The sequence below is a fragment of the Passer domesticus genome, chromosome 2 (assembly GCF_036417665.1).
Source record: "Passer domesticus isolate bPasDom1 chromosome 2, bPasDom1.hap1, whole genome shotgun sequence".
NCBI lineage: Eukaryota > Metazoa > Chordata > Aves > Passeriformes > Passeridae > Passer > Passer domesticus.
Genome location: NC_087475.1, coordinates 7,969,264 through 8,257,621, shown reverse-complemented (window position 1 = coordinate 8,257,621; position 288,358 = coordinate 7,969,264). Strand labels below are relative to the sequence as shown.

Below are 288,358 nucleotides of genomic sequence, written 5' to 3'. Positions count from 1 at the left end.
CACAGCTAGCTAGGCTCTCTCTTTGTTGTTTTTTTTTTATTTTTATCCCCCCTCCAAATGAAAATGAAATAAGTTGTTGGCTTGTTTTTTGGGAGGGCTGGAAATGACTGTTTGCAAAAGCGATCATCTGCTCTGTCCAGCCTGGTGCTGTGCCAGGTCCTGGGGCTCTGCAGGAACCACAGAGCTCAGGAGCATCAGGAGATCAGTGACACCCCTGGCTGCCCTCTTGCCCCACCAGAGGCTGGCAGTCAGCCCACCCAGGGCAAGCTGAGGGCAGTGGAGCACAGTGTGCCCTGCCAGCACCAGCCTGGGCTGCAGAGGAGTGACCCTCTTACAGCCCAAAAGGAGGGAGCATCCCTGACATGTCACAGCACACACACCTGCCAGGGGAGAAAGAAACTTCTGAGAACTGGAAAAATTGCCCTGAAGTAGGGTATGACAACACCTCAGTCTAACTGCAAGGAGAATAATTTATTCTCCATTTGCTCAGGCAGTGGATGTGTACCAGCATTACAGAACTGCAAGGACCAAGGACAGCCTGTCCTGATGCAAAAAAAAGTCCTACCTTTAAAGTGAGGCTTCAGAATGGTGTGTGAGAGTTTGATTTGCATCCAGAGTGGAAACATGCTTGCCAGCCATCAGGCTGATGTGATTTGAAGCAGCTGAGATATTAAATGCACTAAACCAGAATGTATAATAGCCATGCTGGCAGACCTTTAATTATTGTCATGCTTGTGGGCACTGATATCATTCAAATTAAAAGCTTTCCCCACTACTTGCATTTTTTTAATATGTTGATGTACTCTGCACTGATGGATTGTCCTCTCTTGTCCTTCTCTCACAAAATGCTTGGAAGAATTTGCTTCAGTGCAGAAAGAAAAATTATTGGCACTCACTTGCCATATTTTTGGAGCTGGTTTTATTTTGTTTTAAAGCATGGACCCACTAGCTATGAAAACATTTTGGTGATGTCCATCTTTGGATGGGTAGTGTTGATTCCTCAGTCACCAATTCTTTGTCTCAGAAAAAGCAGAAGTGCTCAATATTAATAGCAAGGCTGAAGCACTGGTACAACCTTCCCTGGAGCAGTGCCTTTGACAGTGCTGGCTGACAACACAGCAAAGTTTCCTTGCTGCACAGATGTTCTAATTTTCCTCTCTCAGCTGGTCCAGAGACAGATATTTTTGGCCAACCCTGTGCTCAGATACAGCAGCAGAAAGCTTGAGCAGTTCTGAACTTCAATCAACTTCTCTGTTCAAAATATTGTCACTGATTCCAGAACTTGTCCAGGGCTGTGATAAGGCTGCTCCCTCACCCAGTGGAATTCTGGAACAAGTGGAACTGTTTAAAACAGAATGAGCACAAAATACTTATCAGGAAAGTTGCTCACAGCCTTTCCTGAGATGGAATACCCATAAAAGACAGGCAGATGAATATTCTTGTTTATTCCCCCTGATGACAGGCACAGCAAGTCACATCTCCATCACATGGAGGCTCATTTGCAGGAGATGCAGGAGATGTCTTCCACACTGATCCAAATTACACAGATTTGCCACAGCTGGCCCAAAACTCCTTTGAAATCTTGCAACATTCTGCAGGTCCATTTGCTGTACATGTTATGCATCTTGTTTTATCTTTGGGACAGTGGTGGGGCACAGTTAGGATGGGATGGGGCTCAAGCCAGGACAGTGCTTGCCCTTCCCTCACCTCTCACTAGCTGTGAGCCTCAGCCTCTGCAGACCCCAGAGCAACACCACTGCAGCAAGGGGAAGGCTGTGCCTTGTAGCCCATTTATCCATTGGAGACTTGCTCTAATTGCCTGCTTGCAGGACCAGGAGCCAGAAAGCCCCTGTGTTTATAAAACTGACTGCAGCACTAAATCTTTCACCAGCCTTGAGCAATTCACTTCACCTTTCTGCCTTAGTTTCCCTGTGTGTAAAAGTGAGATAATGTTTGCTTTCCTTCCAGGGATACTGCAAGGATTAATTAGTTAACTGGGTTTCTTAGAAAGGTGAAAAGCACTTTACACATGGTAAGTATTGTTTCTTTGGGACAAAAAAATAACCCCTTCTACTTTGCACAAGTGATTTTAGAAGCTCAAACCCAAAGATGAAACCAAAGCTGAGGACATTGCCTAACTCAAAACCTGCTGGATGTGTGAGTGCTGAGGAAGGGAGATCACCATCAGAGGGAAAGGTTTGCAAACACAAAACCTTTCAGCCTTTGGCAGCCAGATGAGGTGAAAGGAGCAGCATGTGGTGGCCAGATCCCTTCCTTGGTCACTGGCTCAAGCCCAGCTGTCCTGACTGGTGGTCACTGAATCCAGCCAAGCTGGCAACAGGTATAACATGGACCTTACTGGTCCCAGTGGAAAGCACAGTATCCCAGCTGCACTTACAGAAGAATGAACGAGTTCTATGCTGCCTCAGGTGGTTTTGAGAGAGACCAACAAAAGGTAAGGAAATTTGCTCTTTCCCTGCTCAGGCTAGGTCCAGTCTTTTGCACTAAAGGCAGGTTCACATGGCTATTACCCCTGCTTTTCACCAGCATTGTTCTAAATTAAATTAATTCAAAAGCAAATGTCCAGTGCACAAAAGGAGCTCCTGTCATAGAGAAGATGAGAATCTGCTCAGGAGATCAGGATGAGCAGCAACACTAACTCCTGTCAGAAAAAAATAAAAAAAAAAAAAGAAAAAAAGGAGAGGAGGAAGTAAAATTAGAAACAGCTGCTCTCCTAAAGTGTCATTTAAAGAGCTAAACTTAGCAGGACAAAGCCAATTACACCAGTTAGCCCTGGACGTGCTGTTCTGCATCTTCTCAAGATGCTGTAGCTGATTTGGCATAAAGGCAGCATTAACAGAGCATCTAGAGCAACAACCAGCCAGGCTCTTCTGTGTGTGGTAAAGTCTGGGAGGCATCACCCACCTCCCACTGCAGCGAGGTCCTTCCAGCTGTGCTGAAGGAGCAGCTCTGGTGTGCACCTTCCAACCCACAGCAGGAAAGATCAGGCACAACTAGGCTGGGTTTCATTGCCCAAAGTAAAACAGGGGAAGTTTACAAAAGCTGTTTCCTTCCAAACCTGTCAAGAAGGGGTTTAAAGTCTACCAGCAAGGTGCTAAAGAGTGCTTGCTCAGTGCCACTGCTGGGTCCAAAAGATGGTGTGTGCTTAGAGCTGAGTGATGTGAGAGCAGCAAAGGTGAGGCTGAATCATCCACAGCTGGAAAAAGAGGAGCTGCTTCTACAGTCTCCAAGTGGCTGAGCCCCTGGCACAGCTCCCAGTCAGTTTGCTCACGTCTGCCCCACTCCCCTTCTCTCCTCTCCCGTGTTTGTACCCCTGAGATGTACCTGCACCTAGACTGGCACACACATTTGGGCTCTAAATGCCACTTAGTTGCTCTGTATCTTCTTGTTCTCATATCAGTATGAATCAGGAGTAATCCTAAAGGAGATTCACAAGGGCAAAACCAAAAAAAAAAAGAAGAGTGGAAAAATGAGTGGAATCTAAAACAAGTCCAGTTTATAGAGGCTGAAAGCTGATTTTCTTTTGAATGAAGGCTGATCCAATCACAAGTAAGAAGTTTTCAGATTTCAGGACTTGTAAGAATTTTTTTTTTTTTTTTAGATATAAAGAACTGATCATTCCTGGCTGTCACAGAGTGATGATGAAAGCAATGGGTGTATTGGCTGGCACCAGCTGAGGATCTGGCCAAGTGGAACTAACATTGTTCTAAAGAGCCCTGCATTGAGTTTACAGGCCCAGAAAAGTCCACATGACAGGACTTGGTGTGATGTGACCTTCCAGGGCAGGTGTGGGCCTGAGGTATGGTCCATATTCTGCCCCTTGGAAGGGCAGACTGGAACTGGCTGTGAAGCATCTGCAAGATGTTCTCTCCATTCCAGAGCAGCCTAACAGCCAGAATTCTTTGTGGTCTCCTGTCTCACTGATATTAGTAAACAGTTCTTATTATTGCTTGGCATGACAGGAGAGGTAGAAGTTATGAAAAAAAAAAATATATATATATAGCATTAAGACACTGCTGCAGCCTGAAGTCAATATTTGCTGTTTACAGAGTTGCTGCTTCTGTTTGAAGGACCCTGCACTTCTCCTTCTTTATCACATTTGCAATTAGTTTTCCATACATATCTGCTCCTGACCTTAAAATAATTTCCTTTTCACACCAAAAAGAAAATTATTTTAAAAAGAAATTGCTTCCAGAACCACAGTTCTTTCCTCATCCTTCTGTGTCTTTCCCAGCAGCCTCATACATCCCAGCTTACTCCAGAAAGAACCCATGCCTTGCAGAACATCACATCTTGTGGCCAGGATTTTGGAGACAGCAAATGTGACCAAAACTTTAAGCACCAAACCCTTATTTAGGCACTTAAGTGCTCTTTGCTCTGCACTCTCAGCATAGTAAGTTGTAGCTCCAGCTGACTTCCTTCCATCCTGCTTCTATTTTCACACCAAACCCCAGTGTAACACCAAATCCCACTGGTGTTTTGATACAATGACAAGTTTTTATGATGACTCTGCACTGCCTGCACTGGTAGACTCAGATCTGTATTTTCTGGTTGTGCTTCTCTGGAAAGGCTGAAGGGCAGAAAAGGGAATATCCCCAGATCTCATGGCCATTTAACACAAACAGAAAGCCAGAGCCTATTCCAAATATTTCCCTATTTAGGGGCAATATTGAATAATTTGCTTTGCTCCCTCCAGAGGCATTTTCTCCAGCCTGTGTGCTAATTACATTCCACTGAAATTCTCAAAAATGGGCTGTAAAGAGACTCCTGTTGTGCACAGGGCTCTTGCTGGTGCAGAGAATCATTTTGCCAAGGAACAGCCGTGTCCTGCTTGGTCCCAGTGTGGGTAGTTGAGTTTTCAATTGTGTTCACTGGATTTTTTTTTCACCCTGATATTTGTTCAGCACCTGTCCTGGTGTCTGGGTGCCCCCAGAGGCTGCAGGAAAACCCCTCCATCCCTGCCAGTGTCTGAGGACACCAGAGCTGCTGGAGGCAGTGAGGAGGATGCAGCCAGGAGGGAGCCCCTCAGTACAGGCATGGAAAGAGAGGACTCAGAAAAAAATAGGTGGGAAGACGGAAATCAGGGATTTCAGTGATCTAAAGGAAAGAGAAACTACAAAACACTGGCAGCAGAAATTCATCCCTGATGTAACTTTCATCCCAGTCAGTCACCCAAGAGCTGAATTTGGCTCTCCTGGCAGAAATTGTTTGGTTTAGCTAGTAACATTAATTGGAAAAAGTGAGCAGTATTGCTTTAATTGCACAAAAGAGAGGGAGGACAGATCCCATTTCAAATTCCAGAGTAAGGTTTTTTTTTAATTTTTAAGGAAGAGGGGGGGATAAATATTAATACCAAGGCTGTGTTGATGAGCTTTAGGGGGGTTGCTAAGCAACACAGCCCTTTGTCTATAGCCCAGATGATGCTCGGGAGGGGACTGGGTAGGAATAAAATTCCTATGGCTTCTATAGAACCATCTTTTTGTAGCTTTTAAAAAATAAACAGAAACCAAAATATCTCTCTTTGACCTTTTTTCCCCCCCCTTTCACATGAAAGAGTTTCTGCTGAAAATCTGAGGATCTGGGAGCACGTGTTTGGAGGGTGCTGTGAGCCTGCCAGCAAAGTTGGGGCAATGAGCACACATCTTTAACCCAACAGCAATATCCCCTCAATGTGTCCCCAAACAGCGTGGGGGCTTTAAAACTCTCAAATTCTGTGTACTAATTTGCTGTTTATGACACATAACCATAACATTTTAGTCCATTGCATTTTCTTTTTTTTCAGTTCACCTTAAGGAATTTCATAAATGTGTCCCAGTCTAGCACAGGAATAAAATAGCTAATAGCAGACCATTACATAACTGATAAAAGAAAACCACACATTGCCAGATATTACAATCATGCATACATTAATCTAAGCCTTGTAGTAAAATTCAGCCCCACAATTCTTCAAATTCAATATGTTCACTTTTATTTTAAATGTAGAGCTCAGGAATACAGAGGGAAGGAACAGCTTTTGATTTGCGACTTGCAGAGGAAAAATTATATTTTATTAAGGTATTCAAAATGCTGACTGCAGAGAAATTTTAAATAATTTATTTTTTAAAAATGAAAGTACTCTTATGTTCTGATATGAAAGAAAATCTAAAGCTTTGTTTTTACACAAGGGAGCAGAGGTGAAAAGTGGTGAACTCTGAGCACTGCTAACAGTCAGGGCCTTTCTTCTGTGATTTGTCCTGGAACTGCCTCCTCAAAACACATACATCACACATTTTTAACTACTGAAGCCATATTATTGCAGGAAAACTACAGAGGTGGACTGGAAGAGCCTGCAGAAATGCTGTGGATTTCACAGTTATTCCATAGAGGAAATGCCAGCACAGGACCCTCATGGACATTGGGTCTGGAGCAGGAAGATGCTCCCACCCAGAGCAACAGCCCTGGAGAAACAACACAGCTCTACTTTCACCTGCACCCCAAGAAGAAATGGTGGCCTTGAAAGAAAGGGAGAATGCACCAGTGCTTCCACGGCCTGTCCAGGGAGCCAGGGAGGGAACCTTGCCAAATGCCCACTGGAATCCAGATTCTGATCCCAGCCGGAAATCCCAGCTTCTTCCTTTGCATCCTGGATCCCCCAGATCACAGGCATCTGTGCTGTCTTGCAAGAGACAGGGATAAAAACCCCTGTGTTTGTTGGCCATTGAGTGCTCCAGCTCCTCCCCTGCTTACAGGTGGAGCCCTGGCCAGTATCACAGCTCCACACTTGCCCCCAGGGATGCTCCTGTGGCAAATGCAGAGCAAGCAGCTTGCGTGGCTTTACTAGGGCAGCACACACAGAATGTCCTTCCTTTCCAAAACAACAGAGGTTTGTAAGACCCTGGTGCATTTACACGTGAGAGATGACAGCAACAGAGGGAGAGGTTCAAACCTCAAAAGCAAAGGGTAAAGAGAAGTTGTTATTTCTTAGGCAGTCACTAAAAAGCATAGTGAAATACAGAAGAAACCATTTCTCTCTTGATGTGGGTTTTGCTATTTAATCTACATGAGATCCAAAGGCAAACATAAAGTCCTTCAGATGATCGTTGTTCATGTTGCCAGCACAACAGCAAGTTTCACAAAACACAAGGTGAAGCTAACGTTGAGCATGTGGAAACTGCTGAGGATATTGGTGTTGGCTTTGTTTTTAAACTGAAAACTTTTCCGTCACAACAACATAATTTCCTCTGTGTCTAGGCTGACTGAGAAAGTGTGGTATCAAAAACAGAAAAAAGGTACTTCTGCACTCTCAACAGGGTGATGGATAACATATCCCTGTGCTTGCAGAAAATTTTAACCACGGACCAGTAGTACATTTCCAGTTTCCTCAGACTCTGCTTTGTATGAACACTCTGTGTAAAATCATGGTAACAGAAATGTGCCATGCATGGCCTCTTCAACAATAGTGTGTCTACCTCAGCTCAGGGGATCATGGAGCTTCTATCAAAGCTGCTGCTATCTGAGAAAAATTCTCTGAAGGTGTATGTCCAATGTCTCTTTCACGAGAATTCAACTTCCTTCCCACATATGTAACTTCTCTGGCTTTACTTTTCCCTTCCCCAGCTCCCTGATCTGCTGTGGAAGTGTCAGAGAAGTCATATGAGGCTTTTGAAACCCACAGGAGTGCTTAGGGCTGCCAGAGGAGGGAGATTGAATCATGGTGCTGGTAATAATGTGCAGGCAGCTCCTGGGAAGCAGCATTCCCACATTCCCTGCAGCCCCTCTGCAGGAGCAGCACTGGACAGGGAACACTTTGGTTTAGGATCTGTCTGCAAGACACAGCGCCCAACAGTGAGCCAGACCCAGCTTGTCAGAGCCTGGCTTGGAACAGAAAGACAGAGAGCCATGCTGTTCTCCTAGAGCAGCCCACAAACTGAATTAAAATAAATCAACAAAATAAAACAAAACAAAAAAAAACCAAAAAAACAAAAAACAACAAAAAAAAAAAAAAAAAAAAAACAAAAACAAAAAAACCCCAACAAAACAAAACAAAAACAAACAAACAAACAAACAAACCAATCCCCCAAAAAACCAAACCAAAACAAAAAAACAAACCAAAAAACCAAAAAAAGAAAGTTGGTCTGAGGCTTGTCTGTTCAGACAGGAGAGCAAGTGGCCAAGAGAGAACACCACCAGGCAAGCATTCCCAGCGTGCTGGAAACAAGAAAGAACAAATATTTCAACTCCTTTTCCAAAGGAGGCAGACATGGTGATGGTGTCTGCCTTTTGCTCTTAGCAGGTCTTTGTGCCACTCAGTCTTCTACCCCAGCATGGGACTTTGGAGGTGGTTCAGAGCACTTTTCTGTGCATTTCCCTGAGCATTTCTGTGCACCCATCTGTGCATTTCCAGCCTCCCCGAGCTCTTTGACATGAATTCAGACCAAACCAGTCAGTCTGGGCTCTGGCAGTGAGTCAGCTCTGCTGCTCTGCCCCTTGGAGGTGAGGGGGATGCCTGCACACACCATGCCCAAGACAAACTCACAGAGCTTCCTGGGGCTCATCCATACAGGCATGGGTACAGCTCCATCTAGAAGCTGTCTCCCTATAAAATATGAGGGAAAAAAAATGATTTTTGCAGTGTGCATGGCCAGAACAAATCAGAGCTCTCCCATAGCAACGTTATGGAATTTCATACCATGATAAGCTATATGTGGAATCTGTGCATGCCAAAATTAGAATACTCACATATAAAATTTTGAATTCAGCTTACCTCAGGCAAGAGGGACTGTGTTTTACAGTGGAGCTCTGGGTGTGTTGTGTCTAACACCTGCAATGTACAGCTCAAAATTGTGTTAAATAAATGACAGATGAAGAGCCAAAATACCCCAGCATTACCCCAAACCAAGAGATATTTTGTCCTTTTACCCAAATGTGAGTTGCTCTACAAATAACTTGATTACGTATTCAGATTATTTATCTTCCTGCAGCAAAGACACTTGTTCAGAGGGGCTCCTCACTCCTCATCTTCCTTTTGTGTCAGAGCAGTTTTCTGCTCTCACTTTAAAACTTCTGTGCCTGTCCAGCAGCAAAGCAGATGCTGTGAGTGGGACTCTTGCTCAGCCACCCCTCATAACACTCAGCTACCTGCTAAATGACTTTCTTTTAGTTAAGGTGAAGCACTGGCCATATTCCAAAATCCACCCAGGTGTAAAACAACCTGCAAATGGGCTGCTGGGGGTGGAAAAATTAAAGTGAAAAGACCTTGGAGTGAAGGGATGAGACATTTTGTCTGTATCCTCTGGCATCACTTTATGGATGAGGAATTCTTTCCCAGCACATTTTATCAGTGCTAAGAGGGAGATCAAAAGGTTTCTGGATGAAAAGATGGCAGATTTTCATAATTAAGTAAAATTTACTCCCTTCCATTCTTGTCTTCACCACACAGAGCAGAGGTAGAGTATTGCTGATTCACGCTCCCCACAACGAGAGCTGAGTCACAGGGCATTCCTGGGGATTAACCAGGAGCTGGGAAGAGCTGATGGCCCAAAGCAAACTGGGAGACCACTAAGCCTGCCATTAATTCCCTGGGAAATCCCTGTGCCTCAGCTGTTATTTGCTGCTGTGACCTCCACCCCCTTCCTTCTACTTTACACAGAGTGAAAAACTAAATCTTGAGCAGGGATGATGCCAGATGCTGCTCCTGCCAGCCTTGGATATTTCTCAGCCTGGGAATTCCTGGCCAGGCCAGGAGCTCAAAATACCCTCTCCTATCTGGAGAATGAGGTTTCTGGGTCATTTTCATGCAGTTTTCTGGTTTTCAGAGCACACAATTTGTGCCAATTCACGACCTGCACAAGCTGAATTAGTGGGGCTGTGCAGAACACAAGCCACTGCCTTTTCTATGTGCCCTGGTAGCTGACAAAGTGGACAAAATAAACCACAGTCATTTAAAAACGAAACAACTTTACATGAAATAAAAACTTAAATCTTACTTAAATGAAATGTGAAATTAAACAATTCATAGCAAGGTCTTAAATGATATAATTTCTTAAAATAACAGATTGTTACTGCTGAAGTTCTAGTCAGGTGTACTAGGTGGGTTTTAGCCAGGTGAATTAGGTGGGTTCCCTAGGACAAAAATTTGCCAAGGCAGAAAATTTGGAAGCAGATTTGGAAGCAGTAACCTCCTTACACATACTAAATATTTACTAATTTAATTTTATTCCATCAGTTCTATTTAACAAGTTAATTTCTTGTTGTTAATCCATAGAGAATATTTTTAAAAAAAGACTTTTTTCCCCTTCTCCAATCTATGAATAAAAATGAGTACAATAAGCTCTGTAATTTCTTTGCTCTGACTTACTTCAGTGACTGATAACTTAATTATTCATAGTAACAAACCAGTTAGTTGCTTTTAAGCTAAAAAAGAATGCAGGGTTTTATTTTCTTATATCACTTAATATATTTTATTTAGGTAACAAAGGGAATATTAAGCTATTTGGGGATTTTTTATTGAATTCTAGTTTTCATTCAATTATACATTCATAAAAACAAGGAAAAAATCTAGAAAAAAATGAACCATGCTTCATTTTCCAATTAAAAATATGACAAAATTAAGAATATGATAAAGTGATCATTAATTTATCAACATAATAAATATTCATAGAAAAATACTTAACAAGAAAAAAGACCTCACTGTGTGCTATCTTTTATTCCTAATCACAGAATCTCAGGATGGTTTGGGTTGGAAGGCACAGATCATCCAGTTCCAACATCCCCACCATGGACAGGGACACCTTGCACTAGACCAGGTCACTGCTTTGATCCAGCCTGGCCTTGAACACTTCCAGGGATGGGGCATCCTCAGCTTCACCCTGTTCCAGAGCCTCTCCACCTTCACAGTGAAAGAACTTCTCATTCTTCCTATTATCTGATCTAAATCTACCCTCTTTCAGTTTAAAGCCATTTCTCCTTGTCCTATCCCCACTTTACCCTTGTAAAAAGCCACCCTCCAGCTTTCTTGTAGGCCCCCCTTTAGGTGTTCTAATGGTTACCAGCCCATGAAAGCGAACTTTTATTTCAAAAAATTATCTAGCATAACTTACTACTGCAAAAAGAGATCAAATGTATTATTAAAACCAAGATTTCCTACTTGGTGATTTAAATCTTGATTTAAATTAGCTCTCTGTGGGTGTTGAAGTTGGCTTACAGCCTTCAAATAATTGTAGGGAAGAAAGGAAACTCTGCTGAGACAGATGCTATAAATAAGTGCTGGTATTTGAGACTGCAGTGACGTCTTTACATTCAGAACCTCTGGGTTATCAGCAGCAGAAGACTGGGTGTACCTCTGAACTGCACTAAAATAACTGAGGCTAAGGAAAGCCACAGCCATTGGCACTTGACGATTTTAACATTGGCCTAAAATGGTGTGTATAGCTTTTGGGCACTGTTTAACAATCAATCTGTGGGTCAGTTACCTTCCAAATTCATCTTTCAGTATAGTACAGATCCTGTGATCCCAAAATCTCTCGGGCAGCAGATGTAACTCCAAATCAAGGGACAGCACATATTAGAGTTGCTGCAGGACAGCAAGAAAACAAAAGAAGGGAAGCAGAACAATACACCATAAAAGAAAAGTATGGCCATGGGCACAGGCAAATCTGCAAAATGACAGTGCAGAAAGCATTTCTACAAAGACTGAACACTGTCACTGGTGAAGCAAGGCAGTGTAATCTGTGTCTTTCCATTTTCTCCTGTTCCTAGTGAGCTGACACCAAAGAACAGCATTTTGTTCTCTCCTGGCTTTGTTGGCAGCCCCCAAATCCAGCAGACTGACAGCAACACGCCTGCAGCTGGGGTAGTGCTCAGAAATAACTTCTCATTCACCCAGGTGCTTGGAGTGCAAAGCCTGAATGCTCTGTGGGGCTGGGGCTACATCCCACTCCTGCATCTGTCTGCATTGTAAAGCACTTTGTCTTATGGTGGTTCCCAAGCAAATCTTCATCAGTGGTCTAAGAAAGCTCAATATTGCTCAATATTGGCTTTTCTATCCACTGCAGTCACTCTCAAAACCAATTCAAGAAGCCAGCAATCATTTAGATTGAAAAATGTATTGCTACAAATTAAAAAAATAAAATGTTAAGGGTTCATCTGCACCTACTTTCAACTGGTATGAGACCAGCTGTAATTTCTCAGTGGCATGGATTTAAAAGAGACACAACACCAATACTACCCAGTATAGTGCTTAATCTCAGTCTGGTGATGGTGAAAGTCTTCACCACCACACAAATATTTTCCTTGCTTTCTAATTCCTCCTGTTAATGTAAGAGACCTGCTTCTACACTGAAGCTTTGAGAACTATGGTAGAGAAATGATAAGGGTTTTCTCATTTCCCCTTTTTTCAGTGTATAAAAAACTGGAATAATAGACAAACACCCTAATAAAAATGAGCAATCTTTCTTTTTAAAGATTTTGCAGACATTTTATCAGTCTTGCAAAACCATTCCTGAGGTAACTAAACATAACCCAATTTACAAATGGGCATGCTGTAATTGAGGAGGAGACTCAGTCCCACAGCTGCTGGTGATAGCTGACCTATAAAACATTTCAGTTTTGACACACAGGGACTGCTGTAACTATTAGACAAGGCTACTGTCTCAGGAATGCAGAGCTACATTCACAGAGGGTTTTGAAATTACAGCACTCATCTGACATCACAACTGAAGTCAAAAGGGATTTCTTTAAGGTCAATAAACCCCAGAGCAACCTGCAGCCCACATTTATTGCTCTGGAGCTCCTCAGAAAGGCAGGTGGACTGTGCACAAGGAATGGATCTTCTCACGATTCAGGTTTGCAGGAGGGCCTGGTGGAATGGCCAAACATTTGATGGGATCCATTCGGCTGGAAAAGATTTCATTTTCCCAAAGGTTTCTCTCAATAGCAACCTGCCTTGGCAGTGAGGGTCTGGGGGAGTTCCCTAGGGAGCCTTATCTGTGCTGCTTCTTCAGTGCTGCACAGTGATGTAGAATTTCCAAACCTCAGAGAAACCTGCTGGGGGAAAGTCCTTTACAGACCCTGGGAGCCCAGCTGGCTGTGCTAACCCTCTGGGCCAGCTCCACAGCTTATCCCTTATTAAATTCCAATCCTCCATCACTCGTGATAAAATAGAAGCCAGGGGGTGGATGCACAATGAGTGTTTTCGAGAGCCCTGCTTGTGTGATAGTTTACTTTGTGGTGGCTTAAATACAAACCAGAATGAATGCTTAAAACCAAAGCACAAACTCCTTTGGCCTCAGGGTAAGAAAAACGTTTTCACATTTTAAACATCACTGGCCTCAAGGTACAAAAGCAAATATTTACTAAACTTCCAGACTTCAGACTTGGCTTTTCTAAGGCAATTCCTTGTTGCTGCTTCTCTGGGAGGCTTTTCTCTTTCTGTGCTTGCCACTCTTTGGGAAGAACACAGGCAAGGACGAGGAGCACAGCCTCCTTCTCCAGATCCCTCTGCTCCAAGGGTCATCTCATCTTCACAGCTGTTGGCCAACACTGAGCAGCCAAAGGAAAGCAAGATGAGAGGAATGGTTTGTGCTGTTCTCATGCACTCTGCAGATGGTTTGTGCTGTTCTCATGCACTTTGCTCACTACACGGACTTCAAGGGAGCCCTGATCTCAGCACACCCACCGTGGGACTGAGAAGCCCACTGATACTGTGTGTGTGCCACCCTCCAACTTGGTGACAGGGAATGTGTCCTGCAGGGTGTCAAGAATGTAAAAATGATCAAAGACCACCACCACATAATCTCTTAGCTCCAAAGTCCATTCAAGATGTGGGATGGGAGTAGACACGAGACAGTAGTTGTCATTTATTTCTTTATTGTCAGCTTTCAGCACTCCAGCCTTTGTTCAAATTCAAGTTAACCTCCCTTCATGCCCCTACCTATTCTACAAACAAGCTGCTGGAAGAAAAGGGAGCCATTGCCAGAGTCTGGTGAGCATTCCCTCCATCCTGGTGCCAGTGCAGGCAGCTCCCTCACTTTGCTGCTCCCTCTCCCACCCCAGGCTGTGCCTCGACTGTGCCAGAACAGCCACTCATGGGATCATGTGAGGCAGACTGAAGAGCTGGTTTGGGTTAAAAATAACCAGTGCAACAAAACAAAAATAGCCATTTTTAACCAAGAATGTTTCCCTGACCCAGCCAGGCCACCACAGACCACACAGTCACAGCTGGCCAGGCTACACCTTCCCCAAGGCAATGGGAGATGTGATGTTGGTTTTTCACTGCATCAGAATCCAAGGCACTGCAAGGAGGACCAGGCTGTCCTGCCCAGAGCCAAGGGGTGAACAGAGACCTTCAGCTTCTCAGCACATGTCCCATGGGGTCCCACAGCTTGCCAGGCAGACTGAGATTAATGTCACTGAGAGCTAAGTGGCATCAGGTCCTCTTTCTTCAACAGGGGCAAACCAAGCATTTCAGACCAGGAATATCCAAACTTTTTAAGAGGATTTTTTGAAATTAGAGACTTCAAGTTGTAGTTCTTTAGGGCATTATGTCCCACTGAAAAACTAATTTCAGTTCAGTTTTCATCCTCAGTCCAAGTGGAAATAGATTTTAAGTATCTGAATAAAAGTGACCAAAAATTCTGATTTTCAGTGGAGTAAGGATTATATTTATACCAAGCATAAATGATGACAGGAACAAGATTCAAGGATCAAATAGGTATTATCGCTGTTACACAACTGTTCTGTGAATGTAATAAAATAACACAAAATAGCAAAATATAGTGCATTTAATAACTGCTAAGCAACGCATCATTATGCTACACTGTCATACAATACCATGTTAGGCTGTACACATAACTATTTCAAAATTGCATATATGCATATGAAACAGTCACTGCTTGCTTCTTCAATATTTCAGTATCATTCTAATATTATTTTAATCATAAGTACTCTTAAGTAGCTTTAGGTGAAGACTTCAGAGTACAAGAAATGTTGAAGCAATAAATTTCAAGGAAAATGTATGTAAAGAGTTCTGTCAGTAGAAGTTAAAAAAGGATCTTGCTAATTTGGTCTTTTAAAAATGCTTTTTTTAACAGACAAGTAGATTAGAATTTTATTGCCAGTGATGGAAAGACTCAAATATTTTATAAAAAAACCTAGAAATATCTCCACCAAATGACAGATTTTCTTCTTTCTGTAACATATCTTGCTATTTTCTTGATCAATCAAAGATCTGCTACTCACAGATATAAAAGCTTTGTATTGCAAGCGTTAGTCTCATGCAAGGATTTATAATAATAAATCCATATGACTATACAGATACAGTCAATGCCACAAAAGATATACTGAACAGGCCACAAAATATTGGGGGAAAGTGCAAAAAAAGAATTCACCGCAGGTGAGAAGAAGTTGAAAAGGATTTCTGGATGAATTATGGATTTATAGAAAACAGGGCTGAAGAGAAGACCATAAGAGATCTACACTTGGACCAGGACTCAAAATTTCTGTCTTCTTTTCTTAATTATTGTTCTATTTTTTAAAGACCTACCTCCCTAAGTAATTTACCCTAATTCTTTTTGTCCTGACCTCTTAGCATGAGGCTGGGAGGAAGTTTCTGCTGCTAGTTTTAAACCCTTACATCCTGCCCACCACAGCCCAGATTTGGTGAACAAAGTATTCCTTTTCCTCCCTGCAACAGACTTTTCCACAGGATTCAGGGAGCAATTTAAAGCATAAAAGAGAGAAGTTATAATGGAGAAAGAAAAGGTTGAATGGAACAGGGCTCTGTGAACAGAATAGCTGGATGTTATTTATCCAAAATAAACAACAGGGATTGGATTAAAAACACTGGGAGTTACTGAGGGAATGAGTGGTGAGGGTAATAGTGAAGAATCAGAAAGAAATAAGATCCAGGATTTCATGAAACAACTTAGAAATGGGTTATGTGAGGGCAGGTGAAGCAAGTACTTCTGGGCAGGAGCAGAGACATGATGGCATGCTGAAGCCTTTGCTGGAAGTAGTCTGTCCTTTTGAACAGAAATGATTTGTTTCTCTTTGGTGTACCTGGGATAAAAAGGCCTCAGATACATGCACAGCATCTGCTTCCCTCCATTGTGCTCACATGCCAAAGGAGAGTAAACATTAACCAAACTCAATGCAAACAAGAGGCAAATACCTACTTTAAAAAAAAAACAAAACCAAAAACTCTGGAAAGCTGGGTTTGGAAATCACAGCACTTACTGAATATGTGGGAGTGACTCATTTCTATCAGAACTACCCAGTGATGTTCACTGGACAATTCTTACCTAAAACATATGTGCTCAGAAAAATTGTTTTTAATCACAAAACCTGCTTTAGCAGAGCCTGTAATAGGTAGGACAGCAACAGACAAGAGTGTACAGTCCCCCTAATAAATAAGGGCTTATGAAGAAGATGTTCCACATTTTATCTCTCAAGCTCTCTGAATTATGAGTTTCTTCATAATGTTCAGCAAATTCCTAGAAACCCATCCTTGCATGGGAAGCACAATGTGAATAACCTACACAGCACAGCTTTTTCTCTCAGAGGCTTTTGCACTGGGAGGGCAATCTTTGAAAATTGTGAAGCTCAGAGCCTGTAATCAATGGCTTGCCAATGTTATTGGCATCTTTTGTGATCTGCTCTGGAAAACAGTGGTTCCTGCAGCACAACTCCCCTGGTGCCCAAGTTGACCTCCAGGTAGGATTGTGGAGTCCAAAGCAGAGCCTGAGCCCTGTCCAGGGCACAGAACTGATATTTTGGGTTGCCCCTCTATTCACAGCAGTGTTTCATTCTCACAAAAGCTACAGAAACTCAACTTGAGGAAACTACACCTCCACATTTGCCTGGATTTCCTCCTCTCTTCCTCCCCGTGGGTGTTACAAAAAGCCTAAAATAGCCTGAGATTTGCAGCACTTTTCCTGTGCTATTTGTTGCAGATAATTGAAAAGGGTAGGAGGAGAAAGATTAGTATCTGAGGCAGTATTTGTAAGTCTAAAGAAATCATTATAATGGTGCTAACCTAGCTCAGAACCAGCTGGACCTCTTGGACCCAGAGGTGGGAGTTTTAATTCCACAGTTTCCTGATTTTGCTGTTTCAGAAATGTGCATCATGTTAAGAAATTAGGAAGCTGTGTCTCCTTTTGTCTCAAGGGATTTGACTTTGCTCACCACTCTGCCAGTCCTCTGAGTCTACTGGGGAAAAAACCACAATCCTCTCCTAGTTGCCACTATTTTATGATGCGTTTTTAACTCTGTCTACCTTGAACAGATCCCTCAAAACAATCTCCAGTGCACACAATGACATATGAAAATGAATTGAATGCTCTGAACATTGTGCCCCTGCTTCACAGACCAATTCTGCCAATCTACCACAATTTGTGATTCATCAAAGCAGACCTTGTCCTTAGACAGAGAACTTTAATTCCCTTCTTTCCTCTGTCAACCTAACAAAACACTAATTCTTAAGGAACATAATATTGTGTATTTGCTGATGTAAAAGGCTCCTGGTATGAAAAAAGCAGCTTTTCCCCTACCACCCTGTGGTGAGAGGCAGACTTTGCACAGCAAGGTGATGTATTATCAGAACAGCAAAATCCACAGAATTCCTTCACGAGATTGAAACAAATTCTGTTTCATTTGTGACTGTGTTTGTTATTTTTGTTAAACTGCCCCCTCTCATGTCCTATCCCAAGAAGAAATCCTGTCAAGAAAGATTATTTTTGGCCAATTCTCCTTCAAAGAGTCACAATCAATAATCTCTCTTACAGAAGTAAACCTTTGGGAACATAGTAAAGAATGTTAATCATAGTTCCTATGGACATCTCACTTTCTCTAAAGGCAACAAATGAAATATTAAAAAGTAAGTAGCATTTAAACAAGTCACTCACCATGAAGTCTGTCTCAAAGCTCACACACTAATCAAAACCAGAGCAACACAAGGGACCCTGTCTTTAGAAAAATAATCTTTTCTCCTATATCATCAATTTCATAAAAAGCCTTCGAAATCCACAAGAGCAAGACTGTTTCTCACTTAGAGAGCAAAGGAAAAAAAAAGTGTGTGAGCATTTCAGGTTTTATAAAGGAAGTAATGTAGCAAATTGTAGGCTTCTGTGAATCCATTTGAGTAAGCCAAGTTAAATACATATGGCCTACAAGGTTGTGGGGTGGGAATTTGGTAGGATCTAGAAATTCAGAAACATTATAATCTCCTTACTATCACTTGTAAGTGGGAGATCACTCCATATTTTTTCAGCATTAAGTGGCTTATCAATATAGACTCCCAAAGAAGAGCTTCAGATTTTGTTGCCTACCCTGAAAACCTTCACTTGGAAACAACATGTGCTGTTTATCAGTCTGCAGCAGAACTACACATACAAATAAATGTTTTCTGTCATGACAGCATAAATTGAAACATCCCATAGTACTTTTCCTGCCAATACCTTCCTATAAAATGATTATGGACCCTGTGCATGCTTGGGTAGGTCTGTGATCTGTCAGGTATTAGAAGTGATCATTAGGGCTGCTTGCTGCTGCAGCTGTGAGCACTTACAGGAGATGCTGGTGATGCTGATACTCAAGAGCTAGGCTCTACCAGCCACTGCAACTGCTTTCTGCTCATTCCCTCCTCATCCCAGAGAGAAATTACTGAAATTCACAGGATCAGGAGCAGGTTTCTTCATTGCAAAAGCAGAGGAAAGTTCCTTCCTGTTACAGTTGGTGAGGCATTGGCAGTCACACAACCACCAGCCAGAGCCAAACCTCATCTCTCGCAAGGCAGCGAGGTACCACAGATCCTCCTCTCTTTTCCCTCCAACAGATGGTGGTGACTTTTCCTTCTCTCCTTTTCCTTTTGCTCCTGTCTGCCCTGGGTGGGTTACTCTGCACATGACCTCTGTATTGTCCATACTGTGCCAAACTCACTAAAACTGCAGCAGAAAAGCAAAGAGCTGCCCAAACAACCAAAAGGATGGCAGGATCCAGAGAGAGCCCCTCCTGTACAGGAGATGCACATCAAGTTCATCAAGGGCTGGGGAGCCAGCATTGCACTGCATTTGTCAGCCAGAACAGGACTTTAAATACCCCAGACAGCTCAACCAATACAATTTCTGATACAAAGCCAGCTACAATTTCACTAGGATGAGTGTTATATATATACATGCTGTGAAAATCGTTCCTATGCAACTGTGCTCTGGCATCTCCATTTAGCTGTTAATTGTGCTTCTATCCTTTTCACTGCAAGGACAACCTAAAACCTGTAACACTGCCTGGAAACTGCAAGAGCATCACTGCCAGGACCTGAAGGAACCCCCAGGCTGAGTGTTCCAGGCTCCTCCCTGGGAGGAGTCACCCTCGAGGGTGCCCTCAAGCTCAGCCAGGAGCATGACATGCTTTCCCATCTTTCCCAGCTTTGTTCAAAGCCTAATCAATTTCTCAGTTTTTAATTTAAATGAATTCGGAATAATTTAGTTGAATGTCCTAAGTCAGTGAGCCTGAGGCCCTGATTCATGGGAATCCCTCTGTTGCAACATTTTCAATAGAAATACTTTGTATTTGACTTGAATGGAAGCAGACATCATCCTTTCCATCCAACACAGCAAACAGGCCAAGAACACATCAATCACATCAAGAACATGGTCAAAAGGTTGGCTGTTTCTTTCTAAAATTACTTGAACACATCACTAGTAAGGATGTGGAAATGAAATGTTCTGTTACCACAAACATCAGAGCATCAGAAGGCAATGCAAAATTAGCATGCAGCAAATACTTCAGTATAGCTCTCCAGGCCCATTTACAGTGAGATTGGAGATGATACCAAACAGGTGTGAGCCCAAGCTTTGTACATGTGTTCAAGAAGTTAAGAAACAAGTAATCTGACTATATATTCTTTCCTGATTCCAGACAAGCCCTCTAGGCTTGCGTTGACCTTGCTGCATACCTAACATTATGCACACTCTTAACTTCTACTATTGCAATAATTCCTATAATATGAGGTATTTCTGTGAGTATTTGCAGGACTGGATCCTAACTCTGATCTGGTATTCACAGAGATATTCAGGGAAATTAATCCAAATTAACTAAGGGCTTAATTTAAAGCAGATTAGTTAAAGTGCATTTAACCCTGTAAAGACTTTTCAAAATTAAAGTAGTCTTAATTCAGCTTTGTACAGAGCTTAATCCATTTTTCAATTTCTAATTTAAGTGAATTTGTACTAATTAAGTTGAATGTCCTATGTAAATGAGCCTGAGGCCCTAATTCAGTACTGTGTCCATGGACAGGTATAAAACCATTCTTTGAAATCATATCCAGCTGTTTTCAGTAAAGTGCACACAGGTACTTAATATATTCCTGAATCATACTCTTAACTGCTTTATATTCTTAAATCATTTGAGAATTATAGTTTGATGGTAAGGAAAAATCATAGCCCAAAGGGCCAAAAGGCAGATAAATATTTTTCATTTACTGTCCTCCAGATGATACCAATTTCTTCAGTGTGTACAAGCAATCTTCAATCATTGTTTTCTGTAGGAAATCTCTGATTGACACAGAATTAATGACTGGTTCTTCAGGCTGGAATTATTTTTCTTTCCTTAAAAGGGGAAAAGAAGATTAATCCTTTATTTTCTGGAAAGATTTCATAAAGGGTGTTGTTTTCTCAACCCAGACTGGTAAAGCACCATATCCATTCCCAATGGAAAAGATGAATTTCAGTAATTGTATTTATCTAGGATTTTACATCTCAAATTTTGCACCCCATTTTTCAAAGCTCTCTTTACTTGGAAGTGTTTGAATCTGAATTATTTTCTTGATGGATATACAGTAAGAAAATGAAAAAAAAAAACCAACGCAAAAATCTTAATAACAAGGTCTGAATAGGCACCAAAGTTAAGCTTAGCTATTCAATGTCAGATACATTTGTGCTTAACTGCTTCACAGAGGAGAGGTAAAATTTTGTGATTGTATTCCTGCTAGCAGCGCAGCAGCAAAATCATGCAAGTTGCCTCTTAAATAAAATTTGCCGGCTAAATTAGGCACTGAGCCAGGAAGGCTATTCAGAGAGTCATGGAGCCTAGGCAGACATCCCACGTCTGCTTACTCAGAGTGGATTCAAGAAGTCAACTCACACATGATACAGCTCTTGATCCTTCCAACTTCCAAACACAAATTCCTGCAGCTCCTCCAGGCACTTGAAGAGTCCTGTTAAACAGAGCACTGGACATCAAACTCCAGGATGCTAAAGACCTGAGGGGTTGTGATGTGTAGATAAGAGAGAGAACCCACATGGTTGTATTTTCATGCAGCTGAGCTCATGCAAGCACTCTTCATCTCTCAGCCAGGCAGGACCATTTCTGGACACAAGCTGCCAGAGATGCTTACTCAGCTCACTCAGACGTGGCCTTCCCTCACCTGAATGGATATTATGGGTGGCAGCAGACTCAGTATGTGACTCACAGCTCACTGAATGCCATGAGGTTGTTATGAGTGATGCCCACAACAAAACGGAGATTTGAGAGCTCTGTGCATCAGCTTCACCAAGTGCCTATTTTGGTTCGTCTTCCCCAAGGACAATGAGCTCTTCCCCAGAAAGAGGAAGAGCTGCATTTAACTCGTGCAGTGTAAGAGGGAGAATTTCACCCTCTGTAGGTCCTTCAAGCATGTTTATCAACACCTTAGGTGAGCCCTGTAAAGAAAGAGGAAGAGCAGGCATTGAAAAGAGATTCAAGGGCAATTACTGCCATCCTGCTCAATGAGTACCTAGTTCCTGCTGCCAGGAACAGCAACTTGTTTGTCCTTCCTTTCTGTTACTGCCTTTCACAACATTATTTTTCTACTGTGTGGTGAAGTTACTACTATCACCTGTCCCACTTTAATAAAAAAGTGAAAAGATATTCACAAGAATATAGACACGGTTGCCTTCCTCGGTGCTTTGCAGAATGGCCGAGTGGTGAGCGGGCCATGAGCAGCATAATGTGCTGATGGGACACTGCTTGTAAATGGGGCTTCTTTTTAATTCCACTATCATCGTTCCCAGAATTTCCACGGCTCACTTTTAGTTGAAGAGACGTTTCTTCCACACTGAGACAAAAGAGCTTTTCAGATGTGTTTGAAGGCTGTTAGCCACCACCACATGCCAGCCATCCTCTCCTTGTGCTCCCCAGCTGCTCCACATCAAGCACCCAGTGCTCTCTGCACTTCCCGTTGCCTCCTCTTGAACCAAAAGCTTTTGCTGTTCTTCAGTTTGCAGATGAGGAGCAGTGCCTGGCCGAGGTGTGCTCAGTGCCGGAACGGCTCCAGACACAGAACAGCAGCACACACCGAGCACACATTAAGCTGGCAGCATTTAACTGGCATCCAGATAACAAGGACACCACTTCCCTGCAAAACATGCTCAGAACTCGCAGCCATGAGATGGACTTGATAGCCTTTAAATTCTGTTTCACTGTGCTGGCTTCCAGAGATGGCTTGGAGCCGACGTGGCAGCTCATTAACACTCAGTTAACACTTCTCCACATAGCACAGCGCTGACTTTTACATTCTCCTGTTTTCTGGAGAGCAGTGCGTGGGCAATTAGAGGAGGGGTAATAGCTAAAGAGATACAAAATATTATGAACAAATCAGATTTTAAACCACTGAAAACAAAAATCCGCAATGCACTGAAAACACCATTTGTGATGATGGAATCCAGGAGAAGCATTACTTTTACCTCTCCAAGTTTCCAATGCCTGTGATTTCTGGGAGTCCCAGCTTCAGGTATCAGAGACAGACATCTACACAGGAGCAGTTCATTGTCTGAGGAAGCAACCCTCTAAATCAGCTTCTGTTTTCAACCTTACAGCAGCATCTGTTTTATTTTAAAAGCCTATAGCTTGCTTTTAACTTTTAGGCTGAAAACCAGGGAGAGTGCAACTCACACTTTCTCTGATGCTGTATCCTTCAGCTCTTGCAAATAAATCAGCAAAAGAGGAAGTGAAAATGTCAGACTGCATTTGATTGCCAGAAAACCAACTCTTTTCCACAATAAAAGAGAGTAAACTCCACGTGAAATGGGGATCTTGTCTACAAGTTGCCTCAGACCTCAGACAACACAGTGAGAGCATGCAGGAGATTAACAGGCAGATTATCACCCAGCCCACCCCACTGCAATGTCTGATGTGCTAATGAGTGGCCTTGTGCTGAAATCCCACTTAGGCTGCTCTCCATCCCTGTGAAACCCAGCTCAGCAACCTTCCCGATTCCAGTGAGGGATTGGCAAACACCTCCCTGCCAGCCAAGGAGGAGGAGGAGGAGGGCGTGCTGAAGGTGGCCAGTGGATGCACTGACGGCCTGCACAGCTCTTCATGACACCCAACTCTCCCTGCCTCAATGGCTCCTATCCTTTGGGCTCTCCTGGAATGCCCAGCAGGAACAAAAAGTGCCTCTCTCTGCACAGGAATTCGGTGGGCAGCACTTTCCTTTTTTCCTTGTCAGAACCCAGGACATTCCTCTAACTGCTCTGGATGGCTCAAGACCCTGGCATGGGACTCAGAGACCTTGGCATGGAGTCAAAGACACCTGTGCCTTCAATTTTAACCCATGGAAAAAATTACCAGCTTTGTGTGAAGATTTACAAGCCACGAGAGTTTAAGCAGAATGATAGTTAATTTGTCACAGGGTGAAAAAGTATAATTTTGGGGTTTTAGAATGGGGGTTCAGGAGGCAAGAGGGAGGGATTTGGACATGTCCTGTCCTTCTTCTCCTTTTTCTTGGCCTCCATCTTCTGTGTGGTGGTGGCACTTTTGGATTGGTTTAGAGACAGACTGTCTAACATAAGTGATAAGTATTGGAAATTTATTGTAAATAAAGTACATGTAGTTCTTAGTATAAAATGTTAACACCACCCCAAGAGCTGTCTGTGTGCCATGAACTGACCTGCTGGACAGACCTCAGTAGGTCAGAAAAATAATGTATTAGATAACAGAAAATAAACAACTTTGGAAAATAGAGCCGAGAAATCTCAACTTCTTCTTCAGTCGTGGGGATGGGAAAAAGAGACTTTCTAACACCTCGGGGTCATCTCGACCACAGAGACCCCAACATTCCCCCATGCATCAAGCCTGCCAGGAGAGAAGCACACTTTTTGACAGGAACAGGTACCTCTTGCACTCTCCAGCTCTGCAGGAGCTCATGAGTCTCTTAAAGCTCCTTCTCCTACTAATCCAGGCACCAGTGTCCTGTGGGAGAAGGGGCAGCAGAGCTGCACCCCTGCAGAGCTCCACCTGGTCCAGCCAGCCCCACTGGAAACCACTGTGGGTGTCTCTGTGTGGCCCTGTGCTGTGCCAAGCAAACAAACTCACACAGCACATTTGCAAAGAGGGTTTTCCAGCTCTGCCAGAGATGTCCAGGCACAGACTGAGCCATTAGGCAGATTCCAGCTGGATGGCAGTGCATGGATTCTGGCGAGTTGCACATGGAGGATGTTGGGCAGCAGCTGAAGAAGCAGCTCCTGGCCTCTGCAGGAGCCTCTCTCATGGTGAAGAACCAGTCCCACCTGTGGCAGATAAAAACACTGAGCTTTATTTTGGAAATGTGATTGCCAACAGATAGAAAGCAGTAGAAGAAGCAGTGAAACAGCATATATTCAGAAATAAATCTCTTTTTGGCTACAGTGCCCGAGAGGAGAGCCACAAAATCCTCTTTAGTGTGGGCACAGATGGGACAAAGGCAAGCCTGATGAAACCTGGGGTTTTATTCGCGTTTGAAAAGGAAGCAACGAAAGTGTAAAGACTTTTAATGACCTCTGCTCTTCCCTTTTCTGTTCTCTCCAGTTAGCCCTTAAAATACTCAGCTGCAGTCATCTTTCTAGTTGATCAGTCAGTGCTGGATCTCCTGGACATTTCCTTCCCAGGTATTTGATAAACTGTAATTCATCACAATACCATCTTTGGGGTTATTTTTTCAGATCTACCACTAATTTGGTGGGGTATATACTGAAACATTGATTTAAAGTATTGATCTTTATATAAGTTAAAAATTTGACATCTCAATATTCTAAATTCTTCTGTCTTTCTTACCTATTTTATTTTCTGGACACTGGAGGCCCAAGTTTCCAGGAAGAAGAAAGAGCATTTTATTTACCCCAGCCATATAAAAAGCAAAGCGATCTCACTGAGTACTTTTCATGAAAAATTCAACTTTGCACATCCTTTTACAATCCAGAACACCTCAGATCTGAAATAAGAAATATTTACATAGCCTTAAGTTGGCCAAATGTGACTCTTTGTTACAGCAAAATAAAAAAGTCCAGCTTGCCACAGGAAGCACCATCTCAATTTAATACCATGTTCCTGCTGAAGTTTTTATTTGACATATTAAAAACCAAATTTTGTTGTCTTATATGACATCATCATCCCTGTCTCCCTCTCACCAAAAAAAAAAAAAAAAGAAAAAGAAAAAAAATTTATAATCAACTTAGGTTGTGTGGAATGGAAAATGACAACTCCAACAATTAAAGTTTGGTAAAAGGTCTAAAAAAAAAAAGTTATAATGGGAAGCGTCAGGTGAGTTTAAGTGAAAAAATTGTTACCTGCTTCACCTGTAGTGTCTTCATTATTAGGACCTTGGATATTATGTTGCTAGTTGCTCAGATTAATATTCCTACATTAATCTCTTCTGGGATATTGGAAAAATGCCTGTGAACTAATAAGAACTCAGCACATGGGAGGATCAGATTTGATATAAATGAAGTGGTTTTTTCTGGGTCTTTGGCACATAGCTACATGCATAAGAAGCAGAAAATAGGACAGAACCATCAAAGTAATATGAAAACACGTGATGGTGGTTTATTAAAAGACTTACAGCTGAAGAAAATGAATGCCCCCTTTTTTGCCTCTATATGTGATGTACCATCCTATCTCCCATAGCTCTTGAAAGGCAGAGGATCCAGAAGTAACAGCTGAATTCTCAAACCAAAAAGCCAATGAACTGGAATATTCCCCTCAAAAGAGATGATGTGGTTTTATTGAAACCACTCTCCAAGTGGCTGGCTCCCAGAGTGTGGTGGGGGAGCCAGCCTTCTCTTGGAACAGATTTGGCATAAATGAGGAATAATCCAAGGCAGCATCCATGCCAAGGCTCTTGTCATTACTCGATGGCACTGCTGGGATGTTTGGTCTCTGGACCCTGACTCCAGCAGCACAGGCTTTCCCTGGCCAGCAGCTTCACTCCAGCTCACTGAAAATAAGGAATCAAGAGTAGCACAACTGGGATTTTCAAGAAGGGACCTGGTGGGGCTGAATGAAAGGGAGCCTGACCTTCAGGGAGGAGATTACAAGGCAGCATTGCCAACTAATGCTGCTGGAAACAATGCTTGTGATAGCATCTCCTCTGCTGGGAGTGAGCACAAATGCCAGCCAAGCTTGCATTCGAGTAGACTGAAGGGTTATTTGAGCAAAAAAGACATCAGATACCCTGAATGGAAGATCTCACTCTTGCCAGCCTGCCTGATGTAGGTGAGCTGCTATATTTACAGATGCATTGGTTTACAGAAACACAAATAACTACAAGTAACTGCAAAAGCACCAACACATTTACCCAGTGTAAATAAACACATTGTGCTCACAAACTGTTGGGTTTCTTTAGCATGCAGTACTGGGGCTCAAGACCTTACAGAACAAAAGAAAACAGAGCACATAAAGAACTGTGATGTTTGTTTCACTACACAGTATATACATAACATAAACGTTGCATCCAAATTTATGAATAAGTCTTTATTACTTTCCATCTGCAAATTGCCAAGTTGAACATCAACAATTGGTTTAGTTTCAGAGAAAGTCACACAGAAGAGACAGAATTATTTGCAAAATAAAATGAATTGTTGATGATCCTGTCCTCGTCATTTGATAAAAGGATATTTCACTGAGCTTCAGCATGCAGAGTAACAGCATGGTCCCTCCTGTGATCTCATTCAGGGAAAGGTCAGCTAGCCAGAGAAATCATATTTACTTTTGGAGCATTCAGCTACATAAGCTGCCAGCTGGGAAAAAAGTGTCCAGTGACTCAGAGGGAAATGCTTCTACACCCCCAACATGAATGGAAGCTATGAAGGGTTAACAATGAGAAATGGTGGAAGATGGTTCAATCAACAGATCTGTGCCCACTGTTCCAAAAAGAAAGGCCTGACGTTCCCAAAGTAGGGAGGATTCTCCAAAGCATTTAAAGCCATTCTCTGTTTCACAGATGAAAAGGTGAGTACACATCCATGTTACCATGGAGAAAATGACATCTTTCCTCTCCCCTACTTGTGGATTTCAGGCTTTGAACTTTAGATTAATACAGGTCATTTTTTGCCTTTAGCTACCCTTCACCACAACACAGATGGTCCTGAAACTGTAAAGTTAAGCCATTTACTAATGGACCCATAGGGTTAGATTCAAACCCCAAACATTACACAAAAACTTTCAAACCTTTGGTACATTTAAACCTGGCATTGCATTTTGCACAGAACCTATTTTTCTAATATGTTGGATCAAATTCTGAAGCCTGACCACTTGGGTCAGACTCTGATAGCTTTCACAAGAAGCAGCATTTTTTTTTCCTCTAAGAGCCACAAATTAATAGATTTTGTATGAAGACAGGAATGGGACACTCTCTAGCATTTAAAATCTGGATTCAAATCCATATTTTACAGGTTGGGTCTAGCCCACAATCCAACTCATTTGGCAAGGCTTTCTCTTCTAATTGAGATATCTAGTTCAACACAAATGAAATACTTCCACAGTTAAAGATGACACTAAAAAGCTTTTTTCCAACATTTAACTGAAATTAATTTTAAAGCAGTAAAAATCTGATTATAGAATGAATGATGTCACTTGCATGGACCAACTTCATTCTAACATTAGGCTAAGTCAAATGAACAAAGCTAATGAAGGTGAGAAGAGTAGCAGAGTTTTTAGCTGAAATTAGTACTTTCAGCACTTACGTTAAAACAGGTAATAATCTTCTAATCTTTATTTTGATATGTGGTTTATTTCTACATACAAATTAGTAGAAGGACATCAATTAATTAGCAAAATGAAAAAGGGGGATCTAAAAATTCTAAAAAAGAGGGATTTGAAAATTCAAACATTATTGGTCCTTATACTGTTCTGTTTGATATTAAGTTTTGCTTTTGGATACTGAACACAACTTCACCAATGCATACATTGCTCATGCCCTCAGTGTTAATCTGACTGGTGCTCTCTATGGGTTTCAAAAAACTGAGAACTCTTCAAGTGTAGAAGTAGTACAGAACAGAGACTGTGCAAAAATGGTATTTTCTTATTCCTCATGCAGCAAACTATTGTATTTGCAGGGACCCTCATGGCAGGAAGGAATGATGAATCTGACTCCATGTTCTCAGAAGGCTAATTTATTATTTTATGATACTATATTATATTAAAGAATACTATACTATACTAAAGAATACAGAAAGGATACTTACAGAATGCTAAAAAGACAATAATGAAAACTCCTGACTCTCTCCAGAGTCCCAACACAGCTTGGCACTGGTTGGCCATTAAGTCAAAATAATTCACAGCAGAAACCAATGAAACAATTACCTTGGGCAAACAAGCTCCAAACACATTCCAAAGGAGCAAAACACAGGAGTAGCAAATGAGATAATTATTGTTTTCCTTTTTCTCTGAGGCTTCTCAGCTTCTCAGGAGAAAAATCCTGGGCAAAGGGATTTTTCAGAAAATGTGAATGTGACAGCAAACCATCACACTGTGATTCCACAGCTGCTCCCAAGGGACCTCTTGGAGACCCCCATGAATGAGTCCCTGCCCCACTGCTCATGGAAGCCAGGACTCAGGCAGGGCTCAGGGAGGGAGGGGAGCTTCCATACCTGCCCCCACACTTAGTCAAGGCAGTGCAAGGAAACTCAGAGCCAGAATTCAGGACTTGACCTTGTCTCCCACGGTTTAGATGTATCTGTCTTCTTTACAAACAAGAGCAGCTGCTCACCACCCCACCTCAAAACACCTGAAAAACTCTGAGAAAAGGAGTTAACTCCTATCCCAAGTGCTGCTTTATCAACATTGTCTGTTAACATCATTGGAGTAGAAAAGATCTCATGGGTCATTGAATTTGAGGTTCTTTATCACAGAAACTCCATCACAAAATCTCTTCTATAAAATTTCTTAGCATAGTCTAATATTAAACAAAATGGTTTGCCACCACCACCACTCTTCTGGGACACTTTTCCAGAACCTCCCAACTGGGATAACTGGAAACTTACTTCTATTTTCTAACTTTAATTAATATGCCCCTGGGGATTTTTACTATGAGCAATGATAAGCAAGCCAAAAAGAGCTTAGTGTAATTCTTGAAACATGAGCAAGGAAAGTCATTAGGAGAAGGTACCTCTTGGGAAGCAAGTTAGAAATTGAAGGTATAAGAGGAAATAAGCATCCATTGTTCTTATATTCACCCCTGACAGGTGTTAATTGAATTTCCTGGACCTACATAAACTTTTATCTGGTTTGTTTTTATTATGAGAAACATGGTGCTATTATTTAGAACCAGGAGAAGTTGTAGCTTAACTCTCTTCTCGCTGCCTAGACAAGAACATGCACTTCAGATTTATGGATATCAAAGAAATGAATGATGTTTGTGGAGACCATAACAGAAAATTGTAGGTATATTCCAGTCCATAAAATGTGCTAATCTAATTTATTTATAATAGAAAATGGTATATGTTTTCATTGGTGAAAACTGCCATTTTCTAGCCAATTTTAGTTGCAATATGGAAAGGATACAAAAACTTGAATTTAAGTTTAATTTCTGAGTTTACAAGTGACTCAGCCTGCATTCACACACCAGTCCCTTATCCTCTTACTGTCTCCATTTCCTCATCTTTAAAATATGGGTAATAATACTTCTGTATCCCTGGAGTGTTTCTTAGGCTTAATTAATTCAATGCCTTACAAAGTGCTTTCTGATACAGAGATGGGAATGCTGTGCATATCCAGAGGATTCTATTTGAGACTATTTGTAAATAAATAAGTCTGTGCTTTCTAGGCCCTTATTTTTAATTCAGAATAAGACTGACCTGGCTGCAAGTGATGTTGTCTCATAGAAGAGACATGTATGAAAGCCAGGTCTGTGGCCAGCGTTTTCTCCCAGGCCAGTAGCCCTGCCTTGCCTGGGGAATGTGAGAATGTGGCTGCAGGCCAGATCCCTGGTGCACAGAGGGAGGGAATTGGAGCACCAGGGCCCTGGCCAGCACTTGCCAACCAGAGCTGCACTTTTCTCACAGAAAGCTAAGAGGAAAGTGCAGGCACAGGGCTCCTGCTCCATGGAGTGCTCTGCAGCTGTCCTGCTAGGAAAGGAGTGGGACAGAGGGGCAGAGAGCTCTGCAAGGGCTCAGGGCCCCCTTGGACCTCGAAGGAAGGGGAAGCAGAGGTCAGAAGTTCTGGCTGGTCCTGTGCTTCATTAGGTCTCTAGCTCCCCAAGTCAGATTGCCTAAGGCAGAACACCATTTTTGGAGCTGACACTCCACTGCAAGGCTGAAGACGGGAGGCCCAAGATGGGATCAAGGATTTTCATCTGGAGTTAAAATGTTTCTATGGATTTATCTGCAAATGTATGTGGAGTGGGGAGGAATGGTTTCCCTATTACTTCTTAGCCAGGAAGGGTCTGTTACTCTCTACACTGGAATTTACCAGGGCAACTAGGATGCTTTTCCTGCAATGCATCTGTTAAAGCTGTTTTTGTTTTTACAGTGAAAATAACTCAGAAGGTGTCTGCTAGCTGGCCATAATGTATGTTTAAAGGAGAGAATGGCTTGTCACAAAAAAGTGTGGTCAAGCAATTAAGCATCAAGTTCAGACTCAGGAAGGCCAGGATCCATTCCTTATCCTACCACTGGCACGAGAGCAGTACTTGTGTTATCTGCAGAACTCCTCCTTGGGAATGCTAAGTGCCTCACTATTTTAAGTCACCCCATCTTTGTGTCTCAATCCCCCATGTGCAAAATGGGAGACAATAGCAAAGAAGTCTCACAGGGACTGTGAGATGATGAGATGCTAAAGAAAGAGAGGCCATATGTGTTCCTAAAATAAGCAACAGCATGCATAGGGCTATTTTGGGACAATAGAGCTGTGCTAGCTTTGCATGCAACTGCCTCCACCACAGCAGATATGAAATCACAGACTCATAGAATGGTTTGGGTTGGAAAGTACATTTAAAGGTAATCTAACCCATCTTCAATGAGCAGGGACATAAGAGTTTAAATCTATAGGAGTTTAAAACCCCCAGGTATTCATATATGTATATTATATTATCTTTCTAAGGTAAATGATTTGAGGATTTAGACTGCTCGGGTGATAATATTCAGGAATTCTGGCAGGTACTGAACTCCACTTTTCAGTGGCACAGATAATGCTGTGAATTAGTGTCAGGTAACTCAAGAGTTATGGCATTATCAAGGTGGTTCTTCTAAGGGTGATGTCCAGGGAAGGGAACAATGTTTGGTGACTGCCTGGGGTGCTGTCCCCTGGCTGCCCACACAGACAGCGAGGTGAACACCAGTGCCATGTGCAGGACTGGGGCAGTGAAGAGCAGCAATGGTGCTAACACTGTCTCATTTCAGCAAGTTTCTGGCTGAGGCTCTAAATACCAGACTTAATCACTTAAAGTGCCTTGTGGTGGCTTATGCCCTTCTGCAGGTCTAACTTTTTATACCCACCTTGGAACAATAAAAGAGAAAAGCTTTGAAATATACAGCTATAAAATAAAGAGCGTGTGGGGCACACACATAGCTTATGACTTTTTGCCTTCATTAAGGTCTCCCAAACTTGTTTTTCCTTGTCATGTAGAGCCATGCCTCAGACTGCAAACATAAAGTGGCTGGGAGAAAAGAGGACACCAAAAAGGACCACTGGAACTTACAAACAGATTTTCAGCAACTGGAGATGAGAGCAGGTCACAAGGTTTGCTAAATACATGTCTGGCATCAAGGTACCTCATCACCCAGAAATATTTTAGGTATTTGTTTATGTATGGAGCTAACAATTTGGCTTGTGTTCAGCACAGAGATTCAAGTCTGATTTGATCAAATAACCCAGAGTTCCACTTTATAAACTGGTCTTTCATATGTGTGTAATAACACATACACTCATATGATACATTTCTTATTGTTGTTTAAATTAGAAATGTCAGTGATGCTCATTGCCTTTGAAATTCCTGAACAGATGCAGAAGTCAGAGGATTGCGAAAAATTAATGTTGAAAATTAGCCATACTTCCCCAAATCTCAAAAATACTCACATTTGTGTTAAACTGCTTTACATATTCTAATTTATTTGCTCTTATTTATGGATATTTCCCAGGTTTCTTTGCCAGAAAATAAAGTATGTTAAGTATGTGTACATGCAAAATAAATTATTAGAATTGCTACAATCGTAATTTTCACTCACTGCTCAACTCTGAAAGGTGCTGAGCACCATGGCCAGATGCACTTGAAGACAAGAGAATTAATGTGCTCACAGAGACCTGTGTAATACACAGTAAATACAGACATAATTGGAATAATTCACTACATTGGGTATAACTGCAAGGTTTTGGCAGGAAGGGGCTGACCTGTGTGTGGGATGAGGGGTTGCCCTGTGCTGGTCATGGACATTTCCAGCTGGATTTGCAACAGCCAGCATGGACCCATTGATGCCCCAAGAGCAAACCAGCGAGAGGAGCATATGGTGCCTCTGCAAAAACATATTTAAGAAAGGTGGCAGCCACTAAACAAGAAGAGGTGCCAGAGAAAGAGAGAGATGCCAGGGCTGGCATGGAACAAGCAGGGGCAAGAGAGACACCAGAGCAGGGGAGACGCTGGAGAAAATGGAGAAAAAGAGGAGATCAACCCACAGCAAAGCAGGGGCAGAGGAAAAGGAGAGGCTGGAGCAGGGGTGAGGAGTCTCAGGAGCTCTGTGGAGACTGTGGCCCACTGAGGAACCAGATCAGAGTATTTGAGTACGGAACAAGGAGCAGTGAAGGAAAAGGAAAAACCACACAGTGACCACCTTCTCCTGTGATGTCTATTGTCCCATCAAGGAGCTGAAGTGTGGTGTGCAGTGAGGGAGATGGGACAGGAGAGTTTTTATACAGGGAAGTGGTAAATCTTGTTCAGATAAGATTTTAAATCTTGTTTAAATCTTGTTCTTATTTCTCCATACTGGAATAAAGACTTAAAAGTTTACTTCAATTGCAATAAAATAAATTCTGTGAAATTGCCTAAAACAACTCTCTTAACACAACCCCTTTTTCTTCCCACAACACTCGGATAACAAAAGAATCAACTGAAATCCTTATTCCAAACCTGAAACAACCACCTACGGCTCAGGAAAAATGAGAACCTTTCCCCTCAGCTGTCTTTCTTAACATTTTCACCATATTTACCCCAGATCCAAATATGTCTACATTTTATGAATTGGACAATGCCCAATAACTATGAGAATTAAAAGATAATAATGTGCTAAAACACTGACTGCCAGATCTAGACAGACACAAGGGACAAGAAGAAATGTTTTTTCCTGACTATCCAGCTGCTTTGAATTCAGCTGAAACACAGAAACCCAGAGAAAATGGCTCACAGTGTGCAAAGCTGACCCGCCTGCTCACTTGGGAGGGACTCAGCCAGCCCAGGCGATGCAAGAAGTGACATGAGCTTTCTGAGGAGGGGGCCAGGCTTCTCCCTGTTCCAAGATATGTTAGGCCCAGGAGAAGGGATGGGATGGGATGCTGGTAAGCTCTGCTGATTCTCAGATGATTCTGGCCCCTGCCCAGCTTCTCATCACAAAGTGCTTGACCTTGTGAGAACTGGACAGGGGCTGGAGTCAGTTAAGTGCCAAGAGAGTGGAGTTTCTCCATCTCCAACTTAATTTCCCTTGGCGTGTTGGGAACTCCCCACTGCCAGACTGACCAGCCCAAAAGCGATGAGGAGCTTGAGAATGAGCCCTGACTTGCTCAGCACTCGCAAGAGCCAGACAGACCTTGGAGTTTGCCCATTTTTCCATCCTAAATGCAGGAATTCTGCAAATGCTGAAGTTCAAGCAAATTCATTTTAGGTGCAGTTCCAGCAGCTCTTCCCCATTTTTACCAAACAGGCTCAAACTTCAATATTTTGTGGACAGAAGCTGGAATGGGCTGGGAACTTTGCAGAAAGCTTGTATGGATGATTTATGGGCAAATCACTGCTAATTCACCAAGGGTGTTTAATTTTAAAGTATGATTGCCTTTTCAGTCACTCCACAGAGCTTCAGCTAGAACAAGGGCTTGGATTAGAACTTTAGGGGATGTATAATCAACAATCCACAAGGCTGAGGCATGCAGACACTATTTATCTCAATGAAACTCTTTCCACATTATGATGACCTGAATTTAATTACATCAGCTTCATCCATCAGCTGACAGGCAGTTGCAGTCTCTCCAGTCTTAGATTGTCTCTCAGATCATTGAACTCCCAGCACAACCAAGAAGACATCCACCCTTAAATCATCTTCCCGAAAGCATGGAAATACACAAGTTCTTTTAGAAAAGAAAATATTTTTTTTCCTTTAGCAGAGCTTCTCTGTTAGGCATGCTGAGTCTGGTATAACCATGTCCTGTAAAACTTCACTGGCTTATTTGTTTTGTGCAAAGTAGCACAACACAGCTGCTCTTTATGGACTGAAACTTTTACCTGGCACTGAAACGATCCTTGGCTTCATTTTATAAAGCTATGGAAAACCTCAACCTGTGATTATTTTGTTAGCTTTAAAAATGACTTTTGTTTTCACTTGCCTTTAGTATTCTCTAATTGTGTTAGGGAGTTAGCTGCATAATTTCCCTGTGTTGATTTGGAAACTATTCTTTCTGCCATAAGATCCATGTGTGTGTTTGTAGCACAGAAAGTTTCAGTTTGTGATTCAAAAGCTGCCATTCAATTAGACATGGACATTTCAACTTCAGCTTGGCAAAAACACTGCAGTGATTTCCCAACATCGCAGATGCTTTATCTGCACACAAACCCTCCAGATGCTCATGCTGTCACATACATGCTGTTGAAGGCTGTCCAACAATGCTCCAAGATCCTAAAAGCATTTACAAAATCAAGCTCAACTGCACTCAACAAATCACCAAAATATGAAGAGAGTGCAGACACTGCAATGAAAGCATTGACCACAATGGGCGGGCACCAGCAGGAGCTGAGCACCCCTGCAAGATTAACTCAGGATGCAAAGGGCTCTCCAGAAGTCCCTCTTGTTTTGTTCTTCGTCTTGACAACTGATCCATCATTTTTTAAAAGACAAGCAAGAGCAGGTTCAAACCTTTAGGGCCTGACTCAAAGCTTCCCTGTAATCAGAAAAAAAAAAAAAAAGCCATAGCTGTAGGGGTTGATGGTCTCTGATGTGTCTTTGAGAAAACATCAATTGAAACACTAAAACACAATAAATGGCCAATTTCATGTGTGACACTCTTTTCTAAAGCTTTATTTTTCATATGAGTTCTAATTTTGCTTTTAGCCCTCTCTATGAATTTGAAACTTTGCTGCTTGCATCCGTAACCTTAGAGAATCATCACTACACTCTGCTGCAAGGAGCATCTAGCACAGACAAGCCCCAGCCTTGCCCAAATCCATCTCTGCCCTTCTTAGGCCCCTCAGAGAAAGACTGCAGCCTCACCTTGTAAGTGAAGAGGGAAAAGGTGCTTGGCATCATGATGACAGTTCAGAGAAAGGTACTAGGAAAAAAAACATTTATGGTCTGAACCCATGGATAAGAAACAGGCAATTGCTACTGGGACTTCTCTGAAAAGAAAGTCACCTCCACCACAGGGATTTCCACTGCAGCAAGAAAAATAACTCCAAAGCCTCCCCTTTGGTACTGGATTTATGATAAAGTCATCTCCCAGTAGAGAACTGGAGCAGCCCTCTGCCCAGTCCATAGCAGCTAGAGGGAGAGCAGAATTTTCACTCATTGCTTTCCAAGTCCTGTTTCTGTCAGGGGAAAGGACTCTGGAGCATTGTCTGGCCATCAGTAAAGGAGGGTGGGGTTTGCTGTGAAAAGGAAGTGATGAACAATCAAAATCTGTTAAATCATGTAAGAACAGGGGTTGCAGAGTTTTGGGAATTATGGGGGGTTTATCCCAAAATTCCTTTCAATGTAATGTGTTGTGAGAGAAATATCTGATGGGAGCACCAGTTCAGCAAAACATTAAATGGGTACTTGATGTAAAGTTAAATACAAAATAAAAATTAACCCCAGGCAAGTATAATCCACAAAATTCCCATGAGTCCTTTCAGGTACTTCTTTGCATTAAGTTATTTCTAACTTGATCCAAGAAATCACCATACCAAATCTATTTTCATTTTCTCTTCTAGGAGTGGGCCAAAATAATTATTTTTCCCCTCAGCAAATTACATTGGTAAAAAAAAAAAAAAAAGAAATATTCCCCACCCTCCTGCTTCTGAAGAAGATGTTGTGGTTACACCACGGACTTTAACAGATGCTCAGAATTATACAAGGGTTTTCCTTGATCAGAGTTTGGAAGAGAGAACGGTATATAGCAGTCAAATCCTAAATATAACCTGCTGAAGTCACTGGAGAGGGCCTGGCACTGCCATGGCTGAGTGTGGTTGAGCTTCACATATGTGAAGGGTTTGTTTTAAAAGCACAAGAATGTCAAAAGGACAGAATTAGTACAGTGAGATATATTCTCAGTGTCTGAGAACACCGTGTGCAGGTTCTGCAGTAATGAGTGATAAAATCTCTCAGGTTCATCTGTGCCATCCTGTACTCTTTAGCAGCACAGGGAAAATTATCTTCCAGACCAAGAGTAATAAATTTTGGATGTGAAAAATATTTAGTTCCCAGGACTGCAGCTATGCATGCAGATAAGAAGCAGAAATGAGAAGAATGTTAATCTGACCAGCCTCCTGCCAGCCCAGGCATGGGCTTTTCCTTGCTGAGGCTCAAAGACACCTTCTAGCCCCATTACTATTTTTGTTACCTAAAAATCAAAATAATCCCACAGCACAAAATTCAGTCAGAGGTCACAACCAGCCAACAGCAAGTATCTCCTATCCTTGCTCCAGACAAAAGTGCAAAACCTAAAATTTCCATAGTGGAACACTACAGGTTCCAAAATGCCCCCCACTTTAATAAGACTGTTCATAGCTTTCTTTATGAAATGCAGAGTGTAAAGGCTTTCTGCAGACACAGAAAATAAAGGAAAAACAGCACTTAAAGATTTAACCACCATATGGATTTCAGAAAGAGGCAATTTTTTTCCAGTCTTCCTGATGTAATTTCTTTATTTGCCTGATTTACAAAATAAATCTCTGCTCCCTCTTCCTTTCTGCTTCACTAGGATGTTATGAAGACCATTCAGAGTACACTGAATATGCAAAATAGAATTTAACTGATCTCACATTCAACAATCAGAAAAACATGTTCCTTTAAATTCCATCTAGTTTTATTGGAAAATTATTTGCTTCAGAAAATTTGTTTCTGGCACTTTAAAACACTGTATTGTGTGATAACTTGGGTTTATTCTCATCATTTATTGACTTGTTAAGCCATTTCATTTAGTGTTAATGATGCAAACCATCTTGTTTAATGCTTTGATGCTGCCCAACATATTATTGCTTTGGTCTGCAGAACAGGCCACTTTTAATACCTCTCCTTTAGAAAACATTATCATTATTTAATTTTTATTACATAAGTTTTACAAAAATGCCATCTCAGAACAAGTAATTTGCAGATTAACTAACACCACAACAGCTTTTAAAAATCACTGCAGTGTTCCAGAGCATTAACCTAAGACATCATAGCAGGAATTTTATGAGCTCTTGGGTTTGGGACAAGTACTACAATTTATTCCCACTACAATGCCCCTTTCTAAGAGCCAGACTCAGTAGAATGCCATGCAATGTCACTGCAGCATCACTGTGCTGGAATGTTGTGTTTATTGACACAAGAATGTTCTTGGCAGAAGCTTTCCAGAGAAAGAGACAGTGTAATTTTGGAGGCAACCTTTAACTGAACAAAGTTTCTTGTTCAATGTCAAGAGAAAGTGTTTTTTCTGATTTTTACTCAAGGCTGACTGGCTGGGGCAAGCAGGAGTGAGAAGCTGAGCTGCTTCAGGGAAATACTGCAAGGGTCTTTCATGACTTAGCATTGCTGATGACATTCCTACCCCATTTCTACTGGATGGAGCATTGGGTTTCATTTATACTTCAAATGGTTTATAAAGAGGTGAATATTTTTAATGTGCTCCAAGAAAGGATGGTATAGAGATTCAAGAAAAAACAAAAAAGACACTGAATTCTGCAAATGTACAACTGAGTTTCAGTTCCGGGATAAGTATATATAAAAATAGGAGTAGGGTCCCCAAAAAAGTAACTCTGTCAGCAAGGTTCTTGTTTTCCTAGGTCTTACTGTAGTTTTTGATTTTGTTTGGGTTTGTTTGGGTTTTTTTAAGAAGTAGAAAAAGCAAAATTTAATCAGAGAGGTCAATCTAAAGCATCTTTTACTCACACACCAAGTATGGTTTTTCTGGTTGTTTTCTTTTCTAATTCCTTCCCTCAGTATTCCAGGTTACAACATTTTCTTTTCCCTTCCAATAGTTTCAGAAACCAAATTGTTTACTTCAATGCTCTATTCCTTCCTGCATGATTCTCAACTTCTGTCGTGCCATTATATGAAAGACATTTTTGTTTGACATTTCATAGAGCTTATGAGAACAATACATTTCATGCATCACCTTTGTATTTCATTTCAAGCCACTGAAAGGTAAACTCCATTCAACCCCACTGAGGTTATCTGTCTTATCCCAAGTCCACGCTGGCTTGGAGAGCCCTTTTACACAATTGTTCAGACAAAGCCCTGCATTTTCCATTGCTCAGGCTCTTTCCTCACCCACAGCTCAGAGCCCCTTTGAGCAGTTTCTTTCTTTCACTCCATGAACAGATTTTTTTTTTTTAAACACAAGGGATCTTTACAATGGTTGTTTTAAATCTGACAACAGCTCTCCAATAATCCAATGACAGACAGAAAACCTTGAGATGGAAATCAGCTGAGCAAGTCTATAATCAGTTTGATAGACCACTAGGGAAAGTACCCAAAGCAAGCACCAAAAACATACTTAGAGAAATTGTTACATGAGACAAAGAAAAAGCCTTTCTGTAGCTTACAGTTGAAATGCTGCATCCTTCTTTATCCTTCCGAAGGTGTGTGCAGCTTCAGTGTGCCTTCAAATTCCACAAGGGAAGATGCAATGGGAAAAGGGCCATTTTCATGTGGTATATTACCAAAAACATCCTCCTATCCCCCTGAAGTTCCCTCACTGGCCTTTACAGATGGTAACTATTATAATGCCATCCCTTCAGCTCTCAAGCATGTGATGTCCTCCCACAGCAAGTATCAGTAACAAATGAGACCCAGGAGACAGCACAAGTGTGTTTGAGTGGAACTGGCACTGCCACTACAGAAAGTGTGATTAACAGGAGAATGGTCAGTATGTTTGTATTTAGCTGTCTCATTTGGAAGTCTAATTTGAAGGGCACGGAGAATAAAATCTGGCTTAAAGCCATGAATACATCACCACTTAATTCAGGTATGAATCTGCACCAGTGCTGAGGCAGTTCCAGTTCCAGCCAGCAGCTCCTGCCTCGCTACATCAAAGTTCCTACAGGCACACCACGACCTGGCTGACAGAGCTGTCATCACTGAGCAGTGACTCTCAGCCTCAGCTTTTTTTCAGTAAGCTGACAGGAGACCCACAGCCCATGCAATACAGAGGTTTGGGGGATAACCAAAGTTGTGGGAGAATAGACACACCACCACCTCTCTCAAAAGCAAGAAGTTATCAGCTTAGCTCAGCAATCTTCACGCTAATGCTTGCAATGATTACCTTCAGAATACAGAACATATCTAAAGCACCTGGACCCTTCAACAGGAGCTTCTATTGAGCTCAGGATGAAGATAACATAAAAGCTTAATGGCAACAAATTATATTTTAAGTCTTAACTACTCCATTGTTAAACGTTTTAGTAGAAACAGCAAGCTAAGGTGTTTATCTGCTGGCAGTGACTTCTCCCCTGGGTGAACTTCAATTAAATCTCTTCAACCATAGGGGGAAGAATGTAAAATTTAACTCTCTCTCTTTCTCACCACATCCTAAATCTTCTCAAACTGGAAGAAGAAGTGCATTTCCAGAAAGGCTGAGTAGTCACAACAGGATATTAGGTTTGTGGGGCTGCAAAACACAAAAGGTCACAGCAGAGAGGGCTCATTAACCAAAAGTGTAAAAGACCACCTTTGTCCTTCTCAGTTGGAGAAGTGATGAAGGCAAATTTCAGAAGCCAACTCTTAAACCTAATAGCTATGGAGAAAGAGTAAATTAGCTCTACCCTTCACTGAAATGAAGCCAAAGCCCTGCCCTGCTGTCACAGCTGTGTTTGAGTACAGACACAGGTAGTTATTGCTGAGTTTCTGACCTGCTGGAGAGTCACTCCCCCACTTACTGTGTGACAAGTGGCTGACAGGCCTACACCTACAGGCTCAAGCTGGGTTTTGATGTTAATATTGAGCAGTTGTGCCAGAGAAGGGATAATGTTCTTGGTATTGCTCTTGCATCCAGATGATGCTCCTGCTCTTCTTTTAACTTTTGGATGACTAAGGTACCAGCTTCAGTCTTTAACAAGAATTAGGAACAGAGATACCTCAAGTGTTGTCAGATAAAGCGTGCTAATCTCCTCACAGTGCAGTTTATGAGGTTTTACAGATTGTCTGTAAAATGTGGCCTGGCGCTACTGAAGGCAAGTTCCCTCATAATAAGCTAGTAAGCTGTAGTGAATTGCCTTCTTACCTCTTATGAAACCATGTAAGCTCAAACAAGTGGGAGAGAATAACTTAAATTCTATGTTGACATGGAAGAAAACAGCAAATTCCACTTTTATCCCAGTTCCCACCAAAAATTAGTGTTTCTTTGTTAGGATGTTCCTCTCTTAATGGGAAGGGAGCACCCAAGATTTGTAGATGCTTGTGATTGAATGGAATGATGTAAGTCAGAGGGTACCTGCAAAAGCTTACAAAGTCTTTTTAGCAAACTACACACTTGGCATGGAAATCGGTGTGTTAGTCACAGACCTCCTAGTATAAGTAGTGGGTTTTGGATTAAGGGATAAGGTGAAAGGGAAGAGGGAAAGAGAGATGAACTGGAAGAGAGCAAAAGAAAAGAGAGGACAAGAGACCACCAGTCCTTGCTCCAGTGTTGATTTAGCTGTGGTGTTCAGGGTCCTGGGGTGGAGGTGCAGAGCAAGAGCACAGGACTTTGTGGGGATTCCCATTCATATGTAAGTTTTCTCTGCCCTAGACACAAGTTTCTAGATTTCCATGCAAATTAATTATTGCTGCTCATTCCTATAGACCTTTCTGGGAATGAGTCAGAGGCTTTGGGGTCTTCAGTGGTCTCAATCCCCCCTACATCCACACCTGCCTCTCAACCTCATTGCTGTGCTTGCACTGTGTTGGGCTTATCTCCAGGAGCCAGAACAAGGACATTTGCCCAGAAAAGTGCTGCCCTACCTCTGCAGGGCCACTTCTCCAGCCACATCCTGTTCTTTCCCACTGAGTTCTTGTCTGCTGTTACCAACAACCCCTGGCTCCACAGCCATCTGGCTATCAGTGTTTGAGACACACACATTAGCCCTTTATCTTCTGGCTCAATTTCTATCACCCACTCTGTGCATGCTCTTAGCCACTGTTTCCCAGAAAGGGTGGTGTGGAAACCCAGGGCACCAGGAATATTTCTCTGTCTGCTCTGGGGTGCCCTGGCCCTCAGGGAAGCCCTGACTTTGACTCTCATTCATAGAGAAAATTTCCTAGACTTCAAGAAAGACTAGAATCCACAACAGTGTGAAAAGATTATAGAGAGTAGTGTAGGTGTATCACTTGGTGAGAAATTTAGGTTTTGGGATTTTTAGTATGTTGTGGATGGAAGCAAGATGGAGGGCACAGGGTGTTGTCCTGGGTTTCTTCTTCATGGTTCTTCTTCCTTCTTCTTCATGGGTTTGGGTGGCATTTTGTAATTGGGCAGAACAGTCTGCATTGCAGCTCTTTGGGATCAGTTATTGGGTTAAAAGGGAAAATAATCTAGGTGTCAGTTCTTAGTTGGATAGTTTAGTCTTAAAGACATTATAACAAGAGATAGTTAGCTTTTTTGTGCCTTCTAATGAAAAGCTGTCAAACTCATGGTTGTGAGAATTTTACTGATAAGAAATAAGAAACACCTGAGTCCGAACATGAACTACAGTCCCAAGTGCCTTCAACCCAAACCCAGAGAAACCGACAGGGTGGGTAGTGGGATATGACGGGCATCTGTAGAGGGGACAGCAGATGAAATGCTCCCAAAAGTTAGAGCTTCCTTTAAGTTTCGGTCCTCGGAGGCGACACGAGCGCAGCGAGGCTGCAGCCGCAGCTTGGACCACGCGATGGTGCCAAAGCGCCCAGGTTCGGGATGCGCGCTCCCCCGGGCCAGCCCGCACTGCCAAAATCACCGGGAAAAGGTGAAGTTTGGAAAAGGAAATGCACCAATCAATTACCATTCGTACACATTCAGCATGTGGATTTCTCTCCGCAGTTTTAGTTCTTTCTCACACATTTCTCACACATTTCGTTCCTCATCAGCGCTACAATGTCAACATAGAGAAGCTGCGTACCTTTAATTAAATAAAATACCCCTAAAATCATACTCATCCCCTGCCTTTAATGACATTGAAATAATTACAATGCATTTTGATTGAGCAGACTTAACTAAAAAATAGTATTTAACATGACTTTGAAACCACTAAAATTAAGTGAATTACAGATGACCATCTTCCTCAGAACTGTTACATCAACATTACGGTCCCAGCAGACTGCAGTGTTGTGTTCTAGAACAATATGTTAAATATATTTCTAAAATATATTTCTAAAAATAAGCTGTGATCACTGAAGGCAGAGAGTGGCTGAGAGGGCAGTACAGGCTGAAGTACAGGTCACAGAGGAAAGGTTTTCCTTGTCTTCCCACCTACCTGCTGTAGGACCTCAGGTGAATCAGTCCCACCATCAATGCTGGTCCAGCCACTGCAAACTCTGCAGGACTGGGGCTGCCTATGGCAAAACACCTGTAAGGGGCACTCCCACCTCCTGTGAGCCCACAGGTGCAGCCAAAGTCACAAAAAGGCCATGGGGAGGACTGTTAGAAAATGCCAAAAGTCCACTGGAGCTGCATCAGATCACAATTTTGACATTGTGACACTTGTACTGATACACAAAGAGAATATAGTTTTCTTTATATGGTGTGCAGAACCTAGCAAAAAGAACCCTAAAATGGGCTTTTTGTGCATATTTGGAGGCTTTAACTGTAGCTCAGATCTACAGAGAGTAAATGGCAATCCTCTTTAAGACAGCTATTGACTGACAGAAGTAAAAGAGAAAGGCACTTCTTTCAAAAAGAAAAAAAAATATAGAAGACAAATCTGCCTTTTTGAAAGGGCAGAAGTCACATTTTGCATATTATTTGAGTCCTCAGGAAAGGCAGTCTGACACAGCCTAAGATTTGGTCAGTAAGAACAGGTTTGGTGTGGGTTTTTAATGGTTTTTGAGGGTTGTTTTTGAGTCCTTTAGAAGTTATTTGAGCTCTCTTTGATTTAGCCTTGGTATCCACATTTACAAAAACAACTGTTTCTGCTCACATAGATGGAGTGTGCTAATGGGGGTAAGAATGAGGAGATCACAAAGCAATTCAGCAGCAAGGACCAACAACTTTTCACACGAGACCTGTATAAACTGGACCCAGTATAAATCACCAAGTTGGGCTCAACTGTCTCATCTCTCACCTCCCAGGATGTCAGCAGCCCCAAACTAACTGCCCAACACAATCCCCCTGTCCATTCCCCCAGCACACCAGGACAGGGGTTGCCCAACTAACTGTACTGTTTATTCACATTCAACCAATGTGCCAAGGTCAGAAAACATAACAGAAAAAAGAGTTTTGTCTGCTCAATTTTATTTTAGAATCTTTTGCTTAACCTCTGTGTATAAATTTCTTTTGATACTGTAAATCCTAGTACCAAAAGGGGCATTGCTCACCCTGAGTGCTTCTGGAGCTGGTAACTCCAAGTGGCACCTGGCACTGGGATTTCATTCTTTCCAGCAGGATACAACTGGCTCGGCCATCACAGCAGCCAGAAAAATATTTTCCAGTTAAAGCATCATTCTGGAAATGATGGTTGGGACAATTACTTTGCTAGCAACCAGCCTAGATTTAGTAGCAACACAGTGAAATCCAGTGATCACACAGCAGTCCAGCTGTGGCTCTTTGACTCAGCCTTTTCCTCATCTTCCCTCTTCTACCATCATTTCACCCATGTCACTGTTGGTACAGACAGGGCTGGAGGCAAAGGCAGCATCCAAGTGCCTTGTGAGCCATTCCTGCTGCAGACATTTCTGCACAGCACACTCCCAAAAGAGCCAGGGAACGCTGGTATTTTGCCTACAGCTGGCACATTGATTTTGTGACTGCTGCTAGCACTACATGGCTTTATAAAAATTATTTCTGACCTAATGTGCATGTCATCTCAATCTTTCACTTGCCCTGAGCAGGAGCTCAAAATGAAATCAGTTTAATAGAATAATTTTACTGCATGTAGATTTTGTCACAAGTATTGCTTACAGGATTACAAAACTCACTCTCTTCAAAGCACAGCTGGGATCTAAATTAAGCCTAGAGAAAATAGCTAGAACTCTGCCAGCCTACAAAGTGATGGTATTATTCTCTTATATTGAGCTTCACTGGCATACAGATATACCCAGTGGGCACTAGAAACCAGTACAGAGTTTGTGAGACTTGACTGTTTCATAATAAAATTTATTGCTTCTATTTATTATTTTCCCAAAGAAGAAACCAAGATGAGAAGAGGAAAACATAAGACAGAGAATTCTGCAGAAACCATGTTTGCATTGTGATTTTAAGTTCAGCAATTTGAGAAGCAGAGAAGGAGTATATGACTTTTCAAATACAGAACTCTGATTTCTCTTCTATTTCTAGAATTACATTATGGTATTCCTAGCACCACAAGTTCAGAAAAAGAAAATGAGAATGCGAATACTAAAGTCTCAAAAATGTAATTCCTTCTGCAAATGGAAAAAAAAATAACATGATACTCTTCTGCTGTGGTATGATTTTCAGAGTGAATGCTTTATGGAAAACAGTGTCAAGAGATTAATTAAAAAAACTGAAATGGTTGCTAACATGCACAGATATGAAACATAGAGAGAGTAACAGTTATAAGAGAAATAACTTTTTCAAAACAGTCTTATTCACTCTGGCACCTTCTTTTCCACATCACATCTGTAAGAAATCCTTAATTTAGATGAAGAAACTTCTTTCCTCATATGATCCTTTCCCTGTTCTGTGTTTCCCATTGCCTTCCCATCTAAGATACAATCACACCCACCCAATGCCCTCTAGTAGTTTCAGTTTACTGCTTTGAGTTGCCCTTCTTGCCTTATTTCAATGCACATTTTGGGTGTAGACACAATCTGAAGGGAAGGGAGGGTAAGGGGCAGGACAAAACATACCTGCAGTTCATCTGTACTTCAGACTGCAAGGTGGAGGAACACCTTGTTTTCCTAGACAAGCAAAACTTTGTGAAATTATGCTAAAATATACACAGTAAATGGCACACTACACTTGCAAAGTCAAGTGCCAAAGGGACAGCAAATGCCAAAAATAAGGTAACCCACATAACCTTAATCCAGGACCCATGAGCTTACATGTTGTGGTAGCATTATGAGTTTACAATACAGAATACTGTATTTTCAAAACCATCATGCCTTGCTCACCACACAAACCAGCTGGGCTCACTGAAAGCAATCATTCAATATCTTTGTTGTTCACTGATCCAGGCCTTCTCTCCCATGTGTTTTTCTAATCCTGTTCTGAAAGCAGAAAAGCCCATCAGGAAACAACTTATTTTGATCATATCTTTGCCACAGTATTCAGGTAATCCCACAAACCTTTTTTTGCATTTATTTCACAAAAGCTATTATGTAGTGTGGGTTTTGTGACACGCAATACAGAGTAAGAAATGAGCGGGTATTAATTTGAAGTGCTTACAACTTTCTTGGCTGCTGAGTTTTAGAGTACCCTATGCATGTGGCATGATTTTCATATTCAAAGTGTAGTTTCCACCTGGCAGCAGGAGGAGCAGGAGCTCCTCCTAATTTATGCAAAACAACTCTCAGACAAGGGAGAGGTTGTTATTGCCACCAGGTTTTTATTGCCACCTATGAAAAGCTGAGTTTAAGTGATTTGCCCCTTGTCACATACTATCATGTGGCAGTGGCAAGGATATAACTTTACTCTCTTAAATACTGTTTGCTGTAAACACACTTTCATTTTACTACCTGCCTTCCTGTGCCCACTCACTCATTCTTCTAGACAACCTTTTTTTTCCCAGTACAGAAATGTTGCTCAGGCACATTTTCAAAGTTGGCTGGAATTTCTAAATACACAGCACAATAGCTCTGGCCAAAATAGTCTGCACATAAATACAGTCTTACCACGTGGATGTGACACAGGTGCTGTCTCCCAGCACAGCAGATAAAACACTCCCGAGCAGTGCTGGATTTCCTGTGAGCTCAGACACATTGCTTCCCGAGGAATCCAGGACAAAAAAACCCACCAGAAAACAACTGTTTTGAATCAGATAATCTTAATAATTTATTTGCATTTATTTTACAAAAGCTGTTATGTGGTGCTGGTTTTGTGATGCACAATAGAGAGAAAGGAATGAATGAGTATTAATTTGAAGTGATCATAACACAGTTTTACTTCCAATGCACTGGGAGGCCTTAACCTCCCTTGCTACATGGGAATTCACCCTCAAAGCCTGGCTTTATCTGCTTTTACTTGCAGAGAGATTCATCAAGGTCCTGGAGCCTAAAAATGGACAAAGACCCTGAGAAATACTCGCAACTTCACAGAATGACAGGATGGGTCAGGCTGGAAGGGACCACCATGGGTCATCTGGTCCCACTTCCCTGTTCAAGCAGGGTCATCCCACAGCACAGGGCACAGGATTGTGTCCAGATGGTTCTGGAATAGATCCAGTGAGGGAGACTCCAACCCTTCTCTGGACAATCAGTTCCAGTGCTTGGTCACTGCACAGTGAAGGAATTCTTCATGTTCCAGTGGAACTTGTGTGCATCAATCTGTCTGTTCCTCCTGTCCCACTGCCCACGGAGCAGAGCCGGGTCCATCCCTGCCCCTCCCTGCAGGCACTGACACACAGGGATGGGGGCCCCTCTCTGCCCTCTCTTCTCGAGGCTGGACAGGCCCAGCTCCCTCAGCCTGTGCTCAGTGAGATGCTCCAGTCCCTCCATCACCTTTGTCACCCTCCCCTGGATCAGCTCCAGGAGCTCCATGTCTGTCCTGTCCTGAGGAGCCACCTGGACACAGCACTCCAGGTGATCCTCACAGGGCTGAGGAGCAGGATCCCCTCCCCTGATGGTGATGATCACGGCATATTAAATATGGAATATTAAACACACACTGACCAAAGTGCACCACCTGCCCGTTCCTCTCACTGGCACTGGCAGCTGAAGTGAGATGGGCATGGCTGGGCCAGTCACTGAATGTGTTACTGTGGATGTTCTTAACTAAATTTAAGGAAGAAACCACGGAAGGAGAGGGCATAGACACGAAGAAGGACGAGGTCCACAGGGACCTCACAGGAAGCCCTCACAGCCCCACACCCAACGACGCCCTCGCCACACGGCGGCCGAGAGGGTGGAGTCGGGCCTTGCTCTCTGAATGGTGCATTTGTCTGTCAATCACAGCTTTGCCCCGCCCGTCGATGTCAGCCTGACGGGCGTGGGCGGAGCAAACCGTTACTCCTTGCGCTCCGATTGGCTGAATCGGCTGCCACTTGGCTCCGCCTCCCCCCCGGGTTCACAGTGCGGGGAGGAAAATGGTGCAGTACCTCTAGCGATCTGATTGGCCAAGCTGGAACGCCACTCAAACAAAGACTCCGCCCCCAGCTGCACAGCTGACTGCTCAGCCCCGTGACAGCAACTGCGCTGCGCCGGCCATTGGTCAGCTCTGCGAAGTCCCGCCCACCCATCCGGAATACCGCTCGCCGATTGGCTGCGGCGGCTGTCCGTCAGGCGGCGGGCGGGGCGGGCGGGTGTGTGTCGGCGGCGCGGCCCGGCGGCGGCTGATGGCGGACATGGCGCGGGCCCTGGCGCTGGCAGCGCTGCTGGCGGCGGCCTGTGTGACCGGTGGGTGAGCGGGGACGGAGCGCCGAGGGGAGCGGGGAGGGGAGCGGGGAGTCTGGCCGCTGCAGGGGGAGGTTGCGGGAAAGGGGCCGGGCCGCGGTGCTGGGGAGGGGAAGGTGAGGGGGGAAGGTGAGGGGGCTCTCTGTGTCTGTGGGTGGCAGGGGCAGGACAGACCCTGCGCTGTCACTGTGCTGCAGCTCCCTGCCCCATCCACCTCCAGAGACCCTGCTCGAACCCTTTCATCCTGACCCTTTCACTCCTAGGGCTGCTTTATATTAAATTACAAGTTCCTATAATTTTATATAAATTCATTATATAAAATTATTTTTATAATTATGTCACCAAATTATTACATAGATTTAGATAATACATTGTATATTTTTATAATGGGCATGTATAATTATATGTAACATGTTACTTTATTAAATTAATTTATACTGTTATACTGTGTATACATTGTATTAAAATCCAGTTCTGTAAGCTGAGACAGAGGGATTCTGATCTAGAAACATTTTTTTCCCTGCCAGGGTGAGCCATTGGAACAGGTGCCCGGGGGGTGATGGGGTCAGCACCCCTGGGGGTGTTTAGGAGGCACCTGGAGCTGGGTTCGTGGTTTGGGGGATGCACTGGCACTGCTGGGTTAATGGTTGGACTTGGGAGTCTTAGAGGTCTCTTCCAGCTCTGATGGTTCTGTGATAGACACGCATAATTTTGTTATTTTTTATGGATTTTCACGTTTTGCTGGGCTGTTTCTGTGGTCGCTGCAGCCTCTGTTACCCCTGTGAGTCAGGCTCGTGATGGCACCTCCAGGCCCTGTCAGTATTTCCCACTCAGTGTTCAACCCTTACACTTCACAAAGGCTTTTGAGAACCTGAGGTACAGCTTTGGCAGGGTGGGAATTAGGATTACTGTTCCATGGGCAATTAGAGGGAATCTGCTGATGTTCCCAACTTCAAATTTGGTTTTAATCGTTGTGATCTTGAGCAAGTCTAGTGAGGGAGATTCAGTTGTGGAGGGCTGATGCTCTGATTCCATCCACCTGAGCAATCCTGCCCTAGGTGAGCCAGTTTTCCCTGGATAATGTGGCTGTGTAACAGCCCTGTGGAGAGCAGCATGTGAGATCCTATGGATTTGTAGGCATTTTGTAAATTCTGACTTATAGAAGTTGGTCTGGAAACATTTCTGCCCTTCAAAATGTGGGTTGATCCACCATTAAAATTGGTAGCTGAGCGCCCAAGGAAGCCATCAATTTAAATAAATTCTTGAATCTACTCCATGAATATCACTTGGTTTGGCCTCTTTCCTTCCCTTTTCCCCCCTCCCCAGCCTGCATCTCAGAACTTTGTCCTTTGCTGTGTTTATCATAACATAGCTGAGATTTACTGTCAACATTTGTGTGCATGGTCATGAGCCAGGCTTTGGAACAGCATCTTCAAGGTCACATCAGTTAAATTAATATTAGGGAAGTTTTTAGCTGCACAACACATCAGTTTACTGTTGCACTGTTTTTGTAAATAGCCTTTAGATTTGTAGATGTCCTGGAAAACTATTTTATATCACTGCTTGGATTGGTAACCACTTTTCAGTGATCATTTGAATAAATACTTCTATTTTCTTTAGAGAGTTATCCTTATTCATGTAATTTTGAGGTGTGCAGTCAGATTCATTGTATAATTAGAACTTGAACATACAAATAGTTATTACTCTATTTCTTGATTCTCTTGTATCAAATCAGTTTTCTGGTGGCAGCCTACCCAAATTGCTCATTGGGCAGCATATGTCTGAAATTTTGCATTGTGCATGCTCCTGCTTATATACACCAAACAGGTTTCAAAATTTATTTAGATAAATTTTGGTGTACGCAGTATTGCAGCTGTGCCTAAGTGACTTTAAGATGGGAAGCCAGGTAGAAACAAGCCCTTCTCTTATTTCTGTGGAGTCCTTTCTGACTTCGTTATGCAGCAAATTACTGTAATCATAAAACAGTTCAGAAATATGCTTTTAGACAACTTTGCTATTCAAGGGAATGGGGAAGAGAGTGAAGGGGGATCCCAGAGGAGTGAAACCCAGTGTGGCAGGTTGTGGCTCCACACAATCAGCTCAGGTGCAGTGCTGCATCCAAGGAAGACAAACGTCTGTCGTGAGAGGAGGAGGCAGAGCAGGGACAGCAGCAGCCAGGTTGTCCTGGCACTGCCTGGCTTAAACCAGCCCTGACAAATTCCACTTCTGGCTCTGGGCTCAGTGGCTCTGGCTGTTGCCTGCATGAACAGAGGTGTGCCAGGCAGTCCTGGAAGCAAACAGAGCTGTGTTGGTGCTTTGTGAGTGTAACAGGATTTTGGAATCTGCCTGGCTCCATTGAGAGTTCACTTTACCAGGTCTGAACTGTGAGACTGCTTCTAGCTTGTAACACAGAACTGTGCTGTGCTGTTGTTTGAATAATTGTCCTTCTTTTGTTAATATGGATCTGTTCATTCTTGGTCATTGCTGTATAGAAACCTTAATTTGTGTTCCAGAGCATTAAAATGATCAGTTCTCATTCCTGGCTTTCCATAAACCGATAGGCATGGGAGGGAGGAAGAAGGAATGGAAGCTCAAGTGTGTTATTTTCCCTGTTATGTAAAGGAGAAGTTGCAGGAGCTCTGACAGCCTTTTCTCTCTGTTTCCAGGGGTGTGTGCTGGGGAGTTCAGCGTGCTGCGAGCCCCTCAGTCGGTCGCTTTCCGAAATGGAAGTTGGCCCATCCCGGGCGAGCGGATCCCCGACGTGGCTGCTCTCACCATGGGCTTTTCTGTTGAAGAAGTATGTTCAGGTCTTGATTGTGAAACGCCCCTAAAGCTACAGACCTGCTCACTCAAGATGCAAATCTTCCTGTCATGTGCTGGAGTACATAAAATACTGCCCTGTGTGTCCTGAGGAAGGCGTGACTTGACAGAGGTGGTTTCCAGGGCAGAGCTGTGTGGGTCATATGAGCAGCCAGAAGCTGTGCTAGCTGGCTGATTTGAGTCACCAGCTGCAAAAGGAAGCCTGCAGAGGCTTTGCAGTGCTGCTCCTCAGTTCCTCTGAGACCTAGCTGTGTGCTGTGTCCCCCCATCCATGGTCACAAACTGAGAATCTGCAGGATCACTGTCACTTCTTGCACACAAGCTCTCTGTAGGACTCTGCTCCTGAATAATCTGGAGACTGAGAAAAGGCTTGGCAAGGCAAGCCTGTCTGCTGAGCAGAGTTAGAACAAGTATGTTGGTTACTTAGGAAATAATCCAAAGCCTTGGAAATGTGATTTGTGGTAGTGTTTCTCCACATTAAGTATTCAAATGTAACTTTAGCAGTGTTTAAAGTGGGGCACATGAACTGGAGCACTTGGATTGATTCCATCTTGCCTACTGAATTTTTTTGCAGGGATGGGTGGCTGTTGAAGCAGTAGATGAAAGTGTAATAGCCAGATATCTTTGGCAGTGTCTGTGTGCAGCCAGATACTGAAATCTGCAGCCTGAGGCATTCTCACAGTACTGGTGAGGGCAGCCAGTTCTCATTTCTTCCATACATCAGCTAGGGAAGAGGTCTGATAAGGCTGGTTTGAATGCTAGGCTGCTTAGCCTGTATTTTGGAATTTGAAAATACCTTGCTGTCAATTAATTCTGCTGTTTTTGTCATCAAACTAGTAACAAACTTGTATGAGTAGTATGACTAAGGAGTAAATGTTTATTATTTTGTCAGGAAAAACCAATATATTGCATGGCATTGTGTGTGTTGCATGTAAAGACACCCAGAAAAACAGTGGAGTTTGGCCTGCTCTGTCCACTTGGCATCCTGGTCATCCAGGGATATGTCATGGGTATCATGGAAGAAAGTGTTTCAGTGCTCACTCATTTGTTCATTTGTGGTGATGGGTCTGTAGCATCCTTTAAAAATTGTTCTGTTACTGTTAATTCAAATCCTAGAAGCAGGCAGGGAAGGAAGTGTTTGATTATTCAGTTCAGCCCTGGAACTGAGAGTTCCTGAAAGCTGTTCCTAGGGCAGGGGTCACTGTGTGGGCAGCTTCCAGCCCTGGGAGGAGAGAACTGCAGGGCCCAGGCACTGCTTCTGCAGCTCACATCAAAGCTGTAGTTCAGGAACATAAACTGACAGTGCAGCAAGGCCACTGTAGAGAATTTAGAATTCTTAGTGCATTACATTGGGAATTCTCAGAAAGAGTCATTCAATATTCTTCCCTTGTTAAAGGAAAACAAAAGCCAGCCCCATTTTTGTCCCTGATGATGCTTTAAAGGGTTTTTCCTTTGTTTCTGTGAGGTGATGCAAATCGTAATGTCAATGACATTTAATTCTAAAATGCAATTAACTTGGCTTTCAAAAATAAAAAAGGGCAGTTATGTAATTTACACAAATGGGGAAATCTGTTTGCCTTTATTCCAGACAGATGAATTTGCATTTTGTGCTTGAATAAACCAGTCATGGAGCCTCCATTATGCTCTTACTGATTTGTAATTGTAGTAAGCTATATGAAATATATTTCTGTGCAAATTTGTACATTTAAGTTTAGTTGCCTGTTGTGATTGACACATCCCTCTCTTCCCCTTCCTTTCCACCCTGTTTCTTTCTTGTACTGAAAATAGAAAGATGTTAGTGGGTTCTTTAAGTTCAGCCTTCACTTACTAAATACAGACTTAAGTATTTATACTTTAATTATGGGAAATAACTCCTCATGTATCCATTATATATAAATGTTTTCTTTGTAGATTTTGCTATGAAGTTATTGGCAGCTTTTAAACTAACATTTCCTTCATGGTTGACTGGAGGCATTACTCACAATGAAAGCAGTGCAGTATTAACTAACTTCCCCATAAAATCTCCAATAGGTTGTCCTGCACAGAGGCATTAACAGGATAATAAGTTGTTTTGCTTTAATAATTGGAAGAACTCTTCCCTTTGCCTGTGAAATAGAACATTTTTGTTGTTTTGTGCTAGGAGCTGCCCTGGCCTGGGCTGGGCGTGGGTGATCTGTTTCACCGGCCGCAGGCCACGGTGCTGGTGACGGTGAAGGGCGTGGACAGGCTGCCTGTGAAAGGGTTCTCTTACCCCATTGAGAACGTGAGTATCCACTTCTGGAGCTGTCATGGGATTCCTGGGACTCTGTGCTCTAATGACAAGGACATGATTCTCTGCTGCAGTCCCTGGTGCTCACTTATTTCCTGCTTCACTTGAAGCTTGCATATCCCACAACTGATGGATCAGTATCCTAGTCAGGGTTCTGTACAAGGTAGGAGGCCCTTGAGACCACCCAGGGCTTCCTGTGTCGAGTTCAGTTCAACATGCTTTGTTTGACCAGAGTACATTCTCTTGAAAGACAGCTAATTTTCTAATTTTAATGATTGTACCAATCCACTTCTTCCCACAGTAACTTTATATTTTAAAATCAGAACTATTAAGTTTTTTACTTCAGCGCAGTGTGTGATGACATTTTATATAGAGTTGATTTTTTTGGTATACTGTATTGCCCTGTAAGTGGTCTTTTGAATTTTTCTCAAGTACTTGACTGTGAAATACAGCACTTAGAAACACCATCCCATTATATTGGATCAAGAAGAAACCACCACACATTACATTTACCTGTCACTGTCTACCTTTGCTAAGGCTTCTTACAGCAACAGAAAATCCTTTAGGTTGGAAGGGAGCTCTGGAGATTGTCTCATCCAGTGCCCTGATCAAGCAGGATCAGCCAGAGCAGGCTGACCAGCACTGTGTTCAGTCAGGATATGAGCATCTCCTCAAATGGAGACTCCATGACCTCTGGGCAACCTCTGCCAGTATTTGACCCCCCCTGGAGTAAAAAACTTCATTCTTGTGTTAAAATTTCCTGGGTTTAAACCTATGTTGTTGCCTCTTCTGTCATAGGACACTTTTAGTAGTGAATGAAAATGGGCCATTCTGTGTCTTTTTTTGATAAAACCCACAAGTAAGTGTTTAAAAAAACCTAACAGTTCTATTAGCTTGCCAGTAATGGCACTATACTATGCTAGCATTTCTTCTATTTTTAGTAGGTTTTTTTATATGTGTCTTTTTCTGTTTCAGCAGTTGGTCTTCCTGCTGGTATATTTTCACCCATCAGTTTTTTGTGGTTCATAACTTTCCATTTGCAGCGAGATTGTTCCCTTTTTGCTTTGCTTCTATATTTGTTGGTCTTGTTTTAGTGATAAATAATCCTCTTAATTCACAGGCAGTGGAGTTCTTCAGAGTATATTGTGTCTGCCACTTAAATAAAATGTCTGTTCATAGATACACAGGTGATGTTTTGTTTTGCACATAGGTTCTTATTACTTATTATCACTTTGGAAATGTGCACACCCTTTACTTTTCTGTCTTAGTTAAGATCAGTAGCCCCTGTTTAACCCAAGAATCTGACTGTCTTCCAGGCTGTTCCTTTCAGTCTGGACAGTGTTGCAAATGCCATCCATACTCTGTTTTCTGAGGAGACGCCCGTGGTGTTGCAGCTGGCCCCCAGTGAGGAAGTGAGTATTGCTTTGCTCCTGGTGTCCCACATAGGGAATCCTCTTCCCGCTTGTGTGGCTGCAGCAAACCCCGCACGAAATTCTGGAGATTGCCAGCATGATTGGTTGTCAGTGTGTGGCTGGGGAAGTGGGCTGTGCTGGCAGTAAGCAGTGGCTGTCCCTGCAGAGGGTGTACATGGTGGGCAAGGCCAACGCCGTGTTCGAGGATCTCTCTGTCACGCTGCGCCAGCTGCGCACCCGCCTCTTCCAGGACAGCTCCATCCTCAGCTCCCTGCCTCTCAACTCCCTCAGCAGGAACAACGAGGTAAAACACGTCACTGGGAACTTCTGTGGGGTTTTTTTTTTCTAATATTCTTAGTTAGCTTGTGCTTTTCTCATTTCTGTGGTAGTTTCTGGGGTCCCTGTCGAAGGAAGGAAATTGATGAATCTGACTCCATGTTCTTAGAAGGCTAATTTATTATTTTATGATCTATATTATATTAAAGAATGCTATACTAAACTATACTAAAGAATAGAGAGAGGCTACAAAGAATGATAATGAAAATTCATGACTCCTTCCAGAGTCCCGACAGCCTGACCATGGTTGGTCATTAAGTCAAAACAATTCACATTAAACCAATCAAACATGCACCAAACAATGTCCAAACCACATTCCAAAGCAGCAAAACACAGGAGAAGAAAATCAGTTAATTGTTGTTTTCATTTTTCTCTGAGGCTTCTCAGCTTCCCAGGAGAAGAAATCCTGGCAAAGGGTTTTTTCCAGAAAATATGACAGTGAAAACTTTCCTGCTTTTTCTTCCCTCTTTCTTTGCCTAAGAGCCCACTCCTAATTTTTTCTAACTGAATTAACTAAGTTCAAACATTTTTTTCTAAGTAACTTTATTGAAAGAGTTATTTCCTTCTAGCATGTTCTGATGTTGTAGCAGACAACTGTTACAAAGTACTTGCAACAAAACAAGACTTCCCTAACTTGGGTTTCATCAAAGGAAATACTTGTCTCTGCCTCTTCCCTCAGGTTGACTTGCTTTTTCTGTCAGAACTTCAAGTCCTACATGATATTGCAAGCCTGGTAAGGTGTTTTGAAACATTTTCACCTGTCTTGTGTCACAAGCTTCAGAGATCTTTAGAGAAGCCATAGCCAGGATATGTGGCAACCAGTGGTTCATATTCTAGTGTGTCCTCAGCTGGTTCCATCAGTTGAAATAATGCATTCTGTTTGTATCAGCCCCATCACTGCAAATGGGAATGGGAACCTTAATCATCTGTAGTTTTCTTTTGTGTTGTGTTTGGTCAGAACCGGGGCAATTCTGAAATACTCAATGAAGAATTTGCTGGGGCTTTCTTGGGTGTCTAACTTGAGAAGTATAATGGTAGCTAAGAACATGTTCTTTGCCCTGTCCACCATTTTACTTCAAAATATCACTTTATCTGAAAAGTCTGGAGTGACTTTTTTTGCCATGAATATTGATGGTGGTAGAAATGCTCCAATGGAGGGGTGAGATTTTAATTTTGAGGATCTTTTTATTAAGAAGCTGCTGTCTTGTTGCTGTGGTTTAGAGTTTGTTTTAGTGGGTCAGTGGTGTGTGGGTCTTTTTGTTTCATTTTGGTTTGGTTTTTCTCTGTGTGTCCTTTAGTCTGCAGTCCTTAACTACTGAAGTGAGAGTTGTGGAAAAACTCAAAACTTCACGTTAGGTAAAGGGCTAGTGGAGAGAAATGGGGCTCTTGAGAACATGAGGTAGAACAAGTTGGTTTTGTTTTGCAGGCTAGAAATGCTGCAGTTTAAGTAGTTGGGAAGATGGGATTAAATTCCCTATTTCCAGAGGCTGCTGTCTTGTGCAGGCAAATATCAGTGCTGCATCTTCTGACCTGCAGAAATGCAATAATGTCACTACTCTCCTTGAGATAATTTGGATTGTATTGGTTGGATTGTCTGAATATTGGATGATATTTTTCAAATAAACGACTTTTGTACACGGACAACACAAGGTAGAAGTTCCAACCTACTGAGCTTTGCAAGGGCCAGCTTCAAACAGGGAAATTATAACATCTGAGTCTTGTAGTTATGTGGTTTTGTTTTCTCTGAGTTTTATTTTCATGGCAATTACAAAGATTCTGATGTCAATAAGTATTCAATTTCTTTTTAGTACAGCTCTCTATTACGTGGATGTAACCTCGTGTTAGGAACAGATGCTACATAATGATCATCTGCTTTCTCCTGCAGAATTAAAAAAAGAAGCAATTATGGACATCTTCTATTTAAGTTGGCAAGAATTCCATTTCCTGATTATGGAATATGGCTGTAAAAAGTGAGACAGGATTAGTCCAAGTAAACTGCCTTTGTGCAATGTGTTTTTAAAGTAACCTGTGTATGAATTAATTTCTTTTTGCCCTCAATGTTTGTGCCCAAGCTGTCTCGACACAAGCACTTAGCCAAAGATCACTCTCCAGACCTTTATTCCCTGGAACTGTCTGGTTTGGAAGAGGTTGGGAAGCGATATGGGGAAGACTCTCAGCAGTTCAAGGATGCTTCTCAAATTCTTGTAGACTCTTTGCAAAAGGTATATTGTCTATCTAATGAGCAAAACTCGTGGTAATACTGAGAAAATAATTTTTATTTTAAGTACAAAGAAGTAACTTCATTAGTGCTGGCTTGCCTAATGCTTGTTCTTGTTGTTTGTTTTTTAAAATGCTGTTGTTTGGTTATAAAATCGAATGTTACCTTTTGCCTCTCTGGAAAGTGTTGGCATGGTTCTACAATGTGTTTAGATATTTTGAATAATGGAGTAGGGATGTAGTGAAACCTTGTATCAGCATGACTTGATATGTTTGTTTTCTTAAACAAACACCTTGCATTTGAAAGAACCAGAATCTCTCATGAAAAGAGGCTCTTGGAAATCTGGAAATATCTTTATCCCAAGATAAAGTGGTTAGTTTACCCTTGCCCACAAAGCTATGTAAATGTAAATTTTGAAGACTTTAAAATAACTGCTGTTCATCCATCAGTGTTCTCAAGAAAGTAATTCTTCATTACATAATCATTAGTTAAATTTTTATTAAGATCAGTCACTTTTGAGACCTTCCAAAGCATGATGAAAACTGCAAAACCATCAATTTGTTAAGCCAAATACTTGTTTTCTCTAAGCATTGCTCTTTGGCCTTTTTGACCTTAAGCAAATATGTTTAAATATTAGACATATTAGCATTTGGACCAGATTAAAATATTCAGGTTCATAGTTTCCCAGTGGGAGTTTGAGAACCTGAATATTTTGTTGGAACTGACAGACACACAATTAGGAAATGATGTGGGGTTCCCTTTTGTAAAAGGGATAACAGAGTAAGTTTCAGCCCAGAAAGCAGAAAGCCCATAAGCCACAGTCTGCTGAACAGTGACTGGGGGTTTGAAAAAGGCCTTGTAAACCAGGGGAAGGCTGACACTTAGTGAAATTCTAAAACAGTATAAACTTTTATAGCTTTCCATAATTATTCCTGAAGCTGACACCTTTTATTTTACTACATCTTGCTAACAAAACTGCTTAATTCCTGGCTACAGTCTAGGATTTTAATTAAATCACCTTTTCTTTTCCAGTTTGCAGATGAGATGTTTAATCTGTATGGTGGGAATGCAGTAGTAGAAGTGGTGGCTGTGAAGGAGTTTAACTCTCCCCTCTCAAGGAAGACTCGCTCAATTCTCCAGGCTTCACAGGTAGTTGAGCCATGTTTTTCTACATCTCATTTATTAAAAGTGAACCAGAGTGTATCAGTTCACCTGAGTGTAACTTTTTTTTAAGGACTAAAATACTATGACTATAAAAAAAAGGTGTGGGTGCAGCTTACTTGTCTTGGTCTGCACTTTGTCATTCAGCAGCTTCACTTGAGGAGGCCTCTGGAGGTCATCCAGTCCAACCTGCTGTTCAAAGCAGGACTAATTTAGGAGCTTGAACAAGTTGCTCAGGTTCTTGTCCAGCCAAGTTCTTGGAAAGTCCATCCCTGGAAGTCCCACAGCCTCTCTTGCTCCAAAGCATTAATGACTTTGGTGGTGACAACTCTTTCCCTTATGCCTAGTTAGAATTTGCCTTTCTGTGTGTCTCCCCAGTGCAGGCAAGTCCTGCCTCCCAGCTGTGGGCAAACACCTTTTCCTTGGCTGGCCTCCAGGGTGCAGTGGCCCTGTCACTCCAGAGGCACTGCTGGCTCCTACTCCCCTTGTCCTCCAGGAGCTCCAGTCCCTCTCTGCAGCTGCCCAGCCTGTGCTGTCACCTGGGTTGTTCTGCCCCAGGTTCAGGACTTTGGATTTCATTTTCCTGTCACCTTCTTCTTTTGGATTCCACTGATGCCACTCACATAATCACTTTTTTGCATTCTGTGCCCTTGCATCAGATTTGTCTAGACAAAAGTGCATCTCTCTTATTTAACTTGCTCAGACTTCGGATGGAGTCAAGATGTTTGGTGTGCAAGCTCACTTTAAATTAATAAATATTTTCTTTATTGCAGAGTAAAAATGAAAATCCATATAACCTTGCCTACCCATACAACTACGACTACTCTGTAATCTTCAACATTGTCCTGTGGATGATGATAGGCCTTGCTTTAGCTGTGATAGTCATCTCCTACAACCTCTGGAACATGGATCCTGGCTATGACAGCATTATTTATAGGATGACAAATCAGAAGATAAGAATGGATTGAACTGCACAGCACAGGAAGGTGATGAAGAGCACGGTGTCCTTTAGCCTGTATGGAAAACAAATGTTCTGACATGGTTAATTGTGGGAGTTTTTAAAAGGGGTATTTATTTCTAAGTATTTTTTTCCCCTTTCAAGACTATTTTAGATGTTAGTAGTAGCACCAGATGGGATTTAGAAATTGAAATCTGCTTGTTTGAAAAACCAAACAACACTCCCTGGAGTAATTGTTATTAAAGTGACATCATTCCATTTTTTTTATCTTGTAACATGAGTCTTTGAAATGCCCTGTACTGCCTCTGCCTGTGCAAAGCAGATAAACTGAAATTATGATAGCAACACGTTGTTTGAAACTTTTGCACTGGAAGATCAAAAATTATAGCTAAATTGTTGTGTTGTATATTATGAACCAACTGTAAATGTTTGATGTAAATATTTATAATGGTTATATGTAACTTCAGAGAGGATAGTAAATATTCTTCAGTAAAATACTAAATATAGAAGTATTTCTGTCAGCCTAGGGCTCTAGTAGCATAGATGGCATTTTGATCTCATGTTGGTGGCTCAGAGGTGAGCTGTGCACAGAAGGATCCTTTCCCTGAACTTCAGTGGTTGGAGGTGAATGACGCTGGTGTGGCTGGTCTGTGCAGTGCAGTCTGCAAATCCTGAAGTAGCACCAGTCTGGGCATGGTCTAATGTCACAGTTGAGAGTTCCTGTTATGATGCTTCATGTTCCTTCCATTTGTGTTGATGTTATTATTATATTAAAAAAATCAGTTCTTTTTGATGATAAGCGTGGACCAACACTTGATTTAAGTATATCTGGATTATAGTCCTGCTTTGACCATTCAATAAAACAAAGAACAGTTGTTCTGGAATGCATTTATTCCTTTGTGGATGTGGATACTTCTGTTTAGGATTTGTTCAGCTGACCAGGGCAGGTGTGGCAGCATGTGATGTGTGACAGTGGCCCTAAGGCTGCAGCAGTTTAAACTAAACTGTCCTTCAACAGAAAAATAGTCTTGTGTGGATTTTCCTAAACCAGATAGTGAGTGTAGTTAAAACAACTGATTGATCTCTGGCTTGGGTCTTTTTTAGACCTACCTCTTAGAAACTCATTTGCTCTTGTGGTAAAAGGAGATCTTCCAGACTTACAGCAGCATGAATGGAAACTATGTTTTTTATCATCTTGCCCCCTAATGTGCTAAACTTTCCCTGCCATGAGCAGATAATTGGTCCACTTCCAGAAAAGGTGTTCTCACTGAATTAGTCTCATTTATTGGGAATGTCTGAACTGAGGGCATTGAAATTGTTCGTGTCTTGGCGATCCTGGACAGTGATTCAGGTTGAAACGAGCAAATTGCAGGTTTCCCTGAGTCCAAGAAATCCAGTTCAGTGTATGTTGCAGTCACTTGAAATTGCTTTTAATGGCATTTAAAGTTAATCTGGATGATTGATACCAGTAGATGGAAAGGAAGAGTTGCACTGGCAGTTTCTCTGACAGGAATGTAATTCTGTAATACACCATGACAGAGTAGTCAAGGGGAGGCTCTCAGCCAGGACATGGTGATTATGTCAATGATTATGATTAGATTTATTGCTAATACAGTATCTAAATATTCCCAGTGCAGTATCTAAATAACAATTCTGTCATCTCTAACAGCGGATTCAGAGGTTTGATCAGATTAGCAGTCCACTTCAGATACTGCTGTAGAGTTTTACAAGATCTGGTTGTTTAAGGGACTGTGTAATTAATGGTAAGTATTTAAAGTTGTATTTTAGTCACTGTGAAGTTGGTAGTGTAGAATTTGTTTAAATGCAGGTCCTGCCATTGAGATGGTCTCTGTGTATCAGCTCTCTCCCAGCTGCTGCTGTAGGCTCTAATTTTACTTTTTAAAGCTGGTCTTAGACTACTTTGAAGGGCGAATTGCAATTCCCAGTTCTCCTGTTAGTACCACATTTGTTCCTTCTCATGGCTGTAGGCCTCCAGCTGGTACTAAAGGTGCTTTTGAGCACTGTCATGTGTGCTGTGTCTTAAATACCAAATGCTTTGTGCAGCACAGGCTGCATTTTGAACCACTCCAGAGCCCCTGTACTTCAGTTTGAGTTAGGAAAGCCAGACAGACTTTATTATACAACAATATTGGTCCATAACTGCTAATCAAAAAGGCAATTACAGAAATAGTCTTTTCATACTTTGAATTAAGTTAATTAGAATGAAAGTGCCATCAACAGTGCCAGACCTGCCCTTGATTGTTGCCTTTAAATTGAAATCACCCCAAGAATTGTAAAAAGATTTATGTGATATGGCAAAAATCATAGGTTTTGTGCACAGAACTATGACAAAAGCAGTGAAACTCAGGTGAAGGAAGAGAAAACAGGGAGAAGCCAAGGCAAGAAGGGGATGCAAGGAAAATAAATAACAGCTGGTATTGGGATCCTGTGTGCCCAAAGTGAAAGGGCAGGAGGGTTGTTTTGCAATATCTGGCAGCAAGCAGCTTTCACCAGGCTGGGACAGGCTCCACAGAGTGCTGTCAGTGGGATTCAGGATGCAACTGCTGCAGGAGTAGTGATCTGATCACCAAAGAGAGTTTTCCTTTGGGAGCTTGGCTGCTGGCACAAAGGGTGGTGTGTATTTGATTGGGTCTTCTGCAGGCCTTGGTCTTAGGTTGTCCACGCTTTGGCTTGGGGTGTACCTAAGCTGTTCTCAGGAAGTGCTGAAATCCCTGAAGAAGGTGAGAATCCTGGGTCAGAATTGAAGACTGAGTGTTGTTTTTGATACTTAGGTTAAAAAGAGAAAATAAACCATAAAATAAAGGGTTCTTTGAACAGTCAGTATGCTGCTCTTTCTAAATAATGCCCTAAACCTGGCAGAGGGAGGTATAATCAGCCTTTGTGCCAGCATCAACCTTCCAGACTTCTCTGTGGCAGGAATGGCAACCTTCAGAGTTCTTGCAGCTGTAGCAACACACAGGCAAGGGAAGCCTAAAGCAGATCTGAAATGTGTAAATGTTATGTCTAAAAAAAGGAAGTGGAAATGAAGAAACTACATTGAAATGCAAATGTTGAGCAACCTGGCAAGTGACTGCTGAGATTTATAGGTCACCCTTCATGGATCTAAGAAAGATCTAAGAAAGACACTGCCAGAGTCTAGGTAAGGAGATAAGCATCCCTCAAAACAAAACAAAAACCCTCCAAAACAATGACATTCTGTATCCTATACTGACACAATTTTTGGCTATGGTGAAATGGGTGCTGTGAGCTAAAAGTCACGAATGTTCTCTAAGAATTTTTTTTTTTGTTTGCTCTAGTGAGGGTTTGGGACTCTCCTGCATTTTTATTTTCCCCTCTGCAGGCCCTGAATTATATTCCTAGAAATTTTCATCTTTGTAGAAGCAGGGAAGAACATTTCCACACAAGTATTGCAGGACAGAAATGGAGTGAGATCAAGGAAGACAGAAAGTGGAACTATGAGATTTCAAATCTCTCAGAACAAAAGAAACTTGAAAAAAAATGGGGAACACAGAAGTTTATTTCCTGTCCTGTTGTGCCACTGGTGCAGAGCATTGCTGTAGAGGAACTGAATGTTAAAGGGCTCCTACAGCTCATGGTGTGAAATCACAACCCTGGTGTCTCTGCCCAGACTTGTGCAATGTGTCCTGCCTGCCCAGGGCTGAGGGACAGGGACAGAAAGCCCAGGTGGCCACACTCCTCTCAAATAAACAGAAACTGATGGATGGCACAAAGCCAAACATCCAAATAATCTGCTCCAGTGCCCTCTCCTACCTGAACGCTGGAAAAGCAGCTGCTACAGATGCACGTGTGTGGCAGGCAGGAGATGGGGCTGTCTAAAACCAGGAATGTAAGGGATTACCAGTGCTCTGGGAGTGTGGAGATTCTCCTGGATCTCTGTAACAACTCTCATGAATTATTTTCTAGAATAGGTCAAAAATGACCTGTACTCTACAGTGGCTGAGGACAGCACCCAGACCTAATCCCATCCTTAAATAGGGACTTGGTTTGCTCATGTGCTTTCAGAGTTTAAAGAAATTCCTCTGTTGTTGAAGGATGGATTCACACTAAAGGACTCTGGCAATCAAATTTAGTATTGTTGATGTCACCCAATATCAACAAAAATACATAGCTAAGTTCTTGGCATGAATACACATCATAAAATGTTTAAAATGTTTCATAAGGGGAACAAAATTGATGGCTACACAAAATTACAAAGGCAGTCAAATTCCACTTAATTATGTTCCAGTGCATGAATTTGTGATGACAAATTTACATGTCCTTAATCTAGTGAGCATATGCTTTCCATTAGGCCAGGGACACAGAAGCAGTGGCTAAGGTAAATAAATTCACAGTATTTTAGCTGGTAGCTGATGGCCAGCACTGTAAAGTCACAGACTTGAATGACTTCAGTGCTGCCAATCTGCTCACCTGATCATCCCCTGTATTTTAAATACTTCTCTACAATGGCATGGTCCAAGTACCCAAGCAATTGATATTAAACATGTCTGCTGCAACACCTGAGTGATCAGTCAGAGCATTTGGAACACTGGAGAGCTAAACGGGAGCTCCAACCACACCCTACAGCCGGTGATAGATCAAAATCTCGACTGTGGTGCAGCATCAGCTTGGAAAGAAAAAAAACAGCTCTCAACTAATTCTGTCACCTTTAGACTCTGCTGTAGGAAAAAAAAAAGAGGGAAAAATAATAAAAAACATCTGTACCAATTATTTTACATCCCAACTTTTCTGCAGGCTGCAGTGCCAAGAGGCAGCACATTCTGCTGCCAGTGCTGCCAGCTCCAGAGCATCTCTGACTCCTTTGGGACAGATGAGTCTGAACCACTCTGCCCCACTGGTGAATGTGCAGCTCTCCCCTCGGGAAATCTCCAGGGAGCTGTGTCCTAGGCTGTGGTGGATTCCTTGGGAGCAGGGAGGCTCTGCTCCATGGCTGAATGGGGTCGTGTTCCCCAGGGAAGCCTGGTGACACCCAAATGGCAGCAGCTCTGGATAACCTGACAGGAAAACAGGCTAGAAATAGGAAGTGCAATCAGCTGTCAGTCATGCAGAGAAGCAGATGGGGCGAGGAGGCTTAACTGGAAAAAGCACAAACTAAGATAAGCTTTCTCTATATATGAAATGGTTTTGATCTCCTTCCTGCATGTTTGCATGCACACACATGGTGTTATATGGGTCCTTACAAATAAAGCCTTAGGAGAGGCGTTTTGCCCCCATTAAAAACAGTACTTTTAATACAAAGAGAAAATATTTTTAGCTGTTTCCATGTTTTAAAGGAGATTTGGGGAAAAAAGTATGCTCAATATTTTGTAAAAATATGGATTTATAAACTTAGAAGATGAACCAGGAATACATCCACCTAAAATAATATGTCCAGGAAAAAAGTCTGCAGGAAAACTGTGCCTATATCACTATCATCCCACAGGTGATGCTGACCAGAAGCTGTCTTTGTGTGTATTACTTCTGGAGAAAAACAAAATAATCCATCAAAAATAAGCACAAGTGAATTTGGAAAATAAGCAGGACACAAATAGTACTGTTGGAGTGCAACAGCCCAACCTGCAGCACAAGGGTCACTTTAATGTCACCTTTGTCCCTGAAGTACTGTGCTTTATCCAAGGGAATGGAAGAGTCAGCACTAAAGGGGAGACACAGGGACTCAGAGGGGCTGACTCCTCACACTTCCCCAGGATCCAAACAGCAGTGAGAAGCCTGAAATTTTAGAAAGTGATTTCAGGGCAGTGCTCCCTCCCAGTCTGCCTCCCTGGCCATCCCAGGGCAGAGCTGGAGTCTCCCGTGCTCCTGGTGAGGGGATGGCTGCCAGACAAACCACTCCATCCTGGGAACATCGCTCTGGAAAGCAGCCTCTGACATGTCACAACTGGAGTCATGATCTTGTCATGAGACCAGCTTCCTGTCTGGGACAGGCTGTCCAGACTGGAACAGCACAAACAGCATAAACAACCAGTCTGCAGTTTGCTTCCTCTTCTGCTCCCTTCCCTCCTCTTTTTTTTTTTTTTTTTTTTTGGTTTGGTTTTATTTTTTAAATTCTTTTTGGTTTTGTTTCCTTGTTTGATTTTTTTTTTCTGTTAACCCAGAGGTCCCCAGGAATTCATCAGCACAGGAATCACCTTTATTTCTTCTTTCCACCCTACGTTTGGCCACTTTCATGCCATAGACCTGGTTCTTTAAAAATTCCACAGCTGCTGAAATATTCAGATGGTTGGACGTGGTGAAACAAGTCCTACTTGCCATCATTTCCAGCACTGTGTAGGAGTAAATTGGTTACTGTAGCCTAAATTAACTATTTGGCAGAGGGGAAAATAATCTAAAAAGCGGAAGTCTTTAAATACTGACAAATTCCTTTATGAATTTCCCTGTAACATGCAGTTTAATCTTAGCTGGAAAATAAACACTTATGCACTCCTACCTCTGGTTTTTTGCTCCTCAAGCTCTTCCTCTCTAGTCATTGTTAAAATTTTACTTTAGTCATGTTTCTGTTTTTTGAAGCACTGTAGCCTCTGCACTCCAATCCTATAATCCTGCAGATTATAAAGGGCTCCAAAAAGCCCTTTATAATCTGCACCTCTTGCCAGTGTTGGAGTACCTCAAATGGACAAGATTATTCTGAAGGAATTAACTATGCCTGTATAGGACGTTATTCCTCAGGACATCCCTCACTCAGAGGACACATGAATGAATTCTCCAGGGCTGACCTGTTCCTGCACAGCTCAGGCAATCCTCATTTTATCAGCTTCAAGCTGCCCTCTGCCACTCCCTGAATGAGGCTGAGCCTGCATTGGCAACATGGGACATCCTGGCAAAAATGTGGGATGGAATGGGATGGAGGAGGTTACTTTTATTTATTTATTTATTTGAATGCCCGTGCAGTTCAGATGGGGAGGAAAATTTGGAAAAGCAAAGAGAATCAGAGTAAGACTTTGATCTCTTTAGCTGAAAATGAAGGTATGGAAAGCACTGAAGAACAATGATGCAGGAAGGATATTCTGGCTCCCTCTCAATTGCAGGGAGGATGTGCCAGCACCAGGGCTGGAAGAGAGGCCACGGGGAAGCAGCCAGGGGCTGTCCCTCTCTCCAGCCCTCTGCAGGACACTGGGCACCTCTGGGCCAGTCCCTGCTGCTCTTCTCCCTCTGCTCCCTCCACTCCTTAACGATAACATCAGTCTTCAAAAGAGCTGAGGCTGTGTGGATTTTGTTATTGTTCTTTGTGCCAAAAAAAGAAGCAAGATTCTTCTAAAATCACAACTTTAGAGCAGCTGCCTGACTGGCCCTAACTCTGCCCAAGGGACTGAAACAAGATGGGAAAAGGGCAGTTTTTTTCTTGGATCCTTACAAAATAACACCTCATGCTCACAGCTTTCTCTGGCTGACTTCATCTCTGTAGTGCACCACAAAGCTCAGAGCAGTGAGGATCTCCACAAGCCTCCCTCTCTGGGGATTCAGGGAGGCCTTGGGAGTTTGGGCAAAAGCCTGTAATTAAGACAGAGCCCGCCAAGCTTATAAACAGCATTTTACAGCACATTTGCCTGTAATGGATCTGGGCTTGGAGACATAGGAGGGCACTGCCAGTCCTACATTTCTTATGGAATTCAAAGCAGAACCCCTTGTTTTATTTTTCTTTTAACAGCTGTATGAGCCATGGCACCAACTGCACTGCACACAGTGAATCTCGTGTCTCCCTCCCAAACCCCTTTGGCCATGAGTAAGAAGAAACTCTCATTTCTGAGGAACCCTGCAGCTCATTGAGGTCTCCAATCCTCCAGGGAGAAGGGAAGAGCTGCAGCAGTGCCCCTGCAGGGCCATGACCGTGCTGAGCTCAGCTCTGGCACTGCTGCCCACAAACACCCTGCACAGTGTGGGGCTGTGCACTGCTGTGTGCTGTGAAAGGAAAGAGGACTCTTGGGAAATACTCTGGTCAGGGTCACCTCTGTGACTTTCTGCTGATGTCTGTAATCCTAAAAGTTCAAAGGATGGAGGAGAGCTGCTGTGCTCCACCAAACTGGCCCAAAAACTTCCACCTGGCCACAAGTCAAGTAAATTTGCACAACAAAATCCACACAGCTGATGGGTCACCTCGGGCCTCAGCAAGCTCTGTCTGCAGTCCCTACCCACGATGAATGCCACTGGAGTTTGAAATTAAATTAAACAACCTGGAATAATCCTCTTCCAGGATGGCCAGGATGTGCTATTTGCGTGCTGCAAACAACAGTGTGTTTGAATAAAAGGTTGATTCCTTCAACGTTATCCCTGAAAATCTTCAGAAATCTTTCCCTGTTTGAGCAGCTGACTCTTGGGTAAGAGCTGCACACGGATGGTACCACGCTGTGCCAAGCTGTGCAGCGAGCAAGAGGCAGGAGGTGTGTAGGCAAACTCTGGGTTTTTTTAAGGCACCCATCTGCAACAAAACAAAGCAGAAAAACAAATGCAAAAGTGTGTCAAGAAAAGCAACTTACAAACCCGATTCCACAGCTACCAGGCTGTTTTCAAATCTAAAATGAATTTAAGTTGACTATGAGTAACTATCTGGGCACCTAGAGCATAGAAAACAATTAATTTATTTCTAAAGATTGCCCTGGTCCCTGTCTGTGAGATACCATGAAAGGAAAGGCACTACCTTGCTGCCAAGGTAAATTCCAGCCCACAGAAATCATAAGGAATGTATTGTTTCCAAGCATCCAGAGCTACCCTGAATGTGCATGTTAGGCCCGTACATTCATCGTGGAGCTCTGTGAAAGGGAGGGACTGTGCCTACACTGCAAAGTGAGAGGGACAGGGCCCAGTGTGGGCCCTTGGGACAAACATCCCTGAGCGACTCACACCCACCCTGAGCCATTTCAGCTTGCAGAGATCTCACTGGAGCAGTCCCACACGGAGCCAGGGATCTTGCTGTCCTGCAGCTTCTGCACAGCAAGCCTGAGTTCCCAGGCTGGCCCACTTTATCTAGCAAAGGAAAACACACCCAAACAGAGACCACCCTTTGGAGACTCCTGCCTAGCAGAAAAGTTAATGCTGGGACACTGCAGGGGCCAAGAGTCGCCTGGCAAAAGCCAAGGTCTGAGTTTGGGTTCCCAGCTGACCCCTGCCTGGCTGCTGGAGCTCTGAGAGGGTGGAGAACACAAGGAATGTTTCTCCACAGCAGCAGCTGCTGGGCTGGTGCTGCTGGGAGAGCCACTGAGCAGCTCCTGGCGTGGTGTCCTGGCACCTTAACCGAGAGCTGAACTGGAAAACTTGAACTCTGAGTGCAGAGCAGGCAGAAAGGGTAGAGCTGGGTTCAGACACAGGTTAGATCTCAGCTTGGAGCTGGCAGCTCTCCTCTGGGCACTGAGGTGACAGCCAAGCAGGGCAGAGCTAGGCTTAACCAGCTGCTTCAGTGTGGGGGCAGGATGTCTCAGTAGTATTTGGAGTTAGACTTCAGTTCTCACACAGTGCTGTTGTCAAAATAGCTATTTTCACATAGCCAAATCCCTGGGTATCAGTCAGCTTCACAGGCTGTCCTAGGAGTTAAAGTATACATCCATTTTTCCTTTTTTTCCTTCAAGATCATTGATGGCACATGTACACAAACACCTCTTTTCTTTGCCTTGTCCTTGTCCTCCTTTTGATGGGAGGACAGAGCACAGATGTAAGTAAACAAGATGTGTGTGTCCTGCTAGCTGATGCTTACACAGATGAGCAAGTCAAAGTGTTGTTCCACAGCACCAGTGGGATAATCCCAGTCAGGCTGTTCAGTAGCTTCTGTGGGAGAACATGCACAGTGAACAGTGTGGTTTCCCAGCTGGGTGTGGAAACCATGACAAGTTCCTACAACATCTCAGCAGAGGCCTCGTAGGTACAATGGGAGAGGGGTGGCTGGAGGCAGCCCTGCAGAAAGGGACTGGGGGAGCCAGTGTTGCTCCAGCAGCCAGGAGTGCAGAGCCCATCCCGGGCTGCTCCAGCCATGGCACAGTGAGGTGCCAGCAGTGATTATCCCTCTGCACTCTGTGCTGCCCCGCCTGTTTAACAAGGATGCTGAAATCCTTGAATGTGTCCAGAGAGGGGCAACACAGCTGGTGAAAAGGCTGGAAGGAATGTCCTCTGAGGAGTGGTTGAGGACTCTGGGCGTGTCTCCTTTGGAGAAGAGGAGGCTGAGAGGAAACCTCATTGCTCCCTGCAGCTTCCTGAGGAAGAGAAATGGAGAGGGAGGTGTTGAGATCTTCTCCCAGGGATCCAGGGACAGGATGTGTGGGAATCCTTCAAACCCATGCTGACAGGAGCCATTTAGACTGGACATCAGGAAGCATTTCTTTACTGAGAGGATGGTCAAACGCTGGGACAGGCTTCCTGCAGAGGTGGCCGATGCCCCAAGCCTGCCAGTGTTTAAGAGCATTTGGATTATGCCCTTAATAACGTGATTAAATTTTGGTCAGCCCTGAATTGGTCATGCAGTTGGACTAAAAGGTCCTTGCAGATCCTCTTCAAATGAAATATCCTGTCCTATCCTATCCTATCCTATCCTATCCTATCCTATCCTATCCTATCCTATCCTATCCTATCCCTGTAACCTCTAGCAGCAAGGTGGGAGCTCACGTGCAGAGCGGCACCAGAGGCAGCACCACAGCTCCACAGCTCCCAGCCCTGTGCCAGGCTGGCTCTGTCCCTGCTTTTTGGGATTTACATCACAGAGATCGATGCTGAAAGCGCAGCAAGGCCCAGCCTGGCCTGCAGCCCCCCAGCCGCCTCCTCCCTCCTTCTGCAAAATTAGCTCCAAAGGACAGGAGTGCTTTGCTCTGTCTCTTTTAAATGCTGCTTTGCCAGCTTGCCAGCTGCTTTCAGCAGCGTACTGGTGATGGAGGAAGCCTCCAAACTGAAGATGCAGGAAGGAGGGGTGTGCTGCCCAGGCAGGGCCGCAGCACCAGGAGCGCCCCGGGCAAGGTGCTGAGGGCTGGGGTGCAGGTGAGAGATGGAACTCCCTGCCCACACACACCAGCTCATGACAGTGTGGAGATTTGAGCACTTCAGGGCCACGGGCAGGTTTCCCGAGGGTGGACAGGACTCCTCGTCTGTTTGTGATCAGCTGCCGTGACCCTGAGGGTGTTTGACATCATGAGGGAGGCACATCCCCAGGTGGGGCACAGGAGAGGGAGGGGACCCCTTCTTGCCTGAACCCCCTGAGCCCGGGGAGCTGCCTGCCCTAACACAGGGCAGGGATGTCAGCAACCCCCTTCCCACGCCGGAGCTTTCACACCCCATTTTTGTGATTTCTGACAAACTCCCCCTCAGCCGCTGCCCTCCAAGAGCGCAGGTGTGGGTGACACTCCCGGCGCTCTGACAGCCCCGGTGAAATCCTTCCAAAGGCCCGTGTGGAGGTGGGGCACCGCAGGAGGAGTAAAACCAGTGCATGGCAAGGCTGAGCACGGTGCTTTCCCCGCTGTGGGAGCCCTGTCCCGCCTAGCAGGGACACGTTTTCCCGCAGCCCTGGCTGTGAGCCTGCGGAGGCCTCTCCGAGCTCCTTTCCCAGGGCAGGGATTGAAGCTGCCCAGGCTGAAGCTCCGTGCTGCTCCGCACAGCCTGCAGCCAGCCCTTCCCCGCTCAGCATCCCTTATCTCCCCGAGCAGCGGCCTCCTGCTTCCTGCCGGAGCCTCCACGCGGGGCCATTTCCCAAAGGATCGGTTCCTGCTCCGTGTTATGAATAGAAAGTTAAAATTTTTTTAGGTTGCAGAGTTAAAAGCAAGTCGGACCAGTTGCTGTAAGTTAGTTTCACAGCCAAAGAGGAGTTCTTCAATTACCTGTTAATGGCTGGTGATTAACCATTGTCCCCCTGATGCTGGCCGCTTGCCAGGGAGGGACACGGGACAGACCCTCCAAGTACCAGGAAAACAGCAGTGACATCAGAGCCAGTATGCAGATGAGAAATGCATTGTGCCCCGAATTTTTACAGTTTTCCCAGGAAAACCCTTAAAATTACGAGCCAACAAGTGACCTAAGTGACGTCTAAGGATGGGAGCGTAGTCCCGCACCTGCTTGGATCCTTTTTGCTTCTCACCCTAACCTCAAAAGATGTTGATTAAAGAGACACCCCGGTGTGTTAGACAAAAAAGCAGGAATCTGCTCATCTCCCGTGAGGACGGAATCCCCAGCTCTGCCTGCAGACCAGCGGACAAAACTGCATCATCCTCCTCCTCTGTGCCACGCCCGGGAGCAGCGGCGGCGTGGGTGCGACCCATCAATTTCTCCCCACCTGAGCTGATTCTTCTTAATAAAGGCATTAAAAAGGAGAAAGATCTCCTGCCCATTTATTTCACTCCGGAGCTGGGAGTCCGCGGGAGAGCGGCACGCAGTGAGGGGGCAGCTCAGCCCCTGCTTCCCGGGTGGGCCGTGCTCCCGGAGCCAAAGGTCAGCCTTAGAAACATTCCCCAAAATCATGATCCACCCGCTGAGCAGCAAACCCCCGGCGGCTGCTGGAGCACCTCCGGAAAAGCGAGGCATGTTTGAAGTCAGCATGATTTAATCTAAATGTGAAAGTCTCAATTACATCGCTATTACGGGGTTGCACAGAGTCACAGCTCGGTAATTACAACCTCGATGCTGCATATGGTTAATACATTTCAATTACACGTTAATTTATTGAAATAGGTTCTTACCTTAAAAATCTCTGAAATTCTGTGGTAGATGGAAAATTTGGGCCAGGGGAACAACTATAACCACTTGAGCTGAGATGGCCAGTGTAGCACAACTTTTGAAGTGACATTTTTGACAGACTAATCAAAGATCTGATTAAAATGACCCAAATATTCTCCTAGTAGTCTATTTGTCATACAGAAGATTTTGCTTTAAAATGCCTGCGAACCACAGTAACTTCCAATTGACAGATGAAACTAAGCACATGCCTAAAGACAAACTGCAGCTTGTAAAGAAAAACAGCTTCTGGTTTTATGGAGCTTTGTTTTGTCTCAGCAGTTTATCATCAGAGCTTGTTTCCCTGCAGCCTTTCTAAACTCAGTTAAAAAAAACATCTGCGGACTCCAAGGCTACCTGTGAAACACTCAAACGTAGAAAGATAACAATTAAAACTTAGTTTCAAACCAAAACACCTCAGAACCTCACCTTGATTCCACTCCTTGTCTGAGTATTTGCAGGGCTCAAAAAATTCTCTTCCCTATTTTCTATCTTGAGGAAACCTTTAACAGGATCAGTATTTGTTATCTGGAAAGCCACAAAATCTATGGCTGCCATTGGGAATGGCTTTTGAAATGTGTTTCCATCTGACACTGGCTAACATTTCTAAGCCAGAGCCGTGGATCAGCTCAGAACAACTATTCTTCCTCTCTATAATTCAATCATTCAGTAACTCATCCTTGTCCCACAGGTGGGTTGATCAGGAACTTAAAAACCTCTAGAAATACTGAAGGATGTGGAGTCACTGCAGCACTTTCAGTGAAATAAATGGACAAAGAAATCCACCATAAGAAATCTACAAATAGTCCCAATGCAGCAGGCGGTCACATCATCTGGCTGCCAGAAAAAGGGACTGAACACATGGAAAATGAAACTTAAAACTGATGTTGTAAATACACACGGAAAACAAAACTTAAAACTTGCAATTGCAAATACAGTCATTGCTTTGAAAGGAACAAGTGTCTCTGGTGAGTGGGAAATGCTTCCTTTCACTAGTAGTGCTTACCATAAGAATTTAGTTTTTTAGGAGAAATGTTTAAAATGTGGTGTATGAGTGCTGTGTAGAACATAAAACAAAATTCAACCTTCATCACCTGGAATTTGGAGTGTCAGTCCATAACCATCTGTCAGTAGTTACATGGTTTGTTTTCTCTGCCCTGGGGGGAGGCCTCTCCCCTCCCTTTTATTTCCAAGTGCTGAAGTTCTGCCACCACCACACTCAACATCCCCTGCCCCTTCCCCCAGGGCAGCAGGTACTGCTCACATGTCACAAAGCTGATTTTAGGCATGGGAATGCTCCCACCTCAAAACCAGACCAGTGACCAGAACTGCAGCCAGTGTTTTTCAGACATCCTTGTGACACCTCTCAATTTTAAAACATCAGTTTAGCTGTAAAAAGGCAAAAGTATGGGCTCTTTCCAACTGAGCAGCAGCAGCATTTACAAACTGCAGGTTTTCACTCCAGGGGATGGGTTTTATCTTTCAGAAGCAGAAGCTGTATAACCATCTGTTAGATACACACGGGTGACACAGCAGTGACACAGGACTCACTCTCAAACCACAAGTCCAAGGCTGAAATCTGAGGTGGGCACCAACCAAAAGCTGATTTCTAGCAGCAAGAGGTGCAGAGAAAGAAGCACTGTGACAGTTGTAGGGCCAATGGGCACCCCTGAAGACAGCAAGGCAGGCTGGAATACATTCACTAAAAGATATTTAAAATTAGTTTAAAGCATCCTTCAGCTGAGCAGGGAGCTGCCAGTGCTCTGCAAAGGCAGGGAGGCAGCACAGCTGAAAGTCACTGTTGTAGGAAAGTCAGGAAACCAACTCCATAAAAATTTGAGAATACTCATCCAGGAGGACAAATGGTTAAATGACAGAGTTACTCCTAAGGATGGACATTTTATTCAATTACAAGAACCTTCAGTCATTACTGACAAAATTATCTACAAACATCCAATTCAGGAAGTTAAGTGGGAGGTTGTTTCTTTTTTGGATCAGCCTCTCCAGTTTTGTGGTAGCAGGTCCAGCTTCTACCTTACCTGCCTCTACAGCAAGACAAGAGACTGTTATTACAGATTGCATAGCAGATGACAAAAGGTTCTTTCTTCCACTAAGCTTTGCCTTTGGGACAGAAAACATGTAGTTCTTGGTATAAGAAAGTATTAGTTGTACATTTTAAGTAGTTAAGTAGCACCATTTTAAATAGTTACTAGTTATTTTTACAACCAGGAAAATGAACAAACTCTGTTCTACTCTGATTTGGAACAAATGGAACCCAGAGGATAAATAAATAAAGATTTGTTTGGGTTTTTAAGTTAGCAGCATGTGTGTGTATAACCAAGATCACATACAGAGATAGTGCAGGAAGTGTGAACATAAGAGATCTGATCAGTGGCTACAGGGGAGAGGAATAAAGTTTAAGATGATACAACATCCAGTTTAAGATTTTTTAATCCAGTTTATTAAATATTGCTTTTTGGGGACATGTTTACAACAAGCCCAAATAAATTGTTTAAGGATTCAAAGCAGTCATATTAAAATACAGCTTCAATATAAAGTTTGTCACAGTTTTACAGTATTCAAAAATGACAGACCTGCCTTAAAAAAAGACTATTACACCAAAACATAAGAAAAACAGAAAAACAAACAAGTTTGGCATTTTCATAATCTTTATAGTATAAAACAGAATATTAAATCTATTACCAGCAAGCTGATACTTCAATCTATTACCTAGTCTGAAGTGTCTCCCATTAAAACACACTATACAACAGCACTATACAAAAGTCGTGGTGATACTCATGTGATGAAAGTGCATCCCTGAAAGTTTGCCAGTTTATAGTTAGCTCTTAGAAAAAAAGGTAAAATTAAAACGTCCTCTTTTAACTGAAGGCTTTATTTTATTTTTTTTTAATTTTTTTTTGCTGTTTTGTCTCACTTTCAGCCTTCTTTTAAAAGTGTCTAGGGACGCCCCCCAGGGGGCAGCGTAAGATTAACCATCAAATCACGAACGGCTGCAAATATTGTGCATTCACCTGGAACAGGGAAAAGAGACAGGTTAGCACCGCGCCCCGGCCAGCCCTTCCTCACTCTGGAGCAGGGAAAAGAGACAGGTTAGCCCCACAGCCCACAGCCCTTCCTCACTGAGCCCCATGACCCCCAGGGCAGAGCCGAGGGTGCAGAGGCTGCCACTCCCAAACCCCAGCAACCTCCAGGGAGGCTGGGATTTGTGGGAGCTACCAGCTGAAGGAGCTCCAGCTTTCCCAGCAGGACTGCTCTTGTTGGTGATGGAATTGCAAGTAGCTCTTAACTTTTAATTGCTTTTGAATGTCAGATTGAATCTATGCTAGAATTGACTGCACATGGACTGTGGTCCAATTTTTTCTGTATGTTGTTAATTAAGAGCACCTCATCTTATAAAAAAAATAACCCAACTTTTTCAAGTTTTATTTCTATTGATTACAAGCAGAAATGAAACATTTTTAAAGACTCAAGTCTGAAACAGCTGGAAGATGTTTTCTGTCCTAAACTTAGTCTTGGAAACATTTCTAATTCCAAGACTGGGCAACAGTCAGGAATCTGTTTCTTTCAACCAAATTGCTCTGGCTCTACCACTGACATCCAAACTGCAAAATAAAATACAGAGCAGGTGGACTTCTGTTTCCAACAGCTGAGATTCAGTACTGAGAGGAAAAACCAGCCACAGCTACCCCAAGTTTTAAATAGCACTTGTTGACAAAAACACACACTTTCTGAATAGCTTAAAGAAGTAAAAACCAACAGAAGCGAAAGGGTTAAATAAGAATAACAAAAGATGAAGCAACAGGCAGCTGTGATTTTCATCAACTATTTCCTGCTAAGAGAATATAATTAGTAGCCACTGTTGTACCCTGGTCACTGTGGGCTGAATTTTTCCTGCATATTTCAAGAAATATCAATTAGAGGACACTGAATTTCGCTGCTGAAGGAGCAACAGTGTGAGCAGAGATAAGAGCAGAGCCTGTTGGGATGCATTAATCTCAACTGCCAGACTAGGGATTCCCAAGATTATTTTGGGCAAGTCATTATCATATCAAAGCTACAAATCTGGGCTAAATACCATCCACTGCAGCACTGAAAATCAGACAGTGAAAAATGTTTAGTCGTGAAGTGCTTTAAGAATCATCACAAGCCCCTTGAACTCCTCTCTAAGGTCACCTCAGGCATCCATAGGGACTTCAATTTCCCTACCAGACTGATGTCCACTACATACTGTAGGTTTTGGACTTACAGCTCAAGTTTCAACTTATTATTGCAGGGCATTGATTTCCTCTCAGTTCATACAAGTACTTCCCCAAAGTAAAGTTTTTTCTCCCATGGAGGCATAGGTAAAGCGGTCTTAGACAACGTGTACTCACAATGAGTCAACACTTTACTGTTAAACACAGCACAATGTGTTTGCCCACAGATCTGAAAAGAAAACTCTTTCAAAAGAACTTACTTTTCAGGCACTACCATTTTATTAAGAGGAAAATTAAGCTGAGTACAAAATACTTTCTCACAAAGAGAGAAAGGTAAAAAAGATACAGCCAGAACAAGGCAACACTGATTCCATGTTACAACGACAGTGCCAGTAACATCAGCTGTGGGTGATGGGAGGCCCTGCTCCTTCCTGACCCAAACAGTGAAAAATTCCCTTAACCAAGCAGATTGCAATTAGTGCAGCAGAGAGCTAACAGGTAGGAAAGTCAGGAAAATCCTGGGTACAGCACAGGAGCAGCAGAAGAGAGAGGAGCATCACACGACAAAGGACACACATCTGGGATCTCCCATGTCCTGCTGTTTTAAGAGAAGTCTCCCAGCTATCTACTTTCATCTGTTGGCTCTCCTATCACCTTTCAATTGTCAAGAAAAGAAGGTATTCTTGTTCTCTTTGATCAGCTATAATTATGTATGTTTTGACAATAAGAACAGAGTAAATTGCATTTCAAGTGTCTTCAGGGAAGATCCTGCTTTTGCTGGGTGATGGTGGAAATAAATAAAATCATACAGACTCATTCTTTCTTTTGGAAGTTAGAGGAAGGACTACTAGAAATTTCCTCTGCTCAGCCAGCTACATTTTCCTTTGCCTGGACAAGGTTCTGCTTGTGGCTCCAATGCTTTTCCTATGCTTTTTTCCCCCCATCTATACTTTGCTGCCTGTACTGGATTCCAAAACTGCTTCAAAACTTGCATGACAAACAAAAATTGTCCACTTTGATCTATCTAGTGACCATCAGAAAACATCTCACCACACACCTCCAGAGCAGCTTTGACAGTTACTTGCTCTGCCTGTGGTTTTTTGTGGAGGGTTTACTTTAAAGCACAACTCAGGGCAATAACAAACAGCAAAACAAGAACCTACCCTTCCCCACACCAGGAGAACTCTGTGGGGAAGCACCTTCCAAAAGCAACACCTGAAGTTTAGTTAATGTATTTTGAAATAAAAATGCTATACAAACAACAGCTCTTTTCCACATACAGAACTCCTACAGGGAACTCCACATGCCCTCAAGGCTATTTTCTCTCCTATTTACCTACACTATTACTAACATGTAAACAGGAAGTGCATATTAATTTAAATCCCATCACAAGTTTCAGAAATGTATGCATATCCACACTAATTTAAGGTAAACATTGCTCATGTTCTACCAATTGAAATAATCCATCAAGCATAGTTAAAAGTACTGCATAACAATGAGATGATAATAATTATAATTATACAAAAGAGAAGTAAGAGTCAACCTCTGGATTCACAACTTCAATCTATTCACTGGGTTATGGGAAAAATTTTGTTCTTCATGAAAACTGAAAGTTATTGTTCTTATGAGCCATCTGTGTACTAGGACCCCAAACCACTGCTTACAGACAACATGCTGCCCAAAGAACCTGCTACTGTTCTTCCATGTTTTAGATAATAAAAGAAAAATAAAAGGCATGACAAAACAAGAGGGAAAGCAAAGCACAATGCTGCTCACAGTGCACTACCTACAGGCCAATGAACACTCAGAACAACCTAGCTCAAACACTTCACAGCACGTCTGGTGGACAGAACTGTATGCACCTCTGCTAGTGGACACACTGACAAAGGAGTATACAACCACTGCAATTACTTTTAAATCATTCACAGCACGTGGACAAGTTCTGGTAACTATTTTAACATCCCTTTATATTCTACTGTTAACTTCATAATTAACCATGAAAACTGACACTTGGCCATAGCTTATTTCTCATGACTCATTCTAGGCCCATTTGTCAAAAAGTGTGACTCTTACTGAGCAGCAAGAGTTGGGCCAACAAGAGGTGGGTGCATTCTATCACTTGGGCAGAACAGCAAAACCCAGCCTGAATCATCAGTGCAACCTCCTGCTGTGTTGCCAGTACTTCCTATTAAGTTATGTATTGCCTGTCACATCAGGAGTTTGTAACCACTAAAGAAGCAAGATAGAAACCAAGAAGAATTGAGACTTAAGAGAGGTTTAGTTTTACACTGGAGATTTGTCACAGATGTCTGGGTGAAGAGAATATATCTACTGGACATGTACAGTACCTGGTCGTGGTGAATTCAGTTCAGCAAACCTCTTTAGAATATTGCTAACCATCATTGGAGCAGCAACAGAAGAGTTCTGCTGCCTGGGAATGTCAGCCTGTTGCGTTGTACCCGAAGCCATATCATAAATAATTGGGACAATAATACTAACAGCTTCCTGTGGGACTGTTGTTTTCTGTGTTAGCTGAAGCTGTGGGGAAACAACCCAAAAAGCATGTTAAATGGAATGACCATGTACTTCAGTGCAACTTCTGATACAGTTAAACACTCCAGGCCTACAGACAGCATGTCATGTACTCCCACCCCCCTGTTTTCAGACATCAATTCTGTAATAGAAAAATTATCAGTCAGGTGGAGACTATTGTCTTCACAAAAGCACCCCACAGTGAGCATTGCCTCGGGCACAACACTAATGTAGATTTGTTCTGAACATCTCATCCCTGCTCTCCTCTCCCAGCACTACTAATGTGCACTTCACCGATCTGGGTGGTTAGTGCCTCAAAGAACAACTAAACACCCACAAGGGGAACACTTGAAGATGCAGCCCAGAGGGAGATGAACTTTATATACTGTCAACATCTCTCCAAGAACATGAAACACGAGGAGCTGCTGTGCTTTAGCAGGAAGGAGAGCAGGAACACGAACCGAACTCATTACAAAAGAGGATTCCAAACAGCACAACACTTTTAGCTATTACAGCTGTCAGATACTGTGGGCTTGTGTTTTGCTATGAACTCGTGACGATCTCAGAGACATGCAGGGTTAGAATTTTAAAACAGAGAGCTCTACTTACAAAAAACAACATTTTGGATTTCAGCACAACAGCAGGTGTTCCTGGAGGAGCAATTGGTGGAGCGCTGGGAGGGATTGTTAAACAAAACTGCACGTTCCATTTCAGCTGACTTGCCTGGTCAGGGAACTGTTCAGGGAGCAGCACAAAGAACAGCAAGGTTCTCATGTCAGTGACATACACAGCTATGAATCAGGGAAGCACCACAAAGCAGAATGTGCCTCTTTAGCTAAACCTGCAGATGTTGCCAGGTTTAGAGAAGTCAGAGTAACTGAAAGAATTGACCACAGTAATACAATCAGAAAGATTCTGATCAGTGTATGCATGTGCCTGTTGTAACTAACATGTCTGCAGTTCCTCAGAAACATCAGTTTAAATTAGGAAATTTTGAGCATTTCCAGGAAAGCTAGTAGCAAAATTAAAACTTTTCCAATAACATTAAATAACTTATGTATAAATTTAGAGTAATTCTTGTGTTTGTAGATAAAGACACATCAGCTTTTTTTTCAAAAACACAACAACCAAAGTTGGGTAAATTAGATAAATAGAACAGTTGACTTACCAGCTCCAGTTTCATGATGTGTACACAGTCCCTGAGGATGTGTGTGGGAGCCCCTAGTAACTTTGTGAAGGCTATCAGTGTGTTTGCTTTAAAAGGTGGTCCTGCAACCTAAAGAAAGACATTGTTTAGTAGTGCCTATTTAGATAATAAATATATAATTTAATATGCAACCAGCATGCACAGCTGTCAGTTTTATATTTTGCAGCTCTTACACATGCCAGTGAAAGTCAGCAGGACTACTCAAAACAACACCAGAGATTAAAAGCAAAGCATGAAAACATCAACATGCTTGATTTCAGTACATACCCTTGTTTCAAAGAACTTCTCCAAAACCTGTAACTCCTCTGATTTCCACTGTCCTGTATTTTCAGGTGTTACTTTCAGCTGCAAGGTCTGGTTGGTTTTGGGATTGAGAGCAACCCTGCATTTCAGTGCCTCTGTCTTAAACATTATGACACCTGGTTCATTGGAGTTTATTAACTGTAGCTGCATAAAAAGGAGATTCACAGTCAATTAGTCATTCATTAAATGGCATGAACTCACACACACAGACAGACAGACACACACTCACCCTCTCCCCAAAGTGTAGTGATCAACCTCTCTTTCCAGAAAGAAACACATGGTATTTTAATACAGGTAAATTTGCCTTGAGAATTTAGCTTATGCCAGATTTGGCCTCTTTCTCTGTTGAGAATTTAGCTTATGCCAGATTTGGCCTCTTTCTCTGTCACTGAATCCATTCCATAGAAGTGAAGAGGCACATTTGTCTGTCCCAAACCCTAAAGTAACATTCCTGACCAAGTAGTTAACATTAACTACTAACTCACTTCACTGGCAATCCTACCAAGGAGTGCTATCCACAGTAACCCCATGGCTGTTCTAGTAAATTCCCAATGGACATGCTAAACCCAAAGAACCCACAGCATCTGAAAGTCTGGTCATAGACTTGCTACCTTAACAGTTACCAAATTTCACCTGACCAAATCTGTGTGGAAAAGAAGTAGAACTAAATTATTTCCCTAAATTTTGACACTTTAGATGGCAAAAATCAGAAGTACAAACAGTTACTTTATTTGAAGCATTTCAGTTTGTGCCTGATTTGAAAGACACGGAGCAGTCACATACCCACAGGTCCATTCCAACTGAAACCATACCGTTTCCTGCTGAATGATCCTCTGAAGATGCCTCCTCATAATCACTGACCCAAGGAATCGCTCAAGAGGGGAGCACAGATAGCTGCCAGCTAGTCCTGGCACAAGCCCAGGGGTAGGAGAGGGCAGGAGCAGAATATTCAAGGCACTGTGGGTGAGGATTGTAGGAATGGATGCAGCCCAAGAGCGCTGAGGTAGTTTCCGAGGTGGAGGCATGCTTGTTGGCATGACTTGGGAACCTGTGGGGACACAAGGACTTGCAGTAAGGGAGGATTTAAGCTCAAACATTAGATATATGTTCACTTCAATTATCTCTATTCATAAATAAGTCCTCTGGGCCAAAGCTCAATCCTTCTTATTTAAGAATTTGCTTGCCTAGTGATAGGCATCAGACAGACAAGGAATTAGTTTGACCCTGAACCCATGCAAAGAGCTTCAGTAACTTTAAAGTCCCCCTCCCTTTTCCTCTTTCTGCAGCATGCCAGCAGACAGCAGGTTTGCACAACAAACTCAATGGGACGTAAAGATGGCTAAATCAGTCGTGCAAGAGCAGCATTACAGATCTATGATGTGAAAAGTTAGTATTTGGGTTGGCAAATGTGCCTATCATTGCCTTCACTCTGAAGACTTTTCTCTTAGTCATGGAGTTAATAGTTTCAGACTGATTTTTGCACTGCAACAAAAGCTATCATCAATCCTGCTGACATTTATGCTGAATGCTTTAGTTCACTTTTTCAATTTGTTATTGAAGATTTGAAGCAGGACAGAATCAAGGCTTAATTTCCTTAGACATTTTACTGCACAAGGACAGTAAGGACTGTTAGACTGACACAAGAACTACCAAAAAGAACACACTAGAAGTGTTAAACATGAGTATTTCACAGATATAACACTGATGAAGAAGCCTACTTGTTCCAGCTCGTGGGGAATGAGAGGCATCAGGGACAGGTGAATGAAGGGAAGGGTTGGCTGGTGACATTCCAGGCATCCGTGCTGCTGGTGATGGACCAGAGACCTGGGGAGATCCTGGCCAATTCCCTGCACGCTGACTGGGTGACATCATGGTGTATGGTGAGCTTGGGTCTATGGTACCTACAGATGTTACAAGACCATTATTATTTCTTTAAAAAGTAAAAGGCTTTCTAATAGAGAAATCTAAAAGAGGCGTACCAAAATCTATAAATTATAGCATTAAAGTGCCTGCAAGCTTCAGACTACTTTTTACAACCATACAAAACACACGAGTGGGGGCAGAGAGTAAAAATCAAGATACAGATTTCAAGGGTTTCCAGTATTTTTTAAAAAGTAGAATGTTAAGGAAAATAGTCATGTTCAACAAGTAATAGGTTCTAAACCAAATGGAGCTCCTGCCTACAGACTTGGACTTCTACTGCTTCTTAACAAAGGAAGCCCCAGCCAGACAGTTCCTTATTTATTCAGTATCTTACAGTATTATTGCAAAGGTATCTCTGCTATACAGACTGATCAGAACCTTAAACCTACTCTGTGGTTCATCTCTCTCACTTTGTTCATCTCAACAGTCAAACCCATGTATGGAAATTACCATCTGAACTGTTCATTTGTTGTGATCTATAAACAGTTTCCAATGCACTGTGATTACACAAAGGATTGTTTTGGCAGCTTCCCAAAAAACCCAACCAAATTAATAAAGGAAACCAAAGGCATGTTGCTCAGATACAGATATGTCAAACCAGCCAGACTCTGACAACGTTTTCAAATTGAAAGTATGTGAATTTCTAACCTGTTCCAGTTACTTTTCCAGGAAATGTAAGCAGTGAAAATTCACTAACTAATCTAACAAAAGAAAATGCTCATTAAAAGCTGCAGCCACTGCTCTGCTACAAGACCACACTGAATTTCCCTACATTAGTAAGCAGAAAGGAGTGACTGAGAGTCAATTTTTAACATGTTAGGAACGCCTCAAGATGCCATGCAGCTACTTTGACTACTGTTAACACTCACATATATGAAAACAGCTACTTGAGCCAATTACAAACCATGATTTTTTCTCAATTAACTTAGGTCTGCTCTGGAAGACTTAATTTTAAGAAGCAAATCTGCCCTCCCTCTATCACTACATATACACCTGCCAGCAAAGAACTCACCATGTGGGCTGGCAAAGTTAGCTGTTTGTCCCATTGTGATTCCAAGAGAGGAAGGTGAAGGAGTTGGACCAAAGGATGCTGGTGATGGTGCTCTTAAAGCCCCACTAGGTGAGCTTGCAGCATGCAAATTTCCTGATCAAAGAAATCACATCACTTGACATACACATTTCCCATCTTTCTGTTCTAATTTTTTTCTATCAACTGCTCCCTACTTTTTAGGGAGACAGCAAGCAAGATTCAAGAGAATTTGCTTTTGCACTCAATTACTTTATTTTGTACATGCACGACTGTAATATTTTCCAGGTTGCTTTACCACACAAAGGAAACTTCCCATGATATCTGGCTTGAAGAATGCCATTTCCCCTCTGCCCAGCCCTTCCCCAAATTTAAATATTTTCAGTTGTTGTTCTACAACAGCTGGGAGCAGAAAGCAGAGCTTTGTGATAAAAAGCTTTTCTGAAAAAGCAGGTATTGAAAATTAGCAGGTTGTCTTAGCAAGTTATAAACAGTAATGATGAAATAGCCCCTAATATTACACAGATAAAGATGGCAGTTTTACTTAATGGGGTTTTTTAGCTTCAAAATGTACTTTTGAAAACATGCATGGCAGGACCCTGCTTTTTTTTCCCCACAGTGTAAGGTGCATTCTCTTGGCTAATGTGGGGCTAAACACAACTCAAATAATAGAAAAACCATACATGCACAAAGACCTATTTTTCTAGGACAGGATCAGCTCCCAGCCATCCTACCTGGTGACTGTGTGTGCATCATGGACGGGGAGGGTGTCACTGTGTTGTGGTAGGAGGTGGGTGGTGAGGTGAGAGGATATGCTCCCGAGGCTCCTGCCTGTTTTGCAAAAGGCTGAAATTGTCAACACAGGACAATTAAAACTTCTGATCATTCTGTACCAAAACAAAAGTCAAGTATATGCAGGAGAATACTAATGAGGCTTTGGTCTTACAGGTTCATCCACACAGTTGTCTGAGTTTCTATACTATCTTGTTCAGTGCTCACTGTTTTTTTCAGTTTCTTCTGAAGACATAATACCTCTGTACCTCTCTCCTTTCATCTGCCACCCTGTAACAGCAAAGCCTCCTGACTCTCCCTCCCATCTTTTATCTTAAACAGTTGTTTTCCCTCCCTCAGTCCTTTGCTTCTAGGCAGCAAGTCTCATGTGACCTTCCAAAGCTGCTGTTCATATGCTAAGGGCTGTTTACACTGGAATGAGAAATGCAAAATAAATTAATACATTTTGCCCGAAGGGGAATTCTAGAGCAGAGCGGATTTATAGTCTCCCTTTCCGTTTTGTTACTGCTAATCCCTTTAGAACATGAAGTTCTTAGAAATCTACTATTGTGGAAGAGAAGAAACACTTATTTTGCCTGAAGGGTACCTGTTGTTGTGGCTGCTGTGGTGGCTGCTGGGGTTGGAGCTGTGATATCAAAGAATCCATCATGTCTCCTCCGATAGGAGAAGGTGGGTTATCATCTTCATTTACAGATCGTCTCCGTGCATCCTGGTTGCTGTCAACAAACATGTTCAGGAATGTCTGTGGAAAAAGCAGTTTGTTAGCAGTTTGCCCATTTAAATTTTACTATACAAATGAAGGCAGTATTTGCTAAGTTTTAAAACTACCTTTATCAGCTACAGCACATAGACAGGCAAGTCTCTGCAACTAAATACTAGTGGGCACTCATGAATTACAGTGTAGTTAGTGTGCAAAATATATCCATTAATAAACAGACACCAGGCTCTATAACAAGAAATATTTCCAGTAAATTGAAATAGTCTACACGTGGAAATACCTATTCCAGAACAACTCCTGAGTATCCAGAATCTACAGGGCTGCTGTATCACACCTACAACTGCTCTGTTTGGTAAAGAACATCTAAGTCACCTGCTCCACAGCAGGAACCTGCCAACTTTCTTGAATTAATTCCTCCCATACCTTCCCATTTCCATTCTCTTCTACCACTTCACACTGGTATCTACAATCTCCTTCTTTCCATTAGCTTTTTATTTGGCATTTGTTAAAGAGGCAGATGTTCAGGATCAGTTAAATGCAATACAAGAAAATCAATATTCAGTTTCAACTGTCAGAAAAAAAAATTAGCAAATTAACCTGTTTCTCAAAGGGTGCCATTTTATACTATTTCAGTATAACTAGCACTGGTACAGGTATTCTATCAGTGTGCAGAGATTCCTTTTTAAGGAAGAGTGAAACAGCACTGCATTAGAAGGAAAGCCACAGGCTCCTGCCACACACTGATGGGTACTGTTTTAAAAGAGAAGCTTCTGTCTAGAATCATCTGGCATGGAGTATTGTCCCACCTGCAACTTATGAGCACTGTATTGCCACACAGAACACTCTGTGAGGAGCAGTTGCTGCTAATCCTGCAGCACACATCTAGCCTAGACACAAGGCTTCATCAAGTTTCAACAAAAGAATGCCTGAATACACAGATAGGAAAAAAAAGCCTAGCACCTTTTGTTATTTTTTAAAGGAAATGTTTTAATTCAAATTAATTAACAACCTACCAATAAATCAAAAACTTCCTCCTACGCTCAGAATTTTGGGAGGACCGCAGGTCTCCACAAAGAAAATCTTCACAATCTCCTCACCTCAGATTCACACTTCCAAGTGAGAAGCTCATTTATTTCCAAGCTGCCAGAACACAGAGGGGTTTAACCCAGGGGCGGGGTAAAAGCCCTCCTGTCCACCCCCCGTCCTAGTGTGATGTTATGATGCTTGTACCCAGTCGTGTGTTCTGTTAATGCTGGATATTATTTTCTGTGCCTTCAAGACTGGCTCTGAAGAGCAAGGTTTATTTTGGTTTGTTATCAGCCTGCTCCCCCATGGCTGGTGGGACACAGAGACGGGGCAGTTCATAGTGCAGCTTTTGCTTTTTGCTTTGCTCTTGCTTCTGCTGTGCTCCTGCTTTGCTCTTGCTTTTTGCTTCTGCTCGTTAGTTAGTTCAGCTAAGAAGTCCAAGTTTTTCCCTGGACTGTTTTTCCTTTCTCTTTTTGGAACCACTCAAACCTGCTCTGGACTGGGGCCTGGGAAACACTGAGAGTTTGCACCTTGTGGCTGCAGCAGCCATCCCCAGCACCGGAGGGAGCGACAACAGAGTGACCACTCCCAGGAGAGGCTTTCTGAATTTGTCATCCTCTTCAGACGGGTGAAAGTGTTGTCATCTGGTATTGTTAATTTTGTGTGCTGGGGGTGTTTTGCATGTTAAATAAACAGGTTCTTTCCACTTCTCTCCAAGGAATCCTTCCCAAACCGATAGGGGGGAGGGGCCGTCTGGGTTTGCTTTCTGGGGGGCCCCTTTTGGAGGTTTTCTCCCAAATTTGCCCTAATCCAGGACAACAACCTTCACCAAGCTCCCTACCTCAGATTCACACTTCTAAGTGAGAAGCTCATTTATTTCCAAGCTGCCAGAAAACAGGGGGGTGCTCACCTTTAACCCAGGGGCGGGGTAAAAGCCCTCCACGATCTTGCTGTTGTCGAAGAGGCTGTAGGCGCCGTCGCGAATGGCCACCACGCCGCGGCTGCGGCAGTAGATGTCGATGCAGTACATGTTCCTGAAGGCCAGCCTGATGTGCGTGGGGGACTGGGGCAGGATGGAGAAGCACTGGTAGGCAGTGTTGGTGCGTTGGGTCAGTCCCAGCATGGGCACGGTCGGGAGTTTGTTGATGGCGTTTAGTGGAGCCTGAGTGTCAAACAAAACCTGGGAGAGAGCGGAGATTGAGAGGTCAGGAAAGGAAAGGTCAGGGAAAATGGGGAGCAGCAGGGAAAATTTGATGCTTTCTGGCAATGAGATTCATAAACAATCATAACACTCTTGAAGAGATTCAGTTTAATCAGAATTCAGCACCCTAATGTCTTGCAATTTTCTTGACAGAAGTGTTTTACAACATTACCTGTAACAACTGCACCACGTTTGGCGTCTTATTAAACATCTCCTGGAGCTGGTGCAGAATTGTGTTGTGACAGTTACTGCAACCTGAGTTTGGGCCAACTGTTCCCAGTGAAATATGGAACTTCTGGAGGATGGAGTTCCACTGAATGCTGATCTGCAATGTCACAAACATAAAATGGTCTTGGAAGCTAGAACAAGTAGATTGTAATAACTTACTTACTTATTCTACTCTTATATTACAGACTGTAATAACCGGTAATATAAGAGGTTACAGTAAGAGACTATAACAAGAAAGTTGGTTGGATTTAATTTTTTCCCCCTTTTTTCATCAAACCTCAACAGATTCCTAATTTACTTCTTCAAAAGCTGCTGAGGCTGTGAAGGAAAAAAAAAGCACTCTCAGGTTTAACACCCATTTAGCTGCCTGGATTGTTGGCAACCACAGAACAGAGCACTTATATCAGCAACTCAACCAAAAAGCAAAAGAATCTTTTCTGCCAAAGTGAGAGAGAGAAAATTAAACTTGAGAGATTCATGGTGTGGAAAACTGATTAGTGAGTTGCTGGATGTGGACTGGTTTTCTTAAGTTACATTACACAAAAATGAGTACTGGATAATATGTAAGGAAATTAAATGCAAAGTCCATACTGCTGCTCTGGCTACTTACATACTTATAACATACATATGTATGTATATATATTTACACACACTTCCCATGAAAATGCACATAAAAATACTCTTTAAAAATTCAGCTTAGAAAATGAACATAAAGGACACAGGAAGCAAATTTCAAGTGTATCAAGCCACTTCACATCAGTTGTACACAAAACTATGTTTTTAATCTGAAATAAATGTGCACTTACTTCCTCCTCTACCTTGCAGTTAATGCAAAGATGTGAGCAAGTACTCAGTTACTCAAGAAATTATTAAGTTGTAAATTCAAATACTACAGAGGAAGCTAGAGTTCTGAACAAGAGAACAGCACTGCTACAAAACAATCAATGAACACATCATTGAAAGCACAGCACGACATTTAAAACTTCATTAGAGTCCTCCGTTTTAAGGCAGAATTAGGCATTCAGCTTACACATATCCATCCATATATCCCAGAGCAGCAGTGAGCAGTAACAACACTCACACTAAGTTTTTTAGAAAAAGGCTGCCATACCAGTTTTCATCAGTCAGAAGCACACAATTGTCCTTCCCACAATATCAAGCATCTAATAGAAATTCTCAAAACAACTGAACTTCCAGCAACCTAGCAAATCAGCAATGTGGCACCCTCTTCTTTTCTACATTATTAATTTATAATAATCTATATTGATTTCACTACAAAGAAAAATTATGCAGCAAAAATCTGAGAAGTCTAAGCCTACCCATTCTGTTTTCAATCATACATTTGAATGGAATCATTTAGGAGTTACTCACTGAGCTCCCCTTGGTAGTTCCATAACAAAGGATAAGTTTTCGGTAGTTGTAGATCCGAACTTCTGAGAAAACATTTAAGTGGTTGGGGATGTCTGTGAAGAGAAGAGAAACGGGAGTTAGAGTGAGAAAATCACAGTCATCTGTAAGCCCACCACTGTGACAAAAAGGAGGTGATTTCTGTACCTGGTAAGGACCGTGCAAACTCCAGGACACACTCGTACAGCCGAGCAATACTGTTCCAGTCATTGAGGAACATCTCGACCACCTTGCGACCTCCAACTGGTTCAGACAACTGGTTTTCATACGTCAGGTAAACATGACGGGTTGGTCCTGCAGTGTGAGGAGATGGGAGATACTGACCAACCCAGTGGTTCCTGTGGTTTACAGACTGTGGGTGAACTGTGGCAAGTCACCAGGAAGCACATGGAAATACCAAAAACGCATCAACTCAGCAGTCAGAATTTTGATTAAGGTACACAGCGGTTTATCAGAAATCTTAGGAGCAGACAGCTGTCCATTTAAACCAAGACATTAAAACTACTGAAATGGACAATGTAAACTATAGAGAAACAAAATTTACCAGTGTTCCTCAAAGAAACTTGCCTTGTTCCCTGGATGAAGTGCTGTTCAGAGGGCAGTTTGCAAACACCAGCTCGGCCACCCACGTGCGATTATTTCTACCTTGTAGGCGGAAAGTGCAATCAAGAAGAGATCGGTCCAGAGCCTTCTGCGTTTCCTCGTTTACACCTTTACAGGGAGGAATCCTATACATGACAAAAACAAAACCTCCATTAGACACAGTACAGTTTCACAAGGAACAACACTACCTTCTAATATTTTCTGAAGGACTCCCAAGTCTGGACATGAAAGAATGAACAAATCAACAGCAGAGGCAGCTGGACTGCCCAGTGAGATAACCTGTTCCTCTTCAAGCACTGTAATAAGTGTGTCACAAAAGCACTCTGAGCTAAGACCACTTTTGATATGGACTCAACACCTGCAAATTACAGACTGTTAAGGATCTGCTGAATTGTCCTTATCTCCTGGTGAACCAAGAGCTCACCAATATAAAGCTTTTATACAGAGAAATAAACTAAAAAAGATGAAAATAACTAAGTTCTGTGGCAATCTGAATTAATTTGCCTTGTAGAACAAGCTAGCTCTACATGCAATGAACAACCTGGCAGTTCCCTTAGTACTCACTAATTTATTCGTATCCCAATGTGTGAATTGAGCTCAGGGGACAGACTAAATAAAGCTTAAGTAAAAGCATGCCAAAGTCTTTTTCAAATTCCTTGAGAATCTAGCCAGAAATCTCATGTTCTACCCTTAACTTCAGTTCACAAGTTCTCTGCTCATATGCAAAGTTAAAGAGGTAGGGCCTGATGCATTTGGACACCACAGCCTTTATGTCACTGTGCATTTCTGCAGCAGAAAAGGAGTTACAAAGGTTTTACTCTGCAAGGCGTCTTTGGGGTTTGTGGTTTTCTGCTTTAAACTTTATTTGTTGTTGCAGGTCCAGTAAGTGGCTGGTTGTGGCTGGATTCCACAGGGTTAACACAGAGGTAGATACTATTGTCCTGCTGTTAAGAATTTCAATATAACTATTTCAGTAGCCTATATGATATAGAATAATAGTAAATTTGCAGATGATGACAAACTGAAGGGAGCACTTAACATGCTGGAGGTCAGGGCTGCCCTTCAGAGAGATCACAGATGGCTACAGGAACAAGTTAACAGGAACCTTATGAAGTTCCACGAAAACAAATGCAAAGTCCTGCACTTGGGCCTAAATAACCTATTAAATTACTGTATGATTCTCAGATACTTCCTCTACAACCTCTTTACCATGCAATTGTCTTTTCTGGGATTCCTGGCATTTTCCTCTGCAGTTTCACATAATTGTCAAATAACATATGGAGTATGTAGGCCTCTGATCTGATCTAAAATTGCATGTTCATGAATCATCACCACTTATTCCTTAGCACTGCCTGGATTTAAGGATTGAGGACTGTCAAACTGTTTTCAGAGCCCCTCAGTTTAGGCTAATGAAGTAAAAAAATTGTAGTTGACTCTTAGTCTACTCTAATTTTCCCCTTTCTCTAGCACTGTTTCACATGCAAGTACAAGACACACAGTATTAACACCCCTCCAAAAAAATAAAAGGAAAAAAAAAACCCAAATCAAAAATCCTGTCCCTATCCTGATAATCTTATTGTTACTCTCCAAACAAGCCGCCTTCTTCTCTCAAGTGTACATAATAAAATGAAACAAAGAAAATATCCTCTTACTTTAATAAACGTATTGCATGGCTAAAGCCATCTCCTTCTACTTGTACTCCCTGGTGAGGAATGTCCATATTGGATAACTAGGAGTGAAAAAGAAAAATGTTATTCCAAGGAAAACTCAAGCAAAAAACTTGTAACATTTTCAAGGACTTTTTTATTTCCCCCTGAGGGTGACAGATGTTTCACATCCTCAAGCACTGGAAAGCCAAAAAACAGTCTGTGCAAATTTGGTATAAAGTTGTTTCCCAACCCTTCTCACAAGTGCATCTTTCATCCTCATTTTCCCTCTTGTCTCAACTTTTCAAGTTTTTTGCAGTGCTTTATACTAAGAGAAGCAGCTCTAACAAGTTAGACTAGAGCAACACAGTGCAGAGGACTGAGTCACCCAGGCTCAGCTGGCAGGGGAACTCCAGAGTGAGCACATGACCACAAATTTGCCAAATAGTCACATCTAGACACCAGAATCAGGAGCAGGGCAGGGGAAGAAGGAGAAAAAAAATTAATACCTACCTCTATCCGAAGCCCTATAAAGGGCATATTTGTATCACACATGGCTACAATATGAGCTAGCACTTTATTGAAGGCACACATTTCTCCCGACCGTTTTGGTTTCTTGGGTTCTATGGAACATGGATCTCCAGATAACTAGAATTAAAATAAACACAAATGTACTTGCATATTTGGAGTAAACACTTTGAAGAGATGTCAGAGAATAACCTAATTCATCTAAGTGTTAAATGAATCACACCCTGAGCACAGACCACTGGAAGCATCCACTTCAAGACTGAAACAATTCAGTTAAAGCCTGTCCATAAAACAGTACTTGTAGATCACTAAGCCATGTCAGCCTGGCCCCAAGAAATAACTCTTATCAGCCCCTGCAAGTCCTTCAAAATGTACACATGCCCAAAGTGCATCACACAGATACCAGCACTCTGCATGTACAATATATACACACTCCTCTGCACAGAGCTCTGCCTTGGCTCCGAGAGCAGCAGAGCAGGCCTGGCATGAACTGAAGGACAACTGTTACAAAACAGTTTCCCAGCATCTCCCTAGGAAAGCAGCCCAAAGAACCACTACAAGTAAGAAGTCAGTCTTACAAACACTGGAAACATGGCTACTAAAGCTGGAACTGATGCTCAGAACCTGTGCTGAGCTTTCATACTCTGTAACCATCCCAGTGGCTTTTGGAACACGTACCTTGCGCTTGACGCCACTTTTCATTTGTTTGCCACTTTTTGTGTCCAGTACCAACTCTTCAATGTTTGGTTTGAACTGCTGTAGTAAAAGTGCAGTGGCAGGACTGTCATCTCCTTCAGCATAGCTCACAGACAGAAAATGGTACTTGTACTCTAGTTCTGTAGGGTTGCCAGGAACATCAAACATTTCTACAACCTGCATTTAAACAAAACAAATTGAGAAGATTCTCAAGCTAAGAGTAAGACTAATTCAGTTCCTATCCTTTCCTTTTCAAGGAACAGACATTAGTTTTTTTTCAATAGAAGGGAGGGAGAGGAGAGAACTAAGCATTACATCAATCACTTGGTTGCTAATGTTAAGAGTTAACAGTACAACAACTGCCTGGGATATCCATGACAGGGAGCAAAAGACAGAAGCATTTTTCAGTTACTTACAATGTAGTACTGGGGAAGGCGAGTGAGTTTGATGAACAGTTTGTGTTTGGAAAGGTTTCCCACAGGGTGGCTGGCATAATTAGCTAGTTGAAGAGTTTCACTGCTCACTGTAGGCAGATGTTTTATAGACTGCTTGCAGCGCTGCTGTCCAAGCCAGAACCTTGCATGGAAATAAAGGTATCAGTACCCTGAGACTGGTTTCATGATTCTAATACACTGCAGTGTAGAGCATTGATGTCAAATGAAGAGTCAGTCATATTCTAAGCCAACATCTATCACTGCAGCACAAGTTAAATAATGAAAAAACACATAGAAAATTTCATTACTTTATATTTTCTTATAACTATCTTTACATCTTGTCTTCAGCTTAACAGACAGCTGTTAGCTCAAGAAGAAAAGCCCTGGAATTATTTGCTGAATAAATTTTTATACACTATAATATGAAATTACAAACATTTTAAAACATAAGAAGGAAAACATAAAAAAAACATGCAGATTGCAGTCATTTGACAATCTGGAATCTTCAATTACGTTTTGGTATAGAAAGGAAAATCTTTGCTCCCATGTTAAGCAATACAGTAAAAAAAAAGTCACTGAGGCTGGATGTCACTCTGAGCTGTATTACAAACAAACTCATTCACTTGAATAAGTTTGGAGATGAAGACACCAAATTTATTCTCATGTTTGGAATTAAACTTTGTCCTACTCCAATGGATTTTGCCTATAATGGCAAGGCCAGGGAGACCAGCTAGGCTTGAAAGGGGCTCAGAAATGCATGGCTTGGGTATTCAGTCAAACTTCCACTGACAACAGCAGGGGGAAGCGTGGGTGCTCAGCACCTCTCCATCACAACACACCACATTTATTGTCACAGATACATTGTCAGATATATATTTTGTCAGATACAGCTGTCCTAATCGACATTCCGTGGACTGCTGAGCTTCCTCAGAAACTGCAGCACTACCCAAGCCATTATCTCAAGTACATTATTTATAACAAAGGGAGGTTGATTAGTTTCTCCGGGGTGCCAGTGCTTCATGCATCATCAAGCTTCTTTTAGAAGCAGAATTCCTCAAATAGAGATTTCACCCTGCAATTAACTCAGAGCACTGGGAATTTCCAAAACGACAGAGCAGGTGGAACTCAGTTCTCATGCAGATGCAAACTGTGTTTGTATTATTTGCTACAACCTCTTATGGGAGTCAAATGTATCATGTGCTTAAATCTCAGGACTTTATGGAAGGAAGATTAGAGACCTAAACCAGCAAGGGCTGAAGTGCAAGAAGATAAACAGGTATTATTTAAATCATCCTAGGCCACTTCCTGGTTTTTCCTCTGCATTGTGAGAAGTGAAATCATTCTTGTTGAGAAACAAGCAGAGTTCAGCTGTAGAAACAGAGTGGAATAAAAGACATGGGAGATGAACACGAACAGAAAAAGAGATTCTCAGGAAGCAAGTGGTCTGCTATTTAAAAGTGAAAAGACTTCAAGCAAAGTGTGCATATACCTGTAAGGGGGAAAATTAAAGCAGGACTATGGAATCAATTCCAAATAAAACCAGACTTTCCTTTGCTGCTTAGAAGAGATGACAAATACTCAAGGTTGCTTACAACAGTGAGAAAGTATAACCCCTGCTGTGATAAAACACCAAGCCATGCAAGTGTCCTCATCCAGAATGCAAATGTGGTGATTCATTCCATGCACACAAAGTGAATTGTACAAGTCACTCACTTGAGCTGCTGAAGCCAAGGAATGATTCGCTTCATATCATCATTAACAGACTTCTCTACGTCATCAAGGGTCAGCTGATCTGCAAGAACATCAGGTGGGAGAATGGTCTTAGCACCAGTCCTTCAAACAAAACTTCAAACTTTCAATGAAAGTGTCTCATCTAACTAATCTCATAATCATCTAACAGCCCAGGTTTGGGCTTCAAAGGGGACCTTCTGGTCCAACCTTCTGTGGGAAGGGGAACACAGATGAGATGATCTAACTACATCCTGAACATCTCCTGGTGATGCAGACTCCACCAAAACTCTCAGGGGGTTGTTTAATTTCTCTGTAAAGAACTGCTTTCTCATATTGACATGAAACTTCTGGTGCAACTTGTAATTGTTGTCCCTGGTACCAACCGATGATCCATAATGCTTTTAAGACCACAGCAGGATGTTATTAACCAAATAAACTGAAAAGAACTTCCTTTCTTTTCTTAAGCAATGTGAAACCTGAAGTTAAGACTCAAACAGAAGTAACTCAAGATATATATAAGGTCACATCATACAATTCTCACTCAGGTCCGTGTGAAATGACCCCATCCATTAACAGCACAACCCAGGAATCATGACTCATAAAGAATAAGAACTGCATTGATCCCCAACAATAATTACTCTGTTGTCCTCTTAAAATAATCTTAACTGAACTGTGACACTTAAGCACTAAGATCCTCTTTTCTATTCCTCAAACTCCAATATCTAGATTTTGACCCAAGTGTGGGGCTCATTTGCTCACAAACCTTTGCAGATCTGACAGAATTGTTCCCACAAAATTACCTCACAGTGCAGGATTCTTGTAAGATATGAAATACCTCCTGGTTTTGTGCCTACTTACCAACACCATACAGCATCAGCTGGAACATTCCAGAGTGGAGATCAACAAATACATGCAGGCACTCTGATCGACCACACGGTTCCAAAATTGGAATTACAAGAGTTGGGAGAGCCGTCTCAATGAATGCTAAACAAAAAACGGTGTTAACAATTTCAACCAAAATTCAAGCTTATATTAAAACTTAGCCAATTATAATCAAAAAACTGTATGTTTTTAGAGAAACAAACTTCACTTGCACATTATTATAGTGTTGACATAGTCAGGAATCTGACTATGTCTACACTAATCTGACTAATATAAGAATTTATCTGTGAAAACAGTGATAAACCAATGAGAAAAGGCAGACCAAATTTGAAGATTATTAATCCTTGAATATCTTTTAACTCACTGCTTCACAATTATCAATCTAAATCCCAGAAGTTTCAACAGCAGTTTAAGGAAAGTCTCATCCAAAACTAGTTCAAAACAGTGAAAGATTTGCTTTCAATTCTGAACACAAACTTTTACAGTAGGCAAATTTTAACCCTTCAAGCCAGACTGCAATGTTCTACCAGCTTCTTTTATTACACTGCATTTAGATGTATGGGTATTTTACAATTATCAATGCAGAATAATTCAAATCTAAGTTTTGTTAATTTTGAACATGTTTCCCTTGATTTTTTAAAATTTAAATTCATGAAAACAAGAAACATCAAGAGAAAAGGAAACCATCCCTAGACACAACTGGAAATGAACTAGAAAAACTTCATCAGAAAACACATACAATTGTCATTAACATTGTAGCTCTTAAGAATGGCTTTCAGCTCCTGGAGTTTTTGATGAGATCTTGCATGGACACTGTCTATTAGGAGTTTTTCTATTGATAGATGGTCAATCTGTAAAAAAGAAAAGTATTTGAGTAAGCCCATATCTGATGTGTCGAGTTCCTGCAGCAGCACACTGGAACAAAGCTACTTAATGAAACAATCACTTCAGAAACAATTTGCTTAGTACTGTGGTGAGCCACATTGACTATTAACTTGAGTTATTGGAGCACTATAAAATACAACAAGCTACCATGAGATTCTGTCTGTGCAGCAGGCAGTGAGAGGAGTTTTGAGCTAAGATTAGAAGAAGGTGTAAAAGACATTGCACAAATTATGCTGTTGCCACTCCCTGTGCAGATCTACTTGTTCTGGATCAAGGTTGGTCCATTTTCAGCTCAGCTTTTTTTTTCTCAGCCATTGGTAACTAGCTTAAGCTAAAGAAAAAAGACTCCAAATACAAAACACCCCGAAGCAACACTTCATGAGGATATGGTTACCTCTACACAAACACACATGCAGCTGTAACATTAAATCCAACAAGTTTAACAGGGTAACAATGCAGTGACAGACAGTGAGTATGGCCAATCCTACTGAACACAGAAGTATCTAGGGGCTTGCATTTACATTCTGTTGCACTGCCAGTGCTGAAGCTCATGCCATGACTTATATTCACTGTAACTTACTTGTACAATCTAAATTAAAGCATTTGCAATCACATTCATTCACATTCCAGTCACATTATTCACATATTTTGCATAAGCAAAGTGCCAGATTACAAAACCTTTTTTCTAGGTAACCTCACATTGCTTTGAAAGCTGTTCAAGCTGAATTAAATTCAAAATTTATTCTAGCGTAGGAGATAAATGCAGAAGAGAATTATACTATATTTGGTGCAAACTTTTGCATACCAGAATGACCTTCCCCTAAAGATAAGCTTTCCATGACAAGACCTTAAAAATCATGTCTTTATCCACTACAGCATTTCACCTCAGCAGCTGCAATGGGTTAAATCTTCCCCAAGAAGTGATTACATATTCTATAGCTTCATCCAGTTTTCAGTAGGTTAATGCAGAACCTGCTCAGATAAACATGTTTGTTTGTGCCACTGTTTTATACAGTATCTTAAACAAACAGAAACCCAGTGTGCCATCTACGTCATTACAGCTGAGATCATTATTCAAACACTACAACAGCACTGTATTTACCACAGCTGATAATTTTTCTGAGCTCAGAGCAAGTCCTAAAGGGGGAAAGCATTAACTTTGATACATCTCAAATTTACAGTGGCCTTATATCTTAATTTACAGGCTGCAGACTTGATTCAGTGAGCTTAGATTGTGTCAGCTCCAGTGGATCTTTAGCAGATGCTGAAAATAAAGAGTATGTTCTTGGATTTACACATAAATACAGCACCTTCACTAAATCAACTACATATTTAGTAGCCTAAATATACTCATTTAGGCCATTAAATAAGTAAATGTAGTATATATTTACTATACTAACAGCAGAATTCCTACTCTAGAAGGACAGTAGAAGGCTACCACGCCTCACTAGGTTTCCCACACCCCTCTGTAGCTGAAACCTTGGTAGTTCTTGACATTGACCATACAGACTTGTCTGTCAGCACTGGTAACAAGAAGCTGAAATACAAAGTATGTACAGGAGGTGGAGGACACCATCAGTAGCAAGTTCTGTGAGACAGCTGAAAGAGCTTTTCCCTGTGGAAAAACTGTACTGGAAGTGTGAAGACTACACCATGCACTCCAGTTTACTAACTCTCCAAAACCCAAACACTGAAAGAAATAATGACAAACAGACATGCTGATATATCACAGCCACATTTGCTGAGGGACTTACAGAGGATTTATTATAATACCCAGAATGCAGTTTTTCTTAACTATCTTTAACCAAGATCTAGAATTATCCCCAGTGAAGCATGATCCAAGTAGGAAGTTGACTGCAGTTACTCATTGCAACAATCCCACCTTTAAAATACAGGAATTTGAACATTGAGATAAGCCACATGATATAACCTGATTAGTGCTAATATAAAACTAAGTTTCACCTAACACTTGTAACAAACAAACCACATGAGCTCTTCAGCACAAGATTTCCAAATGATAATGTAAGATTGTCTAAAGTGCATAGCATTGCTAGGTAGCCAACTCCAGTGAGAAGGGAAAGCTGATTTTCAGAGGAGCTCCAAGACAGGAAAGGGAAGAACTGTCTCTATAAAGCATTTCAAACCAGACCCTAATAATAACTGCTATGTTGCTGTTGCTTCCCCCAGCCTCAGCATTCCATCTCACAAGTGGTATAATGCACTGTGAAGTAGGTGCAATTTTTAAGATTAAGTCAAGGCCAATAATTTGTAACAACAATCTGAGGTCCTCACACAAACATTACACAACCTACAGTAACTGCTTACTAGAAATCTTAGAAACAGCTCCTTAAGTAGAATCAAAGTGGAACAAACTGACAGTGTAAAGCACTTGAGTTTTCAACTCGCAAAATTAGAGGCCTCCTGCAAAGCAAACCTTTACCTTCATGGCTCTTTCCATCAGTTTGGAATCACAGGCTGGCAGTGGAGGCTCATGAGATATTTGTAAGGGTTTTGAGACATCAGTTTCATCAATTTTTATAGTGACCTTATGGACAGAGGCAGTTCCTGTTTTCCTGCCAAGTACCTGTTGACTTAAAATAAATAGAATAATTAAACCATGCAACTGGAAGAATAGAAAATATGTTTTTCAGTAGCTAAACCTTGATTCTGTGTGCTCTGGTTAAAAACAACATTATGTCAGCTGAACTGAAAAAGGCATTTGTTCTAGATGACATTTTAAAGCAGAACTGTTGGTAAACTGTAACTAAAAGAAGAATTTTAAGATGACTGCAAATTTAACACAGTGCACTGTGAAGTGTACTTGGATTGCTTTTTAAAATTTTATCTAGTGCAATCAAGCAATAAATACAGTAGAAGTCTGACAGAAATCTAATCAATTTTTAGATATCTGTGTAAATACAAACTCATTTATAACTGCATCCACTGCTCTTCTGTACATTAATGTACAAATCACACAACACACGTAAGTACTTAATTACAAGAGTTTAGGAGTCTCACATCAAAAAGAAAATACAATTCTGAAAATTATGGCACAAGCTTGGCAAATACAATCCCTCCTGTTATTTCATTGTTTGCTAACAGTCCTTTTGATATGAACTTACTTCCAAACAGAGAGTGAGAGACATTTCCCTGCATGGTACCGCTCCACTTGCACGAGGTCACCCCAGCGCTCTCGGATCAGCATTAGCGTTTGTGAATGCAAGACTTCCAGCTGGAGAGCCAGGCAGAAGGAGTCTAATGCATGGAGCTAAGGAAATGGAAGATGTCCAGGAAGTCTGTGTACTACACAAACCTGTTTCTGTATACTGCATCAACCTTACTGTCATCTAAGTCATATAAGATGCTGTCTGAAAATACACTAATGTACTAATCCAGAGGTAAAGATATATAAACAGCACCAAATATTTCTCAAAGGGGCTTATTTTTGTGGGTTTTTTTAAACTCTAACCTAGGGCAGGTTGACAGACAAGAGAGTCACAGCCCAGTTTTACAGATTTCTGGTTGTCATCATCTTTTGCTGAAAAGATGATTACTAACACAGAAATTCCACTCACCCTATAGTTACCACTAACCCCATCTCCCACGGTCATCCTAAAAAAACATGACTCTTTTTGCAGACAGGCTTTCACTGAAATCCATTTCATACTGTCAAGCAATCTGCCCTTTCCAAGTGGAAAATCACTGCACATGTTGTATCTCCTCTCATTATTCACACTGGTACAATAGAGTTAACACACCCTCATCAACTGCACTTCACTGCTGTTCTTGGTAACAAGAACTGCCAGCTCCCAGAACTTCCAAGCTGGCTCTGTATTTCATCTCCAAAATTACCTGCTGCTGCTGCACTGACTTACCACCCAACCTGCTGCCTTGAATACCTCACCTTCACCTTTGCTGATTTAGTGTGTAGAATTAAATTTGACACGCACCTGAGAATTACTGCTTCCAAAGCCATCATTTACTTCAAGACCACCATAACTTCAGGCCCAGACATTCCTCCCAAGCTTAGCAGGGAATCCATCTTTCCTGACTCCCAGCTACTAAGAGCAAGGCTGAGTCACACACTTAAATCAGAAGCCCCTTTCAGAAGGATACGCAAGCAGTTGTACATGTCCTGGAGGGGCTTCTCATCAGCAAACAGCCGGGACTGGACCAGCTGATGGATGAAGTTGATCTGCATGCTGTGAACCAAGGCTCGACCATCTTTAGCAAATGAAAAATAAGCCACATTAGCTATCAGGAAAGTAGGTATTTAAAAGAATTCAGTAAATTGATAAATTAAAAAAAAAAGATACAACTGTACCGAGCAATTTCCATACTAGGTATTATAATAAAACAACAAAATTCGTGATTTACTCTGGAAATGTCAGTCATTTTACTACACTGTCACTGTATAGCTTTGTTAAGGTATTAAAAGCCTATAAAGCAATGTCAAAACAGGACAAGTACATAAGACTTCATTCTCTTAAGTGGTGATATGCAGAAAACCCAGCATAAACAATATTTATATAGTGTCAGAGACTAATATGTTAAAAACAAAGTGTAAAAGTTTGATTTTTTTCTTTACCACCAGTTTCTTTGTCTTCAACCAAAATTTCCAGCTTGAGAAGGCGCCAGGGGATGTCAGGGTCATCACCCATCACTGTCAAGGTGGCCTCAAACTCACCCTCAACTCGGAACTTCACACGGCCATTGGCTAAGGAAGACAAGAATGTTTTATTTCACTCAGCCTCCTAAGATGCCTGAAAAATAACAGTGTGGCAGCCCCTGGCACTCATAATGGATTACTTCCCTATAATTTCTGCTCTGCTGCTTATGTTTCTGTGCAACTGTGAACATTTTACAGTCTGCAACAGACCCAATGTCAATAAGCAGCATAGAAAGATGTACAAACAGTCCTGAAGCTAACTTGTTAAATCTGTTAACTTGTTAACACTTCTGCTTCTGCAATACAGAGTAACACTGAGCTGACAAGCAGCCTGACAAACAAAACATCTGGCTGAAATATTCCTATTCTTTGCTATTATCAACAATGAATGCTTTCAGCAATACTCAAATGACATTCAGAACATGGATCGCAGCCCAGGCTGAAATCCAGCCCTGAGAACACATCTCACTGCAAAGCATTCATTTAATATTAGAATATTTAAAATCCATTTTCATGTGAGGAAGATAATATTTTGCAGAATTTATATATACACTACAAGCAAAGTTTATGCACATTATTTATCTAATTGACATGTACATCCTCACACCTGTGAACACTGCTATCTGTTTCACAAATACGGAGCAAGGACTTTATGCAAGCAAGGTCATGAAAAGAATGAGAGGCAGAGCAAACAAGTAAGTACAAGGCTTTACTCTGAAATGCAGGTCAACCTTCTCAATCATTTAACAAATTACATTATATACCTTTACAATTAAAGACATTTAGCAATATTCCTGCAAAAAATTTAACCATTTAACTCAGAAAATTTAATTTTCAAGACCACCATAGACATCCTCTTAAAACAAACCACACTACAGACCAGAAAATAATGGTCATTGAAATGTTTAGCTAACTGAAAACTCTGAAGAGCTCAGACATATTATTCATATATCATTCATATATACTTCTGTTAGACAAAAATACCTCTAATACTGATACTGCAAGCACTCACACAGGGACTAGGGAAAACTAGCACTAAGATTCTTCAGGAACATCTTTGACCTGGGGCTGTGGGGAATGGTTTACAAATGGCTAACCTTGTCTTGCTTAAAATCATGCACTAGGTCCATGCTCATCCTATTCTCTGCAATAACCTAGTCCAGTTTATAGCCATCCTTCCTGTATAAAAGGTTGTCTTAATGCTTGGGCTAAATGAAAACAGTTCTCAGAACAGTTTAAGAGATCTGGCACTGTGGGGAACTGAACAAAAGGCATGCATAAATATGAACAAATTGTGTGATTCCATGCCTGAACGTATCAAAACAGCTTAAAAAAGCAACATTGAATGACTTGTTTAAACTCAAGTTCAAAAAGTTTCTGCAGAAAGACCTAACAGTTCAACTAATTTTAAAATTAAGATGGAGTAGCCCAAAAACTGTTTCACAAAACATGTGCTGAAAGAGCAAGACAACGTCTAAAACTTTTTGGCATTACCTGCACAGGATTTCTTCTTGAAAATAAATAATATTTCAGCAATTTTATCAGTGCTCTCATTTTTCAAACAGGGGAAAAAACACTTATTTTGGTGTCATACAGAGACAGAATCCCAGTCTTAACTGGTGAAGCATCCTTAATGGTCTCAATTAAGCTATCATTTAGCTTTGCTTTAGTGTTAAAACAGCAGTTTTATATCAGCCTGCAATAATGTTATCTTTCAAAAAATAATTCCAGTTCTTACCTACTGTAAGATTTGCCAGCTGTGGAGGGAGATCTGTAGTCACGAGTCGATGGCGAAGGATCTGGTTTAGCTGATGAAGTGTGGTTTGCTTCTCACTCTTTGTTATTGGGTCAGGAGGGATTATTTTGTCCTGTTACAATAAACACAAGCAATTCTATGTATCTCAACAGATTGATAGCAGCAATTGTGAAAACCAACCAGACCAGAAGTCTGAAAATATAAATATTACAGGCCATTGCCCAGTGAAGTTTATATCTTACACTCAGATTTGCTTTCTAGCTGATTACATTTTACCCAAGACTGACCACTGAATAAAGTCACTAAATTTGGTGGAACTAAATAAATGGAGGAAATGCTTTACTGGGAAAGCATAACTTGTTCAAACAGGAAGTGTTCTGCATGAGAAAGTGACACTGCAGAGACTTGGCACTAGGCCTGTACTGAGCTACAGCTCCATCTGCACACAGACAATTAGTCTGATTACTGTGCATTTGATGCCGTGCAGGGGATTCCCACACCCCCAGACAGGGCAGTCACTCACCCTAATGCAGGTGGGCAGCCGAGGGTAGGATCCAGTTGTCAGGACATCAATTGCATACGGGATGGCAAAGCTGGGCAGCCGAGCGTGAACCAAAGCATCTCGAGCCAGCGATGCCAGACGGTCAGCAGTGTCCACAAACAGGATGGCTTGCTGATCTAAGAAACTTGATATCATCTGTAGAGGACAAGGAGTTAAAAAAAAAAAAAAAGCACAAATCAATGGCCCTTTATATTCAGTTTATCTGTAGCTCCCAATTCAAGTAACTGCATTTACAAAACAAAGAAAGAATGAATATTCTGGCCACTGCTTACATTCACATGCAAGGACACAAAATCCACATGCCTTTCTTGATGCTGTGGGGGATCTGTACAGCTCACAGCTCTTTATCTGCTGATTGCTACTGGAATGCAACCATACTTGTTTGTAATCAGTAGAGGCTTGTTTTTCTGCAACATTCTGGACTTTATTCTTATTTATCCAAGATCAGGATGAAAGTGATAATAAGAACTAACACTCAGATCACCATCTTCCCTGTCATGTTAACCCAAATCACTCCCAACATTATGTGCAGAATGCCTTTCATTTTACACCACTGATGAGTTTTGGGGAACATGGACTGTTAAAAAACAAGATTATACATTTTCTAAAGAGGAATATTTTTTAAAATTTCTGTAGTAAGAAGTCAGTGTGCAGCAATATCCCACATCCCTGAGAGCCTGTTTCATGCCAGTGTCTCTAACTTACCGCACACTTTTCCACCTTCCCAGCATTATTAGCCCACTTGACCAAGGCTAACAAACGAACAAACAGCTGACGAGTGCGACTTGCAAACTGCACTATCTCTATTTTTCTGGAAAAAAAAAATAAATGGCACATTAAGCCAGTGTTCAGATATATAATAAAGCTGTAATTTAACTGTGTGACAATTTTTTAAAAAAAAGAGCTGTAATAACTTTTAATTGTGTTAATGCAGTTAATATGTCGCTTGTTTGATTAAGAGCATAGGGTAAAAAAAGTCTCTGTTGTGAATACCTAACAACATACAAATCATGACTGTCTGGTGAAACAAAAAGCATATTCATAGGAATTAATCACTGACTGTAAGAGAAACAATTCCACAGTGAGCTCAACTAAATTATCTTTACACCTTTTATAGGATTTCCCCAAGGCTTAAGATTAAGTTTAAAGTAGGCAACATACCCAAGGATTACAGGACCTGACAGTAACAATATACTTTTATTCAGTATAAATAGATAAATGAATAAATAATATACTAAACAAACATAATTCTAGCATTTTTACAATGTCTTTACACAGTATGCTACAATATGGAAGTAAGGTGATGGTGGGGAAGACCACAAACCCCATCCTTTAACTTTGCTTTCCATTCCTGCCTTGCGAAGAAATTAAGGTAAGAACTTACTGACTCTCAATATTCCTCCCACCATTTTTGTACAAGACAGTCAAAATGAAAGAGTGTATGTCTGCAGAGCTATTTTTTTGTAAAAGAGAGTTCAATAGGGGCACATGCAGATTTCCATGCCTTATTACAGATCTACATTGCAGATACATCAGATGAGACACAGAGATCTACCGTGTAGATCTGCAATACCATACACTGAAATACCACTTCATCAACAGTTTATAGAGGTTTTCCTCCCCTTCTATGTGTTCAATTTACTAATTTCACCACGGTTTTCTATTTAGTTTGGAAAAAACCCCAAACCTAAGCTGCTTTCCTGATATGGTTTTCTGAAATAACAGAAGCATTTGGACAAAAAGAACATTAATTAGTGCATAAGATATTGGCCTCTACAAAACAGAAGCTGCATCTCCTTCTGATCCCAATCTGTAAAACACAAACTCATAACACAAAAAGAGCCTGATTCTGCTGAGAGGGCTGGTTGTAATGAGGTTAACTCTTTTGTGCAAGCATTATCTGCTTGTAGCAGATGAACATGTAAGGCCAGAAGCACAACTAATACCATCTGGTCCTGTTTCTTCCATTACATACTGTGAACCTCATCCAAGAACTTGGGCATTAAGCCAGTAATGCCTCTGTGTTCTAGAGCACATGTTTTGGAATGGCATTCAGCCTGATATTAAGATTTCAAGTGGTGGACAAGCTGCTATACGTACACACTGCTCTAACAGTAACCACACTATGAAAACAAGATGTTGAGAATTTTGAAAGATTCAGGAAAACTTTATGAGACCTGAAAGATGACTACAGTGAGACTTTAGAAAGCCAGCAATCTAATCTCTCAAAGGAACTCCACATAGAAGTTGCTAAAATCCAGTAGTTATGTCAAACATCTATGGTGAAAGCCGCATGATAGCAGGAAAAATTCAAATTGATGTTCTGTGACTGAAAATAAATTAAAAAAAACAGCTACCAAAAAGCTGTATGATTTAATGATGAAAATGATTGACAGATCTAGACAGAGTATTCTGGTAACTGCTCCATTAATACCACTTAAATGAAGTTAGAGGAGACTTGATTTGACAGAACCCTGCTTTCAGAACCACCTCCATCATCCCTGAATGACAACTGCATTGGGAATCTACTTCTCTAATAAAACATAAAGGCCTTCAAATTTGCTACACTGCCTTTCACTATAGGCACATGACCTCATGCTGGGCTACACAAAAAAATAAATATTCAAGGAAGATGAAACTTTAGGAAAGAAGAACAAGAAACAAAAATTAAAATTCTTTATAACAACCATGTTGGTCAGTGAATTTTTTACCCTTGGTCTTCACTGCTAAATTTGGATCTCAGGTTTAAAATCCTTCAGACTAATGTCTGAGTCTGGGGAGTAAAGCATTAGCTACAGTAGAATTAAATCAAGTTAAGGACCACTTAAGCAAGCTTGACATTAAAAAGTCCATTGGAGTAGATGGATTGCATCCAAGGATTCTGAGGGAGCTGATCCATGCCACTGTAAAGATGCTCTCTATCATTTTCAAAACCTCCAGTGATCAAAGGTCTTGATAACAGCAAAAAGGCAAACATCATGTCCTTCTTCAAGAGGCCAAAGGAGGATCTTGGGACCTATAGGTCACTTGGCTTAAGTTCAGTTAAGAAAAATTTCATAGGACAAATCTTTCTACAAACTATGTCCTGCTAAATACCAAGCATGAAATTAGCCTGGAAATAATCATCAGAAATTTGCCAAGGGCAAACCACCCCCAATCAACAAATTGCCTTCTACAGCATGAACTGCTCTGTGATCAAGGGGAGATCAGAAGATGGATTTACATTTGCAGAAAATATGTGGAGTACAAGGATGGGCTGGGGAAGCTGAATTTGCTCCTGCTTAGGAAGAAAAGGCTGTAGCAAGATTCTACCGACATCATCTTCAAGTATCTAAAGGGGTATTGCAGGGAAGATGGAACCAGGCACTTTTCAGAAGTGCAAAAGGCCAAGGTACAATAGCTACAAACTAAACCAGTGAAAAACCAGTTAGATGTGAGGAAAACAAACAAACACAGTGATGTGGTCAAAGACTGAAGTAGGTCAGCAGAAAAAGATAACAACACTGGGCAAAACTCAGTCTCCATTACCAAAAAAGAAGCCCCTGGATTTCCCCCACAACTCAGCACTAATAATTTTCCACCACAGTACTAATGTTTTTTTAATCCAACCCCTTTCATGTAAGAGTTATTTATTCCTACAACTGATAACTAATAAATGTCCCTGAAAAAAAAGCACTATATTATACCATGATGCATAATTTCTCATCAGTTTTTTTTATCCCAGCATCTTTTAATTAGGCACTGTAGTACAAAATTTATATTTTATGTGAACTTAATTAGAGGATAACACCATCACCAAAGTGTATGTGCCACGTGACCAGCTCCAAGAAACAGAGCTTGAAGCCCAACTAGAGAATCCATCAGAGTCTCAACACTAGAGAAAACATGGATAATTAAGTTACACTCCTACAGATGAGCTCCTCCAAGAGCTGGAAATCCATTTCACCAAGAGGAGTTCTAAGTCAAAGCTAACAAGGATGTGAACATTTAATTTCAAGACAATGTCAGTTGTAGGACATTTTTTGTACATGGAAGGCTGTCTTATTTTCTTTTCTCTAATCCATTAGGATTTAAGTTGTTGTCCAACAAAGTAGAATCCATCTTTACCTAGAAATGCTAAATATCTAGATGGGAAAAGCCTGCCCATGAGTACAAGGGAGCTCTGGACCCAGGTCAGAAGTAATTTCTTCAGTAAATACTGTGATAATCAAAAACCCAAACTAAACCAAATCAAAACCCACACTGTTTCTCTTAATAAAATACTATGCAGAATGAAAAGGGGTACAAGTAATCATTCCAGGTTATGATTCATGAAAATGGGATTAATTCCACATGTTATGAGAGTTTTGGAAGCTTTGAGATAACAATTAATGATCACCCCGGTACACAGAATTCTTTATTAAGATTCTTAGAAATATCATAGCTCCCACATCTCTCTAAAGAAAATTAAGTCAATTAACATGTAAAATAAAGGGAAGAATATTCTGACAAGTTTCATAACATTTATTAAGAGAAACAGAAAAGTAAATGGATTTTTTTCATCTCAGCAGGATGCTGTTCTGGTCTCTTACATTTGCTCTCTAATAATTTTCACACTTCAAAACCACATAGAAGAGGAGCAGAAAACAGTGCTCATGATAAGAAAGACCAGGTAACATGGAAAAATGCAGAAAAGAGGTTTTTACCTGTTGTCATTGTTGAATTGTTTCTTCTGAACAACCATTTCCTTATTACACTGACTAGAATCTATTTAAATTCTCCAGTTCCCTTTCACATCAGCTTTACTGTCAATTCATTGCTTCAAGATTCACAAAGAGAAAAACACCCTTAACAGTTCACCTACTATAACAGCAACAAAAAAAGCCCAAAAACCTAGAAACCCAAACACCAACAAACACCAATATTGTCAGGATGCTGAGAAAAATCTCGGAACTATGTAGGGACAGCAAGACAAAGCTTATTTTCCTTCATAAAATCTAAAATTACGTGACAATTATTTTATTTAATCAACAGTATATTAACAATAACATGCTAAACAATTCTATATTTTAACATGTATTACAGATTCTCTTATCATAACTCACCTTTCCATATCAGTCTTTCTTGGTAACCTATATGAAAGAGGGGGAAAAAAGAAGATGTATTATATATTATTCTGTTGCATTCCAGACAACTAGAAATTTTGTTAGACACCTTCAGTTACAGGAACTACTACACAACTACAAAGTATGTAAAAAATAGCACCATGGGTCACCTGCCACTAAAAAACTGGAGCTACTCAAATTAACTGAAAAGTTTGATGAAGGCTGCTGAGACAGGAAGGACTTCTTGACTGATATTTTGGAAGTTTTTTTCAAAGCAAACTAAATCTCTAAAATTTCTTGTCCTTTCCAGAGTCTGAACACTCTTTAACTCACGTCAGGCAAACTTCTGTTTGCATCCTTACCAGACGTGGTACTGTACAAGAGCTATACCTATCTTTTCCCATTTGTTCTGTATGTCACTTCTTGAAACACACATCTTCCCCACAAGAACCTCTAACGTTAAACAAAGTAAGAGGGAAACGGGTTTATTCAGAGTCCAGATGCTTTCAGGAAAGTTTTTCTTGGCCCAAAACCATCCCTTTGTTTTGCCACTTCAAACGCAACAACATCAGCACAGCAAATCATTACGTAAATGTAAATAACTTATTTCCCCAAAATAATCAAATGGTACTTTAAAAACTAAAGGTAAGTCAAGGAGTTGCAGCATCTGAAAATATCTGTTTCAGACATTCTAGTTTCACATATTTTGATATTAGTACCAGCACCCCAGTTGGGGTTTTTTGGCTGTAACTTTGGGGCAAACTTAAGCATTTAAGCAGCCAATCTGCAGCTGCTCTCAGAGTCATTTTCTCTGTTTATGACAGATCACTCAGCAGCTTTTGCTGTGCCCCTGGACACAGCCTGATGCAGAGACCAACCTGCCTGCACAGGCATCTGCCCGGGTGGGAGGATGGACAAGGGTATTTATGAGCACAGGACAACGGGGAATGGGTTCAAATGGAAAAAGAGTAAGTTTAGGTCAGATATCACAAAAAAATTCTTCCTGGTGAGGCCCTGGTGAGGCTGCCCAGAGAAGCTGTGGCTGCCCATCCCTGGCAGTGCTCAGGGCCAGGCTGGATGGGGCTCTGGGCAGCCTGGGCTGGGGAAAGGCGTCCCTGCCCACCGTAGGGGGCTGGAACTGGGTGATCTTTATGATCCCTTCCAAACCAACCCATTTCATGAATGGCAAATCGCGACCACCTCCCCCCACTCCAGCCCCGGATGAGCTCCGGGACAGATCCCGGCCAGGCCTCCGCATCCCCGGGGGATGCTGCGAGGCGGCACGGCCAGCCGGGCTCGGAGACATCCGCGGCACTCACAGGTCGGCCAGCACGGTGAGCTCGGCGTAGGTGCGGTGCAGGAGGAACTCGATGAGGGTGCTGAGGCGGTAGCCGGGGCTGGCGGCGGCTGTCACGGCGCCGGGGGCCGGCGGGGCCGGGGCTGACGCGGGGCCGGCCGGCACCAGCTGGGCGCTCTCCAGCTGCACCGGCGCCATGGCGGCGGCGGCGGCGCCTCGGCCCCGGGCAGGAGCCGCGCGGCAGCCCGGGAACGGCTCCCGGCGGCGCCGGCAGCGCGCCCGGCTCGCCCCGCACGGACGGAGCGGGGAAGGGGCGGCGGGAGCGGGGCGGCTCCGCAGCGCTCAGAGCCCGCCGGGCGCAGGGGCCGCCGCCATGATGGGGCACGGAACCGGAAGCGAACGGGGAACCTTTCCGGGAAGCGCGGGCGGGGCGGGGGCGGCGGGAGCGGGGGACAGGGGCGGGACAGACAGAGGGACACACACGGGACACAGGGACACACGGGACACAGGGACACACAGGGAGCGCGGGGATAGCGCTGCTGCTGTGCCACGGGACCGCTGGATCCCGGGATGGGTCAGGCTGCGCCATCTGGTCCCACCTCCCTGGTCAAACGGGGCCATCCCAGAGCACATGGCCCAGGATTGTGTCCAGATGGTTCTGGAATGGATCCAGCGAGGGAGACTCCACGCCTTCTCTGGGCAGTCTGTCCCAGTGCTCGGTCACTGCACAGTGAAGGAATTCTTCATGTTCCAGTGGAACTTGTGTGCATCAATCTGTCTGTTCCTCCTGTCCCACTGCCCACGGAGCAGAGCCGGGTCCATCCCTGCCCCTCCCTGCAGGCACTGACACACAGGGATGGGGGCTCCTCTCTGCCCTCTCTTCTCGAGGCTGGACAGGCCCAGCTCCCTCAGCCCGTGCTCAGTGAGATGCTCCAGTCCCTCTATCACCTTTGTCACCCTCCACTGGACCCGCTCCATGTCTGTCCTGTCCTGAGGAGCCCAGAGCTGGACACAGCACTCCAGGTGATCCTCACAGGGCTCAGCAGAGGAGCAGGGTCATGTTATGAATAGAAAGCTATCTTTTTTTAGGTTGCAGAGTTAAAAGCAAGTCGGACCAGTTGCTGTAAGTTAGTTTCACAGCCAAAGAGGAGTTCTTCAATTACCTGTTAATGGCTGGTGATTAACCATTGTCCCCCTGATGCTGGCCGCTTGCCAGGGAGGGACACGGGACAGACCCTCCAGGTACGAAGAGAATAGCAGTGACATCAGAGCCAGTATGCAGATGAGAAATGCATTGCGCCCCGAATTTCTACGGTTTTCCCAGGAAAACCCTTAAAATTACGAGCCAACAAGTGACCTAAGTGACGTCTAAGGATGGGAGCGTAGTCCCGTACCTGCTTGGATCCTTTTTGCTTCTCACCCTAATCTGAAAAGATGTTGATTAAAGAGACACCCCGGTGTGTTAGACAAAAAAGCAGGAATCTGCTACTCTCCCTCCTTCTCCGTGCCACGCCTGGGAGCAGCGGCGGCGTGGGTGCAACCCGTCGATTTCTCCCCACCTGAGCTGATTCTTCTTAATAAAGGCATTAAAAAGGAGAAAGATCTCCTGCCCATTTATTTCAGGTCACCTCTCTGCCCCAGTATCTGATGTTACTGAAACCCAGGGTGAAGGAGAGCCAGATTATAGACTTGGTGCCCCAAAAGTGCCCCAAAAGTGCCCCAAAAGTGCCTTTAATGCAGCTCTTGGGGCTGACAAGGACCAGTGGGCTCTGCTGGACACCAGGCTGGCCACCCCCTTCCTGATGACCCAGGAGGTGCAGGACATTTGTGAGGGTTATCCAGACGAGAAGCACTAGTGGAACATCGTCCTTTGAGGTCATTGTTAAAGAGAGAAAAGGGAGCCATGAGCAGCAGAGCATCCAGTGGGATTTGGTGATAAACACAAAGTGTTGGGAATTTTTTCATATTTCTGCCTTACAGACCAACTGACATCTCTGAAGGGAGGGAGAGGGAAGGTCTGTAAATAGCTGAAGATTGATGTGTTGTGTACTGGTTACCCAAGGAGACTGTGTAAGGAAACTATAAATTCTAGGTGTTTTGTGTCATGATTCAGGCAAGTGTAAAATCATAAATTCTTGCCTTATGATTACAAAGAAATCCCTGAAATAAGCATAATAAATACACAAACTCCTCTAAGTTTAATAAAAAGAAGGAGAGGTCCTATTTGTTTTGTGCGAAGTGCAGACTTTAAAAAACCTCTCCTCTTACACATATCTTTCCAGTAAAGGTAAATATTAAAAGAAACATTTTTTTTAGCCTGAGAAGTGTGTAATCAGTTTAATAATAATAACAACACAATAACCCATCCAGGCAGGAAGGGCAGTACTGCTGCAGCTGTGAGCCATGCAAGGTTTGTGGGCTGCTTCAGTCACAGTAAGATGAACCTTTGAGCTGGGGCTGGATGATGGTTGTTGGCTGGGAATTTTTTACTCCTAAAATCACTAAAAATTGTTTATGCCTAACTTTTGGGTTTTTTCTTTTTTTAGATTGGTTGAGAGGGTTTTTTTTCAATACAGATGAAAGAAATATTTGTTCTGTTTATATAAATTAATTTCTAAAGGATCTATAAAGATAGAATAATAAATACTCTCTGGACCATATTGTGATATAAGTTATTGGCTTAATGTATTTTAAGTTCTTGTCTGCCCATTTCAAAGATTTTTTTTTTCAAATGTATGATTTTTTTTCACTCTAAATGCATTAATAAATGCAGCGTACTCATTTTATGGCCAACTAGCTGCACTAATGAAGAAAAAACTGACTTACATGCACAGGAATCTGATTAGGCTCTTCATAAGAACTATAACTTAGAAATACAGGGTTTTTAACTGTTTTCCCTCCTTATTTCCATCTCTTCTCTTCCAATTTAGTTTGTAATAAAGTTCCCATTGATTTCAGTGGCACAAGCTCAGACTTGGTTGATGAAAAAGCGGGTGGGAAATTCTAATGCAGTTTAATTTTGCTGCTGTTAGAATTCTTCCTCAGAACATCTCTGGTCTTGGTGAAGTTTTCAGCGTTGTTTGTGGGGCTGGATGTCCTCAGTGTGTCTGCCTTGCTCCACTCCTCTCAGAGAGAAGTTAATCAGTGCTGTGGCACAGATGGTGCTGAGCTCTCCTCACATGGCTGCATAGGAGAGAAGCTCTTGATACTGTTTTCAAAGAAAGGAGGAGCAGCCACAGAGAAATTTCAGAGGGTCAAGGCTTACAGTTTTGCACCCACAGCAAAAATGTGCTGTTGGGAGACTTGGCAAGATCAGTTGTTTTAACTGATGGAGATGAGTTCAAAAACAATTTATAATAGTAGTGAAAAATAAATATTTAAGTTTCCTGTTTCTTGTTGCCTTTCTGAGGTTGGCAATGCTACCATTCTTTGTCACAAGTACTTTGAGGAAGGATGAGCACTGAGCCTAAACTCAAAACTTCAGCTTGATGGAACTGGAAGTAGGTTCCAGAAATTTGTTGGGGTGGAAAAAGCAAAACTGCATGAGGGAGAAAGCTGGGCCAGTGAGGTTGCTGGAAAGAGTAGCAAAACTTCTGGGGTAGAGAGGGCTCCTTGCAAAAGCTACTGTATTTTCATTTGTGTTTATTCTCTTCACTCAGCAGGTTCCAACTTCTGCCATTTAACCCTGGTGAGAAATTTTCTGCTAGCAATGGGAAGAGAACAGGCCTGGTAAGTCTCACACAAGCATTGTCTGTGACCTCAGGCTTTCCTGCAGACAGACAGCCGCTGACACAGACACTCAGAGGGGCACTGGTCCTGCTGAGTGACCTGATGTGCAGGACACACAGTCATAGAATGGCTTGGGTTGGAAGGGACATTAAAGATCATCTTGTTCCAGTCCCCCTGCCACAGACAGGAACACCTTTCACTAGAGCATGTGGTTCAGAACTCCATCCAGCCTGGTTTTGAACACTTCCCGGGATGGGGCATCCACAACGTCTGTGTGCCAGGGCCTCACGCCCTCACGGTAAAGCAGCCATCTTGATGAGCAGCTCTGCCTGGCTCCTCTTGCCATGGAGCACGGGCACGGCCTGAGAGCCACAGGGGAAGGAAGGGATTGCCTGGCAGGAGGATGTGGTAGGGACACAGGGGATGGGGGTGATGGCCCAGTGTTGCAGCCAGTCTGGATCAGCCTGGCCAGCTCCTGCTGTGTGTGCCCCACTGTGTGACATGAGGACAGTGAGGGGTCTGGAGGGGAAGCGGTGTGAGGAGCAGCTGAGGGCACTTGGTCTGTTCAGCCTGGAGGAGACTGAGGGGAGACCTCAGTGCAGTTACAGCTTCCTCGTGAGGGGAACAGGAGGGGCAGGCACTGATCTCTTTTCTCTCATGACCAGTGACAGGACTCAGGGAAATGGCCTGCAGTTTTGTCAGGGGAGGTTAAGGCTGGGTATTAGAAAAAGTTTCTTCCTCAGAGGGTGTTTGGGCACTGGAACAGGCTCCCCAAGGAGTGGTCACAGCACCAAACCTGACAGAGCTCAGGAAGTGTTTGGACAATGCTCTCAGGCACATGTGTGACTGGGGTGTCCTGTGCTGGGCCAGGAGTTGGAATTGATGATCCTGACGGGTCTCTTCCAACTCAGCTTATTCTGTGATTCAACATTTCTAGTCACTGCACCCCTCTGTATGTAAAAAGCCCTACTGGGAAGCCCAGAAGCTTCAGGTAGGGATTTGTTGGTTGATCAGATCCTGTTGCTATTAACTGTGGAGCTAACAGGGTTATAGAGCTAATGGGAAGGACAGCAGGTGACTTTCTGTTTCCAGGGAAGTTAAACATTTACTGCTCTTGGAGCCCTGGGGTGAATGTTCAGTGCGAGGGAGCCCAGACCGTATCGTGTTTGTGTGGCTCAGAGCGTGGGCAGTCCATTTCTCTGTCAGGCTTTTAAATCAGAGAAATATTTAATCACAGAGGCACCTCCCGGACTTGACATTTAAGTTTTTTTTTAAATAATAAAAAATAATGCCATGCAAGTATAGTGCAAAGATTTCTTATTAATCATTTAATTCATACAGTGTTGCAACGTTCAGCAATGTTATATCCAAATGCCCATATAAATTATGAGTAATAAGAGTTTCATATCTTTCATTCTTTTCAGAAGACATGAGAGAATCAGATAGAGTGTGGGAGAGCTCCCACATATAGTATCAGTAATTGCAGTGCTACATATTATAAACTTACAGAGCTTACAATTCAATAAAAGTTAAGATATATGTTTAAATTCTAATGAGATTTCACGTGTCACTATTAGATCAAACACATACCAATACTGAAAAAAGATTAGACTTTTCCATTATAACACTTGCATGAATGTAAGACTTTTTCTATGTTATGCTGAGAGTCCAGTAGTAAAATACATGACCTTTTAATCACAAATGGTTTTATGTCCTGTATCTTTATTAGCTATTATTTTTTAAAATTAAAAGTACTTGTAAAATTAATTAATTTGTTGACAGTCCAGTACTTCAAGCCACAAATCACTGTTTTGTGATTTGTACAGGGCTTACTGCACCAAAAATAAAGCATTCTTTGCAAAATTGTGTGTGTGTGTGTGTGTGTGTGTTAAAGGAAGAGGATTTGTGGCTGGTTACTGCACGTGCTCTGCTTTTTTTCTGTTTATTAAAAGAGTCACAAATGGAAGCAACTAAAAAAAGAAAAAGCTCAAACTTAAAAGCTTTAAAATTATAATTTTAAGTCTATTTTTTGATCTGCTTTGTTGGAATTAAGTTTGAAACTATTTTTTTGAATGATAGGAGACCTATAGTAACAGATTGAGAGTTCTCCATCAGTCACTCTGGTTAGTGAGACAGAGAATCTCTTGTGTGGAGTGTAGTAAAGTACACCCCAGTTCTAATTATGTGTTGTGAACAACTTAAGAAAAGCAACATTCTCCAAGTCATAAAATAGAATCTTTGATTTTACTTGAATTTACAAAAGTCCCTTTTCTTATTATAAGGCAAAATGGATTATTTTTTTTAATACTGAACATAGCTGTATTACTCTTAGCTTCTTTTGGGGCTTCTTTACTAACAATGTTGATATCCAGTGTAAATTTTAAATTGATTTATTTCTGTCAGACTGGAATTAAAGCCAGCTAAAGACCTTGCTATCCTCAAAAGACTATATTTTCATTATTATTGTGATTAAGTTAATTACAACTCAATTTACTATTTTAGCCATAGAAGATGCATTTTTACTCTGCATAAAAAAATGCTTTGTTCACAAGTAATTCTGAAATGGGAGCAAAACAGTGACATCCTTTCTGAGCCCCACATCTTTGAAAAGCTAACAAAGGAGAAAGAGCCCCTGATCTGGCAATCTGGCACAAGGGGGTAAAGTGATGAATCGCACTGTTCAGTCATGGACTTGAACAATTTGACAATACCTTCCAAACCTTGTGATTTCTCCCCGTCTAACCATCCCTGGGTGCTACTCAGTATTTGAAAAAGATACATGTGTGCTGAAAAAATACAAAGTGAGCCCTTATTTCAACATGAAAGCACTTTGGGGCAGAAAGAATTTATCTGTGCAAACACCTAAAAGAGATGGAGAGAATGTCAGGGAAGTAGATGTGATTAGTCATACCCAGTGGGAGAAGGCCTGCAGCTGTGAGGAATTCTGTCCTGACCTTAGAAGTAGACAGCTCGATTGTGTTGGACTGCTGCTGCCTAATGCATTCAGACAGAGCAAACTCTCACGCTCCTCTAAAGACAAAGGTGGGTACCAGAACACACTTAATTGCAAATTCTTTGTAGATCTCAGCTGTGCTCAGATGAGGTTTAGATGCTGACCCTCTCTCTCAGAAGTAAGGACATGCAGAATTGTGTCTGAGCTGCCATCCTCCGCTCAGACTTTGGATGTGAAGGAAGATTCTGGGCTAAGATGCTGTCCAAGAAACTTCCCTCTTGCACAGCTTCTAGATTGGGGCATTTTTTTCCCCAGAAGGGATAAACCAGCATTTTTTGTAGCAGTTAGAATCTTATCTAAGCACTGCCTGTGTCACAAAGCTCCAAGATGCCAGCTCTGACAATGGGGAATGCCAGGACAGGTTTGGCTCCAGACTGAAGAGCTGATTGTGTGTTTAGCTGTGACTGCAAACTTGGTTGACTTAGTGAACTCCAGCAACTATTCACTGTCCCTTAAAATTGAAGAGTACTGTAAAAAGGCAAAGCCATATCTGTTGCAGTGCAGGAATACTGGTCTTCTAGTAGATGATAAGGAATTTTGCTAATGGGCAAGAGGTGCAGGTTGCTCTCAGATGCTATAGGGGCTTCCATGCAGGCAGCAGTTTTGGCTGGTGCCAGTTTTGGAAGATCAGGAATTATAGGTTGAGGTGGAATTGCCTCTCTTCAAGGATTGTAGTTCACTTGGAAGCACCAACTTTTTACACCTAACCAAATACAGCCTGTTGTGGCAGAGGGACAGGAAATCCTTTGCGTGGGGCCAGGCAGCACCTGGCTGAGAGTTGTTTAGAGATTTTTGTGGAGCACAGACCACATCCTGAGAACTGCATGTAGCCCACAATTCATGCTGCTTCCAGTTAAGCATGGAAGATTCCCTACCCTACTGATTACAGAAGTAATTAATAGTCTGTGGCTAGTTGCAGCACTGTGCAAAATGCTAAAAATTGTTACCTTTCTGCACATCTGTAGAATGCAGAAGACACAGTACAATCTCAATAAATCCTAGCAATGTTTAATTTTCAGTTGGGGTTCAGCTAGGAGAGGTGTAGCCCCTTCTATCCTCCTATCTTTTGGCTGGTTGGTTTATAGGAGACGGTTTGATCCTGAAAGTGGGCACTTTTTGTGAAAATACACCTTCACCAGAAAGCACAGCACTGCCCAATGGCACTGTAGTGCAAACAAAATAAATTGTGTGGGGAAATGACTGCACTTCACCTCAGAACGTCACTTACTAGAACTGATTCCTTCAGGCCTGAGAGCAAGATTGGAAAGAAGAGCAGCAACAGAGCAATATCTCTCCCTCTAGTGCCTACAGACCCAGACTTCCCAGAGTATGACAGCTCAAAGGAAGACTGAGAAAAAAGAAAAAAAATCTGTCTTTCTGCAATGCATTTAGGACAAGCAAAAGCACACTCACAGCTAATTTTAAGCAGCCTTCAGAATTCAACACCTTATTAACTCTCTTGTACCTAATCCTTGCATTCTGGTATTTTTGGAAGGGCATCCTGCAATTCAGCAGTAGTTTCAGCCCATGTCTCCTTTGTAATAGATGACACCACTCTATTTCTCATTTTAATTAAGAATTAGCTTTCTGAAAATAAGCCATGCTCACATAACACATACTGGTTTAACTAAATGAATTTAGAAATTATATTAGATACACGTGGACACTCTTCTTTCCCCTCTCTAATTTGGCTTAAGAGAGCCCTAAGACTCGTCTAGGTGGAACTGGTTAAAGCCTGCCTGCCTTGTCCTCTGCAGCAGGAGAAGAGTTTGGTCTAATTTCCTACCTGAAACTGTAGGATGGCAAAGTCACCTGCATAGACTAAGGGTGCTTTTCTTGGCCAGCTTTATAGTGCAAGTCCACCAGTACTGGACTGCAGCAATTTGAGTGCATGGATTTTGAGGCTTTTGAAGACAGTGCCTCTTCCTTTGGTGGCTGATTATTTTTTGATTGTGTGGGAACTCAGGGTACAGCTGTATCAAGTGTAAACAGTGCTATTTTGTCTGTGCCTGTTTATCCTGATGCAGTATCTCCCAGGCAGGAGGTTTAGGTTAGCTCGGGGCTGCTTCTAATGAGCTGCAAATGAAAACAAAGTCCTCTAGGTGGTTTCTCTCTGTTATGTGTTATCTAATCAGGGCTCTCTGGAACAGGACTTTGGAAACCTGTTCCCTGCACAAGCACATGAACTACACTTATCAGTAGTGTGTGTTAAGGCTGCTCTGGAGCAGAGAGAAATATAGAGCGGTCTTTTTGATGATTTTTTTTTTTCATAAATGTGTAATATGTTTTCTTACAAAGAAAAATCCTCCTTCTCTTTAGCATCTTGTAGAGTCCTACCCAGAGGTACAGTACATAAAATACCAGTACATCAAGAGATTAAAAACTGAACATTTTCTGGTACAAAACAAGGAATGAAAACTAAAACCAATTCCTGTTCCTTTGACTTGCTAGAATGTAGATAAAAACCCTAACATTTCTAGGGATGGGTTTGTGTACGTGGGAAAGCTGCTGAAAATCAGTGAAATATGTATTTAAAAGCTGATTAATCTGCACCTTTCCCTGGATAAATCCTTTAATACTGTACAAACAGTGTCCTTCTGCAGTGTAGGTTAATCTGTTTCTAACAGGTAAAAAGAAACCACGTAGTTCTGTAGTGCAAAATGTCTGCTGCCAGAATAGCTGGTCAGAGTCTTTTCTCCATGCAAAGGTCTCTCTTAATTGCAGTTAATCCAGTCAGAAAAGAGCAACAAATCTCTATGCACAGGAGGTATTTATGAGTCTAAAATGTGACAGGAAAACAATGAAGACTTCCCCAGGGAATGCTGAGTCTGGGCTCTTATCTGGAGCTGTCCCTTCCTTTCACCCCAAAGTTTCCCTGGTGAAGAGGTTCCCAACTCAGGTTTGTATCATATCACCTCCTTGTTTGTAACATTACATTGCTTGAGGGAATTGTGTCCAGGCCTTCACTGTGCTGGCAGATTGTATCCCCACATCTTGGAGAGGGGTGAGAAGGGACAAGTGAAGGACAGGGCAGGTGTTTATCAGCTCTGGGTGTTTTACCTGGGAGGACTCAGACTCTTGCCGTGCTCTGAGCTGCATCCAGCCTGGCTGCCCGAAGGGACAGAGGTGACAGGAGCCCCTGTGCACACACACAGGCACTGGGGGTGTCCATCTGTGCTCACAGCAGAGCAGCAGGCAGGGATCAACCTGGCCAGGGCATTAATCTCTCCTGTGATAAGAGTCATAAATCACAATATTCAGAACATGCAGGGGAAGTGGCAGAGAGGACTGAAGATGGGGGATGTCATTCTCCCTGCCCTCCCTGAAGTAGAAAAGCCTGTCTTGTAGCCCACAACAATTTCACCCATTAGTCTGTTTAGTCCTTCCTGTCAGAGCACTGTTTCATTTTCAACCACAAAAAACTTTCAAACTATCTTGGAATAATAATCAATTTAATTCCCTAAGCAAAGCAACCTGCAAATGGTATTTCTCCCATCTGCCTCTAGTATCTCAGTATATCAGAAGGCTTTCCCTACTCTCCTAATTTTTTAAGGACTCACCTGAGCCCTTTGTCTTAATGACTGATAATCTTCTACAACCTAAAAATAACTGTTGTTAAAATGGGTCTGTCTCTGAGCAAATGTGGTTTCCTTAGTGTGGGTGATGTTGCAACAGGAAACCAACTTGCTACAGAACTAGAGTCACTATTTACACTAGTCCTGGGCCATGGGTAGAAACCAAATTTTAACTCAGAAAAACAAATATTAGTCATAGGAAAAAGAGAGAAAGTTAGAGAAATGAAGGAACTGTAGGAAGCCAGACTAGTTTTAAATTGAGGCAGGAGAAATGCAATCCATAACTTGCCATGACTGATGGGGATGAAAGCTAACTAGGATACTGGTTAGACCACTGCAGGACTCTGATTCAAGGAGTCTTACAAAAAGACTCCTTAAAAAAGACTTACAGACTATTGCCAGGGCAGGCACCCACCAGTTTAATGTCTGTAGTTCAGACTGGATTTGTCTGCATGCATTCTGAATGTAAAAAGTGATAATGAAGATAGGAAATGAAAATATTTCTCCTTAACCCATGAAGAGAAGCTGAGAGCCTTGTTGAAATAAAATATCTTCTGCAGATTTTGCAATCAGAATAGAGATTACATTTTCAGGGCCTTGAAGGTCTCCACGTGGTATTTAACCCTTGGATGCACATTCTGCTTTATGCTTCTATCACAGCCTGAGCAGGAAAGACTGGGGCAGAGCACATAATTTCTTACACCACAGGAGAAGCAGAAGTGACAAAAGCATTTCCAGAACATTGCTAGGACAATGCTGAGATGCCACATGTGCATTCAAAAATTACTTTTCTAAAGACAGAGAGGACACCTGCAATTGCTTTAATTGCTGGTTTGGTGCTCATGTCCACAGATCAAAAGAAAAGGAGTTCTCCTCCTGTTAGATAAGGATTACTAATCCAAAGTGAAGGACATAGGGAGAAGTTCTCTTTGTTTTGGAAGAACAATGGGAATTGGTTGTGCTCATTAAGTAAAAAGTCTTGCTTTGGTATATTTTTTTTCCCCTTTGTGTAATCAGTGCTTAACAGATTTATGGAATATGAATATTTTTTTTTACCTTTAATATATCACAGAACCTTCAGTTTCACTGAACTAAGTGTTGCTGAGCAGAACATGTTATGTACCTAATGCTTGGCACATTACCGTGAGGAAAGTGCCCAGTCTTGGTGTGAAGGTATCAAAAAATGGTTTCATTTCACTGTCTCAGTTTGACTTCCACAGTCTGACAACTGTGCTGCTCTTAGCTCCCCTCATGTGGTTCTCCACTAGACTCCATAACAGGGCAGGTCATAGTTGGTACCTAATGGTTTTCAGTGCTTCTTGTATTTGTGAAACATCTGAGAGACAGATTTTCTTAGCAGCGTAGAGATGCTGTGCTTGAAGGGGGTCTCTGTAACACTCTCAGGCTATGAATTGTGGTAGAACATGCCAGCTGAGCATAGAAGGGAAAGAAAATGAAATATAAATTCATTACTGCAGAGCCAGAACAGCAAGGATAAATTCTGTCTGTTTCCAGGCATCTGCTTTATATTCCAACCTAAGGATACCATTAGTGGAGACAAACTGAGCTCTTTTGATCACTTTCCACTGTGAAAAGGGTCAATCTTCCTTGCTCTTCACACTCCCTCCTACACGATCCTGACTCACCCTTGGGCTGACTTTCATATTCATTGAGCTGATGCAGCTCATTAACCCACCAGAAAACTGTCCTCTTTTTTTTTTTTTTTTTTTTTTTTACTTCTCTGGATTTATTTTCTGTCAGTTCAATGAGCTGAATCGGCTCAGCAAGGGGTCAGGTAAGTGTCAAAGGGAAGCATGGGTGGGAAACAGGTAGGATTAGGGAAGGAAGAGGAGGAAGACAGGAAAAAGCACACAAGGTGAAGGAAAAGACTGCTTCTTTCAGTGACAGAAAGCCTTAAAATTAGCTTACCATGTCTGATTATATCCTTAGGAAGGTGATTTCCCTGGAATTCCTGTGGGTTCAGTGTAGAAAAGGGAGTTTCTTTAGAGGTTGGATAAAAAGGAAATAAAGAAAAGTAATCTAATTTAGGCACGTAGGTTAGGCAATATAAATAGGCCTGTTTACTGCAAAGACCCCTGTGACCAAAGCTTTAAAACACAGTGACTAAATGCCTGGAAAACCAAAACAGTTGTCTCGAAATGGAGAAGTGCCTTCAGAGAGCTCCAAAAGGCCTCAGGTGTGATCAGAAAGACCAGGCAAGCCCAGGGAGCAGGACGTGAGCCCCAGGTGGGAGTCAGAGTCCAGCAAAGGCTGGTGAGGCTGATGTCACTTGGAATTTGCTCAGGCTCTGCCTGAGGAGGAAATCAGGAGCAGTCCTCTAGTGTAGGTCTTGTTTTCAGCAGAGCAGAGCTCCCCCCTGCCATTCCCTGCCTGCCACCAGCTATCCCTTTAACTTTGTTTCTGTCTTGCTCTTTTTTCACTTCTTGCCATTGTTTGTAAAACTACTACTGAAAATGACCTACATAAATAAATAAATTGAATGAATAAATCATGAGGGAGAGAATGAATGTGTGAGTGTGTAGGTGGATGACACAGGGAACCAGGCTGGTGGGAGCAGCAGGAGCTATCAGTTCATTTGCTGTCAGCAGCAGAGCCCCAGGGAGGGTAAGGACATTAAATATCTGATTGTGCAAGGTGCTGAGTGCCTTCATCTTCTGTCATTTTTGGAGATAATCAAAAGCATTTCCAGACCTTGCCAGTAGAGGCTTCCAGGAAGGATGAAGAAGGCGGAAGACTGAACCTGTGACTTTTATCCTTTGTTTTTTTCAGTTTTCAGATCCCTAAGATTTTTTTTCCCCCATAATGAATCTTTTGATAATTAGCTTTCATGGAGCCTTTTAAAACAATCAATGGACCCTCAAGGCCCTGTGCAACTGAGTTTCTGGGCTTCAGATAATGTAAGGCAGGAGAAAGTTCCCTTTTGCAAGAGCAAGTCTGGAAGGGTAATTTCAGAGTTTATGTTGGTTGTATCCTCTCAGGTGTGACTTTTTCTCCATGGAAGACACTTGCTGAGCCACTGGCCCCTTGCCACACCACTGAGCCCTGGGACTTTTCTGTCTGTGAGCACGAGGTGAACTCTCCAGTTCAGGAAGGATTTTGATGCTCCTTTGAGATTTGCCACATTGCACCCCAGAGATGAAATGTGCCCATTGTGCTGACAGCTTTGCTCTTCAGAATGAGGCATGTACAGCTAGAATTCAACTGATTGCAGAAAGGCATAGCTATTATCTAATGGACAAATTCTAACAAAAAAAAAAGTGGTTTAATTATCAGTGGTGTTTGCAGTAAGCACTCAGTGCTCCTGACCTTGCAGCAGTCCTCCCTTTTTGTTTCTGAGGAGTTCAAACCTTTGTGTGATATGTCCAGAGGATAAGGTTGCATTATGGTATGAGGTAGATAGAGCAGCTTTTTAAAGAATGCTTGGGAATGTGTGTCCATACCCGTGGGTTTTGTATATGTACCTTTTCCTCTCACCTTTTTAAAATATGTGGCTCTTTAGCAGTCATCACAGGAGTCTAGGTATTCCTCCTAAATGATAAGTAGCTGGTTTAGAACTAAAGAAATTGTCTTGAATTTCTCTTCAAATCAAGTATGGCTTGTTCCTGTTCTCTTCTAAAAGTTTACTCTGCCACAAACTTTACAGTTTACCACTGGAGGTGTTGTGGGACATCCAAATGACACAGTGCAGCCAGCCCTTGGGTACATTATGCACTCCCTGAAGAGCACAGGAAAGGAGCACAGGATTTTTCAGTTTCTTTTTCAGTATTCACGGTAGCAGCAGAAATGAGAATAGGATATAGAGGATGAGGTATTGTTGGTTGCAGGCTGTGCTTTTGAGAAGATGTGATGTTCTAAATCGATTTCCTCTTTAAACTTGGCAATTGTATATGCAGGAATAGGGAATTACAATAACAAAGTTTGGAATTCATAAATACACTTATAGCTCTGGTCAAGTGCAAATCCCTCAGGTGGTGGGGAAGGCACAGTGAGCCTATCAGTCACAGGCAGAACAGTCTCCATAGATTGCTGTACAGAGATTGCTCAGAATCAACCATTTATTCAGCTGTGAGATGCTGTTCACATACAAAGTAGGCCAGGATGTCACCTGACTGTGGCTGACAGCCCGTCCACTGACTGAGTCTAGAGCTTACTGCATGTGTGTAAGTCCAAGGTTACCTAAGTTAACTCAAGAAGAAGGAGAAAATTCCAAGGAAAATTTGGGCAGTGACGCCAGAAACCTCATTATTGTGAATCTGGAGCCTCCAGAATGACTTTTGAATATCTCTGCCAGGTCAAACATTATTGCCCCCCATTCCTCCAGATAATACTGCTCCCTGTAGGACCTGATGGGTCAACATCACTGGCAAACTGCATGAGCTTGCTTTGTGCCAGGGCTGGGCAGGACATGTCCAGCCCTTCCAAGTGGTTTGAGCCTGTGACAGCAGGCCATGGCCAGGAGTGATGCAGGAGCTGTGCTCCTTGTCACCCTGGGAATGCCACCACCTTTCTGGATCCTTCCTTGCCTTGGACATCTTCACTGTCCATCCTCACAGTGTAAAGTCCTGAAGGAATGGATGAGGAGGGAGTTGTGGCCATAGGCTGATGTGGGCACCCAGACAAGTGCTGCCGTGTTAGAGATTGTGTGCCTTATCTTCTATTTGATCTCTTTTTCAGGTGGCTGAAAACAATAGAAATTAAAGGGTATTGATATGATGCAGAAGCCTCCATTCCATCCTCAGAGGGAACTGAGCCATACAGGTACATAAAGCCTCAGTGACAGTCAGTGAGCTGGATCCTGTAGGATGGAAAGGGGAAGACAAAACACCACACTTGGTTGGATTTCCAGAAGAATTTTGTTACTTAAGGTTCACACTGATTTAAGAGCAGGTGCCTAACTACATAAGCACATTTGTAAACCTATTAAGTGTGCATTTGTATGCATAGATATCTAAATATTTACCTTTGTGCAGCATTTAGTAACTCTGAAATAAGTTTTCCTGTCCAGCTCCAGTGCAGGAGCCTGTACAGTCATGCAAACATGGCCCTACCTCTCAGCAGGGGATATTAAGTCTTGCACTACATGGATTTAACTCAGACATTTGGCTTTTCAACAGAACTGCACTTGAATGCTTTTTAAAATGCTTCTTTATTCAGCTAGAGCAAAAGAAGTGGTGTTAGCACACCACCCTGTCAGTGCCCTCCACTCCTTTGGGTGAGAACTGTCTCTGTGTTGAAGACAGCATCCATGGAAACTACAGAGGTGGCTGCTCTCCACCCTTTTCCAGGCATACCATTGTCAGCTTCCTTGTATGTTTCTCAGCATTTGAATCTAAAAAAGCTATTAAAAATCTTAAAAGAATCAGAGATAACATTTACTTGCTATTTACACACCTATTCCCAGTCAAATAACTCGCAGTGCCTCAGCCACCTTGCCTGATAATCAGGACAGCATGTGGAATAGTATGTGCTTCTCCCTTTCACCTCCACTCTCCCCATCACTGCTGCAATCCAGCACCCAGAGCACTGTCCTGAATACTGATTTCCTTCTTCTTGCTCTGCTTATTTCCTTTAAGGCATTTTCCTCCCTCTTGTGGATTGACAGACTTACCAACACCAGCTAAGATTCATTTAATATGCCCAGCATAAGCCAAACAGGATCCTGGCCTGTCACTCCATATTCTTTTCTCACAAAGAAATGGTTTTAGCTGCAATTATTTGCATTGTCTGCTGAAATATTTAGCAAATGCAATAGTTTGGTAGTGAGGTGTTGCTGAAACCTATCCTGAATGTTAAGTCTATAAGCCAATTCTTCAGATGCCTGCATTGATTTTTGTTTTGTTTTTCTTCCTGGCTGTGATGAGACAGGGTCACAGCAGCACCCTGGGCTGGAGGCTGCACTCCTGGTCTCTGTGTTGGAGATGTGTAGGGACCATCCATATACATCAGGCCTGCGGAATTAATCCCAGATGCCAAATGTGGAGATGAGTATCACGTGGCAAAGCTTTGAATTTTTCATTTTTCATTCATTAAAAGGCAGTCAAAAAGAAAAAAAAGCTTCATTCTCATCCTCCTGAGTGCTGTCACACTCACTCATATGCACACATACACTGATGCCTTTCCAGTTAATACCAAGGGATGTAATGCATCAGTAAACAGAGAATTGTAGCAGATTTCCACGGATTATGGAGTATATTTTTATAGATCCAGTTGCAAACTAATCATTACTATTTTTTTTTTGAGGTTTTAATATCTCGCAAAAATATTTCTCTTTTTTTTCCTCTGTCCAATTAAAAATCTCCTCTGGCATTAGGCAAAATGTTTCTCTTATTAATGCCCATCAGTATAGTCCTAGTTTGCTGCAGATCCTCTGCTGAATGTCCTGATTTCCCCCCCAAATCATCACCTGAATATGCTTATCTACCTGTAGGAATTCTCTCCTTGGCTACCACAACCTTCTGCAGGCATGGAGCAGCAGCATGCACAGGCACTCAGAGTCACCCCTTTAAACTGAGGTTACAGGCCACTGTCAAGTGCTGGTGGACAGAGTGCAGGCGAGACTGTCAGAGGTGCCAGCTGAATGCAGAGCAGTCACATGGATATCACCTCTTGGTGATAACAGCAGAAGAAAAAATGCCTTTATTCGCTGTAAAGAACATTGACAAGGCATGCCAAACTCACCCACAGCCCTGAAATGGAATAGAGGAAAGGAAAGACTTGCATCTCTCTCTCCTTGTTTATAAATCTGTGTGTAACACACTCCAGGTTCCGTGTTCCTTTTCTGATAGATGTGCAAAGCCTGCACATGGTACCTTTGTCCAGCTTCCAGGCTAACACAGGGCCATATCTGGAACATCCCGGGGGTTCTGGGCTTGATGTTGGCACATCAGAGTCTGTGACATCAGAGGATATCCTGCCTGCAGCTTCCCAAAATTACTGGAAAGGCTTTTATGGAAGATTGTACCTTTTTACAGTGTGTCACTGACAGACAGCGGTGATGCTGTCACTCTTAGGGAAGTGACAGTGTTCCTGCCTCCACAGCATGTTCACCTTGGTGCATCTGTTCTGATTTAAGAGTTTAAAAAACATCTTGAAAGAATTCTCTCAGTGTGTAACTGATATTGACACATCAAGGACACAATTATCATTCTGCTCACATGGAAGGGACATGTTGCAAAGTAACCCTACAGCGCATTTCTAGTATTTTCTATGTATCATTCACCAAATGTACACTTTTTAAATTGTAATACTTGACTAAAATTTTTTTTAAAGTGTTGAGTTTTGGGGTTTTTTTTCTCCATTAGCTCTCTCTCTGTCATCAGGCAAATGGCTTGGGGACGTCCCCACAAATCACTTGGGAGCACTTGTTGAACAGTTGGAGTTACAGAGCAGCATTCACCTTTAGCAAGAGCTGTCTCTGATCCTCAGGACAGCATGGGAGAGTGCATACAGGGCATTCTAGTCCTTGCAGGCATATATTTGTCCCTGTAAATAAAGCATCTTCATGGCATGGGAAATCTGTCCCAAGAATCTTCGAACAGGAAAGTCCTTGAGCTATGGACTTCTAGAAACAGGGAAATGAGGGAAAATACTTGCCCTCTGCTTCTAAACTCTTCTAGGCATCTGGGTTTGGCCATTACTGGATACAGAGTTGTTGAGCTAGATAGACTACAGGTGTAACTGAGTGGGATATTTGTTATTAGAAGTGATGATAATTGTTATTTTGGGATATTTTTTATTAGAAGTGATTAATGCCTGAAAAAAACAGCTAATCATGAAACCATTTTTCATGCAGTTTTTGCACCTCCATTGGCTTCAGCCTCAATGACAGGTCCCAGATCAGAATCATGCCAGTGGCTGAGAAGTGTTTTTTTCAGTACAAGCAAGAATTTCCTGTTCTGTTCAAGTTGGTTTGGTCCACTGAATAGCCTCTGTGATCTATTTCAGCCCTAAGAAGCAAGTGTAAGCCACATCTTGGGGATGACATGTTCTGTCATGGTCAAAGGGCAGCAGATGGAAATGAAAGTTGGTGAAGTAAACAGTTAGTGTCATATAACAAACAGAAGTGACTCATGCCATGTCCCCTTCCCCCTCCAGTCGTTCATGAATCACCTCACCTGTGTCCAAGGAAAGGTCAAACCAATTTCTCAGTTCTTGGAAGAGTTTTCAATTTAAAAGTACTGCAGGATCGTGACATTATTTAGTGTGAAGAGTTGTAGGAGCTCTGATTCAGTTTAACATGGGATTACAGTACAATTCTATTAGAACTGTCTCAGTTACACAATGTGATTAATGTACATCTTGACTAGCTCTCACTGCCAACACAGATTTTCCTTTTCCAAACTCCTTTAGTGCTCTCTCTTGCTCTTCCTTGTTATTTTTAATTGTTTGGCTTAGAAATAAAAAGTGAGGAGATGGAGGAAACTATATTTTTGCTAGAGGAAGAAGCATAGATTCATTTTAAGAGGGTGAGGAACTGGGATTAAAAAAGAATTACTCTTCATGGCTTCATCTGCAAACCCATCCCAGTTATGCTAAGGGGGACGTTCACTCCTTTTTGCTTCTCCCTCACATTTGGGCTCTACTGGCCTCTTCTCTGTATTATTCAGAACCTAAAGGGAGGATAAGTGCTGCTCTGTAAAATTTCAACGTGTCAGAAGTGACGCAGTGTTGGTAGCAGGAAGGGTTCTTTCATCCCTGGCTTTTCCATGACTCTCCTCCTGCTCCCAGCCCCATTTGTTTCCATATTATATGCTTGTTACCAGGAAGAATACAGGAAGAAATTAATCCTAGTATGGATTTCTTTCAAGGCACATTTCTCTCATTTCCATTTTGGCTTGATCTCCTGTTAACTGTCATAATATAAAATCAGGCAGCTTGACATTTTTATTTTGTTCTCCACACAACAGGTTGGGTTAACCTATGTGGGATTCCCATATGTAATTTACCCAGCTAATTTATGTGGAAAATACCAGCTCTCCTGCCCTAGCTTGAATTTGAGTTTGACTGAGTTTCCTCAGCATAAAAGCAAACCGCATTTCCAAATAAAGATATGCTTTTTCCCCTTCTGAAGTAGTTTGTCCTCCTGCATAGGTGTGATATAGAGGAACATATTTTCTGTCCTTCTGCCATTTCATTTTCCTCTTTTCAATTGTACACTCCAAAAGCAGGAGGTGAATGGAAAGGGGATGTCCTGGCAAATCTGGTCACTGCCGTTACCATACCTGTAAATGGATTAGGAGGCAGTGAACCTTTTAAAATAAGATGTTTAGATTCTGTACATAGGATCATGCTTGATTTTTATAACAAAATCCACCTATTTCTCTCTGCATCTCATGCAAGACTGCACCCATCCTGGAAAAATCAATTGAAGGGTTTATGTGTTATGAAACATAGGCACTTATTTTTTAATTATTGCACTCAGCTTAAGGCTGTGCTTCGCTGTGACTGGCTAACCTGGGTCTGTTATAACTCCATTACAACTCAAAATTCAACAGCACTAGCAGTTTTCATCACACTCAATTGTTATTGGAAATACTTGTGCTGAGTCTGACTCCAAATATAACTAAAGCAACTAAAATGTTTGTTCTTCCTATAGATTACTTAGCCTAAATACAAATTAATAAGGATGCAATACTCCATTTTTATGTTTTGGAATAATTTATTTGCTTGTTTGTAGGAGCCAGAAAGTAAGTTGAGGTGAATGAAGTGGAAAGAGCACTTTTGCTGAGTGAACTATAAACAAAATCATTGACAGTTTTACCAGAGAGGGTTTGCAGATGCCCATCAAAATGTCTGCACACAGACTGGCCCTGCAGCATGGGAGCAGCAGAATGCACTGCCACAAGGGAGATCTGTCTGGGTATTTATACCATGCTCATTGCCATGGAAACAGAAAGTCTTATGAAATGCAGACATTACGTACAGAGGTGTTTGTGCTTTCCTGCCTCTCTCACACTCACTCTTTCCTTCCCCCCAGCCCTGGGGCTTTTATGGATGGTTGAATAGTGAAGGAGGCCCAGTGTCAGCCAATAACTTGAACAGGCTCCTAAAACCTTGGGATCCCTGTGCCAGCCTGGGGCAGTGCCTGCTGGAGGGTGCCTTCAGCAGTGGATCCTCCAGCCCCTCAGTGATCCACCTGTCACAGGTGCTCCCGAGCCCCTGGAGAGTGCCTGGTCACTTCAGGGGTGGTGGGAAGTCCTGCAGCAATATCTGAAGCAATATCTGTGCAGAAGGACCACCAAGACTTAACTCACATCATGCCTCCTGCCTCCCCAGGGATGCAGGGAGTTACAGCCATGGCGTGGGAGTCCTGAGCTCAGGGTTTGGTGTGGGCTGTCTGCCAGGAGCTGAGGGGGGGTGTCCAGGCTCTGGACCAGCACACATCCTCTGCTTCTTTACACAAAACATTTCCTCTTTAAGCAGCCACATGCCAGAGTCATTCAAGATGGGAGCTCTTCCTCCTGTCATCACATCTGGCACTGACTGTGAATTTTAGGTAGGTATTAATCATGCTTTTGCACCTCCATATATCACTGGTGTGTTGTGCCACTTTTTTCATCAAAATTACATACTGTAATGTACCTAGGAAATTAATAAATGAAGCCAATAGCAATAAAAGTATCCTAGCTGACTTCAAAAGTAAATTAGTCTTTTTTTGCTTCTGCCTATAGAAGATATCTACCCCAAGAGCGGGGTAATTGGTAAACTCTGGCCCTCTTAGCCCACATCTATATAATTTGTAAATCTGGGTTTAACATGCTGCTTCAAGTCAATATGCTGACACAATCTAATTTTCCAAAGAAAAAGGCTGACTACAGGTCTTCAGAAATTCTTTAAAATGTTCTGCTTAGTCTTATGGCAGTATGTTGTACCAGCCAAGAAAAATGCAAGACCAGGTTTTGGGTCTTGGATTTTGGGTGTTTTGGAGCATTTAGGAGTTAGAAATGCTGTGGAAGGAACCTATTGTTTCCTGTGAACATCTTCCCCATGCTATGAAATATTGCTCACTTTCCTTGGCCAGATAAGGAATTTATAAATGGCAGAGAAATCAAGAATCCAGAAGACTCTGGAACTGGGAATTTTGATGTCTAAAGCAAATGAAACAGTACATTTAAATTACAGTATATTGTTGTTTTTATGAATTTGTTAGTCTTTTGATTTAGAAATGGTTGTATTGTTAACATAGTACTTCTTTTGCTGTAGCTACACACTTAAGTAGGCACGGTACAACACCCAAAATTGCTACCTAGAGATACAGTATTTTGTACACAGTAGGATTTCTAATTGCTTGAATAATACTACACAATGGAATAATTTCTTACGCAGTGAGGGCTGTTTCTCACTGCTTGAGATATAATAACCTCTTGGGAAGTCATGGAGCTGCAAACTGTAATGATTTATGTAGAGCATTTTTGCTCAGTCTCTACTCTTAAAATGCTCAGCATTCACTAAAAAATGAATCAGGGGAAACTGGTAAAAATAAGTTGCAGAAACAGAATGAGATGGCTCTTCAGATTTATATATAGAAGGCTTTTTAGACGCCCACATCCCCTATATTAAAAACAGTGATTCAGAAAATCAGCCAGCGGATTCCTGAACCAAAGTATTGTGTGTGAGTTTTGCAGTCCACATTTAAAGAGATGCATTGTTTACAAGAATGAAATGGGTATTACAAGGCAGTTTTGCAATACAGCTGCCTTGTAGTGCAGTCTCTTTACTTGGATGAGATGATGCTAGTTTTAATTTACCAGTTTAATTTGCTATATGCATCTGCGCATTTATAAAAAAAAATTATTCTCAGAAATATATATGAAACAATTCACCCAGAAATGTACATGGTAATATTAAATAACCAAAACAGAGTGAGCCTGAAAAGAGTAGCAAAGTCAGTATCTGATGCCTACAGCAAAGAACTGGAGTTGGGAAGATATTGAGGTTAAACTACCTGCAAGTCACATATTTGCTATGCAAATCCAGAATTCCCTTTTTGAAAGGACAGAAGGAGCTGATTACAGCCCAAACTCTCTACATCACTCTTCCAATCCTCCTTAAAGGTGATGGGCCACTGAAAATGCTTTGGTTTGTTGGTCAGACCTCAGTGGCAAATGTTAATTAAACTCCAGGTCACAATCTGTGGAATTGAGATATGGGGGAGGTTCCCAAAATGATGCCACCTACTCCCCTGGCATGGCATGTCCAAGGCCAGGGAGGTGCCTTGGGACCTCAGTGCCAAGGATCCAGCTGGCATCAGGAGCTGGTACAGGGGCAGCAGCTGCCCTGGACCCACCTCCCAGCAAGGTTTAGGATGCAGTCCAGAACAGGAGCTGCAGCTTTTCTATTTTCACTATTCAGAAAGCTGCAGCTTTTCTTATGAAGGCATCCTCACTTCCTGCCAAGCAGTGAGACAGATCAGTGCAAGTGTCCTGCTGCAGTACACAGAAAACCATCATGGACAGAGCCTCATCAGGGGAAATCCACAGACCCAGTCCAGGGGCTGGACTGCAACTGCTTTTTGCACGAGGAGCTGAGGGGATTCTGTGTCCTTTCCCTTTCCTTCTCCTCACTCACAGCAGGGTGAGAGCTGCTGGTCCAGTACAAGTAACACCGTTGGTGGCTCTGCAGATTGCGTGGCACTTCCACAGACTGGAACCTAAGGCAGTGCCAAATGCAAGATAATACATTTTGAATGGTCATGCTCCCCCAAAAAATTTTATATTGGTTTGTACTGATGAGCCCAGGTCTAGCTTTTAATAAAGTTCTTAGTGTTATTGGGCAACCTACCCGGGAGTGAGAGCCCAGACTGCAAAACTCCAAGCAGACTGACAGCTTGGCACCAAGAGTGGGGACTCTGCTTTCCCAGATGGAGAAGCTGCTGTGCAAGAGCTGCCAGCCCTGACAGCAGCTGCCCAGGGGGAGGCGAGAATGCCCCAGATGGACGGCTCCTTGCTCAAACCCTGCTCAAAAGACATGAAAGAGAGGAATCACATACTGCAGGAACCCTCCTTCCCCACCAGAGAAAACAGCCTAGGATCTTCTTGAATGCCCTTGCCTGGCTGAGTGCTTGATTTTTGTCCTGAATGATATTCTAGACTCAATGTGGAACAGCACTGATGGTGTGCATGTTATATAGGCATGTGAGTAGACTGAAATCTGATCATTTAAAAATGATCAGATTTAATTTAAAATATATAATCATTTTAAAATATATATATATATACCCTAAGGACTTTTTAGGCATTAGTACTTAGTGGGACTGAAGAAATTCAGTTATTCAGTTGAGTTATTTAGTTATTTAGAACTTTAGCCCTTCCTGGCTCCTCTGCTAGAAGAGCAGCAGAGAAACTTTATAAAATATCAGTCAGTGTTTCACCCACTGCCATCTATGATCTTTTTCTGGACAGAATTAACGTTGGAAGAGCTTTTCTGGATGGAAATTAAGAGTAGGTCTAGTACTTTAGATAAACAATAAGCCTTTGTTTCCTTTCCAGTGTTAGCAAGGAGGAGAGGTTTGCTGTGCAGGGTATAACATAACTAAAAGTAGCTGTCACAGAGGATGGAAGCTAAGAATAAGGTACATATTCACAATACCTCTGTGTGCTCTTGCAGACTAGAGATCAGTGCTGTGCCATCTTCTGAGCTGATGTGGAGATCAGGCTTTGCTGGATGCTGACACAAAGGGAGAAACTGCAGCACAAGGGCAGTCACTGGCAGAGCTCCCACGGGCGTTAGGGAAAGGCAGGACTCACACTGAAGGTATTTGAAGCAGTTGATTTCATTTCGAGTGTGGCCTCTCGTGTGCTATTTCTCCACTGCTTTTCAAAACTGAGCTGGTAATGGCAGGAAGGATTGTCCTGCATGCCTTCACTCCAGAGGAATTTATTCCAGAATAAAGTCACTCCCCCATGCATTAGCAAGACAAGGTTTCCTGCTCAGTCTCCTTCTAGCCTGTCAGGCCTGTGCTGGAGCAGCCTGCTTTTAAAGAAGTGTGAGACCCAGCTGGGATTGACCTCTGCAAGGAGCTGCCAGCAAATGGAACAGCAGCTCAGCCAGCGTGGCCCAGTGGAAACAGCTCAGGGAGGATCTGAGATGGTCATTTGTGTATGGACAGTCCAGGGAAATTCCAGGAAGCAAAGGGATAAGTCCACATGGTGACAAAGATGTTGACACACACATGGTGGGTTTTATTTTATTGCTGTCACTTGGGGAATTAAAGCCCTTGGAGGTGGCACCAGGAAGAAGTTGAGGGCCAGGCCTCAAAGAAAGCTGTGTTTGAGGCAAAGGAGATTCCCCTAATAAATCTCTCACTGTCTCTCAGGTTGTGACAGCCTGTCCAAGTCTGCAACACTTTTGTCTGAACCTCCACATAACCCAGGGCTAGAAAAACAACATTTCACAAAATGCAAGAGGTCCTGCAAGTGATGGTTGCCTGATCTGTCCTAGGGGGAATACACCAGAGGGATCCTGCTGTGTGGGATTTGTGGGAAGGGTTGCCTTTAACACTGGGCTCTGGCTGTGGGAGCTGCCCCAGTGGGGCATTGTGCAGGGTTGTATAATCCCAGTGAATGACCTGATTGTGATGGGTGCTGCTTGTGGCATAGGAAATTGTTGTGAGATTTTCAGGCTGAAGTCTCCTGTTAACTCTATCCCAGCACTATTTGTGCAGAGATTGTGCCATGCTCTCATAGAGAGCTTTTGGAAGATAATCCAAGTGAAAGATGAGTATGCTGGAAAAGAAAAAAGAAAAGGAAACAAGTGTATGGATTGCAAAAGTAGAGGTATGCTGGAAACCCCACCATCTCCTACTGTGGCCTTTCTATAGTGAAGCATTGCATCCATTGAGCATAGCATTTTTCTTTTTTCTTACCCTGCAATTTTGTATTTAATGAAGAATATTAATGCATATTTAAATTAGGATAAAATCACTGAAAGTTGATAAAGCCCAAGGTGGACAGACTGGAGCATTAGAGAAGAATCCAGGAGACTAAACATAAAAGATCAAGACGTGAATATGACTAAAAATTGTTTAAACCTATGTCTGGATTACCAAAATATCAACTGTCACGTTAGATCACTTTTCAGATATTTGGAAGCCGGACAAAGTTTCCTCTGTTAGTTAATTACTCCCTTAACTGTCCACTACAGAGTTTCTTTCATTTCCTCTCCCAAACATCTGGCAGTAGACACTGCAGAAGCCCACAGTCAGCAGGATACACAGGCAGGGGCCTAACTTTAGTTCATGAGTCATCTCCGTGGCTCCAGTGGGACAGTTCAGGTGGTTAAAGTTAAGCATGTACTTAAGCACTTTGCAGAAATGAAATGGATCTGTGCCACAGGGAGGTTGCTGCCTAGGTGGGATCTGGTCCTTTGCTTGTCCTTAGCCATTTGTAAAAGGGATTTGTGTAAAATGTAATTTAAAGACACCCCTCTGCTGTGAGAGCAATGACTCCTGATTTTTAAAAGGGGACCCCCATCAGCCTTTAGTGTCTCTCTCAGCCCCCCTGTTTTTATCAAGCCATTATTTGGAAATACTTTGATCAGGTTCAGCAGAGCAGGGAGTGATTTCTCACCCTCACCTTACCCAGCTCAGTGAGCCTGCAGGGCACAGGGAGACAATCCCTGCTCCAGGGTACCTGCTCTCTTACAAATGTTCTGCTCTCCTGGCAGCCACAGTCCAGCTGCTGACCTCGAGCTGTGTGTGCAGGAAAACTGTCAGGCTGTGGAGTCACCATCACTGCAGAGGCATGGAACCAGAGCACTTCCTCTCCTTCATCCAAATATCATGGAGCTTAGAAAATCCTTACTCTTTAAAATTCCATTTGGAGCTCTCTTATCCAGGCCACGGAGAGCACATTCTCTGGAGCATTGTTCACCACAAGGCCTGCAATTAATTCTGCCTGGGCTGTGCTCCTGTCCCACCACACCCCGAGTGTTTGCCTTCCCTGGCTCCAGTGGCACAAACCCCAGCCCAGGTAACCAGCTGGTGGGTCAGGTGAGCTGCAGGCTGCATGGTAATTCTGCTCATGCAGAACACAAGACTTGTATTGTTGTACCTGTACAGCAGCTGCATGATGTGTCCCAGTAATCCCTTTAATAAAATCAGATAGAGATTTGTAGCTGAAAGAATGGTTTCAAAACTCTTTAAGAGTACCTGTGTCACCTGTAATTCCTTTTTTTCCTGAACATAAAAAATGAAAAACAACTTTTGCCAAATAGAGAGAAATTTTTCCTAAGCCCTAATAGCTGTGAAGTATTTCTCCTTGCACATTTTTTCCAGCCTGTCAGAATTGTAAGACTGAATATTATAGAGCCAGCAGCTTTGCTAGAAAATGTCAGGCAGCCACACATTTTTCAGAAGAACAGAGTCTACTTTATGCTGGGTAGCATTGTTTGGAATTGAGTTTTCAAAGTGCACAATTTTTCATTTCCAAGTCAAGGCTAATGGAAAAATTTCACTTCCAAAGGTGAGATATGGAGTAACTGAAAAGAGAGATTTAGAAAAGAACTGCCATCTCAGCAATCATTTTGAACGTTAGGATCATTTGACATTTTAAAACTGGTGGCAGTGATTCACTTATCAGAGGGACTTAACTAGGATTTGTTTATATGTCTTTCAAATACTAAGTGTAACTCATCAGTCCTCCATGTCTCTGTTTTCTCCTCTGCAGGGTTCCCAGAGTTTCTCTCACCCATTGAATCATCATGTGAAATGGACTTTAATATTTACACCTCTTCCTTCCTTCCTTCAGCAGTTTTAGTCTGTGCCTATGGAGCATGGAGGCAGCTTCCTGGATGGAAGAACCAAGCTCATGCCACGTCTGATTAGGAGACTCTAGAACTCCAATAGGACTCTCTGTTCCTACCTACCTCAGCCTCAGAGGCCAAGATCCTTCACATGAATGGCAGATTGTTACAAATTAATAAAGAAAATGAGCATGAGGGTGAGTAACAGCATTATAGAAAACTGCAGAGGAAAGTTTTGGTTGACATGTTTAAGAGAAGCCAACTCAGGGGACTTCTTTTTCATACATTGCATGGGAAGGTTGCTTTGGCCAGATCCCAAGGAATGGATGCAGGGCATCATTGTCACACACTAATGCCCTCCTGCTGCTAAGCAAATATCATGGCCTTTATTTAAATACACATGCATAATAAATCTTTGGCAAACAACCCATGAAAGCTACCAGCAGTTTCCTTGAAATTAAGAATACTCAAGTGTTTCTTCATTGCAAGAAATTTTTGGTGCAATGCCTCTGTTCTACCTGAAATGCCTTTTCCAGTCCTGCCACACAGTTAATTCCCACCCTCCACTGAAGTTCCTGCCAGAAAAAAATGGAGTGGCAGCCTGCTGTCCTGGGCCAGGCTGCTGTCTGATTTAATTTTAAGGCAGGCAGAGGAAAAAATGTGGGAGAGGAGCAGCATTGAAAGGGCACATGGGAATGACCTACCATGGCAAAGGAGAAGAGTAGTGGAGTCAAGGAATAAGGCCATTTTCTCCATAGGATCATCATCTGCACCATTTAAATACACATATAGTCCTTTCAGACATGTTTCCTGCTTGCTTTGACTAGAGGAAATAAGGTGGCAGGGAATATAAAAGTGTCAGGCAAAAGGATTTGTGTCAAATTACAGCTTGTACAGCTGTCCCTGGAGCAAGACTAAGCTGCCCAAAGAAGACTACAGAGGAGAAAAAGTCTAGTAGAATAAATCCTTCTTTCTGTTCCTCACATCTCTTTTCCCTTCCCATACCTTTCTGTCAGACTCTTCTGTCCTGCTTTCATTCCTTATAGTAACCTAAAAAAAGTTCTGGTAGCTTGACATTAATCTTGTCACCATTTCTTGTGCAGCTGAGTAAAGAGTACAGCCTGAGCAGGAAGGCTGAGCATGGCACACCAGAGTTTGGAATTAGCCTTGGATTTTCCCTCTTGTCCCCACCTTGTCCCTATTTAGGTGCTTCATACTGAATTTATATGCTGCTGTCAATGAGCTTTTCTTTTAGCAGTCATTTATCTATGATCCAACAGGCTCATAGATTTCATAAAACTTCCTTAAAAAAGCCTTTTACTTTGCATTAATAGCAGCCAAGAGGAATTCTCTTGAAATGCGTACCTGAACTTGCACATCTATTGTATCTGCCACTTACAGAATCACAACAGTCTGCTGAATTACTGGTCCCTAAACATGGAGTTTATCACTCCAAACATTTGAAAATCCTTCTAGAGGCCAAAGGCTTTTATCCAGGCCAATTACTTACCTAATGCAAAATTTTCTGAGGATCACTTTCATTTAAAGAAGAGGTCAACAAAAGAAAGCCTGCTCAAAAAAAATCATTTTAAATTGCTTTGTGTGAAAGGAATGCAAGTGTTTGATGCAGTAGTCATATTAATGTGCTTGCTAACTCTGTCTGGAACAGGAAAGGAATATAAACAAATTATTTCATACAGTGTAGTTCTCTGTCTGAGAGGAAGTGAAACTGCAGTGACACCATTTAACCCTTGCAGGATCAGGTATTAGCAGCCTGGTTTAAATGACAGCATTGCTTTTTATGTTTTCTCATCCCAAGCAGAAGCGGAGGCAAAGGGATATTCTTTTTTCTTAAAGAGAAAGGATCTGTCAGTGTATGCTTGCCTCCTTTCAAAGATGTTACAGGAGGACATGGTCTTTACAAAACCAAGTAAATGTGGTTATTCAATGGCCAGTTGTGACCCCTTATTTAAATAAAACAGCAAATTAAGCCAAATTTTAAGGAGAGAGAAGAACTTGTTGTTAAACATCTATTTTACACTTCCATGAGTATCTCAGACATATTAAGAATAAATGTAATTTGCATATTATTTAGTAAGATAATGCAAGGGAAGTTTAGCAATCTGTGATGAAGTGTGACTTGCTGAGCAGCATTTATTCCCATTAATATGCTAAAGAGCCCATCACCAGCAGCCCCAGCATGAGTGAGTCGAAATCAGCAGCGAAAAACTTTTGCTGAAAGAAATAAAATGCTCAGACATCAAGGTCAAGCACGACAGGTACCACTTCTGCTGCTCAAAAGTCCAACCTGTGCCCTCCATTGACAAAACACCCCTGCTGCAGGTAAGGGGACCAGCCTTTGTTCCTTTGTTCCTCACTGCCACAGCAGAGATGCAGCCCCTGGAGGGAAGGGGAGCTGCCAGTCTTGCAGTGTGACTGTGTCTGCACAGGGGGTTTCTTCTGGCAGCAGAGAGGCAGCTCTGCCTCTCTGTACCCCCAGGAGATGGAGGTGTGTTGGCAGTTCCTCACAGCTGGCAAAATTCTGTACCAGCTGCCTGGGCATCCACACTGAACAGTGCAGTCCTTTTCTGAGCAATTATTGCCTTGAGGGTTCACACAGCCCTAAAGGCAGACTGATGTGCAGGAAAAAATTCTAGTAGCATCTACCTTTGGCTTTAGAGGGGGACGAATAACATTTTGTTAAACAAAAGAATACATCTGAAGATGCTAATGGCAAGAGAAACCAAAACAGACCGCATTACAGGTGTCAAGGCTTAGCTGCAAAGAGGCAGCTGTGTGGTCAGCATCACACTGCATAGAAATATCTGCCCCAGTCCAGAACAAAGCTGAATTTGTTGTAGTTTTCTTCTTCTTTTGAAAGCTTTTTTGGTTTTTGGAGAATGGAATGCAGTTCCTTCTTTCATCACTACCTTTCCCCCAGAGTCTGATGCAATTTTTAGTTATTGCTTTGCGAAGGGAATTGTTTATGATTCTGCAGACATGGAGAAATATGTTACTCACATTTCCTCATCCTTCTGGTCCTGGGAGAGAAATGGTGGGATTCTTTTGGCCAAGTGTGCACTCCTGCAAGCCACCAAAGGATCTCTGCAGTGTCATGTGGAAAAAGCAAGCCCTCATAGGGCATGACATTCTCATTTAAAAATAGTTGCCCATGGAGAACTTAGCCTTTACAAAATATCAGAGAAGTATTTATCACCTCTAGTTGTGTGTATGTACACCAGGATGGGAGGAGCTGCATCCTAAAAGGGCTTGCTCCTCTTGACTCCAAAGGGAGCCTTGGCAGCCATGCCATTGCAGCTATCTATACTGCAGAGATCTAAAGTTTGTAGAGACCTGTTTTGTCCCAAAATGTCCCTCCACACCAGCCTTTTCAATCACAGCACTGCACAGGCATTGTGCTCAGTGTGTGCTTCATATTTGTGTAATTCTCATCTGACATCCCTGGCTGTGTTTGGCAAGAGCCCAGGTGCTGTCTGTCCAACACACAGAGGTCTCAGCTCTCCAGGGCCACCCCTGCAGCTAACGGGGCTCACCTGGTAGCTGAGCACTTCCTTGAAGGCTGCAGGGAATGCCAGCCTTGGATGGGAAGGCCATTGCTCATACAGTGTGACAGTAAAGTGGAGCAGTGGCAGAAGGCCATGTCACCTGTCCCACACTCTCACAGCGCCCGGCTCCGCGCTGGTGCAACTCCAGGTGTGGTTTGACATTACAGCAAGAGCCTGTCTAACCACTCTGTGCAGCTGAAAACTCCCCCTCTGCTGTGCCCAGCACCTGTTCCCACCCTTCCTCCTCCTCCTCCTCCTCGCTGGCACAGGGAGTTCTCTGGGAGCCAGTTAAACTCACCCTTCAGAAGAAAGGATTTTCTTTCTCTCCTTTTGTCTCCCTGGTGTGGCTCACATCAGTATCTCAGGAACGCTGGTGGGGAGGGCAGGCAGACAAAGATGAGGCCACCAGGATGGGAAAGGGCAGGGACTGCCCTGGCTGAACCTTATGGAGAAATTTTCTGTCAAGGCTCAATACCGTGCAGTTGAAGCTTGCTCAGAACAAGCTACTTTACCTTGGGTGATGAGAAGTAACCTGTTCAACTCCAGTAACTTTATATTTACCTTGAACTTGTGCTTCCCAGCTGCTAAAACATGAGAGCATTTCATTTGAAATGCTGCTTGTTAATGTGTTAGATGTGCTTCCATCAAGCATGGTGTGGTGGGTTCAGTGCTGGCCAAACACCAGTGTACTCACTAGAATGTACTTACTCATTTCCTGCTGTGAGATGGGATTAGGAGGAAGTTAAAGCAGGCTCAAAATTTTGAAAGGGTATAAAGAAAAGTTTATTAACAGAACTAAAAGAAAGAGTAATAAAAAACAGAACAAAACCTTCAGAACACTTCTCCTCCCCCTGCAACCTTTTATTTCCCACTGACAATGTAAAGAGACAAAACCTAAAATTTTCAGTCAGTTTACTACCTCTATAATAGTCTTTCTTCAATTCACTTAGGGAGAGAAGTCCCTCTTGTTAATGTTAACTTATTTCTAGGCTAAACAGAAGAATGGGGATGCAAGCATCATAAAGTCACCCCAGGACACATGGGTAGCCTTCTTCTCTAAGGCAGGGATAACAGGTAGAGTTCAAAACCCTGGGACTGTTACCTGCTCTGCCCTGAGACTGCCTCTTTTTCCTCAGAGCCTGCAGAGGACAGACACCTTCAATCCTTGCCTAGGCTGTCACCTCAAAGTTCACCTGCCTCCAAAATGGCACACATAGAGCCAGCAGGTGAGCAGGGAAGTAGCAGTGATCACCAGAGCTGTCTCAACCAAAATGGATTGTAGTTTTCTTAGTGCCCTTAATAGTAATTTATGAATAATCCATAATATTTTCAAATAACTGTTTCTTTATTACCATCTTTTAATTCTTGGCATTTTTACAAGAGATTAGTTTGATTATTTTCTGTAGTTTGAAGTGGTCACTGGTCTGTGGCCTCTTTTCATCTCCTGTTTCTTGTTCCTCCAACAATGGACCAGCACAGCAGCTTGTGAGAAAACTACATTCAAGAGCCAGAGCTTAGTTAAATCAAGCCTAAATCATATCCTGGGATTCTCAAATAAAGCTTCAACAAAAAGACAAGTGTGGGAGCAAAGACCATGCTGAGTTAGAAAAGCTTCTTTTGTCACGATCACTTTCATGACCAGCACAACTTCTCTTCCCTGATCCAAAGAGTCCAACACAAGGTCAGGGCTGGGTCCTTTCTCTTGCTAAATGAGATGTCCCAATTTATCTCGCAGCTATGTATGTGATAAAGACAGCTTGAAAGAGCTTTAACCAAAGTCATTTGCCAGCGCTTGGTTGTCTGGCAGCCCCGAGGAAAAAAGGACCTCTCTCTGCTTCCCTGGGGCTGCTCTCTGCAGTGCTGGGAGGCCCTTGCAAGTCTCATCTCCCTCTGGAAGGTGAGATGATCTAGATCCTGCCCCTCATCCCAGGAGGTTCCTCTCAGGTCCCTCGTTGCCTGGCAGCAGCTTCTGATCACTCCTGAGCAACACATCCACATCCTTCTCAGGAGCAGTTGCCATCCTCAAATCCTCCAGGCTGTCCTGATTTTCCTATACCACTTATTAATGTTCATAATTGCAAAATAATTGGGCCTGCTGAGTTTGTAATGAAGGCACAATTTTAAATGCTGTAATCAAAGAACTTTCAATTGGATTAAGACTTGAGTGTCCTAGTGGTTTAATTACAGGCCCAGGTAAGCACAAATAAGCTTTGGGTTTACTCCTCTCTTTCAGACAGGCCACAGCAAAGTCTTTGTGCCCATCTGGTATCACTGAATATCTGACACTAATTGAAGGTTGATCCCCAGCAGCCAGGACTCCTGTGTGGCACCCCAGGCAGGGAGAGACAGCTCCAGGCAGGCACAGCTCCCAGGGTGAGGCACTGCTAGATTTTCTTAGTCAACGTGACAAATATAAGCAAAGAATTCCTTAGGAGGAGACATCATCCTGTGAAATAAAAGGCTGAACTGAAGGGTGTGCAGCTTGACAAATGCTCCAAATCAGCACAAATACTGAAAGGTGGTGTCCTCCTCTCCCCTTGCTCCCAGCCATCACTCTCATCCATCCTGCCACCTCCTCTCTCTGGCAAAATTGGTTCTATATCCACATGGAAAAGTAAATATGGTTAAAGGCAACTTTGTTACTTTTTTTTTTTCTTTTTCTTTTTTTTCTTTTTTTCCTGGAGGAACAGCACAAATATTTACACTAGCATGGTGAATCAGGGAACCCAGGGACAGGGACAAGATGCTGGTGGTGGGAGGTGGGAGGAACCCCTTACAAGGGATGGGAGCATCAGAACCCATATGCTGAAATGTTGGTGAAATTAAATCCTAAGGAGAAAGGTGAGCATGACTAAGTGTATAAGGACAAATAGTTATTTCTGCACTGCACCTCTGGAAAGGGCAGTGTATTTCAACAGCACTAGAAAATGTGGTCTATCAAACAGGTTTCAGACAGTCCCTGGTGACAAACCTCCTAATGTGGGGCACGGGGAGACATGGCACTGCAAAGGAGGTCTGAGCAATAGGCAAAACACTTTGGGACTTCAGCTTCACTTCTGCTTTGGCTCGTTTGCAGCCCAGCCCTTTTCTACTTGCAGCCTTTGAACCCCTCCCAAGCACACTCAGGGACTGGTTGGTAGGCAGGATTTGCTGCAACTGCCAGAGAGATTAATTGGAAGAGAAGTGTAGATCAACACCATCAGCTGCACACACACAAACGTATCAATTTAACTACTCCAATTTAGAAAAGATTGAGATAAATTGGTACAATCTTCTTTCTGGACAAGGTTAGAATGTAGATGCTTTCAGCTTGTCAGGTGCAAAGCCAGACAAGCTACAGCACCACAAGGAAAGGGAAAATATATCTGTGGGTCTATGCCAGTTATAAAAATGTTACAAATAAATATATGAAAATAGGTAGGGGCTGCTCATATTTTTGCAAAAATTGCAAAAATATCTACATGTACGTATCTGTATGTATCTACATACATCATACTAAATTTAGTTGTAGTTGGTAGCATTTTTCTAGTAGCACAGTGGTTGTTTTATTTTATTGTCAGGTGGTTTTTCTTCATCTCACTGGAATGTGTCGCTTTGATGCCCTATTGGAGCCCCTAAAAGCTGTGAATTATTTTGAGATCACCAGGAGGTCACATTAAATGATAAACCTCAATGCAAAAAGAACTTAACAAATGCAAATCTGTAGTTATTGAATTTTGACTGTTATGTAATTCCTGAGGTTTCATGGACATCCATGTCATATTTACTCAGTTTAGAGGTAAGAGGTACAAACAGAAATTTATTATTTCAAAGAGAAAAAAACAACAGCCTTTACTAGGCTGAAGCATCCATGAAAGTGTCTAAATGCAATTTATCTTCATTATAAAGACTCAGCATTGAGACATGGGTTCTCTGCTGCTGATCATACTAGAAATTATTCCAGCTCCATTTTCACATATTGACAATAATGATACTAAATTATATTTCATAATTATAACCATCATATTTTATGTGTACAGATTTTATTTAACAGGTTAAATTTATAATCTAATCTTATTAGCAAATCATCATCTTTGGTCTACCTTTGAAGGGGGCAAATGGAATAAAAGCTACAAGGAGGGAGATTCACCTGTCCAATGGTAAATGTGCTGCTTTTCAGAGAGAGGCCCTTTGGCTGCCTTTAGGCAGCACAGAGCTGGATGCCATGGGAATGACTGCTCTTTGTCTACAGCAGCCCATACAAACCTATTTTGCCACTTTTTACACTCCTAAATGTACACAGGGGCACCACCGATGTTTTATTTACTCAGTAAATTTGAGCAGACATCAGACATTAGTCTTTCCAAGAGGAGAGAAAAGCCACAGTTTTGTCAAATGTGACTGAAAATGGAAAATTATGAGGGAAACAGCTGCTCTGCCTTACATCTGTAAGTGCTGCACAGGATCCATGAACACATTTAGGGGGAAAGGGGAAAGCAGTGTTTGCTAAATCAATTTATTTGTGATAGCTATGCAATATAAGCACCCCAGCAGCTATTTCCAGATTATTTCTCTTAACAGGGTGATGAGAGCTGAACCTCCCCTGTGGTCCTGAACCATCATCTTCATCCAGGAGCCCCTGAGAGGACGTGGGGAGGTTCCAAACCCCTCTACAGTCTGTGTGTGCTTCCTCAGCACTAAATCCTCCTGCTCCTGAAATGCTTGCCAACAAAGCAAAGTGGATTTTTCTTGAAGCTAATGTCCCTTTAAGGACTCATGTAAATCCTTCATGGGTTTTGCTTTCATTTTCAGAATGACTGAATTTTATGGTAGATTCATATCAGCTCTTCCATTTTAAGTTCAGTCTTGCACCAAGGGATGGTTTCTATCATTATGTCTATAGTTAGTAAAAGCAAGGCTTTACCATCTGAGCTGCACAAAAACCACCTAAAACACTCTACAGACTCTGTTTTCCTTTTCACAGTATTTAGTTCCTCAGAAAATGAGCAAATATATCACTCTTCTAGAGAGGAGTTTCATTTCCTTCTTATGTACATTACCTCAGGAATGATTAAACTTTGGGCTTAGTTTGCAGCATCCAATTTCTGCTTCATCCAGCAGCTCTTGCAGGTGGGTTTTGGGATTGTGTGGCACAGAGTCAGTGTTGGCAGCACTGTCCATCTGTGGGGATGCCCCTGACACATCCCAGGGGGTGTGAGGAAGAAATGCCTGTCTCAGAAGGCTGTGGCAGGAAAGAGGGAGCTCAGAGCCACCGCCTTTGGAAGAGCAAACAAGACATCAGCTGCTTCCTGAGGTCTCCCTGGGAAACGCACAGCTCATAGGAGCTCTGGATCTTGTGGTTCCTCTCCATGAATGTTACCTAAAAATAGAGCAGAAATGTGACTGTTCAAGATACAGCCTTGTGGTAAACAAGGAAATCGAGCACATAGCCATGAAAGTTTTGCTTATTTTTCTATTGTGGTCTGCAAATTGTTAAAATCTATTGATTGTAGCTTTTTATTTTAGGGTCAGTTGCCAATAAGCTTAAGAAAATCTTCTGTTGTTCCACTAGTCCAGCTTGGTGCAGATCTCAGGAGCTTCTTGCCTGTTTCCAAGCTTTTTTCCAGTAGGCACTTTGATTCAGTTAGCTTACAATGTAAATGTTGTTTATAGATATACGCCAAGTAGTATAGACATTTACATGATGATTGCCTGAAACTGTCCATTATAACTTAATTTTCAGTTGCCTATCACTTGGGTAGACATTTTCCAGAATTTACATCAGATTGAAAGTAGAAGCATGTGCATGCTGGGCTCTTTCAGAGCCATAGGGAACATCACACACTGGCCTTGCCACAGTGAACTGAGCCTCTCAGGGAAGACATAGACAAAATTGATAAAACTTTTCCAGGCTTGCTTTGTGAAGGACAGCCATGATTCTGAAATTGCCAAACTCATCCTGAGGGATCCTGCAGTGCAGATGGCATAACCTGGTGTATTTCCATGCATGCCCATAGCTTTGCTTCCATATCTGAATCTTTCCCAAGACATTTTGGAGAAAGGCTGCTTGGGAGGGACTGCTGCCCAAGGCAGATTCTGGAGGCTCTGACAATAAGGAATCTAGAAAGCCTAATGATCAACTTCCCTCCTTTCCCAGCTTCCTCTGGAGGAGCACAGCTCTGGCTTTCTCAGGATGCAGGAGTGGGAGGAGGGGTGAGACAAGGATGTGTGAGACAGCTGAACTCAGCTACCAAAAAAGCTGCTGCCCTCCCTTGTTTAGAGATGTACACGAGCTGAACTTGCAAGCCTTGCTTTAATGATGACTCCATAGCCACTGTGAGCTGCCTTCCCACTTATCCATTATATGCTGTGGAATAGCATAGGCTCAAATGCAGCTGAAGCATCTTCAGCACTCTTTACAGCTGCTGTACACTCCTCCTCAGGCTCTACTTCTTGGGAGCTGGGATGTTTTATTCTATTTTATGTGGTGTCTAACCCCACAACTCAACTAAATGCAGGGAGGTCAGGAGGCCATGCAGAGATTCTCAAGAGTGCATGGAACAAAGGCTCCTGAAACCTCATTTTTCGGTCACACAACTACAGTTGTTCACCATTATTGTGCCAGAAGTGGCACCTCTGGCTACTGACAACACAGGCTGTCAGCACTGGTGGAGGAGTAAAGAAGTTGGGCAGCAATACTGCAAGGTGGAAGCTATAAACTGGGCTGCTTTCCTCCTCTAACACCAAAGCATCAAAGACAGCCCAGAAAAGAGAGAAAGAGGACAAAACCAAGAGCATGGAGACTTGAGCAATGAGGATTCAGCAGTGGCTATGTTAAAGAGTTGTAAAAGGCCATGTAAGCCTTTAGAGACCAACTTACACAAGTCTTTTAGGGGGCCTGCATCCCATGTCTTGCTGTCCTGCCTCCCCTCAGCATGCCTGACATGTTTTGCATCTTTGGTTCCCTCACCACCACTCTCCTTATGGATCTCTATCACTAGCCTAGTTCCTTTCCTAAAGAAGGAGTTAATTTCCTAAATCCTTCCATCAAGCTCTTGGCTTCCTCTGGCTTCTCCCACATTCTTGCTGTATCTCCTTCCAGCTTGGGAAGATGATGCCTGCACATTTGTCATGCAGCAGGAATGTCATCCAGTCCATGAATGCTGCCAGGAGGGCAAACTTTGTGGTTTTTTTCCCCCCTGCAACTGACTGACCCTTCCTGTCACCAATTTATCATGCTTTCATCTAGCTCTGAAAAATCCTGCTTGTGTGTTACAGTAAGGCACCACACCAGTCTGAGATGCAGCTTCTCTTCCTTTCAGAAGAGAAAGGAAATTTCAGAGATTTCATGGGTATTTTTCTTTAGTGTCTCACTTGGAAACGGATCAAGGAACATAACCTTGAAATAAAGCCCTGCTAGCTACCACCCAAAACTCAATATGGACAACCAGCTTTACTTCACATTTTATAAAAACCATGGTGCTGAGTGCTGTAATGTTTACAGATGTATTTTTATTAAATTTACACCTACAGTTTTTGTGCAGTCAATCTCATAAATGACAAACACAGGCCTACTAATAAGTCAGCTGAGAACTGCACAGAGGAGCCAGGCTGGGATGGAAAGGATTTTGTTGTTGTTGTTAAGGATGGCATGAACAAGGGGAAGCAATGAATGCATCATCTTTCATTGCCTTGGCAGGATGGGAGCTCTGAAGGAGCCAAGGCGTGCCCAGCCCATCAGAAGAAGAAAAAAAAGAACTGCAGATAACATTCTCTCCAGCATGCAACAGAGGAACTGAGACTGTAAGAAGATGTCACAGGGAAGGCAGAAGTAAACACAAAGCCAGCTGGAGAGTTCCTGGAACAGGGGAGGAGTGGGACGGCCTGTGAGGCTGGGATTGACTGAATCCTCTGTGCAGTCACTCTGGTCACAGTTTCTCCTCTCGTCTCCCTGGGGTGGACAAGCAGGAAATTGGGTTATGCTCCCTCAACTTGTGGCTGCACGTGCACATGCCCAGGGAGAGTGCAGATGGACCAGGCAGAGAACACATGGGATGACACAATGTGGGTAAATGGAAATTTTGCCCAGGTCAAACTGTCAGGACAGAAGACAAGGTAGGAGCATGCAATGGGGTTAGATGTACTCCTGACTATATAACATAGATGTTTTAAATGCCTCAGTCCTGAAAACACAGCATTCTGAAAGAAAACTGTCCCTTTCCTCTCTAACAGGCACAGCTTTCCAGCACTGCCCTGCTTTTGGCACGGGGGGGGACAGGAGAACATCAGGAACTAAAGGTCCAGGGCAGCTGGAGTGGAGAAAGGGAACCCAAAGAGAGAAAAGGCATCTCCCAGTGAAACACATGGAGTAGAGGCAGAGGGATGCAAGGAAGGGGCAAGGGGCAGAATGGGAGATAAAGTTATCATGAACACAGAGAGGTAATTGTGTCAGAGAAGGGAGAGGAGAGGAGAGGAGAGGAGAGGAGAGGAGAGGAGAGGAGAGGAGAGGAGAGGAGAGGAGAGGAGAGGAGAGGAGAGGAGAGGAGAGAAGAGAAGAGAAGAGAAGAGAAGAGAAGAGAAGAGAAGAGAAGAGAAGAGAAGAGAAGAGAAGAGAAGAGAAGAGAAGAGAAGAGAAGAGAAGAGAAGAGAAGCAAGTGCAAAGAGAAGCCAGCAGGAATGGAGGAAGAGGAGAATATGCCGGAAGAATTGGGTGATGAGATCTCCTTGGAAAGACAAGTGTGGTTTTTGTGTAGTGGCTTTCACAGCACTCTGGGAGGGACTCACAGCTCCATGAGCTGCACTCACATCCAGTGTCTGATGCTGCCTTGGAAGTACAAATCTATGTGTCCCAAGGAGTGACTCTTTCTTCTGGGCAGCAAAGAAGCTCAGAAGCTGTTGCTGCTCCCAGAGGGGATTGGCACTGGCAGGAGCTGTTGCCACCTTTGGCACTGGCAGGAGCTGTTGCCATGTGCATTTACAAATGTCCCCACCTCCAGCAGCTCCCGAGCACACCAGGAACTCACCCAGGCCGAGGCAGCCAGGTGCTCACCTGCCTACAGTGGGTGATGGTCACTGCTGACAGTTCTGCAGCTCCCTGACACAGCCCCTGCCCGTTCTGCTGTGCACTGTGCACTGAGGGGAAAGCTCCCAGCACACCCATTTAATTCACATTCGTAACGGGAGATTATAATTTTCAAATATTTGTCAAGAATTATCAAGAGCTATGCCAGAAATTATTTGTACATCAGAGTCACTTATAAAGTGCAGGAGAATGCCTGGAGAAGCTGAGGTTTAGATTGCAAATAATGTGGCATCTTGACAGCTTTTCACTGGGAGTTGCAGCACGTGCGTTTGCACTTCTATTATAAAACCTTATTCAGCTGCTGAAGGGGCTAAAGCCATTCTTAGGTTCTCTAAAAGATCTTTTTAATTTTCAGCTCTCCCTGTGGGAGGCTGGAGGCCAGCTATTCTTTCCACTTGAAGAGTAGGTACCTACAATTCTTGACAAGCAAAGTTCTTTGTAGGCAGACAAAAGTAGGCTAAAAGCAAAGATGCCTGTTAGGAGTTTTTCACCACATACAGAAACTGAGAATTGTTGGTTCTTATCCTAACTTGTCACCCCATTTCTAACATATGCTAAAGATGGTTATTCTTGAAGAAAAGACCTTTATCAAAAGGAAAAAACCCCATCTTTATATTGCTCATAACAGAGAGTATAAAATGTCACTAATAAAACTATTCAGCAAAGGCCAATAAGGTGTTTAAGTGCTCACCTATGACAATTTAAAACATTCACTCATTCATGTGTCAGTGGATGAACAGTAACCCCTCTGGAACAAGTTTATTACAATCTTCTCCTGGTTTTGTGTCAGTGGTGTTCCCAGGTATGTCCTGGACATGGCTGATAGATTTGAAAGGTGCATGGTCCTGATGCAGAACCCAAAGCTTTGTCCTCCAGACTGGACCCAGGCAGTCACATCTGACAGATCAAAGCAGTTGGACTCCTGAAGAGCCAGGGACTTAGCTCAGCCATCATTGCAGTGCTAAGCTTCCTACAAAAACCTCTGACATTTCCAGGCTCCAAACAGAATAAAAATATTAAATAAAGCATCAGACAACTACCATTCTATACCTTTAATACAAACACAGTTATACTTTAAAATAAATCTGACTTTGTTTTTGTAGGCAGAGTTTGTTCCTCAGTACCTAATTTTATCTTGGAAGACTTAGTTGCCTAAATCAATATTTACTGCAGTGATTCAGTAAAACCACCAAATGCAACATGTTATAGAATCACAGCATCTTAATATTATATTTTAAAAGACATCAATTTTAAGAACAGGGATGTATGAAATAAACCTGGAATTATCCACCCCAATTTTTGTGCACTAGGTAAAGTTTATTTCCATAAATGAAGGCCTGTAAAGCAAGACACTATTTTTATAATCCCTTTAAATCATGTCAGATTAACAGATTAGGAATCATTCAGCACGTGTCAGCTAATAATATGGGGTTTAGATTACAATGAAAAGAGGATTAATAGCACCAACATTATCCACATTATATGTTCCTTATGCCACCAGCTCTCCACCAGCCTGAGCCTGACACCAGAGACAGGAAAACCCAGTGGCAGAACTCCTGCAGAGTCAGGAGTCACTCTGGCATCCCTGTAGCACATTCCAGTTTTTGCAAATGCTCATGAGTGGAGCTGGCTCCTCACAGATAAGATATGAAAACATGACACAGTCAACTCATGGCTGAATAATCTTCCCACGGGCTTTGGGGGCTGAATGATCTTAGCAGTCAGACTCTCAGAAACCCAATTTTCTAGGTCTTAGACAATGTTCTTGATACCATATCCTCCTTGTCAACAGAGAAGAAAAAAAATGAACCCTTTCTTTCCCAATGTAACATTTTAAACTGGCCTTTAAGGATGAGAAACAACCATGTATACACATCCTTCCTAGATGCAGTTAATGAATCCAGAGAATTTATTTTAAAAATTATAACTATTATTTCATTATCTGTTTTCTGCGCATTTGTTGAAGACCATTTGAATTTTTGTTTAAACTGGAATGCACTCCTAACACAGCATAAAATATTAAACATTTATATTTTCATAATACTATTCCCCTTTCCAAGCCAGATCCCATCGGTTAAGACTTCTTAGATCTTTCAAATGTTCATCCACTTTTAAACCAAGCTTCTCAGAGTCCTGCTCCAGCATATAGAGGCATGCTATGTTTGTTTGTTTGTTCTTCAGTTCCTCCCTAATACTCAACATTTTGAGTTTTTACATTTTAAGAAAGGCCATTTTGTCACCTGCAAGTCCATCACAAAAGCATTTTTAATGCTTTTGTTAATAAAAAGCCAAAACCTGCTGCATTTCCTTTTATGATCTTGGAATGAATTTTCCAGGATGAAGAAAAATGCAACAAACCTTCTTGCTGGTTGCATTAGAAATATTTACCCTCAGCATTAGTTACTATGAGCTTTTCTCCTGCATTATCTCATTTCTTATTGAGAAGGTGAACTTTTTTCATGTTACTTCTTTCATGTTTTCATAATGTTCTCATAAGTTTTACCACTGACAAAAATACAGCAGGAGTGAAGCTGGTGGTTTTAACTTTCACTCTCAAGCAGAAATAGCTCTTTAAAGTAATAAGTTTTATTTTAAAGAGACACTCAGAGTGAGGCCTTTTGACTGTTGCATACCTTGCCTTCTAGTCTATGCAGAAAATCATAAAGTTCTAACATTCCTTAGAGGAGAAGCTTCTACTTGGTAAGGTGGACAGAGCTGTCCATCCTTGCCTTCAAACCATTCTTCAGTCCCACCCAGTGTGTGAGCAGAAGAAAAGTCACAGTCTAAAGTAAACCAGTGACATCCAGACTGCACCCAGCCAGCCAATGTGGAGCTCAGCAATTCCTGCCCATCAGCACTGCAGAGGAAATACCAACTGCAGCAGAACAATCTTGGATCCTGTCCCTGAGTGTCCAAGAATGTGACATGTTTCCTCAGTGCACGGCTGAGAGAAAGTCACGTAAATAACCATTGTGACTCAGGAGGAATTCACACAAAATGCCCATAGGGGAAGAAACACCTACTTGGCAGTCAGCGGTTGTTTCTCAAAAGGGTCATTTCATCCTAATCCTTCTGTCTGGACCCTCAGGGGAAACCTTCTGAGGATGATCCTGGTAGCTATGGATTCATTTATAACTCTGCACAATCCCAGAAATAAGAGGATTTTCAGAGATATATTTTTGACATTTTATAAACTCTCTTGTCCACTGCTAACCTCTCCATGCTGTACAGGTTATAGAGCACAAGTCTCTCTATTTTTTAACCCAGAAGGGAGCAAGCCTGAAATTTCCCATATCTCATTCATCCTCCTCTGTCCTGCAGTGAGGAGCCCCACTCTTCACAGGGACCCATCACCTGCACTATTAAGCACTATAACTAACCCAAATAATCAAATTGGTACATACCCATCTAAGCCCTGAGCCATCATCCTCCATTCATCTTTATCTTACAGACTCAAAGAATCATGGAATAGTTTGTGTTGGAAGGGATCTTTAAAGATCATCCGGTCCAACCCCCAGATCTTTGAAATCTGTTGCTTTTATTTCAGAACAATGGCTTTGTGTGTCTGAGATATTTTCTGAATTCTTCAACTCTGACAGCTGGCGTGTTAGAAAATTATTTCCTCTCCCTACAAGCCTCATAGCTGCAGCAAAATAACCCACACTGCCTTTATCTGATGTCCCACCATCAATATATCTATGCCTTGTTAAGGTGCTAGAAAAGCCATACCATACTTTACAGTAATTTCTTAGTTTTTAATTAAGCCTGCACAATATGTCCATCATTTAACAATACACTGCATACACATGTACGAAAGGGAGGCACTGATGACTGTGTGGGTTTTTTCACATTTATTCCTATGTGAACAGTTCTGTGGCTGTACCACTGCCTTAAACTCTTCTATATATTTATTTAATACTTCTAATACAATTGACACTGATAGCTCACATTTTGATTACCATAGGCTAGATCTTTTTACTGTAATTTTTCTGTGTGGAATACATAACCCATTTCTGCTGTACAAAGGAACAGAATTTACAGCTTAGTTCATCTTGCAGTGCTGGAGATCTCTGTGAAGTCGAAGTTCTCTGCATCCATGGAAGGAATAGCAAGTCAAAGCTAATTAGTGCAGTGAGAATCTGGGAGGAGAAGTTGCTTCCTGTCTTTGAAATTTTCCACATCTTGGGTGAGCTGATCAGGCAGTGAGTGCTTTGTGACAAGCTGCAAGGCTGATTATACACTTTCATTTGCTATGAGTTTTAAATTGTATTTCCACACTAATATGCAGTTGTTTCCTAAGTGAGTATGTGGTGTTTACTTAGGCAAGAAAAATACTTTTTTTTTTTGTGTACAAGGCTTTAAAATTTTGTATTCATAGAATCTGAGTAATGCACTTAATGGTAAGTAATTCTTTTCCCTTTACTCCCCAGTAGGTTTTAGTGAGAGAAGCTTCCTCAAGAGACCTGTCAGAAGAGAGGGAAATATGCTGGTCTATTACAGCTATGTGGGAAACAGTAATGTAGTAATTGTAATATTTATTAAGCTTCAGATGTTATACAAGCTACAACTTTTAGCTTGTATTTTTCTTTCATCGGGGATTTAGCAAGAATAACAGAGCTTTCTAGCACATTCAAAATTCAGCGTGTCATGTCCTGGTGTATGAAATTGGAGCTATTCCAAACAATATTCATTGAAAACTAGCAACTTTTACTTTTCTTACTTCACATTTTTGTGTCCAGCCAATATAAGTGTAAATATTATTTAATCAGAAATTTAGATGGTCTTGCATGAACACAAGAAAGGGAAATGAGGAAGGCAACAATGCCTTCCTTCTTGTTTATCTGCTTCTGCTGCTGCCTCTGTATAATATGAAGACAACATGAAGTTTGTAAAAGTGCTCCAAGTTAACTTCAGTAGTGTCACAAAAGCAATCTTCGATTTCTCATCTCTCTTTTTGGTCTTTCACTATGAGATTAAATAGTTAGGAAACAATATTCCTTCCAGAAAATAAAGAAATAGAGATTGAGAAAACTCTTTTCCAGATGGTTTTGAATTAATCAGGTACTTTTCCCAGATAGTAAGATATACTGGCATGACTTAAAATACTGGATAATAAATTTTGCCATTGAGGGCATCTGTACAACTTTGAAGGATGACCTTTGCACACTATTAAAGGTATGCAAAAACTGATCAGCCACGTGTAGAAATTGAAAAAAACCCCAGGTATGATCTTGAGGAATTTTTCACACGTATGAGACAGAGCCAATCTGGAATTTATTTGTTCTTGCAAGCACCATCAGCATCTAAATTCAGCATGCTTAGGGCAACTCCAAGATTCTACACCTGAAAAATGTGTGCAGTGTGATAAGCCCTGCACTTCCAGAGTCCCCATGAAAATTTTTAAGCAATTCTTTCAGGAATAAATTTATGTGTGGCTCTCAATAACAATATGGACACAGAATTTTCAATCTACACATGAAGCAATGGTTGTCTTGTAATTTCTACTCCCTGATAAAATGAATTAAGCCTTTCAAGGAAGGAAATGAACAATAGTGAAGTTGAGCAGTGAAGATCTTCCTGTGCAGGACAGACACTCAGAAGATCAACTAGAAGAACAGCTGACCAAAGCTGGAATCACACAAATGTGCACAAACACTGAGCAAAGGGCATGACTGTGGTTCAGTCAAACAGCTGTTTGCTATTAGAATGAGGGTTTTCAAGTACTGTGTAGGTAATACTTGGACAGTGCAGCCCATTGTTTAGGGTAAGTTAAAGAAACCATTCCTGGAAAGAATTGTTTGTGGTCAGACTCTCATTATCACATCTCTTTTCTCACCCCATCTTTCTCTCTCACTGGCTGCTGTGGCACCTCATCTATGTCTGGTGAAACAGATAAGTGGTTGCCATGAAGGCACTACGGGCAGCAGTCGTTCCATCTGCCCCCTGAGCACCTCTGATGCTGTGGGCAGCACGTTTCTGTCCTGTGGCCCAGGCACTTTGTGACCCTCAGCTGTCTGTGTGCTATGAGGGAAACTGTGGTGGGCTCACCCTGCCTGGGTGCCAGGTGCCCACCAAAGCCACGCTGTCACTCCCCTCCTCACTCTCAGGGCAGAGAAAATACACCACAAGGTTCATGTGTGAGATGAGGACAGGGAGAGGTCACTCACCAGTTACTGTCACGGGCAAAACAAGCTCAATTTCAGGAAATTAATTTATCACCAGTCAAATCAGAGTAGGGTAATGAGAAATAAACCCAGAGATTAAAAAAGCACTTTCCCCCCAGCCCTCCCTTCTTCCTGGGCTCAGCTTCACTCCTGATCCTCTCCCCCAGCAGTGCAGAGGGATGGGAAATGGGGACTGCAGTCAGTTCACTGCACATTTCTCTACCACTTCTTCCTCCTCCAAGGGAGGACTTCTCAAACTCTCCCCTGCTCCAACTTGTGTTCTTCCCACAGGCTGCAGTTCTTCATTAATTGCTCCAGTGTGAGACCCTCCCTCGGGGTGCAGTCCTTTGGGAACAGTCTGCTCCAACATGGGCCCCTCATAGGGTCACAAGTCCTGCCAGCAAACCTGCTCCAGCATGGACTCCTGTCTCTATGGGGTCACAGCTCCTGCCAGGAGCCTGCTCCAGTGCAGGGGTCTCATCCTTCTCTGGGTATCCACTTGTTCCAACATGGGATCCTCCAGGGGCTGCAGGTGGATCTCTGCATCCCCGTGTCCTCCATGGGGTCATCCATGCAGGTGGATCTCTGCATCCCCGTGTCCTCCATGGGGTCATCCATGCAGGTGGATCTCTGCATCCCCGTGTCCTCCATGGGCTGCAGGTGGATCTTTACATCCCTGTGCCCTCCATGGGGTCATCCATGCAGGTGGATCTCTGCATCCCCATGCCCTCCGTGGGCTGCAGGGGAATCTGGGCTCCAGCCCCTGGAGCAGCTCCTGCCCCTCTCTCTGCACTGGTGTCTGCAGGGCTGTTGCTCTCACATCTCCTCACTCCTCCCTTTGGCTGCTGTTGAGCTGCAGGGTTTTTTCCCTCTCTTAACTAAGTTATGCCAGAGGTGCTCCCACTGTTGCTCATGGGCTCTGTCTCAGAGCTGGTTTTGAGTCCACAGGACACAGGGGAAGCTTCCAGCAGCTCCTCACAGAAGCCACCCCTGTAGCCCTTGGCACCAAAACCTGGCCCCACAAACACAGGGCTCTTCCTGGCTACATGAGCCACTGCTCATCTTGCTTGCAGCTGCAAAACTCACTTCTGGGCAGACACCCCGCTTGCTGAGAACCCAAATTTCATTTCACCAGGCTGAAAGTTATGTAGCCATTCACTTTTTCTCTGCAGCTACTGGGGAAAGGAAAGCAGCTGTGGAGGACAAAGGTGGAATGGGGCAAGCTGTGCTCAGGGAGTGCTGCCTTTCCCCACGGCCTGCCCAGGGATGCCAGGGAGCCACCTCTGACAAGCTGCCCCATTTGTAGGTGCTACAAGGCAGCGAGATGGATCCAGCTGAAATGAGTATTATTTGCCATGTTAGGACCCTCACTCTCCTTTGAAACAGAGCCAGACTTATGATGGATTTAGCCCACTAAGTAGAGGCTGGAGCTGTGCAGTCGGCCGCAGTCTTTCAGCCATATGGTTTTGATACTCATAACATTCCTCGAATTAAGGTTCAAGGAAAACTTCAAAGTCTACTATTACTTGGTGAAATTAATACTATTAGAGGCATTAATCTGTGGACTTCAGTTGGATTCTCCACCTGAGAAGAATAAGGAATTAGGCTTTTGTATTGATGTGTAGTCATAAAATCCTTAAGAACTGTTGGCCATTTTGTCCATCTTATTCAGACGGAAAAAAAAGAGCACAAAACATGGGTGACTTTAGATTTTTTCCTGTCATTTCAGAAAGTAAAGGATTACCTTGTCTCTGGAAATTAAAATACACTGTTTTGTCAATTTTTATTTTGTTTTATATTTCTGTTAAATATGTTAAGATTTTCTGTTACAGATTTAAAAAAACAGAAGAACGTCTAACCATGTCTTACTACATGTGCATCCAAAAGTACAAACACAAGGAAAAAGCAGATAATTAAAGGGATGTTATGATATGATATTTGATTCTCATTTTAACCTAGGAAATAACCAGCAATAAATTTAAAAGCAGATGAACTCCAGAACTAGTAGTTTAGATTTCAAAAAGAAAATTAACTTGTAGATATCAGATTTGTCCATTTGGTCCCAATTTGTAACTGAGAGCAGTGCAAACTACAGAAGTAGTGACAAGTCAATTGAACTTCTAAAGGGCATTTTGCTTGATATTCAAAAAAGTCAAATCACAGAAATAATCCTCTGTTTACAGCATAAACTTTAGCTTTTGTCCTTTGATGTTATTTCCACATATTTAGATTCTGAATTACACTTACCTTCCCAAAATAATGGTATAGAAAAAAATAAATGGAAAAGAACCAGTGTGCTGAAAAAAAGCAGGTTGCCTCTGGATGATAAAACATCTACTTAAATATTGTTTCAGTAGACCAACTGATATGTCTAGTAAAAACAGACAAGCTTTGATGCATACAAGCCTGTTTTCAGATCTAATAAAAGATATTACCCTCTTTACAAGTTCTGGCTTGCTTACTGCCTTATACCATCCTGGCTACAAAGACACAGCTATTGCTCAAACATTATTGCTGCTGTGAACCTTCCAGCCAAAATATCGCTACTGCTGCAGAAGTCCTAGTAGGAGTTCCTTCACATTTATCCAACATATTTTAATGTAATCTCTCAGAAGGGCTGCAGGGCTACATAAAATACAGCATGGCATGCAGTTAATCTGCATTGTGTTCTGAGGTGACCTGTCACAGAGACGTGATGGAACAGCAGCAGCAGTTACCAAAATTCAGCCCTTGCAAATCATCCATGTAAACTGGCATTTGCTTACTGTTCCATTTCATCTAAAGAGAAATAATGATTGTTTTGGACAATGGGGGTTATTTTTGCAGGTAACTGGCAATAAAACAGATAATTGAGAAAAACTTCTGGAAAAAGTTAAAAAAGGGTAGAGTGGAGTGAAAGCACATAACTAAAGGTTCCAAAATCCTACCAGTCTGCATGCTACTGTCTGAAATCCCTCTTTAGACTGAACAAAGAAAATCTTTAGTCACATAAAAGGGAAAAAAACCTAGCTTTACAAAATTGCAAACTTTCTTCCTGTAAATATTTTTAGATTTAAACCTTTCTCAGAAGATATTTTTATAAAGCTCAGATAAAGCAATTGATACAAGATCTGAAATATATCTTTGTTTCTGTTCAAATCATGCTTGCTTGTTTGTTTCAAAATCTGTGGTTTACTCTTAAATAATTTTTTCCTATTGTTTCTGATAACACTGATCAGAATTTTCTGGTTTCTTTTTTCTTTTTTCCATTCCAAATGTGTAGTGGCAACCCTTCTCCCTTCAGACTACCCTATTTTGAAGTTTTGAAACTTCTCATGGTTTCTTAATGACACTGGTTTCACATGATCCCATTGTCTGGCTCTGCCTCTGCCTCTGCCTCTGCCTGTTGGTTCCCCTTGATTCTTTCAGCCAATTTCAGTAAACCCTGAATGAGGAAAAAGAGCTTTCAAAGAGATATTAATTCCTACAAAAATTTAGGAAGAGGAAGAAGAAATGCCAAAGGAATGCCCACTGTGGGAAAGGGAAGTACAGCTCAGTTATTATTCCTCCTGCTTACTATTAGCTAATTAAGCTCCTGCCTAGCCCAGAGTATCCAACATAAACCAGGCACTCCAGCACATGAGGGATTTAATTTGGGGTTGAAGGGAGATCAGAGCTGGAAGGCTGTAGGATGCTCATCCCTAGGAAAAGAAGCTGCACCCATAACAACGCTGGTGTTTACAAACCCTGCTGAAGAGAAATTGGCCATGATGTGTGGTGGATGGGGCTTGAGAACAACAGGCTCCCTCAAAGCCCCACCAGTGCCATGACAAACACTCTGTGTGCAGAGGCATGCAGAAAAGCTGAGGAATTGCAGTACTTCACAAATCCACAGAATTTCTTGCTGTTTTTTCAAACAATGTCCTCATCTAGCGCATTTAGGAACAACACCGACAAGTTTTGAGAACAGTTTCCCTTCTTCCCTCACTCTACTCTTAAGGCTGGAAGGAAGTCAAACTTCTTCAAGGTTCATGTGGGTGAAGAGGACCATATGGCTGTCAAATCAATTTTTTGAACTTTGTCCAAGTCCTACAAGACAGATGCTTTTCACATGGACACCACATGGTTTATCTGAGGACAGTTCAGCTAGGAATGAACTAGACAGGAAAAATATTTTGAATTGCCCCCTCTCCAAAAGATAGGCGAGATACTCTTTTAGGCCTATAAACAGACTTTTTGACAAATGGTCTCTGCAACATCTTCTGAGCATTTGGTAGGCACACTGAGAATTTCTGCTCATGCTGTTCATTTAACCCAGAAGTGCACAACTAAATGAATAACATGAAAATGCCACACCATGCTTCTCTTATCACAAGAAGTGTTCCTCATCAGGTAACATCCTTTCCTCAACGTGAGAGACCAACTGAATCTTTTTCTCATAAAAATCTACAGAACCTTTTTCTTTAAAAATTTCTATTATTTCTTCCTAAGCAACCATTCTTTTGTACCTGTAAGTATGGAGCACAAACTGGATTTAACTGCTTCGATGAGTCTTTCAAGAGTGACACGATGCCCATTCCAACATTACTGTTAATATCTCTTACAATCAGAAAACAGAAGTTGAAAGATGGAAAGTGAGTGACCACTATGAAGAGAAGTCTGACACTGATGTGAGGACTGTAATTAAAGCAGTCACCTCAGGAGAAACTAAAATGAAATGTTTATACTTGACCTTTATTTGCAACGGAAAAGAGATAGAGCATCACTCCAGGAGAGTTTTTACAACTTTGTGATACATCATTATCATGGGATTTTTTTCCCTAATTTTGAATGTTAATTTATATGTAAAGTACTGTCACACAACCTGTTGTTTTCTGAGTGTTGTGGACAGTGTGTGATGCAGCATCCAAGGGGCTGAAGCAGGAAAAAAAAGATCTTTTGTGGGTCTGTGGAAAAATTCTTCTTTCTCCCATCTGTCATTCCTCCTTTTGCTACCCCACTGCAAAACTCCACAGCTTTAGTCTGATCAGCAGCATTGTAAATTTCATTTTTCATGGAGCAGTGCAGCATCGACCAGAGTTTAAGAAGTGGGGATAAACACACCCATTAACACAGAGATTTTCTAAATTCTGAGTAATTCCCTCACCAGAATGTTTTGGTTTTCATTTTCAGCTAGTTCACAACTGGTTTCACTTTTTGTTTGATGGGCTAGCTGCAGTGCTGGAGCAGGGAAGCCTTCAGGGAAATGCTTCCCTTCCCCTCATTTTCACACTGAATTAAAGATGTCATAAAAGCATTTCTAATCATATCAACAATTTCTAATCATACCAACAGTTGTGTACAGCGGGGAATTAACCAGAATTCTGTCACAGAATTTGGAGCACTTTGTCAGATTTGTGAATTCCTACTGACTTCTTTCTTCATCTCATGGGTATTCTTTAATCAGCAATTTATCTCGCTTGTATTCTTTTGTTTCCACAGCTGCTGCACAAAGACAAACTGGTAACATTTATTTGCAGTGTTGGGGTGTGTGACCCTTTTCAGGCAGAGGAGTGTAGCACAAGCTGAGCCACAGCAATGCCCTCTTTGGGCATCGCTGAGCAATGTGCCTGAGCAAAGAGGGGCAGGCCCAGATTCTTGTCTGGGGAGGAAGAATTCCCCAGCCAGAAGTCCGTGTGCAGATTGCTGGTTCAGGAACCACACAGGGCCATTGCAGACCCAACACCTTCTTTTATTTGGTGCCATAAATAGCTGTGTGCCTCAGCCTATCCTGACCTTTGATTAGCACGGCTTCAAGCACTCCAGAACACACCTTTGGACCAGGCAGCAGGTCAGATATAAACAACAATAGTTTTGGTTTTTAACCCATGCAAAATTCCTCCAGTACTGCTGTGCTTCTGCAAATTGTACATAAAGTAGAATCTAAAACCTGAAAAGTATCACCAAAGCTCCCAGAGAGCTGAAGAGGAAATGTTTCTTCATCTCTTCCAAGCCTAAGGATTCAATTAAAATAATCAAAGCTCCCACTCTTTCTCTTGGAATGCTTCTTCACAAGAGGGAATTCTGGCCACAAGTTGTACCACCATTGTTTCCACAGCTACTGCTCATAGCTTTTGTTATTGTTGTTGTTGACTTTTATGTGAACTGACAGTCAATTTCTTGGTGGACAATTGCCCACATTATAAAAATCCACTGATGTGTCACTCTTTGGCTCTGCCAAAAAAAGCCACGGTGGTCAGAAGGAACACAGAATTTGGCCTGTCATTAAAACAAGGGTCTACTTAATACAAAGAAATGACCATCAAAAAACACAGTTTATTTTTAAATATATTTTAAAGTGTCAAAATATAGGCAACTACAATTGTCTGAGGTGTCACCATGCCTCTGTAAACAGTGAAGGGCTTGAGGGAGAAGAATACTGTGGTGGCAAGGGAAGGAACAAGCATTGTAGGTGCAGCTGTTTCCAATGCTTTCCCTGGAAAACAAAGTGGATTAATGGGAAATAGGAGGAAAAGCTGAAAGTAGCTGATAAGGGACAAAAAGGAGGCCACAATAACATGCCCAGAAGCATGAAAATCACACAGATAAAAGAGCTGTTTTGATATGATTACATGTATTTCTAACCCAAACACAAAAAAGTTACACTTGCAAACTTTCACCATGGTTATGGCTTGTTTTTATTGTTGAAGAAAATGCACATGCAGCTATTCCTTCAGTAAACAAAGTGTTGCATTTGTACAGTGATGAAGCAGCTGCATCCCTTGTTTTGTTTACTGAGTGGCTAACACAGCAATGTACTTCAGATTTCCATCCCAAACCATACCAAGTAATGGCCAGCAAAAAACCTAGTAACTCTGCTAAACCAGGAAATATCAGAACTTATCACCACTTGATTCTGAGCTCTAGCTTTTTACTGAAAAACACCCACCCAATGTTGTTCCATCTCCTGCAATGAGCAATTGGGTGTTTTTTTAAAAGTTTTTTAGTCTTTTGCCATTGCATGGCCGAAAAGAAAACATTTTGCACTAGAGTTAAGGTTGTCGGCCGGAGCCTCTCGAGCAAATTCCAACCTGGAGAGCCTAAATTCCTCCTGTGTTTTCAGCTCAATACAATCTTTCACTTCCTGCTCCGCAATTCTTGAATGATGTTGTTAAAACGAGACTTTGATCTCGGAATTGAGACTAACAAAACTTTAAGCACCACTTCAGGTATTCCTGAAGTCCGAGTTCCCCGTATCTGCCAAACTGCTGTGCTGCCACAAGGCATCCTTTCCCGTTTTAACAGGATTTAAATCCAGGTCGCTACACAAAGCACGTACAGAGACCGGGCTTCTACTGTGGCCACGTAAATGCAGAGAGAAAGGAACCAAAGAGAGGAAAAACAACCAAAGGAAAAACAACCACAGCATCACGTAATAGTCAGAGCTGGAAGGGACGCACGGAGCGCAGGGCACCCCCAGAGCCACCCGTGTGCCCCGAGCGCCTCGTCCCGCGGCACGCTGGGCTCTGCCAGGCTCGGGGCCGTGACCGCTGCCCCGGGGGGGCTGCAAGAGGGAGAAAAGCTGCGTTCGGGTTTGCAAAGGCGGCGGTGTCGCCGAGCGGGGTGCGAGCCCCGCGGGCCCTCAGGGCCGGCGCCGCCGCCGCTCCCCTCAGCCGCCCGCGCTGACGTCACCGCCGTCACCGCCCTGACGTCACCATCCGGGCCCCGGCGCGCGCCCGGCGGCGCGGCGCGGGGCCACAATGGGGAGAGCGCGCGCGCGCCCGCCCAACCGACGCGGAGCAGGCCCCGCGCGCGCCCGCGCGCCGCCGGCCGTGCGTGCGTGTGTTGTGTGTGTGTCCCCGCACAGTGCTCGTCCTTCCCTCACCGCCGCCCCCCGCCCCGCACACGGACACACGGAGGGGGGCCGGCCGGCAGCGGCGGCCCCCGGGCGGGCACACGGGCAGCGCGTCACCGCCGCGCTCGGGTGGCCGAACCGCCGCCGCGCTGGGCCGGGTGCGGAAGGCGCTGCCGGCGCCGCCATCTTGCCCACGGGGCCCCGCCAGACGCGGCTGCGCCGCCGCCGCCGCGAGCGCGAGGAGCCGCCGCCACTGCCGCCTCCCTCCGCGCTGCCTCCCCCGCACCGCCGAGCCCTCAGCGCCCAGCTCCCGCCGCCCGGCCCGGCCCCGCCACCCCCGCCCGGCCGAGCCCCGGGCGCGCGTCCGCCCACCCCCCCCGCGTGCGCCCGGTGCCCGGACGGGGCGGAGCGGAGCGCGCAGGCCCCGGCCCAGCCCCAGCCCGAGCCCAGGCAGGGCCGCCGCCGGGCAGCAGCTGGTGACGCAGGAAAAACGCCCCAGAGAGAGAGGAGCGCTCAGGGCCGGCACCCGGAGCGCGGGCAGCGGCGCCGGATTTGCCCTCCCGCTTCCCGCCGCAGCGCAGCCGAGTGGGAACCGGGGGAAGCGGAGCCGCCCCCTCAGAGCCGCGGCCTGGCATGAGACCGTGCCCCGCCGGCCGCCGGGCATGAGGCAGCGCCCAGCAGGGCTCCGGGCCGCCGCAGCAGCCGCCGCGGGACGAGGGGAAGCGGTGCGGGGGTGAGTGCGGAGCGGTGCCCGGGCGGGGCCGGGCAGCTGTTTGCGCTCCCCGGGGATGGGGCTCCGCGGGCCGGGGCGCGGCTGGGGGCGAGGACGGAGCTCCCCGGGAGCCGCGGGGTGCGGGGCGGCGGCAGCGCCTCCCTCGGAGCCCCGGCGTGTCGGCCCCGCACCGCCGTGTTTTGGAGGGCGAGGGAAAATGGCTGACGGCTCCTCATCCCCGGCTGCCGGCGGGGGGGAACGACCGGCGGCCTCGGGGGGCTCCGGCCGCCTCTGCGGGGCCCCTCTGGCCGGACCCCCCCGCTGAGGAGGGCCCGGTGCGTCCCCGCAGCGCGGCACCGGCATCGCCTCCTTTGGTTCTCGCTTCCCTTCGCCCCGAACGCCATTACTGAGGTGGAGTGATTGGGGCCGCGTAGGCCCGGGCGACGCCTGGAAATCAGGCCCTGCCGAGGCGCTTTCCCGTCGGTCTCAATGAAATCCAGCAGCAGCAGCTCGTTCACGCCCGCTGTAAACACTGTTAACACGTAGGCCACTCCTCTGGCCTCGGCTCCCAGCGCCCCGGCTTCCATGTAGGAAAAACGTTCGTGGCTTTTTTTTTCATCTCATTTCTGCAGTTCGCCGCGCCGCTTCTCCTCGGAGTTGTGTCTCGGGGCTTGTCTGTAGCGATTTATTTTAGGCAGGACAGCCCTCTTCCCTTGCCCGACGTGTACGGCAGAGGTAGTTGCGTGTAGTTTGGCCGCAGATACTCGCTGTTATTGTCCTCGATAAAACGGGATTTCACCACTTGGATGGGTTGTTGGGGTTTTTGTGTGTTGGTTACCGCTGTGTTAACGTGTGCTGTCCCACTTTGTGCAGCTTTGTTTGTATACAGTGGGAATAGCTTTTGAAAATTACTTATTTTGTTCTTGAGTGATTTTTTTTCCTTGTTGAGGTATCCAGAAATGTTGGGGTAGTTTTTAAGATGCCATATTTAATTTTCAGCTTGCTCCTTCAGAAGTCCAGTTAGGTATTTTGAAGATTTGCAGTAGCTCGCATCTGTACAGGAAAAAAAGAACCTTTCAGGAAAGAATTGTTCTAATTAAATGTTCAAAGGACTCCCAGGCTCGCTGCAGACATATTGTGTCTGTCTCAGCTGTTTTCATGTTATCTGTACAGCTCGGTTTCTACTCGCAGTTTTGCAGCTGTGTTCATATCTCTGGACGTTTGTACCAGCCCAGAGACCCTCTGGAGTCGCAGGCTCGGAGCCAGCACAAGGCCTGCTTTTGCTGACCTACTTGCAGAGCTGGGGCCTGTATTTTTTTAAAAAGTTGTTGAATTGAGATACTGTTATGCGTTCTTCGGTAGACTTGTGGCAACACTTGCTGTGACAGATCACGTAACCCGGCTTTTTCGGCAGCTTCTCAGAGGCCTGACAAATGGGTGGCAAAATTGTTACATTTAGGAGGGGGCTATTAATGGGTGTTTGGGGGATTGACCTTTATTGATTATGGAATACAAACAGTGTCCCTGGTAAGAAAGAGTTAGGGGTGACTGAAAGCTGTCACCACAGCTAACTTTATTATTCATATTGTACTTGGGAATTTTTTTTTCATATTTTACTTGAGAAATTGTCAGGCCTCCCCACCAAAAGTGTTGCTGATGAAGTTTCATATTTATTTCAGCAAAACCCAAGTCATACATGAGGGAGTTGGTTTGTTTGGGCTTTTTTTCTGTTTTGTTTTCTAAAACAATGCTTTTGATTCTTGGAGTTGAAGTAATGTTTATTCTTTGAACCAGCAAACTACAGTAGCTGATACCAAGAATTTCAGGGAGGCATATAGAATACATGGATTGATTATTCTGTTGCAGTGCACCAGACAACAGTGATGCTTAATGATAGCTGTGTACAAAACCCAAAAACATAATCATACAGCTGCAGTGGAAGAAACTCAAATTATCAGCATGTTTATGGGGAGGGAGTTAACCAGAAATAAATGTAAGATTGTATCATGGTAACTTTTCCTTCTCCAGAGGGTCTTGTACTTTCCTTTTGTGTAGTTTGTCTTCGGGGTGTTTCTTTTGGAAGCTTCTGTCTTAATCTTGCCTGGCTGATTTCTCTGCCCATGGAATTGACAGGAAGACTACATCTGGAGGTGGTAATCAATAAAGACAGTGGTAGCAAAACTGTTTTCCCTCTCTGTGGAACACTGTCACCCTTACATAAACATTTTATTCCCCACATTGTGGTGCCTTTGTACTCAGACCAGTGCAACTACTCTGTGTTCTAAAGGGACACTTTTAGGTTTATATATTTTATTAATATGCTCAAATTCATAGATGAGAGTCTCAAAATAAACTAAAATAGTGATTAATGTCTGTTTTTCAGAATTAAATAGACTTCTGAGAAAATAAAGGTACCTGCAATACCTTTGTTCCAAGACATCTTATATTTGAAATTAAAATTAGTTTAGGACCTTCCAGTATGAATGCAGCCCTGGGTAGGAATTAATTTATTTATTAGTTTGAACAATTTATTTTAAAATGGCTTTGAAGTTCTGTTTCTGTCAGGTGTGTATTGAAAATATATTAAATTCCATGGAAAGTATTTCTGCCCTTCCTGCTCTGGTTTAGACAAGTTCAGAAATTATTTCAGATATTTGAATGGAAAGTGCTTTTATGTTATGCAGTACTCTGAGTGTAGAGATATGTCTGTATATGTGTATATAAATATATATATGTGTGTATGTATTTACTTTTTAAAAAAAGAAATGCTGTTTTATCTATTCTGAAAGATCTAAAATAGGTATATTTTGAAAACACCCAGATCAAGATAGCCTCATTTGTGAAGCAAATGAATCAAAGGTGTCCTTTACTGTTTTTAACTTAAAGCAGGATTTTTTTTCTTTTTAAGGACAATCCAAACCCTGCAAAACCCTTGAACTATAGTACTTACTTTGATTCTTTCTCTTGGAATCACAAGAGCCTTGCTTATCCAGCACTTGCAGAGACCAGTGTGAAGATGTAAGAAACTTTGCTGGATTTTGTGTTAATTTGAAAAGTTGTAAATGAGAAGGCTTTTGTGTAGACAGGTTGCTGGGTGTGAGCATTAATAGTGATCTGCATGTGGATTCTCTTGTGCAGGTACCTGAAGTTTTTCTTACATGGATGTGTCTTCTCTTCAACCTCTGTGTAGCTGCACCCAGTTTTATTGTCCATATCACCCCTGTTTAAAATCAGAATTCTCAGTTTAAAGCTTTACTTCAGGGTATGTTTTGGAACACAGCTTGGTAATTTCTGTCTTTCATTGCAGTCCTTGTCTTTTGCAAAGCTGGCAGCATTGTGTGCTGTTCCTGTAGGTTTGTCTCATATCACACCTGTTATCTGTGATCTGTAAATACACAGCATTACCTTTATTTTTAACATAACTGAGCATTGCTCTGACACTCCAGAGCAGAGGCCAAGTTGGTCACTATTAGCACAGACTTGCATGCAGTGAGACTTGAATTTTTCTATCTGGGAAGTTTCAGCTACTTCAGATTCTGTGTTAGAAAAAACACAGTGACTTCTTTCCATGTATGAAATCTATTTTTTTTGTTCTCTTACTAATGTAGGAACATCTGAAAGTTCTCACACTCTTATTATGAAGGCCATAATTCATTATGAGTTTCCTTTTTAGAACAGTTATGTTGTATTGGCTGGCTCTCTTATGCTTAAGGCTACAATTGACTTGAGAATATGGCTGACAGAGGTTTTAGATATTGTGTTTAGAGCCTTCAGTAGATAGGGCAGAAAACTGTTCTGTCATTACCTTGCACCCTCAAAATGTCAGCTGCTGCCTTTCTGATACATTGCAGTGCTCACCTGAGCCCATTGGTGCATGGAGGTCTGGGTTGGTAAAGTGATTTAAAATGGGGTGTTGGTGACATTGCAGGAGGGCTGTTAATAACTGTCCTCGCTGCAGAGGATAGGAGGAAAGTAAGTAAGGTCTTAAAGTAGCCAGTTGTGACTTAGTATTAAAACTTTTTGCTTCTCTTCTGTTTTGTTTTTTTTTCCTTGAGGGAGCTTAACAGCACAACCAGTTTCTTCTGCATTTTCTGTTGTGAATTTTCTAGTATTTGCTTTGTTTTATAAGAAGCCATTAGTTACTCATTTTGAGAGTTGGATTCAGTCTGCTTGTTATTAAGGCTTTTTGGTTGTGAGTTGTTGATGTGTTCTCAAATAAAAATTATAATGCTTGAAATGCAAACCACTGGGATATAGGTATGATCCCAAGCTTGCTTTTTAAAAGAACATTGTTGATATATGATGTTCTTAAAAAATCAGTTCCTCTTGACTGTGAGAATGATTACTTGCTTTTGGTTGCCTTTGTGTCAGTACAGCTCTGAAGGAGGTCCATGGGATGTAGATTTAAGATCTAGGTGTATTTTAACGCTGGTATCAGCAACCATTTTCATGAAGTCAGATTGAAGATGCTTTGGAAGTAATGGGTAACTATCAGGAATGTTACTGTGGGAAGCTTTTATTTGTAGCATCCTTGATCTGCTTACAAAACCACTATGTAACCCTGTTTAGTGACTTCGTTTTTGTTACACATGTAACTGCTAACAGAAAAATGTGATTTTCTTGCATTTAGATCTTTGCATGGACATTTCAGTAAATCCTGCTGTTTGCTCGTTAGCATTTAGCTGTGGATTTACTCAGAAGAGGGGAATTCCACATTGCATCATTCCTTAGAGATGTGCTTTTTTTCCAAATTCCGTTTTTAAGCTGTGTATTCAAGACTGTGTGGAAGGCAAGACATCCTCGTTGCATGAGTTTCCTCATATCCTCTCTGTTACAAATTGCAAAATACTTCTTTTTTTAACAGAAGTCTTCAAGTGACTGCTTCAAAGTAATGAAAAGCATGCAGAGGGAATTTCAGGGCTGTCTTTTCATTAAGCTTTCATGTAAAATACCCAAAACTCAAATAATAGAAAATTGTCCCTAGAAGAGCCTTTAAGACAAGTAGCACTTTTTTGTAACAGTCGAATGACACATGGAATGAGAGAAAAATGCATGTTCCAAATTCCACAGGGTTCAGTCCTTAACTAATTTAATTGCTGCTTAACCTTTTCTCCAGCTGCAGCAGGACTGGGTGTGGGAAGAGGAAAAGGTTTGGTTTGTCTTAGCTGCAGCAACATGACATGGTGAAAGAAGGAAAAAAAGATTGTTTAGAAATGTGTTCAGTAAGAAAAGTCAGTGGTGATGTGTGTCAGCTATGATCTCTCTGTTGCCAGAGAGGCTTTTTTGGTTGGAGGAGGGTGTCCTCACTGCCACTGTGCTGTGGGACAGTGGGGACAGGCCTGTGTGGGCTGTGGCTGGAACTTCAGTTTTCTTGTCCAGAAATAAATTTGACAGCGGGGTGAAGAAAAGTCTCTTTTGAAATATAAGATAGGAATGAACGTTGTCAAAACATACTGGTAAATTAGCCTTGAGTTGTTTATGTGTAATGTTTTTCTGTTGTTTTAGCAGTAAACTTCAGATTGTTTTTTACTACATTTCAACAGGACAAGTTCATGAATTTGAAAGTTTAATGAGAAAGGTGTATCTGTTTAACTTGATTTATAAGTAAATATGTTGACATAATGCTGAAATTTTGATAAACCCAAATACTAAACTATACTTCAAACTGTATTTTAGACTTTATTAATTTCTGATTTAGAAATAGAATATTAATTGTTTGATAATTTCTGATGTTTTCTTTTAATGTGTTTTCCTGAATCCTTTAGCTGTGAGGATTTTCCTTTTTTTTAATCTGAAATTGTGACATAAATCCTCTGGAGGTTGAAGGTATAACTCAAGTGGCTGGTTTACAGTTTGAGGTTCAGTTTTGCACAGCTCTCCATGTGTGTTGGCCTGTCTTTCCGACACTGTTTTATTAACCACAGTGGGGCCTTAAAATCCCAGGTGCTTTTCCTTGAGCACTTAGAGTGGTGTCTGTGTGTAGACACACGTGTGCACACACTCGTGCAGTGGGACTTTTTCTAGGATGATGTACTGACTTTTTTTCTTAGGTGAGGTGTAATGTCAGATTTCTAAAGTGCTTTACAGTTCTCTTGCTGTGCCAGGATGTCTTTGTGATAGTTTTGGTAATTGGGCAGCAGCACAGCCTGGAAATTCTTACAGTGTGTCTTCTTGTAGTAGTTCAGCCAGGTTGCTGTGGTTGACAGTTTGTCACATGTCTAGTGAAGATGCAGCTGAAAACATGAATTCCCTTTGTGCCTTTTTTCCCCTTTCCTTCCATGTATAGGATTGCAAAACTGAGGTTGGTTTTTGTTGTTGTTTTTTTGAATGGATGCAGCAACCATCAGCTGAGTGATGTTCAGTGAGATGATCAGTGAGTTCAGTGGTAGTGAAGTCTTGCTATGAGCTAATGTGTAATGAAAAAACCCCAATTAGTCCCAGCCTCTGGTTAGCAGGTGTAAGGCTGGAATTTTCCACTTATCTGCACCATTCTGAGATTTTTGACTAGATGAAGGAGGGTTTGATAATTCATCCTGTCATGAATGTTCCTTTTATTTTCTTTCACTTTCCTGATAATGGTATGAATTTTTGGGACCAGTAGAGCTCGGGATATGTTGCCTGGAGGCAGCTGGAGGAGGACAGTGGTTAGTTTAGTTCCATGGTTGGCAGGTGAGAGCCAATAGAAGAGTTTAATTTGGAGGTTCCACTGCAGTGTGTTGGTTGTTCCTTAGATGGTACTTGAGAAGATGATCTTTTTCTGAAGATGAAATTGTACCAATACTGATGCACTGTTGTGTCACATTTAGCCAGGTACAAGTGTCACCCTGAGGGCTGAGGTGTTGTGCAGGTTGTGGACTCAGGCAGGCCAGCAGTGAGTAACTCCACAGCTGAGAGCAGAGGATCAAACTCTCTCCTGCTTTGTGCTCTCGTGTGCTTACACTGTGCTACACCTGAAATGCACTTGGAGGATTTGGCAGTGCTGATGGGTCACTGCAGTTCTTTGTGGGTGTGAAAATGCAATAAATAAGTAGTAGTTCATGCTTAAAATGAAGACTAACCCTGTGGTTCTACTTTCAGTTAGTCTAACAGCAAAATTTGCTTTAAATGTGAGTTTGTCACTGTATGTCACTCAAGTTCTAAATTGCAGTTGTCCACTAGAATTCATTATTCCATATATTTGCCATACTCAGTTTCTCTAGTGTGGTTCATCAATTTAAGTTCTTGTCTTAGAACTTCCTTCCAGAAATGAAGTGGTGGAGGAGAAGCCTGAACACCCATGTTGACGTTTAAACAGTTCAGTTGTGATGATTTTTCCTTTGATAGGAATTATGAAGAAGTTCCTTTGGGGATACATTTCTGTAGGTATAAAAAAACTTTGCTTCTTATATAGGCTGCCAAACTGTTTGTTTTCTCTTAAGCTATTTTCATGATTTTTGTGATTATTTTCTCTTAATAAGAAAATACTGTTAAAATCTTTGTAGTTTGCTTCTACTTGCCTGTTTGGTCAGGGGATAGTAATCTGCTTTCAAGGACAGTTGTCTTGTCTCTGCTGAATAGCTGATGTTCTGTTTCCCAGACCTGGTGATGCTGAGGGTATACTTTGGAGACACTTTCTAGCTGAGAATAAGACAGTGTCTGCATTACAGACAACAACTTGTCACAGGGTGCATATAATCAACTGAGTTTCTTTCTTTGCCTTGCTGCATTTGTAAATATGAGGCTGATGTTTGAGGTGCCTTGTTTTTGCACAGATTCTTGATAAATGGAAGTGAAAAGTTTGTTTTCTTCATATTATTTCTTCAGGACATGGGGTTTGTATCTCAGAGTGGATTTCTCAACAGAACTAAAAGCTTATTTTTTAAAATGTATCCATTATTCATTTTTTAGTCAAATTGTCAGATGGCTTAGTGAAGTTACTTTAAAATTGCGTGAGGTGAAAAACAAATGATGCAAAGAGCCTTGGGAAAAAATTATGAATCATGGTCTATATAAACATTTTATAATAATTTAAGAACCATTTAGTGGGATAGTAAATAGATCCTGTGATCCCACCTGGCTTTGAACACTTCCAAAAATCTGACATCCACAACTCTGGGCAACCTGTTGCAGTGCTTCACCACCTGCACAGTAAAGATTTTGTTCCTAGCCCCTCGTCTAAACCTACCCTCTTCCAGCTTAAAGCATTCCCCCTTGTCCTGTTGCTACATGCCCTTGTCAGAAGTCCCTTTTATGTACTGGAAAGTGCTTTAATGTCTCTCCCCAGAGCCTTGTCTTCTCCAGGCTGAGCAACCCCAGCTCTCTCAGCCTGTCTTTATGGCAGAGTTGCTCTGGCCCTCTGGTCCTTTTCCTGATCTCCTCTGGACCTGCTCCAACAGGGTCTTTCACAAGAAAGGACCCCAGGGCTGGACACAGCACGGGTGGGATGTCTCCAGAGCAGAGTAGGGAACAGAATCCCCTCCTTCACCGTGCTGCCCACAGTGTTTGAATGCAGCCCAGGACACGTTTGGCTTTCTGGGCTGTGGGTGCACATTGCCTGGGTTGTGTTGTGCTTCCTGTCCCCCAGCAGCCCCAAGTCCTTCTCAAAGCTGCTCTCATTCCCTCCTTTACCTGGCCTGTCCTTGTGTTTGGGATTGCTCTGACCCATGTGTAGGAACTTGCACTTGCTCATGAACTTCAGGTTCCCCTAAGTTTATATAAACATGGAAAATGAGGAAATAGCAGAATGAAGCTTGTCATTAAACTGGTGTTTCCCTCCCTGCCTCCCCTTAATTAGGAGCTCTTCCTCCCCTTGGATCCTTGACTCATTCAGTCAGATGGAATTGGATTGTCATTCACTACTTTATCTGTGGAGTTATTTCTTTAAATGCATGTGTGACATCAGTCTAAATTCTGAGTACAATTACTCCTCTGTTAATAAGCTTGATAGGTTCTTTAGGTTCTTTCCATTCTCATCCTGTGTGTTACTTGAATATCAATCAAAAAGTTTGTGTTGTCGTTATGTTATTGATGAAGAACAGAGACACAGAGGCTGTGAACTTCAAACCTACCTCCTGTCATATCTTTTTCAGTGGATTTTTGTTAGATATTCAGGTATTACACAGTTTTGTTGGCTTCAGTTTCTGTTGTGCCTCCTCACTCTTTCTGAGTTTTCTCTTTCTCTCAATACCAAGAAGAATGAGAGGAGGATGAAAAGGTGAATCTGAAAAAGGCTGGTGTGTTCTCCAGCAATGTTTTTGTACAAGACACAGAATTAACTTTGGGCAGTTCTGTATAGCTGCCTTATAAGCCAGAGATTTCCCTTTTATTTCTGAAGTTCTGTTTCTTTCCTTATAAAACATCATTAAACTTCTGTGACAAATAAGGTATGGACAATTTTTCCTCCTGGTGCCTCAGTTGATTACTATTTACCCAAGGGACTTAGGTCAATGGAAATGAAATTACAGTGGAAACCAGATTACTCTGAAAATTCCAATTAGGCAGGAGAAAAGTGACAAATTCAGCCTTTGACAAATACAGAGAGCATGTTGTATCTGTCTCTCATGCAATTTTGTTAAATGAAAACTTGTGAAAAAGTCCTAAGATGTTGACTGTCACAGTGGATGTAGCTGTTGTACTTGGCTACTCGTGCTCTGTCATCTCTAGTTCCATTTTTTCTTTACCAGAGTTTCCAGGTAATGTTTGAATTGTAGAGTTTGGTTGGTTTGCTGACAGTTTCATAGCTCTGGCTTTTTTTTCTTTCTTTTTTTATTTTGGTTTTTGTTGTGGTTGTTGTCGTCACCAGAAATAAAATTTTTTCCCACCTTCTGCGTTTTACAACTTCTGTGGTGTTACCTGCTGTGGCTTTGTCATTAAGTCGTCTGCTTGTAGTGAGAATATTCAAAGTATTACTGCCAAATAATTTTCCTGACTCATTGCAATCTGCTGAGTATTCCACTGGCTTTATCATAATTTCCAGGACAGTTTGTTGCGTTCACCTTCTCAGACTTTTTGCACTTGGCATTATTTGCTGTGGCTGCTTAATATTTCTTTTATGGCTGAACTTGTGCTGTTGGTGGACTGACATTCCTGGCATTTATCATCTGCTAAACAGCTTTCTCTGTGTGCATTTTCCTGTGATATCCATTATGCTTGGGAAGAATTTTGCTCTTTATGACTTTTCTTTGTTGTAAAGGCTCGTTTGTGCTATAATGTACATGAACCTTGATTATATATTAGTTAAATATGTGCTAATTCTAATTGTGTTCTGTTTCCTTCCCTTTCCCTTCTCTTCTAGGGTGTAATTTCATGAGAGATTTGCAGTACTGCTGCAGGAGTTGGTTCTATTCATGGTTATGTGTTCTTCCTGTTTCTCCTGCCATTGTTAGTGTTCACAGGGCATATGATGCAGCTGAAAACTAAAATGATTTTATTCCTATCCCCCAGTTGCCTTTCAGCCAGCTTGGCTTCTTGATCTGGCTGGTGGGGTGGTGATGCAAGGGCTAATTCCATAGTGGTGAAAAAGTGGTAAGGATGGAATCCAGCAGGATCACCCTCCTTCCTTTCTTGTCACTGTGGAGACTTCCCTGATTTCAAACGGACTGAGAGGCTCTGCCCTGGGTGAAGGCTTGTCCACATGCAGAGATACAAGGAGATCTATTTTCTGAAACTTCTCAGGATATTATTCTTGTACTGGGGGATGAGATTGCTGTTGCACACTGAGATCCCAACGGTGGAAGCAGAACAGATCCATGCACACACTGTGGTAGCAAAATCACCTTTCTGGAGTTCTGTCACTCTCACGTGGTGCTGGTTTAAGCACTGTCCCTGAGAAGGACAGGTCCAGTGTTCCTCTTGTCTCTCTGGGCCTGTTGGTAGGCTCAGCTCAGAAATGGGATCTTTGTAGGCTGTTTTGTGACTGAAGGGAGGGCTCATTAGCAAGGGGGTTTATGGGATTGGCAGTTTATGGGATTATTTCAGTGCAGGGAGAGCAGCAGCAATATGTGCTGTGTTTTTTTTTATTTTGTGTGTGGTGAGTTGTGGGTTTTTTGAATGACGTGCTGGTTTTCAGATAGCTGCAACAGAGTTCTTAACCCCATCCTCAGCCCTTAGGATGATTGTTTTCTCCCATAGTTAGTTGTTTTCTCCTGCATTTCTCAGTAAAGAAGGTTATGACATGCTTTTTAATAGGCTTTATGGATACAGGAATACTGTGTTTCTAGGACTGGTGTCACTTCTTGGTTCTGGCAGGAGTGGAATGAAATAGTGGAAATAATTCTCTTATTTCCAACCCTGCTTTGTTCTTAGTGTACTTTCTAGGGGCTTCTTGTTCCTTTCCAACCTCCTTTTCTATGTATCTTTTTGCATTTATATCAAACTGCAGCCTTTTGTGTTGGCAGAAGGAGCATGAAGACAGAAGACAAAACTGCTGTTCTGTTGCCACTTCTTACTTCCCTATAGAGAGGCCAAGATTTTTAAGGGGAGTTGTTACACAAGTTCTCTGGAGCAAGGAGATAATTTTCAGGGATTTCTGGAGCATTCAGTCTGCCCAAGAAGATGGGCTTGTATGAGTTTGGTTGAAATGGAGCACGTTTAAGGCAGACAATATTAAAAGACATGAGCTATCATCTTGTAACACCTCTAGGGAGCTTGTGCAAGCTTGATTTTTCAGGCTAAGTATCTTCTGACTGAAATGGTTGTAAGGCAGCAGAAAATGTCAAAATGTTTACTTGCAGTTATCTGGCATGGAACAGTACAAAAACTGCCAGGCTGAGTAGGCTGTTGGTACGTTGAAACTAGTTGGAAGTTTTGGCTAAGTTTGTTAAATAGTTGTGAAGAAGCTTATTGAAACACAAATTTTAATGCTGGTGTCACTTTCTTCTGTATTAGAGATATTTGAATTACACTTGACAATGATGGTGGTGGAGTTTGGGTTCTTGTGCTTAGTTGTGTTAGTTAAACATTACATGAAAAGCAGAGTTTTGAAAAAAAAGTGAAATTCTAGTATAGTAACAGGAGTGCTTAGATATTTGAATTTAAAGCATTTAAAAATATCTAGGTATTTCACAGAGTTGTTTTTGTCATGATTCAAGAACATAATGTGCTTCCAGCTTAATACCTGTGTTAGGTGCTGTATCATGCTTTAATTATTTACAGTCAACCAAGCAGTAAGTTCTGTTGGTTTTATACATTGTGTAAAAATTTCCATAATGTGTTGATAATGCCATAGAATATTAGATGTAAAAGCTGCTACTAATAAATTGATTTTCTTTAGTACAGTGTTTAACACAGTTTAGAGAAGCCATTAAGTTTTCCATAGGGAACATGATGGGAGCCAGAAGGGCTGAGCCTGATTGTTGCAGGCCAGTTTTAGACTCCACTTTTCTACCAGAATCTTTCCAGTCCAATTGCAGTGTTGGCATCGGGTGCTGCACACCATGGTGGCGCCTCAGAGCTGGGCATGAGCAGGGTTTAAGAAAGAGTGCACAAGTAACATGTAAAAATGTTGTAGTAATATCCCTAATTTACTGGCTGAATGACTTCAGCCAACATTTCAAATATTTATAGTCCTGAGTTTTGCAGGGCCTTAAGTGCAGTATATATACTATAAATAAGGTCATGTTTTAAAGCTGCAAGTGGGACAAATCTGCAAGATGCCATTGTCCTTCCCTTCAGATCCTTGAGAAAGAATGGAGGTAGCAAAAGCTGTTCAGCACTTACCAGTGGCCTCATAAAATGCATGAATTTCATCAGAAATTACAGAACCCACGATGTGTTTATGTATCTCAGGAAGAAACCAAGGCCAGGGATGGCACTGAACATGAGTGGGGATTTGGGCCTTGGTATGGATTGGCACAGTCTTCCAAGCATGGAATGTTGAGGAGTTATTTTGTTTTTTATTCTGTTCCGTAGGAAGAATTGGAATTGTGGGCAGTATTAAATGGCTCTAGTACCTCAAAGGGAGTGTTTTGATTTAAGCTTTTCTAATTAACTTTTTTAGATTTTTGTCTGCAGTTAGTGTTATCTGTAATCCTGAGGCAGTTGGACTAGATGGTCATTGGAGGTCCTGTGCAGATCAACAAAAGAATTATATTCTTAAATGTTCTTACAACAGAAGGAGGAAGTAGATACCTTATGATTTTAGCTTCATCAATCCTGCCTATGAAATTGTGCTTCAAAATATCTGATCTTTCTTTGTGAGCCCTGCAGCAAAAGAAGAAAACAACATCCAAGGAAGTGTCAGAGGTTTATCTTCTGTTTATCCTCTGCTGGAGCTAGGGTACAAAAGTTCTTAGCAGTTATAAAGGGTTTGTGCCCCACTCATAAAAGGAAGTGAGATATTCTGTGGATGTCTTTTGGAATTCACAGGACCCATGTTCTTCTCTAGTTAACAGTAGGACCTGGCTTAGAGAGACATTATAGAATCTAATGCAACCTACAATAACAGCAAAACCTTCCTGCATAAATTGCAAGCTGAAGTGCTATCAGTGGCTTCACCACTGCCCTCATATTTGATACAAACCCCAATGTTTTTAGCAAGTTAAAGGCCCAAGCATTTGATGATGAAAAGAGAAAGGAGCCTTGAGCATTGCCAGGGCTGGGCATCCACAACCTCCATGTGTGTTCCAGTGTCTCACCATCCTCAAACTGAAAAATTTCTTCCTAATGTTTAACCTAATTTTCCCCTCTTTCAGTTTGTTCTCATTACTCCTTTTCCAATCACTGCCATTCCTCATGAAGAGTTGCTCTCCAGTTTCCCTGTAGACCCCCTTCAGATATTGGAAAGTTGCTGTGGGGTCTCCACTCAACCTTCTCTTCTCCAGGCTGACCAGCCCAACCTTCTCAGCCTTGTTAGGGAGATGCTCCACTGCCCTTAGCAGCTGTGTGGCCTCCTCTGGGCTTGCTCCAACAGTCCCATGTCCTTGTACTGGGGACACCAGAACTCTACACAGCAATCCCAAGTGGGGTCTCACCAGCACAGAGTAGAGGAGGAGAATCAAAAGATGTTAGAGAATACCTGAATTTCTGTACTGCATTGTAACACTTGTCTGATTAAATTTACAGGGAAAAAAATAGAGTTTAAAAAAATGAACCTTTACTGAGTGAAACTAGAATTATTAACATGATTTTAACAAACAGGAACACATTCCTAGCCAAACCCTTCACCTAGCAATTCACAATTTCATACTGTTAATATATTACCAATTACATAGATAAAACTATAAAATTACTAATAAATTTGCACATGGCACCCAAACGAATGGGGTGACAGTGAGAACACATCGCAGAGTAATGTGAGTTATCTGGTAAGCTTGGCACAATAAAGTGTGCACTAACACAGCCAAGTGTCAGGTCATTTACCTAGAAAAAAGCACATACAGAAAACTTTGTGTATATTGGTGAACGTGACAAAAAGCACTGTTATTTTACAAAAGAACTGCCTGTGAACATCACAATTGTATGTTTGTAGCAAGAATAAATCTTAGCACTGTTTTTTTAATAGAAACATATAATTTTGGTCAGAGAACTGATAAGAAACTTGTGAATTACAGCCTTTTACATCTAGAAAAAAAGTGAAAGTTCTCCCTCCACGCCAATTTGCTACCCCAGTGAGATGAGAGTGCAGTGGGATGAATCAAATATCTGAGCCCATTACAGAACAGGAGAGACCATTCATTGCCAGAGTAGCCTTGCTGTTCTGGGGTTTGCAACTATTTATCTACTCCCTTGCAGTTAGGGAATAAAGATATCCTTTTGAGATTGCTGTTTCTATTCTCTTTGACTTTTGGGCTTATCAAAGAAGAAAAAGAACTGAGAAGTCAGCAGAGAAGAACTACACAAACTGTACTTTTACTGGCACTTTCCATTCAGAAAAATCAGAGCTGCCACTCGAGCACACAAACAAAATCAGGAAGAGCAGGAGAACCTGTCTTTTCCTCCAGCTTTTGAGAAAAGGTACAGCATTTCCTCCACATGACATGGCACCTCCTTGGTTTTGAAGCCCCACATTATAAATACAGTAGGGCATTATTTTGAGCTAAGAGCTTTTAAGCTGTGGACTGCAAGAACAGAACCAATACATCTAAAATGTGTGTTTTGCAGGTCTTTTAACTTGTGCTGAAAGAAAACATTTGACTGCTTGAATTAGCACACAGAGCTAAGAAAAGCAGCTGATACCACTACCACCTATATATAGATACACTTTCAATTAGGAATAATGTACATACAGAGAAACCATCTCTAAACATAACTCCTAAAGCACAAATGATAAAGAGTAAGTAACATACTCACTAGAAGTGTTCTGTGTGCAAGTGAAAAGGGAGGATGCCAGATGCATTTCCAGAACCCTGGGACTGTTTTTGCTCAAGTGTGGTTGAACTTTGATGATGAATTTTGCTCCATGGCTTGCAGAGGTGTAGCTGTCACATCCATTTTTGAATTGGATGAATCCAAGACCAAACTGTGGGTTTAACAATCAGAAGTAAGGGACCAAGAGCATTTAATCAGTCTTCAGTGCAAACTTTAGACATACTATTTTCTTGAAGTAGTGACAGATGTAGCGATACAATAACAATTACTCCACAGATGATAGATTACCAACTGTGAAAGTATTCCTTGTCCTTGCTTGAACTGCTCTATGGCTGCCTGAAAAGGACTGGGTTTGCAGTTGGAGCTGAAGTATCAGCTCAATCCTGATTGGCTCTATTGCCAGGGACACTTTTTTGGGTTGCAGGACAGCTTAGTGCATAAATAAACTGTAGCATAATTGGAAAAAAATATAACAGTGTGAATTGAATCTGAGTGAAACAAAGTACATTCTGAAGTTCCTTGATATTTTTGTTGTTTTACTTTTGAAGGTATTTCCTATTGTAGCTCATTCTATTGATACAAGGTAAAAGGAAATCTTACCCACTTTGCACGTTCATTGGGAATTCAAGAAAAGGGCTTTATAGTAAGTGAAAGTCATGGTTCAAACCATTTAAACATTTTAAGATAGATTTTTGCATTTGCTGGATAGAAGTCACTTAGTAAGTTTGCTTTTCTTACGTTCCAGTGTGTGCATTTTCCAGTGCTTTTTATATTTATTGAATTCTGTTCTTGAAAAGTCTGGGTTTTTTTACTGTCACAACTACAATTTTTATCTCCTATCATAAAACCCCATATTATTTAGCTACTTATCAGTGCCTTGAATGTAGTTTCTTCATTGTTGTGAAATGTTTAGACCAGTAATTTAAATAATAGAATTTGAGGGGCTGAACATTTATGTCCCTCTTCCTTCTGTCACTGAGAGACACTGAATATCCTTGAGGATGTATTTTGATACCAGTGTGACACCCAGTGAAAGCTCCTGAGGGCGAAGGGGTGGTTGTGCAGGATGAGGCCCAGTCGTGCTCAGCACTCTGTGACAGCAGCCTGGGACACACACCTATGGCAGAGCATGACAGCAGGGCCACAGCTCCCTGAGGGGAGCTCACTTAATTGTCTTAACAGTTGGTGGGGTTTTCTGTAAGGCATTGGCTGGGTACTCTATATTTGGATTTGTCTCTGTTTACTGTCACATGAGCTAAACACTTCAGAACAGGAGCTGAAACTGTTTTTTCCATCTGGTAGCCAGAATGAAGTGTGTGATCTGAAGGCCTGTCCTTTCATTACATTATTTGTGAAAAAGCATCACGTGCTGTAAGTAATCAGGGGTGCACTCTGACTGTTACATGTCCCAGGAATTATTGGCAGGTGAATGTCTTTGGAGAAAGACACTTGCTGCTGCTCTCCAGTTCCCTTTCAGGGCCTGGCCTTCAGCAGTTACTGCTCTGAAGCAAGACAGTCCTTTGATGTAAAGGGTTTCCTTTTTTTATTTAAGTCTTTTGGGAAGTTACTCCACATGGAGGCACCTCTCCTCTGAAGACACGCTGATGTGCTTGGGAGTGTTCAGCCTGGAGAAGGCTCTGGGGAGACCATGGAGAGGGGGCTTACAGGAAAGGCATGTAGGGATAGGACAGGGAGAATGGCTTCAAACGGAGTCAGTTTGGAATAGAGGTTAGGAAGAAATTATTTCCTGTAGTGAAGCACTAGTGCAGGCTGCCCAGAGGAGTTGTGGATGCCCCATCCTTGAAAGTATTCAAGGCCAGGTTGGATCAAAGGAACAGCCTGGTCCAGTGGAAGGTTCCTGTCCTTGGCAGGGGGTTGGAACTGGATGACCACTGCAGTCCCTTCCAACCCAAGCCATTCTGTGATGCTGTGAAACAAGTTAATACATTTTGAGTATATTGGCTTTGTTGCCTTGATGTGCAGAGTCCAATCCTGTCATCAGCCTTGGCTTGAATACAGTTTGTTTTGATTAGAATTTCTTGGGCTTCAAGTTCAGAAGTTCTTGTTCTATGCTCTTACTGCTTGCTTGAATTCATGTGAGTGCTGCATGTAGGACCATCTTGTGCAAGCTGAAGCTGGATACTGTTAAGTAGCTGTATCTTAGCTGACCTTAGTCCCAACACCCAAGTTTTGAAATTAAAAAGAAAAGAATCCTGAGAGAACTGAAGTATGTTTCAGGACAATTCCCCTTTGTTATGTGAATTTGAGGGCGAATAGAATTGGATGTTTACGTGGATGTTCTCAATGTTCCAGAAACTTATGCTGCCAAATGACTTAATTTCAGGTGTATTATGTGAAATCATCACGAAAAAGGTTGCTTGAACTAACCTATTTTTTACTGCGAACAGTTTTAGTTTGTAACCATCACTTAGCTCAAATTCTGCCTTGTACTGTACCATTAAGACATTTCCTGCATTGAACTAATGTTGGAATCTGAAGCAGTTGACTATGTCTCATATACACTCATTTCTTTAGGAGGAGAAGGAGCTTAAAGGGGTTTTTTGGTAATATCTGCTATTTGAGATAACATTTTCTGATTGCTGCTTATTAGGTATTTTTTAAATGTTGAAAGTTGGATACTTCTTGCTCTACTGAATAGTAGCTTAATGACAGGTTTTGCATTAATCATTGAATGCATTTCACTTTCACTGCATGTCAGTGTTAATGAGTGAAATGCTGCGACCTCCAGTTCTCTGTTCTGATTATGTAAATAATTTCTTCCTTCCTGAAAGATACAAGGCACAGGGAGGAAAGAAAATGGAAAATGTGTGGGGGTGTCTGTATGTTGTAACTACTGAATTAGGTCAGTGTTACAGATTTGGGGGAGGTGTTTCTAGTTGAAAAGTCGTTCTGGTTGAAATAAAGGAATAGGGTAGAAGTCTAGAATTTTTAAACTAGAATCACATCATAATCCTTGTGATGAGTCAGTATTTATTAAGGTTTTAAGAAGGCAGTTCCTAGAATCCTGTATGAAACAAATCAGTGATACCTTTCAACCCCAAATTTGTATTGCTGCTGTTAAGCCCTTTTGCAGTACACATCACACTTGTGATGAAGCATATCTGTGAGCTCCCGTTTCATGGGAACATCATTCTGGAATGAATGGCTGTATGGTTGTTAGAAAGCTCTGTTGTTACATGTTAAGCAGCTCTTACTCTGGCATTCATTGTTACCACATGGCAAAGTAGATTTTGTGATCTATGTCCCCACATGTGTATAACCAGAATACTTTAGTTAAAGGAAAAATAGGTCTGTCCCCGTAGATAGGGCTTAGGTAATGCTCATGAATAATAAAATGTATTTTGAGGTCTGCCTCTGTCATCTGGCACCTTGCATTTGCTTTTTTCTGAGACTGTATTTTAAGTAGCTAATTCAGGGAAAGAGGCTGTATGTATTGGGGTATTTCGGTTACTTTTGAAGAGGAGACTTTGAGAATCTCAAATGAAGGCCATTCTAGAAGTCAGCTGAATTAGAAAAATATGTTTGTTCCTTTATCATTGCATGCTAAGATGCCATCCTTTGTGTTCTGTAACACAGTATTGTGTTCATATTTGCTTCTTACCTGCCACTTACCCAGGAACCCACATCTGATTTTCTTTTTCCCTGTGGCTTTTGAAAAGTTTGATTTCTCCCAAAACAGAATTAACCTATTCTGCTGCGTAGGCATGAGATTGCAGACTGTGGAAGCTGAGGTGAGGTTCAGGTGTGCAGCTGTACTGGATGGCCGAGTCTGGAACCAGAGGCCCCTCCTGGAGGACAGTGCCATGCCTGGTGTCCTCTGTGTAGGCAACAGGGCCTGTCATGGAGCTCCTGGGTGGTGCCTTCTGAATGGGGACCACAGGGAGTCAAAAAATCTATACATGTCTTTTTCTGGGGCTGCTGAAATTCCAAGGAGTCAGGTGGAGCAAAAACTGACTTTCACTTATGATTTAATGGTGGATCAGGGTGACAAAAGGAGATGGGAAAAACAAGTCAAATAGGAATTTTCTCAGTTGGCATCAAAAGCAAGTGTCAGTGGGATTCATTTGACTCAGTCTTCATAGCCTCATAAACTGCTTGATTAGCAGTAGAGGAGTGAGTTTGTCACTTAGCATGGTTCTGTCTCCATCTTGACCCTGTGTTAAAACATCCACTCAGAGCTTTGGATAAAGATGTTCTTTTTTAATGTGGCTTGTACCTGTGGTATAGGGCAACCCTGGATGTATGGACAGAGTGGGGAATGAGGTACTTGAAGGCAATGCTGCAGAAAGGGACCTGGGAGTCCTGCTCAGTGGAGAGTTGAAGGTGGGTCAGCAGTGCCCTGGCAGCCAGGAGGGACATCCCTGTCCTGAGGGGCATCAGGCACAGCAATGCCAGCCAAGGGAGGGGATTGTCCCCTGCTCTGTGGTGGCCTCACCCCAAGCTGGTGCACAACGATGTAAGAAAGACATGAAGTCCTTAGAGGATATCCAAAGGAGGGCCACGAGGATGGTGAGGGGCCTTGAGGGGAAGCGGTGTGAGGAGCAGCTGAGGGCACTTGGTCTGTTCAGCCTGGAGGAGACTGAGGGGAGACCTCAGTGCAGGTACAGCTTCCTTGTGAGGGGAACAGGAGGGGCAGGCACTGATCTCTGCTCTGTGGTGACAGGACCTGAGGGAATGGCCTGAAGTTGTGTCAGGGGAGGTTTAAGTTGGAAATTAGGAAAGGGTTCTTGCCCAGAGGGTGGCTGAGCACTGAACTGACCCCCAGGGCAGTGCTCACAGCACCAGCCTGGCAGAGCTCAAGAAACATTTGGTGAATATTCTTGGGCACATGGTGTGACTTCTGGGGTTGGTTCTGTGCAGGGCCAGGAGCTGGACTGGATGATCCTTGTGGAATCTTTCCAAATTAGCATATTCTGTTGATTCTAGGATAGTGTGCTAAATCCAAAATCAGAAATAATAGAAATGAGATGTATATAAAAACTAACGTATTCATTAGAATTCAGCTGGATACTGGCAGTTTGAATTGCTCTATTGTACAGAGCTGTCTGTACACTTATATATACATATATGTCACTACATCAGTTTACATTTGTTTATAAATTATCAAATTTATTATAAATAGGTATAAAGGCAATTCTTGAGCCAAACTGTGCCTAATTAGTTCTGGAGAGGCTAAAGAAGTGGTATGTTCTCCATGGGCATGCAGGTTGATGTTTTCTCTGAAACATAAATGGTGAATGAGTGGCTGAAAACAGGACTGGTGAACCACTGCCTTGTAATACTCTCTAAATTGCACAAATTGGATTATGATTGCATTTACGAAAGTGTGTTTGTATATTCTCTAATTAAAAGGAAAATACCTGAACAAGGATATCCCTGCAATTGAGAACATGCATCTGACTACAAGAAGCACTCAGATGATTTATTGGAGATGGAATGTTTTTAGTTAGCTGCAGCATTACCTGAAGCTGCTATTGTGTGTCTTGAGGACATCACACAAATTTGGAGGGAGGAGTGATGGACTCGCTTAGGAAGTTTGCCTTGGCTAATGCACATGACTAAGACAAGTGAAACTCTGTGTAAGCCCTGAAATACACTTTCCTGGGAATGCAATTTAAGTAATATACATGGACAATCATGATTAGACTCTAAAGCAAACAATCTCTAAATAAGAGGAAGAAAAACATGCATAAGTCCTTCATGTAAATGTTTTGTATTTACTGGCATATACAAAAGTCATAATATTTTTCTTAGATTTTATTTCATTCTATGAATTTGCAAGATTTTGAGTAAATTGGTTATTTCAGTAGTAGCTTTCTTGTATCTTCTTAAGTTGTGCTACTTGCCTTGAGCAGAATGGAATTCACAGGAATGCTTTGCCCACATCCTTCAGCTAAGCACAGAGGCAAATCTGAGGGTAAGTTCACACTGATGTCAGTCAGTCTGACAGGAGAGCTGCCTGGCTGGCATTAGGGTGAGTACTCTCTGGCCTTGCAGTTAGTTAAAGTTTAGTTAAAGAAACTGAAAAAGAATCAATCTTTGTACATTTGGTGGGGTTTTTTTGTTGTTTCCTTTAGTACTCTGAACCAGCTCACTTCATAATTTAGCCCAGAGCATTAGAATAGCGAAGAGATGAAACCAAGCATCTTGCCCTTGGCATCAGCAATTTTGGAGCTGCAGCTGCTGGTGGACACTTCTGCCTGCAGTTTATCCAGCCTGGACCAGGATTGCTGCTGAAATGAGCTGTTTTACTGTTTTCCTGCTTTTTTGCTACCTCGCTCCTTGTGCCAGCACAAGTTTTTTATGTGGCCGTTCTGTGACCCAGCCCTGTTAGGGAAGAATGGTGGTGATTAAAGAAGGTTTATTGTGGTGGTGGTTGGCTTAGGGCTGCGGAAGAGTGCAGTGTGAGTTGGCAGCAGTTTGATTTCACTGGTTTATGTGAGTACCTCGAAACCTCCATCAGGTAGTGCAGAACTGACTGCATTGAACTGCAGTAGACTGCAGTGTGTGTGTTTGTATATATATGTGGCAGGAAACTTGCTGGTACTTCCTGCTTAGTGATCTTTATAAACATCAGTAGAAAACAGATACTCAGGAGGGCATTTTTAAAAAAGCAGAGATTAACTACCAAGTACATTAATTTCAAAAGTTGCATTTCAAAAATCAGTTTCTTCCTAAAGAAAGTTTTGAGTTGGTAATGCATTTGTTCTGGACTTAGTAGGCTTACTAAGCCTTATGAATATGAATTTTGAAAGCTAGAGATGGATAACAGTTGAGTGTTTTGAAACAGTACAGTTTTATTCAAAAGTGAACATTATTCTAGTGACATTATTAGAAATCTCAAAGTTTGTTGGTGCTGTTAATATTGGAGACTGGGTAGAGGAGTTAATTAAGTCAATTTTTATTGTATATGTAATGCCTTGCAAATTCACACAATATAGCAAAAGATTTTAAAGTGTTTTGGAGAAAGATAACATAACAGCATTGAGACTTAACTTGAGATGAGACATCATAATAAAACACTTGGGAATATGCATAGTGTTAAAACAGAAATTTCACTCCAGTTGTTAACTTGAGGTTTTGGTGATTGGATTAGGAACTCAGCACTGCCAAATGCATCTTCCTGGAAGCTCATACAACTCTTTGTATCACCTTACTTGGCTTTTTAACTTCCTGGGAACTGTTTTTGTTTTATGAGGTGCTTGGAAGTCTGAGTTGCTCTGGGAAATGACATTTCGGCTTCCGTGGTTATACAGTGCCTGGTGGTATAGGGTGGAATTGCTGTTGTAACTTAATGCAGCTCTTTTTGTCTGTATATAACACAGTGAAATTGAAACACAGTGAATATGGAACTGTTGGTATAGCCTTATAAGTTCAACAAATCTGGTATCAGAATTTTCTTCATATGATCTGCTAAACTGCTTGGTGGGGATGTGCTGGGCTTCGTAGTGGGGCTGAAAGGGCAGTGGACCCAGGCTTTCATAGGCACGTGCTGGTTAAAGGGAATACAGGTCAAATTCCCTTGGTGAATACTGATGTGCTACTGAGTTTGGCTGCAGGGTCTCTATTAGTCTCAGCTGAGGTAAAATCAGTCTCTTAACTCCCTCAGACATCTGCAGTTAGACAGTGACAGGAGGAGAGTATTGCAAAGATTACAAATTTGGCTTTTTAGGCTCTTAACCAAGAAATTTCTACATAGACCTTGAGCAGCACCATGAATTCAGATGGAGAATCTGCTGTAGGAATTCAGGCACAAAAGAGTCAGAGCAAAGAGCTGCACACAGAGTAAACAGACACACATTTGGAATGTGTGTCAGTTTCTTAATAGTATAAAGGCAATTGTAAGTGTAATTTTTACTTAGAACGTTAAAATAATGTTAAATATTTCAAATGTGACTTTGTTAGTTGTATTCAACAAAAAGAAATAATAAGTCTAAAATAGAAGATTCTCTATAGCAGTGTATTTGTTTCTGTAATGTTCTTTTCCAGGTGTGGATTGAGTTTCCATGCATATGTTAATACAGGATGTTGTCTTTTTTTTTTTTTCCCCTACAGGTTATGCAATGGTCTCTGCAAGATGGCATGTTCTTGAGTTGGAGCTTTTTAAGGCAAGCATATGCTGGTACTTCAACTTTACTAAGTGGACTTTAATTTCTTCTCTCACATCAACTACATAAGCAGACAAAATTGCAAAGATCTGCCCTGTGTCGAGTATGACAGCCACGACTCGTGGCTCTCCGGTAGGAGGGAATGATAGCCAAGGCCAGGCTCCTGATGGACAGTCCCAGCCTCCCCTCCAGCAGAATCAGGTATGGTATTAATCAATTCATCTAAAAATAAAGGAATTTGTTCTTTAGAAATAGTGTTCCTGAATTATTTGAATGTGTATACTTCTGGAGATCACTAGTTAAGTTAGATGTTTTTGTGTGCATGTCTGGAAGTACAACAGTATTTTGAGAGATGAAGACAGTGTATTGGCAAAGTAAATATGGTTGGAGAGCATGGCATTGCAAAAATGCTCCCTTTTCAGGCAGTGGCATAGTTCTTTCAAGCATACCTGTTTTGGTGTGAAGCCTGTCTGTTTTGGATAAGAAGCTTTCTTGGATTAATACCAGAAGCTTCCTCAGAACCACATTGTAGAACCTGCCACAGATTGGTAAAACCACACTACCTCTGTGAGTTCAGTTTCTGCTCAGTGTTGGAAAAGCACTTTCTGGATAAAGCAGCTTACTCAGGTATCAGCTCTTCCAGAGCAGCTGCATCCGGGTCTCTGTTCATTGTACTTCACTTCCTGAACAGCTTCTCATGTTCCTTGCTTTCAAAAGAAAAGCAAAAGCTTTCATATATTACATCACAGTGTAATGATTCTTTTTTGTTGGGGAAAAAAATACCAGAGAAGATGCAGTATCATGTAAAGCCAAAACCATTTAAGAAAAGAATCTTGCTTTATTATTTAATTCAGTGTGAAGATGGTATTTTTTTAATACCATAAGGTTTAGTGCTTGCTCCTTCCTGAGACTGAATTGTACTTTGATATGTGTGGTGGGCTGGCCCTGAACTGCCAAGGAAGTCTCCACTGTCTGACTCCCTCTGCCTCAGTGGAATGGGGAAGAGAATTGGAAGGAAAGAGTGAGAAACTGTTTGGGCTGAGATAAATGCAGTTTAATAAATGAAAGGGGTAGGGGGAAACAAGTGATGCAAGTGCCATCACTCACTACCAGCTGATGATGCTCAACCACTCCCCAAGCAACAGCTGCCTTGGGAAAAAAAACCCCTTTGTTTCATTGCCAAGAGTGACACTCTGTGGCATGGAGTGTCTTTTGGGTCATCTCAGGTCAGCTCTCCAGGCTGTGTCCCCTCCCAGCCTCTTGCCCTGCCAACTGCTGGCAGCAAAGTGAGAATCACAGGATGGGTAAGATTCAAAGGGACAACTGGTGGTCATGTAATCCAGGTTGCCTGCTCAAGCAGGGTTCCCTAGGCCACCTTACTGGGGATTGTGACCATACAATATATCTCCAGAGAAGGAGACTCCGCAGCCTCTCAGGACAATCCATTCCAGTGCTTAGTCAGCCTCACTGTTACGTTCTTTCTTATGCTCAGGTGGAACTTCTGTGTTTCACTTTTTACCTGTTCCTCTTGTCCTATTGCTGGGCATTACTGGGCAGAGCCTGGTCCATCCTCTGACACCTTTCTGCAAATATTGATGAGATCCCCTGTAAGACATCTCCAGATTAAATAGCTCCAGCTGCCTCAGCCTTTCCTCAGTGAGATGCTCCAGTTCCTTCAGCATCTTTGCCATTCTCCACTGGAACCTGCTGCAGGAGCTCCACATCTCTCCTGTCCTTACAAGCCCCAGATTGGACACAGCACTGCAAGTCATCCTCACCAGGGCTGAGCAGAGTGGCAGCATCACCTTCCTGACCTGCTGGCAGTGCTCTTCCCAATGCACCCAGGATCCCATTGACCCTCTTGGCCACAGGGACACGGTGCTGGCTCAGGGACAGCTCATTGTCCACCAGGACCCCCAGGTCCTTCTCCCCAGAGCTGCTTCCCAGCAGGCAGTCCCAGCCTGTGCTGGTGCCTGGGGTTGTTCTTCCCCAGTGCAGGACCCTGCATTTGCCCTTGCTGGATTTCAGGAGGTTCTCTGCCCATCTCTCCATGCTGTCGAGGTCCTTCCCAAGGGCTGCAGGGCTCTCTGGGGTATTGGCCCTTCCTGCCAGCCTTGTGCCACCAGAGAACTCTCTGAGGAGGCATCTGCCCTCAGCCAGGTCATTGATGAATAAGTAAAACAGTCTGGGCCAAGTATTGAACATGGGGGCCACCACTGGTGACAGGCGTCCAGCTGGGCCCTGTGCCCCTGGGTGGAACCTCTGGGATGTGCCATTCAGGCAGTTCTCAATCCACCTCACTGTCCTCTCACCCTGTCCTCCCTTCTTGAGTTTGTGAATGCAGATGCTGTGAGAGAGTGTCAGAGCCTTGCTGAAGTCGAGGCAGACAACATCCCCTGCTCTCCCCTCATCCATCCAGGTAGCTGTTTCATCACAGAAGGCAATCAGGCTGGTCAGACATGATTTACCTTGAGTGAATCCATGCTGACCTCTCCTCATCACCTTCTTGTCTTCCATGTGGGTAGAGGTGGCCTCCAGAGTGAACTATTCTGTTACCTCTCCAAGGGTTCAAGTGCGGCTGACCAGCCTGTAGTTCCCTGGGTCTTCCATCTTGCCCTTATTGAAGACTGGGGTGACATTTGCTTTCTTCCAGCCCTCAGGCACCTCTCCTACCTCACTATGATTCCAGCAGTTCTCTCAGCACTTGTGGGTGCATCCCATCCGGGCCCATAGACCGGTGGATATGAAGTTTAATTACATGGTCTCCACTCATTCTTCTCAGCCAAAGGGAACTTCCTTCCTCTACATCTTCTCCCCAGTCTCCTGCCTGAGGCAGCAACAGGATCACATTTTCCCATGTATTTATTTTGGTTGTGATGTATTTGAAGAAGGCCTTGTTGTTACCCTTGACATCCTTAGGTTTAATTCCAAGTGGGCCTTGGCTTGCTTCATTGCATCTCTTTATACTCTGAAACATCCCAGGTGGCCCTTCCTACTTCCACCTCGTGGTATCTCCTGCCTATGAGTTCTGACAGGAGTTATCAAAGAGAAAAACTGGCCTTGAATCTCTGCTAGCACTGTTCAGCAACAGACAAAACACTGATGTGTTCCCAGTGCTGTTTTGGTCACAAATCCAAAACCTAGCACTGTACAGGCTGCTGTGAAGAAAATAACACTCCCTGCCCAGCAGATGTTGCACAGCAGGTGAAAAATGTTCTTGAGGTTTTGTCTTCCTAAGTCTTGCTCTTATTGTCAGTTCATGCTATTTCTGTGAATAATAAGAGACATCTCCATAACTTGTTGTATTTTGCATGGCCCATCGTGCCATGTGGATTTAACAATCATGTTCTTCGAGGTTGATTAGTAGATGGTTACAGTAGTGAGTCGCACATGTTTAGCAAACTCTTTAAGAAAGTGTTTTTCATGATTGTTTTCTTCTGTGCTTTTGTTGAAAATTATCTCTCTACTTAAAGAAGTCACCTTTTCTGGACAAGACTTATAAAAACTGGAGCTTCAGTGTATTTATTTCACCTTCTGGAAAAATGATCTGCTGAAAATAGAAGCTGTTACCAAAAAAACCCCACTTTCCTCACTGGGGAAGTAGCTTGATTCTTAAACTGCCAGGATAGAAGAAATATAGCACATTTTATGCTCTATTTTTGTTAATAAATCTGAAATAAAATTATTTTATATTGATATGTACTTGAGATGATTCTTTGGAATGCATTATGACAGAAAACTGCCAAAACAAGTGGAACACAAGTGCAGGTAGTACTTGAAGTATTTTCCATCTTAATTTTAGACTTCTTCACCTGATTCTTCAAATGAGAACTCCCCAGCTACCCCGCCTGATGAGCAGGGCCAAGCTGATGCTCCACCCCAGCTTGAAGATGAGGAGCCTGCATTTCCACACACAGACCTGGCAAAGTTGGATGACATGATCAACAGGTATTTTAATGCTTTTTAAAAAGGTGTTGATGATTTGTGCAAACATCTTGATAGTGGAATCAGAATTTTTATAACTTTGTTTCACTGGATTTCTTGAAATGCTTTTTTCGTTGGGTTAAAGTTGTAAAGAGAATGTTAAAGCAGAATGTGTTTTTATTTGGGTTGGTTAGTGTAATACTTGTCAGGGCATTTAAAAATCTATGTATTGAGCCTATATTTAAAAGCATTGCAATGGGGCAAGAATTCTTGATTTTTCAGGAGCACAATTGAAATTGGGTTTGTTTGTTTTTGAATATAGGCCTCGATGGGTTGTTCCTGTATTGCCGAAGGGGGAATTAGAAGTTCTTCTAGAAGCTGCTATTGACCTAAGTAAAAAAGGTAACTGAAAGACATTTGATTATTGGACTGGTGTGCAAAGTTTTTTTTTCTTCTTTTGAATCCCTGGTGAAAGCTTGAAAATTGTTAATAATTTCTGTTACAACCCTGGTCTTGAAGATGGTATCAGGGTGTTATGCAAAATCTTCACAGATGAGAACTTTAAAAAAGCCATGAATGTAATTAGAAATAGGTGCCTTAGCACGAGTAGGGAAGTTGAATAAGCTCAGAGACATAAAAATCCTGTCATTCCTGTCATACCTGTTTTCTGTATTCACTTTGATATCAGACCTTCTGGGTTTGGTCTTTATAGCAGGTGCTAAAACATAAAGAATTCTAGTTGTTTTTATTTTTTAGTAAGTTTCTAGTCTACCTTTCAAACGTCTTGCCAGAAATTTTTGTTCAGATTTGGCACTCATATACTTTTAAGAATATCAGAGAAGAGTTAGAATTTTAAACAGCATGGCTTAGACTCATAGTCTTACCCGTGCTTGCTGATGTCTGACTTGGGAGTAAGAGGGTTCCGTATCAGGACAGTGTATGTGCCTGTTAAATTGTACTGGTCAGATTGACATGTTTGCCATGTGTTCTGGAGAGTTCTGTTCTCCTGGGAGGTTGCTTGTGTTTGAGTAATAGCAAGAGTCACAGCAAAATAATTTTTAGGATATCTACACTCACCAGCTCTTTGTGTTTCTAATATAGCATTATACAAAGTGCCTGCTCTTTCTTCTGCATAGGTGCTGGCCCAGGATAACTTCATTTCCACGAATAAACATATTCTTAGGCAGCTTTAAGACTAAAAAGCTGATTGTGGTCATGATATTCTGGGTTGTCTTGATTGTTAAGTCTCTTTTGCTTCAGAGCACTCTGTGGAGAAACAGAAGTTAGGGTGCATCCTTGTGATCCAGCAAGGATAATGACATTTTTCTGCCAACACAAAGCTGTAGTTGTGCTTGGAATTGGTGGCTTTGTGTGTAGCTGGGTCTGGCAGGAATCCTCAAGCAAGTGTAGGATGTTCAAGGGATCACATCTGTTCTGAAGGGAAAAGAATGCCAGCTTTTCAGGAGAAAGTGCAGCCACCTTTGTGTCTGTGTTGTTGGAACAGTACAGTAAAAAGAAATTATCTGCTTGTGATTTGTGAGAAAGGAGAAGTATATTCTGCCAGCTGTTAAGTCATCTTTAAAAAGAAAAACAACCCACAACCTAAAAGCTGTCAATGCAGTGAAGTAATAAGATCAGAATGAGATTTCTAACTACTCCTGACATCAATGTACTTCCCCAAAGCATCAGGCTTAGTTGAAAGTTCCCCAAAACAAAAGCTTATTTTTCCTCTTGACGTTGTGAAAAACAGTGGAAACATATTCATATGCTTTTGCACTTTGATTTTAATTAAGTTGTTGGTGTGCAATTCTAAAAAGTACTTCCGTGTTGCTACTTATTTATGTTTCCTTTTGCCCTCCAGATGAATTGCTATGTGTAAACACTAAGATTATTGGGTAAGGAGAAAGCAAGGAAAGCTCTTAAAAGTAGTTGTTTACTGTGTTATATTAACAGCTTCATCCTAGATTTTTGGAGGGATTTTTGCTACTTGAAGTTACATGATGGCTAACGTGGTTCCTTTTAAATAACTTCCAGTTCCCAAGGAATATGATAGGGTGTAACTGACACTGTTTTGGTAGCTCAGAGCTTGGCAGACACTGTTTGAGAGTGGGGTATATATAGAGAAGGAATAGAAATGGTTTGGTTGTGTCTATTTCATAATAGATTAAACTGCTCCATTATCTCAGTAACATCTAAAATTCAACCCCTTGCTACCTGTCTGTGGGAATGTTTCATATTCTGACGAGATCTGTTTCCAAAAGGAGGAACTGAAAGAATATACTGAAAAATAACCAGCTTTGAAATGACATAAACTCTGTATTTCTGACTGTATCCTATTTAAATTGTGAAGCAACAAAACCTAGAAAAACCCCACTACATGTTTTTGCAGGCACTATTTTCTTGTGGTTAGGGCTCTTAAAAACCTTTTATTCCTAACATGGCCCATGGCTGTCAGCATTCTGGAGTGACTGCAGGGCATCGGCTTCTTTGTGACCCTGGCTGTAACATAAGAGTGATGTTTGCATCATCTTGAAATCTTTTCAGGAACTACAACTGAAAGGGATGTAACTAAACTAATTGAAAGCACTTATATGAATGACATGTCAGCACTACCACCTTCAAGTGGAGAGAATTTGACAGAGTAGTGTGAATCCTGTTAGACTGTGACTTGCATTATTCCTGGCAGATGCACTCATTTATGGAAAATTCTCTTTTTATGTGGAGGCATCGATGTATTACTCTTTGTTAAACAATCAGCCATGAAACTATCAACAGGTAGTCTGGAGTTAATTGCTAATAGAAGAAAACCTATTTGAAAAATAGCATTTAATAGCTAGACTGATGTTTATCTTCACAATAAATCGGGAATACTTACGGAGTATTTTCAGTAATGAGATTTGCTCCAGAAGTAAATGCCGTGGTGAATGGGATACTATAAATTAAAAAACAACAAAAAAAGTTTATTCTAAGGTTTTGGTTTTTTATAGGCAAGAATATTCTCCTCTCTTTCTTTCAGAAGGATTTGATTGCTCCTAACATTTACACTCAGTTTTTAACATGCTGCCAGAACTTTACAATGTAACACACACACAAGGAAGGTGCAAGGCAACTTCTGGATTTATAACTGACTTAAACTGAAATGAGATTTCTCTACACAATATAAGACTTGGTCCCAAATCTGTGTTTTTGATGAATTGCACCAAATGGGAGAGAGAGGGAGGCCCTAGGGGCAAAAAAATTAAATTTTTGTGTGCATGGGCACATGTGCACCCAAAAGTTAGGCCAGCCCAGCAATGGGAGTTGTTTCCAGCACCCTCTGAAGACCATCTCCATCTCTCTCAAGATGATTGATCTTCATTTATGTGGGACCACTATTGAGTTCCTTACTGAGGCTGTATCTTCTGCATTTCCTTGAAATGGTTATTTTTACCTCTCTTCACTCACTAGTTTTACTGTTAGCAAGTAAATAAGAGAGAACATAAAGAAGAATTGAACTTTTATTTTTGCTAGTATATCTATGGAAGTATGTTGTAAACGTGGGGGAAAAACCAAGCCAAATCACATGTTTTTAAAAACAATTAAAAAATTATGTAAAGGAGTGTTATTTTTTGAGGTAGTTTTACTAGAACATTAATCCATCGAGTTTTTTGTCCATTTGGGCTTATGTAAGTTTGTTTTCATCCAAGACTTGTTTAGAATCCGTTCTGAAACTTTAAACACCAAACCTTTGAAGTCCAAATGTTGTGATTTAACCCCAGCCAGCAGCTAAGCACCACACAGCCACTTGCTCACTGCCCCTCTGCTGGGATAGGGGAGAGAATCAGAAAGGGAAAAGTTAAAAACCTCATGGGTTGGGATAAAGACAGTTTAAGAGGTAAAGCAAAAGCTTTCTGTGCCAGGAAAGCAAACCAAGGAATTCATGCACCACTTCCCATGGTTGGGCAGGTGTTCAGCCATCCCCAGAACAGCAGAGCTCCATCACATGTGACGGTGACACAAACAACATCACTTCAAGCATCTCCCCCTTCCTTCTTCCTCAGCTCTGTAGGCTGATCATGACACCATATGGTCTGGATATCCCTGTGGTCCTTAAGGCTCAGCTGTCCTGACTGTATCCCCTCCCAAATCCTTGTGCATCCCCAGCTTACTTCCTGGCAGGGTGGTGTGAGAAGCAGGAAAATCTCGGATCTGAGAGCTCTGCTCAGCAGTAAAGAAAACATCCCTGTGTTACCAGCACCGCTTCCAGCCCAAATCAAAACACAGCCCTGTACAAGCTACAGAGAACTTATCAACACCAGCACACCACATCTCTACTTTCAGCATGTAAAATGTTCATGTAACAGCTAATGAAATTCCATGTCTAATAGTTTGTTGTTCTTTTTTATTTTAAATAGGCCTTGATGTCAAAAGTGAAGCATGCCAGCGATTTTTTCGAGATGGGTTAACAATATCCTTCACAAAAATCCTTACAGACGAGGCAGTGAGTGGCTGGAAGTTTGAAATTCATGTGAGTTTTTAAAGTTGTGTTTCTGAAGAGTGTGGTAATTTTAAAAGGAAGAAGACTTGCCATTGTGATTGGGGGGAGACTGTAAGAACTGGAGCTCATCTTTGAAATTCAGTAGCAAGTTGTGAGAAAGCTCTTGTATGCATGGATCTGGACAGGCAGTGGGGAGTCATCTTTCTGTCAGTGTTTCACTTTATTGCCTCCAGAGTTTTGGAAGGAAATAAAACATGAGTGATGATTTGGGGACGACTGGAACCATGTTCTGAGTTTATAGTTCATATTCATTGTACAGTCCCCTGCCACATTCTTACTTGTTCTTTTTTTTTATTAACAGAGATGTATTATTAACAACACTCATAGACTAGTGGAACTCTGTGTGGCCAAGCTGTCCCAAGATTGGTTTCCCCTTCTTGAACTTCTTGCCATGGCCTTAAATCCTCACTGCAAATTCCATCTATACAATGGTACTCGTCCCTCAGAAACAGTTCCTGCAGGAGTCCAGCTCGCTGAAGATGAACTTTATGCCCGTCCTCCTGACCCACGATCACCAAAGGTGTGAGATCCCTTCCAGACCTGTGTGTTTTATTCTGTGCAGTGTTAGCTAATGACACAGCAGCTGTAGAGAAGTGTTTTTAGAGTGGGGGCCAAAAGTCCTCTTCATTCTTCTATCAATCACTAAGATGTTCTGTTGCTTATGACTCCTGATTCAATGCACATTTCCCCTTTTTACTCTTCCTGTCTTTGGTCCACCATCAAACTGTGTCACGTGTTTCTGACACTGCTGGAATGCCATTCCTACTGTGCTAATTGGCTTGCTTGCATTTGCCAGTTGATGGATTTACCTTCTCCCTTAGCATAAATTTTATAGGTGACACACTTTGAGGAATAGATTATGTGATGAATTAGGAATTTTCTCTCCCTTACAGTTTCCAGTGGTAGAAGAAATGTTTTTTAATTGGACATGAGATGCCACTGTCAGTGTGGTTTTTTCAGTGGCTTTGGTTTGGTTTTGGGGGGGATGTTGAAGGTTTGGATTTTTTGTTTTGTTTGGGTTTTTTGTTGTTTGTGTTTCGTAGCTGGGTTTCTTGGGGTTTTGTTTTGGTTGTTTTATATTTTTAACTAGAAATGAAAATTAGCAATCTGCCCTGGTTCTTGAGTCTGGAGTTTTCAGAATTGATCTCCAAATGGCATTGATAAGACTCCTTTATTTTTATATATATATACACACACACCCACACTTTTTTTTGTTTTCTTAAAGGTTTTCTGTTTTGGTTTCTAATTTTTCTTTCTTTAGTGGAACTGCTGACTATCTACTTGTAAGAACCAAGGATAAAAAACTCCACTGTCCTTGGATTTCCCTTGCATTGCTAGTTGTGTTTAGAAGAATGTTACTTTACATTCTTAATATTTGTATATGTGACATTATCACATCCAGGACAAAAAAATACCCAAACTGTCAGACTTTCTGTAGTAATTTAGCAGCTAAAGCTGGACCTAAATTACAGTAAATTTTATTCCTAAATAAATTTCTTTGAATAGCTCATTGACAGCATCTGCCCTTTGACATGACAACAGAAAAGATCTTGCTGTCTGTTTCTGAGCATTTCCTTAACACTGAATATGTAAACTGTGTAAAGACTATTTTAAAGCAAATGTTGTTATTGAAAGGTATTTGAAAGTATTTCTAGATGGTGCTTTGCAAATACCAGAAAATAACTGTTTGTTTTATTACAGGGTTGGCTAGTAGATCTTATCAACAAGTTTGGCACATTAAATGGATTTCAGGTCTTGCATGATCGATTCATGAGTGGATCAGCATTGAATGTTCAAATAATTGCAGCTCTCATCAAGTAAGTTGTTTTCTAAATAATGATTAATGCATTTGCAAAAGTTGGACTCAGTATAAAATACTATGTTAGCAGAAGGCTTAAGACTTTTGTTGAAGCACTTCCTTTCATTCCATCTCTTCAGCTGGTGGTGTCTACCTTCACCATTTCATGTGCTTCTAAGTAGATATGAGTTTCTTTAATTAATTGCACCTTATTATCATAATATTGCATGACTACTGATTATGACACTTTCCTTTTTTTCTTTGTTTTTTAGGCCATTTGGACAATGTTTTGAATTTTTAACATTACATACAGTGAAGAAATACTTCCTTCCAATTATAGAAATGGTTCCACAGTTTTTAGAAAATTTAACAGATGATGAACTGAAAAAAGAAGCAAAGAATGAAGCCAAAAATGATGCTTTGTCAATGATAATCAAATCTCTAAAGAACTTAGCTTCAAGAGTTCCAGGACAAGAAGAAACTGTAAAAAATTTAGAAATATTTAGGTTAAAAATGATTCTTAGGTAAGATGCTACTCCTAATATAACATGCCACTGGTGACATTATTTTCCACACTTCTTACATTAAATTTTTCTCACAGGTTGTTACAAATTTCCTCTTTCAATGGTAAAATGAATGCACTAAATGAAGTTAACAAAGTAATATCCAGTGTGTCATACTACACTCATCGACATGGTAATCCTGAGGAGGAAGAGTGGCTCACAGCTGAAAGAATGGCAGTAAGTGCTCCTTTTCAGTGAAGTTCATTGCACAGATTTGGTTTCTCCTTTGTACTTCAACTGTAGAAGTAACTCTATATTGTGGATTCAGCACACACTGTTTATTTTCATATACAGTGTTAGAAACATTAAGTATCATGTCATGGTAATAAAGCACTTTAATAGTAGCCTTTCTGTGAAAAAATGCTGCATTTGTGTCAAAGCTGCTGTTGAGGATTACTTTTCAGTGCTGCTAAAATCATGGCTCAAAAATGGATCCTTGGATAGTGTGTGTTTTATATGGAGTTTTAAAAAACCCAGAGAAACTTAGATAAAACAGATGTGATTCATTTGTAACTGCAGTGTTGCAGTAACTAGAAATGTAATGGTCATTTAAATAAGGATGTAGTCTGGGTTTGGTGCTTCAGCTTTTTCTCATTAGAGATCTAAGTGACTGGTCTGCTTCTCACATTTCAGAAGCTGGATGCTTCAGTACAGAAAACTCTAGATACCACATTTTTGTTTTAATCAATGTTTTTGTATTTTGAATACTGTTGCTTGAATGAATGTATAGGGAAGTATGAAAATGAGCAATTATAAAACTAAAATAAGAACTATTTTCTCTTCATTTTTGTGAAAACTAGTTATGTTAAGTAATTTTTGCACTGTTCTGCCCCATGTTTCTGAATGGCGACCTGTTGTAAGGTTTGTAATCTACAAAAGGACATCTGACAAGAAAAAATAACGGCAGTTTTGACTTTTTAAATCAATAGGAGGAAATAAGTCTCTTTTTTACACGTTTCTTACAGTTTGGCATCTCATACAAGGTCTGTGTTTTTAACTGAAAATGTCTAGATTTCATTATTTTGTGAGACCAGCTTGAATATTACAAGTCTGATCAAGGACAGTGTTGGAAGTGATGATGCTGTGGATGTTTGTTTTCTCTGTCAGTGCTCAGAGCATATCCTGCTTTACTTCACTAGGAACAAAATGGTCTGGCTGCGTCAGTGACACCACTGAGAAAATTGCATCTCCTTAAATATGACTTGAATATTTGCTTCTGGTTCAATTAGAAACATTTCAAAAACCCTAAAAGTGGCAGTACTTAATCATTTTTATATTTCAGTCCTTACTTAAGTCCTTTGTATGGGATATGCTGTAGGAGTACCAGTAGAGTTAGATGTATCTTAAACAATTTGGTTTTGATACTTAATGACTGTGAATTGGAAGACAAAAATTCTGTTGCTTGAATAGAAGAATTTGCTCTTCACATTGGCTTCTTATGTTTGAAATTGTTTGAACATTTTCCAGTAATTATCCAGTAATATATTGGATTATTTTAAGTAATGATTTTTTTAAATGAAATTAAAGATAAAAGCCTTTCTGTTGTGCTGCATCTTTTTAAATCTGTAACAGATTGGATTTTTGTTTTGTAGTTTAAATATTAATGATGGCACCTGAATCATTTGAGATGGCACAACTTTCTTTTTATATTCAGGAATGGATCCAGCAGAACAACATTTTATCAATTGTATTAAGAGATAGTCTTCATCAACCTCAATATGTAGAAAAACTTGAGAAAATTCTCCGGTTTGTCATCAAAGAGAAAGCTCTCACTTTGCAGGATCTTGACAACATTTGGGCTGCACAGGTAAATAATTCAACTGCTTGTCTGCTGCTGCACAGGAGGCATCTCCTTGGATGTCGTGTTGAGAAGAGAACCTGGGCTGCTTCTGCTCTGTGTTAGACAAAGCTAAAGAAAATTTGAGGTGAAATGGGGTTCCTTTTTGGGGTCTTGGAGCTTAAAATTGTCATCTGAAGTGTCTCCAGTGGAAGGGCTCAGCTGCACATATATGTGAAGCCTGAGGGAACAGTTCTGAACATGGTGCAGAGATGATCCTTTTTAAGTATTAAAGAACCTGAAACATTGAGCAGAGACATGATACATGATAGCTTTAGTATTTTAAAATGCATGAAGAAATACGTGTTGCTAATCTCTTGAGTTCACATAGTTGTGTAAGATTTTCCTGGGCTGAGTGTGATTAGTAAGGCTTATAATAACTGTACTAGAAGTTGTTTAACTGGAAGTTCTTTTCCTTGTTTTGCAATAATTATTTTTGAAAAATTACTAATTTTGCAATATTGATTTTTTTACTTACTTGACTGGGGAGGTGGATTTCCCTAGCTGTGGGCTGCATGATTCTAATACACAGACTTGGCAGCTGGAGAGATAAAATCATTGAGAGTTACTGAGATACAGAAAATTTAAAAAAAAAATAGGATTGAAACATAAATAATGGGTAGTGAAATTCTGATTGTACGAAAAGGTCTTAAGGCCAGTCTTTCAAGTGTGGGAAGGCTAACTCTGGTTTCCAAGACAGGGAGGGAGAGCTGTACTGATTTGGGCAGGGACAGAGTTACATTTCTTCATGGCAGCTTCTGTGCTATGTTATCTCAACTCTGAGTTTTCTCACTTTCATCCTCCTCACTCTCTTCCCCCTGGCACTGTGAGGTGGAGATTTGAGTGAGCAGCTCTGTGGTGCCCAGTTGCCAGCTGGATTATACATTGACAAAGGCCAATACAAGTTTGGTTATTTTGATACCACAGTTTACATGTGTTCATGCTGTTCTGAGACTGCAACAGTTTGGCTTAAGTGGACTTATTTTCAGCTTACATTTATAACACTTGGGACTGCAGGTGATGTAGGGGAGATCTCTGGTGTTGCAAGTAATTTCATCATGCCTAGGCTTCAGTTCCAGCATGGCAGTTACTGCACAGGCTGAAACTCAATAGAGTCTTTTCTTATTATCCCAAAGTCCTGTTAAGAAAATTTCATCATGTAGCCCAGCAATACACAGATTACTTGAATTAAGGTCTGGGATCATACTCTTAGTTTTCAGCTTGCAGTCTATAGATCTTTCCAGACTACAAGATACCCGGGGGAGAAAAGAAACCCTCAGAAAACTTTGAGAGGTTTGTTTGCTCTTAGTAGGCCTCTTTTACCTATTTTAGAGCCTCACTTTTAATAGGAGGAGAAAAAATCTGAAATATGGGAGAAAAAGTCTTGCAAGTACTTACCTTGCCTCCTAGGGCTTGGAAATAGGGCGTGTGGATAAGCTAGTGTAAGTCAAACTTTCTACCCTTCCAGAAAAATGTGAATACATTGTACAACCCTTAAAAATGGGGATAGTCCACCTTACCAGTTAAAAAAAATTAGGAGTAATTTCAGAAGGAATGTTCCATGCCCTTAAATACCCAGCTTGCTCTGCTCATTTCTTATGCTTTCAAGGAGGTGGCTACTGCAGTGCTCTGGCTGTAATTTTGCCCTGTGTTTTTTTGTGTGAAAGGAGCTCTTTTTCAGGTAGATAGTTTCACTGTGGCTTTAGCCATGGGATTATAATGGACTAAAAATTAAGAATATTAAAATCTGCTAATACAGAATGATTTCACCTACTTCACTACTCCCTGTGTATAGTAGTTTTTAGAAGTTCTGATTAAATGACTGCTCCTGAGAGCAGCTGGGGCATGAAATTCAGTAGTGAGGAGTTGATTTACTGTGTGGCTTTATATAACAAGCTATTTTAGCTCAGCCTCAGTGCAGCAGTGGGGGGGTTTAGAGGGTGACCATGCACCTGAGACTCTTTAGTATTACCAAAAGTAATGCAGTTATGCTGCTTTTGCCTTTCAAAGGCAACCTAAGTTTTAATTTTATTGAAGTGTTTTCATGCCTTACAAAGCCAGTGCTCACAATACAGGAGTGTATTTGATTAAAGGAATAATGTTGTAAGTTTCTAAATGCAAGCATTAAGTTGCAGGGAAAGATCCAGCTGTACCAAATACAGAATGGCAGAGGTTGAGGTCTCATGACTTCTGTTCTGGAGTGTTTAACTGGAACTTCACAGGCATTTCCCTGTTCCTGTGCAGCAAGCTGGCAGGTCACACACCAGGTTCCTTACCTCCTCCCACTGTCTGGTTTTGCTTCCCCAGACCCTTCAGTGCTTCACAGCTTCCCCATATCTGTTAAAAACTTCCAAAATCAAGGTTGTTACTTGCTTTATTCTTGCTCCTCCCAGGAGTGGGTCATATTTCTATATTATGGATGCATGCCTTGCATGATCTCAGTTTTTCTTTCTATCCAGGAAATGGTCTGGTAAGAGGAAAAAAATTACATTATGTTTTCCAAAGTCAAGTGGAATTATGGGTTTAGTAATTCCCCCTCTTGTAATCTGACCCATAATGTGAAAACAAACATTACTACTTAAAATTACTTTTTTTAAAACAAAAATTTATGACACCTTATAAAGAATTTAAGGCACAGCATGTAACAAAGCTATTAGTCTGTTTTTGTTTTTTAGGTTTGGTTTTAAATTACTGGTGGAAGCTTTTAGTAGGAATTGAATTTCAAAGGTGCTTATACATGTATTTTTAATAGTGTACAAGATTAATTACATCAGAATGTGTATTCTCGTTATTTGTTTTGCATTTTTTTATTTCTCACAACAAAAATTTCTACAGTAAATCAGCTGTTGATTCTCATAGTCCATATTTGTTGGTTTTGACTGCAGGTGTAAAGTACAGGATGTGTTTTCCAGCCTGGGCAGAAAATTTTCTTCATGCTCAGAGTTAAATGGAACTAGCTTTTTTTGCCCTCATTGTCTTCCTCCTTAAATATCAAAATTGTGAAGTACACCACACTCTCAGTTAAAATTGTGTCTGGTATAAAACTCAGCATCTTGTCCTTAGTTGTTTCATTGCTGGATTTGTAAAAAAGCTGCTGGACTTCAAAACATTGTCTGGTAACAAGTTGTTTGTTAGGCTTTAGTTGTCTGTGAATCCACGAACACAAAGGAAGTACTTCAGCCTGAGAAACTGGTGAAATACTAAAAATTGGTTTACACCTTAAAACACCTCAGTGAAATTCAGAAGTGGATTTTGAGTAATTCCTTCTTAAAAAAAACCCCAAACCATGAAAACCCACATAAAACACCATAAAAATACCAGCTTGTAAATTAAATTACACTTTTAGATTTTATTGTCCTCTGTCCCAGCTTGATTTTGTAGCAGGAACAAAAAAAATAAATATTTTGATGCTGCAGTATTTCTCATCTAAATAAATACTTGTGTGCACACAATCAAAGCAGACTTAAATAGTTACACTTAAAAGGGAAATCTAAATATTGTGAATTCCCAGTGAAGTATTCAGTTTGCTGTGCTGCTCCCACAGCATCAACTTTTCTTGCTTGCCACCTCTGGTAGTCTTCTTTATAAAAATTATGTAGAATGTCTTGCTGCTTGACTTAATATGAATTGTTGGTGGATTCTTTTTTTTTTTTCCTTCCTGACAGGCCGGAAAACATGAAGCCATTGTAAAAAATGTACATGATCTCCTTGCAAAATTAGCTTGGGATTTCTCTCCTGAACAGCTTGATCACCTGTTTGATTGTTTTAAGGTAATTTTGTGGTTTGACTGTATTTAGGAAATGAGTTGTGAGGGTGTGTGTAAATTTGTGGCTTTTTCATTGTCTTTCTTTCTCCTTTTAGATTTGCTCGGTTTCTGTGTGTTAAAAGACTTCTTAATGTGTAACAACAGTCTGTAATGTTTAATTCTAGAAAGGCTGTTCTTTAGTGAGCGCTCCTTGTGAGATTTTCTGTTTACTTCCTGTCTAAAACAAAGGCCTCTTATTTTTGTTTAGTAGACAGTTTTGTTTTCTGGTTTGAACACTTCAGGATGATGCAGGTCTGTGAAGCCTGTAGTATTAAAGTCAGATTTAGCAATCCTAGGAATATTGAATTTTCCAAATAAAATAAATTATTTGTTTTAGATACCTTTTTGCATTTGTTCCAAATTAAGAAGTGTTGGTGATTTAGTAAATTATGTTTTTCTCCTGGCATTAGAGTAGGTTTTGTCAGGTTTACTGGGCAGTGCTACTTTTGATCTTTAAGTAGAGGAGATCAAGGACTTCCGTTCCCTGCTCCCCCAGCTTCCTCTTTATCATGTAATAACTTTTCTCCATTTAGCTTACATACAAAAAGAAACAGTCTCAGGAAGATAAAGTTGAATGTTTATAAACACGTAGTGATTTGTTTGAAATGACAAAACAACTTGTTTCTGAAAGTTTATGTTATTCACTGGCTTTTATGTATTACATTTAACATTTGCAGCTTCCAGTAGTGGTAACAAGCTCTCCGGCTTGTTTTACTGTTTCACTTTCAGAACATGATCTGCTGTACTGCTTGAAAATGCAAGCCAGCTTTGTAGACTCTGTTTTCTCTTTTTAGATAAATGCATTATAGTCATATTTTGGCTTTCATGCAATTTGTGCTTTGTTTAGTGTGGTCCTGTAGTTTGCTGAATGTGGGTCTAATGTTCTGCAGTTCAGATACTTAACCCAGTGCTCAGAAATGCTGTGTGTAAACTGTTGTGTCTGACCTTGAGGGATGGATGTGAAGTGATGGTATATTGAAATATTCAGGAAAAGGTTAATGTAATGCAGGGGCCATGTGTTTCAGTCTGATTCAGAGGCATGAATAATACTAAAGTTTTACTTATGTAGTGATTATAAGTTATTTAAGAAATCTTTTAAGTGTAAGCATTTGTGAAAGCATTTAAAAGAGACAGCTAAGTCCACTCTGTTGGTGCAGTTGTCAATGGCATTGTTAACTTTTACAAACACATCTATGATCTTTAAATAAAGAGCCATCTTTTTTTAAGCTTCAAGGTGAATATGCTGTAGTTGTAAATACAAGACTGAAGAGCTCTTCAGTTGTGTCTGGCTTATGCATTGCTCTAATTTGCTATTTATTATTAATGACAGGAATTAATGTGAAAGTTCTTTATGTAGTTGCATCACTTTATTGTTACATAATTTGTTAACAGTGCAGGTTATGTGTGGAATTAAAAAAAAAAACTTCTATAATATTTTTGTAAAATATTGTCTTAGGCAAGTTGGACAAATGCAAGCAAGAAACAGCGTGAGAAACTGCTGGAGTTAATTCGTCGCCTTGCAGAGGATGACAAGGACGGCGTGATGGCACACAAAGTGCTGAACCTTTTGTGGAATTTGGCTCACAGTGATGATGTGCCAGTTGATATCATGGACCAGGCTCTTAGTGCCCATATAAAAATCTTAGATTACAGCTGTTCACAGGTGAGTAGTCCAGTATGAAATCAGTCTCTGAGTTTCCTTCCATTCCGCACAAAAAATTTGGTAATTTAACAAAAATGTTATTTACATGAATTTGTATGGTTCTGTCAACATCCTAGTACTTTTAAAATGTTACAGGACATATTTTAATCAACACCATTGGTACTTTAATGGTAGAGAGAGAGTGTAATAACATCATTTTGCCTGTCTTGTTGCAGTTGGTGGCATACTATAATTAGCACCCTGGAAGAATTGGAAAAGAACCCTACTAAAATTAATTGGGAGAAGGGAAAAGCAGTCCCACCCCACCCCTTTGCTTTTTCCCAAACTTCATGCTGATTTGTTTCAGTGGGTTTTGTTGAGGTTTCTTTGTGCCAGTAAGTCCTTATCTGTCCTGTATGCTAGAAAGGACCTAGCAAGATCCTTTTCATACAATTATACACTCTCCTTCCCTACCCAAACTTCTGTGAAAGTCTGTCAGAGTAGTAATTAATTATGGTTTGAAATGAATCCATTGTCCATCTTGTTAAGAAACAGTTTCTCATTGTTTCTTGATATTTTATGACAATGAGTAGAAATAAATGGAAGAAAAGAGCAAATTATTTAAACACTTTTTCACAAGTACTGAGTGCTTGAGTGCAGGGAGATAACACCCTGCCAGCATGTAGTGCTGCTCAGATACTTCTGTTATGCTTTTATGCTTCAAAACTCAGGTGATCCAGTATTTGACTTTCAGTGTTCCATCTCAGACACAAAGAAAGGGAATTAGGGTAGCTCTGCAATATGCTTCATTTTGATTATAAACTGCTGTTCTTTAAGGATCGAGACACACAAAAGATCCAGTGGATAGATCGCTTTATAGAAGAACTTCGCACAAATGACAAATGGGTCATTCCTGCACTGAAACAAATTAGAGAAATTTGCAGTTTGTTTGGTGAAGCACCACAGAACTTGAGGTAAGAATGGGATTCAGATAAAATTTTGTCTGTTAAAAGTTGGATGGTCGTAATTTAATTTTTTTTTTTTTTTTTTGCAAGAGGTCAGGAAAGTCTAAGGTAAAACCATAATCTGTGTTGGAAGATGGTCTTGAGTTTGTTCTAGTGTGTATAAATAGTATCTAAAGTCAGACACCTATGTTTGGTAAGAGAGCATTAACTGCTTCTTCATACATGTTTTTAATAATTTTTATGGTCATCCAGTGGAAAATCTGGATTTCTTTTTCTGTTATTCATGGAGTTTGCTGCTAACAATGGAATTAGCTTACAAAGCTAATATGTTAACATATGTTTTATGTGCCTATGTGGCTGTATGCACAAACATACATACACAAACATAGGCACCTGTCCTTGTTCTTTGATGATAAATTCTTAGAGTTAATCTATTTTATATGCTTAATATCAAAGGTAACTTTGTGGTCTGGGTGAAGTTCTCTACTGATTTTCTCTCCTGAATGGAATAAATTAAAATGTGTGGAATTTGTTTTATTGGGGTGACGGGTTTGTTTATTTTGTTAGAGGTTCATTGATGTTTGCTTCTGAAAGGAAGAAATGAGAAGGCATTATCAGTTTGGACTTGTTAAAGTATACATGATTATTTTCATTCTTTTTAATGTCTTCTCAGTAAGAAAGACTGAGCCCTTTAGAGTATTTGTATTCACGTCAGAATTTTTACTAACTCCTGAAAAACAGTGTTGGTTTATGTGCTGCACAATTGCTTTGTTTTAGTTCTTATAAGCAGATAAAGTATTCAAGTCAATGTTGCTATTACAGTCAGCTCACAAGAAGGATCAAATCAGGGAAAGTTGAGGAAAATAAGCCACAGTTTGCACAACAATATCTTCTTACTGATAGCATTTTCAGGAGCTGTGATAATGTTGCATTCCTGGCTTCTGGAGTTTTCTTTATTCATTTGGTTTGCAGTATATTTCTCAAATTTTTAGTACATTTTAATTCCTTAGCGTTAATTTCATTAATGATTGTTTGAGGTTTATCCAAAAAAAGTCACAAAGTTACCTAACAATTAGCAGAGAAGTCTGTTTTCGGTGGAATCCTTAACCTTTTTCATGCTGTAAGACCCAGGCAAAGCAAGCTATTGGATTATTCAAATTGAATGCTTTTAGCACAGTGCCTTAACAAAGATACTTTGCTTTAAGTAACTAATTACTGCAGCACTTCAAGCATTCAAGGCACTGATTCGGTCACATTCAACTTTTCTACTCCAAAGTAAACTTCTTTTGATTGTGGAAATGTAGGTTTCCTGCATGGTCTGTGTACAGTTAAATGGTTTGAATGTCTCTCCTCTTTTTTTTTTTAATATGACCATAACTTCCTCAGATTTCAGGGCAGTCTGCATTGCAGTATGTAATAGCACCTTATTTTTATGCTGAATTTGAAAACAAATATGGCAGGAAAGTGAACTTGGAATTGAAAGTTTTAATCAAGTAACTTAAATACCCTTTGTGTAGCAAGATAGTGTTGAGGGAGTTGTTTCAGTCAGGTGATGTTACTGCCCAGTGACTGGGAAATTTGCTGAGTGAAGACATAGTTTTGAAATAATCAATGACTTTCCAGTCCTCTGAGTTTTCTCATAAGTCTTAATATTGATACAGTTTGGAAATTGTAATGCATGCATACAATACCTCGTCCTATCAGCTTCCCTTATCTGACTTAAAACTTTAACATCCTTCTAGAATTTGGAGTGAAAATAGGTCCAAGCAGGTTTATGGCAGCTGCCTCAAAAACATGTCACAGAGCACATATTCTTTATGCTACTCTTTTGACTTTCCAGGTCAGCTGACTGGCACTGGCAATGGAAAGTTCAGATCAGGAAGTACTGTTGATTCTTGGCAAAAATCTGTATAAATTATCTTATGCCATTGGCACTGTAGAAATTCTTTTGAGGGGGAGGTTTTAATTGTTACTAGTTATTCATGCAGTTGAGCAAAGTGATGAATTGGTTATACAATTGCTGTGGCAAAATTTAGCTCCCTGATCACAAAGAAATGCTACATGTGTCAGGAAGTTCAGCTTAACCAGAATTGCAACAGCAAATAATATTTATGTAAGTACAAGGACTCCTATGGGCGCAAAGATGCTTATAGGAATAGTCACCTTTATTACTCATAATATTGACCTTTAGTCTACAGATAATCACCATAATCTCTCTGTGTTGGATGGTAGAGCTTCCTGTAGACCAATATCAAATGCTTAAGTTTGACCTGTGTCTACCTGAGCAGTGGAAGACCAGTCTCTTAAATTACTTGCCCAGGAGAAGCAACTGAACACTGAGAGTTCAGTGGTTTCATAGTGCTTTGAGGCAACAGTGATGCTTCAAGTCACTTTTTAGCCTAAGTAGTAGAATTTGTGGGGATTGGTCGCTGCAATTTGGATTTTTCATCTGAATAATCTGCACTCTTTTAGTGGCACATAGCATTTGTTCAGTTGGCTGTCATCTTCAAAAGCTGAGTTACATATGTAGTATTATATTGGGTGAGTTATATGTGCAGATAAATAATTATTTTTGATCCGTTTAAATAAAGTTGTTTGGAATTTTGCCTTTGCCAGTTTGCCAGTATTTTACTAACAAATAAGCATTCTAGCTATGTCCTTTTTCATAATCCAAAATACTTTGTCACCCCTTTCAAAATGTTATTTTGTCTTTTTATACATTGACTTTTGGTATCCATTTAGTATAACACATAGAAAATAGCAGTTTTGCTGTTAACTTCAATTTTTCAAGCTCCTCAGTTATTGCACATTAATGTCTAGTAACTAATGTGTAATAATATTAAAGGTTAAATGATTGTGTCCCAGGGGCAACATCATATTAGTCTAACCTTAGATGCATAAGGAAAATTTTAATTGCATGTATACTTTGTCTTAATACTAAAAAAACCATTCTAGAAGCTCTTATCAGATCAGCTTGTTTTCCTGTGCCTAAGGACAATCATTTTGCCTCTGAGTAGCAATGGATCAAAATAATATTGGAATTGTTGCTTATGCTCACTGTTAGAACTCACATCTCATAACTCTAGTTATTTCTGTTACTAAGCTTTATGAAGCCATTGCTGACCAGGATAGATCCATGTGCCAGTGTACTGTTTGTGCATGTGGCTGAGAAAGGAGAGAAATAAAAAATACCTAACATAGAACGTTGTGGTCTTCTGCTGATAAAGTTTGGTTTTGCTGTACTGTGTGAGATTGATACAAATGCATAATATTATGAATATAAATACACACTCTAATATCTTTGATTCCACAAAACACCCCCTCTTGGTTCTGTTTGTTCCTTTAGTTGTTTGATCATAATTATTTCCCAAATAATCGGTGTTCTTATTTTCTGTTACCCTTTGTGAGTGCAGTTCTCTGTCTAGAGGTAACATCTTGGCTAACCACTAACATAGACATCCAGTCTTTTGCTGGATTTGCTGCTGCTTTATTCTCAGTAAGGAGGTTGGTGGAGATGGAATGAAACATAATTAGAAAGTTTCTTAAAGTGAAAACGGAGAATGTTTTGAATCTATGAACTCCTGGATGTTTTCTTTTTTGATGCTTCCATCCATTTTGTTTTCTGTCTGAGAAATGTCTGGGTATTTGAGGGTTTTTAACACAATTTGTGTTTGAAATGCTCCTTTCAAACTATTTTAGAAAATTCTGCATGTTATGAAATTTAATCTTCTGAAAACCACAGTGGTGAGCAGCCCAAAGTCTGTTGGTTGCAGATAACAAAATTACTGGCAGGGTGGTGGTGGCTTCTGTCTTTTAAATCAGATGGACACTGATCTTTGGCCAGTGAATCAATTTATCTGTTACATCTACAATGAAATGTGGTTATCAGCTGCAAAGATCACTGCCAGCTGATGCTGGAACTGGGATTTCTTGCCTTCCCCACTGTTCTCTAAACGTGTGGAAGTGCTGTGGAGTGCTGTAGGTCATGTGGTATGGACACCCTCTTTCCCAGGATGGATGAGAATTCCTACCTGTAATCCACTCAGCTAATTCTGAGGTCTACTTGTTTAAGTGCTGAAAGAAAGGAGAACAGGTTGGAAATCAGATCTTTGTTTCTTTAGGGCAGGCTATGGGATCAGCTGAGTGGCAGTGAGGAATGCTGCTCTTCCCCCTGACACCCACTTGTTTTCTTGTTTTGCTCCTTACTGTGGAAGAGCAGTTCTGGTTTCTGCAGTCAAGATCAGTGCTCTGATCTACAGCTACAGCAGTTGAGACACTTGGAGAGTGTTCTGCAGAGGTGATGAATCCCCAACTCTGAATTTGATAGTGTTCATGGCATGTGGGTCTTGGACACAAGTTCTGCAGTTTGCTTTTGTCATCTGAATATTTCTAGTGTTGTTTAAGAGAAGCATTTTTGGTCATGTCTTGATAATACTTAAATTACAATTTAATTATTTATTTGGGATATTTCCTTTCTTGAACTTTTCTGGGGGCTTTTAGGTTATATGCTCTGTGTAACAGGTTTTTTTTTTTTTTGCTTGTACCAACATTTTTCCATATAGTTATTGTTAGGAAAAAATCAATACTATTTTTAGGGGTTTTTTAAAGTATTGAAATAATTGGTGTAGTTATTGGCTAGTGTGCTTGGACTATAGTATTGAGTTTTACTTGGTGTTTTAGTGTTAAATATAGAAAAGAATATCAGATGGTTGTGGGGGGGAAACCAGGGTTATGCATATTGTAGTTATACTGTAGTTGAGGGTCTCTGCTGTGCATTTTGGGCAGGTGTTTATTTACCTTCTGTCTTGCTGCAGATATTCTCCCTCCAGCACACTGAGCTGCTCACATTGCTTTGATGTTTTCCATGCATATTTTAACCATATAATCCTCATAAATTGGCTGCTTTAGTGACTCCTAAGAATTGTTGATACATCAGAAGATAGAAAAATATTGTCAGAAACTTAATCTGTGTTCTGTTCGAGACGTTGTAGGAAAATTTGGATCTTGCATCAAAGATATGTCTCTTAAATTGATTTCTGAACTATTTGGTGCAAAGCTTTCTTTTCCTCTAACACTTTTATTTTCATTTCAGTCAAACTCAGCGAAGTCCCCACGTGTTTTACCGACATGACTTAATCAATCAACTTCAGCACAATCACGCCCTCGTCACACTGGTTGCAGAAAACCTCTCTGCCTATATGGAAAGCATGAGGCAGTATGCTAAAGGTGAGTTTTAACATCAGAGTTGCTTCGTGGAGTATAAAACTCCAATTGAAAATGGAGGTAAAAGTAAATTCCCACAATAAAATAACTATTAAGTTTATTTGTTTAATTTTCAAGCATCTGTGGGGTTAATAGCCTTTGTGGTGACTGGGTAAGAAAAGCTTAAAATACTATTTTTTTCTTTTTTATAATTGAAAATGTGTGTTTTACAGCAGACTATGAGAAGGTGGCAGCCATTGTTTGTGTGTGGATTGATACAAATCATCTTGCCCTACTTAGGCTGGGGTAGTTTTTTTTGTGGAAGGTTCTAATAGTAAACTTCTAGTTTTGAATTTTGAAGTCTCCTTTGACAAGTTTTTTAAGCACCTCAGTTTGCAGCCAATATTTGGAATTTGTCAGGGAGAAGGACTTCAAACCACAGGGATACCATTTATCTTTCCTGTGTAACTCCCATGTCTGTTCAGGCTCTTTCACCATGTTTGTTATTGGGAGCACTTGGGCAGCACATTTTGTTAGTAGTTTTGTATTTTAGACTAAATCCAGCTCTTTGCTGATGAATTTACCCTCTTACTCTGGATTAACTTTTAGCTACTGAGGTAGAAGCCTGGAAATGAAGGAGAATGGTGGGCCAGGAAACTCAGTACACTGGACCACAGTTCTTTAAATAAAAAAATAGGCCAACAGAAGTGAAAGGAGGAGACACTCCTCCTTCCCCACTACTAACTTTACAGACTGGAATCCAAGGACTCTTCTACCCTGCCCTGTAACAGCCTGGCAGCCTTTCTGTTGCATCTCAAAATGACACAGTATGTTCTGGAGGGATTCAGTGTAGGTCATTCAGGGAGGAGAGGATATTTGTACATTGGAAAGCTTGTGTAGCAACCAGTGCACAGGAAAGTGGCCTTTTTGGAATTTATGTGTTTTGGAGTATTATGCGTATGTGTATATATATTTATGTAGATATATATATATATATATGGGTATGTATATATATTATGTAAGAGATATCCAAAATACATACTTGTGGACTTGTATAAAAAGTAGTGAAGATGGTCACTTCAGTGAGGTATAAGCCAGTGAGAATAACATTCAGCTAAATCTGCATACTGCTACTGTATTTCTCTTTTCAAGAATACATAGGAGGTTTACTCTAATTGAAGTACCTTATGATAGCATTGCACTAATTAATGTTAAAATAATGGTAAATTATTTGGTCTGTTCTCAGTATTAGTGTAGGAATTATTTTTAATTTATCTTATTTTTTAATTCTTGAGCCAAAAGGTCATTTTTGAAAATATTGTTTATGTATCAAATTGTTGAGGGCAGAAGAATTAGGCTGATGACTTGCATGATTCTTTTCCTTTCCCAAAAGCCCACATTGCCCTGCCCCTCCCCAGCTGTAGTGACTCAGTTAAGCAGTAATACAAACATCTTCAATGCCATAGGAATTACAAGTGTGTAAAGGGTTTAAATTTAATCTAATTACCAAGCAATTAAAATGCTCTTTCTTGAGATGAAGCTGCTGCAGAACCTCTCATTTGTATCAGAGTACAAAAGCAGAACAATAATAGTGTGGGGGTTTTTATTGGGAACTTTATTACATTATTAAGGGCAACCAGGAAATCTTCCTCATGTTGCAGATACTGTGCTCAGACTAATCCACAGTTCCTGTGCAAAAACTCTTTAATTTTCAGTTTTATATACTAACTAGAGCAGAACATAGAATGCTGTGATGTTTGTCTTCCATGCCTTCATGGAGGGGGAAAAAATATGTCAGGGGGCCATATAAATGAAAGGGGAAGGAAGAAGATTATGCATGTGAAGACAGAAATAACTGGAAGCTGTAGAATTAAGTTTGGTTGGAGAAGGTGAATGGGGGAGAGGGGGGAAATTCAAGGCAAAGATACAAACAGCACAGGTCAAACAAATCCCATAGAAATAAAAAATCCAGTTGTTGACAGATATTCTTGGCACTTAACACTGCAATTACTGTGCAATTTGTATATTTTAAAATTAATTTTGAATTTGCCATATGTTTGTTTTCCTTGAAGTCTTCCCTAGTTGTGTTCAGTGATGAGAAACACTGTTTCTATTCTTCTGTTATTCACTAATGCATAGTGTTTTCTGAGATACTCCCCTTTAGTATGTTTGCCTTTTTAGGGTTAAAGGGAAGCCTAATCTAGGTTTCTGAATTTTTTCCATGGGCTGTGATTTTCCCTTCTCTTGAACTCATCCCTTCCTTCAGCTCTGCAAAGTCCTCCAAGAGATAAGACAACTGCTCTTGGATTTTGTTGTCCTAAAGGAGGTCACAGTTTCATCTTTTCAGATTTAGCAAAGATCTTTTCAAAATTTCAATTCTCCTTCATTTCTCTTTTTCTCTTTTTCTGCAGTAATATATCCAAATTGTTAATGAAATAGTTTTGTAAAAACTGTACCATATGATCTTCTCTGTGTGTTTATCACTAATTATACTTAAATTTTCAACCAGTTGTTTTCTGCTCCAGTGTGTAAGAGGAATTTTTAAGATTACACTTTGACTTGTTGTGGGATGTACAGAGTAGAAAATAAATCTGGGAGATGTAGAAAGAATGTGATACAGAAAAGATTTAGGGAAGTAGAATTTTTTTGTAGTTCAGTTTTTCAGAATTCTGAAGTACATCCACAGTGGATTTGAGTTCTCCTGTCATTACCACTGTTGATGTTGTGTCTGTGAATTAAACTTTAGTCAGGAAGAAAAAGCCCAGGTAGTTCCCACAGTGAAAATAAACAAACATCACCACCTCCCCCTCAACAAATGAAAATCAAACAAAAAATCCACCCTCAACACCCAACACTTCAAGTAATCTATTTTATTTTCTCTGCCGTATGCTTATCTACCCCGATTTTTTTTTTCTGCTGGAGACAGAGCATATTTTACTGGATTTCTGCTTCTAATTCTTAAATAATTTTTGTTCACATACTTTTATGTTATTTCTTCAGATTTTTTCACATTTCTCCTTTTGCCAATTGCTCATTTATGATCATTTAATGAAAGTTACGATTTAATTTTTAAGGATTTCTGATGAACATAATGTCTTCAGTTTTACAGACATTAGTTAACTATTGGTCTTCTGTTTTAATGTAGTTTACCTTTTACACTAGGATATAGAGAGGAGTATTTATGACAATTGCTCTTCTCTTTATTTTGAAGCACTGATGTACTTCTTTTTACCCCCTGCCTGATGTAATAGGAGATATTAATTTTGAGCTCTGAAGATAAATTTACTATTAGTCTTGATGTTGTCATGAGGTGGTCTACCATGGCTGGGTCACCTTAGTTAAAGGCAATCTGTACATCTTTGCAAATAAAAAATAAAGCGTTAATTAGTTTATAAAGGAGCTGTCATAATGTATGTGTCATGATGAAATACTGCTGGTAGAAATGAAGGTAATGCAAGTGCAGATCTAGATTGTATCTCTTTAATTAACAAAATCTAAACAACATCCAGCTACCAAACAAAACCACACCAAAACTATGTTCCTGTGAATAAAATTGCTGTTTGTTAAGAAAATATTATGATGTACTTTGACAAAATGCAGTTAAAAATTTGACTTCATGCCTTACTTTCAAAAGACAACTTCTGTTTCAAGCTTGTCAGTATTACAGGCATTTGGGTTTTATGTTTGGAAACTTGCAGTACATAAAGTTGTCTTATACTTTCTTCCTCTGAGTGATGTTGTGTGCACAGCTATGTATAAAGGTGGTAAAGAAATGGAGTCATGATTTCCTCTGGAGAGGAAAAAGCCTAAAAAATAGAACAATGAAATTTTGGAATAGATGCTGTATAACAAAACTAAAGCATCTTCAGAAAAAAAGCACTGGATAATTGAGTTACATGCTTGGTATACTTCTATTTTCAACTGACTTCTGACTTCAAACTGACTACTTGAAAATAGGAAAAATTTATTTGAATAAGTAGAGTTCAAGTTCTTAATTGTTCTGTAACACTTTAATTATGCTGAACAATGACCACATAATTGTTGATTTGATTATAGACCTCAGGAGTCTTTGCCTGTGTTTAGCATTAACTGGTAGCTGCTGAAAACTCTTTTCATAAGCTTCACTGAAAATGTACTGGGTTTGGATTATGTTCAGAGGAACAAGTCTTCAAACACATCCTGTCTTCTGGAGTCAGCATCACTTTTCTGAGTGTGGTGTCTAATAAAACCCTTTATTTGCAGAGCATGGTGAGTATGATCCCCAGACTGTGAGACCAAGCAGCCGATACAGTCACGTGCAGGAGGTGCAGGAGCGACTGAACTTCTTACGGTGAGTTTTGTCTTGAACATTTCTTTGACTTCTTAAGAACACTTTGAATGTTTTTTCAAGAGAAACACTTTGCATTTCTCTCTCTTCTATAGCTTTAATTTGTTTAGTTAGCTTCTTTCAAAACTCAGATGCAAAAATATGTTGAATGTGTTTGGTTTGGTTTTTTTCATGGAGGTCTTTTATGCTGCTCTTGGAATATTCAAATAAAGTCTATTAGACTGTTTGGAATCCAACGCTCTTATTCTGCACTAAGATTTGTCTTTTTTCCTGTCTGTGTGCAGAACCTTACTTACTTAAATATAGTGTGTGGTGGATACAGTTACATCCCTATTGGGATAACTTAGTTTAAAATTTTAAATACTCCAAGTAGGGATATGGCTGTGTGTCCTTACTTGTAGCACACCAGAATTAAATCCATGATCATAAACTGACAAATACTTTCCTCAGTCAGTGATGTTGTGTTGACAGCAACTGAGTCCCAGAAAGATAGTGCAATAAAAAAATTGTTTGCATTATTTCGGCCATCTCCTCTTGGAGTAAAATAAGAAAACAAAAGATCCCTGCTCATCACAGAGCTGCAGAATGCTGATGCTTTTTAGGCTGAGTCTCAGCTTTTTCCTACTTGGTTTTAACCTTGTTTTAAATTAATAAAAATACTTGAACTGTCATGTTTGACTTATTTTTTCCTTGTTTTCTAAAGGAGATTTTTTTTTTTACTTTTTAAAATTTTACTGAGAATTTTAATTAACTAAACTGAAGTGTTAACTGTTTAATGAAATTATAAGTAAGTGTATAATAGCACACTTACTGTATCACTCCTGCATGTTCAAAATTGTGACTTCCTTAGATTTAATTTCATTATTTGCTAATGTACAAAAATTTATGAAGTTCAGTGGATGTCAGATGTAGAATATGTTTGTAGCAATTTCTGAAAAGCAGTGCCATAACTCAGTCCCTGCTTTCTTATACATAAAAATTTTTTAAAATAATAAAAATTAATCTAAAGAACTTTATCGTTTGTTCCTCCTGAAGCATCCTTACTGCTAGCTCTCAGAATTGAAGTTCTTAATAATTATTTCGTAATAATTTAATGTAAATTAAAAATTCACTTAAGTAAACGGAGAAATTTCCAGTTCATTGATTTCTGCTTCTGGCTCTGCTCCATGCTACTGATACCTTTTTTGCAATTTTGCTAAATCTAGTCTTAAAACTTAGTGAATCATTGCAGAATTAATTTATTCTCATAAATTCTGATTTTTAAACTAAATAGTTTACACTAGGAAATTGCATTTCTTTGTATATAAAATGTAAACAATGCTTGGTATTTTTGTGTAAGGCACTTTTTTACTGAATTGTGTTCTTTTTTTGTTTGGAATTAATTGGTCTTGATTCGTGCAAACTTACTAAGATATCATGGGGCTGATTATGAGTGGACTGTTGATGTAAATAAACTTTTCATACTTGTGATATATACATGTATAATGTGCATATCCAACCTATTCCTGTACATTTTACTGAATTGTAACTCTGGATGTGTATTAGACAGTGCTGTTAATTGTCTCTTTGTTTTGCTCAAGATTTTTGTTGAAGGATGGTCAGCTGTGGCTCTGTGCCCCTCAGGCGAAGCAAATATGGAAGTGTTTAGCAGAAAATGCGGTTTATCTTTGTGATCGCGAAGCCTGTTTTAAATGGTATTCCAAACTAATGGGGGATGAACCAGACTTAGACCCTGACATTAATAAGGACTTCTTTGAAAATAATGTGCTTCAGCTGGATCCTTCCCTATTAACAGAAAATGGAATGAAATGTTTTGAACGTTTCTTCAAAGCTGTGAACTGTCGAGAAGGAAAGCTAGTAGCAAAGAGACGAGCCTATATGATGGATGACCTGGAATTAATAGGATTAGACTACCTTTGGAGGGTGAGTTAATTGAAGGAAGCATCTGAGAGGTCAACTGCTAAGACTTTCTCAGTCTTTTTATGCTTTTAGGAATGTGTAATTTATTAGTAATGGACTGAAATCACAAAAATCTAGTTTTTCCAACTAAATACATGGCTTTTGACTCCACTGTCTTCCCAGCAAGTATGCAAGTTGGTAACTTTGCAGACTGATGTTAAAGGGAAAGTTATTTGAAACATAAGTATGTATGCACATGAAATTAAAATTTTGCCAATACTGTTGAAGAAGAAAAGATCCTTCCAGGTGAATTATCTGTAGATTTCTCTTTTTTTTTTTCACATGCACATTATAATTAAGCTTCATTTCATGCACTTCATAAGCTATTCCTTCTAGTGTGGTAAATTGGAATGATTCTAGATCAGACCAAGTGATCACTGGTCCGATTCTTCCTCTTATAACCACAAAAATTTGGCTAAATGTGGTGGTTTTCTAGGATCTATAGATTCCATATAACCACCTATTCTCTGTATATAGAACCTTCCTTTTCAGTAGAAAGGTTGAAACTTCCTGAAGCTTGCCAAATCTGTTGGTGAAAACCATCAGTATTTAAGCTGTAACCTAATTCTTTCAGAGTATTTCTCTTCTCAAGAGCTGCATTAGAGCCCGCAGTGGTGCACTGTGATATAATTATCATGGCTGTGTGTTTGTAAAATGTGTACAGCAGCAGTCTTCAGTAACTTTGGTTGTGGCTTGTTGAAGGGTGGGGTATTGTAATCCTGGTGGTAATAGTTATAACCAAAGTAGATTACGAGTTTTCTACAAATAAGTTCACATCTTGTTTGTGAACAGAGTCCCCAGAGAATGTTAGCATGTTTTAGTTTTGGGAATCAACTTACTCTGTCGGCATGACAAAACTCACAAAGCTTCAGCTCAGTACCCTGCAGGGTTTGTCTGTAAAATCTGCTGTCAGACCTGGTGACTAGTAATTAAAATTTAGATTATCAGGTTAGAAATGGAATTCATTTGCTTGTTCCCTTTCCACCCATTCAGAGCCATTTAAATACTTGAAAAATCTGTCTAGTGATGCTGATTGTTGAAGCATCTGAAGAAGTTTTCTTATTCTCTGAAACAAGAGAATATTTGGAATGTTATGTGAACATGAACATATAAACACTGCTTTTACTCTGTTTATAGAACATCATCCTTTTTTGCCAACTCTGAACTTCAAAACTAGTTAATTATTAATTTTTTTCTCATATAATCATCTTAAGTGTAAGTTTTATTGATTGTATTTTGTAACTGAGCATTTTAGTCCCTTTCACCTCATAAGATAATTAGACAATGCTAATGTGTCAAGATTCTTACGTAGTAGTTTTGGTTTGCATTTTTCCACCAGCAAGTTTTAAGAGATGCTAATGCTTTTTCTTCAATTGTGCTAGGTTGTGATTCAGGGAAATGATGACATCGCAAACCGAGCAATAGACCTTCTTAAGGAGATCTATACTAATCTTGGCCCAAGGTTACAAGTTAATCAGGTAAGAAAAAGCAACAAGAAGACTGAACAGAATAAAAATAAAAATAGTTTTTAAAAATGGTCATTAAATAATAGTCTTAAACATCAGTTTTGTGATATTTTTGTAGTTGAAAGATTTGAAAACAGGAAATAGTTTCCATGTTTTGGCGGGTGAGTCCAACCATCAAATTCTGGGCAGATGCAGAACTAAAGTTTTTTCTCATTTTTGCAGACTGAACTCTCATTAATTTTTCTTACTAAGTGCATCTGCTGTATTTGCTCTTGTTACTCAGAAAACAGTTAATGTCATAAGAGGAAAGCCTTTGTTGCACTGCAAATTGTGGCACTTACTCCTACAAATATGTCCAGGGGCTGGGTCTGTGGGTGTTGTCACAAGCTAATGTAATCTCTTGTTTCTGGTGTGCCCCTTACAAAGGGTCACTGAGTTTCTATGTAGTGGTCAAGCTGAGGTCTAACAAATCAGATATTACCTCCCTGTATTAATATTTGCTGGGAGCTGTAGTTCAGTGGACAGAGAAGAGATACTGGGTTTCTGCAAGGGAAAGGGATGGGGCTAATAATGTAATGTCCTGTCAAGGACATTAGAGGGTCCTTGACAGGCTTGAGTAGTGGACCCTTGAGAAGTTTGACAAAGCCAAGTGCAAGGTTCTGCAGCTGGATTGAGGCAATCCCCAGCAAAATACAGGCTGGGGATGAACAGATCGAGAGCAGCCCTGCAGAGAAAGACTTGGGGGTGTTGGTTGACGAGAAGCCCAACATGCACTGGCAGCCCAGAAAGCCACCTGTGTCCTGGGCTTCATCAACAGCAGCATGGGCAGCAGGTCCAGGAAGGGGGTTCTGCCCCTCTTCTTTGCTCTGGTGAGACCCCACCTGCAGTGCTGCTTCCAGCTCTGGGACCCCTGACATGGGAAGGACGTGGACCTGCTGGTGGGAGTCCAGAAGAGGCCATGAAAATAATCAAGGGCCTTCCAACCTAAACCATTCTGTAATTATGTGACTGCACAAATTTAGTGGAGGAATATTCTCCTTTAGACAATCTCCATTTGATAACTTTCCAGGTGTATTTCTTAAAACGCTGATGTTGTACTTGTCTTCAAAATCACTTTCATAATCATCAGAGCTGCCAGTCTGCCAGGTCCAGCACAGCTGCTCTAGGTGGTGAATTCACAGCCATTCAAGCTGTATTTTCCTGCAGTGGCAAATGGCTGGAGGCTTCTGTCTTGCTGTAGGTCTGGGCTTACAAAGCATGCATTGATCTGTCTGTCTGCACATGCTTAGCTCTGACACTTCCAGAAGTGCTGGATTTACATGCATACAAGAATTCTTTAATATAGTCTGAGACAAGAAGAAAGTAAAAGTCCATTTCAATGTTCTCTGTCCAAATTTTCAGTTTTTCTGTTTACATACAGTATGGTTACAGCTGCTGATGATGTGAGATTATTGAAGTGCACACTAAATTAGAGCTATCTATTGATGGGAGTTGCTGGAATAAAAAAGGTTTATTGAGTAACTTACCTGTTTTGTTTTGGGGAATTTTTTTTCTCTATTTGGTCATCCTTCTGAAAAGATGGATTCTAATATGTCTTGTAATTACACCAATTTCTTAATGTAATTAGGTAGTGATTCATGAAGACTTCATTCAGTCCTGTTTCGATCGTCTAAAAGCCTCCTATGATACATTATGTGTGTTGGATGGAGATAAAGACAGCATCAACTGTGCAAGACAAGAAGCAATAAGGATGGTGAGAGTGTTGACTGTTTTAAGGGAGTATATAAATGAATGTGACAGTGATTACCATGAAGAGAGAACTATTCTACCTATGTCAAGGTATGTGTGAAAAAGCAGTATCGTGATTTTGATTTCTGTTAAACTAAAACAAGTACTATTATCCTTGGCATTTGTACATTCTGAATGGTTTCTGTTCAGGAAATGGTTTTGCAGTGTTTCAGAATTCCCTTTTCTTTGCTAATATATGAAACTGTATTTAATTTTTTTTTGAAAGATCAGGCAAATACAAGTATATATGAAGGGGGCAGCAGGCCTAAGAATAAACTTGGTGGTTTCTTTTGTAACCAGCACAACATACCTTGAGGCTCAATTGTTTTGGATACAATTCTTTATTTCAGATAATTACTTAATAGCAATACTATTCTTTACATTAGCATTGGCAAAACTTTTTTTTCTCATAGTCTTATTGTATAAAAACATGTTATAAATATATATATATATACACCTTCCAGAATTGTTTACAGAGATCTCAGTCTTACTTTGCAAGATTAAATTTTTAATTATCTCTAAGTGAAATATTCTGTAAGCTCCTCACAAGAAAGGGAAGAAGGAACCAGTACTTTGAAGTATATTTATTTTCTGTACACCTTCACTTTTCTTATACTTGTCCTTGAGTGGAAACTTAGCTTAAATCCTTGGTGTCTCTATGGGTTTATGATGAGCTAACATATTTTTAAACACAGTGGAGATTTTTCATCCACTTACTTTAAATGACCTTTTTGTCAAAAAAAATGAAGCGATTGCTGTTTATGGTGTGTCAGTAATTTGCAGTATTGCTACAGCTTTTTTACTGCATATATTGATTGATGAGTCCTAACAAAGTTTTCTTGTTGATTGTGAGTACATTTTTTTTTATGGGCTGCTTATTTGATTAGACTAATCTTTAACAGGTCCTGTTAGCAAGGAGCCTTATGAGGAGTTTTGCCTTTTGTTACATTGGATTCGTTTGTTGGGCTTATCTGGGCACATCTTTCCTAATGAGCTCTCTGCCATTGTGGGAAGTCTGATCACTGCTAATGTGAAACCATTTCTTCCTTTTTTGACCACTTTAAACTTTTTTTTAAAAGAACGTGATTTTAAAAACTGGAATTCTAGTATAAAACTTCTAACAGCTTTTGATAGAAGGCATTAAGGCTCAGCAACCTGATGGGTTTTTCTGATCTTGGTGTATTTAAAGCTTGAGCTGCTTTGCTAAAAGAGCAAAACATCATTGCCAGTCTGATTAAGGTTTGTTTGCACATTTTGATCAGGAAGTTACAAGACAGAGAAGAGATTTAAAAATTTACAGGAGACTTCTAAAATTTCTGTCAGTGTTCCTAACCTGACTGTAAATCTGACCATATGTTTAATGCATTTGTACTGAATGTGGCTTCTTGAAAGATTCTGTATATGTTGTTGCCATAGTTGCTGGGGCTTTCACTAAATCTTACACTGGAAAATACCATGTAAAGATTTGATGTTGAAATACCTGCTGCAAAAAGTGCAGGAAGGAAAAGAATTTATTTCATGAGGGCAAAAATAACTTCTGCTTTTCTGTTTATTTTCAGAGCTTTCCGTGGTAAACATATCACACTTGTGGTTCGTTTTCCAAACCAAGGCCGGCAGGTGGAAGATTTGGATATTTGGTCTCACACAAACGACACGATCGGCCAAGTGCGCCGTTGCATCCTCAACCGCATTAAAGCCAACAGTGCACACACAAAAGTGGAGCTGTTCATTGGGGGAGAGCTGGTAGATCCTGCAGATGACAGAAAATTAATTGGGCAGCTGAATCTCAAGGATAAAACGGTAAGCGTTGCAGGCTGGGTATTTACATCAATTCAGATGTTCCTTCAGATTTGTAAATACTTGAAAAATATCCTGCATGGTGTCATTTATTTTTGTGAAATAATTCCATTCTTCCTTCTTGTATTATGCCATTAACATTATGCTTATTTGGAAAAGAATCTTAATTTTTGGAGAGTATTAAAACTATGATTGTTTTTTTCAGCTAATTACAGCTAAGCTTACACAGATAAATTCTAATATGCCCTCAAGTCCAGATAGTTCTTCTGACTCTTCAACTGGTTCTCCGGGCAACCACGGCAATCACTACAGTGATGGTCCAAATCCAGAAGTTGAAAGCTGTTTGCCTGGAGTGGTAAGTATTTTCTGAAATTAAGAGTTCAAACATGTTTTTTTCTTACGCTTTGTCTTATGCTAACAATTTTTTTTTCCTTATTTTAAGATCATGTCACTGCATCCTCGATACATCTCTTTTCTTTGGCAAGTTGCAGACTTGGGCAGTAGTCTAAATATGCCACCTCTTAGAGATGGAGCTCGTGTTCTTATGAAGCTCATGCCACCAGGTAAAACTTAACTTTTTCCTTTTTTTTAATCTTGTAATATGCTGTATAATAATTTCTCACCTGATACATAAAAGTGAAGATAGGGGAGTATTTTCTACTTTCTGGTAATTTATTGGTACTGTAATTCATTACTGTTATCCTAATTAGGACTGTAAAAGATTTCCTAAGTAGTTATTTCTTATCTGCTATATGAAGTTGCATAGTTTGGTACTGGGGTTTAGTGCCACAGTGCAGTGAATATGGGGAGCATTGTATTTTAAGGTGGTTTTGTAGCCCTGCTTTAATAGGATTACTTTTGACTGTAGTAATCATTGGAGAACACTCTGTAGTCTGATTTTGTCTGTAAGTTTTTGCAACTGTTTTCAGATTTATAATTGTAAATAGTACTGGTTTGTTGTGGAGTAGTTTTGCTGAAAAATGCTTATAAGTTGTGTTTTTATTGCAGATAACACTACGGTTGAGAAATTAAGAGCAATTTGTTTAGATCATGCAAAGCTTGGGGAAAGCAGCCTTAGTCCATCCCTTGATTCTCTGTTCTTTGGTCCTTCTGCTTCACAAGTGCTGTACCTAACAGAGGTTAGTGATGCTTTGCCTGTTCTTTAAAAATTGCCAATTCTCTCTGTGGCAGTCCTCTCTGTAACATTATGGAAGCCTAGACCAAATTATGGTTTGAAATTAACAGGTGAAAATACTAAACAATTTACTGGCATAAATGTGTATGGCCAGTGCTGTCAAAGCATTGCTTATGTAGTATTGCTACAAATTCTCATGTTCAGTCATCTATATCCAAGCTGGTGCATTTCCATTAGTTAACTCTGTATTTTCTTCTACAGGTAGTTTATGCCCTGTTAATGCCTGCCAGTGCACCTCTGGGAGAAGATGCCAGTGACTTCCAGTACAACTTCCTGAAAAGTGGTGGTTTGCCTCTTGTGCTGAGCATGCTGACCAGAAATAACTTCCTGCCAAATGCAGATATGGAAACTCGAAGGGGTGCCTACCTTAATGCTCTAAAAATAGCCAAATTATTGCTAACAGCAATTGGATATGGCCACGTTCGAGCTGTGGCAGAAGCTTGTCAGCCAGTTGTGGAAGGCACAAGTACAATTTCACCGGTAATATAAATCTTCCTTGCTTCAAATAGCATTGTGCTCTGTGTTTTATAATGTGTGCAGCAACATCTCCTTACTTCTCATTGACAATCTGTTCCTTGAGTGCATTGCACATCAAGGAATCATGGTACTTTTAGATAATGTTTTGCAATTCTAAAAAAGATATAAACTTACTAAACAAGTCCTATTTCTTGGTGACTGTAAAAAGTTAGGTGTGAGATGCACTTGCTCTGTATATGATTTTCAGTGGTTTCCATGCTTGTCAGTACAGGTAACTTCTCATTTTTAACTCTGTTCATCCTTCTGGACAAAGTGTCCATCACACAGCAGGACAAACACACCATGTGATGTGTGAGCAGCTGGCTCACAGGCTGGGCACAAAGGGTTGTAGTGAACAGTGACAGAGTGGTGACCTGTCACAGGTGGGGCTCTGCAGGGCTCCATCCTCAGCCCTGTGCTCTTCAACATCTTCATAAAGATGCAGGCCTGGATGCAGGACTGGAAGGGATACTGAGCAAATTTGCAGATAGCACAAAACTGAGAGGAGCTGTTGATGCCCTGGAGGGCAGGGAGGCCTTGCAGAGAGGTCTCAACAAATCAGAGCACTGGGCAATCACCAACCGTACAGAGTTCAGCAAGGGCTAGGGCCAGATGCTGCACCTGAGATGGGCAACCCTGCATGTATGGACACACTGGGGAATGAGATGCTGGAAAACAGTGACACAGAAAGGGACCTGGGTGTCCTGCTTGGTGGCCAGTTCAATATGAGCCAGCAGTGCCCTGGCAGCCAGGAGGGACATCCCTGTCCTGAGGGACATCAGGCACAGCAACGGCAGCCTGGCAAGGGAGGGGATTGTCCTGCTCTGCTCTGGGCTGGAGCAGCCTCCACTCGAGTGCTGGGGGCAGTTTTGAGCACCATGATAGAAGAAAGATACAAAACTCTTAGCATTCCAAAGGAGGGCCACAGGCACGGTGTGAAGGGCCGTGAGGGGAAGCTGTGTGAGGAGCACTGAGGGCACTTGGTCTGTTCAGCCTGGAGGAGACTGAGGAGACCTCACTGCAGTTACAGCTTCCTCATGAGGGGAACAGGAGGGGCAGGCACTGATCTCTGCTCTGTGGTGACAGGACCTGAGGGAATGGCCTGAAGTTGTGTCAGGGGAAGTTTAAGTTGGGTATTAGGAAAAGGTTCTTCTCCCAGAGGGTGTTTGGGCACTGAACTGGCTCCCCAGGGCAGTGGTCACAGCACCAGCCTGGCAGAGCTCAAGAAGTGTTTGTACAATGCACTCAGGCACATGCTGTGACTTCTGGAGATGGTTCTGTGCAGGGCCAGAAGTTGGACTGGATGATCCTTGTGGGGCCCTTCCAACTCAGCATATTCTGTGATAACTGTGAATTCCCCATTTCTGAGGTTCCATCTTAAATAGTTTCTTGATCTTATCAACCTGTCCTCAAGAACACACAGAAAAGCCCCACTTCAGAGCACTTAATTCCAGAATACTGACTGAGATCCATCTCTGAATTAAAGAAGTAGATTCCCCTTAAATCTCAAACATAAGTACCTGCATCTGTTAGGTTAGCTGCATCTGTTGGAAGATACATAATTAATTATTTTTCAAGTAAATCAAAACTCATAATGATTACAAAGAAATGAAGATCCCTTTTTATGTCTCATGTTAGAGTATAATAGGAATATATTAAGGCAGACATGTTTGCCACCGTGTCTTTCATCTGCTTAAGATGAGTACATTTTACTGCCCTGTTTTCTTACAACAGTTATTTAAAGGGCAGTTTGGAACACACATTGCATCACTTGAGTCTTGAAGTATTGTTTGAAACAGACTTAGGCTGACTTCTTAGGAGGTAGTAACATTTGTCTGCAGTTGCTGACTTCTAGAGTTGCAAACATCTGATTTAGTAATAACTGATTTATTAGAAAAAACACTGTTATTCTTGCTGTCACTATCATCCTCTTTGAAGGACTTTTGGTATTTTTTATTCCCCTGGGATGCAGGTGGGATTTGTTAAAACTTTTAATTTCTCTTACCTGAAGCATAAGTACCAAAGCATAATTTCTGTCTTGGCTCCATCAATATTTAAGAGAAGTAGGCAACCAAGGTTATGTGTCTATAGTTTTTCAGTTATTGGTCTGTTGCTGTCACTAGTACCTTTAAAATTGTTACTTTCTTCCTTGTTTTCATAGAAGGTTGAATTAATAATGTAAAATGCAGTGTTCTGGTACACAGAACTTATTTACCCCATATATATTGCTGTTGATCACTTCCAGTAGTATCCAATAGCTGATTGACTGTGGAAGCTCTGTCAGTCTTCTCTTTTGCTCTCTGAATCAAGTGTCTTAGTGAAGCTGACAAAACAAGGGATGTGACCAACACCAGACCTTACACAGCAGCCTCACAGTGTGTCTTTTGAGCAGCATTTGAGATGGGCTTTTTGAATGAAGTGGTACAGGAAAAAGAAGAAATTCTTCTGTTTTAATTTGTAACCACAGCACACCATCTTTTGTTTGTCTGTGAGAAGGAAACAACCATTTCAGGTTTTGTCAAAACTATGGAGCTCTGGCAGAGTAAGGAGAGAGGGATCTATGCTCAAACAAACACAAAGAAAAAGATTAAAACGTATCTTGCTGTTTCTGTTTTGAAAATAGTATAAAAAACAGGATGGATAATTTAGAACAGAATTCTTCAAAAGTAACTTAACTCAAATGTTTAAAATGTACTTCAGTATAATAAAAACTGCAGCTATATTATGTCTGAACACTCTTATCTATCCAGAGGGAGACCCAGTATTTGACCAAACCCTTTCTTTCCCACATCTACTGAAAGGGAAGGAAGCATTGTAACACAGAAAAAGATTCTGTTAACTTGAAGTAATCTGATCAATAAACAAGCCCCCTAACTTAATAAGTTTTGAGCACTGCCTTTCCTTTCAACTACTTGTACTCTGTGATCATCCACTGCAGTATAGTATCTTCAGATGTGATGGTATCTGTTTGAAAATGAGGAGGTTTATTTATGTTGGCCTTTGCACTAAGTTTTCCTTCCAAGATCTTACCTACTTCTACCAAACCTTTCCAAGTAACTTTAGATCTTCATATCTTTTTGCTTTTTTTTCCCATGTAAAAGTAAGTATGAGAAATACTTTCTTCCAGATAAACCAGGCTACGCATGACCAGGCAGTGGTGCTACAAAATGCCCTACAAAACATTCCTAATCCAACTTCAGAATGCATGCTGAGAAATGTAGCAATACGTCTTGCACAGCAAATATCTGATGAGGTTGGTGAATTCCTTTCTGTATCACCTTTTTCCTTATAGCATCTTTTCTATTTTCTTAATCCTTAAATTTGTTGCTTTGTGAGATTTTCCTTTTATAATGTTTTAGGTAATGATCATATGAAAGAGAAAAACCTCAAATCATTGCCAGTGTATCTTTACATATTGAAGATGCTTTAATGACACAAATGAAAACCTCAGTATGGCTAAACAATGTGCTTTGCAAACACAGTGGTCTTATGTGTATGGTGTGGCCAAAGCCCATTTGAATCTGGAATCAGGAGTCTTGTTAGAGAACATGTCAGTGAATTCAGCTGAGTTCAGCAGGAGCTAAAATCATGACTGCTTTACCTTCCTCTTCCACCTGCATCTGGATCCCTTGGTTTCCAGGGTGGAAGCCATAAATACTGTGTTTCTGTACTGTATAGCATATCTGCAAAACTATCTCCAAAACATTCTGAGCTATCTAGATAGAAGATATTATTGGATTCTCATCTTGGTGTTGACAAGTTCACTATCCCTTGAGAACAAAGGGCAGTGTCAAAAGGAAGCACAATGTGCTGTACTGCAAGACTGAGCCATCTGCCTTCCTTCAGTTTTGCATCCATAGGTGTAAAATCAGCCAATTCAACTCTGATTTAATCAAAATTCTTCTATAGAAAAAGTATCTTTTGAGCTGAGATGTGAGGAAAGGATTTTTAATTCTGCCTTTGTATTCCTGGAGGCCTGCTAATAAATAAATAAAGTCTTTTTCTTTCACCAAGCACATCAAAGCAAACAAAATCTCAATGTGTTTAACAGTATTGCTGTGGAAGATTTGTCTGTAATTTTCTGAAATTATGAATATTGCCATAGACCTAAATTTCATGTGTATTGTAGTTTGCCTTTGAAAGGTTTTTTTACCTTTTCGTGTTTTGATGGTCAAAGACTATTTTCAATGGATCTCACAATTAAAAAAAAATTAATCTGACATAGTTTCCATAGGCCAGGTAGAAGACTTTAGTACAGAGAGGAATCATTCACCTTTTTAAAAAATGTTGATACTTAAAGATTTTGAAACTACAATGAGATAAAAAACCCTGTTATTTTTCTTGTGGCACTGTTGCTGTAAGGTTGCTTTGCTTGTGACAAAGATAAAATACCTTTTATTTTTCTTGTAAGTATGGTTAATGTCCATATCAGTACAAGAATGCACATTGTTCAGGTTTCCTGATGCAGATACTTAACTAGCTCAGCTTCTTACAGTCCCCTTCTTTATTGTCTGAGCATTGGACAAATGACACTTGAAATCCATCTGCCTTCTGCTTTTAGAGATTACCTTTTTTGGAAAATTCTGTTTTGAATACAGACTTCAGATAAGTTTGGTAGGTTTTTTGAAAGTTGATGTGAACCCTAAATAATGGCAGTTGGAGTATGTTTTGTAATGTGTGTATATCAGTAGAAACTACTGGATGTTAACTCAGACCATGCACAAAGTACTGAAGAGTGACTCTGCATCCATTCAGTACATGAGCTGTGTTCTTATTCATGTTCAGGCCTCTGTCTGGAACATGAAGCAATCTTTTAGATAATGATCACATACTTGATAACATCAGTGTGTTCAAGCTGGCTGTCAGGTAGCACAGCATGGGGAGAAACCCTAAAAGAAGTTCAGCTTTTCATACTCCTTAAGAAGCTGGCTGCTTTCCAGATGAATGCTTGGTGGTTTCTTGGGTTGTTTTTTTTTTTTTCCTAAATAAAGAAGGTTTAGCATTGAAATTGGTAGTTTCTGCTGAGTCTTAGAACCACAGGTGCCTACATCCTACTTCAAAAAATTAAATTTTACATAAGTGAAGTATAAATACTCTTCAAGATACATCATCTGTTTTCTATTTAAGGAAAAAAAATATCTGTCTTAACATTTTAAATCTTAAATTTTCTGTGAAATACATTTGTGGGAATTTAGAATACATTGCAGTATTATTTGCAGCTGTATTTTAATGTTGCTTTAGTTAATTTCTCCTTTTTTTTCAGGCTTCAAAATACATCCCTGACATCTGTGTTATCAGGGCAGTACAGAAAATTGTTTGGGCATCAGGTTGTGGATCAGTTCAGCTGGTTTTCAGCTCGAATGAGGAAATCAGTAAAATCTATGAAAAGGTAATTCCTGAACAGCTACTTCTCTGTATTACTGTTTGTTTTTGTACAAAAAGGAATGGGTACACAGGGTTGACCTGGTCAGGTTTAGAGTGTGATGAGCTTTTAGGTGGATACAATGATGTATTTCAGAATCTAGTATATCAGTGTCATAGCACAGCTTAATTTTCTATTCCAAATTCCTTTCCTCAGTAACTGGTGAATTGTAACTTGAATCTGGTGTCAGCTGAAAAATGCACCAGTTCTGTAACATGTTTTCATCCCAGTTAGATTCTGCATCTAAATAAGGAAAAAGCATTTCCTGCAAATCTAATTTGTCTAGTCTTCAAACTTAAAAGGTCTGTTCTGCAGAAGTGATTCAAAGCATATGTGCAGTCTAGAATGAGAAAGAAGAGCAAAGTGATGTGGGAAGCATTGGGAAAAAAAGATTTAATTGCTAATTCTGTATGGCTTTTCTTCTTCTGTTCATGGTTTCACATGTGGTTTACACTAGTTTGGACTTGGGAGTTCTGTATCAGTAGATTACCACACATCTTGTGTTTAAGTAATGTTGCTTACAGTTAGAGGTGATAACAATCTGGATTTGGACAGTGATTTTAAAAAAGCATTTCCTATTTTTGTCTTGTAAAATCAGGTTTAGTACTCATCAATACTTGCCTAAGAGTCAAAGGAAAAGGAATATGTAGGGAGACTTAATTCTTGGTGTTTTTGCTGCTGTGTTTGAATGATCAATTTAAAGAAGAGTATTTACTTCAGCAGTCTGCAACACCTTTCCATTAGCTTTCATAGGGTTATAATGACATCTGCTTCTATTGCTGTGAACATGACTTCTTAATGAAATACACTGGGGGTTGGGGTTTTTTGGGTAATACTTCCAAATAAAAAACATGTTTTAGTTCATGTGACAGTTCATGAAGATAAACTCTTATATTTACACATGGGATGCTTTAAGAGCAGTAATGCACTAGAGAAAGCATACCTAAAAGAAAACAGACCTAAATGTCCTTTATTAAAATTCTTCTGGGTAGAAATTGTACAGTTAAGTTCTGTAAAAATATTTTGAAGTAATGGAAGTTTTAAAAGAGGTGAAATTCAAGCTGTATTTTATTGTTCATCTTTCACATGATTTTGTGGGGTTTTAATTTTTGGATTTTTTTTCTTTTTATTCTTATTGATACGTATATGGGTATCTGTAATAAATGGCAGCTGCATTTGGTTTCTGCTGTCCAAAAGGGAAATAGAAATTGAAGGGGAAAAAATTGGAAATTCAAAAGAGGAAGAAATTGTAGAAGTAATAAGGGGAAATAAAGTACCCTTTTTTAATATAACATTGCAAGAGGGGCAGGTATCCTAGAAATAGAGGAATATCATGGAAGGAAAGAAAGTTTAAGAGAACTGTATCTGGTTGTAGATTAGAGGAAGCAATTTTTGTGATGGCTTTATACAGATTGAATAATAATATACAGAACCCCCAGCTCTGGGTGCCCGAGTGCAGAGAAGTGCTTCACTGAGTGTAAAATGCACTTTGCCTTTCCCCTGGCTCCCGCAGCTGTGCAGAAATAACTTTTCCTGCTATCCAGGGCTTCACTGCAGAGCAGGTGCAGTTCTGGACTTGCTGAAGGCATTCTGCATTTGCTTTCTGATCTTGTGTCAGAGCTGCCACATCCTCCTGCTGCAGTGCAGTGACTGCCTTTGATTTTGGAGTTATTGTGCATAGACAAAATAGTGTTTGTTGCCAGAGTGAAGCGTATTTTGGCTGTTCACAATTAGTTCTCTCCTCTGCATTGTAATCCCTTCTTTCTGCCTAATTAATCTTATTACCTTTCCACATATAAAACAAATATTTAATGATGTAGTTAACGTGGCTGACCTGCCCTCATGATTTATAAATGATAAATTGAGACCTGCTCACATTCAGGTTCTTTGGAACTTCTTGAATGTAATTACTTCTAGATGGAGGAGAGGGTTTGCCATTATTCTCCAAGTATTTGTTTTGAAAAAATGTTCCAAAATCAACTCAATTAATTCAAGTGTTTAGATTAAGAAGTAACCTGTGCACCAATTAGCAGTAATATTATTTTCTGTGTCAAAAATCATGACAGCAGCTGTGTTTAAAACTTGAACTTAAACTCTTTTGTGTTTCTGGAAAATAACAAAGAGATTGATAAATTCTAGCAATATTAAAAAGCTTTTGGTCAAATAAGTTGTGAGTGTCAAAGCCTTGTAAAACTGGATTGATGAATTAATTATACAGCAATATAGCCTTTCTCTGTTTAAGTAGTAAAGTTTTCCAATTTTAAATGCCATTTTTTGAGTGGCAAAGAAAAACAAAACAAAAAAATCCCAAACAAAACCCCAGATGCAAACCAAGAAAAAACTTCCAGCAGTACTGACTGATTTAAATGTTGCCCACAGTTGTCCTATTTAACTTCTGTCTCCATAAGTTTATGCTTGGAATCCTCCTGTGAGAAGCACAATTCTGGAAGTTCAAGTCATCCCACATAGTGCTTTGGCTCAGATCTGAGTGCATAAAATACTTGGCACTGACAATCACTTGGTATACAAAGCTGTGGTTTGTGTTTAGTGATGTACCTTGGAGCCACTTGGGTTTCTTGGGATTGTTTTCTGTACCCACTTTGTGCACTCTTGTTTGTTTTCACAGACAAATGCAGGAAATGAACCAGACATGGAAGATGAACAAGTGTGCTGTGAAGCACTGGAGGTGATGACCCTGTGCTTTGCTTTGATTCCAACAGCACTGGATGCACTCAGTAAAGAGAAGGCGTGGCAGACATTTATTATTGATTTACTATTGCACTGTCACAGCAAGTAAGTTTTGGTCACTTCTGTTATTTTACAATTCAAAATTAGTATAAAGCCTAAATGCAGGGCAGTGGCTTCAGCCCATCTGAAGTTGTGATGTGAAGTACTGGATGTTTTCAGAAACCATCCAGGTGGAAAGTTGTTAATTTGTTATTAAACTTGGTTGCCAGTGCTTTGATCTGTCACTAAAGAGTTAATTTTAATTTTTAAAGATACTGTTGTTTCATTAATACTATAACTTTTCTTTGAGAAATGACAGAGATCCGAAATTAGTAGTGTCTTAAGTTTTTCAGTATGCTTCAAAGAGAGTCAGATTGTGGTGCTCTCAGATAAATGGGGTCTGAATTTGAGCAGAATTTGTGCTTTGGGGTTTTTGTCTTCTGGATAAACAGGTTGAAAGGTCTTATGTTTAGGAATATTTGCCTTAATGAAAGGATCAGTATCATCAGAGCATCTCTTTACCATGAAGTCTTTGCACACACTGGTGAAAGTGGAGGGTTACCAGAAATACCACAAGCTTTATTAGCTTGCAGCCTGTGGTATAGGATGTTGAATTTTCAGTTTCAGTGAAGCTGCCTGGTATCACTCATTGTATGGAAAAATAGTTCATACTGTCAGTACAAGAAGCTACCACTTCTCTCATATGCCTATAAAACTTGTGATAAACATGATAATCTCACTTAGAATGGTGCAGCTGTTCATTGTTACATGGTAAAATAGCATCAGCATGAGTGGAAACAGAAGACTACTTTGTAAATTAAGATGGTGAAGTTGAACTAAGCTGCTGAAAAGTTTTTCTTCTGAATTAATATGGAAACAAATCAGTGTTTGCAGTGCAGAGAAAGTTTAGCAAATACCAGACAGAACTCTGAATATCATTCCACAACTATTGTTCTCTAATCTCCTATGCTCAATCAGAGAACAATGTGAGCAAAAATATGCATGTGAGAAAATATTTTTGGTGCACCATAAAAGACAAAGACAGAAGATGACCAAGTTCAGATCTCACAAATATGATCTTTCTAGAAAAGATCAGATGGATTGTTTGTTTCACAGAGTCTGACTGGACTTCTGTTTCCTCAGAGCATAACCATGCTATACCTCTAAACTGAGAAACAAAATGCAAAATGTTTAATACTAAATGCTAGAGTAGTTTTTCTCCTACAAGGTAATTGATTTTGTAGCAGTGTCCTCTGAATGCAAGACTGGCTTAGTTAAGAGGAGATAGCCAAGCAGTTAGTCTTAAGTAATCCTGGAAGCCAGAAGTATTCTGCTGATCTCTGCAAAGTGTTTGGTGGCCACATATATGTGGCCTAAACACATTAAAATTCTTTGTGCTGGCACTTACACCCACTGAAGAGACTGTCTTCTGTTAACTGAGCAAGACCTGTGTCCTGGAGCTCTCAGTAGGGCAGGATTGAAGTTGCCAGCCTTAAGGAGGGAGGTGCTTGACCTCCAGCTATTCCTCCTGCTGAGTGTGAGTTCATTGTGCAGCTCATGTCCTGTGTGCCAGCTCTGTGCTGTCATCATGTGTCTAAAACAGCATGAGATGCCTGTGCTCAGCAACTGCCTCCCTTTCATGATTTCTTAAGAGGTCCTAGATGGTTACAGCTTCACAGAAATGTAATACTTGTGTTCAAACACTGCACACTCAGAAACAGAAGTGTGAGGCATGTCATATTGGTCACATTTCTCACTGCAGGAAAATATCACCTTAGTCTATTTTATTCTGCCTTCAAGTGCACAGAGCTGAGGAGTGTCTTTGTGATGTGTCCCAAGCAGTTGAAGAATTGTATCTTAAAATAACTTTCTGTGAGATGTTCTACAAAAACATTGGCTCAGCAATCAGACCCCATAAAATGTCAATTATTGTTTAAGAACAAAACAGACCAGCCCCACCCCACAGTCTGCTGCAACTCAGAGCAGAGTAGGAGAACTTGCAAAGATCAGGGAAGGGTGACAAGGGAGATCAAATCTGTGCAATGATTTCTATCTGAGGAACAGCTGAATAGCTGGGGGCACTTCATACTGGAGGAGAGATGAATGGTGGGAGGAGAATACTACAGAGACCCTTAAAATCAGAAGTAGCAAAGGGAGAACAAATGGAGAGCTGTGTTTCTTTGTATAAGACCTTCTTAAGGTCTTATTTAAGCAGTGCAAACCTCAGTTTGGAAATGGTTTGAGGGGTTCTTTCATGAACGTGTTGAGTGAGGGCTATGAAATACTGCTCTTGGTAGTTTTCTTGAACCACGGATTGTTGGAAGCTGAGAGAACATTCTGGAGAAGTTTCTCTTCATGATTCCTTCTTCTTGTGCACTTTGCTTTGTGCATGGTAGCAGAGATGGGTGCTCAGCCAGGTGCATCTTTGCTCTTGACCTCAAGGTCATCCTTATGTGGCTTTGCAGTTAAACACACATGAAAAAGCTCTGAAAGGAATAGGATTCTGTGGTGTGCTTTCCACCCTGACTCCATGGGCATGAAACAGAGACAGCCACGCCAGACACTGCAAAACTCAGTTTTTCATATGTTGAGTTACGTCTGTAAAATCCCTCATTCAGCATTCATTTGTAGTCTCTTCCCACACAAAAAGAGTTGCTCCTAACAGTTTTTGCAAGGCATACTGCTCAGACAATTAATCCTACCACTTGAAAGAAAAGGATTTGCCCTAATTGTTTTTTAACTTTTTTTTTTTTACTTAATCTTATCCATTCCTGAATTGTTCTAGTGATTAGATTAGATTCTAAGGTGAAAAATTTCCTTTAATTATAGCCTTGAGTTTTAAGGAGGATCATCATCTCTCACATCTTGCTAATGATAAATTTTGATCACTTCAGAGATACGCAGCAAACTGCTGCAGTGACACATAAAAGCAGTTTTACTGGAGTAGTTTTGGTTTGTACCTAGTTTTACCAGGTACAACTGGGGCTTGATTAGGAAAAAAAAATATTTAGGATTGCAAATTGTTGTGTTATGCAATATTTGCTGTCAGTTGCAAAGGGGTAGTGGCTAGGTGTTTCTAAGTTTCTTTTTCTTTTACATTTAAATATTTGATCTGTGGAACAGGTTTTGTACTATAATTCATGCATCTGAAATTAAACTATTCCTGTTTCCTACATTATGTTCAGTTTTAGAAAATAGCATTAAGCAGATAAACACAAATTTAATTAATGTCCTGTTTGGATTGGGAGATTGAATTTATGTTTCTATTAAATTATTTCCAGAACCGTTCGTCAGATGGCACAGGAGCAATTCTTTTTAATGGCTACCAGGTGTTGCATGGGACAGAGACCTCTCCTTTTCTTCATTACCCTGCTGTTTACTGTTCTAGGGGTAAGTTTTCAGGGATAAAGTCTCCAGTATGGGAGTGTATGTAAAAAATTATAGGACAAAATACCTGCAAGGAAAGACAAATTGCTATTAATAACATTCACTATAATGTAGATTGCTTCTGGCCTACAGACAGGCAGCCCAGATGATTTCCATTTGAGCTAGATCAGGGGAAAAGGACTTTTTTCATTTTCTGATAAGAACATGAACAGTAGGCTTTAATGTCTGCATTTGATCTTTGGGGATTGCTAACCTTTAAGTAAAAATCATTAGCAGGTTAGAGAGATACCTACAGTTAGTGCATTCTCCTACTGGTCCTGCCAGGGCTTTTCAGCTCCTGGCTCTCTTGAACATTTGATCAAAAGTTTTGATTTGGTTTTCTTTTTCCTATTCGGGTATAGAAATTGCTACTAAAATAGTTGAGAAGTCATTCATAAGCAGCTAAATACAATTTTAAACTTGTAAAAGGTTAAAAATTACCTTACAGTTGTTTTCTTTTACATTTACTGCGAGATTTAGGGGAAATATGTTGGTGTTGCACTGTAAGTAGAAGCATTGGTAAATTCTTTGCTTTTGGTTTACACAGAGCACTGCAAGAGAGAGAGCTAAGCATTCTGGAGACTACTTCACCCTCTTAAGACATCTGCTTAACTATGCTTACAACAGTAATATTAATGTACCCAATGCTGAAGTTCTTCTCAATAATGAAATTGACTGGCTTAAGAGAATCAGGGTAAGTTTCAGGATCAGTTTATTCCTGATAATTAGGTTATCTCTGCTTTCTTGTAAACTGCATGAAAGTTCTGAGCTTAATGTTTGCTGTTTGGAGTATCCTAACTTTCTCTTAAATGGCAGGATGAAGTAAAAAGAACAGGGGAAACAGGTGTTGAAGAAACGATCTTAGAGGGTCACCTTGGAGTAACAAAAGAGTTGTTAGCATTCCAGACACCTGAGAAGAAATACCATATTGGTTGTGAAAAAGGAGGTGCTAATCTCATTAAAGTAAGTTCAAGTTTTTTGACCTCTGGAGGGGATTTTTTTGTCTTTGTGAGGTTTTTGGGGGGGGGATCAATTTTTGGGGTTTTTTTATTATTTGTTTTTGCCTATAAATAAATAAAAAGAGGCTTCACATCTTGTGGGCTGTATCCTAAAAATGGTTTTGATTGGAGTTCAATGTTTTCTTTAAAAATAAATTTTAAAATTGCATGTTTCATTCATAAAGTATATTTAACTTTCTTGTTCTTACTGTATTCCAGTACTTGACAAACATCACACAAAGATAGTGAGATACAGGATAGTCCTGTACAGGACTGCTTTCCTTCATTACCTCTGTAATGGCTTTCCTGCACATGTTCTCAATTAGTGCTATTAATGCTTAGGGCAGGTTTGAACAAATGCTTTACATCTGAGCATCTCTTTAATCAGACATGTTTTCTTTGTACCTCTGATATTATAGAGCAGGAGTGTTGGTTTTTCAGCACTAATTGATAAAGAGCTTTGTTGGTAATATTTGTTTTGCAAAATAAATTTTGTACTAATCAAGAACAATATAGATTTATTTCTAACTAATAGTGGGGAACTGGGTTTGGAGGGAACCACTTTAGAATGTAGTTCTTCTGTTCTAAATTTAAAAGCTCATTATGCTATTGGTCTCAGTTTTTACTCTTGTTTTATTTTTTAAGTACCTCTGTGGTTCTCAGACATTCATTTATGTAATAACCCTTACTCTCTTATAAAATAATTGCCATGGTAACAGGTGATTTATTGTCTTTTTTTTTTCAGGAGTTGATAGATGATTTCATCTTTCCAGCATCCAATGTTTATCTACAGTACATGAGAAATGGAGAATTGCCTGCTGAGCAGGCCATACCAGTCTGTAGTTCACCTGCCACTATCAATGCTGGCTTTGAGCTCCTCGTTGCACTCGCAGTTGGATGTGTGCGAAATCTCAAGCAGATAGTAGACACGTTGACTGAAATGTATTACATAGGTACAGCAATCACTAGTATGTAATACTTTTTAATTATCTATTTTCTACTCTTTAATGTATGTATCATGTATAGGTTTTGTTTGTATTATCCACTGAACCAAATGCTGCGTTTTTTAGTTCATAGTTTGTTTGTGGCTGCTTTTAATGTTACCACATCAGTTTGCTAGTGTAGCCTTTATTTGTTTTTCTTTATGAATTAAATGTACTGACCTGCATTCCATGGTCATGTCCAAATTCCAGCCCCAGTCACAGCCTGACCCTTCCTGTCCCAATCTCAGATTCCTCCCCTTTGTCCATACCAGCTCCCAGGACCCTCATTCTGTCTGTATCTTCTACTTCTGTCTCATGATTTCAGGCTCTTGCTAACCAATCCCAGAGCCTCACCAGCTATCTTCAGCTTAGCTCTAGAGCCAGTTTCTTGGTTGCTCACCTGATTTGTCATCATTGTCCACACACAGACACAGGTCATCTGTCCTGCTTCTCTTTTTAGTTCTCAACTCATTTTCTGCTTGTCATAGTGCTTTTTCAGGCTCCTTTTTGGCCTTGATTCAGCACAGCTCTGCAGTGAAAGAACTTTCTCCCTCTCACTGGAGAAAGACTGTAGTGATTGATATCTGTTCAAAAACTTGCAAATGTTAGTGCTTCAAAAGCCAATAGTCAAGTGAAACTTGGGCTGACTTTCACAAGGATGGCAAAAGGCTTGTTTTTAGCACAGATTATTGTTGTAAAAAAAGTATTTCTTAAAAATGATCAAGCAAGAGAATATTTTCTCCAGGCCTGAAGGGACACTGAAACCATTCTGCTGTAATATTAACAGGGGAAGGGAAAAAAATCAACAACTACCAAACAAAATTCAAACACCATCAAACCAAGGAAACCCAAGCTCATATAGTGAGAAAGGCTGGGAGCGTTGGGGCTGTTCAGCCTGGAGAAGGGAAGCCTCCAGGGGTACCTTACTGTGACCTTCATTAGTTAAACATGGCTTGGAAGAAAGATGGAGAAAAAGTTTGGTATCGGGGCCTGTAGTTACAAGAGGCAATGATTTTAAGCTGAGAATAGATTTAGATTGGACACAAGGAAGAAATTCTTCACAGTGAGAATGCTGTGACACTGGAAGAGGTTGCCCAGTTGTGGATGCCTCATCCCAGCAGTGTTCCAGGCCAGGCTGGATGGGGCCCTGAGCAATCTGGACTAGTGAGAGATACCCTGATACCCTGGCCCGTGGCAGGAGGTTGGACTGGATGGTCTTTAAAGGTCCTTCCAACCCAAACCATTGTGTGATTTAACAGATGTTTGAACTCATGGAGTTGAGCAAAACCATAAGCAACTAAAAATAATATCCAAAAGTGGAAATTGTCCACTGCCTCTCAGAGTATCAGAGCTACTTGCTTGAATGGTGCTGTCAGTGAGTCACTTGAGGGTTTTCAGTCTCTTCCTGTTAACATCCATATCAGATGAATAAATTAAAAGGGCAGCTTGTGGTTTTCCCCTCTGCTCATCCTTCTTTCTTCACCCTTTTCTGTTGGGAAGTAGTGTATTTCTTACCACCTCACACTTAGGGAGATTTCATGGCATTCCCTTCCATTCAAGTGTTTGATAAGCACAGTAGAACACCACATCTCTGTGGTATGTCAGGAGAGAGAACAAATGTATGAGCTGTGCATGCTCTGGGATTCATATACCAAATCTGCTTGTAAATAAATACGCATGCTCTCTTATATCAGATTTTTTTATGTTAAAACTACAGACAGAACAACAGGTTAGCTTAGGTGATCATAAATGTTCTTGGAGAGATGGGAGGGACCTGAGAGAAAAGACTCAAGAGGAAAAAAAAATATATCAAGTTATATAGATAGCATTTGCTAAAACTGTTTCCTATCCTGGCAAGAAAAAGTGACGCTTAAGTGAAATTCTGTAATTTTTTCAAGGATTGTAAATTTTTGAGAGCATTATAATTTTTGAAAGTTTTATCAATTGGTTATATATTCTATATTCATTCACCTGAATTTTTCAGCTAAGAAACTTGCTAGTATTGAGGAAAGACTTCTGTTTCATTTATAAATAGGCTGAATTTTTGCCTGACCACCTCTTTAGTTATGCAGTAGAAGAAAATGTTGTAATAAGATTACAGATAGAACAGTCCTTCATAGAAGTTGTGTTAAGCAATTAAGTTTTCTGATGGAACATTATTTTTTATTAAATTGCATATGATAGAGACTAATAATAATTTTATGCAACTGCCCTTTGTACTGCATTGATGTCCTCTTTATTTCATAACAAAACAGTTCCCTGACCACACTGTGCTGTTTCCTCTTAGCTTGTGAAGCACTCACAGAATGGGAATATCTGCCACCTGTTGGGCCTCGGCCACCAAAGGGATTTGTGGGGCTGAAAAATGCTGGTGCCACTTGTTACATGAATTCTGTCATTCAGCAGCTGTACATGATTCCAGCCATCAGGAATGGGATTCTTGCAATAGAAGGCACAGGCAGTGATGTAGATGATGACATGTCTGGGGATGAAAAGCAGGACAACGAGGTAAATTTAATTATATAGAATTACCTAATCTTGCAATTGCAATTATTTTTTAATGAAAAGTGTATAATAAATTTCAGTTGCTAATCAATCACTTTGATTTCCACTGATAACTGTGGGGAAAATAGGATAATATTTCATACTTGAATAGGTTCACTGCCAGAGGGGCACTTCACAAGATCCAGGTGGCAGGGTTTGCAGAATTCCTCCTCAGGCATTTCTACTGGAAAGCACTGCACCTTATTTCAGCCATTACAACTTTGTTAATGCAAACAAAGACAGTATTTGGGTTTTCAGCTGAGTATGAAACACCTTAGATTGTCAAATTAAAAAAGGATAAAACTAACTACGAGACAGCTACATATGGAAGTGAATTGCACAAATTTTCTGCTTTTCAGAGCAATGTTGATCCACGAGATGATGTGTTTGGTTATCCACATCAGTATGAAGATAAACCAGCACTGAGCAAAACTGAAGATAGAAAAGAGTACAATATTGGAGTTTTGAGGCATCTCCAAGTAATTTTTGGCCATTTAGCAGCTTCCAGGCTACAGTACTATGTACCAAGAGGGTTTTGGAAACAGTTCAGGTAAGTAGAAAATTGAGTATTGATGTTGGTTCACTGGATCACTGAAGTGCAAAAAAACTAATCATAGTAGAATGGCAACGATGTAAAGTGTAAATTAGCAGAAGTTGTGCAGCTTTATCTGCCTTTTCACCTTTCTGTACAAGTCTGTTAATAAACTAAAGTTTACAGCAGGGTGGTTCTTTCGAATTTTAGCAGTTTTTGATAGTGGGACTTTGAATTAAGTATGAAGTTACACACAGGAGCTTGTTTTTACTTACCAGAAAGTGTCAGGGACAGAACAACAGGTTGTATAGTACATCAAAAACCAGTAGTTTGATTCTTCAAGGAGGAGGGGTTAGGAGCTTGAACCATATATTTTTTCAAAAAGAAATTGTTGGCAAACAAAACAAAAAATATTTGACAAAATATGCTTTCAATTTCAGGCTCTGGGGTGAACCTGTAAATCTACGTGAACAACATGATGCTTTAGAATTTTTTAATTCGTTGGTGGACAGTTTAGATGAAGCTTTAAAAGCTTTGGGCCATCCAGCAATGTTAAGTAAAGTTTTAGGAGGATCCTTTGCTGATCAGAAGATTTGTCAAGGATGCCCACATCGGTAAGTGTTGAAGATTTTAATCTTTTTATATAGGAAAACAACTCATGTTTGTGTCCTTATAAAAGTAATTAGAGTCAAGAGTGGGCTTTTTCTGTGGGTTTTTTAAGCTAATAGATTTTGCTACCTTATTTTTTCTATAGCTGAGCATTCATTTGTTTACAAGTACCTTGAAATACTTAATCATTATTGTTTTCACTTCACAGATTGTATGTGAAGTATTGTGTATTGATCATGGCAGGAAAATATTATACTTTTTCATGTTAAAAGTGAAAACAATTGTAGGGACCAAATGCAATGTAGAAAATCTTAATACCTGGCCAACAATTGTTGCTGTCTTTGGTTTTCCATAATGTGTGTTTAGAGCTGAGCCAAGTAGGAATCTTCAGTTCCAATGAGTAAAACTGTTCATACTCACCATGTAACTTGTAATTAAGGTCAGTGGTGTAGAAAGTTTATCTTTTTCTTAAGACTTCTGCTGTATTTGTAGTTAGCTTTAAATGTGAATACTGAAATTCAATTTTGTAGAAGGCATGTAAGAAACCACCCATGCCAAATCAGACTGCAAGTCTGCAGCTCACTGTTTCAGGTTATTAATGAAGGAATAGAACTTGGTATTGTAAAGTTGTAATTCCCCAGACTTTTAAATTTATCTCTATTTTTATGATGGGTGCTTAAAATTGCATGCAAAATTCAGGATGGCTTAATGATGAACTTATTTTTTTTAGCATTCGGCTTTTTCTTTATTATTGTGTTTATTTCTGTCACTATCAGTTGGCCTTCTTACTGTTCAGGTCATGTGTGAGTCTATAACAGTACATATCTCTGTACATTGCCATTGCAAATTCTCTTTATTTTGAAAGCTGACCATTTCCTTTAGCCTTCATTTAGCAATTAAAATACTGGAAAAATAATACAAATGAATTTTAGTGTGTTAATCTTTCAACTTCAATTGACCTAATGTATAAATAAGAATAATTTGTAAAGTGAACATCATAGGTTTCATAGGCTACAGTGAGTGACTAGAAATGAGTTGAAATACTGCAAGGTAAAATGGTAGCACTGATTTCACCTTTGAATGCAGTGGGTGATTAAATGGCAGATCCAGACCAGAAGCAGTGTGAGTTACCATTCATTCCTGATATTATGTATTATCCTGAAGTATTTCTGTGTTTTTTGAACTCTACTGGATTTGCATAATGTTACTTATTAACAGAAATGTAGTTTAGGGAGGAGAAAACTGATAGTAACTAAACTGTGGATTTGTGTATGGCAAATTAACAGCCTTTCTGTATTTTTTGTAAGCTATTTATTGGATGAATTAATATTTCTGTTGGTTGAAGTGTTTCTAAATATTTATTTATTCAGCCTTTGAATGCTTGATTGCATATCAGGGAAACAAGCCCTTCAGGGTTACACTGGAATAGATGTGGCTTTTTAAATTTAGTCATCACTTCTTTATCTTTAAAAACAAAAAGTTGCTTCCAGGATGTTTCAGCTGGTTGTCTCTCAAGCATTACTAGTACATTGCTAGAGATTTGTTTGTAGATTATATTTAGAACACAATGTCAAAACCAGTCTTAAACATTCAAAGAGGTTTTATGAAGATGGTGATTCAGAGTTTTTTAGATAGAAAATAAAAAGTCTTATTGTTTGTTTTTTTGCTGAATTGGCATCTGTTTTGAACTATTGTCTTTAGGTGTGATAGAGTATTTGTGTTTATCAGTCTGACTCCTGACCATAAAAATACAGTGTACAGATTCTGTAATGTAACTGTAGGAAAACTGCAGTAAAAAAGAGTTCAGTTCTTTTACTGCTTACACGCTGTAGCACATGTAAAACACAAAAAGTTGAACACATTCCTACCCTTCTCACACATTTACCTGTTCATTGCTAGGTATGAGTGTGAGGAATCCTTCACAACTCTGAATGTAGATATCAGGAATCACCAAAACCTTCTTGATTCTTTGGAGCAGTATGTCAAAGGAGATTTATTGGAAGGTGCAAATGCATATCATTGTGAAAAATGCAACAAAAAGGTAATGATTCCTTATATTTTTAATTTGTGTACAGCTGTGATGTTACAACTGTACTAAGTTCAGTCTTAGATCATGTTTGGGGAGAAAAATCATCCTTTCATTACTCAGTTTGGTATTTGGTGAGAGTATGTGAATGGAAATTTGAGAGCTGGTAACTGTTCATGTCCTTTTCCAGGTGGATACAGTCAAACGCTTGTTGATTAAGAAGTTGCCTCCAGTTCTTGCGATCCAGTTGAAACGATTTGATTATGACTGGGAAAGGGAATGTGCAATCAAATTCAATGATTATTTTGAATTTCCACGAGAACTGGACATGGAGCCTTACACAGTGGCAGGTGTGGCAAAATTGGAAGGGGATGATGTGAATCCTGAAAATCAGATAATACAAAATGAGCAGTCAGAAAATGAACACTCTGGAAGCACAAAATACAGACTCGTGGGTGTGCTTGTGCACAGCGGCCAGGCCAGCGGCGGACATTACTACTCCTACATTATCCAGAGGAATGGTGGGGATGGTGAGAAGAACCGGTGGTACAAATTTGACGATGGAGATGTGACAGAGTGTAAAATGGATGACGATGAAGAGATGAAAAATCAGTGTTTTGGGGGAGAGTACATGGGCGAAGTGTTTGATCACATGATGAAGCGAATGTCCTACAGGCGCCAGAAGAGGTGGTGGAATGCTTACATTCTTTTTTATGAACGCATGGACACGATAGACAAGGACAATGAACTAATAAAATATATTTCAGAAATCACTATCACCACTAAACCCCACCAGATTAAAATGCCCTCAGCCATCGAGCGAAGCGTGCGCAAGCAGAACGTGCAGTTCATGCACAATCGGATGCAGTACAGCCTGGAATATTTCCAGTTCATCAAGAAGTTGCTTACTTGTAATAGTGTCTACCTAAACCCTCCTCCAGGTTAGTATGGTAGTGTGATAATTATGGATTCATTTTTTACAAGAAGAGTTTTGGTTTGTGTGGCCAAGGATTTATCTAGCCAGGGAAAATTTGGTGTGTCCTGCTTTGAATACTCCTGTCCTTCTGCAGTTAAACACCTTTTGTTGAGTTGTTCATCACTGGTAACTTGTCAGAATGTTTAGCAAAAAACACTTTGATAAACTATCAGCTATTACTCAGTTGCTGTACCAAATCAAGTTAAAATACTCAAGTTTGAGGGCTGTTTTGTTGAAAACAGTTCTCAAAGGTGAGATGCTGAATTTGTAAAAGACATATGTTAGCCTCCAGGTACCTGTATTAAAGCTTGCATTTTCAAATGATACATTGTAGAAGCTAAAGGCTATTTTGATAATGTTTCTTCTAAAATTGGAACACCATTCAGACAAAACAGTAATCTGAAATCAGTTAAATTATTAAAAATTGCTTTTACTTTGTCTACATGTGAGTATTCTGATTTTTCTTTAGGACAAGATCATCTGTTGCCTGAAGCAGAAGAAATAACTATGATTAGTATTCAGCTTGCTGCTAGATTTCTCTTCACCACAGGATTTCATACAAAGAAAATAGTCCGTGGCCCTGCTAGTGATTGGTATTTTGTCTTTTAACAACAATTACGATTTTGGAAGTTTGATGTCTGTTAAAAGATCCCATTTAGATCCATGGTGAAGGTGCACGTGAAAAGGGGGAAAAATTTGAATAGAAAATACTGGGAAGAATTTGAGCTTTGAAATATCCTGCTGATCTGAATAGCTTCAAATTTAATTTTCAAACAGAGCTTAACTCTGTCTTTTAAAAAGAATAAAAGAATGGAAGCTGTCACTAGCACAGAACTAACAGGTTATGTTTTCTGACAAATTCAGAATGGTTTTTACATTGTTGTAGTAGTTTTAAACAAAGCTCTTTACAAGCCATTGTTGCAGCTTATATTTGAATTCTGTTTGTGAAACATGTATAATAGTCTTTGAGACACTGTTGGCAGAGCACGTTATGTACATTGCTATGGGGCCTGTGATTCAAATCCACACTGTAACAAACAGTCCCATCTTACTCGTTTTAGTCCTTCAGCTGGGTTATTCTCTGCTGGGGAGAGGAGTGTGGGTTACTACTGGTCAAATTGGAGAGAAAATCTGGTATTCATGGCCTGTAGTTTACCAGCTACTAGTGAGTCGTTGTGTAATGATGGCAAATTCACACCCAGAGCAGCAACTTCCAGAGTAGCTTAAGTTACTCCTTTTAATTTAAGAGATCAAGAAGAGTTCAAATATTCCTGCTGAAAGGACAGAGTAGTGCCAGGCCCTCTCTGAAGCAGATATTTAATATTTGGGTATTGATTTTTCATTTTTGGGGTTTTTTTAAGATCTCTAAATAAGACTATAAATTCTTGTTAGGTTATATATTTAGTTGTGTGTTGTATACACAGCTTATGAAATCCACCTGTGTTCTCTGCTGCTCAGCCTCTCCCCCAGTTCCAGTACAGAGAAAATGGTGGCTGCAAAAATAGGACCTGCTTTGAGGAGTAGTTAGGGAGTGTAATGCTGTCTTAATTCTTAGAGGTGATAGAAGGAAAATGCTGCAGTTTAGTGTTGGGTCTTTAATGGAAGGATATCTTCCATTTCTGATTGGAACTACAGATTATCTGATGAGAATAACTTTGTGAACAAAAATGTTTGGGGATCTCCTTTAACACATATTTTCTTCAAACTCTGCAAAAGCACATGTCTGCCAGAGTTGACTAATGTCTGCATTTGCTCATAACTGTGCCATCTCCTGTTTCAGGTATGATGCCCTGTGCATCCTGCTCCGTCACAGCAAGAATGTACGTTTTTGGTTTGCACACAACGTCCTTTTTAATGTTTCAAACCGCTTCTCTGAGTATCTCCTGGAATGCCCCAGTGCAGAAGTGAGGGGTGCATTTGCAAAACTTATAGTATTTATTGCACATTTTTCATTGCAAGACGGACCATGTCAATCACCTTTTGCCTCTCCTGGACCTTCCAGTCAGGTATTTTAATTTTCTAATGAAAAGCTTTTGAAACTTATTCATACTTCTTCATTGTAAGCATTTATTGTGAAGTAAACTCTGGAGCAGATGCATCAGTGTTGGCTGGAAAGCTGTGCAGCCCATTTGCACTAGGAAACAGGATGTAACTCAGCCAGTTAAGAGTTGCTGTCAGAGAGTTCAGTTTCAGTTCCCCTCATTAAATCTCTGTGAAGGCTCAGTGAGAACTTTGAGCTGGGAGTGTGAAAGCTGCGAAAAAAAACAGTGGCTATTTTAGTGAAGTAGCATCTGGGGAAGTGAACCCTTGTTTTTATTTAGAACTGTAAAACAAACAAATCCCCACAAACAAATAAACACACTAACCTGAAAACCTGCAAGAGTTTCCTAAGTTTTAATCCCATGTATCTTGCAACAATCTTGAAATTGTCAAAAGTTGTAACTTAGTGTAGGAGTAGAGAGTGAATTGCCTGATTTTACGCACAAACAAAAAAAACCCTACATCTTATTGTGCTACTTGTGATAACAGTGTTAAAAAGATCAACTTTTTTGAGCCTTTACTTTGTCATGTTTTAATGTCTCGTTCTGCTTACATGGTCCCATTTACCTTCTCAGAATGTTTTCACTACTGTGTCTAGCAAAAGAATTCATTAAGAATTAAGTTGAAGCTCCATAGGCTTAGGAAGTGTTCTGTATTGTGAGGTATTTGAGATATACCTGTAGAGGTGATTTGGTTGTCTTAGTCTACAAAGCTACTAGTGGAATTGCATATGTGTTTCTTGAGTATTTAGGCCTATCTGCTATTGGAAAAAAAGCCCAGTTAAAAGTTTCTGTAGCTATAATTTCTTGGACTTACTCAGTATTGAGTGATGGGAGACAGGGATTTACTCCCTGTGTCTTTTTGTCTGCATGAGACACTCGAGACTGCCCACCTGCTGGTACTTTGGAGCTTGTATAAATCCCATACCTTCTAACCAGTTCTGTTTTCTGTCATAGTAAAAAGTAGAAACTAAATCAAGATATGCTAGATTCAGCCACTAACACTAGAACTTGTTTCTTTCTCTAGGCTTACGATAACTTAAGTTTAAGTGATCACTTACTGAGGGCGGTACTGAATCTTCTGAGAAGGGAGGTATCCGAGCACGGGCGCCACTTGCAGCAGTATTTCAATCTGTTTGTGATGTATGCCAATCTAGGTAAGCAAACTGCTCTTACTGACAACACTGCAATAAACTGGGGCTTTATTGATGATCCAGTTACAGAGGTAACAGCAGGAGGATCCAGTTTTCCATCCTTAGGCAGATTGTTATAGTTATATGTCATATAAATGCTCCCTAGCATCTATGTTCCTCCTCTTTGGAGTTTGGGGCTTCAGTCTCCCTGTCATCCATGGAAGATAAACATGAGAAGCTTGGAGCTGTAAAACAGTGTCCTGCTGAGAGAGGGTGGGGCTGCAGTTTTATAAAATACTTGACTGTTGCTGTTTATCAGCTCATGCAGGAGGTAGACAATTTGAAAGGAATTTAATTTCCTATCTCTAAAATTAATCTAGACAATTGTGTTAATTTAATTACAACTGTAATGTCTGTTGCTTTCATGTACTTTGCCTACCAAAGCATTCTCTGGCAGGTTTCTGTCATGACACCAGAGTAGAATTAGTGTCATGGCAGAGAAGAGAGATGCAATTCTTCTGCTCCAACTTCTCTTTTCTTCTTCACTGGCTTTTCATAGTCAGTGCAGTTCAGACCTCTGAGTAGGAGAGCACTCAGAGGCCAACTAGGAAAATATAATTTTATTTGTGAGTCTGATCATTATCACGATCTACCCTGCAGAGATAAACCTGAAAATACTAATACAATAAGCAGTTGTCCTTGTCTCACTACTGTTACCTGAAGGCTTCTGTATGAGTGTAGAGTCCATTCAACAAAAACCATAATAACATCATTCCTGCATTCTGTGGAAAAGATTAAATTGTCTGGCATTTTGAGAAATCAAATAGTAGATTGTTCACATCAAAGCAAGTGAGAGGTCAGTTCTACAGAGGATGCAACTACAAAACTCTAGCATAATCAGAAAAATTGCCATTAAGAAACCACTTACACTCCTCCTTATCAGAAAAATGGAAGGTAAGGCTGAGTTGTATTTTAGAATAAGAAAGACTTGGAAATGTATGAAAAATCATTACTTTCAAACAAAATGAGAAACATAATGCAAGAGGGAATATAGTGAATTTCCTGGTGAGTACTTGTGTAGTATATGCATGGTATTCTTGCAGTAAAACCAGGTGTAGGTTTGGATTTTTTGGTTGGTTGGGGTTTTGGGGTTTATTTTGTCTCTTAATTTACATTTATGACATTTTGTGACAGTTTAAAAATGTCTCAAGTTTGTGATTGATGTATCTAGTACATGATAGAAAAAAACAAAAGACACTGTGGGGGTTGTTTTTCCTATCCTGGGCCTCACAATAAAAGGATTAATTTATTGTCCAAAAGACTTCTCTGAGGTTTGCTATTAACACAGGTGCTGCTTGTGCGTTGCTTAAGTGCTAATGAGCACTCTGAAGAAATGGTAGCAATTTACAACTCTCCTTCAATGTGATTTTTCAGCTGTATATAATTTTCTTGTGCATCTTTATTGATTTTTTTTCCCAGAAGGTATAAAGGAGGGCTTAATAGAACCCAAGAACTAAAAAGTTGCGAGTCATGTAAACTCTTGTTATTTTTCTCTTAAAAAATTTTAAAACTATTTTCAGTGCCAGAAACAAGATTTTTTTTTTTTCCCCTCCCTACCCCATAAAGGTGTAGCAGAGAAGACACAACTTCTGAAACTAAATGTTCCTGCAACCTTCATGCTCGTGGCTCTGGATGAAGGTCCAGGCCCTCCAATTAAGTACCAGTATGCTGAGCTGGGGAAGCTGTACACCGTGGTGTCTCAGCTGATCCGCTGCTGCAACGTCTCATCGCGGATGCAGTCCTCTATCAATGGTACTGTGAATCTTGGGTTTGCTTTAGATCCATTGACTAAACCAGTAAATGTCTTTTTGTGCATGTTTGGCTATTATTTATAAAGTGGATCAGCTGGAAAATGTTTTCATTTTATGTTCAGCAGCTCCTTTCATTTAAAGAAACAAATCTGTCGTAAGCAAAACTGATTTGTTATACTAAAAAGACCAAAACAGAAATCAGTATTTTATGTTGCTTGGCTTATTCCTTAAAAATACAGGGAAATAATTAGTAAAGTAGGATGCTGTTCATTACAAAATAGTAATGCTTTTGGAATAGTTTAAGTCCGTTGTCAAGAGTTGTCCAAAGATGTTTTTATTCTGAGTAGGCGATGAAAAATAGACCACAGAAATAATCTGTACAGGAAAAGCACCACAGCAGGTTTTGAGATAACTGATAGTGCTTAGCACGGAAGAGATGTTGCATTGTTTTAAATATGATTTGATATTGACAATTGACACTCAAGACAGCAAACAGAAGCCAATGCTTCAATGTATAAAAAATAATCAGTTAGAAATTGATTAACCACAGTGTAAATCATTAACATTTCCAATAGCTGAAGAGAGTGCAGTTATTTTTGAGGAATGGTGACAGGATATGGGGCCATGTGGACTTTATAGCCTGTATCTGTGCACGTTCTGCTAAGCATATTTTAGAAAACCTAATTAGAAATCTGTAGAGAAGCTATTTAATGGGAAACTCATTACAGCTTGATGTGTCAGGCTATAAAGTCAATAGGCTAGACTGTGCTGTGGTGAGATTAATGAACTGAAAATTTTACTGGGCTGTAATAAGCTTCAGAATCATGTGGCAATTTTGGTTGGGGTTTTTTCCAGTGCATTACTTGAAGCTTAAACTGAAAAGGTAGTCTACCTGTGAAAAATAGTTGTATATTCAATTTATTCATAATATTGTACTAAAATATATTATTTATATGAACTTTACTTTGACTACTAATTATGATTACTGTTTGCATAATAAAGTTATTTTTTTGCTTCAGCTTATGAAACTAGAAAAGTTTTCCCTAGTCTTCTGGGCATCTTCAGACAATAACTCTAAACACTGCTAAATTTATAAACATTAGGAGCAAATCAACATTCTTTCACTACACAAAATGAAGCTGACTAAATAAGATACATTAATTGCAAAAGTATATTTATTCTCTACACTCCAGAGATTCAAATGAGACTGTTCTAACATAGATACTCCTCTGAACACTTTTGCATTGTCTTGTGAAGTAAACAGACATTATGTCCTTAAAATATGGCTTGGGCTGTGTTACACAAGCAGTGAAGTAGATAAATGCAGGAGATAAGAGGATTTCTGTGAGAAATCTGAGTGAATTCTCCTCTTGCATGTGAATGTGTCTCCAGCTGTTCTGCTTTGGTTGTCACTGCATATTCTTATCAGAGAGGGAGAAGTAGCTCTCTCAGGCAGCAAGTGTCAAGCTTCACAAACATAAAAATTAGTTCTTTCATACTGTTTTTTTTTTCAAAGAAAGTCAGCTGTTAAGGGAGGGTTTGTGTTTTTCTCCCTCTGTGTTTTTTGATGAGTTATATCAGTTTGTATTTTGGAGTGTCTACACTGAAGGTACTCCAGCACCTTTTAATCTGTAATAACTGTTTGTTTCAGGTAATCCCCCACTTGCCAATCCTTATGGTGATCCTAATTTATCTCAACCTATAATGGCACTTCAGCAGAACGTAGCAGACATTCTGTTTGTGAGAACTAGTTATGTAAAGAAAATTATTGAAGATTGCAGCAACTCTGAAGAGACCATCAAGTTGCTTCGTTTCTGCTGCTGGGAGAATCCTCAGTTCTCTTCCACAGTCCTCAGTGAACTACTTTGGCAGGTAAAAATACAAAGCTACGAGAAAGATGGGAATAAAAATATGAATGATTCTGCATTTATATGTAAGAATGTTATATGAAATACTGAAGGGGTGCTTGATGAATAAATTTCCTCAAGATGGCATCCTCTGTCAGTATTTACAGTCTTAGGTCTCTACATCACATTGGAGCACTGTGGGAAGTGCTTTATGAATTTAGGGAAGCAATCAACCTTTAACAAGTCAAGAATGATGTGTTAAGGGTGGAAAGTAGACTGAGGTGGTCTTTGTGAATTTCAAGAGCATCTGCTAAAGCTTTTTGTCATTATCCATAAAAGAGATTCATAGATGACATGGGAAGTCGGAATAATTTCCTTAGATCTCGCTTGTATTTATTTCAAGTTTGTTTGTCAAGTAAGGTTTTTTACAAGTCTGCAGAACATATTTGGCTTCAGACTCAGCAAAGAATCCTTGATACTGTCTTATAATTCCATTGTAATCTCTGTAAGGTCAGACTTCTCCACTCCAAATAAAATTCTTTATTTCTGTTAGCCCATCTTTATATTTGCACTTTTTTTTCATGTAGCATCACATTTTTCTATGTCCATTTGTTTGACACTTGAAAGAATCATAATAAAAGTCACTTTATTGATATTTTGCTATCCATGTATTTTACATTTTATGATAACCTGTGAAGACAACCTTTGTGCACATTGCCTAAAAGTGGCAATATCAATGAAATGTGCCATTTTCAAATTTTTCTTTTCTAAAGGTATTTTTTAAGGTACTGTCTTCAGCATATCATGCTTGGAGCTTCAAATCAATTGTGTCAGAAAATCCAAAAGAGACATTTTTTTCCTTTACAGAACCTACTGTATTTAAAAACAAATCAAATTAAATTGCAACCTGACACAGCCAACACTTTCTAGAAAAGAAGTATTGTATCTAGAAATATCCTTTGAATTACAGTAAACTTCAAATAAATTGTGCTCTTGTACTTCACTGTGTAAGCTGCCTGCCTCAAGGAATGCTCATGTGTTCTCTGCATTTTCACTTTTTAGGTTGCATATTCATATACATATGAGCTTCGACCTTATTTGGATCTGCTTCTGCAAATCCTGTTAATTGAGGACTCTTGGCAAACTCACAGGTCAGTATTTACCTGTCCTTTAATAATTCAATATTGTTCTGTACAGATTGTTTTTCCAGTGGTTCTGTTGCTAATCTTTTCAATAGGCTAGTTTTAAATAGGTATTAAATCAAAATTCACAAATAAAGCAGTTTTCTGTGGTTTGATCTGAAATTTTAAGGTAAGTACAATTTTTCATATTCCTTACTATAGAGAAGTTTGCTGTAAAGCCAAGATTTCTCACATAGAAGAGAACGTGCTGTTTAGGTGAAACTCAGGTTAAACTTCCCTGTGAAGAGCTCACATTGATTCACAGAAACATCCCCTTGAGGTGGGTCAGTGACAGCCTGGGCTTGCTCAGGAGCACATCAGAGGTAGGAGTGGTACCAAGACACACATGAAGTGTGAATGTGGGAGAAAATAATATTTCACATTTAGGTATTCTCCATATGATCACATTTCAAGAGAATTGTAACTCAGCATATTACATATTAATCCAGTTGAAAACCTAATTTTTATCTGTTTACAGAATAAAGCTTTTGAAAGTTATTAAAATGTTTAATTACTGCAAATACTATTTCTGAAAACAGTTTTTCAGAAGCTTAATAGAAAAGTAGGTGAGATGACACAAATGTCATCAATGTGCTACCTGTCAGAGTTTTAAAATGTCACTGTTTCATAATAAGCAGTTATAGGTAGTATGGGATTTACGGAATCATTTCCAACTGTGTCTCATAGGACATTTCAAATACTTGCAGTGAGAGCACACTTGTTAGGTATGGGAGTGGACTCCTGTCCTTGGCTGTGGAAGCAGAATGTTACAAATTGCCTGGGCTTATTTTAGGAGGGACTCAAAGGAGATGCTGGTCTGGCTTAACCACACTCCAAAATATGATGACTGAGTTGTAGGGATTTGGTAATTTTCTTTATGGGATTTGCTATGCATATATAATGCAGTTAGCTTACAGTATCTTCTTGATAAACAGATAATTCCATTTATTAAAGTAAGTCCACAGAATGCTGGAGGATGAGCATACTTTAATAGATATGATGTAAAGCAATGGATTTTTAGGGTTGAACAGCAGGTGAGAAATCGTGGAAGTGGTTGTTGGGGATAATGCTGTATTTGGAATAGCAGGGTATGAAGGAGGTGGAATGTTGTGGTGTGGCTTCCCTGGAGAAGTACATCACTCCATGTTCTATTGCAGTGTCAGGAGTAGCACTGCTCCATGGAATTGTGCTAGGCTTCCACAGAGGCTATTAAATGGCCAGTTCCAGTCATCCACTACTTCTTGCTGCCACTTCTGGCCATAGCTTGAAGTACTTGTCTCTGTCCTGTTCTTGGTTTTGCTGTAATAATCAGAGAGTTTTAGTGATATTTGTCTTCTCTTCTGAAAAAAAAAAAAAAAAACAAAACAAAACAAAAAACCACAAAACCAACAAACCACCACAAAATAGTGAAATTGTCCATTGTAAATGGTGTCTTGTAACTCCTGGAAAACGAGTCTGATCTGACCCTTGGGGCAGCTTGTCCTCTGGTACTGCAAGATCACTGCTGCTGGCCCTTGGCATCAGACCCACTCTCTTAAATTTCTCTTCATTTGACAGGTTCAAGTGCCAAGTTTGGAATGGTGCAAATGCCATTAAATTAAATTAACTGAAGTAAAGCTCATCATTGCTTTACAGATGGAGCCTGGGCTGACAGCTGCCAGGGCTGTGAGGAAAGAGGGCAGTTCTTTCCCTGCATTGAGTGTAGCTCTTGGAGACACCAGTGTGGGTTCTGTGCCCCCTCTAACTTCTTTTCAAAGCCAAAAGTATGTCAGTTCTCAGTTTTTGCACAGTTTCAGGGTAGCAGTTAATTCCTGTGCCCTGTTCAAGAGCAGAAGGCACAGAAACTGGGCTTAGTTCCAGGGAATGAATGCCCAAGTCCCTTATCCCATGCACAGATATGTCCACTCATTCCCCCTCAGAGGAGCTGCCTGTAAAAGGGTGTCTTTGAGAAGCATAACTGAGTGTAAGTAAGCATTCTGTTGAGGATTTAACTGTTCCAGTTCTGTAAGGACCTACTGGGTTAACCAGGCTGATTTGTAAAGGCAGTAGATACTTTAGTAATAAAATTGAACTGTTAAAGTTGATTACTATCACTAGAATTAATCATACTTATATTTTTATATATCATATTCAATTATATTTTTAGCATGTTTGGTAATTTTTAAACTAAGTTATATATATGACATATCAGGTTAAGTTTCTGATTTTAAGAAAACCCTCTTGACTAACACCAGAAGTCAGAACATCAACTGTCCCTTTGGTAATGACATTGTATGTAGAGCCTTAATTCAAATGCTAAAACTCTTTAACACTTAGAGTTTTGTTGTTGTTTTGGTTTGTTTTTCCTAGGATTCACAATGCACTTAAGGGAATCCCAGATGACAGGGATGGACTCTTTGACACCATTCAGCGCTCGAAGAATCATTATCAGAAAAGAGCTTACCAGTGTATAAAGTGCATGGTAGCTCTCTTCAGCAACTGCCCTGTAGCTTACCAGATCCTTCAGGTGATCCTTTTATTCTGTTTCTTGCTGCTTTTTTTCCCATTTCTGTGTTAAAAAAAAAAAAAAAAAAAAAAAAAAAAAAAAAACAACGAAACAAACCCCACAATTATTCAGTTTTTAACACCTCAATTAAATTACAGCTTCCAGGGACAACTCATTTGAACCTTCTGTATGAGAAGGTCATTATAAGGGATTGAAGGCAATCTGATTAAATTCACACTCATTTGCAGCTGTGATGCAGCTGCAGATCTGCATACTTAATTTCAAATTTGAAGTTTTCTTTGAGGGAAAAATGGATATTTGCGACTCCTTTAAACAAAAGCAGATAGGTTGGTGGTCTCTGACAGCTGATGTATAGGGAAGGAAAAATACTTCTGTTTTCAAGAACAGAGGAAGTAATTGTGAATTGTTCATTTTCCATCTGCAGAGCAATGGAGATTTGAAGAGAAAATGGACCTGGGCAGTGGAATGGCTTGGAGACGAGCTGGAGCGTAGACCATACACTGGCAATCCCCAATACACCTACAATAATTGGTCTCCACCAATACAGAGCAATGAAACATCAAATGGCTACTTCCTAGAGAGGTCACACAGTGCTAGGATGACTCTGGCAAAGGCTTGTGAGCTCTGCCCAGAGGAGGTAAAGAATTCATTTGACTTTCAGTTAAGAAATTGAGTAAAGTGCTTCTGTAAATAATTAACCTTAGCAACAGTCTCCGCTCATTTAAGAGGTAACACATTTCATATGGACTTTATAAGTATGGATTTATATTTTTATTTTTTAGTTTTTATTACTGTTCCTATAGACATCTGTCACTTAGAGAATTAGTAGTATAAAATTGAAATTGACCATTTGAATTAGATTATGAATGGGTCTGTATTTCCAGTAATACATTGATAGAGGGAATTTTTATTTAGTACAGTACAAGCTGTAGGTGACAAGGTGGGGTGGAATTTTTTTCTGAATGTCTGAAACATGACTCTAGCATGTCTAAAACAATCATTTGCACACAGGATTGGTTTGGGCTAGAATAATTATGATATGTTTTTAAGAAGTAAATTAAATGGGCTGTTTCAAACTTTAGGAACCAGATGATCCTGATGCCCCAGATGAACATGAGTCTTCTCCACCTGAAGATGCACCACTGTATCCCCATTCACCTGGTTCCCAGTATCAACAGGTAAAAGCTCTGAGTTGAACTATTCATTCAGTTTCAGGTTTGCTTTTTTTTAGCATTTATGGTGACTTAAATTATAGGTATTTAGCCAGAAGCATGTTATTGTCAAATACCATATTTGGAGGAATAAAGGTAAACCTCCATTTCAGCAGGAGCAGTTTCACCATCAGAGCTTCAGATGAGAATTTTATCAGCTCAGGGGTTAATCATCCACAGAAAGAGCAAAGAGATTGATGTAATCACAGCCTAGTGCATACTGAGTTTGATTCTGCTGTATTTATTGACATTGATAATATTTTGTGAGCTGCTTTCTTGTTTTCAAATATAAGATCAAATCTCAAGGCCTGAATTTGGATAAGTGAAAGACTTTTGGGAAAAAAAGCAGATGGCTTTGTGGCCATGTAACTCGTGCTATGAACAGTGATCTCTAAATCTGAAGTACATATAAAATTCCAAATCTGTTTTTATGTTAAATGGTTGCTTTGTTAATACTTTGCAGTGAAAAGCCAGATCTGGTAGAAATCATAACCAGGGTCTTCTTATTGAATTGACTAAATTATTGGATCCCTCACTTAGTTGCCATATTTTGTTCCAATTCATTTTGTATATTCCAAATCTGCTAATTTAATTTCCTTTCCTGCCCAAATCCATTTTCCCCTCCATCTTGCTTTCCTTACTTGATGTTCTCAGCAGAGCAGTTGGTAAGTCATGCAGATTTTCCCACTCCTTCCTGAGCTCCCGAGTTCAGACACATTCCGTAACCTCACCATTGCCCTTGTCATGTGTTCACTTTCCTGCAAGAGACAGCATTTCTCACTAACACACACCCAATCCTCATACTCTTGGTTTCTCCACAAACTCTGCAAAACAGTAGATAAATGAGGTGGTTTTGTTTGCCAGATCTGTGTGTGATTTTTTAAATTGGGGCAGAGCATTTGCAGAAAGCTGCTGCTCTAGATTTCATTCAGTTCTATAACATTGAGGTTTCCCCCTTAAAAATTAAAGTATGCTGCATAAACACAGGTTTGCTTTTTGCATTGTTTTAGGGAAAACAGTCAAGCTGGTTGAATCTGTTAATAAAATATGTGCACAGTGTAATGTGGCAGCACATAGGCAACCTCTCTTGGTCTCCTTTTTTCCTTTCTTGCTGCTTTTGCTTTGCATGTAACTGTTTGTGATTCAAAAGTTGAGATTACTGTTTCAACCAATCCTTTTACCTTTACAAGTTGAAAGTTTGTTTCCCTGGTGTGTAAATTGGCAAGGTAAGTGAAAGGTGTGAATCAGAGGAATGAAGCAGCTGGGATGTGTGTTCATATTGTGTAGGTACATGAGAAGTTGGTGTGCTTGAGGGTACTTCCTGCTGGTCTGAGTGGAAAGGGGGAAAGCAGGGAGTCAGGAGGCAGCCCACAGGGTTAAATCCCTTTGAAATGTGTGTGCTTTGTTGCAGAATAACCACGTGCATGGACAGCCATATACGGGCCCGGCAGCACACCACATGAACAACCCTCAGCGAACTGGCCAACGAGCACAAGAAAACTACGAAGGCAGTGAAGAAGTTTCCCCGCCTCAGACAAAAGATTAGTGAAATGCACATAATCAATTAACTTGCTCCATCAAGACTGTGCACCCAGGCCTTACAGTCCAACTTTTCTCTGTGTCTGGCTAATATTTAAAACTAGAAAAACTATTCCTAATCAACATGGAGTGGAGAGTCTATTCACTGTCTTATCTGCAGAAAATTGCTGTCAATATATAACCCGCCTGCAGTGGAAAGTGTATAGTGTTTTGTAATAAATGGCCTGATGCTAATGTGTAAATGGCAAAGGTGTATATAGTATATTAATGTTTGACTGTTAATTCTTGAGCAAGAAACATTTTTTTTTGTCTTGATGAGACTCACAGATCTACAAAAACAAAAAAATAATTTCTTGATATATCTGCTGCGCTCTGCAACCAGTGTTGCCTGCCTCATGGCAGTTGGATCAACTCCTTTACGAAAAAGCCTATCCATGTCAACCACAAAAATAGTTTCATGTTAATTCTTTGCCACTGGAGTCGATTTTACTATGAGCAACGTAATGGCTGGTAACCTTTTAATTATTTGGTTGATGTGGAAAATTGGTGATGTAACATTGTTTCTAGATCTTTTTTCATTGCCTTTTTCATTCTGGTATTAGGTTAATCACTTTGAAGCTATAGTTATGCTGTAACATTTAGCATGGCTTCACACCAAGTTAGTGTAGCCAATGAGGGGAATAAAAAAAAAAAAAACAAGCGTGACAGCAGTTGTCCCAATGTGACAACTGTATTGCTCAGAACTTTTTCTTCTTACACCTAGACTATAAAATGGGGAGGGAAAATGTGACAAACAAGTGGTTTTCAGTTTCACATATGTTCCTCACATCTGATGTTTGACAGTTCTCTCTCTGGGTGGGATAAAGAACACTTAGTTTTCAGTAATAGGAATTTAAAAGATTTAAAACAAATATGCAAAAATTTGCTATGCCAGGATGCCTGGAGCATAATAGACTGTATTTGGTGTGCTTGTTTTGTTTCTTTGGTAGAGCTTATTAGATAAACTTCTAACACTTTCCTTCTACTGCATCCCAGTGAAGTGGAAGTCAACAAAATCACAGAGTACTTGTGAGTGCCACTGCACCAAGTTAACTTGCTGGTTTTCTGCTCGTTCACAGTTCTACTTGAAAGCGAGAATTGTCTTAGCTCTTTATCCATTATACAGAAAATCTTAACATTAGAAGCAGGGTTTGAATATAAAAGAAACTACTGGTTAGTCAAGTACAATTCTGAGGTATCTCTATTCCAGAATAAACATTTGTTTAAAGACTTAAAGAAACGCATCAGTAAATACTGTATTTAAATGAAAATTGGTAACTTGAATGTGTGTAATTTTTTTGGAACCTGTCTAAAAACCAAATACCCCTGCAAAACAGATACAGCCCACCCTATACTATTTAAATATTTTGCTGTTTTATTTTATAGAAATTATTTTGCTGAATTCACAAATAGAATTTGATTTAAGAAGAATGTTTTGTCCTGTGGTGTGTGTTGTTTTTTGGGGTTTTGTTTTTTAATGGACTGCACAGAAAGGTGAATTCTGTGCAGTGGCACTATGCTGAATTCTGGAACAACAGTCACATTGAGATTCTGTGCACAAAAAAAAAAAAAATTGGCCCTCAAGAATAAAATAATCAGGACAATTACACTGTAAAAGTTTCTTAATGTGATTTATCTTGTACTTTTTGTATGTTTTTATATATACATATATATATTTAAGAGCACAAGCTTGATGGTGTTTTTTACAAATGAGTTGATAGAAACAAAGCTGCTTATCAAATTAAAGGTCTGTAGTTTTGAAATGAACAATGGAAAATTCAGTCCAAGTGCATTCTTAGGCATTTAGTGTAACAAGGGAGAGACACAGAAGATTTTTGAATATGCTGTGTAGCGATGATCACTTTTATGCTTCCATGTTTTTCCTAGTGCTCAAGTTAATTCAGATTTTCTTCATAGTTTTTTAGTAATACCATTTTACCTGGATTTAGTAAATTTGGATAACGTGTTCCCATTTATGTTTGGGGATGCTTGTTGGAGGTTTTAACTACAAAAATTCTACCCTGAGTTCTCAAGTTGAAATATTTATTTGGACCAGTAATTGTTAAACAGACTATCTCAGAGGCAATTATTACCTTTTTTGTACTATATAGGTAAAATATGTAATGTGCTAGTTCAGCCTTGCCAAATGTGTTTGCTTTTAATAGTGCAATGATTGTAGAGACATGTCCAACCTGTGACGCTTTAAGGCTGTGGCTTTCTCCAGCCATACCCAGCCCTGCCCCAGAACTGGGAATGGCTGCAGTGGCAGTTGTTTTCCAGGCAGCAAACTGAGGATTTTGTGCATCTTTGTGACATGAAGAAGGGTGAACCCATATTGTTTGCTGCAGCTGTTGCTTTTTAAACAGGCAGCTCCAGTGTGAGGTGCAATGTTTTCTTCACTCTGGGCAAAATCATTTTGAATTGTACTTCTTAACAAATACTGTACAAAAAAGCAAAAAGTTTGATATGCACGTTTCTGTGGCAGCATTTTGGCAGGTGGCTCCAGGCGATGCCTCGTTGGTGATGGCACACTCTAGAGCAGTACCCCTCAAAGTGCCTGAAGATTAAATCCCCCATCACTGATTTCAGTCCTGTTTTCTGTTTAGAACAGTTTCTAGGGAATCTCTGGTCTTCCATAAAATGAGCCAATAAATAGTAAAGCAATTCCTGGTGTTCCTGGCCGTGTAACATGGAATACATAGAAACTGAAAATCCATAGGTGATGTTGAGTCAGGGTTAGTGTGTAGTTTGACCTTGGGGGAAATCCATAACCTTACTGAGCAGAATTTCTTCATCTTGTACATTTGGATTGTGGTTGTTCAGTGACTAAATTAAGCTTTTAACACTTGCTACTGTCAGTGTTAAAAATAGTACAGCCATATATAAAAAGAATTCAGTCACTGTTTGTGTGTCAGTAAATGTACTACGTGTTGGTCACCTGCACCTCTGTTACCCCTTTGACAACAAGGAGATGGCTCAGGGTTCTATCAAAGCTTGTTTGTCCTGCAGGACCTCAACTTGTGGGAATGGGAAAGCAGAACAGGACTCTGCTTGATTTGGAATTTTTCACATTATTTTCCCAGCTGACTACATACAAGCTCTGAAAATTTGAGTTCTCTGTTTTTCAAGCTTGTGTATCTTGCTGAAATCGAGCCAGAAAGAAATGAAATTCCCCCATTGACATTTCTTTTTTTCTTTTTCTGAGTGAAACTTTAGGCAACATGAGAGATTTGTGTTATATTTGCTATTATGCCTTCTCAGCCACTCTGTTGTGCCTAGCTTGTGTGTTTCAGCATATGTGTCATGAAAAAGCACTTACGGTTCCAAAACTTCCTGTTTATTTCCTGAGATCCAGGAGAGAATGAGATTAGCCATTCTGCCGAAGTTAAAATGGGCAAAAATTGGCTGCTGTAGCAATTTACTTCATTTTTGGTTTCAATAAATTTTGTCTACCTCTTAAGTCTTTTGCCAGAAATGAATAGGCTGATGAACTGTGTCAGGGCAAAGTGGCTCCATGTTTTTGTTGGCGTGAGTTCCAGTTACTGGGCATTACAGGGAAGCTTTTAGTGCAATGAATTGAACTAAAAATGAAGTTAAAGACTTGACTGTATAAATTGGAGGAAGAAGTGGCACGTCGGGAAATTTGCAGAGTAACCAATTAAGCATTTAACTATCTTAGTTAAACCTTGTTATCCCACACTTTCAAATCCACATTGGAAGCAAATTCCCCCGTGACAAAAGACACACCTTTATTTTTGGGAGGGTGAGATGCTGATGCCAACCTCACATTTCTTAGGACAGGTGTGGGACTTTCCCATTTGTGGCTCTGCTCCAGCACAGCATAATCAGGACAACAGTGATTTTGGCTCTCTTACTTTTCATGCTGTCCATCACATTCATGTACCACTTTCCCACAGCCATGAGGTCTTGGGAATGAAGCCTGCAGCTGCCTTGCCTAGAGCCAGGCAGAAGAGGAGTTCTGGGAGCAGTAGAAGTGTCTTGCACAAAGCTCGTGCTGCACCGAGGTGCTGCAGTGGCAGAAGGCAGCGTGGAAGGATCCCAGCTGCTTCCTCCTGCAGCATTCCTGCTCTCCTTGCAGGTGCTCTGGTGGGGAAGGTGACACCAAACCCCTCTGCAGAGCTCAGTGCGTTTTCTCCTGGCTGGCAGCTGGGGTCAGAGTGGGCTGTGTGTGCCCTCTGTGCCATTCCAGGGTGTCCCTGGCCCTGCCTTCCACTGGGGTTGCCATGTCAGCACACTCTTGGCTGACACTTTCCTCCCTTCCAGAGTGGAGGAAGGGCTTTAACCCAGCCCGAGCACTGTCACTTTTCACACTGGAAAGGTTCTTACCATAAATTTCCTTTTATTTCTAAGGTATAAAAGTCTCCCCTGAGCAGTTTTTAAGTGTGCAGTAGCCATTCCTGTGTCATTTTTCACAGGAGCAAGAGCACAGCCCCACCCCTGCAGTGCCTGTTAGGGGTAGGCTGTGTCTGGAAGTGTTGACAAGAGATTCCAGCCACTAAATTCAGACATCCCCATCCTGCACTCTGATTTTTTAATGCAAGTTGTGGTGGATCCACGGATTTCAGCAGCATTTGTGTGAGTTCAGTTGATTTCAGCACTGGAAGAGTGGAAGTTGGTGATATGTTGGGTCAAGCCAGCTCAGTCAGCAGGAGGCACAGAAGACAGAGCTCTTGTTTGCAGACAAATCAAAACAAGCACGGGGGAACCAATTTCTGAAGGAGAAAAATGCTCCTGAATAAGGGCTAACTTTTAATCAGATTTTTAAATACCCAACTCTGTATTTTTTAGCTTTAGAACTCCTTGAAGCCGCTTTTTGATAATAAAACTGACCTACAGGCTGTTTCCTTGGAAGAATTTAATATAGCCTTAAATCATATCAGCACAGTTCTGAAATGACAGGGTCATTGTTCAGTGGTCAAAATAATGTGCAAAAAATGTCTTCTAGTTTTTAACCATTAGATAACCTTGAGTAATGAAAACAAGAGGAAAAAGTTCCATGACTTCATCCACAATCAGACCATAGCAAAACATCCAGTGCAGGAAAATAAGATCATGCCCTTCTCTGTTTCTATGGTATTCAAAATGTCTGATAATGTTAATTTTTGTTCTTAATTTGCAACTACTATTCCAGTAAGTTGGTGTATTTTGCCCAAAGTGGTGTGAGCTGCACAGTCTGCATTTGCAGTGATGTCCCCTTTAGTCCACACCAGAAAAAATGTTTAAATGTTTGGTTTTCCCCTATAAGCTGTTCCCTGATCCACATTTCTGCTGTGGTGTTGTGCTGTTCCTGTTTTCATGCAATGCCCAGGGCTGGATGAATGCTTTCCAAATGTGGTTTCACCTGAGCCATTAAATGAGCAGTTCTGTTCCTTTGCTGTAGTGATACCTCTGTAGGTGCAGCTTTTAAAGGTATTATTGGCCTTTTTTGTAGCTTTATTTATTGAAATGCTGCTCAGTTCTTGTCCCTCACTCTTAAATTCCTGTCTGTCATTTCTTGTGATTCTTTCTTACAGAGTTTTTCACTCTGGATTGCAAGGATCATTTTTATATTCAGTATTTTTGTATTTTCTTGGAATCAAATCCCTTCACTTGCCATGATGATTGTTTACCTCCTGTTTTTACCCACACCTACTGTCCTGCTGTTTGCTGCTGCAAGGGAAAAACCCAAAAAAACCCCCACATTTGCCAGGCAGCCTGGAGCCTTTCACAGTGCAGTAGCAGCAGCCACAGCCTTGACCAGGTGGGCTTTGTCATCTCTTAAATCCTCTCATCTATGTGGGATAGGAAAGCTTTGTGCTACTGATGGCACTGGAATTCTAATAGCTTGTAGCTTATTGGGTTTCTTTGGTTGGTTGTTGTTTGGGGTATTTTTTCCCTTCATTTTCTATATTGAACCATTATTCTACAGGTGAATAAAAGCAGTAGGTTTTGCTGGAATCTACTCTGGAAAAGAAGGCGGATTGAAAAGTTGGACACTTAATATACTTGATTGTATTTAAATACCTGGTAGGTGCTTTAAAGTCCTCAGAAGGTCTTCTGGAAGCAAATTCCAAAGCTCAGAAATGTGAAGATTAGTTCTTCAGGACTTACTGATACTCACCAGTTCTGTCTGCCTGCCCTGTGTGTGACTGAGGACAGGTGAAATAGCAGGAATGGGAATATTTTGCTGAAGGGAGAGGTGGTGCTGTGTGAAATCCCTGGGGAGCTGGAGCTGTGCTTTGCCTGGCCCCACACAGCCCTGGCAGCAGCTGCTGAGCCTTCGTGCAGGACCTTTCCCCAGGGCTGCTCCAAGGAGGAACTTCAGATTAAGTAGCATGTAAAGCATTTTCTATTCTTCTTCTTCTCTAAGATCTGTACCAAGTCTAATCCTCTGAGCAAATCAAGGCAGGGATGGGCTGGGCGAGGGCCAAGCTGCTTCTGTGAATTCTTTCTACCTCTTGTTCATTGCCGGGAGCGGCTCCGGCCGAGTGGGAGCTGCCCTGGGCCAGGCCGAGGTGCACAAATTCCTGGTGGGGCTGTTTGCTGGGCAGGCACGGGCAGTCCCTGCCTCCCTGGGGATACATGGAATTGTTTGGGGTACCTGTGTGTGCATCCAAGTGAAGGAGCTGGCGTTGTGCAGGTGGCACCGTGAGGACTCAAACGCTTCTCCTCAGCCTCTCGTGCTGCCTCCCGTGTGAAGCAGCATCAAATCCTCTCACAATTAATGTTCAAATTACACAGCAATCGCAGGGAGGGACTTGGTTTTCCAGCTGTGTTGGTGAGGGTTTAGGAAGGGAGATGTGGGAATGTGAAAAGCCAGGATTCTGCAGATCAACCCAGGTGTTAATCTAGAGCAAAAAAAAAAATGTTACTGATTGCTACTGTGGTTGTGTGAAAGACTGAAATGCTGAAAGAGAACTGTAACCCTCCCACTCCGAGTCTGAGAGAGACCTGGCATTGGCATTCTGAACACTTCTGCAACCTGAACCAAAAACCTGCTGTGGGAATGTAGACTTACCATAGAGCTGTGGAAGAAAACTTCAATCGTGTCACTTCTCTCGGTCTTCAGAGCAGTCAACATGGTTTTGATGTAGGTTTTAGATTATGTATATATAAATCTGATTGAAGTACCAACAGCAAACCATAAATAAAATGTGGACTTAATTGAAGAACGGGCTAGTGGAGGCCTCTTGTGTTGAATTTATTAAAATACAATATAACCAAGTTGTCGGTGGAGGAGACTCGCTGTGATGAAGACAGGGAAATAAAGGTGGAGCTGAGCCAGGTTTGCTGCTGCCTCTGCACCTCCTGTAGCCCCCACAGAGGGGTTTGATGGTGCTGCAGTGGCTGGAGACAAGCTGGGAACACTAATGGCATCCCCTTCGTGCCTGTGAGGGCCAGAGTGGGAGTGGCAGCTGCTCCAGGGACAGTGTCCTGTCACATTCCCATCAAGAGGAGCTGGGGACCCCTGTGACCCCTGTGCCTGCCCCGTGTCCCTTGCTTTGCTCTGCCAGAGCGAGGGCATCTCCCAGAGGAACATGAGGTGGGTCCAACTGGAAACCTCTGGTTCCCCAAGTTTGCTCTGGAAGATATGCAAATGAAAGTGGAAAACAGTGGCAAATTTCTGGGAATTCGTGGTACTAACATGAAATTAAAATAAAAATTTTAAAAGGACATTATGGAAGCAGGTGACACAAAAGGTTCCAGCGTGGCATGAGGAAGAATTTCTTTACAGTGAAGGTGGCAGAGCTCTGGATCAGCTGTGGAGTCTCCCTGTCTGGAGACATTCCAGACCCACCTGGATGCACTCCTGTGTCACCTGCTCCAGGTGACCCTGCCTGGGCAGGGGGATGGACTGGGTGATCTCCAGGGCCCCTCCAGCCCTGACACTTCTGTGATTCTGTAACACCTGAGTTTATCCTTGGTCTGTTTGGTCAATGTCACCTATCCAAGTGGATGTGAGTGTGAATTCTCTGGACATCAACATCGTGGCAAAACTGAGAATTCAGGGTACACTCTGGATGTGTCCCAACAGATCACTGGGGTGGGGGGTTGCTGTAAAGTGGGAGAAGAAAGCTTTTGATGAAAACAGCAAAAATGTAAAACAACTCCCACAAATGTTTCTGTTCTCACATTTCTCTCTGCGAATTTGTTAATGCCACAAGACAAAAATAGCCATTTTTTAATTTAACCTCTGTGGAGGCTGTAATGATTTATTGATCACCTGACTCCCTGAAACCTTTTAGAATTGGGGCTCCTGTGGTTTTTACATTAGCTGAAAACACAGCCCGAAGCATTTCCCTTGGATTTGATAGACACTTACCTGGTAACTTCAGCACAACAGTCAGGATCATTATCTTGCTGCTGGGGCTTGTTTCCCTCTCTTCTTCTGCAGAAACTCCCTGCATGGGTTTGCTCTGGCCTTTTTCCACCTCACACTGTTTCCTTGCCTCTCCCTCTGCAGTTCTGCCCTGCCTGCCCCAGTGTGTGCCAGGCTGTGGCTCCTGCAGAGCTGCTCCCCTTTCTGATTCCTCAGCAGTGGTGCTGTGCAAAGCCCCGGGTGAAGTGACCCCACTGCTCCCACGGGGTGTTGGCAGGGGACAGGGATGCTTCTGTCACTGGGAAGGAATTTGTGATACCTGTCCGTGTTTAGGTAGCATTTGGTGCTTCTCAACACACCCTAAATAAAGAAAATGCTGTTTGCTCTTTCAGTAGATGGAAATTTGAAGCCCTTCTAAAGGAAGGCTTTAGGGCTTCACTGGTACGAATATTTTTATTTTTAATTTTTTTTTCTTTTAGCAAACAAAGCCATATACTGGAAATAACCTCTGAGAATTCTGCAGGAACACTTGACATCTTTCTTTAAAACGCTTTGCTTCATTTCAAGATTTCTGTAACTGTGCTAATCTTTATGTGAGGGGGTTTAATAATACAATAATAATCATTAGTATTGTTTTACTAACGAGTGTGGCTTTGGTTTTTAAGTTGGACTGTATCTATAGTAGCTCATGTCTAATGTGCAATATTAGGGCTGGGAATTGAGATGCTCCTCCATGAAGTGAAGTATCCTGGATATAAACCATATAAGCAAATTGACTGGTATTCTGTCATGCTGCCAAAACAGTTGGTTTGAGCAGGAGGTTGCTGATTATGATACACAATTAAAGCATAATTACAACACATTACATAATTACTCCCACAGCAGGGGGGTGCAACTAGATGATCTTCCAGGTCCTTTCAGCCCCAAACCAGCCTGAGACTCCACACCATGAGCAGTGGGGGTAAAGAAGGGCAAGACCACAGGAGGAGCCGGGTGCTTCCTACTGATTTTGCCTCATTTACATTTGAAAGTGTTTTTGTGTTGGAGCTGCCCCAGTGCCACCGGGACACCCTCCCAGCTCAGGCCAGGTTTGTGCTTTCTGTGCTGAGCAGCTCCTGCTCCTCTGCAGCGTCCCTGGCTGTGATTTCTCATTTCTGCAGATTCGGAGGGAGCCCCTGCCCTGCTCACTGAACCTGCAGCTGCTGCTCAGCCCAGGCACAGGACAGGGGCTGCCTTGACTCCAGCCCATTTTCATTCTCTGTTCAGTGCTCTCACAGATCCTCCCAGCCTGAAGTTAAGCTTGTTAGGAATTCACCTGTATATTTTTATGTTGTTTTTTTTTATTATTCTTATTGCATTGTTAATTGTCTTAACTTCCCCTGTCATGTAAACTGCGGAGTTCACCTCTATTCCACAGCTTAAATTAGACCTTTGTGTTAGAAAATATATTTCAGTTTATGAAACAGTGTTGGAAATTTAACTTGGGGTAGAAACCAATTTTGGATTTAGCTGGAGTCTGCTTGTTTAATCTGTTGATTTGTGTGCTCACTAAAAGGCCTGCAGAAAGAATGAAGGTGAAAAGTTGTGGAGTTTTTTTTACAAATCAGTTTACCTAAACTTTTCATTGAAGGTTGGTTTCTTTACAGCCTTTCATTGTTTATTTACTTTATCTTACTCCCTCTTCCCTCATGTTTCTTTTCACAGACTTTTAGCACTGCAGGTGTTGGGGCTGGAGGAGCATTTTGCCCCTTGAGTCTCTTCTGGTCGTTTGCCAGGATCACAGTGGCTTTTTTAAGTTCCACCTTCATGCTGCTAACAGGAGAATGAACTGGAATAGTTGCAACTGGAGTTTGGTGAAGGAGAAAAACCTTTGAAATCCTTGTGCTACTGTGTGAATTTAGAGACTTCTGGCATTGCATCCTCTGTGTTTACATTAAACTTGTTTGGAGCTGCATTAAATCCTGTAATATGGTACTTAATTATTTTTAATAATTTGCATTAATTACTCCCTGCTCATGGACTTGGTGCACTGACCCTGTGGCTGTGCACACTGGTGGGCACTGTCAGAGCCTGGAACAGCAGCAGAGGCAGCCAAGGGTCAGTAACCATCTTGCTCATCCCAAAAAAATATATGGGGTCATCAGACCCAAACATGTTTGGAAACCATGATTTTCTGCGAGTCCTTTATTTAAAACAGATTTTGGTGGAACACGAAATACTTCAGCTGCCCTTCTGAGGGTGTTTGGGAGGAGTGTCACACTGTGGGCCCTGTCAGCAGAGCAGAGGCACCCACGAGCTTCTGCCCTCATGGCAAGAACAGATGTGAACTTCAGACCTTGATGGAGTTGGAGCAATATAAACAAAACAAAACCTGCCCGTGCTTTGCTGCTTCTCCTCAGTGGGCTCTGATGCCTTTCTCCAAGGCGTGGTTTGGGTTTTTTAAATCTCCTTTCCCTCCCCAGACACACATGGCCAGCTCCAGTACTGGATTTGTGGGTGGGTGCAGAAAGGACTTTTCCCACTTGGCATTCCACTGGATTCCCATCAATTCAAGTCACTGCCATACATGGAAGTCTGGTCCTTGGCTCAGACCCCTCCAGCACAGCCAGATCAGCAGCAGCCCTGGCTTTGGGTGTGCTCAGACATGAAGGTGAGTCCCATCTGCTTTCTGTGATTTTTCCCTGCTAAGGCCAGGCCAGAAAAGCTGTTAATAAAGCCATTTTGCACTAAACCCCATTACTTTTCTCATTCCCTTACAAAAAAGCTGTGGAAGCTGGTTTTTCACAGGACAGCTGTTCTTGGAGAACACAGCTTCCCAGTGGATGTTAGTGCTACTGCCCACATTACTGCAGCACCTTGGAATCATGACCAACCTGCAGAGAGATGTTTGAAGCTGCCTGCCCATCCCAAAAACTGATGAGGGGGCAGTCTGTGTAACACCCCAAATTTTTTTGGCACCTTTAATTTGGCTTAAGCTTCACAGTTCCAAAAGGAAGCTCAAACCTTGTGAGAGCAGCTGAAATACTTCCCAAAATTGCAACTCTCAAGCTTCCCCCTCCCCAGAAGATAAAAATGGAAAACCATTATGTTAGAGGTTATGAACTTAGGAAATTGAGCATCCTTTCAGCCAGATTCCCAAGTTTAAGCACAGGATTACCTGATTGCTTTGTCAGGCCTCAGCTTCCACAGACCGAGGCCAACATGAACATCACACCAGAGCACAAGAGCACCCACAGCAGTGTCACTCCAGCCTGCAGGAGCAGCTCACAGACTGCAAGTGCTGGCTGAATCCCTTCTCTCCAAAGCAAGGGGAAAAACCCCGACACTCCACTCACAGCTTCCTGTGCTGAACACGATCCCATTTGCCCCCCACTGCAGCAGCAGACACCACGACCTCCACACGAGCTCTGTTGTACAAATTTATTGCGTGGCCCCCGGGGCGGGGGCTCAGTTCTCCTTCTCCTGCACAGTCTTGGTGCCCCGCAGCCGGCCCGTGCGGCGCGCGGCGATCAGCCCCACCTTGCGTCCCGCCGGAGCGTCCCTGCGGATGGTCGAGGGCTTCCCGATGTGCTGGTGGTTGCCTCCTCCGAAGGGATGCTCCACAGGCTGTGCAGGGGGAAAGCAAGACAGCCATGTAACCACAGCAACTGGCAGTCAACACAAATTAACAGGTTGAAGGGGACAAAGAAGTCACTACGTCACTTTTCAGGCGGTGCAGTCACCATGGAGTGCTGCCAATTCACCCTGTGGCCGCACATTTATCTGGGAAGCTTCCCTCCCAGACACATGCCAGGCCTGTCCCAATATCCCACACATCCTTCCTGAGCTGCCAGAGGGGACAGGGATGGACTCACGTTCATGGCCACACCACGGACACGTGGCCAGCAGTTCCTCTTGGCCTTGTACTTGTGGTAGGCACGGCCAGCCTTCAGGATGGGCTTGTCAATGCGGCCTCCACCAGCCACGATTCCTGCAGGGAACGGCGGGAATGGAGACACCCAAACACGGCACACACCAGTACCAGGGAAAGCCAACACCAACAGTGACACCAGGGCTGAGCTACAGCCTTCTTTCTGATCCAACACACACGGACTGAGCTGTCTTTCTAAAGCACTGCCACTTTTACTGCAACAATTTCCTAAGCAACAAAAAGTTTTCCAAGTCAAGCATGAATTGAAAGAGCTCAGGGGACTGTGAAGAACTTTGAGGTTAAACACCTACTTGTTTCATGATTTACTGAGCCAATTTTACTGGAGTAACACACCAGATTATTCACTCTGGTGTCTGCCATGCAGAGGCAGGCAAGCGTCACCAGCAGCACCTCAGCTGTCAGTCAGGTGCACAACAAACCTGCTGCAGCCTCTGCTTCTTGGCAGTGCTTTTGTCACTCCCTGTCAGACCTCCCAGAACACTCCACCCACAACAGGCTCCTGCAGTGTACCAGAAGCAGGAAATCAAAATGCCATTTCCCATCTAAGTCCTTCCCTGAGAACTGCAGATTTTACAGGCTGAACAATTCCACTACAGCATGAGGACAATGAGCATCTACTTTTCTGTCCTCTCACTAGCTCAAACCTCCAAATTTAGGTGAGCAACATGCAAAAGTAACGCAGGTGTAAAATACAAGCCAGGCACCCGGGCAGAGGCTGTCCAGCTGCACGTGACACTGTTTTCAGGGTGGTTATTAAAAGTGGGGCCTTGTTTGGAAGATTCAGTGACAAGCACCCAGTGACAAGCTCACAGTGATTGCTCCTTACCCACAACAGCCCTGTTTGCCGAAGAAATGACCTTCTTGGAGCCTGAGGGCAGCTTCACTCTGGTTTTCTTGGTTTCAGGGTTGTGGGAGATGACGGTGGCGTAGTTGCCGGAGGCGCGCGCCAGCTTCCCGCGGTCACCGGGCTTCTCCTCCAGGCAGCACACGATGGTGCCCTCGGGCATGGTGCCCACGGGCAGCACATTCCCGATGTTCAGCTGGGCTGCAGGGAGCAAGAGAGCAGCCACAGCTTCACTGGGGGCCCTGGGCCGGGGTTACAGCCCTGCTGAACACGGGAGGGCTGCAGCAGCAGGGTGCTGCACTCCGGGAGCTGGGACACCCCGCCCTGCCCAGCCCAGCTCAGTCCCAGCCCCAATCCCAGCTCGTCCCAGCCCAGTCCCAGCCCTGCCCAGCCCATCCCAGCCCCATCCCGCCCACCTTTCTTGCCGCAGTACACGAACTGGCCGGTGTGGATGCCCTCGGCGGCGATGAAGAGCTCCGTGCGCTTCTTGAAGCGGTACGGGTCGCGGAAGGCGATCTTGGCCAGCGGCGCGCCCCGCCCCGGGTCGTGGATGATGTCCTGTGGGAATGCAGGGAATGCAGGGCTGCTGCAGGGCAGGGGCTCTGCAGGATCCACGCCACTGGGGCACGGTTACTCTGGGATGAGCCTCAGCAAGAGGCTTCTCAGGGCTGAGGATCCACACGGGATTCAGCGCAAGCTCCGGTGCCTACATCCCATCCTGCCAGAGAAATTCCTGCCTGGCACAGGCTGCCCTGAGGAGCTGTGGGTGCCCCAGCCCTGGAAGTGCTCACAGCCAGGCTGGATGGGCCCTGGAGCAGCCTGGGATGGTGGAAGGTGTCCCTGCCCGTTGGAACTGGATGAGGTTTGAGGTCCCTTCCAGCCCAAATCATTCACTGCTCACAGAACAATGCCTGGGTAAGCGTGCTGCTCATCCTGCCTGAACAGGTTTATTCCTGGCATTCTGCAGGAATCCAGCCTCTCCATACTAAGAAATCCACTTTCAGTCTGCCCCACCACCTCTGGGCAGGACAGAGCTGGGCACAGGCAGTGACTTTCCCTGTGTTTCCTTGGGACTGCAGCATTCCCAACATCCTGCAGTCAGGCAAAACAGAGGTTCTGGAGCTCCCAGACAAAGCAGCACAGACTTGTTGTTTCTTTTACACTTGAAAAGACACGTGCACTCTGCTCCTGGAGCGCTCTGGGATTAAGATACACAACCATGCATTTACAGACCACACCTCTAGGATGTGTCTGTCTTCCCGGACAGAACTGTTTGTGTCCATTGCTGATGTTTTTTCCCCCTGTGTATGACCCAGCTCAAGCCAAACCTCGCTGCCCACCTTCTGCCACCACCCCGGTCAGGCGAGGGTGAAGAAAATCCTCTCCACGCTGGACGTGCCCGTGCTGTGAGGGCTGAGGGGCTGCTCAGGGCACCCTGGCACCCAAAAAACTCCCTGCAGCACCGCCGAGCCAGCATCACGCCCCAAATACAGCCACTGCCTTGCTCCTCTCAACACTAAAGTGATGGGTATCACCCAGAATTTACAATTATTTTTTTTTATATGCAATTAGCTGCCCGGGAGGCTCCCCAGCCACGTTTCCCGAGGCACGGGGAATCCCCCGGCAGCACACAACCACGCTGGCACCGCTGCTCTTAGCAAAGCTCCAGCACAAAACCCTACTGCTGACCAGGGGAGCCCCCTCTGCTGAGCTCCTATAAACCCAGAGCAGTTTAACTTCTCAGGGAATACGATCTGTTCAAGGGCAGAACCACCTGGATCGGACAGGACAAGGGCCCGCGGGCGCTGCTGGCACGCCCCACGTCCCCGAGCAGCGCCGCGCCGCCGTACCTTGACGATGCCCTTGATGTAGCCGTGCCGCTCGGCGAAGTCCACGGCGCGCAGCTTGGCCGGGCCCTTCCTGTGCTTCACGTGGGCGCGGAACACGGAGCCCGCGCCCTTCCTCTGCCCGCGGATGACGCGGCCCATGGCGCCCTGCGGGGACGCGGGCACAGCTCAGCGACACCCGCCACGCGCCCGGCGGCACGCCACCCCCGCCCCGGCCCCGCCGCGCCCCCGCCCGCGGCCGCCCGGGCGCGGATGGCGGCGGATGGCGGCGGATGGCGATGGGGATCGGGACCGCGGCCGCGCCGCCCCTACCTCGCTCCGGCCTCCCGGGGAAAGAAGGAAGCGCTCGCGTCACGGGCGCGACGGGGCTCTTCCGGCGCGGTGACGTCAGGCGGGAAGGGGCGGGGCCGCGGCGGTCCCTCAGCTCCTGAGGGCTCGGGAGAGCCCCGGGATGGGAACTAAACCGGGATGGGAACTAAACCGGGATGGACTCTCCCGGTTCCCGGCTGTCCATGCCCGTCCCGGTGTTCCAGGACCTGTTTCTCTGCGTTTTAAAGCGCTCCTGGACACACTGCGCGGGGCCAGGGCGGAGGGGGCTCAGGGTGCTCGTCTCCGCTCCTCCAGGGCTTTCTTCACGCCATCACAGATCGGGTTGTGCTGGAAAAGACCTCGGAGATCCTCGAATCCAGCCTTTGACTGAGCACCCCCGTGCCACCCCGACCAGGGCACTGAGTGCCGCATCCAGCCTTTCCTGACACACCTCCGGGACAGTGACTGCACTGGGCAGCCCATTCCAATGTCTAATCATCCCTCCTGTGAATAAACCCTTCCTGCTGTCCAACCTAAACCTCCCCCGATGGGTCCTCTCCTCCGTCCCTGGTCACCTGGGAGAAGAGACCGGTCCCCACCTGGCTACAGCCTCCTGTCAGGGGGCTGGGAGAGCAATAAGCTCACCCCTGAGCCTCCTCTTCTCCAGCCTAAACATTCCCAGCCTCTCCTCACAGGACTCCAGACCGTTCCCTTCTCTGGACGCGCTTCAGCCCCTCAATGTCCCTCCTGAACTGAGGGGACCAGAACTGGACACAGCACTTGAGGAGTGGCCTCACCAGCTCCCAGTATAGGGGAAGAAACATTTAGTTTAAACCTAAAACTAAGAGATCCCGAGCCTGCTGTCCTGGGATCTCACATAAACAACCAGGGAGCCCGAGCTAAGAGCTGCCATGCCAAATCCTCCCTTAAAGAGCTGGGCCAAGGGTGCAGTTTGTGCAGGAGGCTGCAGCCACCACAGGTGCAGATACAGGATCTGTAGCAGTCAGACTGCACGGTGCAGTTCAAGGGCTGCAGGTTTTGGGTGAAGAAGTAACTGAAGATAAAACCCCAGCAGGTGCTTTAAGCTGCCTTTGCCAGATTTTAATCGATATTAATTCGGGCAAAATTGAGAGATACAGCAAGGCAGAGGCAATCATCTTAGTGTTCCTAATCAACTTGTGCTTCGCCTGGAAGGGGAAATGAAAAAGTGCCTTAACACCAGAGTTTCTGCATCAGAGGCCACTTTTCCAGAACAGGTCACTGCCAGTGACCCAGTTCACTGAAGATGGACTATTTAACCTTGTCTGACTCACTGGGAATTAGGAACAGCTCATCAGCCCCACACATGCCATTGCTCCTCTCCTGCAGCTGAAGACCCTACACATCCCCCACCCTGACAGGCGAGCCTTCCCACCACAGTCCTGGGGCTGGGGAATCACCCTCCTGTGAGGTGCAAACCCTTGATGCCAAGGGCTCAGGGCCGGGATCCTTGTCGGATCCAGCCCAGGTAAAAGGATCTGCATGGCCAGGAGCCCACCCTGCCCCTCTGCTGGAGGTCACTGTCCCTCACACCGTGTGACAGCTCAGGGCACGATGGCAAACTGCCACTCACTTTGGTTTGCACTGAGTTTACCTTCACGCCGAGTGGAGACTTTGATTTATGGTTCCTGTGGCAGCAGGAGTCTGGTTAGCTTTTGCTACTAAATCAGACAAGGATCTCTAGATCCTAGATCTCTAAGATCTCTCTCAAGGTCTCTAGATCTCTAAGGAACTAGACAGGAACCTCAATTTCCAAAAGATGCCCATAAACCCAGCAAATTGCATTGGTCACTCCTCTTTCACATTCTTAGTAAGGACTTCATAATCACGTAAGAAGTGGTTATGTAATTAAAAAGATTTAGTACACTCATCAGTTTCATTATCCTGCATCAACTATGCTTTGTTTTAATTTTATTGTTATTTAATTTGTGGTGCAGCCTTCACAGTGCTCTCATCATCTGTGAAGCTGCAGCCTCTGGATTCTGTTGTGGGAGGATTCTGCCTCCCTGCCCAGGTGCTGCTGCAACACAGAGGGCAAGGCTGGAACTGGGATTATCCTTAGCTCCTCCCTGCCAGCTTTTTGGGTGTCCTGAATATGGGCAGAAATGTCTGTTCCAGAAGAGTGTGAAGAGTTCTGAGTTCCCATCATCACATCAGAAGCTGTTGCAGCCTTTCCTCCCAGTAGTGCTGAGTGGTTGTCACCTATTTGTGTCACCACAGGCTGTGTTTGTGCACACCTCAGGATCAGAGCACGCTGCTGCCCAGGGCCCCAGTGCTGCTATCATCCAAACTGACTTTTAAGTATTTTTCCATCAGAGAAAGCCAGGAGGAGAATGGGAATGGTATGCATCTAGGTCTCTGTGCACTCAAGACTCCTTAGGATGCACACATGAATGCAAAACCCTGAAAGCCTCCAAGTTTTCCAGCCTAGATGGCATTCAAAAATCAGAGAATAAATTCAAAGTCATGACAGAACTGTATTAATGATGATGTAATTTTATACCTGATTTCTTCTCTTAAAATAGACAGAATTAGTTAACACTTTCATTGTCAAGGAATAACAACATTGTATTACCTGGCCCATACAAGTATAAACTGAACTCAAAACAGTTATTTACTTTAGCTGTGCTTTCAGAATTAATGGATCCAAAGAAATGCAAGAAAGTGGTTTACACTGGGTGGTAATTACAAAATGCTGCCCAGGTTTGTCAGAACAGCGTGGCTGTGTCTTGCCCTGAGAATCTCAGTGACAAAGAAATACGAGTGTGGAGCACCACCAGTGATCACAATTCTCTTAAACTTTGAGGAGTGGAGGTGATGCTGTTTGAAAAGAGGCCCCCAGGGCCTGTGCTGATGCCATCTCCCAGATCCAGTCTGTGGAATATCCCTCAGCATGAGGAGGAGCTGGCAGTGCCAGAGCTACAGCAGGACAAGCCCCTGCTGGGCAAGACAGTGTGAGCCACGGGGCTCCTGGCAGCAGAACAAAAGCAATGCAGGTGTTCCCTGCCATCTGCACTGCTGTGCAGCAGCTGCTCTGTGCAGCTTTGAGCCCTGAGATTTTTGCCTTCAGGACATCATCTCTGGCAGCTGTATCCTGCTTTTGGCTGGAATAGAGTTAATTTCCTTCCCAGTAGCTGGTACAGGGCTGTGGTTTGGATTCAGAATGAGAACAACGTTCACAGCAACAATTAAAACATCAGTGTGTTAAGCAGTGCTTACTCTAAATCCAGGACATTCCAGTGCCTCGTGCTCTGCCAGTGAGGAGCTGAGGGAGCGTGGCCAGGACAGCTGACCCGAGCTGGCCAGAGGGATATTCCTCACCACAGAGTGTCGTGTCCATATGGACTGGGGGGATGACCACTGCTCAGGGACAGGCTGGGCAGTGGTCAGGGGGGTCAGCAGCTGGACTGTGCATCACTTGTCTGTCGTGGGCTTTATTCATCTCTCTTTTTCCTATTATTGTTGTTGTTATTATTTTTTACTTTATTTCAAGTATTGAACTTATCTCAATCCACGAGTTTTGCCATTTTTCAATTCCCCTCCCCATCCCACAGAAGGGGGAGGCGGGCGAGTGAGTGAGCAGCTGCTGGTACTTAGCTGCCATCTGGGATTAAACAACAAGAAGCTGCTTTGCTTTAAGACATGACAGCCTTTACCAGTCTCACAGCCTCTCTGCCAGGAGTTACAGCTGGTGGGAAGAGGAGCAGAGGCAGGGCCACTATGCTGGAATTCTCTGGCCAAAGCCTATTTTTCCACCAGCACTCAGGCTGTGCTGGAGCTGGGAGAGTTTGCTTATCTCCCTGAGGATTCTCCAAGCCTGGAGCAAGCACAGGGCTGTCTGGCTAACCCAGACACATCCTGCACATCTGCACAGACCAGGGCTCTGAGGCTCTCAGGAAGCCTTGGCCTCCCGTGCCTCCCAGGCACAGGAATCCAGATGGAAGTCTGGTGGTGCTAGGCAAAACAGGCTGTGCTTCCAAAGCACGGCTGCAGCACATCACAGCCTGATATTTTGGAAGCAGCTTCATCCTTTGGCTGCTTCAGCTCCAACTGTGCGCTGAGCTGGCTGAGTCATGGTCCCACATCCTGATTCCAGGGCAGTGACACTTGGCAGTGGGAATTACCCCCAGTGCTGGGCAAGGCCAGGTCTTCCATCTCCACAGGCACTTCCGTGGGACTGTGGCTGCTGGAGCCCATCCTTCAAGCATCTCCCCTGGCTGGCAAATTTGCTGGGATAATAGAAAAGGATAAAAACAACTCCCCTGGTTCTGGAAGGGCTTTGGCAGAGCTGTGGGTGCACCCGCACAAATGCACAGTGGGAACAAGTCAAGGGTGTGTTGCCTTAATTAATCCTTTCATGACAGTCACAAGCTAATTTGCTGAAGGTTAATTGCACTGTAAATAGCAAGAGGGGTGGTGTTCTGCTTGCAACAGATGGCAGCCACCAAGAAATGTTGATGAGACTGTTGTTTGGAAAAGGGGAAGAAACAGCAAAGTTTCTCTAGGACCCTGCCTTGAAAGGGAACTGAGAAGGGAAGCCCTTTACTCTGTGCATCTTTTGAAAGGGGAGGAAATAAAGAATGGCTGTGTTTTCTCTCTGGGAATGGTATGCTGCTAGGAATATAATCCTGACCTCCTTTAGGTGGGCACTTACTCTGTTTATGGTTTTACTGACCTCTTGGGGCTTTGCCTGGGATTAGGAACTGACACATGGACTGCAGCCAACCTGCAGCATCACAGTCCCAGTCTGCAAAAATAACACACCTGCTAATCCCAGCAGACACCCTCGGGGAGATCCCATTGCTGCTGCTGCAGAGCAGGGCACAGGGGAGTCACCTGCTGCCACACGGCAAGGGAAGGGCCACGGACAGGAGCTCCTGTACAGACTGCAGAAGGGACAGAGCCTCCTCTCCTGTTCTGCATCCAGAAAAACTCCTTGGACTCCGAGGAAATGTCCTGGGCCTGCAGTGCTCTGTACCTAAAAGAAAGGAGCCCTTTGTGAGGATCCCCTCGCAGCAGCCCCCCATACCACCCTCAGCATCCTGGCAGGACACTCGTCTGCATTCAGCACTCCTGGCTTTCCAGGGAGAAAAATCCTCCCCAAAGACACCACCAGGTGTCCATTCCACTGATTTCTGCCAAAATAAATACCTTTGCTCTCCCCAGAGGAATTTCTCCTAAAAGGATCAGCTTCTGTTTGCTGTCTTGAAATAAACAGTCTCCCTCAACTGCACCAAGTTCCCTAGCCTGTCTCATTCCTAAAGCCTGGAGGGAGTTCCAAGGAAATTACTTGAGCTTTCCCTTCTGCTCTTGCATGAAGCAGATGAGGTCCCTGACCGCATGACAATCACTTCATCATAATTGCAGCTCTCCTCTGAACCTTCCCTGTAAATACAGCGCAGGGTGACCTGGAAGGAAACCATGCTCTTCACAGGGCTTCCTTGCAGACCATAATTTGCAAGGCAAGGATTTAGGTAGAAGAATCCTTGCCTTTTCCTTGGATTGAGGTAGAAGAATCCTTGCCAAGTGCCCAAGCTGCGGGCTCAGCCCGTGTTCCCTTCTGAGTTACTGCTGTCATACACCCGGCACCCCTGGCTTTGGCAACACCCCTGGAATTCCCTGGGTGTGGCAAAGCCATTGCCCGGGGGCACAAGAGACTCGGGCAGTGCCAGGGCGGGATTTATCACAGGGGCACGGGATAAAATCGGAACGGTGTGCAGAGGAAGAAAGCCATGGAGGTGACCGTGCCTTGTCCCCCGAAGGGAGCTGTCCCCTGCTCCAGCAGGGAATGGCTGTGCCGGTCTCCTGTTATTCCGGGCAGTGACAGCCCGGATTCCTCGGGAGAGGGGAGACCCGGAGCCGCAGAGGTGGAAAATCCCAATCAAAACAAAGCAATTTGCACTTCACAGACGGGTTTAGCGCTGCTCATTAATTAGGTTCTGGTGACCTCTAGAGGCCCTGAGCCCACAGCACCTCATTTCTGCCGATCTCTCCTGAAACAATGAGCACGAGAATTCTGCTTTATTTTAGCTTCAAACCAAGATTCATTTTAGCCTTAGCGAGGAAGGCATTGAGGAACAGTAATTGATTATTATTCTTTTCTTGTTGTTCTTTTCCTCCCACTAAACGCGGTAATAATAATCCCCTGTGTGCACAGCCTCAAAGCCTGCACAGTAACTGTGGAAATAGTCACATTTTTAAAAGAAATTTGCTTTGTGCATCATCAGTAAGAGAGGAACTACTTCTCTCCTGTATCTCTGATGATATATTCATATCTAATCACTGATCCTGGAAAAACTGCCCACCTCTCTGGTGAGATAATCCCATTGCTTACAAGTATCTAAATTGTGTGGGGTTGAGATCCAGGGTTGCAGAACACACACAGCCTTTTGTGCACGAGTCCTTGCAAGGCAGAGCTCAAACCCCGTGCTGGCTGTCTCAGACTGGAGCATGACCATCTTTTCTGAAAAATTATTCTCAGCTGCAAGCAGGGGAAAATTGACAATCCACCAGTTTCAGGGCCAAGCAACACTGTATGTAGGAAAATTACCTTCTGCCTGTATTGTAAAACAACAATCAAATTGCCTGCAGGGAAGAGTGATGCAAGAAAACGGGTAAGAAAATAAGTGGTTTTTTACTCATACATCTGGAGCAGCTTATTTTTTTCTTAATGAGATAAACAACAGGGGCAGCTGATGGAGAAGGGGAGAAATGCACTGAGCCAATTTTCTGTCCTCTTGAGCAGCTGAGATACAGGACTGAAACCATACCAAGGAACTAAGAGAATTGGAAGGAGAGAGGAAGAGGAGTGAGACCTGGCCAGAGAGACACACTGGGGAGTTAACTGAGAGGCTGAAAGCCATGGAGAAGCTTAGCAAGAAACAGAAAATCTGGAGGAGGTGAAGCATATCTGCAGCACTGCACAACTCTTCAGCAAACTTGCAGGGATGTGTGGGAGAACTCCTAAAGATTTCTAATTTAAGAGCACCCAGCTGTACTTCCAGATTTAGCTATTAGCTGGTTTTCCTACGCAACACCCCCCCTCAGAAATAAAAAAAAAAAAAAGGTTTTTGTCCTCTCCTTTCCTAATGGACCTCCTACCAACTCTTTAATGGCAACATTTGTTTGGTGACAACATTCCTGGAGGCTACAGCCAGGGCAGTTTGTGCATCCATCTTAGTAACCAATAGCACAGGATTCTCTCTTGCTTGATAGATGTCTGTGTTCCCACAAGACAGGGGAAAAGTGTATGTTTTGGTAATAATTTGTTGTTGTTGTTTTCTTATGGCATAATGATGGATAAGGTTTTTGGGAAAAAAGAAAATTTAATTATTTTCTAGGGGTGTGTTTTCTTTTTCATATTCTCTTGCTTTGTTCTTCTCCTTTGCTGTGTAGGCAATAGAGCTAAAGGGATTTCATGCCTCAAAACAGAAAGGAATTCTGAGCTACTGAGGGGAACTAAAAATGGAGGAGGGGAGAAAGGTTTAAAAATGGATTTAAAAAGAATTTTTATTCAGATTGTGTAAAAACTCTTCTGAGACTGATTGAATCAAAACTCCTGAGAAACACATGGAAGAAAAGCTCAATTTGTTAAATATCTGCATTCTCCTCTATCTTCTAAGTGCAGCCTACAAAACTAATTTGATTTTGTTGGTCCTCCGAGAAGTCCTTTAGCAAGAGAAGGCTGGGGGGTGGGGAACCTCTCTTTTTTGATATTTGTGAGATAAAAAGAAACCCAAGCTCTAAGGCCACTTGCATAAGCTTTGTAAAGCTCTCTGAATTAAAACAGAAAAAGCATTTCTTTTGTAGTTGCCAAGAAATGCTGGCTCCATAGAGTGCACAAGCGTGTTTAATTTACACAGGTTGGTTGGCTGGATACTTTTGATCAATAGTATCACAGTGCTAATCAGAAAATGACAGGTACTTTTCATGTGGACTTTTTCTGGGTAAAACTTTTGAACTTTTCTAATCTCTTAACTGAAAATGAGGAAAAAATATTGCTCCTACCTTGCCTCCAAATAGTGGTTTTCCTTCCGTTTTTTCAGAGATAAGAGAAAGAATAAAAGGAAGGAGGTGAGAAAGAAAACAAACATAAAATGGGAAAATAGAGAAGTAAAATTCCTCCTCCCTCCAAGTAACTGTCGGGTTTTTTTCCATTAAATATGCCATTACATTTAGGATTTCCATTTCCAAATGGGAAAAAAATGCGACTGGCTCCAAATATAAGAACAATGCTTGGGGGCAGGCCTAAAGTGAGCAATAAATCAGAGCAGAAAATGTTTTGCTTGGGGAACACATCGTGATTAGATCATAAATAATCCTCTTTTCTTCTATAGGCAGCATAAAGTAAACACAGCTGTGAGCAGGGGCAGATGTGGGTGCACAGACACGACTGTTTGCACACACAGAGCACTGCCCCATCCCCAGGGCAGCTCTGTGACAGCACCAGAGGGAGGGCAGGGGCAGAGGGGATGAAATGGTGCCAGCTGAAAACCTCCTTCAACCAGAGCAGCAGAGCCAGGCAAGCAGGGAGCACTGGGAGATGCCACCAGGAGGAAGCAACCCCTTGGCAGCAGGAAACGAAACTCTGTGTGCCAGTCCCTGCAATAAAATGCTGTTTATTTCTTAGTAATTGTGGCAGTCAAAAAAATATTTGTTTCTTTGTGGCAGGATCACAGAATGGAGGAGGCTGTGCTGAGAGAGAGGCTTGCCAGGGTGTCTTCCCAATTCTGAACCCAGTCTCAAGTACAAGGTTTATTTTTCTCCATTTTGGGCCCTGCTGCTGGTCTTGCAGTTTGCCCTCTCAACAGGCACGGTGGTACTAATTATTATTGTTATTATTATTATTACTCCTTGTCCATCTGAATAATTCCTTAGTAATTTTTAGCACTAGAGGTGAAAGGGTTTTTTTTTCCCTTAAAGACCCCTGAAGAAAGGCAACTCCAGTATACTCCAGATACTGACATCTTCAGTATCTTCCAAAATTCAGCACAGGTGAGCCTGGGGTGACAGGAAGAAGTGGGAGCAATGCTGGGACAACTTCTTTCTCTACAAGACCTGAGGAAATTTCCAAGATTAAAACAATTTGATTCAAAGCAAGTCTGAGGTATCTAGAGAGATCCTGTGTGAGCCAAAGCTCTTTTGCAGGGGGAAAAGCAAATCCATCCACCTTCCAGCAGAACTTGCTGGGATCTGTGTGGCAATTTCCTCCCTCTCAGATCTTCCAGTGAATTTTTCCATGACAGGGATAATCCAAGCTAATCACTTCCATTTGACCCAGTTTAATCACCACCTTCCCAAAATGGAGTTAATAGGCACTTAATTCTAAACAAGTGAGGAGGATGGTTCATAAAAGAGCTTGGAAAATCACTCTTCTGTTCCTAACACACTTTTTTTTTCCCTTTTAATCTGTTACCCAGAGTTGGTAACTTCTGAGGCCTAAACCACAATACATCTTGAGCTCACTAAGCTAAAAATACTGACTCACCAATCACAGCATGTTAATGAATCCTCCACAGGAAAACTAATCTGTCACTTCCCTTCCCACAGGAACACGCACAAGTGGTTAAATAGCTAAAGATTTTGTGCAGCCTCTCTGCCTGTGCCATTGTACACTGAGATCTTGATTCAGATACTGGAGGCACACATTTCCTTTCTTTCAAGAATTAGTTTTTGGTGTATTATTCCACGTCTGTCATTCTGCAGCAGCACTAATTTTAATTTTGCTTTGCAAGTATGACAGCACTCATAGAGCCTCTGCTTTTGGGATGGTTCTGGTTTTATTCTTTTAGATACAAGTCAGGAGGCAGTGGGAGCAGGGGGCTGTGCACAGCAGAGGGGCAGTGCCCTCCCTGCCATGCTGCTGGGATGGGGGGTCCAGATTGGGCTCCTAAGGGCTATTATGCACTCAGGCCCTGGAAACCCTCCAGCAGGGCAGCAATGCTGTCCTAATTAAAGCCAAAAACTAATTATAGGTGTAGACTATTCTATGTTCTCATAAATTCACTTTTGTCACATTGAAATCTCCTGTAAGCAGAGATTTTCTTTTTCATGACTGCTTATATTTTATTCAATTGCTTGTTTGGTTAGAGTTCAAATGTGGATCTTTGAAATTGTCTTCACTGCCTGGAAAAATCTCACATGCAGTGATTGGGGCCCTAGTGGATTTACACAGCAAGAATCACAATTGGCTTGTCTTGTCATCTCTCACTGATGACATCTCTGCCTTCCACACCAAGGCTGCTCTTCCACTGAGGAAAGGACCTTGGGATCACCTGTGGTAGAGGGCATTTGCTCTGCTCAGTGCTGCCATGGGTATCTGCAGGGATTTGGTGATCACACATGTCCCACCAGGAGGGCTCCCCTGTGCCCCAGCCGGGGGCAGGACTCACAGCAGCGCTGGCAGTCTTCAGTCTTCCTATTGAGTAATCCCTGGCTTCCTGCTATTGAAAACATGTCATTGATGGCAATGTGGTGGTTTGAGGCACAGTCTCAAATAGCAGATGTTTATCTTACCAGCCCAAGACCTCTTGTGTAACACTCCTGTCTTCCTCCAGGCCAGCGGGAGTGAGGATGGAGGACTGGGGGCAGCTCCAGCACTCGTGCTGGCTGTGCTTTCTTGCTGGGGGGCCATTGCCAAGGATGGGAAACAGTGGAGTTGCAGGGCTGGGCTCTGATTGATGTCAATCCTGAAAAACGACTATTAAATAAACAAACAAACAACCAAACAAGGCATGATATCCCCAGGAGCACTGTTACAACAGCAGGGAAGTGGGTTGCTTGCAGAGCCTCACTGCCACCTAGCATGTGAGCTCGGTCTATATTTAGCCCTTTGAAACCTTCCAGATAAGAATCCTCTTGATGTGAACTGAAACCTTTGACCACCACCAAACAGGCAGCGAGGCTCCGTGTCCCCGCTTCCCCCGCTGCTGCAGGACGGCCCTCATGCTTTGTGGCTGAATCATCGGGTTCCCAGCGCTGACACCGCTCCGGCAGCCCCGCCACACGGCAGGCAAACACAACACGTGTTGCTTAAAACCTGACAAAGCAACACTTGGATTTAGGTCAGGCACAGCAAACAGGAGTTACTTGTAGGCTGCACCTGGCTCCCGTTCAAACGCGGAGCTGATGAACTCGCACCAGCCCAGACATGCAAAGCGGCATCGCCTCTCCCCTCTCCGCGGCCATTTCTGCTCCCACAGCGCCTTCGCTCCGCGCCCCACACGCCAAGGCGGCCTGGCTGAGGTGGGCAGTGCTGCTCCTGCCCTGAGCACAGCCACAACCTGCTCCATTTTCTTACAGTCACTCAATTTGACTTTTTTTTTCTTTTTTTTTTCTTTTTTTTTTTTTTTTTTTCAGTATCCATGCAATGGCTCTCCTATCTTCCCCTCAAAGTTGTGTCTTCCTCCTTGATTTTTTCTCCAGATTTTGCAGCATCTGTGAGCTTAGTTTCGGCATCTTTTGGTCCTTTGCACTTCACCACATCTCCTCACAGACCTTTTTCTTCTAGTCACTAAATGTCCCAATTTTCTGGGTGTTTTTTTGTTTCTTTTCAGTCGCATTTCATTTGATGGTATCTCCTTTCCAGAGCATTTGTAAGCCTTTCTTTTCTGGGTCGCAAGATTTCGTTTCCCTTCCCGAAAGGAAATTTCCGTTCGGGAAGGGAAACGAAATCTTGCGATTTCAATGGGGATCACTTGGGCTGGGCCTCGGCTGTGGCACAGAGCAGGCCGCAGACATTGCTGCAGCTGCACATCCCAAATTCCCAAATTCCCAGCCTGGGCTCCTGCCCGGCCTGCCCGACGCTCTGCTGCACCTCAGCCCTTCTGGGACTGTCAGGACTCACGGGGCATTCAGCCTTCATGGGAAGATGGTGAATTCACCTTTCACCCCGCTGGTCTTTCAGTCTTTGTGTCCCACCTCACTGTTCCTTTATCCCTTCCCATTTTCCCCTGGCTGCTGTCACTCCTGGTGGTAGGAGCAGGCTTTAATTTCCATTCTAGGATTGGCAGAGGCTTTTAACTCTGGATTTGTAGAGACTTCAGTTTCTAGTACCTTAACTCCTGGTTCACTGGTTGTTGGAGTTGAATTTTGTCCTTTCTTATCTTTTGGCCCATCTCAGTATCCAGAGGATTCCACACTTTAGTGCAGCTTACTTCGCATTAATGAAGTTATGGACAAATAATATAAGTGTTCAATTAATATAAGTGTTATTATTCCACAATAAATGCATGGTTGCACATTCATAGAGATTATATTTACTTATATTTTAAATACAAAATAGAGAATTACAAATATCACACATAAAATATGATTAATTTAGCCATAAAGAATTTATTGGCTTTGCCAATTCATGATGGAAAAGAGATTCAACCAGTCAGACTGTAGTAACCTCACCTACAAATTTAAGACTGACTTGGTGGTAGGAGATTACTTTTTATGGGATCACTTGGGATTAGGTAGCATCTTGAATATATTGTCAGGCTGTACCAGAAACCAATTTAGCATGGCTCTATTTGTTCTTCTACTCAAAGCTTAACTTGTACATGCCTCAATCTTGAAATTATTTTAAATGCTTCTATTAAAAACATACGAGAGCGAGGCACAGTCGACCGCAGAATGACTTCTCTGAGACGTGTCCTAAGTGCTGGGATTCCTGAGCAGCTTCCAGGCTGTTCTGAGGGAAACACACAGCACCCATCCCCCTGGGCCTCTGCACCTGTGTGCTCTGGAAGGCCAAGACCAGAGAATGCAATCACTCTGGTCTTCCCAAATTTTCTCTGCTCATTGCTTTAAAGCAGTTAAATAGTGGGGGTTTTCTTCACATTTCTAATTCCATGTTGGTTCTCATATGCTTGGGCATCCCCTCCTTAGCAGCCAGAGTAAATTCCCAGCCCTGGCGTTTTCAGTGCATGTCTGGAATTCTGGCTTGGAGCAGTGAATTTGGACCCCAATGATCCTTGTATGCTGCAAGTGCTGATTTGGACATAATTGCTTCTTGCCTTTTCTCCATAACTTGTGTGTTTGTATCAAAATTAAGAATCCTGCCAGATATTTTTAGCGCAGGTTCCATGGATTCTGGCTTTTTAAAAGAGCATTTAGAAGTGGGACTCTACGACTTCTTCATTAGGCAGTGCATTGTCTGTACAGTTGCCATACATTAAAGGAGCTGGAATAACAGTGGTGCAATATCCAGTTTCACCCAAATGAGGCTGTTGAGCAGGATCCAGGTCTGTATCCACAGAAGGCAAACACAGTATTTAAACAGAAACAAAGCCTTTGATTTATTTCATTATTTACTGAGTGCTGCCATGGTGCTTAGTGCTACATAAACATTCCCTGCCCCGGGTTATTAATACCACCAGGCACAAGCAGGTTCAAGGCTCAAAACACCTTACAGGAGATATTCCCCCAACAAGAGCTTTAAGGACAAGTTAAAAGGACAAGGTATCCATAGAGGAATCCTGTTAATGAAATTTCAGGCTTCAAAAATAGTTGTGTGTTCCAATGAGAAGAAATTCCCATTTGAGGACCCAGCTCTCCACCATCCCATATAACTGACTGTTGTAACAGGTTCTGCCCTCTTGAGTGTGTGAGTGATGCCAGTCTGGACTTTTCTTTGTATGATAAGGAACATCCACCCCTCCAGCAAATATGGAGAACTAGTAGGAAATCAGACTTTGGGGCTTATACTGCATAATGATCCCAGAATTAGGGAGAATGAGAAGGTTCTGGCCTTCAGACTGCACAGCTCTGGAAATGCTGGGGAGTCACTGCAGGGTCCCCATCATGTGTCACCAGTGGGTGGGCAGTAAAATGGAAAATGTTGCTCTGGAGGAAAGAAAGGACTGTTCAAGGGCATGTCTTTAACTCTCATAGAAGGACTAAGAGAGACAAGGTATTTGGAGGCACCCATCAGAATAAAAAGGAGTATTTTACTTCAAGATAACTTAAATGCCTTATAAATTCTTGAGAAAGGCTGGAAAAATTGTTCTTAAACACATCAGGTTGAAATAACCCCAAGGTATACAATTCCTTGAATACATCAATGAGCATTAAGAAAACTGTGTATGCATGCTTAGGTCAGTGAAGATTACATCTTATGTAAGGCCATTTAAAAGACAGAGCTCTCCCAAGAATTACAAATGATTCGGGGCCCATCAAAATCATCCTGGTTTTAATTACAACATTAAAGACAAATCCACAGAGTTGTAAGTTCTGCTGGCATGCCAGGCAACCGTTATAAATCTGAACAAGGGATCACACAGAAATTGTAAGTAATGACTGTGAGAGATTTCAGTACTAGCTATTTTTGTCTTTAGAAATGTTTTTCATTTCTAAAAGTCATTAGCACTTGTGCTCAGCCAAAACTTGCTCATGAGACTAAGCAGGATTTCTTAACATAAACTGTCCTTAAAAGGACACTGTCAGCTTCCAACTAGCCCATTTTTAAGAAGAATTTTAAAGATGTTTCAGTACATGAATCCCTGGGGTGATGCCTGTCCTTTTATCACAGTGCTTTACTTTTCTTTTTTTTTTTTTTTCCTCTGGTGCTTTACCTTGCCCTTTTGCAGCATCAAAGACACCACATAAGCTCAGGGAACCAAAAAATAGGGAGGTGAAACTGAGAGCCTGGAAAGCACTGTAGAAAGCTGAAAACAAGCCAGAGGAGCTAAACAAAGAATTGAAAAGGTGTATCTGCTTTTATTAATTTTCAGTTCCAGATATTGTTTGGAAAAGAGACAAAAAATGTCAGGTAATGATGTCCCTGTATTTTAATTACAGCCAATTCTGCAATAAAAGAGTGGAAATATGGACAA

At 41.6% G+C, this 288,358-nt stretch overlaps 4 protein-coding genes and 2 long non-coding RNA genes across 11 annotated transcripts; 4 read left to right on the top strand and 2 right to left on the bottom strand.

Annotated features, from left to right (window-relative positions):
* The first annotated feature begins 48,196 nt into the window (after positions 1-48,196).
* Positions 48,197-60,305, top strand: ATP6AP2 (ATPase H+ transporting accessory protein 2). The gene is made up of 9 exons (XM_064407319.1): positions 48,197-48,335; positions 50,999-51,129; positions 53,293-53,415; positions 54,738-54,833; positions 55,000-55,137; positions 55,849-55,902; positions 57,242-57,391; positions 58,420-58,536; positions 59,322-60,305. Exons 1-9 carry the CDS (start codon positions 48,275-48,277, stop codon positions 59,514-59,516), a joined length of 1,065 nt encoding a protein of 354 aa, XP_064263389.1. The 5' UTR covers positions 48,197-48,274; the 3' UTR covers positions 59,517-60,305.
* A 14,350-nt stretch (positions 60,306-74,655) lies between these two features.
* Positions 74,656-109,944, bottom strand: MED14 (mediator complex subunit 14). The gene is made up of 31 exons (XM_064407318.1): positions 109,594-109,944; positions 108,275-108,301; positions 103,896-104,001; positions 103,152-103,325; positions 102,611-102,740; positions 100,792-100,920; positions 100,320-100,427; positions 99,326-99,458; positions 98,644-98,794; positions 96,058-96,169; positions 95,295-95,420; positions 94,419-94,497; positions 92,688-92,847; positions 92,254-92,448; positions 91,561-91,695; positions 91,054-91,130; positions 89,366-89,526; positions 88,946-89,092; positions 88,763-88,854; positions 87,336-87,488; positions 86,873-87,142; positions 84,805-84,960; positions 84,161-84,272; positions 83,412-83,543; positions 82,195-82,377; positions 81,289-81,524; positions 80,441-80,620; positions 80,135-80,242; positions 79,576-79,701; positions 78,783-78,972; positions 74,656-75,249 (listed from the first exon to the last, which is right to left on the bottom strand). Exons 1-31 carry the CDS (start codon positions 109,767-109,769, stop codon positions 75,176-75,178), a joined length of 4,338 nt encoding a protein of 1,445 aa, XP_064263388.1. The 5' UTR covers positions 109,770-109,944; the 3' UTR covers positions 74,656-75,175.
* A 1,747-nt stretch (positions 109,945-111,691) lies between these two features.
* LOC135293314 (uncharacterized) lies at positions 111,692-156,008 on the top strand. 3 transcript variants are annotated; one of them, XR_010355401.1, is made up of 5 exons: positions 111,692-111,981; positions 113,234-113,300; positions 124,584-124,667; positions 136,574-136,846; positions 147,894-156,008. It is a non-coding gene; the product is annotated as an uncharacterized LOC135293314 (long non-coding RNA). The 3 variants fall into 3 exon arrangements; XR_010355400.1 differs by having other exon boundaries at positions 113,231-113,300; positions 136,655-136,846; XR_010355399.1 differs by having other exon boundaries at positions 113,231-113,300.
* A 7,501-nt stretch (positions 156,009-163,509) lies between these two features.
* Positions 163,510-259,680, top strand: USP9X (ubiquitin specific peptidase 9 X-linked). 4 transcript variants are annotated; one of them, XM_064407315.1, is made up of 45 exons: positions 163,510-163,986; positions 187,327-187,580; positions 191,182-191,327; positions 191,626-191,705; positions 195,698-195,810; positions 196,142-196,360; positions 197,542-197,657; positions 197,911-198,162; positions 198,240-198,378; positions 199,856-200,008; positions 203,704-203,808; positions 205,300-205,506; positions 206,323-206,459; positions 211,543-211,676; positions 215,895-215,982; positions 217,560-217,902; positions 219,321-219,416; positions 221,032-221,243; positions 222,752-222,992; positions 223,195-223,344; positions 223,432-223,552; positions 223,998-224,128; positions 224,386-224,664; positions 227,828-227,953; positions 229,964-230,089; positions 232,749-232,915; positions 236,131-236,239; positions 236,823-236,969; positions 237,092-237,238; positions 238,019-238,226; positions 240,544-240,764; positions 241,160-241,350; positions 241,773-241,946; positions 243,841-243,982; positions 244,158-244,908; positions 245,413-245,536; positions 246,724-246,949; positions 248,010-248,139; positions 249,742-249,927; positions 251,578-251,798; positions 252,836-252,924; positions 255,304-255,460; positions 255,885-256,097; positions 256,543-256,638; positions 258,083-259,680. In XM_064407315.1, exons 2-45 carry the CDS (start codon positions 187,485-187,487, stop codon positions 258,215-258,217), a joined length of 7,644 nt encoding a protein of 2,547 aa, XP_064263385.1. In that variant the 5' UTR covers positions 163,510-163,986; positions 187,327-187,484; the 3' UTR covers positions 258,218-259,680. The 4 variants fall into 4 exon arrangements, with proteins under 4 accessions (XP_064263385.1, XP_064263386.1, XP_064263383.1 ...); XM_064407313.1 differs by having other exon boundaries at positions 163,512-163,986; positions 238,019-238,241; XM_064407314.1 differs by lacking the exon at positions 163,510-163,986 and adding an exon at positions 170,761-170,775 and having other exon boundaries at positions 238,019-238,241.
* Positions 259,681-269,975: 10,295 nt separating this feature from the next.
* Positions 269,976-273,573, bottom strand: RPL8 (ribosomal protein L8). Its single transcript, XM_064407317.1, has 6 exons — positions 273,504-273,573; positions 273,195-273,338; positions 271,761-271,902; positions 271,327-271,545; positions 270,424-270,539; positions 269,976-270,175 (listed from the first exon to the last, which is right to left on the bottom strand). The coding sequence occupies exons 2-6, from the start codon at positions 273,330-273,332 to the stop codon at positions 270,017-270,019; spliced, it is 774 nt and encodes a 257-aa protein (XP_064263387.1). The 5' UTR covers positions 273,333-273,338; positions 273,504-273,573; the 3' UTR covers positions 269,976-270,016.
* A 75-nt stretch (positions 273,574-273,648) lies between these two features.
* Positions 273,649-281,550, top strand: LOC135293311 (uncharacterized). The gene is made up of 2 exons (XR_010355398.1): positions 273,649-280,153; positions 280,285-281,550. It is a non-coding gene; the product is annotated as an uncharacterized LOC135293311 (long non-coding RNA).
* Positions 281,551-288,358: the final 6,808 nt, after the last annotated feature.

Coding starts and splice junctions, on each gene's coding strand:
- ATP6AP2 (XM_064407319.1), top strand. CDS start 48,275: ATGGCGGACATGGCGCGGGCCCTGGCGCTGGCAGCGCTGCTGGCGGCG. Junction 53,416..54,737: donor TCTCTTACCCCATTGAGAAC/GTGAGTATCCAC, acceptor ACTGTCTTCCAG/GCTGTTCCTTTCAGTCTGGA. Junction 54,834..54,999: donor AGCTGGCCCCCAGTGAGGAA/GTGAGTATTGCT, acceptor CTGTCCCTGCAG/AGGGTGTACATGGTGGGCAA.
- MED14 (XM_064407318.1), bottom strand. CDS start 109,769: ATGGCGCCGGTGCAGCTGGAGAGCGCCCAGCTGGTGCCGGCCGGCCCC. Junction 84,961..86,872: donor ACCCCGCCCCTGGGTTAAAG/GTGAGCACCCCC, acceptor CTTTTTCCACAG/ACATTCCTGAACATGTTTGT. Junction 79,702..80,134: donor ACATCATGAAACTGGAGCTG/GTAAGTCAACTG, acceptor CTCCCTGAACAG/TTCCCTGACCAGGCAAGTCA.
- USP9X (XM_064407313.1), top strand. CDS start 187,485: ATGACAGCCACGACTCGTGGCTCTCCGGTAGGAGGGAATGATAGCCAA. Junction 223,553..223,997: donor TATGAAGCTCATGCCACCAG/GTAAAACTTAAC, acceptor TTTTTATTGCAG/ATAACACTACGGTTGAGAAA. Junction 243,983..244,157: donor GTGAAAAATGCAACAAAAAG/GTAATGATTCCT, acceptor GTCCTTTTCCAG/GTGGATACAGTCAAACGCTT.
- RPL8 (XM_064407317.1), bottom strand. CDS start 273,332: ATGGGCCGCGTCATCCGCGGGCAGAGGAAGGGCGCGGGCTCCGTGTTC. Junction 271,546..271,760: donor CGTGTACTGCGGCAAGAAAG/GTGGGCGGGATG, acceptor TGCTCCCTGCAG/CCCAGCTGAACATCGGGAAT. Junction 270,176..270,423: donor TCCGTGGTGTGGCCATGAAC/GTGAGTCCATCC, acceptor CCCCCTGCACAG/CCTGTGGAGCATCCCTTCGG.